At 40.8% G+C, this 242559-nt stretch overlaps 4 protein-coding genes and 1 long non-coding RNA gene across 19 annotated transcripts; 1 reads left to right on the forward strand and 4 right to left on the reverse strand.

Annotated features, from left to right (window-relative positions):
- Nucleotides 1–33415: 33415 nt before the first annotated feature.
- On the reverse strand, nucleotides 33416–35127 carry GADD45G (growth arrest and DNA damage inducible gamma). Its single transcript, XM_054652257.2, has 4 exons — nucleotides 34975–35127; nucleotides 34759–34860; nucleotides 34440–34653; nucleotides 33416–34086 (listed from the first exon to the last, which is right to left on the reverse strand). Exons 1-4 carry the CDS (start codon nucleotides 35025–35027, stop codon nucleotides 33976–33978), a joined length of 480 nt encoding a protein of 159 aa, XP_054508232.1. The 5' UTR covers nucleotides 35028–35127; the 3' UTR covers nucleotides 33416–33975.
- An 8567-nt stretch (nucleotides 35128–43694) lies between these two features.
- On the reverse strand, nucleotides 43695–78004 carry LOC143691961 (uncharacterized). The gene is made up of 7 exons (XR_013179779.1): nucleotides 77602–78004; nucleotides 72821–72927; nucleotides 71289–71435; nucleotides 64520–64606; nucleotides 62900–63980; nucleotides 57448–57603; nucleotides 43695–44563 (listed from the first exon to the last, which is right to left on the reverse strand). It is a non-coding gene; the product is annotated as an uncharacterized LOC143691961 (long non-coding RNA).
- A 190-nt stretch (nucleotides 78005–78194) lies between these two features.
- Nucleotides 78195–184594, forward strand: SEMA4D (semaphorin 4D). Of its 11 annotated transcripts, none has more exons than XR_013179778.1 (19): nucleotides 78344–78478; nucleotides 134098–134160; nucleotides 142114–142500; nucleotides 144729–144874; nucleotides 146044–146106; nucleotides 148465–148563; nucleotides 149726–149819; nucleotides 150745–150858; nucleotides 151782–151933; nucleotides 153671–153846; nucleotides 153974–154130; nucleotides 154890–155112; nucleotides 155535–155650; nucleotides 158705–158877; nucleotides 159112–159155; nucleotides 163083–163289; nucleotides 172198–172219; nucleotides 174433–174642; nucleotides 177397–177494. XR_013179778.1 is itself a non-coding variant. In XM_077171190.1 (19 exons), the coding sequence occupies exons 3-19, from the start codon at nucleotides 142407–142409 to the stop codon at nucleotides 178028–178030; spliced, it is 2196 nt and encodes a 731-aa protein (XP_077027305.1). In that variant the 5' UTR covers nucleotides 78344–78478; nucleotides 134098–134160; nucleotides 142114–142406; the 3' UTR covers nucleotides 178031–184594. The 11 variants fall into 11 exon arrangements, 9 of the variants coding, with proteins under 9 accessions (XP_077027300.1, XP_077027305.1, XP_077027307.1 ...); XM_077171190.1 differs by lacking the exon at nucleotides 172198–172219 and adding an exon at nucleotides 178001–184594; XM_077171192.1 differs by lacking the exon at nucleotides 177397–177494 and adding an exon at nucleotides 165152–165176 and having other exon boundaries at nucleotides 174433–174631.
- Nucleotides 180588–206898, reverse strand: SECISBP2 (SECIS binding protein 2). Of its 5 annotated transcripts, none has more exons than XM_077171194.1 (18): nucleotides 206795–206898; nucleotides 205567–205664; nucleotides 203487–203682; nucleotides 201371–201500; nucleotides 200775–200929; nucleotides 199582–199669; nucleotides 196572–196705; nucleotides 195882–196040; nucleotides 193066–193167; nucleotides 191647–191766; nucleotides 190336–190468; nucleotides 187746–187915; nucleotides 186832–186970; nucleotides 186254–186383; nucleotides 184280–184500; nucleotides 183375–183529; nucleotides 182719–182920; nucleotides 180588–181972 (listed from the first exon to the last, which is right to left on the reverse strand). In XM_077171194.1, the coding sequence occupies exons 1-18, from the start codon at nucleotides 206834–206836 to the stop codon at nucleotides 181863–181865; spliced, it is 2484 nt and encodes an 827-aa protein (XP_077027309.1). In that variant the 5' UTR covers nucleotides 206837–206898; the 3' UTR covers nucleotides 180588–181862. The 5 variants fall into 5 exon arrangements, with proteins under 5 accessions (XP_077027309.1, XP_054507752.1, XP_054507751.1 ...); XM_054651777.2 differs by having other exon boundaries at nucleotides 201371–201497; nucleotides 205519–205664; XM_054651776.2 differs by having other exon boundaries at nucleotides 205519–205664.
- A 755-nt stretch (nucleotides 206899–207653) lies between these two features.
- Nucleotides 207654–210995, reverse strand: CKS2 (CDC28 protein kinase regulatory subunit 2). The gene is made up of 3 exons (XM_054652351.2): nucleotides 209975–210995; nucleotides 209057–209184; nucleotides 207654–208092 (listed from the first exon to the last, which is right to left on the reverse strand). Exons 1-3 carry the CDS (start codon nucleotides 210031–210033, stop codon nucleotides 208040–208042), a joined length of 240 nt encoding a protein of 79 aa, XP_054508326.1. The 5' UTR covers nucleotides 210034–210995; the 3' UTR covers nucleotides 207654–208039.
- Between the last annotated feature and the right edge of the window lie 31564 nt (nucleotides 210996–242559).

Raw genomic sequence — 242559 nt, forward strand, 5'->3', positions numbered from 1 at the left:
TATTTTATAAGCATCTGTTGGGTTATGTTTGGATCTCTCAAAGTTGTTTACAACATTTTTGTGCAGTTCTAAGTTCTTCCCTCTACAGAGGAGAAACTCCCACAGCCTCAGCTAAGCTTGTGGCTGAGCAACCTGGCATGGTCCCAGGTGAGTGCAGGACACACAGACCAGGCACTCTGCCTTTAACAAACTGATGTCCCCTGGTCTTTATGGCCTGTGTTCCCTTCCAATTCATGTATGTAATTGTTGATTACATTCATGTAATTGTTGATTAAAGAGCAGCTGCAATCTCTTCCATGGAAAAATAATTTTAGGGAACTGTGAAGTGTATTTTTAGTTACAGAGGTAGAAACAAGGAGAAGGAGCCAGCATCCTGTTAGCAAGTCACTTTGTGCAGACCCTCATCAGGCCCTCTTTGGACCACTCACACTACACAGAATGCTCTTTGACAGCAGTAAGGTTATTAAAAGGGCACCTGCAATGCAGCATGCAGAAAGAGGCCACAATACTCAAAGCAATGCTGTTTAGGTCTTCTACAATAATCTTTTCCTTCTCTGTACCAAAGAATACTCACCTTAGTTTCTTCTATCTTACCTGAGTTTTTTATTCATTTCACACTATATGGCCTTCAGGTTATCCAGGGTGCAACTCTCTTTTCATAGAAAAAGGATGCATCAGAAGTGATTATGAAAATTGATTTGATTCTTTTCATTTTTACCACTGCTGTGCTATGGTCTTTGTCTTGATTTCTTATGGATCCAATGAAGACTGATTCGCTCCTGCAGCACTGTATTCACTCCTGTGTAGCTGCAGCTGCTGTAGGGATCTTCTAAGTGTGGCACAAGGTGTTTAGTGGCAAAAACAGAGGGCAGGGACTGGCATCTGCTTACACTGGTTCTGCCATTGAAGAGACCACAGCTGAATGAGGCTCACTGACAGGGTAAGTCACCAACAGTGTCCTGAGTCTGAGCTCAGACCCAGCCATGAAGCACATTTCTGAGTCAGATTCATTTGTACAGATAGAGAGGTGGTTAGCTCTAACTTTTCAGTTGCAAACACAACTACTGTATGCCTACAAAAGCAGACAGAGGAAGGACCTAATGCTCAAATATAACCTTCTGAGAGCTGAGTCACCTGTTCTGCATGAATTTGTTGACAGCCATGATACCTTCTCGAAGGAAAGACAAAAAATCTTTTCTACTTATTTATGCAGAAACAGATGATTATACAACCCATCCTCAGATATCACAGTAATTTAAAAAAACAGTAAACAATTGAACAAACAGGCAGATTTAGTTCCAGAAACAGATGCAAAGTGGGAAAGCGAAGCTTTCATATGTGCATCTGCAGAGGCTTTGTCCTGTGCCAAGATCAGTGTTATTTGCCCATCTTAGTTTTCAAATGTACTGCTTATCATTTCCAAAGCTTGTCAGAAAATTGAGAGAAAAATAGGAGGACCTGTAAGAAGTCTTGCTCTGCAGCCATCTGATGCTCTAGACATATGGACTACCATTTTCTGCATTAAGACAAAGTTTGTGCAAGGAAAGATCTAGCTATCAAAAGGTGTTAAACCTGCTACAGAAAGCTGGCTAATTTAATAAGTGGAGAACCAGAAATTATTGCAGTCTTTTCACAGAAGACTTATTAACTGCATATGTGCAGCAATCCATTTGCTTGGTTTCAAGAATGTTTGACACAGGCCCCTGAATGTCTTTCTATCCTTCTGTTATGAAACTGGGATATTTATTGCTGATCATAATAACTCAGGGATTCAAACCATCACTGCCAGGAGCTGTAGGCTGCTTAGACCTACATCCCCCTATCTTATAATTTCATGTCAACATTAATTCTCTGAATAGTGAGAATGTAGGGTCTGAAGAGCAAACACTTTGATTGCCACTGGAAACTCATGGGATATGGGAAATAGTGAAAAATGGCCATCTGTCTCTGACACAGTGTTCCCAGCACAGGGCTCTCTGTCCGTCACTGTGGGTGAGTTCATGCCTCCAACGACAGCAGCTTTGCTCTCTGACCCAGCAGCAGATTCCCAAATGCCAGCAAACACAAGTGGCAAGGCAAAGTCAACACACACACTAGCAGTGTCAATAGAGAGCTTCTTTCTGAGGAGGAGGCACAGGCCATAGTGTTGTGCTACTCTATTGCTGGTGCATTTTAGCCTGTGAGCTCTGACAGAAGTGCTAGCTGCCAGGGGGCTCGTACACACTGTGCAGCACCTCTCTGGAGAGCAAAGGGCAAAAATGCTGAAGACAGAGGAGATGAGCCACATCTCACAACTCTGCAGTCTCTTTAAAAACATGGAGGAAAGTGGAGAACTGCTTGTGGATGTGTTTGTTCAAAGATGCACACAGCCCACCTTAAAAACCCAGACATCTGTTTAGGTCATTCTGTTGTTCTTACAATCTGAGAAGCTTAAATCAAGCATTTACAAGGTTTGATTCACAGAAACTAAGATATACAAGGAATTTCTAACCAAAGTAGCCACAGTCCTATGTGTCTCTTTAAGTGTTTCTAGACAAATCCCTGTTTGCAGCCTTTGTGCACGAGCATGGTTTACACTTTCAGCTCTGGAAGCAGTGACTCCAAACAAAGGCATTGCCTTTCACATATGTTCTTGTTTATGGGACATGGTGTTCACTTTTTTAAAATACAGTCCTAGGTCAGTGGACTGAAGGAGATCGGTCACTGCCAAGGACTTTAAAATGTGTTTTGTCAATAAAGGTTACCTTGACCCAAAGTGTCCTCTAACAAGGCAATAAGTCAACATAACTGTCCGCCCTGCAATGCTTTTTCATGAGGCTACTGAGGGTGAAATTAATTTCCACCCGTGGTAAGTAGACTCTAAAGCCAGAAAAACAATCTTATTATGTAAAACCACATTTGAGAGAGTGTTTGCCATGTTCTTGTGTTTCAGCTAATTACATGAGACCAAAGTAGATACATTTATTCTGGCCCTAGTTTCCAAATGTCAAACTGTGCTCCTATCATTGTTTTGGAGCAAAATTCTTAAATCCCTTCAATCCACTTCCAGTATGATTAGACTACTCATCTTCCAGAACATAATTTCCTGAGAATCACAGTTTGCAGAAATAAAGCCATTTTCCAGAGGATATCTATTTACCTGGACAAAAATGAGAAGTGGCTGCACAAGAACCTCCCAAAGTTCAACTAGTCCAGGTACAAGGTGTTGCACCTGGGTGAGGACAATCTTAAGTATGAACACAGACTGGGAGAACAGCCCATAGATAGCAGCCCTGCAGAGCAGGACTTGGGGTTTATCAAGGATGAAAGCTGGACATGAGCCATGTGAGCTGGACATGACACTGTGAGGTCACAGCCCAGAGAGCCAAACGTGTCCTGGGCTGCATCCAGAGCAGCGTGGGCAGCAGGGGACGGAGGGGATTCTGCCCCTCTGCTCTGCTCTGGTGAGAGCCCAGCTGGAACCCTGCATCCATCTCAACACAAGAACGACTTGGACTTGTTAGGGTGAATCCAAAGGACACCACAAAGATGATCAGAGGGGTGCAACAGCTCTCCTACTAAGACAAGCTGAGGGAAATGGGGCTGTTCAGTCTGAAGAAAGAGAGGGCTTCAAGGAGACCTAACTATGGCCTTCCAGTACCTAAAGGGTGCTTATAAAAACGAAAAGGAGGGACTTTTTATAAGGCCAGATAGTGACAAGGCAAGAGCCAATAGTTTTAAACTAAAGAAGAGCAGGTTTAGAGTAGCTATTAGTTCTTTACTCAGATGGTAGTGAAGAACAAGAGCAGTTGCCCAGAAGAATTGTGGATGCCCCATCCCTGGAAGTGTTTAAGTCCAGGTTGAATGAGGGCTCTGAGGAACCTGGTCTGGTGATGAGTATCCCTGTCCATGGCAGGGAGATTGGAACTAGATGACTTTTAAAGTGCCTTCCAACCCAAACCATTCAGTGTTGGGTCTATAATTCTAGACAATAGTTCTGTAATTCTACTTGTGCTTGGTCTGCAGGACAATCTGTGGATCTCAACAAGAAGTACTGTGCATTTTTCTTCTATTCCACTCTGAGAACAGATTTACCCATAATGCTAGTGCAATTTGCATGTACATTTGCAAAAAAGGATCCCACACACAGTTTTAAAGAAATCACTGCATGCATACTTGTGCCTTTTTACAAAATGCGCACATACCTGCAGGTGATTTTTCAATTATCTATGTCTGTAAATATGTGCATCTGTATGTCCATAAAATCAGCTCATGCACCTGCACTCTGGCAAAGGTCAGGGCAGAGCTAATGAAGATTCCTTGCAGAACCCATCTCATGAAGGTGAAGAATTCATACTGGTAAGGCTCTGAGAAGTGACTGATCACCTGTTGTGACTTTTTAGACAACACTGTCTCAACTGTGTGTCAGGTTACAATTCACATATCTGTTTTTTCTGAGTATATTTGATCAATTCAAGATCTGTATGAGTATACTCAAGTGGATGAGATTTTTGCCTGACAAAATCTCCTTGAAAACAATTTTGCTCTCCTCCCTGGCTGCTGTCCCCAAGCAGGGGTGAGAGCTATGGATGCCTCCTCTCTCCATTTGATAAGCCTTGAGTGGGCACGAGGACTGTGTCCAAACTCATGCAGTACAACAGGAAAGTTAGACAGACCTTCACAGTGGGCAGAGTGGCAGCTTTCACAGTTAATGCTGCAGAATTTCAAAGGGTGTTAGTGTACCTACTGAGAGACTGACCTCCAAATTCACATTTACAAACTGCTTCTAAACACATGGTAATTATGCAGCTTACACAGAAAGTTCAGCACCTACTGCCCACTGCCAGGGTGCTTCACTGAGAAGGCTTCAATGAGGAAAACAAGGAGAGAGTCCTTTGTATTTTGGATTCCAGCTCTTGCAGCGTATTTTGTGCCTGAAAAGTCAGCACTGGAAACAGTTATTGGGATGTGAATGATGATGGTCCTGCTGCCCCAGTACCCTGAGCAGCATACGGTCTGTGGCCAGTACCTTCTGTAATTGCAGAGGGTTATTTTGCAGCATGTTGCTAATCAAGTGCCAGCTTCCTTGTGTGCTCACAGAAAAGGAAACCAAGGTTTTGTTTTCTTCCTCTCATGATCATAAGCAGCCGTTGTTTTCACAGGGCTCTCGAGGAAAGGGACAAACAACGATGTAAATTGTGCAATTTTCACAGTATTACTTCTGTAATTTCCCTCAGCTGCCTCAAACCTCTTATGCTCTAAAGAGAAAGCAACAAGGCAGGACAATTTGTACATAAACAGGACTGTGCAGTGTTAGATGAGCAAAAGCCAAGCTAAATATCATAACTAGATGCTGTCCTAATCATCAGTTACTGTGGGAGGCAGGAAGCTGTTTTCTCTCTGCAAGCATTGCTGCTGTTGGGGGTTTATTTATCAGCACTTTGTATCCAGGAATAAGAAGCTGCTCATTGAAAGAACTGTTACTGTTTTCGAGCTACCAGGATACTGCCTTAACTTATTCCCACCCTCCATCCCCCTTCCCACCCTTTTCCCCCCACCATGCCCCTCCTACCTGCACACCACCCTCATCTCTTGGGCACGGCATTTTGCCTGGATAAAGTTTTGTCATTGACCCAGGGAGAGACTAAGATTTCACCAGAGTACGAGTAGAAGGAAATGGTATAATTCTCTCACGCCAACAAGTAAAGTCAGCTTCAAGTATTTTCCAAATTAGTGGAAACTAATAAATATGAATATGATTTCTCAGAGCTCTTCATAAATGCTGAATATACTCAATATGATTAAATAATAAACAACAATGCTGGTGAGTTTGCATTTGGTCTGCTGTAGCAATAACATGGTGTGCTGCCAGCAACAGCACAGAATGCAATGCTGGGAGAGCAGGAAACTAGTGGGAAAGAAAAAAAAATATTCAAGCCTTGCCCTTTATGCTTTGCTGATGGGGAAAAATAAATGAAGAGCATAACCTTTCACGAAGGGCTGACTCTGGGATCACTCTGAAGGGGCTGGACCATGCATGAATCAGTAGAGCAAGAGGTGAAGGCTCAACTGCTGCACAGAAATAGCCCTTCAGCAAAATGGGCACTGGTTCTTTATCTCCTCATTACTAATCCTGCCACATAGATCTGATATCATAATCCCTTTCCTTCTTTTATGTCTTAATTTCTTCCCGAGCTTTCAATCTCTAGTAAAAATACATTGGCCAGAAGGATGAGAAACTGAATTTGGCCTAAAGAGACAGTGACCAAATCAGCAGCCTCTGATTTCCTAGAAGATGTAGCATCCTTCTCCTCTGTAAAGTTGTTTCTGCTTTAAATCAGTAAAAGCAAGAGTGGAAGCATAACAGTCAGTGCCGAGTATGGGTTTTTAATTTTTAAACTATTTCTCTCAAGAGTCTGATCAGTTTGTGGCTAGCTCTTTGCTCCCAGAGGTCAAGGACAAGTGAAAAATATCACTGCACATCTTGCATGAGTCTATGGCCTGTAGGACAAGGAGGGAAGAGAAGTGGGAAAGGTGGACAGTGCATGGCAGGAGAGGACCAGCACCACTGGGCTGCCAGTGTGGAAAGCACTTCTCAGCTGTACTCCTGCAGCCCGTGACACCCCGGGCAGCCTCACAAGGAACATGAGGATCTTGGGATTCTTTCCAGCACTAGTTTCACACTTCCCTGCAGGCCAGCAGTGCAATGCTTGAATCAGTACTTTTTAAAGCTGTGGCAGGAGGAAGGGCTCTCTCTGGGGTCACACCAAAGCAGTGGTGCTTTTTTTCAGTACAGCTCTCAAGACATTGGGAAATTCATCCTGTGAACTTGCGTAGTCATGCAGTCGTGGCATTTGAATAAACATTGTTCTTTTCTCACTTGGATTAGCTCTCCTCACTGAAACCACATCCACTGGCTGCCTGTCCTGTAAACTAACACAGAGATGTCTTAAAAAAACCTCAGGGGACCTTTAGTGAGTAGCCTGCTAGTTACTTTCTTCTTCTCCATTCCCATGAGAATAGACAACAATATCCTGTGAGGAATTACTACTGAACTCTCATTTTCATTTTTGCCTTCCTTTTCTCACCCTCTTCAGTTCACAGCATCTCTCTGTTTATGCTTCCTACCATGCTACTGTAGCATGCAGCTACCTCCCCCTCTCAAAACAGCCATGACAGCTTTGTCTCCCTTTCCTATTAACAACTGCATTCATGCTGCACTCTAACATCCTAACATCACTGGTGTAGCGTGTGTGGTGGGCCATCTGAACGTACACATGCTATCACCACTTCTCCTACTGGTGGAGCTGTGATTGTTGAGGCTTGCCATGGCAACAGCATGCACAGGAACACTAATGCTTCCTTGCAAGCTGACAGTCCTTGGAAGTGAGTTAGACACCACAGCCACAGTCATCTCCTCATAAAGTCCCAGATTTGCACCCCATAAGCAACATACCAGGGAGAAATCCAGCACTCAGAGATGGTAGACAGGTGGGAACAGTCAATGAGACTTTTCTTTCTAGAAATGCCACCAGATTTGTGCTCTTCCTTGCAAGGAAATATCAATCTAACTTTGCTACCCACCAAGATTTTCACAACCTCTAAGAAGACTTTTGTGTAAGAGGAAAATATTCTTGCATCTCTTCAGATGGGAATGGCTAAGTGAGTCTTTCTTAGCTCAGAGAGCAGGTGAACTGGCTTACTATTCTGTCCCTTAAAAACATGCCTTAAGTGTACAAGATGTAAGTCATAATAATCATCTATTTATCAGCAACAATCAAAAAGGCCTTTAAAAAGATACAAAATACAGCAAAAGTCAGCATATTGCTATTTACCAGACTTATCAAAGAACAAGTTGTACACATAACAAATGCAGTATTGCCTCCGTAAATAGTCAGGTGACAGCCATGGAGACCACAGGAACACTTGCATGAGGGAGAAACAAGCCTTTGTTCCAAGCCTTGAGGAGAAGAACTTTATAGTTCTCAGTTTGGGCATGTACCCATGGAATTCATATGCAGACAAGATGGGTAAGGTATCTGTGTAGCTGGATATGTGGCAAAGACTTTGTTAACAATCTCTCCCCTAGGTTGTTTGTAAAGGCAGATATTTGAGGTAGTAGTTAAAAACCAAGAGTAGGTGACAGAAGGGTCACAGTAGGTGACAGAAAAATACGTTGGTATTTTTCTCTCAGACTAATTAAAGGGCTTATACATACAGGTTAAAAGAAGAGTTGCCCTTGGAAACAGTTCAATATGAGATGGAGGCTAGCTTGAATGAGACAGCAGTGTGTCTTGTTGCCTACCCTGCAAATATTACCACTCAGTCTACACCAGAAAATCATGCCCCAGGCTCCAGTGCCTTGACATTCTCCTTGCTCCAGCAGTTGGGTTTTTTTTCTTGTGCGGTAATGGAATTTAAGAAAAATCACTACCTCCTATGGCAGTTGGAAGGTCCCTTTTCAAAGGCCCTTCACTTTCTCTTCCAAGTGCTTTTATAGGCTTTCACATTGCTCAAAACTTGCATAACATTGTCAAGGTGTCACAGGTGGAGTGGGAGCTTCACACAAAGTTTATTAGAGAAGCCATGCTGCTGAGCCACAAGGACCCCCTTGCATTCCAAACTCCTGCTCAGAGAGGAGCCTGGGTGCAGTTAGACTCAACCTTACCCCTAGACTTTGTCACAGCTTAAGAAACTTTGTCCAGCAGGATTTAAAGATGGCAAATCAGATGTATTTATATAATACGAATTATTAATGATTAGACAAAAGACCTTAAACAGAATTATTTACTACACACAGTATAAAAGCTAAAACTGCTAGAAAGATGGATAGGATAGGATAGGATAGGATAGGATAGGATAGGATAGGATAGGATAGGATAGGATAGGATAGGATAGTGGCCTATATTAATGCAGTTGTATTAAAGTAATTATATTAAAGCTGGCAAAAAGAAACAATTATTAAATAGAGATGTATGTAACTAACCTATATCAACACTTGTGGGCAGGTCTCTTTCTCCTAGCCTTGAGGACTATCTTTGGAGGGCATCCCCTTATCCAAGGGAGGAAATTTCATAAACACACTCCAAGAAGGAATACATTAGAAGAATCTAACTGTACAAAAGTGGACTGGACTTTTATGGTGTAAAGTGATATGACTGCCACTCATATGTCTTTAAATCATCTTAGCAGATTATCTGCCAAATCTTTGTCTCACTATCAGGATGTTAATTCGGAGTCAGTTGGCCAGGCTGCTTTTAGCATAATTCACCCAAAATAACACATGGCAAAGGCACCAAGTCAACAGAGTTCAACGCTCCACCTGCAACACTGTGTAAGATAACCAGAAATCCTGAAGATGCAATCTGAGAAACAGACATTGTTTCCACATAAAACATGGCTTCCCTCACATATATACAGAAAATTTTCAGCTTGTACATTTTCTACAAGATTTTTGGCTAGCCATGATATTTTGGGAACATCAACAGTTGCCCCAAAACACAGTCAAACAATCTTAAGGTCAGCATGGTCATTGAGTACCATGGCCTCTTCAGGACTGAGAGACTCCTGCTGAAACATGCTGTGAATTTCCAGTGATACTAGATACTAAGATAGTTGTGAGATGCTTTCTTTAGAACTCATAACTATTTTAGTAAGCCTTTACCACCCTTCGCTTCAGAATATAAAATTGCAAAAGCAATGATTACAGTGCTAAGAAGAAGGAAAGAAAAATAAAGCTAATAAATTATACCCAGTCTGAATAATCAGACAATTGTCAGACAGGTACAAATGAAACCACTCCATGTTAGACTTGTACAGCAATTGTCACGACAGAACAAAATTAGAGCTACCACATTACTGTATTTACGCAGGTTCACAAAAGAGTGTTCATAGTGGAGCACTACTTCCACCTATTTGGGTGTTCTTCTCAATGAAATAGATTTGCAGAAATGCCCTTTTATAGTAGTGAACTTTATCAAATGGGATGTGTGCTGCTCTGTGAGTGTCTCGGAATAACCAGCCTAACTCCCATATATGTTGTGATAAAGGCTGTATACTCACTGAAAGAGTTGCCTGGTTCTGGTGGCTAAGATGCAAGAGGAAAGAAGGCTCTGAGATTTTGATCAAAGCCATTTATGAAGAAATTAATTAATGTGCATAATCTGGCTGACCTGCAGGGATCCTTTTGTGCTGGAACTAGGTAAAATTTAAAATATCATAGTTAACTGCTAAAATGAAGCTATGGTCCAGTCTTAGGCAACAGATAATTGCCCTAACATATTCATCTACCTCTAAAGTGAGGTAAAAAGAAAATGTTAAACAGCTCGTGACCGGTATTGAACTAAGACCTGAGATGCATTGAAGAAATGTGTTTCACTCCAGCTGGCAGCTGAAGAAGGAGCCCAGAGTGCCTGAGATAAAACACCCTCCCTGTGTATATCAGGTGAGCTGGAGGGTGCCAAGATGTGGTGGCATGTAATGAGCCAAACAAACCTTGCAGCAAGGCCAGAGTGCAAAATATTTAATGATCCACCCCATGTTTTGGCACTAAAACAACCAGAAATCATGAACTGGGATGCTGATAACAGTTTGTGGCAGAAACTGGGCAGCAACTCCCAACAGTGCCCACACCACCCACTCAAGGAAGGGAATAAATTCCCTCTTCTATGCACCTTGTTTTTCAAGACCATGCCAGTAAACTACTTGGCTGAGAAAGACTTTTTGGACATTCTCAGAATCTGTGCATTTTTGAAGTGCATATTAGCAAAACACACATTCAGAGATTGTAAAGATAACCATTTAGCCTGAATACCAAATTGTAAGTTACAGGAGCTCTCTTGATAGTAAGAGGTGACAGCATTATCCCAATCAAAACCAGACAACACTGCTAGCTAACACTGTTCCAAAAGAGATTAGCTCTTTATGAACTGCGGAATGAGACACACCTGTCACCTCAAACAGTTTACAAAGAAAGGCTTTGACCTGTCAAATAAGTGAGTGGACATTTAACCTCTCTCACTTTGAGCAATGAGAGCCACTGGGGTTTGTGATGCTGCCTGAGACAGACTTGTACTGTACTAGGACTGCTGTTTAAAGTCCTTATCTGCCACGTGAAAGCGTGGTGAAACCAGTGGCACTCCTCATGCTCACTAAGCTGAGGAGACACATAAAAATATGCAAGCTTTTGCTGCATTCCGGGGAAAGATAGTGCTCTCGAGGCTGATCACATGTAGCTGCTGACAGACTTTTTGCTGTGCTGATTGAGCTCACTTAGCGGAAATTTGGGTACCTGCAAAATTTGGGTACTTACAAAATTTTTGGGTATCTGCACCTCACATGTTTCTCAGCTTTGCAGACCAACCTGTGCATTTGCAAGTGGCTGCAATAATGTAATCTTTCATTATACTGTCTTCATAAAACCATTCAATAATCACTGGATGAAATGGATAACCAAAAGTACACAGCATGTGGAGACTGCTGATTTTTAACCAGCCCTATGTTGTGACCATGAAACACACTGTTCCTTAGCAAGTAAGGCTTTGAATGTCTAGCAAGCAGAACACACATGGAAGAGCTGCATGCAAGAGAAATTGAGTTTTACAAGACTGACACAGCCTGATGAACAACAGTGAATAATAATCACTGAATAGAGTATTCACTGGGGACATGAGAAATATAAGTCCATGCTCTTTTCTAAATAATTTCTAGACATTTATTTGTGTGTGGTCTCATTAGAAATTCCCCAAGTGGGGATGATACATATATCCTGTGTCAGAAATTGCTTTTTGCATGACCTAGAAGAGACATTTCTTGGATTATAATTTCTGCAAGGAAAGTAAAATAAAATTTCACTTTGGATCAGTCTTGAATTTCTCTGACAGTTTTATAACCAAATTAAAAAATCAAATATTCAGACATAACCTTCTACTACAATACTATTGGTCTCCAGCAAAGAGAAGATGAGTGATAAATATAACTGCTCTAAGAAAGCTTACTGAATGTCTACTTAAATGCCATTATGTTCCCATAAAATATGTGATTCATCTTCTTTTTATGTTCCCACAGAATATGTAAAATTGGGATGCTTGCTGTTCCCACCAGTCTCAAGTCCAGGGTACAAACAGTTAAGCTTCTGCAAAATAAAATCTGAATAGCTTTGTAGGTATCAAATTGATTTATGAACTGTCTCACTCATTGTGCTTCTTCTTCATACTGTAATGAAAATAAGGCCCATTGTATCCACCCTTTTCTTTCCCCCTGCCCCCTGCCTCTGTTGCATTTACTTCTACCAAAACCTGACTTCCAAAGACCACCTTTCCCTCCTCATGGCTGAGCTGACTTTCTGTAAATGGACCATCTGTAGGGACTGATTTGCACACTGCTGGAGTTGTACCCACTCCCTGCTCTGCCCACAGACAAAATGCAGGAAAGGAAGCCTGGACTACTAACACACTCCTAGCTCCATTGGTTAGCCAGGGTTTTGTCCCTGGTATTTGGCTTTGCAGGCCATTTAAACAGATTATGAAGGTTCTCTTCAGCAGGCTTTCAGCATGGTCAGGATGTCTGGAAAAGGAGATGACTTACAGGTATGACTCAATGCCTGCTACGAGTCATCAGGAGCTTTTCCTAGTTCGCTTCTAAGCAAATTATGCTTTAAGACAATTGTCCAGACAATCCTCAGTAATCCACCTCAGTAAGCCACCACCAGTAAGTGACTCTAGATGGGTCCACAGCCTCCAAAACTAGCTGGTGGGCAAGTTTCCATTGATTCAGAAGGTGAAAACCCAGTGACAGGCAGCACGCACTGCCAGGCTCCTCCTCACACCTCACCAGACCTCCTCAAGGCAGGAGTGTTTCTGGAGGTTCTGTCTGTGTCCCCTGGGCCTGCTGGTGATGGTACTGCCTTCTCCACAGGAGCAGCCAGGCAAGCAGCAGTCCTGCTGCCCCTGGAAGGAGCAGGCAGCAGCAGGGCTGGCTGGTGGGAGGGACAGCGTTTTGTGCCCCAGCTCCAGCAGTGTGCCCCAGCCACTGTGCTGGGGTTATGAAGAGCTGGAAAGAGGTCAGGTGTGTCATGCTCTGTGGTTGCAAATAAAGGTACTAATTAATGTTTGGGATACGAACACGAACTTGAATTTAGCAGAAGGCACACTTACAATGGAACAGGATAGTCTGTGCCCTGGCAGACATACTCTAAAGAGAACAATAGTGTGCCTGTGGGTAAAGTCCTTGGTAGATGTCCCCATTGGCCTCATGGTTGAGATACTTTTGTAGCACCATGACACCCTTTGCACCGTGGAGAAGCTGTGTCCTTGCACATGCTGGAAAGGATAGCACTGAGCACTCATGGAGGATGCTGAGAGGCTTTCTGAGTTACCTGGAGATAGTGACAGCGTGAGGGGCTGACAGTAGAAAAGTGAAATACATGAAAGGCTCTGAAGCTTGCCTGGCACTGCCTCCCACACAGCTATGGTGTCCTGACAACCTCATGTTGGTGCAGCCATGGCTCAGGAGCAGAGCAGAGGACACTGGGCGTGCTGTGACACCAGCAGCTGCACAGGGACCTGGAACCTTCTGCAAATAGGGCAGTACTCCAATCACACTGAGCCTTTGCTTGCCTTGTTTTGTGTCCTCACCTTTTGCAGTCTTTTTCCAAAATCTGATAAATAAACATTCCTAAAAACAAGCAAACCTGGGCCTCATTAAAGGAGGGTACAGTCCCAAGCCTGAGAGCCTTGAGGTGGCTGGCAGCAACCAGGGGCCCTGGGCAATCCTTGGTGGCAGGGCCATGGTGTGGGCAGCCAGCTCTCTTTACAGGGACTAGCTGGCCATGGCTTGGCTCCGTGTCACCCACAGCCTTTGGCCCAGCTGGTACACCAGCGTGCCTGGGTCACCAGGCCAGCCCATTCCCAGAATTGCCATCTGCCTGCACAATGCTTCCAAAATCTCTTTGTTCTGCTGTCCCAATAAGCAGTGTTTCACAGCCACAATCCTGACTGCAGTGCTCACAGAGTGACACAGTGCTCTGGATAAATTTCAAAGGGGAGAGAAAAGGATTTGGGACATTAAAAAAAAAACAACTTTCATTTTGCTAAATAGGATGATCTCAGGGAAATCTAGGCAAGTGTATCTCTTCTGGAAATTCAAGGTTACACTCTGGTCTCTGGTGATGCTTTTTGAAATGTAAATTTTTGAAATTTAAACTATGGGAGGTGTTGCTTACAAACAAGGCCAAGGAAATCACAAAGCAAGATAAAACAGATAGGACATATAGTTACCTTCATGAAAGCAAATTTATCAATGAGATAAGTTATGTCCTGACAATTCTAATACAAGCCCAAAGTGGTTGTGAAACAATTACTCCACATCTCTGATTCAAATACTGCACATGTATATGTGCCTTACTGTTGATACATTTAGCCATCACATCTCAGACACTCATTTGAAGGGAAAGTTCCTCAGGAAAAGTAGCCAGAGCTGAAATAACAACATCAAGGAAGAAAAACTGGCAGCTCTCTATAAAGCTTGCTTCAGCTTACCACTTGTTTCAAGATATTGTCCTGATGACTGATCACAGGAATGCTGAGGACACATGATCCAAATGGAGCTGCCACAGACTCTTTGGCCAAAGGATGGAAAAAATAACCAAGCTACCAGTCCGGCTTTGCTCTACTATGTATTTATGCTCAGCTTTGGCGAAGGGAGTCAGCTAAGTAATTGCAGGCCTTGTTTATGCATTGTTTTGTTCATGTGACTGCCTGGATCCAGCCTTTTTACTCCTGAACCACTGTGCTCTCACTGCTGGCTGCTGCCGAGACGGATGCCTTCCTGTGCAAGAGGCTGCTGCTCCTGCTGCTGCATGGAGAGAGGGCCTTTGTGGGCTGCCTTTGGGGCACCTCCCCTTGGGCAATGGAGCAGGCCTGCACTCCCCAGCAGCCTGCATGCTCAGAGAAGCCAGCCTGAATGTGGAAACATGCACCTACTTGTCCCACAGAAAATCCCAGCAGGAAAATGGAGGGAGCCTACTTCAGAGTATCACTTTCCACATCTCACATTTTTTCACCTCTGACCCAAAGATGGGCCAGCAATGACATAACAGCGAGACAGAAAAGCCCGTTCAACATTACACCAGAAGTCTTTCCTTTGCCCCTCCCCTTAACTTCATACCTACAACTTTCAGAGGATCAGCTTTATGTCTGTGCACCACTCTAATGGCAATTAGCAAACTTTTTAAGTGTTTGAGCAGAATTCATATCATAAAATAGGTTTCTACAGGCAACCTGAACAGAGTGAATCTCACTTTTAAGATGAGATTTTATTAAGTTATAAGCCGCCCATCTTCAGTAGCACAACATTACTGATGTTCCTGCATAGGTTCAAGCTGTGTAAGTAGGACACAGCACAGGCCAGAACTGCAAAGAGATCTCCTGTTTTCTTGATCCTCCTGCCAGCAGGGAATTTCTCACATGCTGGTAGCATGCAAGCACTGTCACATTGTACTTCTCTGTGTGTCTGTCATAGGTCTATGAGCAGGGACAGATAAAAAGACCCCAAACAGTGCTGTAGAACTGAAGATCAAAGATGCAGAGTTTCCAGAATTACATGCTACTCCAGAAACCTGAAAGCTTTTTAATAACAAGGAAATGGGGTCATATTTGGAAATGTGGGAAAGATGGATTACAGGAGGATACACTGAACTTCTATCACTTATTGTAAGAGAAAAGGCAAATGAATCCATAGACACACAGTAGCAGTGAGCAAAATTCAATGACCTGCCACATAGGAAAAACATTAAATCCATGATTTTGCTGTGGTTTTTTTCTCCCCTACAGATATCTTCTTCACTGGGCTTGCATTTTACCCTCAGTAAAACATATTGCAAGTGTGCCCTGCTTATGAATTCAACTTATCTTCTGGGTACACCTTAGTAATTCACAAGTATATGATAAATGGTTCACATGACAAAGCCCTGGCCTTTAACTGACTCAGAGATTATTTACATCAACAATTTACTATAGCAAAAACTCACCTTAAACATGTGGGCTTTGTTCTGTGATTGCATGATTTCCAGGTTTTAAAGAGGAGGAACACACCTATAGAGTGATCCAGCACCTGACCAAGGAATCACTGGCTCAGGGAGAACACTGCGAAAAACTTCTGCCTCTGGCTGACATTTGAGAACTACTGAGATTTTTTTGAACTATATCAAAATACTGAGTTTATGAGTTTATTCACAAAAAAAAAAAAAAAAAATCACTTTTTGTGATTTGTCCTGGGCATGCTTTGTGCTGAAAAAGTCAACAATCTGAGCTAATTTGCTACCTATAAATAAGTGCAGATCAGTGCAGCTGTGTCTAGAATTGTAATGAGCCAAATCAAAACTGGCGTAATGGACCAGTATGGCTCAAGAAAGGCAACGTGTGTTTTCCTACAGAAGACAGCACACAGAGCAGCTTTTTGAGCACATTTTGGGAACCCCAGACTATAACATGTAATGTCATTGCATTGTCTGGGACTGACAGCATCCATGGAAATGTGAAATGATTTAAGAGTAAGGCATGCAAGAGGAGAAAGAGGAAGAAGAATGGGATATGGGCTTTGCAAAAGCTCCATGTCTGCATCTGCAGGGGCTCTGCCAAGTGAAGTAGGTCCTGGAGCCAGACAAGCATTGGCAGGAGCCAGCATCAGGGGACAATGTCAAGGAAGGGAGGAGCAAGCACTGAACAAAACAGAGTAGAGTGCATATGGGTTTCATGTGGGGCCAATACAGCTTTATCCAGGCGGGAATGCTTAGGGCACAAAAGACTTTTAATGGTTTTTGCACATGCAGACCCACGCACTGTCTGCAGTAGAAGATAAGCACAGTGTGGGATGTTCTCTGAACATCTGCAGAGCAGTCACTGCTCTTCACCAGAAACACTCTCCAGTCACACAGTGGGTGGGAGCAGCAAAAGCCAAGAGAAGTGTACCCTACATGGCTACACACCTGAAATAAATTTTCAAATGCTTGGCCAGCTCCTTCTCTTAGCAGGCTCTGTTACCTGATCCTCAGTGACACTGAGACCTGATGTGTGTTTCTCTGGCCTTAAATCTGTCTTTGCAAGCCATTTGGGAGCTAAGATGAAAGGGTGAATTAACTTGTGGCAGCTCCAGGAGGCTGGCAAAGGAGGATGCGATCTAACAAGGCTTTCTTCCTCTGTCCATTCTGAGTAGTGACCAAGCTGAATTTCCCTTGAGTATCAAGGTCCAGAAATAAGTATGTTCTGAGAACACTTGCAGAATGAGAAAGCTAATGGGTAATTTATGGGTAAAAAAATGGGGTAAAATTTAGATTTGAAAAGTCTACTGGAAGGCATCCAGTCCACCATCCTTCTCAAAGCAGGGCTAGTAAACTCTGAAGTGAGACCAGACCATTTTTTGTCAAGCTCTGAATATCTCCTGGGATGGGAAGCCTACGCAGTGTAAACACCCACCAGGAAAAAAACTGTTCTTCTTTACAGGTTGCTCCAATTTCCCATTGCTGAAATTTGTTGGCAGTTTGCCTCTTATCCTCCTGTGCAGGGCCCAGCAGGGTTTGGTTCCCATCTTCTCTACAGCTACCCATTAGGGAGTTGACAGCAGCAATTGATCAAGCACTCCAGTCCCCTCACTGCCTGGACTTGCTCCAAGTTATCGGTATCTTTCATGTGCAGGACACAGGACTCCAGCTGCAGCCTCACCAGCGCTGAGAAGAGAGGAAAAAACCACATCCCCCCAAGCAGGCCAGGGTGCAATTTTCTTGCTGGATGGCCCACTCAATGTGCCTGCCAGCAGCACCCTCACCACCTGTTCTGCACAGAAACTACTCTGGACAATCAGCCCCCAGCTCACAGTGTTGCATGGGGGGGTCACACCATCCTCAGGGACAGGTTTTACATTTATTGCCATCAACTGGGGGCTGCCATGAGCTCCAGCTTGTCGGTGAGACCCTGCATGGCAGAGCTGACCCTGAGCTCCTCGCCTCCACGCTGGACCCTCAGACTCAGGCTGTTCTCATCCCTGCATGCCAAGACTGGGACAAATGTGCAAAGCTTTGATGGTGGAAATGAGATCCACCACACTTTACCCATTGGCTCCATATGTCCCTTCAACACATAGTAACTGCAGACCAGCCCCTCCTCCAAAGGAAAAGAACAGGGGAGTTTTTTTGCACAACAAAAATTCTACACAGTAAAAATTCTACAAAATTTTTGTTGTCAGTTTCAGAAATTGACTTCATGCTCCCTGAGGATTTTTGCTAAACACAGAATTAAAACCATCTTTTTCAAAAACTCCTCCTTAGTAAAATGCATATTAGTTGTCCATCACTCTTCTTTCCTTTGAGGCACAGCATCCCTAGAGCATAAGTTGTTTTCTGCTAGTTGATTTCCTTCAGTATTGCACAGTTAGATTTATCATTTATCTTTTTTTGGTTTTTCAGCAATTAGTTTCACTTTAGCAGTGCCCTCATAGTTTCATTATATTTCAACAATGAAACTTTAAAGAAAAATTATAGAAACTGTAGCCCTGTGATATTTCAGAAAAGTGTTCTGGATCTCAATTTGTCTTTCTTTCTAAGGTCAAATAATACATACAAAATTAATTTCTAAACATAACCAGTAGAGATATTTCCCTCTCACAAACTAGTTTAAAAACTTAAGATGACATGCATCTCAATGTCTCAAAAGACAGAACACAAAGAAGTTACTTTCCTCATTTCTCCTTTCTTAAGATGAGATAATGAACTCGGCCCATAGTAAAAATAGCTGTGGACCACTACTCTCTTCTTTAAGTTAAAAGTTTAATTCCTTTTCACAGAGTATAGTTACAGAAGGATATCAAAATCTGCAAGTATGTTTTTGCTCTGAAATGCTGTCTCCAGTTTTGCTGCTTGAAGGCTTCCAAAACAGAGATGAAAAAATTATCATGGGCTCCAGACCTTGACCTGCAGGCATCATCCACTGAGCAGTTGATTTTTTAAGAAAGGTCATTTTGTCTTTGCCTTCAGCTTACCCTAAAGACAATATGGCTGGTGGTTTTGATTCACAGAAGTCTTTTTCTGCAGAAAGATTGCAGTGACCCAGGATTTTGTTTAGGAGTCTCAAAAAGTCAAGTCAGCCTGAACACATTTCTCTTCACAGCATCCATGTTCTTGGGGCAAGCTATATACAAGTGTTAGCCAATACACTTCTCTTCCAAGACACTGGAGAAAGTTACATCAAATAGTTCACAGGGGGAAAAAAAAGTACAGCAATATCCTTAGGAAAGCACAAGGGTGGAATTAAAATTACTTCTGTTTTGCCAAGACTTGCCAGGACATTGTGCCCTTGCTAATCCTCCAAAACCTTTGGTGGAAAAAGCCCTTCCATTGTGGGTAAAATATCCCTCTATAAACAACTAGTAAGCAACACGAAGGTTAGATTCTTGGCAGGGATATAATAATAATAAAAATAACAACAAGAACCAGCTCTGCTAAACTTTTGACCATGCTTCTTTAAACAAAGGAGCACCACCTTACAGCCAAGATGTTTACATGGGCTGCTGGTCTCCACTGATCACCCCTAGCACCCACTGCAATTCTAGACTGGACTACTTCTCAATGAGTGCTCCTGTGCATGTAAAATTATAAAATTACCAAAATAACATTGCCTCCTTTGTATGATTTGAGCAGGAGGGGAAAAAAAACCATCATGTTTATTTGACATAATTTTATCAGCTCTTGGCTCCTCAAGGTGGCATTTCTGAATATTTGGGGTTCCCTGCTTACTTACCAACTCACAGCCTCTGCTCATCTTCAGCTCTTGCATGTCTTATTGCATGCAGCACATGGAGCACATCTGCCCTACACTTTTCTTTTATAAAGGGTAAACAGTCTCTAAATTTATAAATACATGGCTTCCCAAACATCATTATTGTTTTTTTCTTGAAGGGGGCTACATCTGTCAAAGGCCTTGCAGGCTCTTCGAAGAAAACTGTGAATCACAATCAGATGCACAATGGCTACATTTCAGTTTTATGTTTCTCCCCTATTTCATTTTTAATTTTGACTGCATTACTGCCATGCCAGGAAAACATGCCTTTGTCTTTTTCAGCCTGCATGACTGTGAGTGTGGGTGAGTGTGCATAGTTGGAGCGACAGCCCACATGCTTACAAGATAGATAGACTTGTTGGCTAATCATCCTGGCTGGGGACACAGAGAGAGAGAGGGAGAGAACAGCAGCTGAGGTAACTGTGCAGGAATGCAGAGTACACAGCAGTGATGCCATGCTGAGTTTCAGTCCCCCACGTACACTCAAAAAACTAAAACTGTATTACAATCATCATTAAGGTAGAAAAGGCAGACCATAAGTCTTGGAAGAGCAGTATTCCCTTTCCTAAAAAAAGATGTGTTCAGGTTTGGCTGTAGAATCCAAAACTCACTTCCCTACTTCCTCTTTCACACACTGTAGAAAAATGAGTAGGTGCCTTTGAAGGTGGGCTTTCTTGTAGTGCTTTGTTTTTTGAAGGGACCTGCACACAATGCCTCCATAAAGGAATCCAATATTTCAACATGACAACCTAGGTTGTGCCTCTAATTAAAAGTACATACCAAAAGTAAACATAGGAACATTTTCCCAGAGGAACAGAAGCTAAGCAAAGCTGAAGACAGACCACAAGTGAGACGTTTTCATCCTATCCAGCAAAGAGGGACGTATCTTGGCTGCATCATGCCCCCACCTTCCAAAGGGTATCCAGCATAGGTTCTGTGTGTTTCAGATCCTTCAGCAGCATGAGCTGCACTGGCATGATGCTTATAGTCTCGAGGTCACAGTTCTCATTATCATGCAAGTACTAGGGAAAGTCAAGGGTGGGATAAATCCCAAAGGACTCCAAAGCATTCAACCAGCCTCCCAAGGGAGACAGTCACAAAGTGACAAATTTAGTTCTCATCTCACCGCATTGAATTGGACAGAGCTACCACCACAGCAGTTTGGTCCAATGGTTATACTTTCCTATTAAAGATAAGCACAACATACCTCCTTTTCCAGCAGCAGCAGCAGCACCTCTGTGAATTATGTAAGGGTGGAAGTTCACAAAACTGCTTTCAGAGGCTTCTCTTCCTCTCTGACTTTCTATTCTCTAACAATATCCTACTATATAAATACATTCAAATAGGCCTCGTGGTTCTTTAAGCTTCTAAAAAATTTAGTATTTCTCCAGTGTTATTGCATGTTCCTGATGCAATAACACTGTATGCAGAGGAGAGGTTCTCCTAATCCATGCTGGGTTTTCTGGGGGGATGCAAAATTCAGCAGTTTCAAATGTCCAGACCCGTTCTGTTTATGCCTGGTCAAGCAATGAAATGTTCCCATAGAAAGGGCAAGAGTTTTTCTGTTCGGGGGAATTTGTGACAGCAACAGAATGATACTCCCCACAAAAGGGCCAACTTAGAGTTAATTCTTGTGCAGTTTCATTCACGTCTCTCCAAGCCACACAGCAATGACTAATACGACCAGTGCTCCTGTACATGTAAAGTGATGGGGACCAAACCAACATTTCTTCTGTTGTATGATTTGGGTGGGAGGAAAAATCCCTTCAGGTTTACTCAGCTTTCTTTGACAGAATTTTGTCAGCTGTTCCTTAGCTTGTGATTCCTGAATATTCTGGGTTCCCTGCTTGCCACAACACCAAGGATCTATGAAATAGTACTGTCTTAGCCAAACACCTAAAGATGAAAGTGTTCTTGAAAACTACTAGAGATGGCATTTTGCTGCAGGTAAAAATTTTGGTTTCAGACAACATCTGTCTTGTGCTTCTTTGCTCAGGTCCACAGGTTGAGCTCAGAATTCAGGAAACAAGTTGCAGCCTTTGCCTTTAAAGCCTCCTCTGACCTCTGTCCCACACTGCCAGAGAAACGAGTGCCTGTGTGGATACAGCTCTATATGTTGAGATGGATCAGTAGGCAAAGAGGCTGAGAGCCACTTGATCACCTTGCCAAAGTGGCATTTAGGTAGTGTAAGGCCTGCACCCCTGGGTTCTCTTCAGCTTGTATAAGGTAGTTCAACCCTCTAGCTGGTGAAATTAGATGACCCTGGAAAACACCTGGACTAGAACCTGGATCTCAAGAATTGACATTTGTACTTCTTTTAAACTTCTAAGTTGCAAGATATTTACGCCTCTTCTTTGAACACACCCATATCTTCATCTTGGATGCATCCAAGCATCCAGCATCCCACAGAGAGCAGTCCCTGCCCAATCAAACCAAAAACAACCTTTTTCTGAGACACATATAGGACTTCACTTGCCATGTTTCTAAGAGATTTCCGGTTATATTTTTTTTCTTTCATTTCTCCAAATATAGTTTGTCTCTCTTCCTGCAGTGTAAGTGTTACTGCATTAATTAATTAATTACCACTTAACCTTATTACTCAACTTTGGCATTAATAAGGTGGTTATGGCTGCACTTTTTCTTTCATGAGTGGCAACAGCAGGCACTAAATAATTATCAAAATACGACTATCAAAAGCACACATTGAACAGCAATAATTTTTTCCTTAGTAGGCAGTATAGCCCTGACTGAATTTGAAAGTATAACTTAATCAGAATAAAAGGCCTTTCTTCTAGACTAAATTAATAGTGCAGGCTGCAATCCTCTTTTGGAAAAGTCATACTCATTGACACGACTATTTGACTCTTCCAATGATACCTCTGCCCTTAAGCAAACAGAAAATGCATCTTCCACTTTCACTCTAATGGGGAAGAAAGGATCTACAGGAGCAGATTGCAGGAAGCAGAGAAATCTCCTAGTCAGATATGTTTATACACTTCACCTGGGAACTCTATTTTTCTGTATTTCCAGAACATTTTTACTATGATTTTGACAACACACCTACTAGGTATCTATCTCCAGCACCTGAACTTTAAGGATTCAGCCTCTGAATAAGTCATGTTGAAAACATATCTTTTTACTACTGTGCTAGACACAGAAATTCCCAGGGCTCAAAGTTTCTTGGGAGCTCCACATTTGGGAAGGATCCCTGTGGGCTTGCCCTTTCTGATGCCCTTCTCTAGACATCTGCTCTTTGTCAGCAAGAGAAAAAAAAATATTAGACGGCAGGATAGACCTTAATTTTGAACCTCTACGGTTATGTATTTTGCTGAACTTTGTCCAAAAGTCAAGCTATACTGCTGACTGTTCAGAATGAATGTAAATGCTGGAAAAGGTACTTACGAACAATCAGGTGTTTCTACAACATTACCTGTAAGAAAGAAAGCACTGGTAATGTCTAAATGAAACCAGGAAAGTCAGTAGTAACAAAGATATATTCCCTAATCCATCCTGCCAATGTCCAGCATACCCTATGATTTTTTTAATGGATTTTTCTGGTTTACTTTTAAAACTTGTTGTAATGCAGCATAGCAGAGTCCATCAATGGTACTTCACATCTAATTGGCATCTTACAAAAAGAATAAATACAAAGAAGTGTTGAAATAAAAATACACCCCAAACAACTGTAAGCAACTGGAAGGACAGTTTATCTTTCAGGAATAGGTCTCAAAATTAACATTATAATTTTTCTCTTTTGTTTTAATGATTTTTTTAATAATGGTTTAGGCACCAATAACTGCATCAAAGAGGGGCATTAGATAAGAAAAAAACAAATATTCTTAAATATTGCCTGTGCTTTCTAACTGTGTAAAGTCAATCTCTGCTACTTGGAAGCAGAAAGTCAGTAAGAAGTGCAAAAAAGGAAAAGGGCTAGTATTAAGGCACTTCTAGCAGGGATGATTATTACAGGCAATTAGGCTACATAATTGCCCCAGGAGAGGAAATCATCTGCTGCTAAGAAACAAAGAAACCTTAGTTTCTAGAAACAGCCCCTATGAGCCAATATGCTGCTGTGGTGAAAGGCTTTATGTAAGTATGTTTGGAAACCTTAATTGTGGCTTACATGCAGTTTTCATTTCAGTAAACCATATGCCTGTGGAAGATTAGAATGTTACTGCAGAAGCTGAATCAGGTGTCTGCTTTCTTCTGCACTTATCACTAATGGAAATTTTATCTCCAGCTTGTGGAAGGAACTGCTGCTTCTGAAGTTTCCCACTAGTCTTCTGATATTCTTCATAGCTTCAGGGAGTAATGGGGAACTTGTCCATGCTACACTTTTAGCAGAACAAGCAAACAGCTCAGTGTAGATAAATCATCTGGGCAATGGGGAGCTCTGGGAGGCTGGGCAGAGAAGAAGCCCACTCCCTTCCCATGCGGCAGGAGGGTGGGTGGACTGGGTGGTTTGGCCACATCAGGATTCCTGGGTCCAAAACACCCCTGAGGCTGCTACACCTTTGGCTTCTCAGAGAGTGACAGCAGCGACATATTCCCTACCCCAGCCTGCTTTAACTTCAGCCCCTGCCAAAGAGGCACTGCAAGAGGACCCAAATCTTACAGGCAGGCCCCTAGAGGGACTGGAGTAACTTGCTTCTGGACAGGGAAGCTGCACGGATGTGTCTGAAGCCGTGGGCTCTGCAGAAGCAGCAATACAGGATGTGGGCCTAAGGGGGAGAAATGCAGGTTTGAGAGGTGGGGAACCAGTTCTTGCAAAATGTCCTCAGCCAGCCAAGGCTTGCGTAGTAACATCAGCACTTTTGGGAGCAGAGCATGCTCCAGCATCTTCTCCACAGGGTCCTCCTGGATCTGGCCTGCATGGGTTTATTATCATAATTGTGCTGCAATTTGCTTCAATGACACACCACAGTAAGTTATTAGTAATTCAGGTGAAGGTACAGAAAGGCCAGTCAAATATTTACCACGTAAACAAAGCATCATGTTATTCCTCAGATCCATGTGGATGCTCACATGTAACTTGCATGATGCAGTAGGGCTGTTATAACGTCCACAAGCTCTGTGCCTGTTTTCTCCTGGATGCCTGCCTTAAAGTCTGATTGTGCACGCTGCCAGATTCTGTTTCTGAAGCTGAATCATTCAGAAATACTTCTTTCAAAGATGATTTTCTGGAGTATGTAATAAGTTATGAGCACATGCAGCAGGCTTGGCACCAGACAGGACACTGAGCTGTTGTTACCTATCTGGACAGCAGCTTTTACAGATCTTGTAGGACTTGGTTGTTTTCAAGAATTCTGGTCCAGCTGGTTCAAGTATTCATTGTGGAGCCTCATATAAAGTATTTGGTTCTGCAATCATAGGCATAGGACCTCTCTTTTTGCCACCAAACTCAGTGACCATTTCCATACCTGATGCCTCCCACTCAGCCATCTATCTACAGCTGCTCTTCCCTAAAAGGGAATTTTACTACTTCTGCATTCAGGCTAGGTAGAACACCACTAAGCTCTTCTGGCAAACCAGATACAGAGCAACATGTATTTCTTAGTGGTTAGATACAGAGTAATTAGGAACACCAAAACTTTATTATACCACTGAAAAGCTCCATGCTGTGTTACTTTTACCTACTTGGTAAGCTATTCTTGCACAGCTCCTTCCTTTCTTGCGGGAATACATTCAGTGCTACCTTATTGGCTCCTGCATGTCAGATGCCAAACCATGAGCCCTAGACACCAAGTGAACTGACAACTGTTGAAAACACAACACAAGACACGTAGTTATTTTAAAATGCAGTCTAGAAGTACATGTAGAGGAGGTACAAGAGTTGAGAAACCCTTTGCACAGTTTTCTGAGAATTGCTATTGTTTTCCCACTAAGTGACCTGCCCCATGGGAACTGTGCAACACAGGCAGACCTTCATAGCACAGTATCAAATTTGTTGGTTTGTTTCTTCCATTGGAACAGGCAGGCTTGCTGAGAGAGGAAAACCAGGGAACTCCATTGTGCAGCAGTGTTCTAGTGGTAAATTTTCTTCTGAAAAAGTTGGAGCAGAGCACACAGAGACAAAACACCAACTGATTTATATAGTGTCAGATTTGAATCATTCTGCATCTTCTTCCTACGTGTGTATGAACCAATGCTTATGGGTGAGAAGGGATTTGCATACCCCTTACAAGGATATGTATACTATGTTTAGTTAAATGCACTGTTTCTCTTCTGGAAATATGTCCAAATTATTTTACAAGTACAACTACCATAATTCAGTGCTAGTGTTATTTATCTATTTTTTTTAAATTTAGCCACCCAGCTCCTCCAGTGCTTTTCAGGCCTTAGCTCTAAATTGGGAATTATTTTACATATTATACATATTTTGAAGAGAAGAAAATTATTATAAAATTCAAGATGTACCTTAGCATGGGGATAAAAACAAAACACACTTCCCAATTTAACAATATTTTCACATGTGTTACAGGCCATGGAGAATAGCTATGTGCCTGAAAGCTGATTTATATGTTATAAAAGCAAACAAGCATCACTTTTAAAAAGTTACTTAAATCAAGAAACCAGATTCAGAAATGGAAAACATCTCTTTCCAGAGAGCCATGCAATCTACCTTTGCTGTAAATTAGACTTGATAGCCAGATGGTTGGAGAGACCTGGAACAATTTCTGTCATCACATTTAATAGGCAGAAAGCATGCTTCTATTACCTGTGGCCCCATATCACAATCAAAAGCACCTGGTTTTACACTTGTACAATATGGTCTGACTTTGTGAGGCAGTGACCTATGCAAGGCTGAGCTTGGTATCAGTGGGAGTGAGTGATTCCAATTCCAGACAAGACAGGCTGTGTACAGCCTTTCTATCATTCCTCTGCAGCAGGGGTAGCTTCCAGAAAATATGGTAATTTATTACAAACGATGCAGTGCTTGTTATTGCTTTCTTCACCCTCAAATTGTTTGAAGAACTATAAAACATTTGTTTTTATAGCACTACAGAAACAGAGCAGAATGTGAGACAGAGAGCATCTCTGCATTAGCAAAAAATGCAACTGATACTTCAGGAAAAGGAAAGTGCTTTACCATCCTTCCATTTTTAACCACACACAGCTTCACTCCTCACATACCATAAACATGCCTTCAGCAGCACAGAGGCACCTACTGACATTATGCAATTTTTTGTTGCATTAACTCCTTTATCTGGAAAAATAGCTTAGAGTGAGCAGGTTGCTTTAAACATAGGCAAACATAAAGCACAGAAATGTTATACAAGACCAAAGACAAGACCAATTGTGGCACTGGTATAAGATCCCATAGCCTCTCACTTGGTAGTGACAATCTCCTACTATGCAATGAGATGCATCACCTTGCACTTACTATATTTTAAAAATTGTTTGTGACATTGCTGCAACTTAATTCAGGGATTTGGATCTTAATGCAAGGGTTTTTTTTGGGGTATTCATCCTTATGTCATCTGGAAATTATCAGCAACTATTTTGTTCCATTGCACCTGTGCAGAAATTCCAGCTGCATGAGTGGCAGCTGGAGTGGACAGGTTCCCCACGGGGGACAGCCCCAGCTTTGGCCAGCACAGGGTTTGTGTAGTGGCTGCCTGTCCTGTGGGGTGGCACAGCAGCGGGGCGGGAGCACCACGCATGGCTCACAAAGCACCTGCTCCTCAGGCACAAAGGCACCGGGCCAGGCAAAGCTCTCCTGATGCTGCCAGTTGGGCAGTGCTGGCCTATTACAAAAACTACCTTTGGCAACCACTTCTAGAAATAGTCCCATTCATCGTTCTTGCCTCAGAAACAATTAAATTCAGCAAGCTGCTGCCAAAGCAGATTTTTAACCCTGTTAATTCAGAGCATGCAATTGTTTAAAACAAATTGGTATGTGTATTACACTAAAATCACTTCTTTTGTGAAAAATAGGCCAACGTACTTCTCTTCTTTGACTGCCAAGACTCGCCTATTTACTTTTAATCAGCAAATAATTGTGCTGTATGTACCTCAAGTGTGGTCCCGTGAACTGAATGCGCAATGGCAGCTGGAAAGCATTAGGTGGTCCCTTAGAGTATGTCTCCAGGCTTGGTTTCTTCCACAAGAAATCCTGATTGCATGGTCCCACTCTGTTCTGCTGTATGAACCAAAGCAGGCTAGCAGGAGAAGATCCACAGATTCATTCCAGCCACTTGACTGCTCCAAGCTAAAACATTTAATGCAGCTGTGCCCTTACAGTACACATTCCTAAGCAGAGGAGCAAAGTCTCTATCAAGGCAAGTTTATGGGTATACAGCTAAATAAGTTTAGCTGTACACTGGAGACTTTTGGCTCTAGGCTTACAGTTGAGCATATTGATATCAAAATGCACTTAGTACATGTCTTGTTTCTAAAATACAAATTTGAAACTTTGGGCCTTAGCTATGTTTAAACAGAAGTCACTAAGCACCATTGCTTCATGCTGGCTTCAATAGGATCTGAAAGCTATGTTGCTACAGATTAGATACCCCCAAAATGGGAACAGAAAGCAAAACTCAAATTCCTCACTCTGAAAATACTTTAATTCAAGGCCGAGTGGGACAGAAACTCCTTGTGATGTTACAATCCATATTGTAATATTACATGTTCTTTGTTAAATTTTGACACTATTCTGCAATGGATTATAATACATGGAAATTCCTACGAGGGTTATTGTCGGGTCCGGCTGTCTGTCTCTGCCCCGACACGGGTAGAGTGGTTCTTTGGTGGGCGCGATGCAAAGGACGAGTCTGGACTCTTCAGCTTTTCGATCTTCGGATTGTTTATTATTTCTTATCTACAAAATTTTTCTGTCTGCCCAACAGAGGTCTGATCTGCAAGCAGTCACAGGCACTCTCTGACCACCCACGGGGCGGTCATGTCTTTTTATACTAAAACCTACGTATACAATATTTACCTTTATTTCCCAATGCTTTTCACCCATGTTAGCAAGTGCACCTTCACCATAAACCAATCCCCAAGTGCCAACATCATCACAGGAGATGGAGGACAAGAAGAAGAAAGAAGAAGGACGAGACACGCCCTGATCCCTCCATCTTGTCTCCATAACCCCCCTGTACCAAAAACCTTAAAGTCTATATTTCACCCTCTAAATGTGTCTCTTTTACACCTTTTACTCCAAAGTGATTCTCTTGTCCTCAAGCTCTTGTTACTTCTGTGGATGGATCAAAATCAAGCCACCAAACACTCTTGGCAACATTCCAGGATTTTCAAGATGCCCAAGGGTTCTCCTGGCATCTCTGGACATCGGGAACGATGTGCTGAGATCCCACAGGTTATAACAGCTTTTGTCAAAATAATATTCAAAAAAAGGTAGCTTTTTTTCTTGCCAGTGGTAGCTCAGAGGCAATATAAAAACAGAAACTAAACTTCATGTTACTTTCTATAGCTATCTCTCCAATCCCAGGGAGAAAAGCAACCAACCAACCAAACCAAACAAATCCCAAAAAACCAAAACAAAAAAACAGTTGAACAAAATAATTTTGAATTATCAATGTGTGTTGATACTAATATTGCAAAGTCATGATTTCAAAGTAAAGTCAGCTCTACAGAGAGCTGACACACAGAAGGAAATAACTTTATATTATTTTCAGGCATTAAAAGAAAATAAGCATGGCAAAATGATCATATGCCAGTGCAATGGAAGACTGGAGGAGATACTACAACCACTATAACTATGATGTATGGGATCTGATCATACTTTTAAAGATACTGATACATTCAAATCAGTATTTCACATACATTCCAATAGTCAGAAGGTTGTGTATAATGCTATCTTATTGCAGAATAATGCAGAATAATACAAGTGTTCACTCATTCAGTATGAAATAATTTTACAAGAAGTAGTAATGCAGCTTTTTCAATATCCTATTGTTGCATTTTTGGACTTTACTAAGTGAGTAAATCACAGCTGCCATGATGAAATGGATAAGGAATAAGCAGTAATGAAAAGCAGTCTTCATAAAAACCTGTGGAAAGAATAGCTCTGGTGGGGTGTACGTACTGCCTGTACAGCTCCATCCCTCTGCCAGCCCTGGACTCTGCCACTGCTGCTGTGCAGTGAATGAAGTCTTGTGGATGCATAGTCATGAGCCCAGCTGTCCACAATGTGAGCCCCTACAGGGGATACAATGGTCACACGGCCTTCTCCACACATCTCTCTTGCACACACATGTGATGGCATTTGCTTCCACTAGTAAGATACTGCCTGTATACTTGCTTTGTTTTACCATGGGCACACACTGCTCTCTCCTCCTGATGTCAGGGGATCTGAGAGCTGGCATAAATAGATTTGTTGAGAGGAGCCAGGTCTCCCTTATGTGCCAGACAGCAGTGCTATGGCATGTTCCTGACACTTGCAATTTTGCAAAGATCTTCTCCTTACAGAACACACATTAATTCAAAAAGCCTCCACCTATAACTAAAACTTCACCAGTGTGCAGAAATCTAAGCTGCTTCCCTGAGCATCCACAGCTATGAACACTGTTTATATCATCCAGCATATGCACAGACTTCATGCAAACCTTATTTCATTAAGTAGTTTGCCTTCCTTTTCATAATCTTCCCTTTATTATCTTCCTTTTTGCATTTTCTACTCCACAGGAAAAGAGGAAGCATTGTTTACAACAGCTGCATGCCGGTATTCATACATATGTCCTGATAAGATGATAATGCAGTTAATATAGCACAAAGTAAAACTGTCAGGCATCTGAAGAGATAACTATCTATAACCACAATGAGAGAAAGGTAAAGAGATGCACAGAAGTGTAACAGGAAGAAAACACCATTAAGAGAAGGAAACCACATATGAAGGGAAATTCCTGTCAGTCATTACAATTAGAAATAGATACACAGAAAAAATGCAAAGTTATTGCTCAAAAAAATTGAAATTAAACTTTAAGCATCACTTCATTAAAAACTGGGCCTAGAAATGTAGTTAGCACAACATCAAAGCTATGATGACAATATTGAAATACACAGTTTATCACCTAGTAGCACACAAGTGAAGATCCTGATGGAAAGCAAAGCCAGAAGCACCATCAATCTGTAACTCCACTCCATGCCCTGCACCTTGTGCCACGTCTCTCAGCTAATTGTGTCCTGAAGAACCACCTTTATAATTAACATCTAATTACTTCAGTCTCCTCCCCAGAGCCCCCTGGCATGGCCACCATGGCACAGCACAAGCCAGCCTGTGCAGACTACACAACACAGCTGGGAGGGGGGCACCTTGGCAGAGCTCCCAGTGGTTCTGGAAAGCCACAGTGCTTCTCTCCTGCGAACTTCTGTTTTCTGGGAAGGCAAAGTACTCAGGGCATATTGCTCAGACACAAGAGACCAGTGTTGCAACCTCCAGATCTCCCAGGTACTTGACAAAACATCCTGCACATCTGATGAGCCAACCACCTCCCGACCAGCTGTCCCCACTACAGCCCATAATACCCAAGCCTACTCTCTATCTTTAACAAATGTATAGTTGCTCTTTGTGCAGTTATATATCTGAGCATGTAGAGATGTAGATACCAGCTGCTGAATTTTTGCTACATTACGTAGTGTTGATCATTACAGATACTTGCAGCAGCACATAACTTGCACATCAGAGCTGCCTTTGGTTGCAGCACTGTATTAATAACACTTGCAGGCTAACTCAGTTTTGTACAATTTGCATTACAGTAATGCATTACAGTATTTGCATGGAACTATAAGGGATTTCAGGAGAATTGTAGAGGTCACTAAAATAAGAAATCGTGTACCTCTCGTGGGGCACAGATTATAGTTTCACAAGGCTGAAGGAGGAGGTTGCTGTCCCATCTTTTATGAGACTGAAGGAAACATCCTCACAAGAGTATTTTGGTGTTGCCCCACTAATTTCATTGCTGCACAGTACACTCCTTCCATAAAAGCTGGTACCAGGTACCACTATCAATGCCTCCTGTCTCAGTCAACAGACCAGTTACACCTACTCTCTGCTATCGTTTAATGATTTATGTAATTGTATACATGCGTGAGAACTTCCTTTAGTCTTAGGCTCGTTTAAACCACTCAAGACTGTAAAGTACTGCTTACACTTCACATGAAAGTTGAATTCAGGACAGTCCACTTTAATCTGTTCTTGGCTCTGAGCACTGATTAGGCCCCAAGCAAAGAGCGGAAATATGTTTCTTGGCTGTAAAATGAAGAAATCTGCATTTGCTAAGAGAAAAATATAAAAATGTCTAATAAAGCACCCACACTTGATATGTTCTGTGCATCAAGGCAACTGCCTTAAAGGCAGTTTCTGTTATCACAGCTGCCAGAGTTGTTTATTCTCTTGCTTCTCCATGTTACTTCTGTCAAAGTCCTAGACAGACACCAGTTGCTGAGTGCGGGTTAAGCAGAAAAACAGGCTGTGCAGAAACTCCTGTATCTTAAGTGCAAAAATGAATACTTGCAGAGGTCTGAGGCCCCCATAGTGCTTACTTCGGTCTAAGCTCTGGTCACACTGCCAGCCCACAGCCTCTCATGACACAGTAACAAAGGCCAAACTCTGCTAGATACCGCCTGTACAAGGAAGCATATTCCAGGAATGCTGCAGCTGAATTTGAACTTCCCTTATCAGGAACAATGAAACTGAGAGCAAGCAGCTTCCTTGCTCAAGTGGAAATGACCACTTTTCAGCAAGTGCTACTGTCAATCACTGCAAGCCAGCCCAGAGGAAATGCAATTGTGATAACTGAGTGGTTTTAGTGCCTATAAAGGAAGTGAGTAGTTTAGCTTTCTTGCTCTGCGGAGAGGGGATTATTACTGTGCCATTTTAATGTCAGGTCCTGGAGCACACGCATAGTTTGTGCACAAAATGGGGTGATGTTTTCCCTTTTAACATAGGGCCAAATCAACCCACCCGTATTAACTTTTCATGACAGAATCTCTAAAAAAGGCCACACCATCCTTAAATTGTTTTGGACTTAATTTGGTGTTGTCATGCAATTAGGTTTTGCAAAATTGGCTTCTGGACTGACAGCTTCTATTGTTACAGCATATGGCAATCAGAGAGCAGCTTGTGGCAGATGTGATGTTTATTCACCATTTGCTAGTTTTAGATTTAATGATGTCATTCTAATCAAAGCAAATGTTAGATGTGTTTGACATCTAAGGAGTTTTGCAGCCCCCCCATCATGTTTAAGCCACTTCTGTCAAGTGGAAACACGTCAACTCTGAATGCATCTAAGTCATATTTAAGAATCAATGATGCAATTTACTGGAGGTCTGTATTCCAAAAATCCATGTTTCTAACATGCATTGTGTTCCTCCAGCAGACTACAAAGACCTCCTATTACAATAAGTGAGCTCATTAGGCATGCGACTCCTTCGTCTTGCAAGCTGTTGCGATAAGCAGCTGTTGCAAGAGGGTAAAAGGTTGAATTATCAACTTGGACAGCACAGCACTTCATTCAGCCAGCCCAGGAAAGTATTTGAGCAATAACTCCATTACTGGAGTTAGATCTTTGACTACAGCACACAAGCAAAACATCAGCGGTATTTCAGTGACATGCTTCCCCACCCAGCAAGCAAGACACTCCCAGAAATTAATTGTCAAAAATTTATTATGAAAGCTTCAATAGCAGCAAATATTTCAATAAAAGTTATTGCAGTATTAAAACAGATCTGCAGGGACCCAAGAGGCCTGTTGAAGTCTGTCTGCTTTGGAATATCTGCATTTGTCTTAATAACCAATCCCCAATACTCCATAAATATTGATACTTTCTCCTGTGTTTTGCAGACAGCGCCAACAGTTCCTAATTACAGTACTCTAATCAGTCCTTCTGGAAAGTTTTGGCCCACTTCCCTCAACTTTCCCTCTCCCTCCTGAAACAGCTCCACACAGCCAAACTTGCAATACTTCTTTCAGTTCCATGGTATGTCACAGCCTCTCCACGGTTGCAGCCTACTGAGGCTCACTGGTGAGGTGAGCTGTTTTCCTCTTTCTCCTCTGTAAGAGCCCACTGCATGCCAGTCTGAGGGACTTTAATCCAGTCTCTTGACCAGGCTAATCCATGGAATCAGCAGCTTGTTGCACATTTTGGTGAACGCACAGCACGTTGAGAATGCAACAAAGGTTTCAGCTTTCCCAGTGAACTAGGTGACATCACTCAGGCAGGGTGATAGTTGGCACCCAGTCATTGACATTCCTGCTCTCTTCGCAAAACAAGTTCAGCTTCTCCAGAGCTGGGTCCTTCCAGCCTTCTTCATTCGGGTTCTGCAAAAAAGAAAAAAGTTGCACACTATGAGTGCTGCCCGCCAGCTGAGGTCATCATAATATTTACAGAAGCATTAGCTTAGGACTGGAAGCACTTCCAGACAGTTTCTGTCCTGACACAGACAAGACAGGAAGCAGAGATGCTGCCCTTGCGGACGGCGGAGGAAATCCAGTTACGAGAAGTTCTGCCTCCTCCTCCTACTACTACTACTCAGCTGACTCGCTGCGTGCCAAGCGCTCTGTCTGTGCCCAGCAGAGGACTCGACCACCCGCAGCGGAGCAGGGGCCGCGCCCGCCGCTCGGGCAGCACGGGGCAGTGCAGGGGCAGGGCGCGGGCCGCCCGGGACACCCACCGTGATGAGGATGCAGTGCAGATCGTGCGGCTCCCCCGAGTCCTCGCTGGGCCCCACGATGGCCGCCAGCTTGGCCACGTCGTTCACCCGCACGATGTCGATGTCGTTCTCGCAGCAAAAGGCTTGGATCAGAGTGAAATGGATCTGCAAGGCGATGTCCCCCTCGTCCTCCTGGTCCGCGGCCAGCACGCAGAACGCGACGTTGTCGGGATCGCTGTAAGAGGGGAGCAGCCTGATGAATCCCGCGGTCGGCGCCGGCCGCCCCGCAGCCCCGCCGGGCTGACTTACACACTCCCCCCGGCCCCGCCACCATACTTACACATTCATCAGCTTGGCCGACTCGTAGACGCCGGCGGTGAGGCAGCCTCGGCGCTGCGCTGACACCAGCAGCTCGTGGAGGGCCGTGCCGGCGCCCTGCATCCTGCGGGCCGGGAAAAGACACAGGGTCAGCGCGGTGCCGCCACCACAACCACCGCCGCCCCAAAACCGCCCGCTACCCGTTTTCCTCGGATCTCCATTGCCCACCCGCACGTACCAGTCGTGGCTCGCAGGCAAGGGCTGCTGTCGGTGGAGCTCCTCCAGAGTCATAGCAGTTAGTCCGCACGGCCCCGCGGCTCCCTCAGCTCTCGCTCTGCGCACGCCGTGAGCGCACTGAAGCGGCTGCTGCCCGGTGTGCGCTACTTATAGCCCTCGCGGGCGCCTCCTGGCCTCCCATTCGCCAGCGGGGGAGAAAGGGGCGGCTTTATTATGCTAATCGGCGCGCGCCGGAGAGGAAGTTCGGGGCGGGGGGGGGGAGGGCCGAGAAAGAGTGGCTCGTGCCGGGAGGCCACGTGGGGCGGGCGGCGGGCGCGCAGGCACGAGCCAGCAGCCGGCGGTGCCGGGCCCCGTCAGCGGTGCCGGGCCGGAGCCGGCGGTACCGGCGGTGCCGGCGGTGCGCTTGTACGCGCGTCCGCTCCCTGCACACCGCTCGCCGGTAGGCACTGGCAGCTAGTAGGGCGATTTGCGTCCGAGACTTGGAACGGGAAATCTGTACAGTGCGGGAGAAAACAAAATTAAAAAACGAAAATAAACGAAAGGTTTTATTAATATGGTTTCTGCAAATGTGAGCTCCGCGAAGGGATAGCCCTGTAGCCAGGGCTGAGGGCAGCTCTCCAGAGAAGGGCCTGGGGCTGCACTGGGCAGTCACCTGGTGATGCTCGGCAGTGGCCCGGCGGCAGCAAATCCCCCTGCGCCTGTCTGTAGGCACAGGAGCAGGGCCAGCCGCCGAGGCAGGTGACAATCCCCCCTGCCCAGCGCTCACGGGACAGCAGCAATGCCGCCTGTCCGGTTCGGGCACCCCCAGCCGGGAAACAGCCGAGAAACTGCAGCAAGGGCAGGTGGGGCACCGAGGGGTCCGGGGCTGGGCGCTGTCCTGCCCTGCAGGCTCAGGGACCAGGGCCAGCTCAGCCCGGGGAAGGCAAACTGCAGCCCCCAAAACCTGTGGGAGTGATCATTTGGAAGATAACGCCAGGGTCTGCACAGCAGTGCCTAGTGGGGAGGCAGGAGACAATGAGCCGAGTGTAAATCAAGAGGCTCAGAGGGGATGTAAGAAAAATTCTTTCTCCCTGAGAACAGTCAAGCAGTGGAGCAGGCTCCCTGTCCAGGGAGGCTGTGTAGATTTATTTCATCCTTGCCGGATCGCCCTGGTACAGACCTGTTCTGAGGTCACTGGTAATCCTTCTGCAGGCTGTACTGGCCTATGATCCTGGGGAGGGGGAGTGGTGTGAGCAAACAGATTTTTATTTTTTTTTCAGTCGACCTTTATTAAAAATTTGGACAGTGTTCATAATTAATTCAGAGGGAAACGAGTGTGATTGCTGAACTCAGATTTGAACCTGTTTCTCAACAAACCAAGCAAGAAAAAACCACATTTTCCCGCTGCGAATGAGCACAGACTGGATGTTAAAAGGCAAATCACTTTTCACGTCCCTTCAGCGTCTGACACGCTTAGGCTGAAGCTCACGGTTAGCACTTGTCTCCAGCGAGACAGCAGCCCCAAGCGGCTTCACAGAGGTTGTGGAGAGCCACCTTGGGGTAACCTGTGCTACTGCGACCTGTCCGGACCGACTCCAGCGGGCTGCACACGCAGACCTCTCTAATTTGTCACCCTTGCTGTTCACTAGCCTGCAGCCGCATCGTCCCCATCCAAGTGTGTTGAAACCCGGGGATGTCCTTTCCAGTACTTCACTGGGAGTCCTGGATGAAGCACGTCTTATCTGTGACTGTATATGCTATACTCTGCTCAGTTTCAGTCTCTTTGAGCAATACAGTTTCCAAAATGCCTCTCAAACTGAGCCACTTTAATGAGCTGCCGTGTTTCTACTTCCAGTTGTTTCTAGCCCTGGTGACACTAGTGCCCTGGTGACACTACAGGTGACAGCATTCGACCTGGCAGTAATCACTTAGTGAGTTTCCATTTTAGACTAGTGACAGCATAGGCATGGTGTCTGCCAGATACATCCAGCCTCTCTAAGAACATTTCTCTGCTGTCTACAGAGCTGTCAGTATACTGGGGAGAAAACTCTTCGTTGTAAACACCAATTCTCAAGCCTCACAATCTTTTTTACCCTACTAACATGCAAAGACTTGGAAACCAAAACAGTGACCTGTCAGTCTGAATTTGCTTAAGAAGGGCATAAATTCTTAGTTTGCTTTCTCTAAAAAAGATGTGAGAAGTTTCCAGAAAATTATCTCCTGGCCTGTACTCAGGCAAGTGCAATTGTCTCCATTGCTGGAATTAGAATAGTGTACATAGCATGTACCGACTGTTCATTCTCAAAAGATAAAAAACCTTCATACATCTGCCTCTTTCTTTTTCCTGTTTTGTTTTGGGTTGTTTGTTTGTTTGTTTGTTTTTGTTTGTTTGGGGTTTTTTTCTAAGCATATAAATGGGGATGAATGCAGGAGAATAGCTTGAATGGTAAGATGCATTAAGTGGTATATCTCTTAGAAATATTCAAGGGCCTACTTCTGATGAAATAGGTGGAAAATCCAGAACTGACTCACAGCTTTGAAAGATGCTGATATCAGCTATGACTTTGATGACTTTCTCACTACAGTAAAAGTGAAAGTCACTTGAGATGAATCTGAATTAGTAAGCGAAAGTAACTCAGAGTGGAGAACAGTGTAGATGTATATGTAATAGTAAAATATATATAATTGTCTAGATAATAAAGTGATGTAGGAACCTTATTAACACATTAATCCTTCGACATGCAAGCTTCCAGTTTCAGCTTAATGATGCAGCACCCTGGAATTAGGGTTTCTTGACATCACACTTTTCAGTTTGCCCCATTATTCCCGGGTCTCCTAGCACAGATGGTGCTGAAGGCCGTGAAGCATTCATTTACTAGGCGCTTGATCCAGCTTATTTCAAGCTACAGTATCGACACCAGGCCTCTGATGCAGAAGAGATGTGGAAAGGAGAGCTGTGCAAAGCCTGCGCTGACCTCTTGTGGCCGGATCGCTGCTGGCTCCCGCGGCTCCGAGACACGGGTCCCCTCCTGCTCCCGGGCCCGGAACGCTTACAACGGAGACACAGGAAGAGAAAAACAAACAAACAAACAAACAACAAAACAAACAAAACCACAACAAAAACAAACAAACAAAAAAAAAAAAAACCAAAAACCCACAACAAAAACAAAAACAAAACAAAACCCCAAAAACCAAACAAATAACCCCAAACCCAAAACAACAACAATGAAAATAAGTAAACACAAACAACAGCCAGCCAGCCAACCAACAAAGTAGACCTTGATGCATCCTACATAAAGAAATCCCCTAAAATGTGTTACCTGATCCACAGACATGCTTGAGGGTAGGAAGGCTCTACAGGGACCTGGGCAGACTCAGTCAGTGGGCCAAGGACCACTCCATGAGGCTCAATAAGGCAAAGTGCTGCCCTTTAGTCTCAGCAAACCCCTGCTGCACTACAGGCTGGGGGAGAATTGGCTTAAGAGCTGCTGGGCAAAAAGGGACCTGGGGGTGCGTGTTGAGAGCCAGCTCAGTGTGAGCCACTGTGTGCCCAGGTGGCCAAGAAGGCCAGTGGCATCTTGGCCTGAACCAGAGCAGTGTGGCCAGCAGAACAAGGGTATGATCATCCTCCTGTACTTGGTGTGGCTGAGGCTGCACCTCGAGTCCAGTTTTGGCCCCTCTGACACCTCCAGGACATTGAGGTGCTGGAGCTTGTCCAGTGAAAGTCAACAAGGCTCATGGAGGGACCATCAAACATGTCTTATGAGGAATGGCTGAGGTAGGTGGGTTAGTTTGGTCACGAGAAGAGCAGGCTTGGGGGGACTGTGTCATTCTCTGCATCTCCCTGAAAGGAAGATGTAGTGAGGTGGGAGTTGGTCACTTCTACTGTCCCTGCAGTGGTAGGACCAGAGGAAATGGCCTTCAACTGAGACAGGAGAATCAGATTAGATATTAGAAAAAAAAAAGTCACTGTTAGGGTGCGTAGGCATTGGAACAAGTTGCCCAGGGAGGTGGTGGAGTCACCATCCCGGGAGATTCTTAGGAGAAACCTGGATCTGATGCTGGGTAATGTGGTGTAGTGGTTTAGAGTTACAGTAGTAGTGCGGGGTTGGTTGTTGTACTGGATGATGTTAGAGGCCCCTTCCGACCTTGATGATTGTATGGTTCTAAACCAGCCCCCCAGAATAAAAGGTGAGAGACAGAGTAAGGGGGAGATAATATATTCAATCCCAAGAAAGGCAAGGAACCTGGCAGAATTTAACAGATAACAGTGCAAAAGCATTGCACCTGTATAGCTGATAATAAACATAGACTTTTGTCATTTTGCAGAGAAAATAGCAGCGTGTCTCCAGCTGAAGTGCAGCAGTCACAGACATTACCTCTTAGCCTAAGTGAGAGGAGACTCAAACCTTCCACATCAGAGAAGGCTTGCAAGCCATGGTAATAGACACCCCAGCCAAGGGGCTCCTACACTGCACTCACCTGCCTCGTGTTCCCCTGGCTTGTGCTGCACATCCAGACTTTGCATCAGAAAGACTCTCTTTACCAAGACAGACCAGTCCTTTCTGTCAGATGGAGTACTCCCTCCTCAGTGTCTTTCCAAATCCATCTCCCTCTCCCTTTCCATTTCCATCTCCCTTTCCCATTCCAGTCCTCCATCCATTTCTCCTCTCTTCCAGACCTATTATAATCATCCAGCAAGCTGCTTTCTCCAGGTGTGGCATCTCACAAAACAAAAACAAAATCAAAAACTTTTCTACTGAACACAAGGTTTAAGAGGCTCTACAAATGGCCTGGTTAAATTCAAGCTGATTTTGAATTTCTAGCAGATCAACAGGTCACCTACCCAATCCTCATATAATTTCTTTCTACTGAACCTGAAACTGCTGATCCCCACACCATGTAAACCAGGTAGCTTCCTCTGTATCATAAACTTAATTCTGTGAAACTTTTGCCACAGAAGTGACACCAGCCAAGACCAAACATCCACAATCTGTAGGCAACAAGAATGTTTAATTTACTGGGAAAGCAGTGAAGTAAGGCTTTTCATAGATTCTTCTTAAAAAAACAAAACAAAACAACAAAACAAACCCCACCCAAACAAAACAAAACCAAAACCAAGCCAACCAACCAAAAAAAAAAAAAAAAAACAAACAAAACAAAACAAAAAAACAAACAACCATGCATATCACATGCCTTGCTTAATAAAAAAAGCTGTGGTACTAGAAGCAGCAGTCTTCTCTATTAAGTGTTCCACTATATAGTTAAAATTTTTTGAGTATTCTCACAAATATAAGTGCAATGTTATAGAATGGAGAGCACTTAATTATTTGCATAGGCCTGATTATTACAGAATGTTGTGCAGATGAGCAGAGTCCTTATTTCTGTCATCTTTTCAGGCTTTGCACTAAAAAAGGGCAAAAGCACTTCTTGCACTATTTTTGACTATTTTCCCCAGCAGGTTTGCTTTCATTGCAATACTTAAATAGAAATATTTAGCAATTTCATGCCTTTTTTCCTCTGTAGTAATGATCTATGTACTGTTTAGATACAGCATTCATCTAGCCATGTGATGAATAGATCACCATAGAATCATTTAGGTTGGAAGAAGACCTTTAAGATCATCAAGTTGAACCCTTTGCCCAGCATTGTCATGTTCATTACTGAACCATGTCCCTAAATGCCACATCTGCAAATCTTTTGAATACTTCCAGGGATGGTGACCTGACCACTTCCCTGGGCAGCCTATTCCAGTGCTTGACAACCCTTCTGGTGAACAAGTTTCTCCTAATAGCCAATCTAAACATCCTTTAGCACAACTTGAGTCTGTTTCTTCTTGTCCTATCACTTGTTACCTGGAAGAAGAGACAGACCCACACCTGGCTACACCCTCCTTTTAGGCAGTTGTACAGTGATAAGTTCTCCCCTGAGCCTCCTTTTCTCCAGGCTGAGCACCCCCAGCTCCCTCATCTGCTCCTCACAGGACTTGTTCTCAAGACCTTTCACCAGCTCCATTGCCCTTCCTTGGTACACTCCAGCACCTCAATGTCATTCTTGCAGTAGCACTGCATATTTGGGTTTTGTATTTTAAACAAGACCATCTCCACCAGGAGTGACTAATGGAGTTACAGACAGGAGATGTTTTTCTTTTCATGCTTATCTCCACTGTTACACCCCTGAGAGACCCACTCTAGTGTGCATTTAAAAAGGGGAAAAAAAAGCCAAACACTCAGACTATGGTGAGCTGCAAGCATCTGCAGCAGCTTCCTCCTCAGCCCTGTGCTAAAATCTGCATAATTCACATCCTACTGGAGCTGAGAAGGGCAGTCCAAAGCAGTAAATCAGTTTGTGGGGGATAGCTGATTACACATCAGGAACTTTCTGCAACACCCCAGCTCACGAGTCTCAGAAATACTGGGAGGCATGACAATCTTTTTTTTTTCTTTTTTTTTCTTTTTGTTTTTCATTAAGAACTGCTGAAAGCCAGGTTTTCTTGGCAATGCTTTCTTTCCATCAGATCAGAATTTTATCAGGGCAGGATTTTTCAGGATTCTCTCCTGGGATTTTTCTGTGTCTAAGTCCAGCAACTGAAAGCTTATTGTGCATTCACAGCAGCTCTGACTGGCTGCTGTGTGACTGGTAATCCTAGACACATTCACAGCCCATATGCACTACGGCTGCGTAACACCCTGCTCAGTACATCCTATGTTTTCTGGCCAAACTGGACAGATTGTGCATGCATGTTCAATTGAAGCCTGTGTGCCAGGAAGTCTGCAGCGTCAAATTTACTATTCCTGAGAACACACCTTGTCCAGGAATGCCTGGAAATCTTACTTAATAGGGTAGCTTTCGATGGAAGGTTGGAAAATTACATAAGTGACACAAAAAATTATATTTGTTACTAATTCAAGCCAGAAGAAAGGGGGGCAAATAAAAAATCCCAGATTCTATCTCTCCATTCACTCAGCACTGTCTTCCAGATGCTGCCAATTCACAGTCTTCCAGATGATGCCAAAATGAATCTCAAGTAAGGCTCAGTTACAAATAAAAACGGGAGGTTTTTATAATATAGCTGGTTTTAATCCCTACTTACCTTAGTTCCTTAATTTTTTTTTCTGCCATATCTGCTAATGCCTGCATATGGGTCCCTCTCCTCCAGCAGAATAAAACTGCTGAAAAACAGCCTTGTTTTGCTATCTCTCCAGCCCAAACAGATGACATTAAAGAGAAATTTGAATGATGATGTTAGTTTTCCCAGTGAATGGCTCCACACAATGCCGAAGTGAATTTTTTAACAGCTTTACATAACTTAATCAGCAATTTTTTTTGTGGTGTACTGGTATTTTGTAGAGATGCCCAGAAATGTTAAAAGTCAAGTGCTTAAGAAGATCACTGAAGAGCTGTCTGTTTGTTAAACGGAAAAAAGAGCAAAATCTTTCCTAAGCTCAGGTGCTGTCAGAATTATTCATTTCACTGGTAATTCTGCAGCATGAAGAAATGTAATTCACAAAGAAGGCAGGTCACAGAATCATAGAATGGTTTGGTCAGGAAGGGAATTTGAGACCATCTAGTTCCATTGCTCCTGTCATGGGCAGAGACACCTTCCATCAGATCAGTTTGAAAGCTCCCTCCATCCTGGCCTTGAATTGGGCAATCTATTCCAGTGCCCCACAGTAAATAGAGCCACCACCCTCACAATCAATAGTTTCTTCTATATATCTAACCTGATTTTCTTCTCTTTCAGTCTGAACCCATTACTCTCTGTCCTATCCTGACAAAGGATCCCTTCTCCAGTATTCCCTTTCATACACTGGAAGGTTCCTGTGGGCTCTCCATACAACCTTCTCTTCTCCATAATGAACAGCCCCAACTTCCTCATCATGTCTTTGTAGGGGAGGTGCTCCTGTCCTCTGATCAACTTAGTGGCCCTTCCTTGGACTCTTTCCAGTAGGTCCATGTCTTCCCTGTGCTGGGACCCCAGAGCTGGATGCAGGGTTCCAGGTGGGCTCTCACCAGAGCAGAGCAGAGGGGCAGAATCCCCTCCCTCCCCTGCTGCCCACGCTGCTCTGGATGCAGCCCAGGACACGTTTGGCTCTCTGGGCTGGGAGTGCCCATGGCTGGGTCATGTGCAGCCTCTCACCCACCAGCACCCCCAAGTCCTTCTCACAGGGCTGCTCTCAATCCCTTCCTTCTCTGCCCAACTTTTAGGGTGACTTTAGTCTGCAGAAAAGGAGGCTCATGGGAGACATTATCACTCTCTACAACTGCCTGACAGGAGGCAACCATAAGAAGAAACAGCCTCAAGATGCATCAAGGAAAGTTCAGGTTGGACGCCAGGAGAAATTTCTTCACAGAAAATTCTGAGTACGAAGGCACCCTCAAGGATCATCAGTTCCAACTCTTAAGTGAATGGCCCATATTGGGATTGAACCCACAATCTTGGTGTTATTAGTGCCATGCTAATAGCTGAGCTAAACTCAGGGTAGAAACAGTTGTTAAACATTGAAATTGGCTGCCCAGGGAGATGGTGGAATCACTGTGGAGATGTTCAAGAAATTACTAGATGCATTACCCAGTGCTCTAGTTGACAGGGTGGTGATCAGTCAAAGGTTAGATTCGATGGTCTTAGACATCTTTTCCAGCCTGATTTATTCTGTGATTCTGTGGAGCGGTGTGGCCGGTAGAGCATGCCCAGGCTAGGTGACCAGCCCGTCTCCAGCTGATAGGAGCCCAGTAACCTGTTATTCACCCTCTGCCAAAAAGCAGGATCTCCGATTAAGTCAGGACAGACTTCAGGGAACTGGGAAAGTAACCAGCGAACTACTTTTTTAACTTCAGATTTCTGAACACTGAAACCCCCCCCAACAAGGATACCCACAACTTGGTTATAAAGCCCCTTCTGGGCTGCTGAAAACTTTGCACCCATACTTTAGATATTAACAACAGCAGCTGCTACAAAGCCCCCCCATTCCAGCAAAAGTTGAAAGAAAAGGAATAAGGGAGCCACCCACCAGTCGCTGTCCGAAGAAAAATAGAGAACCGGGCAGTGACGAAACACTGAAGAGAGGGGGACAGGGAGAGAGAAAGAGAAAAAACTCACGAAATCCAGCGGTGGCTAACGAAAAAACTGAAACGTCGGGGTCCTGCAGACGAGATGACTCTTCGGGTGAGCAGAGCTACCGTCTCTGATCCCCGGGGAGCGCCACCCCTAAAACAGGGTCTGCTCTACCCTGGGGTAGTTCCGCGGCCAAATGGGATTCCAATGAATCCCGTCCGTGGGGTCCGGCAAACAGTGTCCTTAGGCACTCTACCGACCTTTGTGCTGGTCAGGAGCAGTCCAGAGGTGCCCCACGTTGGGCATCAGAACTGGCGCGGTGTGACCGGTAGAGCACGCCCAGGCTAGGTGACCAGCCCGTCTACAGCCGATGTGGTGCTTCCCCAACTCATGGTCAGGTACCACGCCTAAGGCAATAATCTGCCTTGTAGATGTTGGCCACAGAAACTCCAACCCGCAGGAGAAGGAAGAGGCGTCTCTCAGTCTCTCGGTGCAATCAGGTTTATTGGGCCCCAGAGGGACCAAACACCCCCAGCGAATCCCGAGGCTGAGAGCCCTGAGGAGGGGAAAACCTCGGTTTGTAAGGAAAGTGGGGGGGGTGGTAACAAATCAGGAGAGAGAAGGGAAGGATACATTGAAGATTGACATAATGACAAAACCAATCATACATAACTAAGGGAGGGGCCCCGATCCCTGAGCCAATCACCCGACACCCTGGCCAGAAGTTTCTGGAAAAAGAGGCAGGGGTGCCGAGTGACAGGCAGGCAACCGGGGGTGGAGAACTAAAAGGATACATACCGCAACTATGGAAACTGGGGAGGGGTTTGGGGATTGACATTTAACTGAATCAGGACCCTTCAGCATAACAATGGGGGAGAACAGAACAAACCCAAAACAAACAGCAACAATTCTGTAACTTGCAGATGTGTTTCCCTATGTCAAGAGTGTCTCATATCTCAGCAGAGATGTGCCAAACTGAGCTAAATATTCTGACTCTTTGTTAGTCCTTTGATGTCTTCTGTTGTAGGAGTAACAGAATGGGCAACCAGAGAATGAAAATTCAGATGGCCAGCCTAGACCCTTAAATGCGCAACTCTGAATTTTTCCATATGCTTTTTCTTGCTTTTAAAAAGAAAATCTATGAAACTGGCTTATATCTAAATAGGTAAGAAATGAGATCTGATGAAGGCAGGGTTACCTTCCCTTCACCCTTTTCTTTAAAACAAATGAAAGGTAAGAGCATAAAAAATTTTTACTGGCCTCAGTTACTTGCTGAGACATCTCTTCACTGCTAATTTTCCTTGCTCACAAGCAACATCAAACCAAAACATTTGTATCCAATCTTTGTGACAGTAAAAATCAGAAAAGCTTAAAATTAGAAAATGGACAATTCTTCTCTTTCCTTTTCACCCACAAAGATGAGCAGAGGTATTTTCTTTAGATATAAAGAAGCACATGAATTAAACTACTATGTATCTCAAAGTTCAGACTTCCTCTTCGAGATCTTGTTAATCAAATGCTCCAAATATCATAGTGAGAAGTGAGCCATGAATGACCCCATAAAGTGAAATCCAGTTGCAGTCTTTGATGGATAAGGTTACAAAAAGCAAGTGGTGACACTTGATGAATGTACAGAAATACAACATAACATTCAGATGCAGTTTCACAGTGTATAGGACAAAAGGCCTAGTGGAGAGCTATTGAGTACGAAGGAACTGCAGGACTATTATTCCTTGCTATCATGTTTTACTAGTTAATTGTCCATCTTGAAATTCACTGAGATAGTTTTAACTAATTTAATTAAATGATGTGTGTGCCACCTGGCTAAGCTGTCACTGTTGCTCTGTTGGTTTTTATTTTCTTATGTTGCTATGTTTAATTCCTTGTCATTTCCCCATATAGCCTGATACCTCAGTTACTGAGAATGGGATTTTAGTTCAAACCTAAATCATGGGTTTCCACCTAGACATTAGTTGTTCATCTGGTGTGGGAAAAGTGTGGTAGGCAAGGACACAGATGGCGTATATAAGAAGTGGTATTTCTTCTGGTAGCCTACTCTTGAGGCACGTGTAACCTACTCTAGGCTGGTAGCCTACTCTTGAGGCACGTGTTGTGATCAGTTACTGTCTGGGGCATGGGTATGACACTGTTTTCAGAAAGTGTGAACACCTAGAACTTCTCTGGTTCCAGTCAGTTTGTGTATGATCCTAGACATCAGGTAGACACTCTTACTGACAATTAAAAATTCAGTAGCATAATTCAGTATCTACACCAGCTCTGTCAGCAGTGACTTACACCTAGCCCCTGACACCTGATGTTGTTCGTCATCAACAAGCCTTAAGTGAAAGATGCAGGGCTGCTCCACACAGAACCAGAATGCAGCTTCCCCAGTCCCAACTACCTGCCATAAGCAGGAGAAGCAGAGTGTCTGAGCAGGAGTCTCTCAAGTGCAACACATACTGGGGTTTGGTGAGGAGTGGAGCTCCCTGCTGGTAATGCCTGAAGAGAGAGGATGTCAAGCATGGCCTGTATTTCCAACCAGAGATATGCCCAGGGATATCTTCTGACAGCCCTGACAGGGAATGGAAACTGGGGTGTAGGACAACACTGAGCAAAGATTTTTCTGCCAGCGGAATAAACAGAGGCAGAAGCAACAGAAGGCAGGAGCCCCTGTTCCCTGGTTTGCCCAGGCAGAACAGTGCACTGCATTTGGTGCTCTGTTCAGTTTTACAGATGCAGACTGTGCACTCTGGACTCTCAAGGCTCAGTTATAGCGGGCAAACTGGGCTGAGCTTTAGAAAAGCGGCATTGAAAGTCTGAGATTGCTCTAGACACTCACACTGGCGACCATTCAGTTTGGTGTACAGGCCTAGTAGAAGCTGAGGGACAAATACCAACATACTGGAGGAATAAGATCTTGGCCCTTCAACTTGCACCCACCAAGCCCTACCCTTCAGACTCTTTCTGTAGTTGTGTACCCAAAGCCATGCACAGCATCTTTGACTGGAGAGGCTTCTTCAAAGTCACAGACAAACTTACTGCATAGTGACTCCTCTCCTCACAGCTCTTCATTTGATAATTCATTTTAGGGCACAGTGTTTCATTTCCCAGTATGGGGCTCTGTCTCTGTAATTTGTCTAATATAGAAAAGAGGGGCCATTAGCGAACTCCTGTGACTTGTGCCACCAAACATTCTGAGAAAAAGATAAGGATGCCAGAGTGGGCTTTTGTCACTTATCTTGCAGTGACTTCATCCTCCATATTTAGGAGTGAGAAATCAGTAATCAAATTACCAGCAGTGAGAAATCAGTAATCAAATTACCAGCAGATACACAGTAGTGTATCTTCTTGTTTAGTATTCTTCAGTAATCTGCTGAGTTGATGAGTGTTTAAAAGAAGAAAAAAAGATCTACCTGTTATTGCAAGAAATACCAGAAAACAAAAAATGCATGTTATCTTTTCAGGTGGCATTCTCATACCAGTCACTTAAATCAAAATAGTTTAAATATCTGTTGAAATATATGTTCTAGCATGCAAGGGTTTAAAATTTTGGTACTAATATGGAATACGCTCTCTATTCTGAAAAGGACTTGTGTGAAACGGACCTCTAGTGGTTAAAATAGGTATGTCTTCAAACCCTCAGCACACCACGAGGTGCCTCCCACCTTTCTGGGAGGGATCCTCAATGTGTATTTCTAAATCTAAGAATGGCATCACGTTTTTAGAAATATAGTTTCCCTTAGCTCCAGTCTGTGTGGATACAATAGGAGGAAGATGTGAACCTCACTTACCAGTTATTCAACTTAACTCTGTTTCTATTCAGTGTTTAAGATACATGCATCTGGAGAAGTGGCCCACTCCTAGCTGCTTAAGAAAGTCAGGGGACATTGACAATGACATTTATAAAATGTCAACAATAATAAGACCAAATTTGTTACAGAGATCTTTTCCATTGCACAGCACTGTGTGACAAGCAGTTGTTGTTCAGAACATAGAAGCAACTGTAAAAAAATAAGACAATTACTGAAGAAAAGCCCAGAAATCATAAATATACCTTGGTGTTTGCTAGTAAGGATTAAAGAGAGTGGTGGCCAAGTAACCTCATGTTGTGGTTTGAAATGGGGAATATGCTGTAAGAATTTTGTCATCTCTGTTTTTCAGAAGAGGAAGGCTTGTTTAGTAATCTGGACATCAGCACATCTAACTCTGTTTGAAATTATATGTAACCCTGAACAAAATGGTAAAGCTCTTTGTGCTTGGCCTAGTTCCACATGTGCAAAACAGGATTAGCAGACTGGCTGAAACTCTGCATGTTTTCTGCAATTTTAAATCTCCCAGTTCCAGGATTCATGATAGTGGAGAGAAGCTTTTTGTATTTTGAATTAAGGCTTTTTGACCCTCATAGCTTGAGGAAAAAAAAGCTGAAAGTGAATGAAATATATAGACCAACAGTAAAATTTTTAAATTTTGAAATGAATGAATAAATAAATAAATAAATAAATAATCTTTAAGCCAAACATTTTTTTGTTTGTGTGTGGGCCTTGGTATTTGGTAAAACAGAGCACATAACAGTCATTGCCACTGGCAGTTTTCAGCCTTGTGTATATCATTACCAGCTAGGCAAGACCACTCTGAAAAAACTGTTCTAACCCTAAACTGCCAGGCAACTCATCAGAAAAGGATGACTGTAACCAAAGACGAGCTCTTGGTTTTTCCTTAGTGGGTGCCACAGCCAGGCAGAGTGCCGCTGCGGGCTCTCCCCACCGCTGGCTCCCACTGGTGTCCCGGCAGCGCTCATTTCCACACCTTCATTTCCACCAGCGCTGCTCTCCCCACCCTCCTGGCGGAGGAAGGATAAATATAAATAACAGAAAGAGGCAGCCCTGCTCCCGCAAGGTTTGCACCGGCAGCTCTGCTGAGGAAGGAGCTTGGCAGCCGAGGCTTCCCCGGCTTTGCTCACAAGGTGTCACCCACGGGTTACGCTCCTGCAGATGGGCTGAGCGCAGCTCCTCAAGCGAGTTGCACGGAGCTGTGGAAAGGCTTCCCTTAGCGCCGGGCTTTCCCTTGCAGCCACGGGTGGGCAGGCCATCCATGTCTCACGGTGAAACCAGACTGAACGTGTGCTTACTGGTCACTGCTACACTAAACACACCTAAAAGGTTTCCACTGACATCACTTTTCTGAATTAATTACATCGCTTTCTCTTTTATTAACTTACCGTCTGCATAAAAAAATGGTAAAAATAGGATAGATTTTGCATACCTGAGCCTAAACAATGCTTTGCAGAACCAGTAAGAAATAAGGGAAAAGGTTCCCTATTTCACTATAATGCCCCTGACTTTCAGAGAGCAAAGCTTATGCTGAGGATTCCTCTGGCAGGCACCTACAGGAGGTATTACCATTGAAAGCTGAAAGCAGCCAGGACTTTGTAAGCATGAAAGTGATCATTACCGGGAATTAAAGAACAAACAACTGCTATGGAAGCAAATCAGCCATCCAACAATGTCAGTCTGACTGACACAGTATCTACCGTCACAATTTAGAATCAAATATAGCTAGTATTCCAGCACCTTCCATGTATTGTGATGAGATGTATTAAGATAACTGTTACTTTTCAGGATACTGCTCCTTCAACCATTTCTGTGCCTGGGTTAGATTATATAGGTTATCAATTCACAGAAGTGACTTGAAAGCACTGTTGCCACAAGACTGTTTGCAAATGCATCAGCCTAAGCACGGACTAAATCCTTGCCAAGTCAGGACCTAATGGTTTGCTACACCACACAGATTTGGAGTGTCTTTAACACTGTCCTGACAATTTTCTGACACATCTGTAACAGACAGAAAGAGATTAATAGCATCCCATCTGCAGTCAGACTGTCTCAGATCCCTGCAATTAGATGTTATCATCGCATTTGTGCTTGTAAAATGTCTGACGGATCCTATGATTTCACTAATTTGCAAACCCACAAGTCTGGTTGAAATATACTAGAGTAAAAGCTGAATAAATATTTGCACTTTTACACAACAGTTAGATAATTATGATGATAATATTAATAACTAATAAAGCTGAAGGTTTTACACATTGCTCTTTTCCCAGTGTCTAATCCCAGGAAAGGAACATCTGCAACACTTGAAGGCAGCAAAAACAAGTTTCACACTTGTGCACCTCCCCCCAGCACGACACACAGTCCCTCGGGTCGCCTACTCTTCCTTCCGCCTCTGCTTGCACCAATTCTCCTGGCACCAGCCTCTTCCAGGGGTCATTACGCTCTCACTGGAGCCTCTCCACTCCCCAGAGAAACACTCTAATACCCTTCCCCCTAATTTCCGTGGTAAACCCATCAGCTGCACGTCCCTCCTCCTGCCTGCACAGCTGGCTGACACACTGTAAATGCACCATTTGCGAAGCACAGACCTTGCATCAGTATTCAGGAAATTGAGAATTAAGTTTGTGGCTGGACCAAAAGAAAAAAAAAGAGGGGGCGGGTTGGAAATCACACTTGAAGTGAATAATGTAAAGACTTCTGCTTTCTCATTCAGGGCTCTCAAGCAGCAAAGCAGAAGCAAAATATTTCAGGTTCTCTTTTTGCAAATTTGAGGCCACCCTTTGACAGCATGTTCCTCATGAGAGAGCATGGTCTGGGTCCTGTCATATATTTTAATGTACAGTATACCCCAGAGTCCACACACAGCCCTGCTGGCTGCATGCTGGTCCTATGGAAGATCTCTGGCATATGGCTTATGACCAAAAAATAATACCACTAATATGCACTAATGGCACTAAAATGCTTCCAAATGTCACATCATTGTTTCACAAAGAAACCTGCAGAAAGCTGTGAGAAATCTGCATTGATTCTTCAGATCACGTTTGCTGCCACACCAAAAACTGTATTGCTTTTACACCCCATTTCTAGTGCAAAAGGAATAAACCCTCACAATTACTTGGGTGCTTTTCAAGAATATTTGTGACCTCAAAATGCCCATTGTGTTGCCAAGCTGCAAGAAGGAGTTAATCTGAATTCATGCCTTCAGACACAGTCCCAGTCAATGCTGGCCACAAGAAAGATGTTGGGGGAGAAGACCAGGGTGGCCATGTCCTACTCCACGTCCCTGTGACACCTGGGCCACCAGGGCCTGCTCTGCAAGTACTGCAGAGTCCACTGCTGGCAAAGAAGGAGCAAGAGCCAATTCCTCGTCACCCATCTAACGTGAGGTCTGCTGCTGGATTGCACAAAATGGGCACTGCATGAACACAGACTGACTTTGTCTAGGGACAGAGGCGGGGGGAGCATTAGGTGGGAATGTATGAGATGTTGAGTTTATTTTAGGCAACCTGAGCCTGGAAGTCAAGTCCCTTGTGTTACTTAACAAGGTGCGCTGCTCACAGTCTCTCAGACGTAACAGCCTTCACACAACATTAGAACTCATCTTCTTGTAATGAATTCAGATAATTTTGTTAAACTAGAATTGCAGACAGCCCAAGGACATACACTAAATAATTTGCAAGAGTCTGAGTTAACTATTTTGTAGCTGTTTGGACCAGTTCTAACAAAGAAAGATAGCTCATGAGGAAGACATGTAACCAGACCACCGGGAACCCAAGCTCAGGGCTATCCCTTGAAAGGAGTGCTCATCTTTTTATTCAATAGCAAAAAGCAAATAAAAAGTAAGCCACTAGCAGACTCAGTTGTATTTTGTCCATGGCATAACAGGAAGGGCTGTTCAGCTTTGATTTTTGATTTGCTGTAGGTCTTGAATCTACAGCAGGAATAGTACCATAGGAATAAACAAATTACTGTCTTAACCCAATTTAAAACAGTTTTGGCAGTTTCATGCCATCTATAGAGTAGTATTTAACACATAGTAGCAGCTATCTATTTCTAAAAATGCATGACACACACTTACATATGGAGCAGTGGGAGGCAGAACTCAACTGCACTAGTTTCCTTCTTTATGAGTGAGACCAGACAGACTTGAACATTTAAGTATATTGCCTTCTGTCTCTGAGGAACATATTTGATATCCCCAGCAGAGCATGGCACAGGGAGCCTATGTTCAGTTAGGCATATTCATAGATCTCTCCTGTTCTTTTAGGAACCACAGCACTCCACAGCCTCCCTTGTGGCTTATATTCTTTATTTCAAGATCTGTCTGTTGGTGGCTTTGAAATACACATTTCAGTGACAGATAAACAGCCTAGCTCAACATATTTAGCTAACCTGTTCATATGACTGCTTAGTGTTACACCAAGCAGAAAACTCAGTCCCACACTTGACTTGTGACAATTTCAGGATTTTTTTTCAGAGAAACGCTGTGTTGAAGGGTGCCATGTGTACAGCAGATTCTTTCAGGTTCAGCTGCAAATGGACAACAGTTTCCCAAGTATGGTTGCCTTTGCACTCCACAGTTCCCCAGTTAATTCATTCAGTAGGGGGCTGCCATCATTTTGTACAGTAGCAATTACTATTGGTTTATAATCAACCTGTGATGAAGGCTAGGACCTTTCACTTTGTCAATTGCATCCTGTACCAGCCACTCCATTCCCTCCAGTGATGGATGTAGGTTCAGGAGCATTTACTGCCCCACTCATTCCATTTACTCATTTAAAAGATTGGCTTTTTTCCAAACCTTTTCAATGTCTTCAGTGTTCCATTTTTTATTTTTCATTGTGTCGACACTAATGGTTCAGAAAGCTCTTTGGCCAATTCCTGGAAGTTATCCAATCCTGCAGACATTTAAATGTTTAAGCTTAATATCTGCCATTTAATATCCTCCCTAGTCACTCACTAATGGAGCAGAAGGTAATTATCACCGTATCCTCATACCTTTCATACATCCGTCAAAGACTAAAATGTTTCTTCCACAGAGAAGCCATTTCAAATCCCTTGGCTTTCTTGGTGGCCCTCCCCATCACCGCCAGGTGCCTGAGGCAGCATGAAGGCAGGGCTGGGGCCATGCTGAACTGACACCTTGAAATCCCATAGGAGGGGAGCCCTTAAGCTCCAAACTGATTTATTTCATGGTTTCCTGTACTGTTTCCTGCATCCCCTATCTTGCTTCAGGCCTTCCTTGTTATCCAAGGAGAGATGCATGCATCCCTCTATGCAGCTGCATGGAAAGAAGCCCTGCCTTTGCTGTTACCACAAGGGAGCAAACCAATGCCCTCACAGACTTTCACCCTTGGCTGGGATTTGCCCAATTTCCTTGCCATCTCCCCCAGTAGTCCACTTATAGATTCAGGAAGCATTGCACTAAACTCTGGATTAGGAGGAGCATAAGCACCCAGCCGCAGAGGAGAGCGGTCAATCCCAGCTGGGTCTGTTTGAGCAGCATCATTGCCATGGTCCTCCACCAACAAGAGGAGCAGTCCCAAGGAAGTCATCTAATCTCACCTTGCTGCAGGTACCTCGGATCTGAGAACAGCAAAGTACAACACCAGGACACTGCCAGAAAGGGGAAGGTCAAAATCACATGGCATATAGGGGATATGTTTATGGTCTCTATGAACAGTCTGAAGGCGTATTCAATACTTCCTCCTTCTTTCTTGCATGTCTGAGGTCTCTGCTTCTCCTAAATGACTAATGCCTCAAACCAACATTTTTTTTTTTAAAGTGTACTTGGATTAGACACTGGATTAAACTAGCTATGCCCTCAAATACATCCTGGCTTCTGTCACTAAGATGTGGACACATTTTGAAAAACAGTGTCATAAATAAGGGGATTTCTACTTGAAAGTAATTCCCTAAAGCTACAAATATTCTGATTCTCCAAAACTATGAAGAAATATTATTGTTTTCAGACTATAAGAAACAACTATCTCTAACTTTGGATACTGTTTCTCATCACTGGATCTAAAAGGGCTTCTACAAAGGAAACAAGTATTATTATTATTATTATTATTATTATTATTATCACCATCATCATTATCATTATTATTATTTCTATGTTACAAAGGGATGAACTACCCTACAGAAAGGCCAAGAGACTATTGGTGACTCATTTGGCCACTGATGGAGTTAGATAGTCATTTGACTTCCAGTCAGACCTTTTAGTCAGTAACCTGCCTACAGAAGTAGGTTATTTACAGAAATTTGTGCCTGTGAAATAGGTCACAACCACACGAATGGGTAACCAACAGACAGTGGAAATTACTACTTTATTTTTACATGCAGTCTTTTTCTATCCTTCTCTCTCTGCAGAGGTCTGTGAGATCTGTGTTTCTGAACTCAGACAGTCCAACAGAGAGGATTCGAGCAGCCATTAAAGAACCCCACAGAGATCTATGGATTTTCCAATAGTGCCTGACTATCCATTTAATTCAGCTTCCTTGTGAAAGAGAGATAAGCTTTTACTGTTAGTTACACTAACTTCAGGCCTGCTGACACACATTTTCAATGCTGTAGCAGGCTGGCTCTGTTAAGAGAACGAAGATTTCTAACACGCAGTAGGAGGCGCTGATGGTGGTAAAATGCATTCATCTCCACAGAGCAGTTTGAAGATTGCACATTGTCCTTAGAGCACAGGAGCTGATTAGGAAAGGGTGCTTGTTGATGGCACTCCTGATGGTGGGATGTCCATCAGCATCGCGATGCCTCTTATCACAAAGCAGATGGAGTACTCCAGCTCTGCTTGCTGCATATCTCTGCAGTCCCTAAGAATGGTAGCAGTGAACGAAACTAAACCTCCAGGTGTGAAACTGTTAGTGAGTTGAGCAGAAATCAGAAATCAGCCTCCTCATTCCAAAACCACGAGTTAAGGAAACCTTTCAATTCTATATAGAGGCCAGGCTTTGCTAGAAAACACCTGAAATTAGGTAATGGGAAATAAAAGTTTCCTCTAAATGGCAAAGACATTTAAGCAGGACACAGAACTACAAACACTTTAGGCAATGAATATGTTGTTTGGAGGGCAAATTCTCCATTTGATGTAAAGTGACAATTATGTTCTTGGTATCAGTTCATGCTTCAGTGATGTAACTGTAAGAAAACTTAGTCAACTATTAAGAATTACACATCAGAATTTATGAACACATGTTTTGGTTGAAAACATCTGAATGGGCTATATTCTTTTCCCTGTGGCATGGATGCACAGCCCTGCACCCCAGCAGAGCTGAACTGTCCATAATACACCTAATCTATGTGTTTTGTGGTTACCTAATCTTATGAAAACTAGAAAACTAGCACCTACAGAAACATAAGAGTTTTCCCAAGTGCATTTCAATTCAGAGTTGTTTACCCAATGACTGCAACTGTACAAATAATTAATTTTTTTATTTAATAATTTACATAGCAAATTAAATCATTCTGTGAAAACTGTAAGTTTGCAAAGATAAGGCTGTGGGCTAGATGCAGCAAAGACATGCAGAACTGAAGTGCTTCAATGATTTTTAAATACTCGACCCTTGAAAAAAGATCAATAGTTTTATGTTATGTCCTGCAGCTGCTGAAATAGAGTCCTTGGTGCCTCAGACTGGCAATGCAAAACACCCCCTTCATACAGGCACAGAAGCAAGCACTGAGCACTGAATATGCGTGAAATGTCACTCCAGAGGCTACATCTGGGTCAGGGCTGCCAGAATCCACCATCCTCAATTCTATTCTGAAAAAACAGTTCAACTTAGTGCCTCTCAGTGCAATATTGAGACTAGTTACAGTACAGAAAGAAATTCAAGACCTGAGCTTAGTAATAAAATCTGGGAGACTTGAGCTGCAGACCTCACTCCAGAGGATGTTTCTGTGTATGATACAGGAGACGTTAATCACAAGACCAGGATACGGAGCTGCCTAGTTCTCTTACAGGTAGGCCTGTTCTATGTCCCCCCTTCTCATTCTTGTTCTGGATTAGATATTAATGTCAAAGGACTTTTAGTAAATAAAATCACTTTTTTATCCCAGTCAAGTCAATTCCTTGCAAGAACCAAAACTTTGGGCACAGTGTGGGGGAAAACCACTCCCTATAGAGAAACTAGACCTGTGGCTGACCTGGACATGCCTATGGGAGGAGCTGCAACCTGCTCTTGGCTCTGAGGATGAAGACTGTTCTTCAGGTGCATGCACCTGCTGCTGTGCAGACAAAAGGGATGCCTCAGAGAGCCAGGTAGCCCTGTTGGCTGACATGTCCCATAAAACAGCCAGGATGGCAGCTGAGCACAGAACTGTAATTGGAGGAGCTGATTTCACACAAGCAGAGCATTCAGGAATTACGAATAGTACAGAATGAGCTATATATGTTTGCTTTAGAACATGTAAAAGACATAATCTGGAGGCAAGAAGGAGAGGAGAAATCAGATTTCACTAACAGACCCTGCATTTTACAAAGTAGCAAACAGCCCAGTCACGGGACTCACCGTATTTAAGGGGTAAAATCAGAAAGACCTGTTTAGCGAGACTTTTTACAGCACTCTCAATTATGCTGTGCTCCTGGCAGCCAGAAAGATGTGTTTTAACACGTACTTTGGCCTCTCTCACATGGCATATTGCTGCACATTTGTCTTGACAAGCTCTTTTGCTTTACTGTGTTTGTAGCCAAACCGATGTGTGGTGCAAGCAGGTTCAATCCCAGATCAGCTATTGCAGCAAGGGATTTGGCATTCAACACTTGTAATTGTTCTTTTCTCAGGCCTGCTCTTGCACAGCCTTGAGCACTGACTTCTCAGATTTTAATGCAAGCTGAAAATTCTCAGCCTTTTTTAGGATTGAACTTAAAATAGGCAATCTTGAAAAACTTAAGGCAATCTTGAAACCACCAACACAAGTTGATGAGCAGATTTCCTCCTCCTGATTTTAGGCTTGGGTATGAACCTTTTGCTGGTCAGATTATTGACTATGTTGGTGAGATTTTCCACAGTATTGGGTATACAAATCAGTTATACTTTTGGAAGACATAATTTAAGTTGTCACAGCTGCCATAAATTTTTGTATTCTAGACATAAATGGAATAAGTATATAGTATTTTTCTTCTTATAGGTAATGTTATAGAAAAGGTTTAATTATAGGAAAGAGGTCCTATAATAATGCAATTCTGAGTGTGATCCACTTCTAGCTGTGTTTGCATTCATTCTCTAGTCTAAAATGTTTGAAACCTGTGGACATACTTACAGAATACAATGTACCTATAAGATAGTAGTCACATCAAGCTGTCTTTCCCAATGCATTTGCTTATTTCATTTTGGCTGCATGGAAATGGTGGTATAATAATGTACCTGTGACAGAAGCCAATAGGCTTTGGCACATTTTGAGGATAACATCTCTCTTGAGAGGACATCAGCTAACGCCAAGCCAGGGAAAAAACAAGTTTACTGATAAGTGCTTTGGTAGAAAGACAATTTAATGGGGAGTAAAAGAAATATTAATCACATAATATTTTGTACTATGTAACATGATTTTCATGCACTGGTTTGGTGGTAACAATGTAACTGAACAAATAGCTGGCGAATACCTTTCTCTTTTCTTGTCTGACATTCTGCAGTTCCTGGGAGTAAACAGTACATTGAGCAAGCTGCAGCTGATGCCAACAGGACACTACTATAGATATCAAGAGTAACAGAGGGTGGGAAGAAGTGGCTGGGGTTCTTTTTTTATCCATATGAGGAATCTGCATAAATAAAGTGAGATTTGTTGCAGGTTAATTTACAGACAAATATGAAAAAACGGTTCAGAATAAACCCATTCTCCCCACCACTCCCCCAAAAAAATCAACCCAAAACACCAACCAATCCACCCCTAACTTCAAAACAGACAGGAAGGAGGAGCACTTTGCATTAGTCTCGTGGAACTAGTAGCTTGGAAGGCTGCCATACAAGAAGCAGTGGGGAATTTTTTGGGAGTGTGTAACTGGCACAACACTCTGTGCTACCTGCCTCTCTGGACTTTCTTCTGCTAGGGGGCACATTAGACCAGAGGAGGAGATTAGAGGAGGTATTTCCAGATTCCCAGCTGCATTTCATTATAGACAACAGGCTTCTGTGAGAATTGGGAATTTCAAAGCACTGAAAGGAAGTGCCAGAGCGTGATTATTTCACAGCCTTCCCTGGGTTACTGCTAAACCAGAGAGCCCTTTACCAACTGGAACCCACCGTGCTGGGAAGAGCTCCAGGTGGTAAGGACTGGCTTCCCTGTAGTTAGGGGTCAGACCTGCACTGCCCCGGTTCAGTCAGAGCTCACCCCCATGCAGTGGCTCACTTGCCTCATTACTCACACACTTAAATGTCAAGAACACAAGTGAGCCAGAATGGGCAGGGCATTGCTCTCTGCTGCAGATGAAAGGCCTTAAAAAAGATGTAGTTGAGTGCATCCAGACACTGGAGGCTCCAGTGAGGGGACAGGAAACGCTGGTGAAAGCACCAAGACCTGGAAGGCAGTAGAGGATGGAAGACTGTCTGCGTGCAGGTGCCTGCATCCCAGGCTGGAGGCAGGCTGCCCTCCCAGGCTCCCACTGCCAGGCTGGCTGGGAGGTGCTGACTCAGAGCACCAGGCCCCAGCCTGCTACAGCTGCAGTGCTGCCCTGCAGCCTCACCACCCTGTGCCCTGCAAAAGCAGGAACGCCACACCAGCCTGCCGGCCACGGAAAGCCCCACTGCCATGGACTGCGAGTCAGCACAGCACTGGGGAAGGACCTGCTGCCCCACCACCCTCTTTTTGCCCATCTGCAGCAGGAACCAGATCCAGACTGTGGAAACAACTAAAGCAGATGCAGATGTGCCACTGCATCAGCTTTAGCACAGCAAACCCCACTCCTGCAAGATCACCAGGTCAGAAGGAGCTGGGAAAACCACAGTGCAAAAGATGTCTGAAGGTTGTAAGCCCTGCACCATTGGCACACTCTCCCCAGAGGGAGAAGAGCAGGTTTTCTGTGATGGTTAACCAAGCTGCAGATACCATGTATGTCTTTCAAAGTCATCATGATATTCCATTACTTAAATCTGGATATTAACATGCGGGACAACCATTACATGTGAACAAAATCACACCCTTTCCCTGGCAGCTAAATACCCAAATATGTACTGTGCTCACATATAAATATGTATGTCAACATATGCCTAATGAAATGTCAAAAACTGGTTGGAATGCATGAGATCTTCCAGGGTTTTTTCCTCCTTTATAAGCTTTTAATGAACAAAAATTCAGCACTGAAATCAAGCAAAAGCTCACTTTTTTATTCATCAGTTACAAAATGAGGACACAGAAGGGTACAGAGAGCAGGTAGACTCCTAGCTCTGAATTCCACTGTTGTTAACACAGCTAACCATAGGAGGGATAGCCCAAAGTAAACTTGCTTCTGCAACAGTCTCCTCCAGAATGGATCATAGGCAGGTGTATATTCCTTTTAGGAAGCAAACCACTTGTGACAGAGTGTGTGTGTGGGTAAAGATGATAGATACTCTATCACTTTAATTAGCCTCTTTAAGAAAGGCAGATTGCATCAGGCCTAGCTAAAACTGAGAACATATTTTATACTGACAGACACCCCTTTGGCTGGGCCAGCCATCTTTGAAATCACAAGAAGGACTGGGGTCTGACTGGGGCTCCTGGTCCAGACTCTTTGATACTGATGGCTCTGTCACATGGTAAGCCCATGCATGATTTGGGTCTCCAAAAGTTTTCAACACCTTCTTGTAGCTGCTGGCATGAAGGCGCAGTGGGTGGTCTGCCCCTCACCTACTCCTTTCCCTTCAATGGCTCTTCCTGGGTATCTCAGGAGTGAAGATGCAGCTTGGCACTGTCTCTCCGAGAACCAGAAAGAATCAAAGAACCAAAATTCACCTTTGGGGGGGCAGCATCTACCACCCTCCTGGATGCCTTCTGGGAAGTGATCTGGCTGGCAGATCAGCACCACTGGTGCTTTGCAAATTCTTTTTATGCTCCCGATCTTCACAATTCCTTCTACCTTCATAGACTGTCCTCTGTCATGAGCAATCTTTTCAGCTAGTGTTTCTGTCTTCCACAGATACTTCCCAGGGGACCTTGGAGTCTTGACAGCTGGGGCTGAGCTGAAGACCTGCCCTGAAAGGAGGACAGCAGCAGGGAGAAGGGGAGAAAGAGAGCATGGATGTGGTGTGCAAAATGTGGTAGCGGGAATAAAGGGTCAGAGGCAATAGACCTTTGAGGGAGTGGGCAGCTCCAAAAAGCTGCTCTCCTGAGTGGGCAGCTACCAAAAAAGTCCTCATGTCCTTCCCATCAATGCCCTGAGCCTGCTCTGGGTCCTCTGACCCACTCCTCTGGGTTCCCTGTGCGTGCTCCTCACCTCTGTCAAGTGATTTTTTGGAGACCGTGGCCCCTTTTACAGTGATTATGCAGTGCTGCAGCTAAGATTGCTGAACTTTTCACCCTTTTAGTCACTCATTTTTACAAATCATGGCACCATCACACTTCTGCATATGGCACAACCAGGGTCCTGACCAAGGGGCTTACTTGCAGCACCAGGGAAAATAAAAGGAGAAATCAATATTCTAGAGGTTAAAACAGTCCTCAAAGGCCAGACACTCAGCAGCTATAAATCAGTGCAGCAGGATTCAGTACAGAAAAGCTTATGTCTGTTTAGTATCTGGCCTGAAAAGAATTCAAATAATAAAACTGCAGCAACAAGATGGACAAGAATGATTAGATCATTGCCTCCATCCCTCAGGGCTGAGACATCAGGCTACACTGAGTGCTTTGTGCTGTGGTCAGTAAAGCTGTAGCTGGTTCAGGCTCTGCTAAGGCTTTCCACTTCTGTATTCCTAGTGCTTCTTCTTTTACAAATGTATTTTGAGTGAATAATTTATGCTTGGGATATTTAAAGAACAGAAACCTAAATCCTCTATTTACTGAATTGAAGCAGTGCTGGCCTAGAAGGAAACAGCTGCAATGCCTCACTTCCCACTGTCTCTTCTCTGCTGACCTGCTCAGGACCTTCAACCCAGCCCAGGAAAAGCATCCTCTCCAGAGGAAGCAGTTATTAGAAGAGCAGCCAAAATAACTCAAAAATGACCATGGTAAATGGTTTACTTAACATCTTAAGGGTCCAGGTGTGCTACAATAAATTTTGGTTCCTTGCATCTTCTATGACAAAGATGAAAGAGATGCCATATTCTCAAAAAAAAAGGATCAGAACTGTTCCTGGTAATTTCACATTACCAATTCCTGCAGCTCCAGCCTTCTCTCTCTTTTGAGCACAGAATCCAAATTATGCTGTCTTATGCCATCTGGTGAATCCACAGGGGATGAGTAAACAATACCAAACTGATTTCCCTGTACCAAGGGAACTTGGCTTGCATTCACATTCCCTTGGAGATAAATCGTTATTATTCTGATTGCTAAGGCAGATTCCACTAAGAGCAGAAGGAAAGGAAGGGAAGTGATAAAGAGACCTCCTTTTGCAGTAAGAATGCAGTGGAGATCATGGAGACAAGCTGCAATAATGAAAGCAGCGACCAGAGTGATAGGGGCTGCTCTTTTGATGTTCTGGGGAATTGCAAGCCTTGATTTAAGCAAATAGGTCTGCATCTGCTCTGCAGATAAGCAAGGGAAGAAAAGCGTGGGTGAAAAATCTACTGATTTTTAATAAGGGTAGGCAGTCTGAAGTACATTTTGTTCTCAGTTAAATTGTCAAATAGTAAAAAAGGAAAGAAATAAACCAGAGAAACTTGAAAACTGGTTCAGTAGATCTAAAAATGTATAACATAGGGGAGGGGGATTTCATTCAACACATATTAAAATTATTTCCTTTTGTAATTAGATCTCATTAGATTGATGGTTTTAATCTATCAAAACTGTGCAACAACTTTATGGTAAGAAAGTGATAAGAGAAAATTTTGGCCTGCAAAGACCTAGAAGTGCATGAAAACAGGCATGTCCATAGGTACCCCATCATGTAATTGGGCAGCTGTAGGGTTTTCAGAAAGAAACAGAGCACAGATTTTGGACCAGAGGCCTACTAGAGGCAATAGAGTCTAAAGGGTGACCAGAAATGATTCTTGGTATCTTACATGCTTTCAGGTGAGGTCACATCTGATTTTTTCTCAGGCAGTGGTTTAAGCCATTAGTGCACTGCTCAGGGGCGAGGCTCCTTTCCAGTGCCTGTTGCAGACTTCCCAGCACCACTTGACTCATGGGCTTATCCCTGTCCTTATCAATTGCATCTCCCTGACAAGTGCATCCAAGTCTGAGGGCAGCCCAGCATGCTCCACACCTGAGCAGCTGCATCTCCCCAGCAAGGCCAGCACATCCCATGGTGCTCAGGAACACGAGTGACGAACCCCATGTAGGATACATCCCAACAGTTGCACATCACTGTCCTTGCTCCCAGCGTGTGCAAGAGCACTTCTTCAGGATGGCTGCCCAAAGCAGCAGATGACAGATTGCTGCTTAGCACAGTGGTCTGCTATCAGAAGGAGAAGAGTTGTCAGGAATGTCCTACTTAGGGGATGAAAAATGCACCATCTAAAGACTTAGGAGCTGTCTGAGTCATTGTGGAAGACGTAGAAGGGAAAAAAAATAGTGTCCCTTAAACTTACTGCCATATCACGGAGGAGGAAAAAAGAAAAAAAAAGGCAAGTCATAATGCCCTTAAGAGACAATGCAAGCATCTACAGGATGAATCTGGGGAGAAAGGACAACTCAAATCCACAAAAGCAAACTTCAGTCAGTTGTAGGGGTAGCAATTAAACTGTTGGGAAAGGGATGTTTCCTCAGTGTGCAAAGAGAAAACAGTTTTTCATCTAACCCAGTGGCTAATCATAATAACATGCAGGAGGAAAAACACATTTGCAAGTAGAAATTAACAATATCCTATAGAGAACAGCAGGTCTAACATCCAGCAAGGACCAAAAAAAAGTGGAGGTACTAAATCACCCAGGCAGCAGACACCAGGGAAAGAAGAAGGACCCCCCAATCTTCCCTCTGGCATTCACTTTCGTCTCAGGTGGTGGCAGAGGGGAACCAGCGAGGACAGGCAGAGTGTCTGAGCTCCCACCTTGGAGAGGGATGGGGAAAAGAGGCTGGGATCAGGCTCCCATGGGGATCTGCTGTAGGCAGGGATTTGGCAGCCTGTCCAGACAGGTCCTGCAAAGGGAGGGGAGAGTTTTTCTCTTTCGCTCTGGTTTTTGTTTGTTTTTAAACACCAACAGTATTTCCCAGTGTTTATACTCATGTTTGCACTCATTAGCAGCAGTTAATACACTATCTTTGCCGTGATATTTGTGGATTCATAAGGCATTGGTACAGCAGAAACTTCCTCAGCCGCAGGGTGTTTGGTTTGTGCAATTCGTTTTAGGAAATCTCTCTGGATTTTCCCAGGTTTTGTACAGAGTTAGTTCTATTGATGGTTGTGTCAGCAGTTCAAACCCTTCTTTGCTTTTGATATGTTCTCATGGCTGTGCTCCATAACACTCAAAAGGCCAGCTGGGAAACAAAAGGAACCTCTGAGATCAAAAGGCTTCCAGCTTGTATGTGACCTACACCTGTGACAGGCTTACCTTGAGAAAAAAATCTGCTTCTGAATTCTTTTAAGGAGAATGAAGTGTTAAGGATGTAAGATGTATATGTATATATAGATGTAGACGTACGTATATAATTTTTTTCTCACACGTTGACAGTCTCATTCTTATTACAACTCTTCGCAATAGGAGAGCTTGTGTGTTAGCCAGGTGTGATGAACTTTGGGCTCTGGGCTTCACCAGGACCCGTTAACACCGTTAACACCATAACCCGTTAAGCATAACTATCTCCGGTAATTCTTGTGGATTCACATCTGATTATCTGTCAGGTCATATTTTCTTTTTTTAATTTTAGTCAAAACACAACTGATACTGAGCCGATACTTCTTGTAATACCGTCCTTCACCACCCCTCCTCCCCAACATGGCGTTTATATACTCAGGGAGGGTTTTCAGTTAATTCTTCCGAAACGAGCAGGAGCGAGGCCCACACTTCTGCCAGCGTTTCCTCGGTGCGGTCTATCTGGCTGCACAACAGCGGCAGGCTGCGAGCTACTCTGCAAAAATAAATTAGAGGCAAGCATGGCTTAAACAGAGAAGCGACCTGTCCCCCCCGCTGTCCCCCGGCCGGCCGCCCTCCCAGCCCGGCGGCGGGGGCTCCCGACGGGCCGGACACCGAGCACCGAGCGGCGGGGGCAGACGGGAGCCAGCCCCGGCCCGCCCGGGGCCTGCGGGCATGGACGGGCACAGCAGTCCCTGCTCTGCTACGGGCCCTGCCAGTTCAGGCTGTAGCTGGGAATTGCTAATCTCAAAGGAAAGAATTCGGTGCAGAATGTGCATAACCATTAACCTAAAGTGCCAGGGCAAACTGCCTGTTCTCATGCAGGTAACAAGCTCTGGGGACACGCCAATGCCCTCCCGAAGGGAGAACAATGTCGCTGTTATCAGCCTCTCCTATTCTTTTTCATAGCTGAAGGTTAAGCCCTGATGCTTACACAAACGCTAGCCACAGCGGAAGATTCTTTTTCCATCGGATCCCTGGTAGCACTGTTGTCTAGTGCAAAAGCTTCATTAAAATTCAGACTTCCACTCCTACCTGATTATTCCAGCAGCGATCCGCAGGAGGTCTGACAAGGCCCGGGCAGGTGGCAATCCCTGTCACATGCGATAGTTTCCGCGCTGCCTTTTTGGAAAGTGGCCAAGAAGCACCAGAAGCACCGAAATTCAGAAAACAACAAATATAACAAAAGATTTCGGGGTTGGGGGGGGGGGGGGGAGGGCGGTATGTGGAGCAGAAGTGCCAACATTCAGACGACCCAAAAGTGGTTCCGAGCAGCCTTCCGGGCAATCCACAAACTGGAGGTGCCACGGACCTCATTTATCCCTGCAGCTTGACCTCTTACACAAATTACATTCTTGAAAAGGGAAAAAAAAAAAATCTCCCTATCTTTCTCCAGAGACTACGTACACCTCTGCAGGGCAGCCAGCCAACAACTGCACAACGTACTGCATATCTGCCTAGGAGATCTTTCTTTCTCATTTTGGCTCCCAAGGAAACATGATTCACAAATGAAAGGGCACTTTACCAGGCTTACAGAACATCTCGGAGGAAATTCAAAGTTTTTATGTCTAACCGTTGTCTCAAAGAGAGAACTCCCAAAACCAAAATGTTATATTCTTAAAATGATAGAAAAAACTACTTTTTGCCACATCCTTCCTTCAGGAACATGGCAAAGCCAAGAGCAGTATGTTCTGCATGCTGCAGTGCCTCCTTGTTTCATAGTCTAACCTTCATGAAAAAACTGTTTTCTCCTTCTGTAACTGACTCTGGACTCACTAAGCATGCAATTAATTAAAATTATATTTATTAATGAATAACCATCTTCATTCATAATAAACACAGTTATGGACCTCCTCTGAAAGGGTTAAAGTGCTTTTTGGCTGCTTACCACTTACTATCAATTTGTGTAGTTAACCCAGCAGGGACTGAGGAGTCAGGCTGGGAATAGCAGCATGTTTCCAGTCTACATCAAGGATGGAAGCCTGACATTGTATAAAGTAAAAAAAGATGGAGTATTGCAGAATACTTATTTTAAGTAAGGACTTTATCCCATTTGAGCAAAAAGGATCAAGAATGTTTATGAATAAACCATTGAGTGCAAATACTTTAGACTCCACCATAACAGGCTAGAAATAAACAAGAGATTTCTGTAATATTAATTCTGGTTTAAGCAGTAACTGTATGCATGCTGAGGAAAATTAAATTACACCAAAATACTTTGTGTGGGAACAAGTAATTCTTACCATTTTATGGTGCTGCACAAATGGTAAATAATATCATAATGCAACTGCTTTCTACAAAACCTGATCACACATAATTTCTCCCAATTTATCATGCTGGTTCATACCAATAAGTTCCCAAAGGAGCAGCTTTGTTAGCAGCAGATATTGATTTCTGAGCTCAGACTGCATCTTCCTACTATTACATTTCACTTGAGAAATTAAAATGTTTCTGAAGACTGGCAATGGGGCGACACATCACCTTCCTGGCAAGGGAACCTCACACAAGGCACTTACTGCTCCCAGCGCCAATTCCATTTACAAGGCTGTAGTGCATGGGAAACTTTTCTGCATTACTAATGAATAACAACTTCTGAAAGATGGGAAATTAATTTGATAAGAAGCCACCCAAAGCCTTGCAGAGCAGGATAAAGGCATCCAGGAGGAATGCATAAACAGGATGGCTGAGTCGGCAGGGTAAAGCAGGCGGGCTGTCAGAGCAACACTTTGACTTTCCTAGGAGACACTCCTCAAGGAACAGCTTCCCTGAGCCCTGAATGCCACATCAGCATGGCACTGATTTCACAACCAGCTTCACCTTCTCGCCTTCTCTGGATGGCCCTACTCACATCACTACAGCAGTAGTAGGTCTGGCAAGAGCCAGGAAGGTACTGAGAGCTTCTGACCTCCCTAATTAACTCCTTAGTCATCACAACACTTGATCTTTCTAGCATGGCCTGTCTTCCTTGTACTAATCCCTGAAATCAAGAGAAGTGCTGACAAAAGTATAATTACTTGGGCTGCTGTTTTATGTTATGGAGCATTTGGTGGCAGGACTACTTGAACAGGACTACTTGTTCCTGTTCCCCTTGCCTGCCCACTGCTTGCTTCTGATGGGGAGACCACTACAGCAGCTTTGTTGCATGCTGCTTGAGGAAATGCCCCAGCTTAAAAAAAAAAATGAAACCTGCAAACAAACAGGCACCATACCTGAGACAGATCTATTTGTGTGCAGAGGAAACACTAGGAATGAAAGCTGATTTCAGCAGGGAGACCCAGAAGTAGGGCTGCCTCAGGCTTGGATCATCTCCAAACACTTGGTAGCCTTAAACATATGAATGTTCAGGGAGATTTCTGCTCCAGGAGGAACTCATTGTTTTTTGTATGCCAGGAGACAGCCATGGCCAGCAATAAAATTGCTAGCAAATGTGGTAATATTTCCATTAGGGAAGATGTGTTTGCATCTGGGTTCAGCTAGGATAGCTTTATGCCTAGAGAGTTATCAATCAGTGCTCCTTCCTTTTGATTCTGCACTCTCAAGTCTGATTGGTATTTTTGTCTCTGAGGTTAGAGACAAATTTATTGTTTTTTCTTCCTAATACTGTTACAGCTTTGTCATTTTGGCTTTGTGAGATACTTTATTTAATCAAAAAGGAAGAGATTTTATTTCTACAAAGACTAACAGGAGGCAAGAGCTGGTATTACCAAGCTTTGAGAACAGTTGCTATCAGGAAAATTATTCTCCAAATGGAGGCTGAGGGCACTGACCACAGTGAACTGAACTGCGACATGTAATTTCATTACTTTGGCTGGGCTAAGCTGCCTAAGCTTATTGCTGCCTTCAGCAAGGGAGCACGTTGGCTTGCAGCCACAGTGGAGGGATGTAAAAGGCTTGAGGGTTGCTACAATTTTCTCAAGTACCTAAAAAGTGTCCAGTTGGTCATTAGCTGATCACCTCTTGGTTTAAACAGATCACACACTACTGTGTTCTGAAAACACACTGGTTAGGCAGTATTGCTGTTACAGACTTGCTCTTGAAGAATTACCACGCACACAGGAAATCTGTTTGATTCCCACGTGTTTGGTTTTCAGACTTACAGGCTCCATGGTGGGGTAGGGGGAAAACCAACAACCAAACCATCATTAATTCCCTTGAGATTTGTGCTGCATTATTTTACTCTATGCAATCCTTTGTTCTTCATGAGGCTGTATATACCAGAACAGCATTTCTTCTCCTTCCCAGCTCTTTGAAAGTAAGAGAGTAGGATGAATAACAATCTTGCATGGTGGGTATGTATATCTGTCTGTAAACATTTATATGTGACTTTCATGTCTGTGAATTGTGCTGGGCAGATAATCACGAAAACTTGACAGTCTCTCCTTCAAAGCAGAACTGTGAGAAGCAATTACATACACTTTGAATACCAGCTGGACAAGCTTCCCACACCATAAAACACCATATTTAATTTTGAACCTGGAGGAGTTGCATCCTGCCATCTTTACTCTGCCTTCAAATAAGATTACTGCACTGTGTTCCAGGAAAAAAACCATGATGTTTATCATTTGCACTAGCTGCAGAAAACCCTGGCTAAATTCACTGACCTCTGTGATACACAGGGTAGGACTGAATGATCAATCATCTTTAATCCTTAAAACCTACCAACAGAAAGAGGGAAGTGCACAGCTCCCTCCAATATGTGCTGTTCTGTTATCTGTGGCAGAATCCCTGGTATATAAGGATCTGAGCGTTGTAAACTGCCTCATAAAATCCTGCATTTATCACTGGTGTCGGTATTGGGTGTAACTAAACGAGCATGGAGAGTGGTTTAGCAACATGTATAAACATGACCAAGCAATGCAAATCACAGTTCCTGCAACTCTTTTGAGCTGTTCTTAGAACAGGGAGGAGCAATACACAATAAAGGGTGAAAATCATCTGTTTTCCCCTTTTTGAGCTTTTCCTTCTTGTTAATTAATTCATACTGTGAATTAGTTCTGGTTGGTGGATACATTTTGGTGTTTTGTGAGTCTGAGAGCATGTCCTTACCTCCATTCACATTATGAAACAAGCACAACAAACATGCCTATTGATTGGGTATCTGCATTTGGTCATTTGAGAAATGTGTCACCATAAAGGTCACTTGGATGCCTGAGGACAGGAAGAAGGAAGGTGTAAGTGTAGAGGCCCATACATTGCACAAGGGCTGTCAAGTGACAGGAGCTGTGGACAGGCTCATTTGCACCCCCATAAAACCTACTACTCCACTCGCTACTGACAGCAATGTGTTCACTTTTTTTTTAACTCAAGGCATATACCTGCGCTCAGTCAGTTTCAAATTATCATTCATCAGCACTCCAAAACCACCCTGAAGTCTTCACATGCTCGTTGCTGTAAGTCAGTCAGCCAGAACACAGGAAAAAAATCTTGTGTGATTTAATTTCCTTGGTCTGAAACATCACAAGGAGTGTTAACTATGTGGACAAAAATCCTATTCTGATTTATCAGAACTTAAAGACATGTTTTAAAATCACCATTAGCATTTTTCCCTAAGTATATGTACAGCTAGCCACTGGAAGAACAGTTCCTGCTTGAGTGCCAGCTACACCTGTTTATGATAAAGCGACTGGCCAAGAATTACCAGTAAAACCCAGAATATGATAGAGGTGGAATTGGCAAAATTAAGGAAAAACTGTGAACATTCTAAATAATGGCATTTTCTTGTGTCATTTCCTTCTATGGGAAAGCTCTGTGAAGAGGGTTGTGTTTGCAGGGATTTTCACAAATCCTGCTGAGAAGGGAGGTGTTACCTGGGAGGAACATGTTGTCCTCCACGTCTGTACTTTTTGCTGAAGATGAAGCAATTTGCCCTGAAACTTTGTTCCTCCATATCAGGTCAGGATTTTGTCAACTTGCTCTGGTGCCAAGCTGAGCTGACAGCACACTGCTGACACTTGGGAAAGGGGGAGAGGGGATGTGGTGCTATAAAACCCTGGGAAAAGGGGAGAGGGGTAATGACACCGAGGGGCAGCAGAGTCTCCCTTGCGCCCACAAAATGCAGCACGGCTGAGGCAAGTTGTCTTGCACCACCCTCTGATCAAAGTCAGTTGATGATCAGGGAGCTGGGAACGGTTGAGACCATCCCACAGAAATTTTTGTCCAGAGTAATGTTTGAAGACCACGAAGAGGATGGTCTTTCACTTCTGAAAAGATGAGCAAATGCCATTAAAAGGCCTAGAAAGGGACCTTCTGTTAATTCTATTTGCTTTCTCCACTTAATTGAGTAGTAATTGGCAAGATTCAACAAAGACACAAGACAATAATGCCTCACAACTAGGACATGGTATTAATAGGCTTAAGATCCCTCAGAACAGCATTTGCTTATCCCATTTTTAAATGTGTTAAATAAGTACATTGCATGAAACTTTAACAATACATGGTGCAAGTGCACGTTGTGCCACCAGTCCACTGCACTGAGATTGGAGATAATTTGACTTCTCAACTTGGCCTACTGTACCACTGGCATTGTTTTCCCCAGCTCCTACCACTGGTAATTTCCTGCACAAACAGGCAATCCCAGCCTGCATTTTGAATCTGTATTTAGATTTTGGAAGATCTATCACTTAGCGTTGATGAAAGTATCTGTTATTTTTGCAAAAATAGCAGGCAGCTTAACATGTCTGGGTTTCAGTTTGGCTTCTTTCTTTGCTTCACACAGAGACTCATGAGCAACTCTTTTGATGCCATTGGCTTTTTCATCATTACATACTATCTATTAATTTCATACTACCAGACTTCCTTGGCTGTTATGTATAAAATGATTTCCAAGTGACTAACTTGCAGACAAACAAATGAGGTTGGGCTCTGGACCAGGTAAGGGAGCACCAGCCAGGGAGTCTGGCACTGTGTTTGTCTTTGCCTTAAAATGATGGAACTTCATGCGGAAAGAAGGCAGGAGCATCTGTATGAAGTGTGACAGTGAGCAGAAGGTGCTGATATGATTCTGATCCCTGAAATCTATTCAGTCTTTGATTGAGCTATTTGTGCAGCTGCAAGGTCAAAGAAAAAGTGGGCACAGAAAGAAGCAAATACCGTTTCCTTATCCTTTGTTGTAGGGTCATTTTTTGTTGTAGGGTATTTTTTTTCCAATAAAGCAGTGTACGCAAAAGATTTAGACTGAATACACAATGCAAGCAGACTTCCAGTGATTCTCAAAAACATTGCTTAAAAATGTCTGCCCCTAGGCATATCACTCAACGAATCCCAGAAGCTGGAAACTTCAGACCTACCCTAGCAGTAAAGACATTAATAACCAGAAGCAACAGGCCTTGAAAACAACTTCAAAACCCTAGGATATCTGGGAGTGAACTTTCTTTATTGCTCCTAATTACAGAATATTTCTTATCTTTCTTCTTATCTCAGTGGAAAAACATATTTTAAATGTGAGAAACATATAAATAACAGGCCCAGCTAAGTCATTACATTTTCCTGATATTTTTCTCCTGATCTTGTTTTCTCTACCTTTTTTTTTCTTTATCTTGGATACCTCTTACTAAAAATGCTTGCTTTCTACTTGACTCTCCTTTCTCTATTTTCATTCCTAAACCCTAAGCAAAGAACAATAGCTATCAGCTAAGGTCCTTCATAATTCCTTTGTTGAAATTTTTCTTAGGCTTCTTTTTACCTCTCTTAACCTAAAATAGAAATGTTAAGCCTTAATCAAAGAAAAACAAAGGGTAAACTTTATGTCCTCCCAGTTCTTCTAGTTTACTCCTAAGGTTAGTAGCTCTAGCTATATCAGCCATACCTGGTTGAATGTAGCAAGAGTCAGGGTTCCTCAGCAATGAGGTGTAAGGAAGAGGTTCCACTTTTGTCCAGGACATAAGCCCAAATGTGCAGTACAGCCCCTCCTGTGCGTGCTCCCTCCTGCTTCCCCTTTATGGCAGTGACCACGCTGTGGCAGAGGGAAGAGAGACAGTTGTTTGGGTAACAAATCACTTTAGTGTCACATAAAAGAATGCAGAACCAAAATCTGAGCTAATAGGTTTTACTTTACAGTTTTGCCAGGCCCAGCACAAGTAAATTACCAGGGCCCTTCTGGAGCACCAGAGTGCACGGGTGACCGTAGCCCGCATCTCTGACGTCTCTGAGATGTAAACCTGAGGGAACAACAGACCTCTACTGTCATTATTTCCTATCATGCTCCATTACCCTGAAGACTACCAAGAATTTTGGACACCTCCTTTCTCACTTTAGAATTTCCCTTGATATTAAAGCATTGCAAATTTATACCAGAAAATCAGTAGAGAAATTGTTCCCAGAGAAATGGTTAATCAAATTGTTTCACCATTGTTTTAATCAAAATGTTTCATTATACATATTTTTTAGTGTTAATTAACAAACATTAATTTTCAAAATGAGAAGACCTTCAGGATAAAAACTTCTGGCTAATGGGTAAAAATTTTGATCAACTTGATAAATTTAGTTACAAAATCAGTGATTAATTACAGGAACTGAATCTCTTTCGTTGTAAGTAGTTTTTGTTAGGCAATGGAGAATTTTCAGGATTATATAAAAATAATCCCAACTTGCTCTTCTATGAAACTTTTGCTTCCTCTTCTTCCCAAACGATTTTTTTAAAACTTTCCTGTATGGTCTGGCAGTTCAGCAGAAACATGAATAAAGAACTTTCAAGGACGGGAATGTTTTAGACAGAAAAAAGACATCTTTTCCTAATAGCCAAACCTTTTGATGCACTTTGAAGGCAGTAATCATCAGTCTTTGTATTTTTCTTTCCCTTTCAGGGAGGACAGCAAGGTGGAGATGCTTAAAATGACCTTTCAAAATTATCTTTTTGAGTCTCTTGTCAAAGACTAGCCTTGGTCCCTTCCAACCTATCTTTTATTTTTCTTTTTGTTACTCCCTGGAACAGAGCTCTGTGTTCCCAAAAGGGTTTTGATAGAAGCAAATTGCTCATATCAGCTTAGAAAAAAACATCCTCTCCTGTACTGTATGTCCTTTTATTTAATTTATAATAGTGAGGCAATTGGATCCTTTGCTTTGTTCTCTATATAAAGTAACAGAAACCTAATAGGAGCAACCGGTGGAAAGGAAAACCTTACTCTAGGGCAGGAAAAAAATGTCCCTGTGACAGACATCACAGCAGGAAATCATGACCTGGTTTAGCTTCAGCCAAAGAGGTGGTTATTAGGTCAACTTAGTTCAAGAAGCAAGTTACATCAGGTTTTTGCATTCTTTGGGAGTGAGAGGGAGAAGGGATGCCAGCACAAAAAAAAAAAAAAAAAGTCACACAAGGAAAGGAAAGCAGTCTGCTTTCACCTTTTATTCACAGTATATTTCCACTGCTGACTTCTCATTTTACAGATTCTTGGTTGTCTGAGGGTTGACAGGAATCAATTGGCTTGTCGTTACTTAATATAGATGCCCTGTACAAGAAAAAAAGCAACTATGAGATATATGCTTTGACATTAATATTGTTTTTCTATCAATGTTCAAAACTGGGAGTCTATAGGTTTTAGCTGGGTAACACAGTAGAAGTTACAGTCAAAGATAGTTACAGACATTGGTACAAGTCAAAAAATCCCTCTAGTCTTGTGATCCTGTCCAAGTAAACTGTGTGTATGGAAAGCAACTGAATTAAAATGCTATTCTGATTGATAAAAAGGCAGACTCTTCACTCACTACTGTGGTGATGCATTCCCCCCTTCTCAGACCACACAATGATTTGAGACATGCATACACAAAAGACACAGGCCTGTGGTTACTGTCTTTTACAATCAAGTTTGTCACTAGAAAAATCTCTTATAATTCCACTTCTTAATTTGTTTTTGTAAAGCATCATATTGAGTTATTAGTCTATAAAAAGAAGTAAGAAAAGTAAGAAAAGATCATAAAATATTGTAATAATGCAGGCAATAAAAACATAGGGTTCATACAGGAAGAATGCAAGCTTAGTATAAAGTTTACAAATGTCTCAATCCAGTACTCTCAAACCCTACATTTGCTTTTCCTGTATTAACAACAGAACACCTTTGTTACCTCTCTGGTTTCATATTTATTCATGACTAGCATATGTTACCCCACACCAATAATTTGATATTGGTATTATACATATTAAAAACATGTAATCAGAAATAATTCCTGAGATTGGTAATGACTCCATTAAACAACTTTCATTAATTTGACCTTTTTGGAAATGTAATTGCATTTTCAAAAAACATAAAAAAATAGATTGAGTTTTAGTTTCTTCATTATTTTTAATGTACTGCATTATTGATGTTGCCTCATTGACCTTGTCCCCTGAGGTAAGCACCGCTGACACCTTTTTTATTATTTTTCTCATTAATAAACATGTGCCTTCTTCACTAGCCCATGTATTTCTTCCACCATGTAGAGTGGATAAAGCATCTTTTATCATTCATTTATTATTCATTGACTGTTGATTCTAAGTCTTTCCATGCCATCTTCCTATGGAAAAAGCAGTGGAGTGGTTGGTTTTTTAATTTTGTAACCATGCACATAACTTAGCTGTTTGTGTAAGAATTACAGGCTCTGTATTTGGACACTGATAAGTGAAAACAGAAAATATTTGTTGCTGCTTTGCCTAGGAACAAAGTATGTTATTAATGTAATTTGCTGGTAATATTTCATTTTAAAATACAAATGCTCACCCAGCACCCCAATCATGGGAATTCTTACCACTTTTGCCAACCTTCCCTAAATTCACCGTGTCCCTTATCCCTTTAGCAAACTTTCTAACAGGCTGTGCTGTGAGATTTAATAGACTAGACTACAGATAACTTTATGGTTAGACATCAACCTACAGTGTAGCTCCCCTAAATCTGTTATTCCAGATTAGGAAACAAAAAGGAAAATATTCTCTGTGACCTTTACAGTGTTCTTAGCCACACAGATGTACCAAAGGCAGAGACAAAGATCCTCCTCTGCCACGTCATCCAGACATGCACTTCCCCTACTCCATCTAAATGCAGATGTCTGAGTAACATTTACTTAGCTCCCTCTTCTTCTGTCTTAGGCATACAAACATGGTAAATACAGGGGCACTTTTAAAGTCTCTGAGTGTATAATTGCCATGTTTATCCATAATGATATAGGAAGTGTTCAGTCCAAAGAAACCCAAAAAACCCCAAGGTTAGGAGATAAAACCCCTTGACTATTATAATTTAGTTTCACTGACTCTGTAATTGCAAAAGTGAAGTCAATGCGTTTTCTCTGCCTGATGGGGAGGATATAAAAGTAAAAGGTCAAGGCTTTATCCATGTGTGGTTCTGTCACTGACTTAGTGTATAATCTTGCACAAATCACTTTGAGCTGTTGTGTATCAGGTTCCTAACTAGGATGGTTAATGGCATCTTCTTGTTCTGCAAATAATTTTAGGTCTATATCAATTCTAGTAGCTCAATAATGTTAATCAACATTAATTTATTGGACAATGCTTTTAAATACTTTTTGTGTGCTTATTTTTCTGTACTAACATTTCCAAAACTGTTTTTATTGTCATGACTGTAAAATGTATTTTAAATCCTTATTTTTACTGTTTTATTTTCCCACAAATGGTAGTGAAAAGGGATTTTCTTTCAGCAATGTGTGCTGTTTTCCTCTAATGCTGGCTTACATCAGTGACAAGTGATCTGAAAAGTCATGCCATCACAGCAATATAAAGGTATAGCTTGAAACTTTGACTTCATTCAGAATTGTTCACAGTTGCATTCATTCAATGCTACTATTTATTCTTTTATTCCCTCATCCATTCATTCTCTCATGCACCCTGCTATTCCCTGCATTATGTATCAGTTTGCATACCTCTGGGCATGTTCAATGCCCTTTTCACAGACTTACTAATATCCTACCACCTGTTCACTCACTCACTCACTCTTGGACAGATCTGCCCTCGGTCTCAGACCTGGCTGCTGAGACGCTTTTGCCCTCCTTTCAGTCCCTACTCTGCTCCTGTATCTTCTACCCTGTAGCTTATTTGTTTGCGAGTTTAATTAAGGACTGCAGATTTAAGAGCACCATCAGTTGTTACAGCTTTCTTTAACCCCTTTTTCTTTCTTAATTGCTTATTTATTTTTCCTGGCACAGATTTGATACAGCTTGCCTAGACTTAAAATACCCATGTGTATATTCAACCTCAACACATTGTCTGAAGTAAGAGTGTTAGGACTGAGGCAGTCTTTATATACTATTACTTTGCAGAAAGGTTTATGTGTCCTTTTGAAGATTAGACTTTATTATGCTTATAGTAGAGGTTTTTAAAAGCACGTTTCCTCCATGTCCTTGGAATACCCATTATGAAATTGATGTGGACATGTATTAATAATTGTTCATTATATGATCTCATTGCCACAGCATGCAGTATTTGGAAGATTATTATCTCTTTTAGGAAAACAAAATCAGTTGTAATTACCATGAGGACCAGAATCTTTAGCTCTACACCACTAGCTCACATACAACCCAGATTAACATTACAGGCCTCTGGAAAACCTCTCAAATTTGTGTCAGAGGTCATTTGGTTTTTAGTCCTGTGAAAAAAATTACTTATAATTGTAACCAGAAGGAATTTCCAGTGGTGCAATTCATGGTACCAGCTGTAAGTTCCCAACACTGTTATTACTAGTGCTTTCTTTTTCTTGAAAGAAGGTTCTAAATGTGATTGAGAATCTGCCATTTGACAAGGTACAAGTATCAATTCCTTGTTTCACCTCCAGTCTTCAAGTCTGTAAGACTCTCCAGGTTTTGCTGAGAATGGAAATTGAAAGCTACTTTATAAAAATTAACAATATAATTCTTAAAAGGTAATGACATATAACCTGGATAGTCAGAAATAATGGAAATTTTGTCTTGGTGCTAGCCTTTGCTCCAGTTCTCTTGTGCCACTCCCAGTTTTTGGAAATTTGTGCAGACTGCAGGCTTCAAGGGGAAACCTGACAAAATCCCTGTGATTTTCCTACTCAGAGCTAAGAACTGCCCAAGCCTAGATTTTGTAAAATGAGAGATTAAAAAAGCATCTTTGTTTCTTCCCTTGGAATATCATTTCATAGTTGTATCCCTCAGGACATGCTTGAAGTCTTGCCTACACTATAGGGTTTTGCTAGCATATTAATACCAGCAGTCAGTCCCAGTGGAGATTCAGGTTCACCTTCTCATGGTATAAACTACAGCAATTTCCCAAATACAAAATGACAAGGATTTTTTTTTATCATGCTACTCTATTTTCAGCAAGGATTTTTTGGCATGGGTTCATTTGACCCTTTCATTTATGCCCCTGTAAGACTCATCAGAAGTGGTTCTCCCCCTTTCTTGCAGACCGTGGCTTCTCAGCCTCTCCTGCTCCCTGTTGCTGCTGTCCCCCAGAGCTGGGTATGACTACTTTCTTCTCCATGCTTCATATCCAATGCTTTGATGGCATTATGGCCCTATTTGATGTCAATGGTGTGATGAACACTGGTTATCCAATGTTAAGCTGGACTAAGTTACATCACCATTCTGAAAATGTAGTGAAGGAAAACTCATTTCCCACTGTTTACCACACAACAGACTGTTTTCTGGCTATGCTAGTACCCTCCTTCAGATGCTACCATTTTGTAGACTGAAATATCAAGGCTGCTTTGCATGTAACTTCTTTAATCTGAAGTTATTATCATGTCTGCATGCTTTAAGAGGCTCAATTTCCTCAACGATTTCTTCTTGACATTATTTCTTACCTACAGCTAATGTGAATTATTAGAGATTGACTAGCATGTTATTGTAAAAATATAATATTGTGTAATGCTGGAATTTAAAGGTCAGCCAGTAAAGCAAGTGCTAATATCTGACAAACTAAATATTTTGTTCAGTCTTGCTTCAATGACTACTGCTAACCAAGCTATGGCAATCTCATGACACTGGTATCACCAGTTCCACAGCAATAAAAAAACCCAAACCAAACCCCAATCTAAAACCAAACACCCATGTGTTGGTCCATGTCATTCATCTGAACAGTCACACCAGGCGTGCACGAACATGATGGTAATCAATAACTCATCAGTGACTCAGCAGAAGCATCGCAGGTGAGAGAGAGCTGTGCATTTACTGACCTATTTTCTATCCTCCTTTTATACAACGCCAAGCAGTCACCTAAGGGAACCTATGCTTTTAAGGTGCAATAATTGCAGTAAAATTTGCTTTCGATACGAGTTACTTCATTCCCATGGTACCGAGAGGCTGGATCCCAGGGGCGCTTTTCCCTGTGGTCTGCGGCGAGCGGATCCATCCTGCCCGCGACGAAAAGGCGGAGGAGGAGCAGTGGAATGCGACAAGTGGCACTAGGTGCGAGGAGCTGTGGCGGCTCTCGCTCGGCCCGGCTAACTGCGGGACACCGCACCTGCTTTCGGCAGAGGCGCCTCGGTGCCTTGCCAAGCCGCGCAGCCCCAGGTGGCGCGGGAGGAGCCCTGACCGGGCTAATGTCACCCGGCGCCGTTGCCGCTCCGGCCGCACCGCGGGGCCGCTGCCGTTAACGGGGCCGCGCCGGGCGCGGGGGGAAGGCACGAGCGGCACCCAGGAGAGGGTGGCTCAGGCCCCTACCCGACCCCCGGGAGCGAGGGCCGGGCCCGCCCCCAGCACCGCTCGGCCGCCATACTGCGGGGCAACCCAAACTTGTTACACACGGGCACCAACTCCTCCTCCTCCTCCTGCCCCTCCCGCCGCCGCCGCCCTGCCCCCGCCGGCGACGGGAGGAGGGGGCTGCGCCTGCCCAACCCCAGCCGCGGGGAAGGCGCCGAGGCAGGCAGGCGTCGTGCGAGGGGAGTGCCGCAGCCCCCCGCAGGTAGGAGCGCCCGGCGGGGCGGGCTGTGCGCCGGCCGGGAGGAGGAGACGGCGGCGGGGGACGGGCGGAGGGAGCAGGAGGCGGCGGCGAGGGAGCGGTCGGCACCGGGGTAGCGACCGTCCGTGCCCGCCGCGCCTTCTCCCGCCGAGGTGGGTGCGGGGCTGGGGGACCCCGGCGTGGGGGGGTGGGGTGGCGCGGCTGCTCCTAAGGAACGCAGCCCGTCCTGCCGCCTGACAGGGCCCGGGCCGCCGCTGGGTTCGGGCGGGGGGCGAGGGCGCTGGCAGCCCCCGCCTGCGACGCGGCCGGACCGAGAAGGAGAGGAGGAGCCTCTAGCTGCAGCAAATGAGCGAGGGCTGCCAGGTTTATAAATCTGCTTTTCCTCCCACCGCCCCCGAGCCCCGCTGACTCCGGCGGCAGCGACCGCCGGCTGCGGCCCCGCCAGGTGCGTGCCCGGGGTGGCGGTCGGGCCCCCGCCGCCCGCGCTTGCCGCACCTGCCGCGGAGACGGGGTCCGGGGGCGCGCCCGAGGGTGGTGAGGACGGATGCGAGGCGTTTTCGTCTGGCTGAGAAGCGGTTGCCAGGAGTGTGTCCGGGCGCTTCGGGGAGGCCGCTGTCTGCTGGGAGCCGCCGTCCCTCATAGAGCGAAGAGCAATACGCGGCACTGGGTGCTTGCCGTGGGGTAACCGGCTGCATGTGTTCTGAAGAGCTGTTATGTGCTGCTTTATTTTTTAGCTGTCAGGAGAGTTTAAATCAGATATCCACAGAGGTGCTGAGTTTGCAAGGTAATGGTGAAGAGAGAGTTTTCTGTCTCCATTTGCCCCTCAGCTAATTCTGAGGGGATGTCCTCACTGTTTCCCGGAGGTGTGGGTTGTTGCATGGTATTTTCCGTGTATACAAAACTACGCATCATGGGCGTTTAAGGGAGAGGGACTGAGTGGATGAATGCAGCCGTGGTAACTTCATTGTTGCAGCTCCTTTCTATTACGTGACTGCCTTTAGAAGGGAGGGGAACAGGAGCTTGATCCTGCCCTGGTGTAGGAGGGAGCCTGATGGATCTGTAGGTTGAAGGGATTTTTCAAGTCTGCTTTTTGGTTTAACGCTGAAACGTTTACCTATCTTCATGGCGTTATTGTCATGTACCTCTTACGGGGAGTTACTTCGGCTGAAAAATGTGAAACATCACCTTTAAGTTTATAGCACTCAGGTATTTCTAGTAGCTCTGGAAATCAGTGTAGTAATAAAGCCTCTTTTTTAAAGAAAATTGAAATTCTCACAGTAATTAGCACACGTCTGTTGAGTGCTTTGTGCCCATCAGGCTCAGAAATAGCTACTGATCTCATACTCCCTTTTGGATACCTGTATGGAGGTTTTGTTAGAGAACTGTTTAATGACTTCTTTTATTAGAAAGAGTGCGAGCTCAGGCAGTTACGCAAGTGCGCCTAAAGGAAGCTGTGCTGGCTGCATGGATGGCGAATGTGGAGGCCGAGCCGGAGTGGGAGTATCGTTTACAAACTGAGTTAGAAAGGGGCATTGTAAGAGAGAACCGACTGGCTCGTGTTGGGTGAAACACTGTACGTACCATGTTCCCTGCTGTGCAGGGAAGAGCGTTTGTACAGTGTGCTGCCTGGGACAGCAGGCTATGGATGGATGGCCACTCAATTCTTTCTGGTAGCAGAGATGAATTAATAGGTGACTTTTTCCACTGGAAGCAAACGGGTGGCATGGCAATGTGTTACTACATTTATATTTTTAGAGGAGGGGGAAAAAAAAAGGGAGGCTTTGTAAATGGGGAGCTGGATTGACAGATGAAGTCTGTCTTTACTATCATCTCTTGGCTTGTAGAGGAAGTATTTCACCATCTCTCCCCCCTCCTCTGAAGCAATTACTTTATATAGCTTTTTCGATGGTCCAGGATTGCTACAGCGTCTGCTGACAAAAGCTGCTTGCATTCATACCTACCAAAATAGGTGTTTTTAGATTTCTCTCGTGGTTTGTTTTTTTTGTTTGGTTGGTTTTTTTTTGTTTGGGTTTTTTTTTGTTTTTTTTTTTTTTAAGAAACAAAAGCCATTGTAGCTAGTGGGGAGGGTGATAGCTACTTCCGCAACAAATTAGGTGTTTGATGTGAACGGTTCTATTTCAAAACTCAAAGCCCATCAGGCTCAGAAATAGCTACTGATCTCATACTCCCTTTTGGATACCTGTATGGAGGTTTTGTTAGAGAACTGTTTAATGACTTCTTTTATTAGAAAGAGTGCGAGCTCAGGCAGTTACGCAAGTGCGCCTAAAGGAAGCTGTGCTGGCTGCATGGATGGCGAATGTGGAGGCCGAGCCGGAGTGGGAGTATCGTTTACAAACTGAGTTAGAAAGGGGCATTGTAAGAGAGAACCGACTGGCTCGTGTTGGGTGAAACACTGTACGTACCATGTTCCCTGCTGTGCAGGGAAGAGCGTTTGTACAGTGTGCTGCCTGGGACAGCAGGCTATGGATGGATGGCCACTCAATTCTTTCTGGTAGCAGAGATGAATTAATAGGTGACTTTTTCCACTGGAAGCAAACGGGTGGCATGGCAATGTGTTACTACATTTATATTTTTAGAGGAGGGGGAAAAAAAAAGGGAGGCTTTGTAAATGGGGAGCTGGATTGACAGATGAAGTCTGTCTTTACTATCATCTCTTGGCTTGTAGAGGAAGTATTTCACCATCTCTCCCCCCTCCTCTGAAGCAATTACTTTATATAGCTTTTTCGATGGTCCAGGATTGCTACAGCGTCTGCTGACAAAAGCTGCTTGCATTCATACCTACCAAAATAGGTGTTTTTAGATTTCTCTCGTGGTTTGTTTTTTTTGTTTGGTTGGTTTTTTTTTGTTTGGGTTTTTTTTTGTTTTTTTTTTTTTTAAGAAACAAAAGCCATTGTAGCTAGTGGGGAGGGTGATAGCTACTTCCGCAACAAATTAGGTGTTTGATGTGAACGGTTCTATTTCAAAACTCTAACACTGATTCATAGGTTTTTCTGGACACTATTAAGTACAGGTGTGCCCACAGACTTAATTTAATATGATGTGTTGCCATCTCTTTGCTGGTATTATGATTCACTCTCCTTACCTCCTTCCCCCATCCCAGTCCCTGCATAAACAGCTATTACATTGAACACTTGATAGCCTTTTCTTCCAAAACGCGTGGATTCATACCATTAAGAGGTCCTGCAAAAAGAAGAGATGTTCTAGATGCCTTGGCACATCCCATACTGGCCTGCCTCCTGAGCAGCTGAGCCTCAGAGTTCCCCGCTTCACGCAGCCTTTTGCTGGGGAGGAGCTGGAGAACTCGAGAGGATCTGTCATCTGCTGAAGGCTGCTTGGGTGGAGTTGAAAGCTGCACTGTGCTTGCTCTGCAGCGCACTCTTGTCCTCTCTCCCACCTGTCTTAGGGGGTGTGTGCCAAATGAATATTTTCATTTTAAAATACATTTTCTTAGCTGTTTTCTTGCAGGGAAGCAAGTGGGAGGTCTCTTTCAGTCATGTAGAAATCAATTCTTGTTCTGGACTGCGAGCATGAGCTGTAATACTTGCATATGTCACCTAGTTTGCAAAAGGTGTTGGATAAGTAGCTGGTGGTTGTGCCATAATCTGATTGTTAAGGATGGCTTTTCTAAGTGGGACTCTAAATCAACAGAAATAAAATCTTGGAGCATTTCTATCATAGTTATTTATCTTGGAACTCCACTGATTGATTGTTTTGTTTTAGTTTTGGTTTTCTCCAGGAAAAAGAGAATCTCAAGCTAGTTGTTGCAACAGGAATTTTGTAGATAACAAGAATATAAAGTATTTCCCCTGAATGTTCAGAGCTGAAGTTACTTAACCCGGGTTTTGCTGTGCAGAGATAATGAAATAATTGCCAAAGTTGACTAACATGTCTTGTAAGCCTCCAGTGCTTCCAAGTGTTGGATCTTATTGCATTCATATTCTGTGATTTAAATGAGTTGAAAAGTAGCTTCTGAAGGTATGACCATGAAAGCATTATTCATGAGTGGGTGGTGATCGATGATGAGCTAAAAATCAACTACTTGTAGACATGACTGAGACAATTTTTCACAGTGTTTTAAATTCTGGGTAGCATGTAAGAATAAGGTTGGAGATTTAAAGATGACAACAAAAACAAGTAAAGCAGATTGGAAACATTCATTGTGGTAATATTAAACAGTTTGGTGGGGGAGTGTTCTCTGTTGTGCCCTATACTCAGTTGCTGTATGCCATGTTAATTAACTGAAGAAAGGTATGCTCATTTGGAACCTTGCATAATATACAAGGAGCTGGAAGTGCTTTTGGCTTTTTGTTTGGTTGCTTTTTCTCTGAAGTTTTCTGCCTCCTTTTTTCTAACTAGTCATTTCTCTGATGATAAAGCAATGTTTTATAAGGCCTTCTTCATCTGGCTTTGCATGGTAGTCCTGTGCCTGAGTGTTTAGGTAGATAGGTAAAAGAAGTGTATTGAAAAGAATGAATAAAGTCCCACTTAACTTTACTTATGTCTTGAGCTTGGGAAGTTGAAGTGCCTGAAGAGCTGGTTTTCCGTGGAGCATACAGCTGGTTGAGTACCAGAAGGAGCTTGGGAATGCCAAAAGGCCCTGCCAAGGCTTCCATTTGCAGTTAACTTGCCTGTGTATTGATACAGCTATGTAGGCTAGATGTGGAAGCTGTTTTAATTGTTTTCTTTCTGATATGAAGGTTTTGTCCTTGTTTCTTGGATGGACTGATGAAAGGAACCAAGAATTACTTTTTCTGTTCCCATAGCTCTTCAGCTACAAAGAGAAAAAGTAGAACCTCCTATTTCAGACTAATGTGTGCTGTCATCCTGGATTGGGAAGTTACAGATCTTGCTGTCCAGAACTGGATTAATGAGGTCTTACATTTAATTGTATTCTGGCCAAACAGCTTTTATGTTCTTTTATCTGCCTGTAAAGTTCCAGGAACACAAAGGCCTGTTTAGCTTCTGGATGTGCTACTGTAGCCTGCTTTCATTCACCATGAGGGAGGATACTGCCTGCAGTAAGAAATATGTTGAGCTCCTCTTCTAGCCAAGGGTGTCCAAGAGCTGCTCTGTTTCCTCCTGCTCCCTGTAACACCAAAGTTGTGGTGCAGTGAGCTTCTGGGTATGTCTGTCTTTCTGAAAACAAAATTAATAAATGTACCAGAACTTACTTTTACTAGGTGTAGTGCTTTCTCTTTTTTGATTATGGGATGGAGGAGGGAAGGAAGACTTGCATTGAATGAAGGGTCATGAGTGTTTTTTTTCAGTACTGTAACTCTGAGACTTTTCACACATCAGTCTTTTAAAACACTAAATAGCAGCCTTTACTTCAAGAGTTCTGTACTGAGGGAGCCAGTTCTTGTGGCCTGGGCAAGGGGACAAAACAGATGCCAAAATAATAAAGAACTGTAAACAGATGAAAATAATAATAAAAATCTGTAGATGTAAGCAGATAAGGAACTTAGGAACCTTTATAAAGACTACACATAGTTAATTGAAGATCATGTATGATGTTTAGAACCAAGTTTGTTGGTACAAGAAATAGTGGATGGACACATTTTTTATTTTTCTCTGCTCTTCCACCTATTTGTTTTTACTCTGTTCATGTACAGCAGTGAACTCATAATCCACTAGGCATTTTCTGCATTGATCCTCTTAAAAAATTAGTATTAGCCTATATATGAAGCAGGCTAAAGAGGATTGAACACTGCTGCAAAATTAGTACCTGTTGGCCTCATTGGAAGGACAGGCAGGTTCCCTGTTTCTTGTATGGAGCCTGGTTGTGTGTTCCTCTGCAGGGTTGTGCAGGCTGAGCAGATATGTAAGTGATAAAGCACTGGTATGGAAGTGACTTGGAAATATATGGAGTTAGCAGACTGGGAAATTGTGATGTTGTTCGTGCATCTGATTACTTAGCTGGGAGACAGAAACGAATATGCAAAGCAGGGGAGGGTTTATGGAGATGGCTAGTTCTACTGGGAAAGCAGAGAGGAGAGGAGAAACTTTTACAGACTTGTACACTCTTTGCTGGTGTACAACAGAGAGACCAAAGGTTGTCTGGAACCTAAAGCAGGTCTGACAGAACTGCAGCAAGGCGAGACAATGGGGAGACTGGAGTTCCCTGTGCCTGAGTAAAACCTCCAGGTCCATACAGATTTGCATACATTGCAAGTGGCAGAGCCAAGGAGTAGGGGGAAGAATGCATGAAACGTGATTATAGTTCTTGCTTTGTTGAGGAGTGGTTTTCACAGCCAGCCTTTAACGGTATTTCTGAGGTTTTTTTCCTTCTCTCAATATAAAGCAGGCATTCTTCTTGCCCCAAATCATTGATTTATAAGTATATGCTCAGTTGTGCTTTTTTTTTTTAATAAACAAATGATACTGTATGAACTTTGCCATTGAATATACAAAGAGATGAATAGAAATGTGGAGGCTTTTTGTTTTTATAGAATGTCTTTGTTCTCATTTCCACTGAAAGAGATAATGAGTTACAATTGTGTGTTACTGGAAAAACAGTGCAGGATGTGGGGGAGAGACCTAGAGATGTGGAAGCTCTTGGATTTATATGTGAATTCTCTCTCTGTGTAGATTTTAGATGTTCTGGGGAGAATGGAGAAATATAGACTTTTTAAAAAACAAAGTGCACATTGAATTGACGTCTTAAATCAGGTCATTGAGGTTGTGCTTGACATTGGTTAGGTTTGTTGTAATTAAACTCATAATTCTGGAACACTTCAGAAGGAGCTGTTGTTTGTTTTGCTGAGCATGATACGGACTGGTCAAAGTTTGTATGAGGACACGTTTAAATCCATAATTTATCTCCATAAAATGCATTCATTACTTTACCTTTTTGGTTTGCAGATCATTTCTTTTGACAGTAGGAAGGACTAAACTGGCAATACCGTGTGGTGTTTGGGACTGTCATATGGGCATGGATAATACTGGTTTGTTTGCTAGAATTACAGTAACTTGTAAGAATGTACGTCAATACAGTATTTTACATATACTCTTCTCTGTGCTTTCACCTCATCTAGTAATGCTTGAATTTATTCAGAAGATATTTATTAAGTCACATTTAAGAAATAAAATCCCATTTGTTAATGCAAGCAGAACATTTGACTGTTCAGTAAAATCAGATGAGACTCCTTTTGTTTGAGGATGTAAGGAGGACAGTTTGTGGAAGGGGGGATCATTGGACCAGCTGATACAATGACAGGCTTTGGGACAATCAATATTCTCTCAACCTAATCTTATAAAATATTTATTGCCCTTCTTTCTGAGCCCCATCTTGGATGTTCTCAGTAGACTGTAATTCATGCCAGACATTGCACTATGGGCCACGAGGTATTGCTGTATCTAAATCTGTACTTAGTTTGAGTATTGTAAGAACTCTCTGCAAAGCATTTAAGAAGAGTGGTCTGCGCACAGAAGTTAATAATCAGACCCTCATCTTGCTAGCAGGTTTGTGTGGGTGGAACGTAGCTGAGGCTGGACATATGCCTGCTGAGGTTGCCCTCTAGTACAGGGACCTGCACAAATATACTCTCTTGACCTCTCAAAATAACAACGACAAAAATCCAAACCAAACAAAACCCCCCCATGACAACAACAACAAAACGATCCAAACCAGCCAAAAACACGCACACAACCCCCCAAAAACAAAAATCCCAGTAGCAAGCTTTAGTTTTCTGCAGACTTTAGGAGTCTGCTGGACCAATGCTATGCTTAAAGCTTTTTTTTTCCTCCCATATAGCTGTTGTTTCTTTTCACTAAAAGTGCCCTAAAATGGCCAGAGGCAAGAAATTCAGGCATTCCTTTTTCCACTCAGCAATTGCATATAATTACGAAGGATTTGCTGTGGGTGCATATGTATGCGCACACAGATCCCCATCTGTGTATGGCTGTAGATGTACCCCACCCAAAGTGTCCATTTGTCAGAAAATTATTGATTGATCAGACCTGTAGGTGTAAAGAAAATAAGTGCCTTTGATGGAATTAGTGTCTCCACCAAGAAAGCAAAGCTACAAAAAACCTTGCAAAGCCATTAAAAAGTGTCTGTATTTTGCACAGTGGTAGTAATTAATGTTTTCTTTCCTGTTAAAATCCAGTCTTATTTAGATGAGAGAGTGACTGCCTTTTTCTTCATTAAATTATTGGGATTGTTGAAAATATAAATGTTTAGATGTTTGGCCCTATGGAAATAAATGTACTGCTTAGTTAAATCTTACTTAGGTTTTACTCAGCATCAGTGATATTGATAAACTGCCTTGAAAGGTCATCCTGATTATCTTCTAGGTAAGTGAGACATAGAATGTAGTTTCATTTCTTTTGTACTGAAATCAGTTGTGAAGGATTGTGGAAGGATTGTGTGATGAATGTGTGAGACCTTTCCATAGGCTTAAGAGCTTTTATTTCTACAATTTCCTCTCTCTGAAGAATTAAAAAATAAAAGAACCAACCCATAGGTATACATTCATAGTATATTAGCTGTTTAATGTACTTGACTAGCAATTTTTAATGATGGTCAATACTAATGAAATAGTTTCTTTCTTAAGATACATAGATAAATTTATTCTAAAGGTATGTTAAATTTTACCTTTTATTTGTCTAAGGGATTTATTACTCCAATGTCAGAGGGTATGTGGCAAAATCTACTTCATACAAACATGTGACTGTACAAATGTGTATATTGGCTCATGTGTGTATTAAGATGTTCATAAGAACACATTTTTAGACGGCTGAATTTGCCTCTTTGGAATTAATTTAATATTTTAAAAAGGCATCTGTTTTGCAGTTGCCTTGAAATGGGCCTCCTATGTGCATAAATTGATTGTGCATCAAATGGTACATGCTGATATCCAGGAATTCCACTGAGATTTTTTAAGAACTTCTTTTTCCCTCTTTAGCACTGGCAACCATCAGAGGTAAAAGTAACCATTATTCAGACGCTGTCTTGTGTTCTCTAATTTAATTGTTGGCTTTTATGAGAGTTCGGTTCCTGTTGCTGCATGTCTGCCTCTGTTTTTCTTCATAGCTCTGCTTTCCATCTTCTGGAATAGGATGGAGATTTATTATATGTCAATTGCTTTGGAAAAAGAAATTTCTCAGCAGGTTATGAAATGATGCTCTTGATCAGGTGGAGCATCTGATGGCCTGTGCAACATCTGGTTTCTGATTAGTGTTTGCTGAGAAGGCAGTATACTTTGAAGATGAATTTGCTGTAGTGTGAGGGAGGGATGATGCTGAAGTAGGTTTGGGAGCGTGTCCGGGGTAATGGGCGAGTGCAGCAGAAAGTCACTTGAGCAGGAGTAGTTACTGTTGGTCTGTGGAAGGTGAGTGGAGTCAGCTGTGCTAATTTCTATGCAGTAAATGGCCTCTGAGAGTCAAAGGTGCTAATGTGGCCCTGTCATTACAAGGCGCCTGACAGTGAAGAGAGCTTTGAGGTTCCCACAGAGAGATGTTGGCCTGCATATTTCCATGGCAACAGCCATCCTGTACACGTTTATAACCTTTGATTAAAGATACAGAAGGGAGGGGGAGATGTTTTTAAAGTTATAAATGTATAGCTTTAACTTGATCTTTCATTTTAACAATATCCCTTATTTACAGTCCTTGGAGTGTGGAGATATTTATAAGGAACAGAGCTGTCCTTTTCTCATTTGACAGACTTTGAGATGGCATTTGGGGGCATAAGTGATGTTCTGGAGATGGATATCTGACTTGGATTGTAGCTGCACCAACATCACTCCACCAGCTTAGTTGCTGTTTATTTACATTAGTGTATTTTGTACCAAAATTCTACTCAAAGTTTATTATGCAAGGGTTTGTTACTCTGATAAAAGTGTGAGAATTTGTGCAAGAATTTTAAATAAGTTAGAGACAAAACTTCTAAATTGTTTTAGATGATGTGATTTTTTTTTATCTTTTACATAAGCAGGAAAGGTGAGTTTAGCTCACATCCTCATCACATGGCTTAGAAAGTCACAAGACTTCTAGTTAAAAAATCTTTTCAAAATTTATTAACTAAAAAACCACTACTAATAAAGCTATTTATACTTTAAGTTAATCTTTAAATATTTTATCGTAAAGACTCATGCTACAGAGTAAGTTTTCTTAACTAATCATAACACACAAACCTACAATACTATACCCTAAAACTTGAAACTTTCCTCTACTTAGTATAATGTGTTTCTACTTTAAACTATAAATCCACATTCTCAATTCCAACACCTAAATTTAGAAGACTTTTCCAAAGTCTCAGATCAAATCCTATGTTTAGTTCTAAGCTTTGTCTTACAAGCACAAAGTTCTGAGACTTTTCTACATTTCAGATTCCAACATTTGAGGAAACAAACTGCTAATTCTCTGTTGAATAAGACTTATTTGCAAAGCAGAGGAACATGAGATAGCCTAAACTGTAGTTTCTTGAGCAGTATAGTGGCTGATGTGCAAAAACCTTAGGCTGGAGGGGAGAGCAAACTGTTCCTGCAGAAACTTCTCTTGGCTTGCAAGCTATGTGGAAGGCATATTTGTGCTCGCTGCATCTTCAAATCTCTGCCTCCTTTCCCCATCTCTGTGTTCTTGACAGTATTTTTCTTCATGCAGTGGTGGCCAGGTATCAGGATTGCAAAAGGAGTGTCCTCTGTCCAGGTTAGCTATTTTTACTTGTAATTCTCAGGTGCACCATGTTGCACTTCCTGGGAATTTTTGTTACCAAGAAATAGTAGAACTTTGCCACCCATCACTTTTCTTGGATCATCCTTGTGAAGAAAAGTGAATTACTTTTGCGTTTCACATTTATGCTAGAAGTTGAGCTATAATACCAGAACTAATGCAGTGGGACCTTTGCAGAAGGATGAAATAAAACTGTTTCTTCTGTGCTTTTACTTTGGACAGCTGGGCTATCTTTTTACTTTGGACTAATCAGTAGTGACTCTAGGTGAGGCCGTTGGTATCTTGGCGAGGGAAAATGACAGATATTTTGTTGATATTTTGTGTGCATAAAGAATCACTCCAGCATTTCGCCATCATTTCTTTCAGAAGGAAGAGGTGTACAGATGCTACTAAAGCTTAGTGGTTGGTGATAGATAGTTTAAATGGACAGAGTTGCCTAGGGTTGCCAAAACAGGAAATTTTAGTGCTACAGATGTATTGTTCCATCTGAATTGCTAAGGCTGAGCAGACTGTGGTTACTATGAGCCTCAAGTACTGCTTCTGCCTTGACCATGAAGCAAAGCACCCTTCATGCTGCTCTTATACAGATCCCTAATGTTCCTTGAGAGAGTTTTTGGTACTGAATGACCTGGTTGGTTACTGTGGAAAGTTCATAGTGACTATGCAAACAGGACTGGAAAGTTCATGATGCTGGGAAATATCCCAGAAGGATAGAAGGATAGTCTCCATTATAGAAGAGATAGGGAAAAGAATACTTGGAGGAGAAATTATGAAGTATTGCAAACTCCTTTTTTTCATTTAGGCTGCAAAGGATATTGATACTGTTACTAATCTGTGTAATTTTTTATTAATTCCCATGTGTTTGGAATGGTTTACAGTGCCTTCCGATATGAATAAGTATTTCTGCTCACTTTGAAATAAGAGATAAAGGTTGTCTGCTAGGGATCTAAGTAAAAGCAGAAAACAGATCTTGGTGACATCAGGACCACATATCAAATGGACATGGCAGCATAGTTACAGCACTTCCATCCATTTTCTTCAATTAGAAAGGTCAGTGTAGATGTTTGGTTTTTTTTAAAGCAGGCAGAGGATGAGGCATTGTTTTGACAATTTTTGGTTTTAACCAGAGTTAAACAGATGTATTTTAAAGCCAAAATAGCTTTGGGATCAAGTTGCCTTAGTGCCTGAATGCAGGACGTTTTGCAAGTGAATATGTTAGCATCCAGGAAGACCATGATCATGTCTTCTGAGAGAAGAGTGCTGTCAGTGAAACACCAGTCACAACCCCCCTCTCTGGGGTTTTGTTCTGGTGATTACCACCGGAGAAGAAAGTTGTGCTGTTTTTGTCAGCTTCTGCAATGTGGCAGAAGGACATTCCCATAGCAATTTTACAGTGCCAGGAATGGATTGGAATAATGCTTGAGAGTAGAAAGCATTATTTGTTAGCTAGCTTCTCTCTCAATTACAGCTAAGATTCTAATCACTGTTTTAGGGTCCTGAAAACTTGTTTGCAAACTTTGTGAGGATTTATGTCCTGTGTCACTAATAGAGAATAAAACCAAGAAAGATCCAGATAAATAACATTAATTGAAACTGCCTAAAAGGGAGATAAAGATGTGTAGAGGTGGGAATTAAGTGGTCTAAAGGATTCTGAAAGCGTGTGTTGGAGTTTGTAGATAGGTACATAAAATGCAGAACAGACTCTGATGATCTGAACATGTGTTTCTGGTTGGAGAGGTGCTGTGGCAGCTCTGAGCTTGAGTGTTCAGACCATGATGTTGGGGCAGTCTTTGAACATTTTGCCCTGATCCTGAGATGTCTGCCTGGATAAAGCTCAGCTGGAATAGATATGCATCTAGAAGATAATACTGTAGCCTTTGTTCAGGATTTGCAGAGAAAATGAAAAGTGTTTGGCTTCTGAAAAATGTTTCAATGATCTCACTAGGAAGAGCAGTGTGGATTTTTAATGTTGTACTTATATTACAGCCAGTAACACTATAGAAATGTTGGGTTAGATGTCCTTGCGGGATTGCTGCCGTGACTTCAAAACTTCTTCAGATATGATCAAATGACTTCAGCAGGCTCTTTTGAGAACTTTCCTGAGGTGTTGAAAATCCTTTGTGGTTGCATGAGTTCAAGATGTTAAAGCCTTTAGATGTAAGACTTTATAGAGTCAAAAATTGTAAATGTAGCTGAGATTCTGTATTTGGTTACTTAGGCAACGTGCTATTATTTTTTTTCTTTATACATTGCCACCCCTGAGCATGCCCTCTGTTCAGATAGACGAACCCTTTGGTTAGGGTTAAAATTAATCAAATACTGACAGCAAAGCCACAAGCATTTTTTATAGGCCATACTATCTGAAGGTGGCATATATTAAGATTCTTGTGGGAATCAAGAAAAAATTAAATTTTATTTGCTGAGATACTGAAAATAATGATGCATATCAATTTTAGCATTCAAAGAGGGAAAGTACAGTTTTGAGCCACTGTTTATTTTGGCAAGTCATTGTTTTTCAAATGCATTGATGGAACTATTTGTACTGTCGTGAGCCAGAACAATGTCAGGTGGGTACTGCATGTACTGGAACAAGCAACTTTAGTGTTTCCTGAATCATCCTGAGTAGAGGAATGTGAAGGACAAAACTGTAATAAAAATGGATGATTATTGCTTTTCACTGAAAGAGAAAAGTTGTACCTAAAATTCAGCTTACTTTAAATTCTTATGTTTCATTTCCTTTACTCCGATAGAGTTCATAAAAACATAGTTGATACCTTGTTTTTGAAGACAAATGTATTCCATGTGACTTAGAAGTCAGGCTTCATTAAAATTAAGATCACTTTAGTCTAAATTTTAATATCAAGCTGCTTAGTAATTGTTTTAATCTGAATTTTATATTAAAACTGCAAAGATAGAGTAGGTGTAGTGTGTTTTTAGTGACTGATAAGTGTATGTTGTTATATAAATCAGGTTACATATGTAGGTGTTTCTAGTACCTAGGACAAAGAAGTATTATATATAAAGCTTGTTTTTCAGTTGCCTTAAATTCCTAATACTATCATGTACATTCAAATTACACACATAGCTGTTTGTTCTCTTTGCACATTGGCACAGATTTTCCAGACTCATCATGCCAAACCAGTAGCGGCATTTGTGCCGAAGGGTTAAGTGTTTGGAATAAGAGGGAAGGCGTGCAGTATCCAGGACAGCACCGGCAGTGTGATGATGGTGTTTTCTGGGGCTCTGTTGTGATTTGTATCACAAATCTGTACACACACATTTTGAACAATTGCTGCACATCAGTCTGTGCAGCAATTGTTCAAAACCTTGTATTTGTATTAGTACTTTGAGTGCCTGTGTTTGTGGCAGAAGGGAGTGGGAAGGTGAAAGCTGTTAACTTTTCATGCACAGCAAGATGCAGAATTCATCAGAGGCTCTGTCGTCGCCCAGCTATTAGCCAGCAAGTTACCCATAGGAGTAAAGTACTTATGCTTGTTTTGGGGTTGAACTTTGTGGCAGGTGGAAATCAGGAGTTCACTAAAACAGCTGAGTGTTTGCTGTGGTAATTGTGGCATGTGTCTGGACTTCGCCTGTAACTCTCTGCTCAGCTCTTTGGCAGGAGGACAGTGTGATCTGGTTTTAAAGCCTGAGGTCTCTGAGAGGCATGTGGAACAGCCTAGCTCTGAAACTGCTGAAGGGGGAGAAACTGTGATAGCAAGGAGGATCAGTAATGAAGCTTAATGCTTTTTGTGGCCATCTGCAGAGTTGAAAACGTTTTAGTGAGGGTCACTGTTCTTTCTGTAATGGGGTGTCATGTAGACATGCATCATAGAGGCATACATTGATTAATCAAGAAAGTGTTTCTAGAGAGAACAGGAAACACTTTAAAACCTGAGCTTTTCATTAGCACTTCCCATTTCCTGTCCAGCCTCTCTGTTTGGTGAAATACAGGAGTTTTACTTCTGGAATTGAATGGCTTAGTTCACAGCATTAAGTGGCAGCAGTGATGACTGCTGCTGTGGGAGCCTCACTGGGGCTCCAGCCTGCTTATTGGCCATGACAATCTGGCAAAACTTTCTTGAACTCAAGGTTTCTTTATCTGATTACATTGCTGCCATGTTTCTTCAAGTTTCTCAGGATCCCTTGATCATTTTCAGGATATAAAGCACTTCTTACTTTTGGATCTCCCAAAGTACAGTTTGGGAGATTCTTTCTCCATTTTCAGAACTGTGATTTAGTTTTAATTCCTAATTGTATTTGTTTTTCAGAGTTTGTGTGAAAAGGTTGAAAGTATTCCTGTATTACGGTGAAGTGACATAAAGCAAGGGTAGTTTAATCTTTTGTAGTTGATGAAAATGTGAGCTTTAAATAACATTCAGGAAGCAGAGAAGAAATATAAGAAGAAATATATGAGAGGTTGAGGAAGTAATTATAAAGGCTTTGGCAGCTCTCTTCCAATAGTCACACTGTGCTTGATAAAGCCAAATTAATAGTTCCCTTTATGTGGAAAAGAGGGACTTGGAGTTTGTGAAAAGATGTTTGTTGCTTTCACAGTTAATGCGTTCCATTTTCAGCAAAAATCTTAAGACTTTAGGCTCATGTGTCACTGGTGGCTTTATGGTGCTACCAGTGCTGTCATATTCTGGTGGCATTTGAGGGCCCCAAACAGGCAGATGTGTTAAGAGTTTGGGGTACCTAAATGCCAGTGGGAAACATGGTCACTGCCACATGAAGTAGTTCGAAAGAAGAAAGTGAGCCTTGTGGAAGGAGGAGAAGCAGAATTTTAAATTTTATAATTTGAGTGGTCCTGCTCCTTTGAGTCACTCAACTTTGCCTTTGGCTGTTATATCTCAGAATGCTTTCCAGGTAAGTCTTTCTGTGGAAGTGAATCCCAAATGCTTGGAGGCGGGAAAGGTAGCAGTAGCTGTTAGTTTATGGAATATACAGCAGAACTGAAAAGGTATGGGGCAGGGGAGCCACGTGTCTGAGCTGTGTGGCACAGACATCAACAGTGGATAGTTAGGAAGGGCGTGGAGTTGGGAAGGATGGAGAGCTATATAAAAAGAAAGATGTGTGGGATTTACATTTTCTTACAGAAAAGGTGATTTATGTCTAGATTTTCAAGATGACTTGCTCTGAAAAAATGCATCCATGCAATTTCTAGATGTTGAGGTTTCATTGTGGAGTGAAACTATAGTGTGTATTACTGATCTGATGAAAGCTGAAATATATATTATTCTGGTTCACACATTACCTTCTTGGTATACCCACTGCAAGTATATCAGCAAAGCCCATGATCACGTTTTTCTTCTCCTTCCCTCCAATTTGCTGAGAAATAGGTAAGTAGTTTTATTTTCTAAGGTATTTGTGCAGAGAAGTAAATTCATTGCATTTTGTAAATGTAGTGGAATTTTACTGGTATCCTTCCTGTGCCCAGAGCATTAGAACTCGGAAACCTACTGATGCTGATTACCATGTTCACACTATGATAAAAATTTGAAGATAATGCAGTTGATTATTGCTTGTGTTTTTGCATCTAGGTATACCAAATATGCTGGGAATTCATTTCTACAGATGGATTTTCCCTGAGGTTTGTATTCAGGCTGCACTGATTGATCCTTGGCATAGCTGTATCAATAAGCTAAGTCCTAATAGACAGCTGGTAATAGAATTGGGTTTTTAGAGGGCAGCCTTATTGGCATATGGCTCTCATTATGGGACAGTACCACATCTAAAGTCATTTTAGTTCTTGATGTTGCAGTAGTGCTGTGTAGAGATGGTGCAATTGCTCCAGGGAGAAGATGGAAATGCCTCACATCACTCAGCTGTCCTCCTGCTGATTAAGGAGTGACACTGTCCGAGATGCCTTTAGGAGGCAGGCAATTATTTTCAGACACAGAGATGTTAACCAAGAACTGAAGCCTTATGGGAACAAAGGATAAGCAGGGCTGGAGAGAGGGGAGGCTATTCCCAAAACATTTATTTTGCTGCTTTTTAGTATTAGTGTCTCTTGAGAAAGGTTTTCCATTTACATGGTGAAGCATTTAGCACTTGTGAGCTGATTATGTGAAGAGCTAAGTGTTCCCTGTTTCATATTCTTTATCTTTACACTTGCTCAAATGTAAAACAACCTAGTGCTAATTTGCGTCCTGTTAGTGAGACCAGCACTGATGCTCTTTTTTCTTTCTACTCATTTCAGATAGTATTACGGGGGTTGTTTTGTTTTTGTTTCAATACTGAGCTAAAATCTAGTTTTTAAGCAGCAAAGGGATTTATATCCAGCAGGCTGCTGCCATGTGGTCATTATTTTTGTGGCAGACTCATTACTTGATGACAAAATCAGGGCATTGCCAACTGCTCAAGGCAACCATTTGCTACTGTCCTTGTATTAGAGCTCTCAGAACACCCATGCAGCTTGAGTTACAGGTAAGAAATTAATTTTTTAAATATTTTGTTAGGCAGAGTAAATTAAAAGCTCATTTAGAGGTTCTTCTAGTAAATGAGGTGTCACAATAGGGAATAATTTAGTGGCAGTGGAAAAGAATTCAACTTGTAAAATGGTGTAATCTAGGCTCCAAATGGGAGAGGTTTACGTGGTGTAGTCACTGTTGACTGGTCAATTTCATTGTATCATAACTAACAATGAAGCTGTTTGAATTGCTTAGCAGATTGAAGTTTCCTAACCTGACTCTGAGTCATGTTGCCTATGTAGAGATTAATTGTAAGTGTTCTTATGTGTACATCTACATCAGGATGTCTTTCTGTGACTAGTTTTCATCATTTCTGTAATAGCCTTGGTTCATTTGGAGACATACAGTCTTGTAGTCCCCAAGAACAGCAATGCCTGAGTAAGGGCCTCAGTGTTGTCTAGTAGGACCTACTGGGAAGCAGTTTTCTTTGTTGTTGTTGTTGTCGGTACATTGTTTATACATACTGTATGTTTTCTGTTGCCATACAGCTTAAATGTGAAGAAATAATGAAAAACACTGATGCCTGTTTTGAGTAAATTGTAGCTGAACAATTGGCTGCTTTGTTTGCACTACAAGTGTGCAAAACTGTAACTTGAATCTTGAGATTTATTTTGAAGATGTCAGGCTTTGGTGTGATTTTTAGAAATGTATACAGAATAATCTGTGTTTAGAAAAGTGGATGGCAGTTGCATATCACTATTTTTTGCCCAAAGACATGAAGTTAGATGAATAAATGGGGGTTGGGATGACAGGCACAGACCTCAGTTGTGCTTGTGCTCTAGAATGTACTATTGCATTTTCTGGTTATTGCTTCTGAATCGTGCCAGTGCTTTTGCTTTTATTGAAACTTGTGGTATGTATTTCATAACTAGCATTTGCTTTTTCTGGTTTTGTGATTTTAAAAATTTAACTGTACCTTGATTATCAGCATCACTGAAGCTCACTTGAATAAGTGAATAGAATGCACTCTGCACAAATGCAAAATCAGTAGGATGTTGTTTGGAAATATGTGCAAAACAAAAGGGCAAACCAAGAATAAAATCTGCCTTTTAGAAGACATCAGAATAATCTTTTATGCTTGTAAAAGATCTCTTTTCTTTAATAGCAGGAGTCGATTGTACTGAAAGGATGCTGTTACATTTTAATGACATTAATGCTTTGTCTACTAAAAAAAAGAAATGTGGAGGTGAATCCGTGCGCACTTTGAGAACCTAAGAATTTAAGAAGAACCTTACCTGATACTCACTTATCATGTATATTTTTCCTCAGTATTTTTTCAATCTGTTAATTTTTCTTTAATATGTTTTAATATGACCTTTAGTCAAGGTATCACTGAACCTTTGAATTCCCAATGAGTTTTTAAAAAATTTGGTCGGAAAAAGAAGACCAAAACTGGAACAATGACAGAAAAGCGGATTCAGAGAAATGAATGTTTGTCATTGAGTTGTGTATTGGCAGTTGCATGTGCAGTGCTGTCTGAAGTTCGGTATCTTAAAATTTCTTTTTCTGTCCTACTATGACAAAAAGGTGTATATATTTATGTTTATTTCCAGGGAGATCTCCAGGTAGCAGACTAGAGATGATGATGTAGTGTGTAGAATGGGGAGGGATTTTGCAGCAAATGAGATGATGGCAAACAGAAAAAATTGGATACCTCTCTTGAGGAAGTCCATCTTTGTTGGGAGGGGAAACTCTCCTGAAGAATGTAGCTGAGTGGATGGTGTGCATAGATCAGTGTGCAGGGAGCACTGAGTGGCTGCAGGCAGGGGAGTAGACTTTGGTCTGGTGGTGGTAGGTACTTCAGGAAGAGTTTGCCGCAGCAGGCTTTTTTTTTGTTTTGGTTTGGTTTTGGAGGCTGCTGGGAGATGAGGATTGTTTCTGTGGGTGCAGGTGGCTTTTCTTTGCAGTCAGTTGGAGTGATTTGAGAGGGTGGTCCCATCTATCAGTGGGAGATGTGTGTGATAAGACCTGCTTTTCTTGTGAATGGCTGAAACCTGGCACATGGCGTAACTTTCATTGGGGAGCAGTAAGCTGATACTTCTGGTCTGCAGTAGCTATCATTGGTGTTTTGCTCTCTCCATTTTCTGTCTGGGTATGTAGCTGTGTCTGCTTTTTCCTATTCCTTTCTCTTATTAATTTTTATTTTAAGCTAGTGCCACATGACTGCTGTCTTGCATAATTCTCTACAGCTTTGTTTATTGATGCACTTGAGTACAGACTATTATTTTGTCTTTGCTTTTGTTCCTGTTGCTTATGTGGTAATTAGTTTTCCCCTGAGCTCTGCAGGTGCTGGCAGACAGGGGCAGAGGTGCCGGTGCTCTGGGGCACCTCGGGAGGTCCTCTGTTGACCTAGCAGTGGTGCCTGCTGCTGTGGGAACCTCACTGAGGCTCCAGCCTGCCTGTTGGCCATGGCCTCCACTCCAGGCCATGGGCTGCCCTCTCCAGGAATAAGAGCATGGGAACAGGCTGTTAGGGAACCTTCTCAGAGGAAGCCTCTGGGCAGCCCAAGGTGTGAGGGCATAAGCCACAGCCAGTGGTAGCACGTGGAACTGAGAGTGTTTCTCACATGAAAGTTGTGTCCCTCTCCACTGCTTCTTTCACTTTACACAAATCACATTTTACTGTTGTTTCTTTTCCTTTTTAGCCCACAAAACCATAAATTTGCCAGATAATTTTCATCATGCAGTTTTTATTTATATGCTGAGCATTACTACTTTTTAGGCAAGGAATTGTGCTGTAGACTTCAGCTGAAGAAGTGTAGTTGCAGATTAGAAGTGGACAGTGTTCTGGTTTTCTTTCTCATTGTTCTGTCAAGAATGAAATGGTTAAAACAATGAGAGGTTTCCGGTTACCATGTTTGTATCAGCTGACTACGTGTTATTCTTATTAATGAACTGTAGCTGAGTAGTTGGCATCTGCTGTGAAGGAGAGAGAAATGATCAACCATCAGTTTTGTGACTTTGCTTTGTAGACCAGCTATTTAACATAGTGCAATAAAACTTAGCAATTTTGGCAATTCAGAATGATGCTGGCAGTCTCACATTGTTTTCTGTGTGAACAAAGTAGCTGTGGCTGTTCTGGTTGTTGCTATTAGCCTTCATCAGTGTAAAATAAGGTCCACAAAAACTGCTGTGAAACTAATGATCTCTTTTGAAAAAAATCACAGATGTTTGAGATTAGTGCAGGCGCTTCAGCAGCGTGACCAAGGACCAGACTGGGGGTAGTAGAACAGCATGCCAGAGCAGAAGCCAGTGGTGCATGCTGGCTTTTGCAGTTAAAATGGTTTGCAGAAATAGTGCTGACAAAGTCACCCCATTGCATGAGCTACCAGAGAGGCAAACAGTCATGGTGTTTGGGAAGAACTGCAGTGACTGATTTGCCATGCTTTATTTGGCCTCTGGAAAAGTCACTGTATGAATGGTAACTGAATGAAGAAGTTAGTTTTAAAAAGTAGTTTGTTCTAAAAAGTTTTAAGTGACTTCAGGTGATAGCATCATGATCTTGAAATTAGTTTAGGTAGGCGATATAAATTTGCTGTTAGAATTTTATAACTGGGAGGATTTTAAAAAGCTCAGTAAAGTAAGGCACTTACATTTGCTTGAAAGACCTAAGTAAAATGAATGCATAGCCCAGTTTTCATGACTGTTTTTTCCTTTTATAGTAAATGGTGCTTTAAACTTTAAAGGCCTCAGTCAATCAAAGAAGACTGTACTTTACAACATTTTTCTAATAAATATAAGTAATTATATCACTATATTAATATGTATCGTAGTACCTAACATATAATTTATACTAATATGTTATTATAAGTAATTATAGTAATTCCATTATTAATCATGTAAATACAAATTTTCTTGTCTGGAAATCTAGTGCACGTCAGGATCCTGAAGGGCCCTATTTGCTTGAAGTTCAGTGTTATTCTGAGGACGGATGAGGAAACTTTGGGAAGAAAAAAACAAGTTATACGTGTTTCTTTGATTAGAGAAGCTACTAGTCACAAGCTTAGGAGTGTTTACTGATCTTGTTGTAGTGTCTGCCTTCTGGATTTGGATTTGCGAGTGAAAGAAACAGATGAAGTATTTCAGGAAGTAGTCAAGAATGGAGAAGGGAGGCTGCTTGAGCTCAGTGTCAACTGGCTATGTTTTGTCCATCTTTCTGATTGATTGGGATTCATTACTTCCTGAGGGGACCACCCATGCCTTCAGAGGCTCCAGACATTCAGGGCCTCTGGGATAGGGACTGTGTTTAACTCTGTGTCAAGAGTAGCACTTCAACACCAGGCACTAGATCAGTGATCCTCCTCTGTTTAAGAATTTGTAGTCTTGTGAAGGGAAAGACTGGTGTAGGAGGAAAGATCCTCAGTTGGCAGCAAGCTGGCACTTGCTGTTGACTTCACTTTGGCAGATGATATGCAGGGTAAGGTGTTCTGCTAAACCCTTTGGTAACCCATAATGCCTTCTTGAGGGTAGAAACAGTGTAAGCACAAATGCTCTGGTCAAATAATAATTTGGACAAGATGTGTGATACTGAGGGATGAGAAAGTTCCTCCAAACCGTGTTGTTACCATAGGCAGAACATGACATAATGCTGCTTTTCTTTTGCTTCAGACTCTCCCAGAGAGCTTCAGATCCAATGCCAGGTTTTCAGAGAGAGTTTTCTGATGGCTAGCATGTATGTGGAATGTGCAGTGTCTGGAGGCTGAAACTTTCCCATTTATGCAATTTTATAGTCTATCAACTTACAGTTCTACAATGAAATTTTTCTTCACGTGGGATTTCCCATGAAAGCTCTTAATTATCCTGTGCAGTTTGGGGAGTTCCATTTGCATTGCTACATTTCATTTTATCTTGTGTTATAATTGCTGTTTATGAGCTGCACTATGCTGGAGTTTATCTAGAAATACTGAAGTAAATGGTGTAGTACTGTGTAAGTTTAATATGTGAAATAAATGTGTACTGAGACATTTCTTTTGCATGGCATGAAATCTCTCAGTTAAATATGTAAAAATATGCAGCGAGAACATTTGCAATTATGCCATGTAAGGTTGAAGGAGTTAATATGGAGAACTTGTATTGCAGTGATTCATGGCAAATAGGAACAGACTTAGAGAAGTGTGGCTTTGTTACAGAAAATTTTTAAAAATCTAGGTGGGATTTTTTCAAAGCTATGTATACAGCCAGAGAGAAACGAGGAAGGTTTTTTCACAATAATTTTCATATAGGTCACTGAGTAGAGCTTTGCTCTGTAATCACTAGGCATTGTTTCCAAAGCACATATGTACTGATGGTAGGGTTTCGCTTCCAACTTGACAATGGGTTGGGCAGATTCATAATGGAAAAAAATCTGTGCTGTAATGGTGAATTACTGTTTTTTGGTGTGGTGTGGGTTTTTTTGGATTGTTTTGTTTTGGGTGAAAGAATAGAGAAATGTATTTAAAACAGCTTGATTGCTGCCTTGGTCTTTGTTGTCTCTCTCAGAGGTACACATATGAAGTCTTTCTGAGCTCTGCATGGGATGGTGAGGCAGCTGCATGTGCAGCAGCAGACTGCTGAGTCGGTTTTGCCCTGAGAAGGGGCTGTGCTACAGAGCTGTGCATGCTACTGCTGCAGCTGTGCTCTATCCTTCATTGCTTCTGCAGCTTTGTGGCATGGCTGTGTTATAGAACTATGTAAAAAAATGTAAAAGATAGTAAAATTCTTGATAGAGCCGCAAAATTGGTTTGCTTGTAGCACCCCAGAATTACAGCGGCTGGTGTCCTGTCTACTCTTTGAATGCCCACTCTCTTGCTTGAGATGGGGGGGGGAGTGGGGGGAAGAGGTAGGGTGGTGAGCTTCAGCTAAAAGTGAAAACATAACCTGATGAAAACAGTGAGCAACTGCTTCCCTGAAGAAAAACAAATTAGAGGTGTTACCTTAGTCCCTGAGTAACAAAAACCTCTGGAATGGCTGAGTGAAATTTTGTAATGAGACTTCCCCACTACTCTCATCTTCCCTGTGTAGAAAATTGATTTCTCCTTATTTTGATTCTAATGATTGCAAATCCTCCATGTCATCTTATTTCCAGGCATTAATTACTCTCCTCTGTGAGAGCCTGCACATTTTGTTGTTGATCATCAGTTTCTGGCTGCTGGATCTTTTCATACCTTATTAAATGAATGATCATGCTGTTCAATATCACCTTCTCCTATCAACATGATAAAATCTTAAATTGCTTATATACTGCTTAGACTGTAGTAGGTGTTTCATAGTCAAATTGGTTACTGTTGGAAGCGTTGCTGTTTGTGGATAGAAAGTAGTACTTGTAGTGTTAAAATTTCAGAATATAGTTCTGCAGAAGTGGAACCCCTCAAATACTGTAAAATGAGATAATAGAAAAGAAGTTACTTTGAAATAATAATGAGATAATAGAAAAGAAGATGGCTGCTTGAGGGCCCACTGAACATAATCAGTACTGAATCTTGTTGAGTTTTTTCCCCATGGATTTACTAAATGTTGTAAATATAGTACTGGATAGTTCACCATCTAAAAGCACAATCCTGGAACAATCAACCTGATCATTTGGTTTTAAGTAAGTAAATAATTTAGCTGCTTTTACTTTTCCATATGAGGGTTGAAGAGGAGGATGAGTGATTATGTTATTGAATGTACTAGTTAAATATCCGAGGCTGTTTACACTGTAACTAATAATGCTGAGTAATTCTGGGAATGAATCTGTTTTCACTTTGAGTAGACAGCTTATAGTATAATTGCATGCTATATTAAACTGCTAACAGTTTTTGAATACAGGTGGAGTAGGAATGTTTGGACCAGCAAATGCAGTAAAACTTGAATTGAGTTTCTTGTTCAGTTACTTGTATGTTAGTGTATGTTTGTCTATTAACTTGAGTGGCATGGCCTGCTGCCTGTCCGCTCTGTAAAAATGAAAGCAGTATCCACCTTCAGCAAATTTAGGCTATGTCTGCTTTAAATCCTTTTTTAAATCCACTTTTATGAGCAAGTGGAAGGGGGGGTGTTTTAAAGAAAAAACAGCCCTGAGGGGAACAGCAGAGGCGTGGGGAATGCTGCAGTAGACAGTGTACATGGTGGTTGGAGTCCCTTGTAGGTGTGAGATGGGGAAAAAGCTGCTTTGTACATTGCCTATAGATATGCTTTGCCAGTAAAATAGACCCAGCAGGCGGAGTCACAATCCTGGAGAAATAACCTTTTATTTAGCTTTCCTGTAATATTTTAGTATAGGGAACAGTTGCTCAGTTCCCAGTTGCCTTTTTTTTTCTTTTTTTTTTTTTAATCTTGATGCATCTTTCTGAAGCTGGACCCAAACTTGGTAAGTTCTTGAAAAACTTTGAAACTTTGTCGAGAAGTATGTACAAAATCATTTTAGGAGGAGAAAATGGTTGCTACCAGTTACATGAAACTGTTCATGCAGATGATGCTGACTTGCAATGAAAACGTGTGCTCCTGAATTTATACCCTTAACTTCACGATGCTGATGTGCTTCGGTGGTGATTCTCATGAGGTGTACGTATTCAGTCTCAAGCGTGTCCCTTTACAGTAGCCTTTTGTGACGTGGTCTGGTTTTCAGCACAATTTACTTCGACATTTACTTGAGTAGGTTTTTCTGTTGAAAAGGGTATTTCAGATATCGTACGGTAAGGTTTACAAAAGAGTTGCATCTAATTGCTCAGACTGAAGTGCTCAACCCTCCTGGCTTGCACACACTCTGCCCATGAAACATGTTAATCCCCTCCTGCCCTCCCCCCATTGAAGAAGCCTGATACATTTCCTTTTGCATTAGTTGGGCCTTCTGGGAAATACATGCAGAAATAAAAGACTTTTCTATAGCCCTTTCTCCCTTAGGAATGCATAGAAACTAGCTCCTTGGATGTGGTCCACAAACTTGAAACTTGATTGGGGGGTGGGGGAGGGAAGGAAATCTATAATCCCATGCACATGTTCCTGAGAGAGTCCTAATTAAAAATGGAGGTAAAGGTATAGAAGCTCAGAAGATCTCACGGTACTTTGCAAATAAAGAATGTTTGGTTGGGTTTTTTTTTAAACCTGTGTGTTTTGCGGAGGTTTGCCTCCAAAGCAGGTATTTAAAATTCTTAGGTTTGTGACCTTTGTTTGTCCTTCATCTTCATTAGCAGTGTCTAACCAGACAGTCTGCATTGAAGAGGCTTGTTTTGTTTGCAAAGATTACTCAGGTATGGTGGTAGTTTCTCAACTAGTGGTGGTACTTTCTCAACTAGTGGTGGTACTCAGACATTTTACCTTAACTATAGCAAGAACTGGACCCCTCGCCTTGGGATAGTTATTTGTGCATATCGGTTACACATGCATGGAAACCCACAAGAAAAGTGACTGCAGGTTTTTACATGGTATCCCTGTGTTGGTAATTGATTCCTGTAGTGTACTACAGGCAGAAAGGCCTTGCTGAGAACGGTAGAGTGTTTGGTTGTATAGGAATGCCTGCACCTTGGGATGGGCTGGCTGTCATGTTGCAAAGGTCCCTGAGTTTTGAGCTGCCTGTGGCCTGTGTATGGCAGTGGCTCTTGAGGTACACCAGTGCTGCACCTTTACAGGAAAAACCTTGTGAGGAGCTCACCTGGGGTTGGTTGGCTGTGGAGGTACGGTGGTGCTGCCAGGGCGTGGAGTATAGACTGATGTGGTTGGGCATGTGGCAGTGTCCATGCTGCCCTCCTCCTGCCTGAAAGAGGAGTCTGTGATTTGAGATACGGTGAAGCACGAATGCAACCCCTTATGGGCAGGACAGTGTGGTTGTTCCCAACATAGGCTTGCCTGTGGGTTCATCTTTGCTATGGGCAAAACCAAAGTTGCCTCTTTCTCCTCCATGATTATATTTATTGTTTTAATGTAGCCTGAAAATTGCACAGTAAAACTCTTTATTATGAATACATATGCAAATATCTAACGTCGCCACTTGCTCATTAAGATCAACTTAAATATAGCAGCATTAATAGTGCTTTATGTGTTTCCCATGGTCATGGCATCCATGGAGACTTGTGCCTCTCAGTGTTGGTGCACCACTGCCATTGCATATGCCAGAAAAGCCAGCTGGAGCTACTTCTGCCGGTTCCCACTCTCTCCCCTTGCTCCCATGCAGGTTCCTCAGAAGTGGTAGTGCTGCTGCTTAGAGGCCTGATGCTGCAGCACATGCCTGCTGCTTGATGATGGTGTGTCCCCACCAGTGACAAAGCAGCACTGCTGCGGGCCAGGAGCTGCCTCAGCTGGTTTTGCCAGTAAGAGGAGTATTGGTGAAACCGTGGTATGATCTCTGCTTTGGTGAGGTGGAGCATGAAAAGGGGCATCAGCAAATTAAGGGTGAATCTGACTTGACTGAAGTGACAGTTTCTTTCAGCTGACAAAAATATTTCATAAGTGTTGGCTTTCTTTCACTTATTATTTAGTGTGGAGTTGTATGTCATGTTCGTTGGCAGTCCCCAAAGGAGGGAATTATTTTAATTCCACGTCTCTTCCAGAAGCAAGAGATTATGATCTCTGTGATGATGGCTTGTCAGGCTGTCTCTCCCCCCAAGTTGGTGACCTGTTGCACAATGTCCTCTTCTTTTGATGCTGATATCTTTGCCTCATGTCTCAGTGCTCTCTGCGCCTTGATTTCTGCTATGGGTCAGTTTAATAAGACCATTTGGCATTCTGATGTTACCAGCTGACAGTTTCTTAGAGCAGGCTGTATTTTTTTTTTCTCTTTGATTTTAATTCAGGTTAGTAGTTGATCTTGTTTGTGCAGGCACAGATTTTCACCATGTGGTTCACTCCCAATAGGTGACATCTTGTTCTGTGGGTTTAGTTTAAGCCCAGACCTTCAATGTAGAGGGAGGGCTCTCTTTAAAGTATGGAAGGCTGGTGTAATCTGTCCTTCCAGGCTTTTGGGAACACTTTCCAGCACTGACCAGCTCACTGTGATTAATTACTTGGCTGCTAATGAATGGGGGGATGTTTTCTGCATTTTTGTTATTGTCAGTGGTTGGTGCTTTTTCACAGCTTGCATTCTGCTTAAGTAGTTTCCATAAGATATAATACACTGCTTCCAAATTATATTTTTAATTATGTTGAGCAAGTTGCTGATTTTAATATAGAGTCTTCATTTAGTAATGACTTCTCAGGCTGTAGATGATGTTTTCCTACAAAACTGGTTCACTTGAACTCACTCATATGTGACAGTTGCCATGAAGTTTGCTGGTCCAGTTGTCTTAACAGCAGACTGCTTAATAGGTGAGAAGGCTGAAACCAGAAGTTTTTGTTTAATTTGGAAACTGACTTTCTGTAGTTTGATTCACTTTGCAGCGAATCACACAGTACATAAACATAGCCTGTGGTTAATCTTTTATGGTAGTATTTGCTTTTGAATGGTGGAAAAATTCTAAGAAAAGTGTGTTGGAAAACACAGCTGTTCAATGACAGCTCTTAATTTGTTCCTTGATTTGATGTTTAAATTTCTAAGTATGCAGAAATATTTCTGTATCAAAACTTACATCATTGGGACAGTATGGTGTGCAGCTTCTTCTTAATCATCTTCCTGAAAGAATGGTTGCTATAGACATGATGAATCTTCAGTCTGTTTGCTGAGGAGTGCCTGGAGAAAAAAATCTACTTAGTCATGCTGTCTGTGTTTATCTAGAACTTTAAACTTCTAATTTTCCTTATTGTTTCAACTGCATTTCTTTCAAATAACACATTTGACTATGGAATAGGGTTTAGGCATGGAAAAGGTATTTCCTCCTTTTACAAGGCTGGTATGGTGCTCATGGGTTGGAAAACTGCATGTCAGCAGAGTTTCTTCAAAGCAAGAAATAGGTGGAAGTTTGGTGGAGTTTAGTGTTGGGGATTTTTTTTAATGTCTAGTTAAAATACAGATCATTTGACAGTCAGGTTCTTGGTGAAAAACTTGGGTAAGAGTTTCAGGGTATAATAACATGTGAACTGATGAAAGTTGTCTTTGCCTTAGGAAAAGAAGGTTAGCCCATAATGTGAAACAAACGGATCAGCTGATGTTTTTCAGCACGGATAAGATGCCTTTTAAAGGTCTGATAAATCAGTTGTGTGGTTTAACATTGAACAAAGCCTTTTTTAAAAATAATAAACCTGTCTGATATTGTGTCTTACATTCTTAATGGTAGATGATAGCTGTAGACTTCCTTCTTTTTTCCGCGAGGTATTTCAGTGTCTGTTGTATGGGGGCCCTCTGGCTGTTGCAGCAATGTTGGCCAGCAGCTGCTAGCTTGGTGTGACCAGAGTCTTCTGGGGCATCCGAAGGCTGATTGGGAATGTGAGATGTGGTGGGGATCCAGGAAGGCTCTGATCCAAACTCTTCACCAAACAAAAACACCACTGGGCATCTGTTAAGGGGGGATACTTACTGCTGGGGTGGCAGGCTCTTAAAGTTTATGGCATCTGAAGATTGTTAGGAGTGCAGAGTTAATTTTTTTTCTAAATTAGGTGTGGAGTTTACCTTTCTTGTGTTTGACAGCAACTCCTACTTTTAATATCTCATTGTTAACTTTTTTGTTACTCCTTTGTTGTAAGTATGTGGAGTCTGGCCTAGCAAGATAAGCCCTGGTGTCAGCAGGGCTGTCCTCTGAGGCCTGTATGCCCTTCTTGAAGGCATGGAGCAAGGGTAGGGGACAAGGAGGAGCACTGCCATGCCTTTCCTTGCTTTCAGGTAGTGTGACAGGAGAGCCATCCCTGTCAAGCGCCAGACTTTGCGAAGGGCTGCTGGAGCTGAATGGGGCCAGGAGGAACTCGTTCTGAAGGATGGGTGGGGAAGCACTTTGTTTTGCTTTGCCCTCAGTTAGTGGTTGAGAAAGTTGCAATGACACAGCTCCTTTCAGCAGCACTACAAAAATAGCCTCAGTCTCTAGTAATTTATGCCTCTCACCATCACTCATATATCTCACCATACAATCGCTGTATTCCATGGTGATCACTGCCTCTGTCAGCTTCTTGCCCAGCTGTATCCCCGTCTGCTGGGCTGCTCCCTCCCTGCCCCCTGTGCCTGCCAGAGAGAGCAGGCTCTGAGACTCTGGAAGGTGCATCCTCCATCTCTTACCTTCCCTGTGGTTTTTGGGGAACAGTGCTGTACGCCATGGTTTGGTTTACATTGTAGACAGTTGAAACGGTGGTTTGTGAGCATACGGCTCCACACTGGCTTCTAGTCCAGCACCAGAGGGAGAGCAAACCAAAGCCCTCTAGCACAGGGCTTGCTTTGCTGGCCCTGGGAGGAGGAACTGGGCCTGCCACACCGGCTCCATGTCCCATTTTAATGTTGGTAAAGAACTGTGAATCACCTCTTTGTATCTGTAGAAATTGGATTCAGCAAAAATGGCAGGTTTAACAGGTAAGATGCCTTTCTAGGGTATTGTGTTTGATGATGACAACAGGGCCTATTGTGAGGGTTGGCCTATGTCTCTTCTGAGTAGTGATGCTGTTAGTAAGGTTTTCTAATGTGTAATCTGGGACTATTCTTTGTCCAAACTCATCTGTTTTGTCTGAATGCTAACTGATACCATCTGGCTCATCAGGTTTCTACAATTTCCAGGGCTCACTAAAACACAGTATTGGATTGTTTGGGTTTTTTTTCTTCTTCTCCTGTTTTGGTGTTGCTGAACTCTTCTCTGTAATCTTCTCAATTCTGTAGGTATCAATTTTTAAAGTATTTTTGCCTGCTGAAGAGCTTTCTAGAGCAGATGAGATGGCCACTACCTTAAATCCCCATGGTCACTGCTGTTCTGGTGCCCTAGAGTACTGAACTAAGATGATGTCAGTTGCTTCCCATCTAAGTCAAATTCTGGGGAAAAAAAAAAAAAGGGCCCCTACACCAGAAAGTCAGCTGGTGGAAAACATGGGATCCTTTATCTGGCCTTGCTTTTCCCCATTGTTTTCCTCTGTGTGGTTGAGAAGGGCACTCACGTCTGGGAGGACAGGAGCCAGATGCAGTGTTGGCCAGACTGGCTGCAGGACATGGGGAAGCAAAGCTGTGTTGTGGGAAACGTGCAGCACTGAGCATTATAGTGTGAGGGAACTCTTGTCTTTTCTGGTGTTGTAGCTGGGTGGTCCTCCCCTTGCTGCTTCTTTATACCCACCCTGAAATTGCTTTTCTCTCATCCATGTAAAGTTTAAGCTCAGTTGAGAGGAAGATATTGGGATTCTCATTGCCTGAAGAAGGTAAATTCAGATTAAGCTGAGTGATTTCTGCTAAAAGGTGAAAGCAAGTGGTTTGTTGGCTTGTAGTGAATGAAGGGGGAAGAAGGAAGTAAGTCAAAAAGTTTGTTTTTATAGTCCCATATGTTTCCTTTCCTCTTGCAAAGTTTTATGTAGGTCTTAGTTGATGGGTATAAGAGGAGGGAGGGGATTTTGTGTCTTCTAGCAATTTAAGAATTGGACTCAGATTGAAGAGAAGTACATGTATTCATGGCATGGCCAAAGTTGTATCACAAGACAAATCTGTTGTGCTTTAGTAACTTATGTCTGCTCCTTACTTGGTTAGAAGGATTTCTACCTGACATACCTCCTCTACCCCCATGAAGTGATGTAGCTGCAGTGGAAAAGGAGTGCAGAAGTGCGCTACGGCTTAACTTCATGTTTATTAACCTTAGGAACTGTGCTGAGCTGACTGAAGTTGTGCAACTTAATGAAACACCTTGGTGTACTGAAAAGTAACTGTTCTAAGAAGAAAGAAAACAACAAAAAACCTCCAAAACAAGCCCCGAGATATGGCTTTACCTAAGCCCTTTATGTGTAAAGAGTATCTGTGTTTCATAGATTCTGGAGAGTAAATGCTTGCTGTAGGCTTCTCTTTTCGCTAAGTCTTGAGCTACCTAAATTGACATCTGAGGACTTCAGTGCTGACAACCCCCAGAGGCTGCTGGTCTCAGTCATGACTTTTGGCTCTCAACCTGGTTGCTTTGAAAACAGGGGGTTTTGGACAGACATTGTCTGAATGTCTCAAAAAAGAGTTTTAAAAGACACTCGGAAGGATTAATTTGTAAGTTTGGAGATTTGTTGTAATGTCTTAGTGATTGTCAGCAGATTCCATATATGTTTTTAATATGTGTTGCTTGTAATGCATATCAGTTTAGTGGTACTCACTAAAGCTTGGTTTAGTCTTCTTCTATTATCTATTTTGCCTGTGAGGGAGTACAGGATATTATCTGAGTTGTGCAGGGTTGATAAGTACTAGAAAATGTTTGCAGTGAGATAAATTCAAGAAGCACTGCCTGTGTGACTTGTCAAAGAAAATGTAATGAACATAAATGGATAAATACAAATGATGAGGAAGAAAAATTTAGCTGACTTCTAAGACCACAGTGTTTGGAAACTGAAAGCAGGTATTTCAGAGCAGTAATAAAGCACACTTCCATAAAAGAAAAGTAGCAATGGATTTTACCACTGCTGTATGTTGGGAACTGCAGGAGGCTGTGTATTGAGAACTGCTTTTCTAGGAGAAAGATTTTAATTTTTCAGATTTTAACTTCAGCTGACTTGTGGACAGGTTTAGCACCCTGTGTTACATGGAAGGACAAACCAATTTTCAGTGGCAGCTTTGGCTCTGCTAGCTGTGTGGTTTTTTTCCTATCCATATATTCCCTTCTGTGAATGCTTGTCATGTATTATTTATTATGAGTTTGTTTCATTTCTTACAGGCTTCACCTGGTCTAATTCACAGCACTGTGTTACTGACTTTTGTGCCTCGACTTCATGCATTGTTTCATCTGTATCCTAGTGCAGAAGCGGAGATATTTAAAAACATGAGAAGTGTTGGTAACTGGGAGAATTACAGCTTATATCTAGTATCTAGTTTCTTTTGGTTGATTTTGAAGATGGCATTAAGGCATATCTTCTTAAACTTAAAGTCATAAAAAGTAGTGGATTTTGAGATTTTTTTAAGGTGTTCATCTGTCATTTTCATGAGGTTATCACGTACAGGCACTTGACATCAGCCAACTCAGATCCATTTTGCTAATTGAAAAACATTATCTCTCTATGTGAATTTCTAAATCATGTGGGTTCGTTACATAACCTGACACTAACAGGCTGTGATAGAATAAATCACTACCATTAGAGGCCCTTTACTTGTCTCAGCCTGCTATTTCATTTTATTGTGGAATTTCTTTGTTTAGCTGTTTCTGAAGCTTTGTATGTTCTTTCATAATTTTTCTCTTCTCATGAAAATTGAGATGAAAGTATTTATTCTGCTGTTTTCAGTTGTTCCTCACATTGTGCCACCTGTGATTGCTGCTTGTAGTTAGTGCGGTTGATCAAACATCACAATTTAGAAACAACATTGATACAATTGATTTTTATTTTTAAATGTGTTATACATATTAATGGAACACCACCAGAAGCTCAAAATCCTTCTTACCTTCCTTTATGAAAGGAATTTTCTCCTTACCATTTCCTTACAGTGTTTTGCAATTTCTTATGTCATGAAGAATAACTGTCATATCACAAATGTTTTGGAAGAAATGAATATCTGATTTTTTAAAGATGTTTGGCTCATACTCAAGTGTCAAAATGTTGTATTTTTTTCATAGGTTTGAAAAGTTTCAAAAGAGCGCTAAATGTGGTGACCAAGGAGAATGGAAGGAGGGGATAAACTGTCCTTCCTGGGGAGGGGTTTGTGCTATCTTTTCTAGCTAATGGCAGTAGTTAAGTAGTATGATGTACTTAAAATATGCTGGCTGTTATGAAAAGATGCTGTTTAGTGAAAAACTGTAAGAGGAAACTTTGGGGATACTTCTTTGTTTTATTGTTACTAAGAGTTTTTGTCTCTTCTTTCAGTTCATAACTTTTTTTCACTGTTGTGTTTGTTGAGAGATGAGAAGTGGAGCTACCTGCAGTAGTTCAAGTCCTTGTTGACTGTACAACAGTCACCTTTTGTTCTCCAGTTGAATATGTAAGAGACTGACTAACAATGGTTTCGTTATGTGATGGCTCCTGAATGCTGTTGCCTGATGGGCAAGGAAGCGTCAGCTTTAATTAATGGACAGTCTGTTAGTACAGTTTGTTTGTTTAAACTATGCTAGGAGGCCTATTGCTCAGTGATACACTAACCTACAGGAATATTTAGTTGTCTGCCTTGGAAACCTTTCAGACTGGTGTATGAGTTGCAGCATCTAAAACACATTGATTGGCAGAAAAGTTAGACTTGTGCCAGTAGCTGTGAATTATGATTTATCTGTTTTGAAGCTCTGCTTCTGAGAGTGACAGGCTTAGTATCCAGTTCTTCTGACAGGGAAGCAAGTGGATGCCATCATGCTTAGGCAGGGCTTTAATCACAGACCTGGTTCTGGTTTTTCAAGATGGCAGTACTCACCTAAACCATTTTAGTAACTGCAGTGCTGTCTTTGGAAGCCCCTTACATTTACAGTAAGGTAGACAAGCGTTCTAAAACAAAGTTTCACATACCTGTTACTCAAGGGTGCATAGCATGAAAAGCAAAGGTTAATGAAGTGCCTGTGTGTGAAAGTCTTAGTTGTATGTTAACTTTTTCTTTGGCAGCTCTAAACTATCCTGATTGCTGCTTTTGTACAAAGCGTTTTCTGTCTGCTGCAGCTGTTGTGACTATACTGTGTGTCATGATCAGTCTGTCACTGTTCATTGATCTGGAGGGGGGTAGCCATTAATTACTCACTCCACTACCTGGTTCTCTAGCAATGCTTTTAGAATCTTCTGATGAGAGTGCTACTCTAATTTTGATAGGGTGAGAGGGCAGAATTTGGTTAAATATCAGTGTATTTCAAATTAGTTTACTTCATATGGTTTCTACACAGAACTGTGTCTTTCAGATTGATTTTTTGTTCTTGCAGCCTCTGTTGTCTGAAGTTGCATCAGGCTGAGGCCTGTGAGAGTTGGTGTTAAAACTGTAAATGCAGTTGGCTTGTATTTGCCATACCCCCTGCCTTGATTTTCTAAATGGTCTTTATGGTATATTTTAGTCTTCAACATATAGCAAGTACATTTTAAACATGCTAACAGTGCTTGTTCATACTTTTTTGTCCTGTCCAAGTAGTGAAATCAGCTTGTGGTACAAATTATACTTTGCTGAACTTGTCATCAGGCATTTATCTGCTCTATCTCACAGTGCTCAAAATGGCTTTTGGTGTTCTGCGGTCAGTGAAATTGGAAGACAAAAGTAAATAAGCAGGCTTCAGCATAGGCAATCTGTCCCTTTCTGTTCTTCCTCAGTGTTCATTTTTGGGTCCTGCTGCTGACCATTTGTGATGCATCGTTATATTCTCATAATGCAAAATCATTACGTCCCTGCCACAGTCTGCTAGTTTTCATCAGCATGGGAACAGAAGAGGACTGTAGGACCACTGCAATTCAGTGAGTTATTTATTTATTTATTAATGTTCTGGGAGCAGCTCACATTTTGGCTGGCAATGAGAATGGAGTAATGTGGGCTTGGCTTCCCCTAGACACTGCTGCAGAGAGAGGCTTTGGAGGCAGCTGAAGCCCACATTATCTGTCTGCTTAAGGGACTGAAATGAGGTCTAGGATGGGAAGAGAGCAAAGGTAGTGGGATCTGCACTGTGTCCTGCTATTCTGAACTCGAGATCTTCCACCCTTTAGCGCACCTGCATGACAAGCTTTGACCCATTGTTGGTACTATTGTAGATCAGAATCCTGTCTCTGGCTGTGTGTTTCAGTGATGCTCAGGTTGGTGTTTTTGAAGTGCTCTCCTGTGTGTGTGTGTGACAGAAGCATCTTGTGCGCTTGCACTTACGTTTATTCAGTCCTCTGGTATCAGCGCAGAGTTTTCAGAGCCTCAGAGGTCCAGCCTCTCTGTATGCTTCTCACCTTCACTGTAGCTCAAACACAAGTTAACACAGACTTCAAATAAAATAGGTTGGTATTCTGCGGTGTTTTCTCACTTGGTTAGCAAGAGTGTTAATCCTGTGTGTGCTGTGAGCTGAAGAGGCATGCATCACAGTTCGTCAAGTGGAGCTGCCAGAAGGAAAATTACATGAAAGAGATTAAGAAGTTACACTCATGCAATTAGAAATTGAAGAGACAGGTGGATCAGTGGAAACCCGAACTTGTGAGGAACACATTCAAGATGCTTAGTTCCATGGCAGCAACTGGTCTGGTAGCTTCCAGTGTGTTTTCTCTGGTTGGCAGAATTTCAGGAAAAACCGTAACACTTTCCAAAGCTGTAGTTCTGCACTGCAGAAGAGAGCAAGCATATTCTTCCTGGAAAACTGCAGTTAAATGAGCTTTTACTTGTTTCCTTGCTTTAGTACTAAAATTTGTCTGACTCTATATTGAGCTGTATTTAGAAACTGATCTGGCTGAAAAGTGGTGTCACACCTCCATTTCTCTACATAAAAGCAAATAGCCTAGTTTTTCTGCTGGGTAAGTTTTTTGAAACTTCAAATCAAGTGTTTTCATTTGTCTGTAAGAACAAGGGGAAGAAAACTATGCATGTGTAGCTTTCTACATCTCACTCTACTGCATATGTTACTTATATACTGCTGTTAAAGTGTAATTTCAAGCAGTCTCTGTCTGGTGGTTGTATAAAGCCTGAATCTTTCTGCTTGTGTTCCTGATCCTGTTGTTCTTGTCCCTTGGGTGATGACATTCTGTTCCTGGTTGGTGGAGGTGGAGAGAAGACTGTGTTTGTTGCTGGCAAATCTCTACATCTCCATTAAAACACTGCTAATATTTATTCAAATTACCTTCCATCTTGTGCCTGATACTCTTCAAACATTTGGGGGCTTTTCCGATGGAGCAAAAAGCACTTGGTAGTTTACATTCTCTTTAATCCTTGGTAGGTAACACTGATCAGACCCCAGACAACAAGGGGGGGGGGAAGGCATATTGATGTGCAGATGTGACTCTATCAATAACCTGGAAGATATATTTTTGCTTAACTTTTGTACGTCCTAGAAGTATATTTTTTATATCCCAGAAGTATATTCTCCAGAACATGGCAGGTCTGAGAAGTGCTGAAACAAGCAGCAGTGTGGATCCCTGCCTTAGTTCTTTCAGCTAGCATCCCTGGTTGAGAAAGTGGTGTTTGAGAGAGTGCCTTTTCTCTTTTTGCCATGTTTGTAGAGAATGCCAGTCTTCTCTCCATATGGCCTAGGTTGGTTCGGTATGCAGTGGGGGATGATGCTGGGAATTTTAATTGAATGTGAGAAAGAGCTGGATGATGGTGCTGTTTGAGCAGTGATTTCCAGAGGAGCCACTGACAGCCAAGTGCAGACTCCCATACCACCTTTGATGGAAGGTCTTTTGCTTGCCCTTTGCACAGTGATGAGGTGTGTTGTTGGGTGCCTGTCTTCTGGCCTGAGACCAGGGGTGTGTAGGGATGGAAGGCACAGCATTCTGGGGGTCTGTTCACAGTAAGGCCCATCTTGCCATTCCTCTGTAGATGGGCCTTCAGTATGGCACAGAGGGTAATGCTGATGGAATTCATTTAGTAAAGATTTTGCTGTCATGGCACAAATTCTCAGGCCAGAGCAGAGGAGAAGTATACTTGTATGTTTTAAATCAGTGAGTGTAGCAAACACCCTACTTACATAATTTTCCTTTGAATTATGAACTGGTTTTGCTTTTTAGAATAGTGTTTGTGTTTTCAACAGTTGTGGCACCGTCTTAGTGCTTTCTGATGTGATTTTCATGAATCTTACACTTCAGTCACTTAACACATGTAGAATGAGGAAATGACACCATTTGCAACAGGTGAACTGGCTTCTATGAGAAGTTTAATTTTGACCTTATGGAGGCCCTTTGGTAGCTTTAGCTGAGTTTGGAAGCCATCTCTTGTCAGCCACATGTTATTTTAGATGAGTTGCCTATGGCTGTGACACTAGACATGTGATTGCTTTTGAAGAATTTTTGGAAAAAAATACTGCTTAATCATTACAGTGTATTGCAGTTCTACTTCTTTTTCTCTATGTATAAAACCCCAAAATGACAGCCTTGGTTTCCTTGCTCTATGCTGTTTGAAAAGGCCAAGTTTGGAAGGTGCAATTCTGGTTTTATTACAGAGAAATCTGGGAGAAAACAATGTAAATTGATATTTTTTTGTTTTCCTTTCTTCATGCTATAACAGGCTTGGCTCACTGAAGATGCAGCTCTTTGACAATATGTTCTGAACTGTGAGCATGGAATTTTGACACTCAGTGCTGTGAGAACAGAACAAATGTTCACACACAGGTTTTGGTGTGGAATTTTGCTGGTTTTATTTTTTTTTAAGTTTTTTTTTTTTTTAACAGCAGCTTTGGTCTGATTTTTGCCTGTCCTGTGCTATTGTCATAACTTTCCTAGGCACCAGATGATTACTGAAATTTTGGATATGCAATGTGTCTTAGTACATTAAGTGCGAGTCCCACAGAGAAACCATGCTTTTTGGAAATGGTCATAAAAATATTTGAAAGATATCTCCCCTTCTTGTTGCCAGTCTTCTAGAAAGTCTCACTGTGGAAGCAATGAAACCCAAAACATGTATATTCAGGCTACTACTCTTAGTGTCTGATGGCTCTGTTTCCCTGCAAACAAAGTAAGGTGTTATTATTGTGCCATTTACAGGGTTTTGGTTGGTTTTTGGTTGGGGTTTTTTTTTTTTTTTTGTTTGTTTGTTTTTTGGTTTCTGGCTCATGGTGTTACGTTGGTAATTTAGCATAACCATTAACTGCGTTTGAAAGTGATCTAGAAAAGCCAGGCAAAATTGAAGCTCCCAGTCTGCTTGGTACCATGATGAGTGTATTTTCTGTTTCCTAATGGATTTGCAGCAATGTTGATTTCAGAGTTCTGTTGGATGCACAATGAAACAGGTTTTGAACTTGTGGGTAAAGGGAGTATTTTTCAATTGGAAAACCATGCTTACTCTTATTTGTATTGCCAGATGCAGTAGAAGTTAATCTTTTGCTGCAGTATATCTCCTTGAAAGATCATGTTTTAAGCTGCTGCCAGAGAGATGCTAACAGATGGCAAATTGGAGGAATGCGCCTCTAAGTTTGTAGTGTTAAAAGTTAGTATATGTTCTCTATCTTTACTATGTGTAAAAGCAGTAGCTTCACATAGGAGATTGACCTCAGGTTCATTCTTGCCTGTTTGTGCTAATTCCAGAACTCTTGTCCTGTACATCCCACGTAGATGGAAACATCCTGACAGCTGAAAGCAGCTGTCACAGGTGTGTGGCAATTAAACATGGCACTTTGCTGCAGCGCCTACAGCAGTTGTTTGAAATCTGCATTTCCTGATAGCTATTTTACAGGTGTATTGGATAGAGTTTAAAGGAACATAAGTTCTTAATTTCTTGGCTGTGCTTATATGAGGCTGTAACACTGAGGTATTTTTAAATTGTCAATCAGTTAGCTTTCTCATTGGACATTGTTTACATTACCAAATAATCCATTCAAATATTTAAAAACAAGCATTCCAAGATTTAATTTGCATTCCAATTTACTAGTCTATTGCCTTTCTTCAAAATACAAGTATTGCCAAAATGTTGTCAGTGATGTGCTATCTGCGTATGATATATGCAGATACTGAAGTATTTTAATGTAAATATTAACAAAATATTTTCAGGAATTTTTGTATGCTTTTTGCAAAGGTTGTAGCCCTGGGATGCTAGCCAGACTTTGAACTGTAAAAGAGAGCATAAAGAATGCAGAATGTTTTTAGAATAGACTGAACTGTAAGCAGATGGCTTCATTAAATTCTTTTTAGGCAAGGAAAGCAGTTGCTGCTTTTGGAACAAAATTGGCTAGAGCAACTGCTTGTACATTGCCACCCTAAGTGTGTGGCAGGTAGAATATTTGTACAATTCCGTGTAAAACAACTGGTCCATGTGCCTTCAAAATATAGATGCAGGAGAGTGGTGCCTCTGTTCTGTGAAATGATAGGTATGAATTAGAACAAAAGACTGAACGTTTCATCAGTAAACTTTCTGTGCATGTTTCTCTGCGAGTTGATTTTTTGCTCCTTGACCCCAGAATTCTGTTCTTTGCCATAAAATCCTTTGTTTTACTCTTTTTTTGCTTCCTTTCTGGAGAGCACAGTGGAAAAAACTACATTTATAACTAAATGTAACAGAATTGAGTTATAAATGGCTTTTGAAGGAGAGTGATACCTGAAAGGTAATTTTCTTCTTTTAGAATATAAAAAACTTCTGGCAGAAGTGTACCAAGAGCATGGTTGCCCAGAGTTTCAGCATTCTTGTGTTGATCAAAGTTTTGTGTGTGCAGAGAGAGCAAATTTTTGCTTTGCTTGCACCTAAGCTGCAGTTAGGTACTTGATGCTCAGTTTTCTCCCAATCCTTCTAGCCCCAGTGTTAAAAAAGAGCTTGTAAAGTTTGGGTGAATGCAAATACTCTCAAGTCACAATATCTGAGTACCCTCCTACAAGCAGAATGTCTGTAGAGCTTCAAAATAGCTTTAAGGAGGAGAATTTGAAGGGCTGATCGGTCCTTTCAGAATTGAGTGTTTCCTTTAATTTGTTGTCGTTAAAATTAAATTTGAAGGCAATAAACCTGATATCTGGGAAGACAGTGTCCTGCTATAATGCTAACTCTATTGGTATTGATTGCAGCATATCCATTCTTTTGCCTGTAATATCCCTCTTTATTACAAATTGGATGTTAGCTTATTTTAAGTAATGGAGGAGGACTGGTGGGTCTGGTAGATCTGAACTTGCGTGTTAAGGCTTGTCTATTGGTGTACAGTATATTCTGGAGAATATAAAACAAGGGCTCTAAACAAGCTTCTTTGTTGGTTTCAGCTCTGTTAAAATGCCTCTAGCAGATAATCTAGGACAGTAGTGTTGGGATTAATTTGTTGTTTATGACTGAGTCAGAGGAATGCCTTTATTTATCAAGGTATTTGTGTACTGATTCGTTTCACCATACTGAACCAAAATAACTCAGCTTAGTAGTTGTGTGGAAGTATGTTGTGAATGTTTACACATATTTGAAAAATAGATCAAGACCATAGTTTTTAGCCAGGTTGCTTTTTAAAGGGTAAATTTGTAATGTACACATGCATTGTGGAAACTGGCTGAGCCAGACATCATATTGCTGGAGGAAATTTTGTGCTTAATTAGAATCAATACATTCCACCATGAGAGTAGAAAATGACCTTGAATTCGGGAGGATGAATTACTGGCATGCTACTGGCCTTGTTTGAAGTTTTTCTTGTGTTATTTGCACCCTGGATTCTCCTGTTAAGCTTTGTATGTCTATGATACTTTCTTTTAAAATGCTGTCTTTTATCTGTGTGTTTTCCAGAACTGTATGTGATACTAAGAGAGCTGAACAGTGCCACTATTGTAATAGAAGTATCTGAGCACATCCCCTGTAAATGCAATTCTGACCCTAGCTATCTTGTGCCTGCCACTGTCTGTAAGACAAAGCTTTTGGACTTATCCTGGTACATGTTTATGAAAACAGTCATGGCTGTAAGTGGAGCAGTTCACCTCACCCCAGGTTGTATCAGGTATTTGCCAAGATTGGCAGCATTTTTCTTACTTCTTCTTTCCTCTCTCCCTCTTTGTTGCTGACAAGATGCAGCACTGCTTCATAAAGTTCTGGAGACCCTAATGGGCAGGTGTTTTAGATTCTAGATTGCACCTATTTTCACCTTTCATTTGAATAAGAACTGAACGTTTTATAACCATAGTTCTGGTACATCACTGAGTGTTAGCAATATATGCTATGAAAAGTAGTCCTATTAAACGCCAGTCCCTGCACGTCCTCTGGACAGAAACTCAGTCCTATATTCATGTCTGTCATTCTTTATTGATGTTTTGCAAACAAAGACTGCTAAGCCATTCGGACATCTGGGCTGAATCACATTTAACCAGCTTATGTGAGCAAAGGTTTCTACCCATTCACGTGGTGAAATGTTAGCTGCAGTGCCTGGGATGTTCTGCACAGAGATGAATGGCTTAATGTGGTTGTGATTTAACTAAATTCACTCAGCTTGTTCTAGCTATGGCCTTTTCCTCATAAAGGCAGAAATGTTTGCCACTTTGTAGTCTAGGTCTAATCTTTTGACCCATGGAAATTCTCTGCTTTTGCTCTTGCTTTGTTTAGCTTCTGTCAACCACAGACCCTTTATAAGCAGAAGCAAAAGAAAATGTCTGCAGATATTTTGTGGAAAAGATGCCTCTTGTGTCTGGTCAGCCTTGGTTTGAACCAAATAATACACAACATCTGAAAACATTTTTTTCTAGTTTGGTAGTGTTTTTCTCTGCTGGTAGAGAAGATTTTCAGCTTCCTTGAAACTGGAGATGTAATAATGATCCATATTTTAAGAAGATAAAATATCTGCTAAGACTGGAATGCAAATAGTTCTTAGTTGGAGTCTGCTTTGTTTCCAGATTTTTCCTAATATCCAGCAGAGGAAAATGAACCTGGTGTTTCCATATTCACTCCTGCAACTTTTACCTGGTTGTCAGTGCTGTAGCTCACAGGTAGCTTCACACTACTCTGAACTGCTGCAGAAAGTGGTCCAGGAGGAGGGTGGGAGGAAGGGCAGTACTGCAAGGATACAGCCTTAAGTCATGGCTTCAGGTTGTGCTTAATTGAGTAACTGCAGTTGCCTTTTCAACGTCATTTTGCTCCCTTCTCTAACCTTTTGTGCTGCTGGTGCTGCTTCTCTTGAGTGAGATCTTTATGATGATGGGACTGTAGAGTGTCCTGGTTTAAAACTTATTCTTTGTCTTATTCCCCTGAGATAGCTTTCTTCTGAACAGCTGTCTGATTTTTGAATTTTATTTTTATTTTTACTTTTTATCTCCACTGTACTATGTGGCATGTCACTTGCCCAAACAAGCTGTGCCTGTTCTGTTCTTGTGTTGTTCTCTTTAGTGCTTAATGCAAATCCTCCTAATCGGTGGTTGTTTCTCTTTCAGGTACAAAAAACTGAGTCATTGTTACACTAGCTTCCATCCTCTTGATGGGCGGCATCCACTATGTAGATTTAAGTGTGAATGCTGTGTAAGCTCTGGCCTGCCTGTAATATTATTTGCAGAGTGGACTAGTAAGTTGACTTTCAGGTCTGTAGACTTGCCTTATCCTTCTGCTGCTGATCAGCCTTCTGCAGTCTTATGGATATCATTGTCACAGACAGGCTTCTGAAGGTGACATGTCATCCTTTCTAATCCAATAGAGTTTAATCTTTAGGACTACAAGCAATTGACATTACTGAAATGGGATTTGATAATATTTTATATCCTCTAACCGTTTTTATTTGCTCTTTTCTGTTTAAATTTGGCAAGCTAGCAGCAGAAACAGCTCCATGTTCCTCCATAGCTTTGCTGCTGTGAAGACCTCTTCCTTTGAGAAACAGTTCTTGTTTTTGTTAAGTCTTTCAGTGTGCTGCAGTAACACACTGAAGTGTTTGCTTTATCTGCTTTAACAGATCACTTGTAATCTTATTTGTCTCAATTTCAAAATGAGAAGGCAAGGATTGGAGGACTACAGACTTCTATTGGATGAACATTTCACCTGAAAAATACCATTCAGCTCTAGGTTAAGTCTCAGTGAGGCAATCCAAATGATGGCACATTTATTCCTTGAAATCATGCATCTCTGCTGCTGACATCCCAAGAACAGGCTATGTGCTTTGCTGTCTGAGAGAGTGCTTCTTGATGCTTGTTGGTCTGAAAATTTATCAGTCATCCTGGAGTCAAAACTATGAAATAGGACCCTGCATAGCAATTTGAGAGAGAAGTCCCCCTAACCCGTGCCTCTTCTGGCAGCATGGAAGAGAGTAGAGGGTCTGGCATGGGGTCTTTGCTAGCCCTCACACCTCTCGCTTAGCACCAGCTCATGAAGAGGGGTTTATTTAGGGCACAGGGTATGGCTGCTAGAAGACCACGTAGAGTGCTCCTGAGAGAGTAGGCACTTTTTCATATCTGTCTGCACTCATATGCATGAGATTGTCTCAGCTGATGGGTGTTTTCTAAGATTGTGTATAAATACTGAAAGTGTGGTTGTACTACCCCTGAAGCCAGCGTGGACCGTTCTGTGCAGTTGGAAGAGTCCTGTGGTGGCAAAGCAGTGGCTGCTAGAATGAGGTAGCTCTGGTAGGTGTCAAGGTAACTGTGAAGGAGTGTGGTGAGTGGCTGGGAGCTCTTCGCAGAGGAGGATGGAAAGTGATGGGAGGTGCTCACAAGCAAGCTATGCTACCAGCTCCTCAGACTGTTAAAGGGACAGATAAATAATGTTTATTAAACATTATTTGTTTTTTATCTGTTTTTCCCCTGAAGCCTTATGAACTGGCTTAGTAGGAGAGAACTATTTGGCAAGTGACATAAGCATTAAGATGTGTAAGCTGAAAGTAGTGCAATCTTTCACTGAATTGCTGAAGTTGTAACTTTCATAAGCCACATGAAAATCCTCACTAGGTAGGCTTCTCACCTTCTTTCTTTGGGAGTTGCTGAAGTCTTCAAGTCTCACTGATTAGTAAAATTTTGCTTTTTTAAGCTGTTGTTCAAGTGCCCTACCAAGAAGAGGCTTTGATTGAGTCCACTGTGACATTTCAGTAGGCTTCGTGAGCAAGGCTTTCACCAGCAGCCTCTGTGTGCCACAAGAGCTGGTGGAGTGCTCTGCTCAGTAGCTGTTTTCCCAGGCACGGTCACCTTCTGTTTTTGCAGTTACCTTGTCCTTCAGAGGTGAAGGAATTGATCCCAGGCTCTTGCACTCTTTCTCTCAGACATGGAACTGGCAACTGCACTATCATGTATCAGAGAAGCTTGAGCATAGTGCATGTCTCTGAGAGCTGGAAAATGTACCAGAGCACTCGAGGGAAGATAGATCCTATAGACAAGTTCTGAGCCTTAGATGAAAAAAAGACTTATCGCCCATGGACTGGTCTGAGCAATTGCTAGTCAGCAGCTCATCTTGGTCAGGACCTGACCAGATTGTTTTCAGGACATGTATTCTCAAGAAGTGTCCTGTGAAGGAAGGACTCCTGTAGGAAATCTTGCAAAAAATCCTATAGTAGGTAGAATGAAGCAACCGGTTTTCATAGTCTGAGAAGCAGTGGGAGATGCATCTTTGGTTCCCTGTGTATCATGAGTAATTTGGAGGACTTAGGTAAATGTCAGCAAGATGAAACTTTTATATCACTGCTGAAACATATATGAAGTAGACCTAATTCTTTAGCTTGTCATAAGTTTGTCATTGTCTTTGTGAAGGTTCATTTTGAGCAGTACTTTCAAATGTTAACACCTGCTGAGGAGTAATGCCATTTACATCACCTAAGGCAACACAGCATGACAGTGTTTTGCTTGCATTCTTGAGGGAGGGGTCAACTGTTGTGAAATTGCATCACCATTTTCTTTCACTAAAGTATTGGATATGCCACCAGCCTTTAAGAGCATGTTAGATTTCAAAAACTTTTAACTTATTCAGATACTTCTGAAGTGCCGTGGCTCAAAAGAGCTAATGATAAAGTGCTTAATGCCCATTGTGTTAGAAAGATAGAGAAGCTGTTTGAGCATAGATGCTATGGTACCTATATTTTTTCTGCAGAGTGACTACTAGTTTTAGACTTTCTCAGGGAGCAATCAGGGAGGTTTTGTAATCAATAAGGAGCAGCTTGTGTTGTGCTTAAGGTGTGCAGTTGGCTGACCTTGCTGGTGAGCAACTTAGACCGTTGCATGCAAACTGTAGTGCAGTTTCTCATGTGTCACTGAACAACAAATCTGTTGTTAAAGACAGTGTTTTGCCAAGCAGAAATATGTCTGCAGCCTGTAAGAATCAGGAAGCTTCAATGAAGCTTGCTAGCAAACAGTCCAGCAGGAGACAGGATTCTTAGCAACAAAAATAATGAGATCTGTCATTCTGTCTTAAATTGTAGAGGAGCGGTAGCAAAGCAGCTAATATGAGGATGTTAATCTGGAGTACTGATTTCAGTTTGTAGTGTGTATAGTCATGGTTACCTTGGATGACTTCTAATAGATCTGCAAAAGCTACTTAAGAAAAGCAAGCTGATTGTTAGTAGATTTAAATTCTCAGTGCAAGTCTACACATCCTATAGGAAACTTGAAGATTAGTGGTTTTCAATTTCTAAAAAAAAATTATAAAATTTCTGGATTCAAAGAAGTCTAGATAAAAATTTGCCAGAAAGAAAACTGTGTATCAGAAGCTGCTCCACAAATAAATAACATTGCTGGGTTCACATTTTAATAATGGAACATTGTTTTGGGGTTTTTTTTATTATAAACTCTTTCAATAGTTTAATATTCCAATTACAGAAAATTGGGGAAAGTGTCAAGGGAGAGTGAGAAGGAAAATAATGCTTTAGTAAGAGTCATTAATTTGTTTACTGTATTAAGTCTGCCTTTATCAAACAAAAAATTAAAACCAAAACAAATGACCAGATTTTTAGAAAATAAGCTCAATTGCAATTGAAATTTAAATTTAGAAAATTGATACATCCACAAAGAACTTTAACCTTTAAAGTTCAATTGATTTGAATTAATATAGAAGGATGATATTTGTTTTCCTTTGTAGAAAGGGCCTGTTTATTTTATAGGCTATATGGGGGCTTTCGTTAGCTTTTTGCTTTATTGAGCACACTTTAGAAGAGAAGGGTGTTTTGTGGCATAGAATGACGTTTGGAATATAGACAGTGAAGGTGTCCTCTCGAGTCCTGTCTCCACTTGTTCTGGGTTGTGCACCAAGGAAAGGGAATATAGAAGTCTTAAGGATGTTCTTCTTTGCATGTTTTCGGGTAACATATCACCAGTGTCTGACGGCCACAGAAACTTATAAAGGGATACAGGGAAGCAGCTAATGGCTTGAACGCCTCTGCAGAATCTGGTTCACAAGTGACATTAATTGCCACTGAATTCTCTGACATATCTCTCTTGTTTGGGATTAACTTTTGCATTGGCTTAGCTTAACCTAATTTTTCAACTCTGACATTTGAAATGTGAAAGCTGTAAGTGTTTTGGGGTGGGAATCTCTGGTTTGAGATAAGACATGAATGGTGGTTGCTGTGGCATTTGGAGGTCAGCATTGCCAAGGAAGGCTTTGTTTCTTTGTTGAGCCCTAAACCTTGTAGGAAGCACATAAATCTCATCTTGCCTCTAATGCCTTTGTGTAATTTTCCAGTTCTGCTTTTCTGTAATACTAAAAACCCTCAAATTTAGCTTTCAACGGCTAGAAACTTGTAGTAATTATCTGTTTTATCAACAAAGGTTGAGGCAGAACCTCTGTGGTGTGCATATCTCCTATCTTTCCTCTTAAAACATCTATAATGATAGTGCAAACAAGGTTTTCGAAGTTAATCATCGAGTGTTATAATGACTCTCTGCAGCATTTCATTTGGCATAAGAAAAAGCTCATTTTAGGCTTTGCAGGAGTTAAAATCCCAGTAATGCTCATGAGAATGTTCTGCAAGCAAAGCTTCTATTAATCCTGTTCCTGACATGCTCACACATAATTTGATGTGAAACCTGAAGCGCTTGCACTGAAAGATCTGCACCTGCGTTTTTGGATGTACGGAAAGGAGTAATATGGGCACAAACTGATACCCCGTTACTAGGTAAAGGTCAGAATGACCTTTGCATTATTAATATCAGCACAAGGGTTGTATTGAGGCAGGAACAGTTACGATCAATGCTGTATAACCTCATAGATGCAACAGCAAATGATTCATCACTGCATTTGTGTCAGAAGGTTTTGGATTTTTTTTTTCCAAACTCCTGAGTCAGTCATTGCTGAGTTGTTACTGACTGGGTTCTGCTTATGTTTAACAAGTTCTGTTCTGTGCAAACATTTTTGTATTTGCTGGTGTCTATAATTTTCTTTGTATATGTTACAGAAGAGTGCAGGATCCCTGGCTTACATAGTTTAAAAAACAGCAAAGGTTATTAGTGTGCTATGGTAAAATAATCTAAGGATGATTTGTAAAATCCATGTCTGTGCTGTCAGTGGAAAGCGCTAGCAGTGTATTTCAGAAGTATGGTTCTGTTACTTTTCAGCATAAAAATTGAGGGGGTTGATGTAGAGTTTTTAACACAGTAAAAAAGGATAGCTCATTTCTGACCTAGCCAAATCTTAAACACAGCAAAATCCCAAACCCTTTAAAATGCTTGCCACTGAAGCTGTTTGCGTTAGCTATATCTGTTAGAGTGAGATGATGATTTCTTAAATTTCGAGGCTGTTTTATTGTATTTCTTGCTTGGTAAGAAAACATGAGTTGCATTTTGCTGTTGGAGATGATCTCAGCTATTTAAAATGACCCTTGGAGTGTGTGGTGAATTCTGAATTTTGACCCTAGAGCTCATGTGTCATATTTTGAGTGAGGTTGGCTGGGACATGTGGTTGTTCCATGGGATGTGATCTTTGCCAGTCCTTAGGGACAGTGGAATTTCTTGAATATGCTAGCAAATGTAATGGTAACACGCTTGTGGCAAGGGTTTAAAGTGATGAGAAGGAAATGTATCTGCTTCATTGGCAGCTTTATTCACTGGCAGAATAAATTAAGGTGTTTTCATAATGATGTTGCAGCTGAAGAGCAGTGTTTACTCTTGGGGAAGTGTTACCCTTGGGTGGACTTCTGTTCTTTTCAACATCTTTTTCAGCAGGCAGTCCTGCAGGAAGCTCTGTACCTGGTGGGTGCTATACAACATTAGAGGGGAGAGCTGCATTATGTCGGTCACAGGCCTAGTCATACACAGCCCTCAGACCTTCAGGGTTTTCTTTCATGGACCAAGATCTCTCATCTCTTCCTCACTTTTTCTTATTTTGGCCCTGAGATGAGGTAAGGAGGACTTGGAGTGAGAACTTGGCACTCCCATTTTTTTCCTCTTGCCCAAGGAAGGCACAGACTTATGTCTCCCATAGTGTTGCACTTGTATTTCAGTCTCCCATAGTGTTGCACTTGTATTTCAGTCTGCCACAAGCTAGCATGGCTGCTGAAAGGGACGCTATGCTTGGATTTAAACTCCTGTGATCCAGCCCCTCCCCAAAGCAGATTTTTAGCTTGTGGAAGTTGATCAGTTGACCTCCCTGATCAGTTGCACACTGGTGTAGATCTGGATGGGGAGCTATGGATGGAGAGCAGAGACGCAGAAGCAGCCAGAGGCAGGATGGCTTAAGTAGGTAGGCTTGGATGCCTTGCAGCTGTAAGGAGGAAGAGAAGTTATCTTGCTTTTTTTTCCCAGCCCAAGGGACTCAGGGGATTTGTTTTAAGCCATTCACCCTGGCTAAATTTATGATGAGTGTCTCAGACATTCATGTAATTTATCAACTGGTGTCTAGGACCTAAATGTGCTGTTTTAAAAGAGTGAATTATCTCATCCTGCAAGTGGAATACCGCAAGAGAAAGAGGAAAAAAATTGTTACCTGGTGGTAGACCAGGTGTGAGGGCTGAGAATGTCAGACTCTACTTGTGTCAGTGCAATGAAACTTGAAAAACTGCATTGCTTCTTTATGCTGTTGCTGTGGTATCTGAAAATAGAGCTTCACATTTGTTGTCTGAAAGTCAGGTACCAAAGAATTGGTATGGAAAGCAAAAATAAGATGTTTCTGTTTATTTTCATTATTGCAAGGGTAAGCAGACCTGAGGGAAATTACCAGTTTTATAGTATATTGTTGTTGTTAATTCTTTATTTTTGTATCAGGTTTTCAGTGGAAATAATTTTAGAAGCCAAAACTGCGTTTGCTTTGAGAAGATGGCCTATATGACTTTATCGCATGAGTGGGTGACATGAAAAAAGGAATTGAGGTTCTGTGTAAGCCTTGCAGAAACCCAAGTGGTGAAACTTGCTGCTGAAAAAGCAGCTTCCCAAACAAACAGCATATGCATGGGGGCACTGGCTTTAGCTTGGAGTGTTGGAAAGAGAATTGACAGCATTTTATGGTGACTCTTCAGCTAACTGCCATAGAAATACAATTAATTGAGGAAAAAAAAAAGAGGGCTTTACTGCACCACCTTCAACATGTGTAATGCCAGATGGAGGAAAAATTGCATGGATTTTACTGTTCAGGCAGCGTGATTCATGTCAAATACAAAGCTGGATTTGTGTGGTTGGCAGTAGAAGCAGCTCTGTGGAGGGACAGGTAAAGCACTTGGGAGTGGTGATGCTTCCATGCCCTCACTGCATCCAAAACCAAGAACTCAGAATTATTATCACAGAGCTGTTTGGCATTTTGTTGGTATAGTTCTTCTTCTCAAATGTAACTGGGAATGTGGTACAGGTGGATTAAAGAATGTATGAACTTCTTGTGGTCCATTCTGGTTGTTTTGCTGTATTGAATGGGCATGTTTTTGAATGGGCATGTCATGCTGTGAAGTGTTGTTCTAACCAATTCTAGTGATTCTCACGATTTGTACAATTGAGCATGAGAGGAAGATAGTTTCAAAGTGGCATGTGTGATAAAGCAGGTGTGGTGCATTATAGTGAGATAAAGATACTCAGAACTAGAAATAATGTTACCTGTTCATAAGTCAGAGGTGTCCTTGCATAATTTGGAATACTTGAGGAAATCCCCTTTTATAGCTTTTTAAGTTTTTTTTGGACACAAACAGTTTTGTTTTTGCTTTACAAAAAATGGGCGCATTCCACCTGTGAATTTTAATTGGGATTCTTTTTAATAGTAGATACTGCTGCAAGGTTCAATTTCTGATTTTTATATAGCCAAAGACAGTTAAGTTCTGTTTTCATTACTTCTCCACTGTTTTGAATAACTTGCTTCAAATTCCCTACTTCAGCAACCTTGTGCAACTCCCTCAGGGAGGCTGTGCTAGGTCTTACAAAACCAGGAAGCTGACTCTGGCTCCTTGAACTGAAGTTGCCTGTTTCTTCCAGCACAGAAGCTCTTTCTCAGGACAGACAGCAGGTAACCTCTTCCAAGGCTTCTCTTTAGGGTGCAGAATCTTTTGCTGTGCAGTTGAAGAAGTACTGGTTTGTAATTTTATGTGTTGAGGTGAAAATTGCTCCTCTTTTTCCTTCTGTTGCACATGCAAGAATGCCAAATAACTTTAGGGAGTTAAAAAGAAAAGAAAAAGGAAGGTAGTGTTTTGAATGTACTTTTAAGGGTAGTTTAAGGCTGGTTTTGCATACTGTCCCTGAGCAGTGCAGGGTGTTGACAGTGTGTAGGAATATGTACAGCCAAACAACTTGATTGTTCTCAGTGGGCAAACTAGCCCAGAGATGTTTTGGTAGTGAAAACTGCGGCTGTGTGGAAAAAGGTAGTTGTTGTATTTGCCTCTTCTGAAAGTCAAGAAACTTCAGAATCTGGAACCTGTCAGTATCTGGCATATTTTGTTAAAAACTGGCTTGAAAGCCTGAAAAACTAGAATCTGATACTGAACTGGGTTTTTCTGCACTATCAAGATGGTAAAATGGTAATTTCTAAAGAATGTGAAAGATTCTTCATGTCTTTTCCTTGTGGGTTTTTTTTTTTTTTGGGGGGGGGAATGTTTTTTGGGTGGTTTGTTGGTTTTTTTTGGGGGGGGAGGGGGCCAGGTATTTCTCAAGGCAAGAGAGAAAAATACCAAGACAGCATTGAAAAATACTAAATATGAAACACTGTCAAATGTAGGTGTTTCTTAATCTATGTTCAGATAACTCTTAAACATATTCAAACTATCACCTGTCAACATAATGCAGTTTATGTAAACAACCCAGAAAAGTGAAACCAGGAAATACTGTAGTATTACATAGTTTAAAAGGAACAAAAGTTCTCTGAAAGTGACAAAATTTAATTGCTTATGTGATCTAAGCTCTTAAGAAAGCAAGTCGTATAATACAGCATGTTGATCTTAGTTTTAGCTTTCCTGGGTTGGCATGTTGTCAGAATGAATATAGAAATACGTAACTTCTCTTATTAATATTAGAAGATGTTTCCCCATAATTGGCAACCGATAGTCTTTTAGGTAAGACACGTGTTTTTGTGGCTCTTTGGGGGTTTTTTACCTCTTGATTTTCCTTTAGGGACCTTAGAAAACATCTCATAAAAGAGCAGTAATGAAAAATGTGGGCAGAACTTAGACTTTTGTTTAGTTTTTTTAACCAGCAAATAATTTCCAGGATTGCTCCTTTTCTGATAGAAGGAGAAAGAGATGTGGATTACATGGGATTTTATGACAAGAGGAGTAGTAATTGTCTCCTTTATATTGATCTTTTCAAAGCAGAAAAATTGTTGATTGTGGAGGTGGTCACAGTGATCTCTGCTCTCCAAAGACTGTTTTCGTATTGACCAGAATATTGTAGTGTTCCTTCTGAATTTTTTTCTTTCCTAAGCAAAGGCTGTGTGAATACATAAAGATTTTACATATCCCTGAAGTGGTGCCTTAAAAAGAATAATCTCAAGCAAAAGTGCTGGTACTCATTCCTCTCTTTATGCATTTGTCTCTCCTTGTTTTTTCTCTCCTGCGCTGTGGCTGTTGGACTCACACAGTTGTGTTGGTGTTCTCTGCCTTTAATGGAATTTGGTTCAGAACCACTACCATGTTTTTTATTAAACCACTACCATGTTTTTTTAATTAAAATCCTCTTATGTTGATATTTGTATGGTATTGTAACTGGAAGAAAGCTGAAATTGTGAAACTCTCTCATATCCTTTTCTGAAGAAGGGTTGGGATGCATAGATACTATCATGAAAGCTCCTATTCAGTTTTATGGAAGTTAAGTTGCTTAACAACAGATTCTCTCAATATCCTTCAAAATGGAGAAACTCTCATCATGGCAGTAGCTGGCCTAGCCTTGATGTTCTTATTTTGTCATTGGGACACAGAAGGCATTTGTAGCTCTCTGCCACCAGTTTAGTCTCTATATTTTTCTTGGCATTTTTGAAGATGTTTGTGAGATCTGAGGAGTGCCGAGGTGACAGGAATTAAAACTGAGGATCCCAGCAGAGTTTGGGTGAGATGGAGATGTCTTTTTGAGATCTAACAGGGCTTTTTTCACTCATTGTTTCAGAACAAAGTTTAGCATGGGCCTCTGCTTCAGGTTAAAGCTCATGTACTTATTTTTCCTATAATGTTTAGTAAAAGTAGACCAGTGTTGATAGGCAAGGAAATGGGTCTGTGAAGTTAAGATATTTTTTATGAAAAGTAGACTTTGCAGGCAGGAAAGGGGAAAAAAAGTTTGAGCTTTGCTCTCTAAATTGTAGCACATTTGTTACTTGGTTTTTCACCCCCAGTGTCTTGCACAGGTGGTGCAGGTATAATCACCACCCCCATCCAGAATGGGGTGCGGGCCGTGTCAGCAGCAGTTATTTTAGTGTTTCAGATCAATTATTTAAATATAGTGATAGTAATATGCACTGTTCTTGAAGTTTGTTTTCTAGGCTACCTTTTCATGTAATTCAAAACTGTAAAACCACACACAGCATTAACAGGAAAGTTCTTAGTCACAGACACAGTCTGTGAGCAGCTGTCTGCAGTCTTACTCATAGCTGTATATTGGCTTTATTGTGGCTTCCACATAAGCTTTTAAAATAGTTTTTCTGAGAAAGCCAGTATGCATAGGTTGTGGCTGACTTGAAATAGAGGTAGCAAATATAGCTCTAGATTATCAGGGTATTTATCTGGAAATGATATTTCAGTAAGGTCAGTATATAGTGCTGTAGTACAAGAAATGTTACCAAACTTAAAATTTGCCCCTATGGCCTCCCAAAGAGACTTCCAAGTAAAGAAAATTTGTTCATAAGCTAGTTTTCTTGAGTTTTCTTTTTTCTTCTCTTCATTTAGAATCACAAGGACCTGGTTACAGCAGGCATGTGCTTGAATAGAAAATGAAAGAAATGCTCCTGATCTGGATTGTAATTGATGTACAGGGGGAAAAGTAGTACATTGAAGTTGTTCTTCGGATTTTTAATTTTTTTTTTTTAATGCAAGTAGGATGTGACAGCCAGAAGTGCCTTGTAATACATTAATGTGGTTTGGAATTTGACAGATTAGGAGCCCTTCAAATAAATAAAGTGTATGCAAACACACATATATGAAGTACTGTGGATCTTTTATGAAAAATTTCGTTAAGGTGACTATCCCTTTATTCTACATAATGTATTCCAGGCTGTCTTTCATTTGTAATCCAGTAGGTGTTTTCTTTAATCTTTGAAGACTTAAGTCACAGTTGTCAAAATAATGAGCTATTCGTGGTGTAATTTTTCTCCCCAAGCTTAAGTAATCATTGCCAGAAGAAACAGTTTAGAGGGGTTTTTTCCCCATAAGTTTAGACTTAAGTACTCTTAAAACCTGACAGGGTGTAAGTTTTAAGGATCTTCTGCAGTACGTGCTGTAAAGGATCACCTGTGAGGTTTGGGTCAAACAAGAGCACCTGAAGGATGTCTGCCAACCTGCAGTGCTCACATAGATGTTTAATTTCATGCTCAAGTTCTAGTTGGATTAAAGGGCTTAATTATGTCATAGCTTCTAGCAAGCTGGGAGTAGTTTCTTGTGTGTAGCATGGCTACAGGTGGTGTCTTGACAGGCAGGCAGTGGCACTGTGACCAAAGGAGAATGAGAGAATGAGCCCCTACTTTCAAACCACCCTTCACCTTAGCCCAGCCACCCCCACACCCAGCCCCATGCCTGTGGGCTTCTCTGCCGGAAACACTGGTGGTTACTGGCCCCTTCCCAAGGACCACACTGAGGAGGAGGGATAGACTGCGTTTGGAGCAGAGTTCCTGAGCTGAGGTGCCACAGCTTGGAAGTCCTAGCAGCTCATCTGCCTCTTTCCATCTCCGTGGAGATCCGGAGGCTGTTTGAGAGGTGGCCTGACCTCCAGCCACCTGCCACCTGTCTTTCAGTACCCAGTGACCTCACATATAGTTCAGAAACCTGGAGCTATTTGCCGAGACTTGAAAACCTCCATGTCAGGCTGTTTAAAGTAAGCCAGGAAAGTATACAGGTCAGCTGATTTACTTCTAGGCTTTTCAGAGGAGTTTCACACTTACTGTAGCTATTCATTTAGATGCAACTGCTTTGTTACAGTGAAAGTGCTTGTACAAGCTATAGGCTGCTGGAAGCTCTTTCTCAAGAGAGGCAAAAGAGAATTTTTTTTTTCCCTTAAGGTACCTGAAGCTAAAATAGATTATTATAGTTTGCTCTGGGAGCATAAGCTGTAGGGAGGCGTACTTGGATCTGAAAACTCCAGTAGCAATAGTGACTGTGTTGATTGATAGCCTCTTGTGGCAAGCAGGAATTTTTTGTAAATTTTACCTATTCACTTCAATACTGAGTAGGTAAAGCCACAGAGGTGATCTGGTGTAAGTCGATTAGTGGAGAGCTTCATAACTGATCAGATGATTTACAGCTTGCCTGCTCTAGTTTGTTTTCAACAGAATGAAAGGTGGATGGGGTTTTTTTTTTACATCAAAAGTAAGTCAGTTACATTCTGCTACTGTTTGTGAAAAGTAGCCCACTGGTAATAACATGGATGGGTGTACTGGATTTTCCTGGTTTATCTTGTTCAAAAATGATTGTGGGGAGAATTAGACTACCTTGCCCTCTTTATATAACCCAAAAGACACTGAAAATACTGTTTTGTAAGCAAAAGTGTGCTTGATATAGCTGTTTGATGCCTCTACTATACTGGTAGCCACAAAACATGCACTGTTGAAGATCTCTAGAAAAGACCTTGTATAGGCTCACCCTTACAGACAGACCTGCAGTATTGAGCTGCTTCTTGTAATTGTCTCTAGCCTGTTTATTTTGAGGCTTCCGTTTTCTGAGTCATTATAATCTTGTGGGACAAGAATGAAGCCTTCAGAAGTGCAGTGGAGATTTTATGTCAGGTGTACCATCTTAGCACTTGCATCTTTGGGAACCCCTTTACTATTGACTATAGTGAAATCTGCTCCAGCCCGTCCGGTGACCTGCATTTAAAAAACACTATGCCTTCACATGGCTCAGCCTTCTAAAAGTGCTTTGATGAACATTAGGAAATACATATGCTAAATACAGTCTGATGTAACAGTATTATGAGTCTGCATATTGGAAGCATGTAATGTAGAAGTGTCTTGGGATAAATGCTTTGTTGTGTTAAGTTGTGATTGCTTCAGAGTGGCCCACTCTTGATCTGTGATTACAGCAAAATAAATATGAGCATGCTGGATTTCATTGTCAATATCCAGAGCCACTTTCCTAAGCTGGTGCATAATGCAGTTCTTTAATAATGGAGGAAAGTGTTGGAACTGCTTTATATGAATTTAGTAAAGGTAGTTGTTTGTGGGGCTGGCTGGTGTCTTACCTCTCTCTAGTATATCCCGTACCAGCATGTGAGGGGTCCCAGACTCTTACCAATATCAGTAATTGCTACTGCAGTGCAAGTACTGAATAATTTTGTGCTGGGTAGATATCAGCCAGCTTGGGATAGGACAAACAAATTGAGTTTTAAAAGGGCTGATATGTCTGCTTTTTGTCAGGTCTGCTTAATATTTTTTTCGTGTTGAGTGCAACGTCAGGATCTTGGCTCACTGGATGCAAATGTACCAGTTCTGGTTTTTGTCAGGAATGCTTTACCCTGGAAATCTGGAAAATAAAAGCCAAACTTTCAAGGGAGGATTTATTATGATTCCCGTGTGAGAACTTGCCCTTGAGGATTATGTGGTACTGATGTCAAAGCCTGTTTCTTACCTCTTTTCAGAAAGGACGTTTTTCTGACTGCTTCCCAGCTCTGGAGTGTGCAGGAGGCTCCGAAGGGTGGCAGGTATGTACATTGAAACCAGAGGTACATCCCCACAGCAAGGGGGGCTGTGTTGGATTCATGCTGACTCTGTTACAGGTGTCCTTGTTAGCAAAGCAAATAAATGTGCTTTAAGAATAATGGGGACTTAGTGCATACTGAGAAATATAAATCAGGACTGGATTATAAGTTTGATTTATTACAATCCTTCGCTTCAAGACCAAAATACTTAGGAAACTTAGGAAACTCTGTTTTTACCTGTTACCACTAAAAAGTCATTTTCGTGGTTGCACCTTCCTATGTTGTGTTTTGTATGTATTAAGGGGTACTGGGCTTGTTTTTGGAGATGTTTGACTCTGAAGTGTTGCTGGACACCTAGCATAGTTTTTTTTAAGGCACACATACCTGTTAATTTAGACATGCAGGTACTTTCACATGTGCCATTAGTTGCCAAGGGGCATCTTCAAATAACTTCAAATTACTCATTCAGTCCTATGAGCCCAAGAAAAAATGAGAAAGAAACTCAGTGATATTTTTGATTGTGACAATATGTTTAAGTAGTGGGAGAAGATGAACTTCAGGAACTTTATATCTTGCTTGGTTTTAACTGCAACACTGTCACTGTCACAACCCAGGTTTAATATTTGGGAGTACCCAATCAGGCAGAAAAGGGTCTTAGAACATGCCCAGGGCAGCTCTTGAATTCTGTGTTTGGGATAACTCAGCATCCAAGTTAGCTCTTTCTTGTTGCTCTTTGAAGTTGGATCCTATTCCTAGAGATCTATCCACAATAACCTTAAAAATAAGAATTTTAATCTGTCTTGTCATTTTTTTTCCTGTAATACTTTATCTTCCTGTAATCTTTGCCCACAGAAAAAGAACGTAGTAGTGAAAGAACAGGAATGTGAGTTTAGAAAAAGTAATGGATCTCTAGCAGTGTCCCTCTGAAGATAAATTCTCTTTTTTAAGCACAAGCATTAGTTTCCTGAGGACTGCTTGATGACATATTTACCATGCAGAAAGAAAATACTGATTTGTGGCCTAGAACTGGGAATTTCTTTCCTCAGCATTTATATTTTACCACTAGTGCACATCCTCCAGCAGGCTTTGTGGTAGAGATAAAGACCACACCAAATTGTCTTAGGAATATTCATCTAATTTGTGATCATCTAGCAACTACAAAGTATTTTGGTTTCAGTTCAAAAGTCAAATAATCCCATGCTCTACATGTATATTAATCATAAAGGGCTACTGGTCTGCTAGTTTGAGGCTGTACCTTACCTCAGGAGAAGATGAATCCATATGTATTTTATAATAAAAAGATTGTAAATAATGATGTTTTGCATGAGACTGTATAAAAATGGCACTGTGCTTGAGGCTTGTAAAAGGGTGAGAACTAAAGCACCCTTTCTTCGAAAACTAAGGTCTGAAATTCATAAACAATGTAAATAAAACTCAGCTGTCAAAAGTAATTTGTGCACTTCTCACTTGTTGGAACCCAGGAAACTCCTCTGGCTGCCCTGGAGGACTCGAGCCCCTGCCCAGGGGGCTGAGAGACCTTGGCACAAAGCCCAAGACCCCTGTGGCTTTGATTTAGCCCTTGGAAAAAACAATTACCAACCTTTTATGAAGAATTATGAGCCACAAAAGTTTAAGTAGAATGTTAGTGAATTTATCACAGGGTGGAAAAATAGATTTTTTGGGGTTTTTAGCATGGGAGTTCAGGGGGCAAGATGGAGGAATCTGGGTGTGTCCAGTGTTTCTTCTTCTTTTTGGCCTCCATCTTCTGCTGTGATGTTGGCACTTTTAGATTGGTTTAGAGTAGAAGCTCACTGTCTGACATAGATGATAGGTAGTGCAAAGTAATTGTAAGTATTGTACATGTAGTTTTTAGTATAAAAAGATAACACCACCTCTGAGGGGGCAGACACAGTGCCTCTGACTGTCTGGCTGAGAGGACCTCAGCAGGACAGGAGAAAAAAATTTTATAGATAAGATACAATAAACAACCTTGAGACCAAGAAATGAAGAGTTCTGACTCCTTCTTTTACTGCCAGGCTGGGAAAAGAGACTTTCTAACATATCTCGGGGTCACTCTGAGCAGCTAGAGTCCCAAGACTCACTGTGTAATTAAAATTACCTAAAATACAAATATTGCTAACTTTTCCTTTCAGTTTTGGAAACAAAATGGAGAAAGAAAAAAACAGGTTTAAGCAAAATCTCATTGTTGGATTTCTCTGGTTTGTTTTTCAAGTATGGAGCCTTAGAATCTGTTCTAAAATAGGCATCAATAAATGTTAAAGCAGGCTTGTATTCTGTTAAAGCTTCAAAAGAAAGTTATTTAGGGAGAACTTGGAATTTATGCTGTCTGACAGCTGAATACTTTAACTCACCCTTTTCTGCTAGCGGAAGCAATTCACTCATAAATTTCCCTGTCTCCACATATTGAGCCTCATATCCCTCATCATAGTAACTTACAAGTTACTCCTTGCAAGTTTTGCAAATGTTTTCGGGTTTTTTGTTGTTTGTTTTCTTCTTTTTTTTTTTAATTATCTAAAAGTAGTGGGGTAGGCTGCCTGGCAAACCTGCCATGGCATGGTTGTTTCACTCTTGTAAGTGGGAAGGAAGGGTGTCTTGCAATTAGTTGTTCTTTACTCTGAGGTCCTCATTCTGCTGTCCCTGGACAATGTGTGATGTGACAGTGATTTTATAGAGAGGTAGGTAAGTACGTACTTTAAAGGGCCTTCCTTTAAGGAAGGTGGTCTTCTGTGAGTGTCAGCCTCACTGGGAGTGCTGACATCACCCGTGGTCATGGAGCTATGCATTGCTCGTGTTGGGGAAGAAAAGTGGGTGATAACATGGGAGAGTAAGTACAGAGTGGATGAAGGATTGCAGGGAGAGAGAACCCTGTGGAGGAGAATAAAGTGCAATACAAAAAGGGAGGAAAATCATAGAGGCACTTAGTATGGCTGGGGAATCATGAAGAGAGTGATGGAATTAGGCCAGAACGGCTAGTACGCCTTTGGTGGATCCTCTGTGATGGTAATGATCATTTCTTGGGAATCACAAGAGTCCCAGCTATGATGCTGTTTCTAGTGTGTTAATAAATTCTCCTGGTTTTAACCTTCATATACAAAATAAAACTAGATCCACTTAGCGGTTTATGTAATACTGAGCCAAACTGAGAAGTTGCACAATGCAACTAAGTGTTTATCAGAAGAAAAAATATTTCAAAACGAGTGTTGCAAAATTGGCCATTTTCTAGCTTTGAAATTCCAGAATCTGGCTAACTTGTGTGGTATTTGCTAATATATGATACACACTTGGATCCAGCTGTACCATGCTGATTGGGGAAGGAGACACCTCTGGGTTGCATTACTTATTGAAAAAAAACTGGGTACTGGCAAGGGTTGGGGAATTGACATCTCTGAAAGATGAAATTTTATGTTCACAAGTACTGCTTTGTGTGTACTTTGCCTCTGTGTCCTGGAGGATGAGAAGGATGACAGTCTCCTTCCCATGACTGGTTTTCCAGCTTCTCACACTGCATGACTAGCATTTTGCATTTTTCCAGAAGGTGGACTAAAGCGCTGCTTCTTTGATGCCCAGTGACACAGGTGATGTGAGAGACAGATGGTTTCTGATCTTCGTAACAGTCAGTATATGCCACTGCAACTCCCTGGTTTCAAAACTTGTGCTAGTATTCCTTACTAGCAGTTAAGCAGCCTGAAATTTTTCTAACAGCTTTGAATTTCTATACTTCAAGAGAGCAGAAGGTTATTTCTACCTATTTTTCTTTCCATGCATTACAATTTTACATGTCAAGGGGAATGTTCACAGCTTTGAGCTTCCAGCTGTGATCTGCCAAACTGACAGGAGCTGCGTTGATTGCTTCTGCAGTTGCCCTGTTTTTAGTCACCATAAGTACAAGCATCACAGAAAACTCATTTTGCTCCATTTCATCATTACACATTACAATGCTGATGCAAAATTAACATCAGAGTCCCTAAATTACGGATTTACTGATAATTTACCTCAGAAAATTTTTAACAGTTCTACAGAAAAGTAGACCTGTGGTCATTTTAATCAGAATTTAATTATGTAGCCAAATATTTCAGGTTTCTTTCTCCTTTACTTCTTCAGTGTACTTGTTTCCAAGCCAATTGTGGCTTATTTTTTTGGGACTAATGCTCAAAGTATTAGGAGACCTAACTTTTCAGAAATTCAAAGCACTCAGATCTAATCAAAGCTAGTGAACACTGATGGAACCGAGTTAATCTGGAAATGAGGCCATTGTCTAGGCCTTTTAATTTTTTTTTTTTTTTTTTTTTTTTTTTTTTTTTTTTTTTTTTTTTTTACTTTTCTTTCTTGTATGACTTGTGTTATGTAAAAAGAGGTTCCTATTAGATGATGAATGGCCTCTCAGTGGATGTCAGTGAAGGACTTACTCCAGATGATTTTCAGCACAGGGAAGGGAGGGGCAGAGGAGAGTAACTAAATTGAAGGCTAAATTAAAGGACAAGGTTCTGAGTGCATTTTCATCTCTATTTAAGTTACAGAAGTAAGAACAAAGTAGGTCTTGCACAATTGGGCGGGTAGTGCTCACCATAGTAATTTTGTAACATGCAAAATTTTGCCCTAGATCAAGTAATGTCTGACAAGTCAAATTTATTAATGTGAAAAAGGACCTTTCTTGCAATCCTGTACAATTGAAATGAAATCACAGATTTCCATTTTCTATATCCGAAGCAATTCTCAGTCCACACAGCAAAGCAGGCATTAAAGGATCCAGCCAGACCCTTTGTTTCCTTCAAAAGATAATGTAATTTGTTTCAAGCTTCACGTTGTCATTTTGCATTTACTGAGGTAGGCAAGCTGGACTAGAAATGTTATGTGACTATAGAAAACTCAGGATTTTCCTTTACTAGGGCTTATATTTGCTAATTCTATTTGAAAGTCCAAAAAATTTACAGGACTTCAGGAGTCTTCTCTGGAGTTGTCTCTGCTGTATTGTATTGTACATAACTGATAGCATTAAGGTGTCCTGGCTGTATCTTTAAAATAAATAAAAAATAAATTTAAAAATTACAAAATAAAATCAAGAGTTAACAGGGAATTGATTTTTACATGCAGTCTTTTCAGTAACAAAAGGTAGCATTAAGCAAAGGATTAGCTGTGTTCAAACTGCTGTTTTCCTCCTTACGTTTCTCTTAAAATAAAATAGCTAAACTGCCTGAAACTCAATAATTGAACTATTGTTCCCTTTTTAAACACTCACCTGTAAAGCTGTTTGCTTCCCTCAGAATATGTCATGCCTTATAACTCAGATGAGTGGGCACTTTCTAATGTATTGGAGAGCAAAACCTGGAATTGCTTATATATGATGATAAACAGGAAGGATGAAAGACACACAAAAAAGCCTAGTAAGCTTACCTGAAAACATTATTAAAACCCAAAACAATTAATACGACCTGCTACAAACAGTTGGATTTAATCCAAAGTGCTTACCAAGAGCAAAAAAAAACAGAAAAAAAATGAAGTTACAGGTTCAGCCTGAGCAAGTTACAGTCTTGTGTGGATTTTTTTCTTAGTAGAGAAGATATTTATAGAAATAAATGAGATTTCTAAATCTTCTAATCTTGCCTGTGATCATTTATTAAAGCAGGTGTAAACGCTTAGAATGCAGTTGCCCATCTTCTCCTTGGCCAGTTTACTTAAGATCCACTGGCTGCGCTTATTAGAGATTCCTTGCCTTTTCCTGCTTAAACCCAGGTCCTCCCAGAGGAATCTTGCTTGTGCTTAGGGATGTTCTTGCTCAGCTTTCCCCTAGTCTTTTACCTCTGTGTTTTTCAGGTACTGGTCCCTTCCTTTTCAATGTTACTAAGGATTTTGTAACCTTCTGTCCTGGGCTGATGCTGGCTGGATGCCAGTCTCCCACTCTGCTGCTCACTCACTCTCCTGAGCAGCTGGACAGGGGAGAGAAAATTTAAGGGTTCATGGGTAGAGATAGGACTGGTAGAGATTTCTCATCTAGTGTCATCATGGGTGAAGTGGGCTCTAATTAGAGATAAGAATTGAAAACATTACTAACATAATTAGGGCAGGAGTAGAATGAGAAGTAAATGAGAAGTAAAAAAAGCCCTTAAAAACAACTTCCACGACACCCCTCTCTCCTTCCCAAACTCTACCTCCTTACCCCAGTGGTACAAGAGGACAGGGAATGGGGATTATGGTAAATTCATCAGCCATGGTTTATCCTGCTGCTCAGGGGGAGGAGTCATTCCCCAGCTGCACTGTGGGGTCCCTCCCACGGGAGACAGTTCTCCATGAACTTCTCTGATGTGAGTCCCTCTCAAGAGCAGCAGCTCTCTGTGACCCACTGCCATGTGAGTCCCTCCCATGGACACACAGTCCTCCCAAAACTGCTGCAGCGTGGGGCACTCTTCCAGGGGGTGCAGTTCTTCAAGGAGAGGCTGCTGCAGCAGGGGAGCAGAGCCCCTCTCTCCACGGTTCTCTCACGGGGTCACAGCTTCCTGTAGCCTCCACCTGCTCCAGCCTGGGGCTCCTCCATGGGCTGTGGGTGGATCCCAGCATCCCTGTAGACCTCCATGGGCTGCAGGGGCACAGCTGCTTCACCATGGGCTGCACTACAGGTGGCAGGGGAATCCCAGCTCTGGTGCCTGGAGCACTTCCTAGCCCTTCTTCACTGACCTTGGTGTCTGCAGGGCTGTTCCTCTCACATGTTCTCACTCTGCTCTTTTCTGCTCACCACTAAAACTGTTCTACCAACTGTGTTTTGATTTCTTCTTAAGTATGTCATCACGGAGGCATTACCACCATTTGTAATTGGGCCAGCCTTGGCCAACAGCCCTTCTTTCTTTGGAGCTGCCACAGGTTGGGTCTACTGGATGTGGTGGAAGCTTTTAGCAGATTCTTCCATGAGCCACTCATGAAGCCCACCTGCTACCAAAACCAGGCCATGCAAAATCAATACACCTTCACTTGCCCTCCTGCTGGATAACCTCTAGGTACTACAGTTGTCTTATATTGTAGTGTCTTTTACTAGAGTCACCTCGGTGTCTCAGGGAGTGGTGGCACGGTGAAAATCTAGCATCTTGTGCTGTGCTGCAAAGGACAGCATGTTTTTTTCATCATCACCCCAAGTGTACAGGCCTCAAAACCTGTTCAAGTAATTTATGATCAAGTAATTTATGAATGCACTCACTGCATCTGGAGTCTTCACCTAGGAATGGTTCTAGGAAGACAGAAGGAGTGGAGACTTCTGGAAGATGATGTAGAAAGCAGTGAACAGTTTTATTTATTAGGACAGGCCTTTCATGGTCTGAGAGTAATAGTTGACTTGAAGACGCAGTGACTTTCATGGTACTTTCATGGTTTTCACTGTTGAAGTGTTTTCTCTCTTAATTTTTGTATGGAGTGCATTGGCTCTTCATTTCTGTAGCTGTGTTTTTACCCCTTGCACACCACACACCTTGAGTGAGTTAATGGCATTATAGGAAACTTCACTAAAAAAAAAGACTTCTGCAAGATCCCAAGTATGGGAGGTACAGCAGATTGTGTAACTATTCTTAGTATTAATGCTTTACTTCTCGTGTTCTTTGCTCTGGAGTACTAGTGGTTTTTGTTATCTTTCTTTATTGTTTGTTAGAGAGGTGGGATTTTCTTTGACACACTGTTGAAAGAATAGACTAGAATCAAGTTTTGTGCATTAAGCATAATTGACAATTCAAAGTATTTACACTTGAAGTTCTAGTTTGAAATGATTGCTTTCAATTATTGCCATTTGCCATGTAATGTGTGTCTTGTTTTTAAGAAAATGATCTTCGCCAATTAACATATTTTGTGTCCAAATTAAGATATGCAGACAGCTGTAGAAATAGTGCAACATCAGTGCTATTTTTGGCAGTATTTAGTTTGCTTTCTCTTCTATTTCTTGCTTCCCTCCTCTCTCCACAGCATCATTTATTTCTCTGGTGAAACAGAAGAATGCACTTAATCACACTTCTCAGCAGCTCTGCAGCCTGTGGAGCATGTGGGCAGTCTCTGTATGCAGCATCCTGGAAAATGTGCGTTCTCTTGAAGTGATCTGCTGAAAAGCACGTACTTGTACAGTTGTTCCAGCCTCCCTTGTTGTGTTGCTCTCAAGAGCTGAAATGCCTGGTCTCTAATACTCCCTGGGGTCTCCATTTCATCTGCCAAAGAAACGCTACCTGCTGCAGTTATCCAGTGAACCCCGAAGAGCACTGAAGATGGCTCTGTGTGCTTTTTATGCTGTTTGGGGTTTGTTGCTAGAAGTGGCAATAGCATTTGGCCCAGTGCCAAGGATCACTTGGGAACACAAAGGTAAGAGCAGAAATTTAAATATTGTAACATGGGACATTGCCACATCCTCAGGGTTTCTGTGGGATTTGAAGCTCCCTGAGGTGTTAGGTTCTTTCAGCTAACTTGCTGAATTGGTCAGGTGTTGCTACTTTGCTAACCTTATGAAATTCGTCGGATCAGAATATTCAAAAGTCATTCAGGCACTGGGGTTAACTGATTTTGGTTCCTTCAAGCAGCTTTGAAAACAGCTTTTGAAACAGAGGAGGAATTCCAAATTTGGCTTTCTCAGCTGAAGGATATTGCAACTGAAACTTGTTTCAAGAGAAAACCCCAGTAGGTGTATTTCATTTTAAACAAATTATTTTTACCTGGAGTCGGAATACATTAGCAAAATGCACCTCTGTGGCTAATAATCTGTTTTGACACCAAGCTGTCTTGAGCATTAAATAAATCAACAGACAAAGGAAAAATCAACATTTGGCCCTCTTTCAACAGCATTTTATGGTGTCTCAATATGAAAGTCTTTCACAGAACAATGCTTTTCTTGCATTTGAAATTGCAGCATGTATTTGTAATCTCCCAATACAATAATAAGAAGTCTGCAAATATAAGTGCAAAGAGGAGTAATAGAAATCAGGGGATCCCTAGCTTTTGGTTTAATAATTTAGCCTGAGTCGGAAAAGAACTTCAGAGCAAAGCCTGTAAGTAGTTATTTATGAATATATGAATATATTTTCCCCTTTTTCTGCTCCTAATCCCCCATTACCTATGTGGCATAGATACTTTAAGAGATTTTGTCTCTTGGTCCTTCTTTAACGTAAGCAAGCAGCAATTGATTACTTTACCAAGTGTACAAAAACTGAACAAACTCAAACAAATACATTGGCTGTATAATGAAGCAATCTTAAATAAGGATGTTAAATTCTGAGCAGACATTCTGTAGGAAAAGATAGATGGAGATTAAGAATGTAGTAGGAATAAGGAGATTATGGGATGACTGTTTTTCTTGATGGTTAGTATAGCAATTTGTGAGTTGCTGACACAGCCTTTCAGAAAGGGTAGCCTACACAAGGCTTGCAGTTTCTGCTTAGACTCCTTGATGCTTCTATCTTGTATTTAAAATTTGGCAAGTTGCTATTTAATGGTATAGTAAGGTACTGCCGACTCACATCCAAATTAGTCAAAATAAAGGAGTTTATTTTAATTCCTGCTATTTCTTTCTCTGTCTGCTGAAGATTGTTGCATTTAAATGTTGGATATCTGCTTTGAATAGGAGAGGGAACTTAGTTCAGCAGAGTTGCATTAACCACCAGTTCATCCATTTTGGGAAAATTTTCCTGCCAAGTAAAAGATTTCAAAATCACATGCTTGAGAATCTAGTTTAAAATTAATGTTTCTGGAGTATTACAATTGGAAGTAATAGTACATTGTTTTCATCTGTATCATTAAATCAATAATTAATGCTTAATTAATCTTGTGTCTTCATGTACAAAGCTTTCAGTCATTCTTACATTACAGTTGTACATTCAGAAAAAATACCCTTTTGTATTACTCAGTTTGTGTCATCTTTCTTCAAGCCATTCTGGTCCATTCTACACACTTCCTCATTCCACTGCCTTTTCTCTCATATCTCCCTCTTTTTCTTGTCTTATTTCTATTCATCTTGATTTTTCCCTCATGCTGTTATTTTGTGTGTATGTTGTGTATTTAATCTCTGTTTTCACTTCACAGTCAGCTGCAAATGGTTTGTTATTTGCTTCTGTGTCTTCCTTCTGTTAATCAGTATGCTGAAGAGTTGTCTTAAGGTGCAGGATATTTTGTTGGATTTGTTCAGGATGGTTGCAAAGGGATGTGGTGACTGGCCTGATTTTCCACAGTAGATTGGTATATGGAAAGGAGAAGGTGAGGAACAATCTGATAGTGGATGTGGAAAATACAAGTTTAGAAAAAGCAAGTAGGAAAAAAAATGAAGAAGTGAGTTACAGGGATCACCACAAAAGGAAATATTTGAGCATTTGAAATTGAATGAGAAAGTCGGGATGAGTGATTTTATGTTGGTGGAAGCTGCTGTTTCTGCTGAATCAAGCTTCTTGAGGGGTCCCTTGTCTTTTACATGGGTTGTCTGAATTAACCTTTGTTGTTTTCAAGTTTTCCAACAGCTGTTTAGACAACTTAGAAAAAATTACTCATGAGGTTGACCCTAGGTGATTGTTTGTTCATGAGGTGCTATTTTTTTTCCATTTCAACAGAGGTCCAGCTAATACATTTTAATGACTCAAAAGTGTCAAACTATTCAACCTTGCTGTTAAGTGAAGACAAAAACGTTCTATATGTAGGAGCCAGGGAAGTGATCTTTGCCTTAAACGCGGTGAATATTGCTGAGAAGCAGCACGAGGTATGCCTTTTAATACATTATCCTCCAGGTAAAAATGGTGCTCCAAATTTGACTTAATTTCCTGATACCTGTACCATTGCATTTTAGACAAATAGGTGCCTAAAAGAGAAATTGCTCTATATGTTCTACTCCAGTATTATTTCTGGAAGATTTTACAGACTAAAAAAGAGTAAGAAAGGAGAAGCTGGATATCAACAAGTAATTGGAGATCTCCTTGGGTATTTTCTGCTTGGGAGAAGGATGGATGAGAAGAACTGTGGGTATCACCCACAGTGGTAGTTCTTACATGTTTTCTTAATATCAGGAGTGGGCCATTTTCTATTAATCTGAGTCAAAAAGTAATCTGAAACTGGCAAATCTTGGGCTTACTCAGAGCAGGCTGCAGAATGTGCTGCAAAAGAAGGCCCTGTCCTTTCAATCTCATCTTCTGTTTGGTGTTTAGGTGTGTCTGCACAGCAAGTGGTGGTGCAGACAGGTCTGATCAGCTCACTCAGAGAAGTATTTTGAATATGTTTGTGCTGGTTTCTCAAAGTAAATTAGGCCAGGCAGAAGTCTGCTACTGTTATATTGCTTCCAGGTCCTTCCCAGGCTCCTGCTTTTCATCCCGTCAGCAACACAGGCTGACATGTAGAGGTACAGCATGGACTATCACCTGGGGTGCTTTAGAAGTTGCTTATATGATTTTTAATCCGAAGAACATGTTCATGGGTGGTGGGCACTTTCACCAGCATATACAACATAATTGTAAAGTTGTACTCAGTATAATGCAAATTAGTCCAGTAAATTTTCTTTGATTCCTTTCCCCCAAGTGTTTTTTATTCCAGTGTTAATGAAATAGAGAAGTACTTCAAATTGAAAAAATACTTAAGTCAGTTACAGCTGCATTTCCCTAATGCATATGCTAATGAAAAGTTCATTAGCCATTTGTGGGGAATCATCATTATGAACCTGGAAGATGGTAGTTTAGTTCTGATTAAGGCACATGGATTTCAAAATGTCACCTCCCTGGGAAAAAATGGTTTTGAACCATTTCTGAATGCTACTTGCAAAATGTCTTGCATTTCCTGTAGATGGGGTTGCCTTTTCTTGTGTGTGTTACTGCAAGACTTTCAGACCTTGCATTGACTTAAAGTACAATGTGCTTTTTTGTTGCATGTTTTTTGACTTAGTTACACTGGAAGGTCACAGAAGATAAAAGGACTAAATGTGCAGTTAAGGGCAAATCAGAACAGGTATGTACTTTTATTGAAATTTGAGAAAGATCTTGCACGTTTCCCTTCAAGAGGAATGACATTGAAAGAAGAAAGTCTGCAACTGTTTGAAATTAAAATTTCAAAACCATCACCTAAATTTTTTAAATTAACTTGAGTGTTAGAAATTTCAGCATGCTTAGTCTTTTTTTTAGTTCATTACTTTTCTTGTTGAATATTATTTGAATGTTTGAAAATCTGAACACACCCTAATGTATGCTTAATGTTAATGTTTTTTCATTAAGATGATAAAATAGTATTACTGTCACTGAAGTAATTGGTAGCAACTGTTGTGTTTTGTTATTGCAATAATTCCTTCACAGCATTTGATTTTACTGAGTGAATGATTAATTTTGTGTGCTTTGCTTTAGGGCACATAGGGGTTTTTATTAGGCCAGTTTATTTCTTTGCTAGCTTTGTGTATGCGTATTTTGTGTTGCTTGGCAGGTGTTCCACTTGTGGTGTGACTCAGACAGCTCAGAGGGCACCCTAGCAGCCAGACCTCCTGTCAGCTTGGCAGGATCCCCTGGTGCTTCTGGGAACCACTGATTCCTTATGAATGCCAGGGCACAGGCTGGCCTGCTCGTCTTGCCTCTCTTGCCTGTTTGCTTGGGGTAGTTGACTGTATGTGAACGTACCATTCTGTCTGTGTAACACCACTTCATTTAATGATGCAGTAAAGCAAGGATTTGCTGGGAAAGACTGATGCTCAGGCCTTTAACACAGGTTTTAAAGTAGAAGTCTGCAAGTCCTCTGAATACAAAAAGCAGATCTATTCTGCACTTGGAGGGATGTGATCCTTGAACGTGCAGCCTGTTTAGTTCGCGCTCTTAAAAACCCCCAAACGCTGTGTCCAGGGCTGATAGTTATCCTGTGTTCGTGTGGTTCATCAGGATGGGAGTGGGCTGTCTCCCTTTGACTTGCTGCTTCTTTTCCTTGACTGACCACTGATGACCCTCAGTACATTATTTGAACATGAGGTATGACAGATATTTAAGGTGTGTTTCCTCCTTGTCTACCTGTGCAGAATAGGATCAGAGAATACTTGTATTTTATGGATCAGTTGTGGTTGGTATTAATAATACTAATACTCAACCATGATGAAAATGGGATATAAGTTTGTCTTGTGCATGAGCATATGTTTAGCAGACAAGTGTGTGAATCTCCAGAAGTCCTCTCAAAAATTATTGCTGGGGTATAATAGACCCCATAAATATGTACTTTGATAGAGCTCTGAATATATTTTATTTTCTCCTGCTCCCAGTTTAGTAGCTCATACTTTAGCAGCTAGCCATGCTTTTTCCTCACTTCTAACCTTCTACTAGTCCCATTTATGGTGTAGCTATGGTGTTTTGCACAGTGTAGTAGTTCAAAAGGGTCAAGGTATTAAGCCACTACTGCTATTTCTTAAACTTAAATGGGCAGTTCTCTCCCCCTCCCATCAGCACTGTACTGTACAATGCCAGCAGAAAGCATTCATACGGCTGTTCAAGGACCTTATCTGGAAGAAAGCATTCATACAGCTGTTCAAGGGCCTTATCTGGCAGAAAGTTGGTTTTACACTCTTCCCCCTGCTTTTTTCTCCTATACAGTCACAGAAATACCTAATTTGTCTCATAAGAAGGAATAGTAAGGTCAGTGCTTAAACTTGCTTAAGAAGTTCATGGAACAGCAGTTAGTGGAGGGATATGGCAGTATACCAGCAAGAATTAAGGGGTGTTATTGACACTGATTTTTTTTTATCTCTCTTTAAGTGGTTGTTTAGAGGTTTTTTACTTCATTATTATTATGAATTTTTATTGTATCCTTTATTAAGGATTTTGGTCAAACTCCTTGTTCTGTTTCAGAGCTAAAGATATTATGGAGCATCCTTGGACAGTTTCAAGGACTGGAAAAAAAGAAAAAGATATCGCTATACGTGACAAAGCTTTGTGGCTAATTTAAGGTTGCTTAACAAACAACCTTGGCTGTCATTGTTTCATCTAGATGTACAAGGGGTGACAAAGTCTAAAACTCACTGCATCTTTAACTAGTTGTTTCCATGGACTTTGGAGCTTTTCCTTCCATAAAACAGCTTGGGATGGACCGTACTGAGCATGCTGTCTTGCTAGGACACTGAGGCAGCTGCATACTCCTGGCTGTAGGAAACCAGCTGCTTGCAGGATTGATTAGAGCTCCTGAAGATTCTAGGGAGATGGTGTCCCAGTGTCACCCATGTGTCACCTGGGCTTGCCAGTGTGATGTGGCATAAGCAGCAGCAATGGACAATGTTGTTTGTGTATGTTGGAATGTGGCAGCTATGGTTTATCAGACTAGTCCTTTCCTCATCCTCTATTACAGACAGAATGTCGTAATTATGTGCGTGTCTTGCAACAGCTGAATGATACTTTCCTCTACGTGTGTGGAACTAATGCATTTCAGCCAACGTGTGATTACCTGGTAAGAAATGTCCATATGTTTTGACCAGCAACAGCTGTAACTTAAAAGCAGCTCAGGTCAACAATGAGTTTTTCTCCTTTCCCAAAACAGTTGCATCTTCACTGTTGGCTATCAGGTTAGGAGCACTTGTTGCACTGTCCCATCGCAGGGGCAGAGTATACTGCTCCTTTTTCAGAGCACTTAATGAATTCTTGATTTATCTTGTCTAACTGCAGATCTACTTTTTCTTAGCTTTTATACTTCTTCATGTATTGCGTGTTAACATGAAACTAGTTACTAGAACTGAAATTACAGTGGTTGCAACTACCACTCATTACTGAATCTCCCTGAAGTGTCTCAGATTCCTGTCTCTGCTTGTCTCTGCTCCTGGCTGTGCCAAAGATGTGTAGTGCTGAATCCTTCAGAGTGAAGTCTTGGTGCAAAATTAAAACTCCCTTTTCTTGCCACTGACTCTTGTATCATTTCCTTACTGCAGCTCTTAGCAATTCAAAAATTGAGAAATCTTGTAATTCTTTGTGCCTTTAGCTTCCAGTGCTTTCATTACATAGTACATTTCCTTACATTGTACATTCATTACATACATACATTTCATTTCATACTGATTACTTCCCAAGTACTGTGGCTACCTTTCAGCTTTCTGATCCCCATTCTTTGGTTTGTAAGGGATTTATAAAGTAGCAGCAAAAGTATTCTGTTGCTTTTTAAAGCCTAATTGGATTATGCCCTATCTTAGAAATTTCCCATCATCTCCAAAATTGCTTAATCCACCTCAGAAATCCTTTTTGATTTTCTGAGTCTCCATTTTTTTTCAGGCTAATTGAATAATTGCTGGTTTTTTCTATGTATCAATTAACTTTGCCTTTCCTGCTGTCTAGCTTTTTTGGGTGCTCGTTCTTGAAGTCTGTCTGGATTTAATTTTCCATCTTTTGCTCTTTTCTGCTTCTACCCTCACAAATGATAGGATCACATTTTTTCTCTGTCTTTGGGGCTCAATAAGTTTTTATGAAAACACATATGTCTTCTATAATTTTACACAGAATGCCTTTGATGCTGGAAGTTGATGACATAGCCCATTATTTAGTGTTTAGTTTTTAGCTAACTTTGCACAAGTTGAGTGGCTGAAAGAAAAAAGTTCTAATAGCTGTTTTGTGGTTTTCAACAGAATTTAATTTCATTTGAACTTGGAGGTAAAAGTGAAGATGGTAAGGGCAGATGTCCATTTGATCCTGCTCAAAGCTACACATCTGTTATGGTTGGTAAGTTCAGACTTCACATTCCTCATTCTTATGTTTAAAAATGTTCTATCTTTTCCACTGTCACCCTCCAGTCTGTCATTATCAAAATTGTGGCTTGCATCCATATTTTTTGTATTGTGTATCTGTATAGATGTTAAAATACTTACGTAGTCAACCTAAGCATGTTTCTTAAAAGGAGAACTTCAAACTAGGTTGTTTTGGAAGCAATTTCTAAAATACCAAATTTCAAACTGTATTGCTAGATGTTAAACATATTTAATCCAGATAATCTAAATGTACTTAGACTGCCCTTTTAGTATCAATTACTGAAATTTCAGTAAACAAAAAGGCAGTATTGTTATGCTGCAGAATAGGGAAGTGAGATGTTAATGCAAGTGTACTTACTGCATGGAAACACACCACCAAATCTTAATCTGGGGAAGCCAGAATTTGTTGCTTTTATGTGTATGTACCAAGACCATAAAAGAGAAGCTCAGCATCATATGAAACAGGAAATGAGAATAAAAAAATATGCTCCCTGCATTTGTGCCTAAATCTGTACAAATCGAGTTTGAATAGTGGTAGCATAGAAAGAGAGGAAAACAATTCCAGAATTCTGGTGCATTTAAGTAAATTAGCATGTTTTAAGATAAATTGTAGGTTTTCATGTTAAATGTTAAAATGCCACAAAAACAATGTTGAAATGTTGACTTTTGTCAGTTCTTATGTTAGAGCAATAATAATAATAAATCCAAGTGTGGAAGTGTTAGCTTGAGAATGATCAACAGAAATGTAAACATAAAAGACATGTCTAGGGCAAGTCAGAGGAAATCCGTGTTCACCTTTTCTTGTGGGAAGTTAAAACTTAGATAGACTCAGAAAACATTTGTGTACCCTTTTTGGTATCCAGTCCATAAGTTCTAATATATTTGGTTTTGTGTTGAAGATGAAGAGCTTTATTCCGGGACTTCGTACAATTTCTTGGGAAGTGAACCTATTATTTCACGTCACTCTCATCAGAGCCCTCTGAGAACAGAGTATGCAATACCTTGGCTTAATGGTAAGTGAGCATAAGAAGTGGTCCAAACAAGTTACTTTTTCAATATCACATGTACAGAGTTTGAGTGTCCTACCTGGGTAAGGAGCAATTGTCTCAAAGAGACAGATTTGGTTATACTGGCATACACTGAGTATGTGCCCTCATGCATGCCACCAAGAGCTTCTGTTTTGAAATTTTAGGATTTTTATCAGCACTGATGATGAAAACAGCTTCAGAATATGCATGTTTCCACTTGACATTAATGGTTTATTTCTTAACTGCTTGGTTTTCCTTGCAATAATGCAGCTTAATTATGATATGGTAAGGAATTGAATGTTTTTGGTCTTGAATTGGTTCTTAAATTGAGCTGATCATGGTTCTTGACACTTCAAGTTCCTGAATTTGAAAAGTCACTGAATTTTGTGAATTCTCAGAGGTTTGAGGCTTTGTGCCAAAATCATTATTTTGGCACAAAATAATGACCATTGTCCAAAAAGTACAGGATTCTGAGTTTTGTAATACATGTTGTAATGGCACTGTCATTTTAGTGCTTCAGCTAATAGCTGAAATAGAGGAGAGACAGGCCAGGGAGGGTTACCTCTCCAAGCCCATTAGAATCTGAAACCACATTTGACTGTGGACTGAAGAATGCTGAAGTAATGAGCTGTCAGATCATAGAGATCTCTCAGTATCTTAGAGCTTTCACATAGGTTTCATGGTGTTCTGGTTTTTTTTTCTATTTCTGGTTGTTTTTTTGTGATTTGGGTTTTTTTAGAAATCCTGTTCATATGATGTACAGGAAACTGTAAGTAGGTCAGTGAGTGGAGAGGAGGTAAATGCAGTGTGGAGTTTGGGTGAAAGACAACTTCTGAGGGTCTTTGAGGGAATCAAGTTAGTTTAGTAGTCACATATATAATAGAATATTCTTCTGTTTGTATTTGTAGAGCCCAACTTTGTTTTTGCTGATGTGATAAGAGCAGATCCAAACAGCACAGATGGAGAAGATGACAAGATATACTTCTTTTTCACTGAGGTGTCTGTGGAGTATGAATTTGTTGGAAAATTGATGATTCCAAGAATAGCTAGAGTATGCAAGGTGGGAGATAGTTCTGTTTACTTTTACTATATCTCATTGAATCTTGCACATGCATGTTAAAAAGCATTCATTATTCTGGACTTACTGCCAGGTAAATGGAGGTGTTTGAGTTTAGTAAACCTTAAAAAATAAGCTGTTCCAGTCAGTTCGTTGGAACTGAGAAGGCCTAACGGTTGCTTTGTAAATAAATACTTGATTTGGTTTTGCACAGTTGTGAAATTTCAGTACATCTGGGGGTTCTGGTCTTCTCTAGGGGAAAACAAAGCAACCATGACAAAACCCAGCAACAGAAAAAGTGTTGCTTCAGTTTTCATTGTTAATTTTTTTTAAACTAGTACATCTCTCTCTGAAGAAGTGACTTTGGTTGGAGCTGAGCAGATAGGGTGTGTGTCAAGTGACTTTGAAGTAGCTGGTATCCAAACACAACTGTAGCCATGTCCACAGCAAAATAGTTCTTGACTGTGGTGTAGCAGATGGGACTTCTGTGAAGCTGCTACAGCTGCCAGAGCCTGAAGGGAGATGGTCACCAGCAGCCTGATTCTGTCACACTTGCTGTGCTTAAACCTCAATGTGTTAAGCTGATTCAAGTGCATCCTCAGGAGTGCTGGTTAAAAGTCTTGCTCATGGAGGTTTTTTCAGTAGAAAATGTTTATTTAACAAAAACTTTTTCAGTGGAATGTATCAATTTCCTTTTTTTCCAGCAGGAAATTTATTTGGCTGTTTCATTTTCATGAGGTTTAAAGTTTTATTTTGACTTTACTGTTCTGTATTTAAACAGGGAAGTCAAAACATCAATAACAAGTTAATGCCCTTGAGATTTACATTAAACAAGGAGCTTGGAGGCAGGTTTAGATGGGGCTTGCTATTATGGCATTCTGCCCACTGACAGCTTGTGCACACTTTAAAAGAGGAGTATTGTGGAATATGAGAGCTTCATTTATTATATTGTTATATATTTCAGATTGTTGTTTAAAATAGAAATCAGTGACAGATCGCAAATCTATAAGCATTTATACTTAATTGTAAGCATGTATACTTAATAAATTTTGCAGATTGCCTTTAATACATTGCTTACACAATTAGATAATGAATGGAAATATTAATACTGTTTCAATATGCCCTTTTATAAGGGAAATATCAATTCTACAGCTCAATTATCAAATATTTTGAAATACATTTCTAGTCAATATATCTCAACTTAAGCCTTGGTACCTGCAAATCCTTAATAAAGGTGGTAACTTCTAGCAGGATTAAACCATTGCTGGATTTCTTCTAATGAAATGATCAGTGTCAGGCAAGTCTTAAAGCATATTGCAGCATTAGAATTTAAATGAGTTTTGATGTCACCAAACAATAGCAGTATTATGTATTTCTCTTAAAGGACAGTATAATACTTCCATGCTTGTTTTACTTTTTTCCTAATGATGCATTGTCCATCTCAATTTTTCTGAGTGACGCTGAAGTATAGTTCTTCATTAACTCTCATATTCTCTCATATTTCATCTTCCCTGTATGTGTGATAGAAATAATTTTTCATTATTTTTATTGAACCAATTTTCCTGTGGCTTTCATACTGTTTTGTATGTGAATATGTTAACATTTATTGATATTGCTGTAGATGAAGTATTGTAAAACACCAGGGATTAGTAATTGCATGCTATATAGCAGTGGTTCTTAAGTGCAAAAATGCTGCTAGCTCTCCTCACAAACACCTTTTTATTTTTTTAATACCATAAGAGGGACCAAGGAGGATTAAGGACCTTGCAAAAAAAATGGACTTCGTTTCTCAAGGCCAGACTGATTTGTACCATCCCTGATAAGAATTTAATTTTCAATGTTATCAATGATGTTTTTATTCTCAAATCTCCGACTTTGAAGGAACCAGTGATATATGGAGTCTTCACCCCACAACTGTAAGTGTGGTATAGCCTTTTTCTGGATAAGTACCTTTCATCTCAATTGGTTACTACAAGAAAATGATAATTACTCCTATGTTTTGTTGGGCTTTGTTTTTTGCCTAATTTCTTCCTGAATTAATAGGAATAATGTGGGGTTGTCAGCAGTGTGTGCATACAATCTGTCTACTGTAGAAGAGGTTTTCTCAAAAGGAAAATACATGCAGAGTGCTACAGTGGAACAGTCCCATACAAAGTGGGTGCGATACAATGGGGAAATTCCGAATCCTCGACCTGGTGCGGTAAGTTTCTGTAGTCTTGGATCTCATGACTTTTTCAATGCTCAGGAGGAAACAGACTAGGGCATACTAGTAACCCACTAATGTTTGCCCTCACCTGGTTACTTCTTGTAAAAACTTAATAGGAAAATACTCAAGTGATATGTTCTGAATTTTTTATCTGGGAATCAAAGTCTTGGGGTTTTGGGGTTTTTTAATTTGAAATTAAGTTGTTTGCTAGTTTTATATTTCATTATTTTGTTAATAATTTTCTCATTGTGAAATAGAACTCAGTTTACACTAGCAACATCACATACACTTTTTGTTCAGATGAAAGGAAGTATAGCAACTATTGCATTGTCTCAGTAAAATCAGCCTGTTTATCTAGTGCACTGCTCTGCACACTCAAATTTTCCTAGTGCTGCGTCAGACTTTTTTTACTTCTTTGTGTTCCTTACAGGCATAGAGTTGCTAGTGCTGAAAGAGGTGATGGTTAAAGTACTGAAGGTGCATGAGAGCACAGAAAGAATATTGTCCTAAAATATATTTTAGATCCAAACAAAAATTTAGTCCAAAGCTCAGGGATTAGCACATCAAAGTGCTATGAGGTCTGAGGACCTTCCTTGGTACAATGAGTATAGTGGACAGGTGTGGTTACCGGCCAAAATAATGTGGAGAAGAAAATGTGTGCAACTGCAGTTAATTGTTTTTGTTTTGTACAAGTAAATGATACAATTTGGTTCTCTTTTTTCTTTTTCACCCTCTCCCTGTCCCCTCTTCTAGTGTATAAACAATGAAGCCAGAGCATCAAACTACATGAGTTCTCTGAATTTACCAGACAAAACATTGCAGTTTGTTAAAGATCATCCTCTAATGGATGACTCAGTGACCCCAATGGGAGACAGACCTCGCCTAGTAAAGCGAGATGTGAAGTATACACAGATTGTAGTTGACAGAGTCAGAGCACTCAATGGCACCATCTATGATGTTATGTTCATCGGTACAGGTGAGTTCTGCAGAACACCTGGTTTTGGTGATGCACTGATTCTTAAGTTTTCTTAGAAAAACTCTTGAGATTTCCGTATTTACAGGGCTTTTACAGCAGCTGGTGTAAGAAAAAAAGTAAGGTGTCACAGTAACAGGACAGTCTTGGATGCTTTGAAAAAGTATTGCAGGAAAAGATCTGCAAAGCTTCAGTGAATTCAGCAAAACTACACAATATAATCACCAACTGGTCATTCTGTGCCCCAAAATGTTATTTCCTGCTCAGAAGTCCTGATGGCAAGTTTAATGATTGCCTTTGACACAGAGTTGTTCTGCTGAACAACAAGCAGATTATTGAGACAACTTAGAGCAGTTGTGAAGGACTTTTTCTTGCTTTTTTTTATTTCAAAGATCTTACTTAAACACATTGCTCTTTTGTTTCAGATCGAGGAGCCCTGCACAAAGCTATCAGCTATGAAAATGGAATGCATATTATTGAAGAAATACAGCTTTTTCCAAATTTTGAACCAGTCCAAACTCTCTTGCTTTCGTCCAAAACAGTGAGTGGTATAAGCATCATAGCACTGTCCTGCACTGTTTATCTCCTTTTGTTCTGTCACAAAACTTCTTTTGCACCACTTTGTGACCTTGTGACAAGAGACCATGCTGTGCATAGAGCCAGCCAAAGGCTGCATTTGTAACTCATCATGCTGCAGCAATCACATATTGCCTGCTGCATTTCAATATGTTTGGTAGGTGGTAAGCTTCTGGTGGTATTTAGACATGGGGAATGGCTGGAGGAGCACAGGTATGCAAGTCTTCACTTGTTTCCATGTGCAGAAGCAGGAAACTGTGAAGTGTTTTAAGAAACTAATTTCAGTTTTGCAGGGATGTAAAAAACCCGACCCCTTGTGGCCACCTCAGATTTGTGTAGAAAAAATCCCAGGGATTGAGGTTAGCAGAGGAGTGGTGTGTGGTTCTGAAGAAATAGACCTAAGAGAGAGCAGTCTTCAAGCATAGGGACTCATAATTGTGTAGTTAATTGACTTCTGCTGTCCCAAATCTTGTGGGCTCCTGCATGCTGATTGTGGCATGAGAGCAGTGACGTTGCTGCAGCTGTGGGTGAGGACCTCGCGTGAGGTCCTGTCTGCCCACTGGCGTGCCAGCTGCAGCTCCAGCTGCATGGCACAAGAGCTGCTGCACACTCCAAACCTTGCAGCTGTCCTGCACTGTTTATCAGTTGTTTGGTTTAATCCTAGAGTGCTTTTGGGATAGTAGGAGAATGGTCACTGTGTGTAGTTTGTTAATGAGTTAGGTTTCTGCCCCTACTTGCTCAGACCCTCACATCCATGAATATATCTGTCTGTGCCTAAAGTCACTTGAATCATAAGCATCAGTGAGGTTTTCTGGGTTTCATAAAGATTGAATGCCTCTTTTGAAGTATCTAGTAGTAATACGAGTATTCACTAGCTACCTAGTGATCCATACATAAGTGCTCTGCAGCTTAGGGACTTAGGAATAGTTTGAAACAGCTTTTATTTTTGTGTGATATTTCATAAAATTTTGAATGTCAACATGATCAGCTCAGTGGAACAGAGCTTTATGTCATAATTTTTACAAGCTCGTTCTGCATAGTTATTTATCCTTTCATGCTTATAATAGAAAGAAAGGACAGAGTATGCTTTTGCTATACAAACGGAAAGCAGGATTAAAAATTCCTGTGCTTAGTTTTCTGTAAGTATATTTGTATTATTTTTGTATGATATATCACACTGACAACTCACCTATACATCTTTGCAGATATGTATTATTTGTGTGTGTATATATATATATATATATATATATATATATATATATATACGTACATACCACACACACAAAATACTTGCTTTATCTGCAAAAATGGTTCAAGCTACTTGCTTTGTCAGGAAGTTTTGGAATTTGCCCTGTCACAGAAGATAGTGATTGATAGCTCTTCCAATATATATGCTAATATCTGTTCTTTTAATTGTGGAATCATTCCTGCACTGGCTTAATTATGATTTGCCTATTTCAGGGAAGTGCTGAGAAAGAGATGGGCATTAAGCCTAATACAAATCCACATCATGTACCAATTTCAGCACACACTTGGAAGGCTGCTGTAGGAATAATGGCATTGAAATTTATTCACTCTGGGTCCAGGTGCCACATACTCATTGACATACTCAGCTGCCCAGTACATTCCCATAAAACCAGAGGTCCTTTTCAGTGATGGGGAGTGGGAGTTTGGGTCAGCTGCCAGAGTCATGGTAACTGTATAGTCACAGTACCACCCAAGCAGGGATTCCTGCTGCTTCCCAGCCTGAAAACACAAGTTTCTGCCTCCACAGTCAGTGGCTACTGAAGTCCATTGCAGAGCTGGTATCATGTTACATGTCATGGCATCCCACAGTAGTGGACTAATCACAGAAGGGTAATAATTACCCTGATGGTGGGCTTTAGACCTCTCTGGAGTCAGAGTCCTTTCTGAGAGCATTTTTCAGTAGTCTCTAGGTTCTTCCCATAGTGTGTGGAGGGTGGGCAGTCAGATGAGCCTACAGTAGATTCTCTTAACTCTTGCTTAACTGAAAGGTGTGTTTGGATTTTTTTAAAAATGGTTTGCTCAGCTTGCTGCATGTTCCCTGGAATCTTGGATGTATGAGCTGGGAAACATGCCAAGACACTATAACCCATGTGCAGTGTTGTACTGTTGCAGTGTAATCCAGCAGAACACTAGAGAGTGAGCAGTACCTGGTGCACTGTAGAAATCTTTGAGCAGAATGGGAAGCTTTTCCTAGGAAGTTGTAAGTCTCCAACACTGTAGACTTCCTACTCTGAGCACTGCAGCACATCCCTTTCTTGAGCTTTGCCTGACAGTATGTAAAGTCACAGTGTACCTTTAGCTATCATTTTCCCTGAGTTCTAGAGCAGATGAGTGAGATACAGCAGCTGTGCCTGCCTTTTATAATAAAGATGAGCGTGGTCTCTTCCTGCTGTGCTCAGAGTCAGACTGCTTTGGGATGGATCCCTGGGAGCAGTGGTTCCAATAGCCATTGCGATTATTTCCCCCTTCTTCTCGGTGTCTTGCCAGTGCTGTTTCCTTTGAGTACCACCAGTGTTCTTTCTTAAGAAGTGTTTGACTCTTGCAAGGATGATGCTGATGTGGCTGCAGAGACAGGCTGGCTAAAGTGCTGAAGGCAGTAGGGCTGCTTTGGGTTATCAGATCAGCCCTACTGCCTGCTCTGTCTTGCATGTGCCAGCTTGGCAGCCTTGCCTTGCCTCCAAAAGGATTATTACATTAATATTTCTGGGAAAATGGATAAAGTCATAGTTAGACATGGTTACTTTCCACATACCTGTTCCAGTTTTTTTGTTGTCTTTTTGCACTTTTCAGCATTGCTGCAATATTTCCAAGACAACTTTGTAGAAACAAAAACTAATCAAATGCTTACTCTACTGAGGCACCACTTTTTACAAAAAAGGCTGTATGTATGCTGCTCTTTAATAACACTTAAATTGGTCCATGAATTACGTTGTTTGGGTTTGAACAAATGATTGACTGTGATGGTTTTTTTGTTGTGCTTTGTTTTCTTTAGGGCAGAAGATACCTCTTTGCTGGTTCAAATTCTGGTGTGGTGCAGTCTCCATTGGCATTTTGTGACAAGTACACCACTTGTGTTGACTGTGTTTTAGCAAGGGATCCTTATTGTGCTTGGAAACCTCTTGAAGCTTCCTGCATTGATATTTTTAAAGAAGGTGAAATGGAAAGGTAGGAGTATCCTTTGATGACCTTACAGTTACAATCAATATGTAATCAGTCTTGGAATTTTCTAATTTCCAATTTCTAATTGGAATTTTAGAAATTGAATGTTTTCAAATACAGACTTTTTCCTATCCTTTTATGTCTGCTATTGCTGTTTTGATGACCCTTATTAGTACAAGGGGATGGGTAGACTTTAGGAAACAAGATTTGAAGTTGTAATGGCTGGACTTCCTTTTACAGGAACTGGATTCAAAACATAGGTGGAGATGCATCTTCTTGTTCTGGTGAGTCAGTCTTCAAAGAGCTCCTTCATATGTCTAGGTGGAGTGGTGAGAGAGTTTTGTTTTTGTGATTACCTGGACATTCATTTACATTGTAATAGGTATGGGATTCTGCTTTGAATATTTGAGCATCTGTACGACCTGCATGTTGTCTTAAAAACTGTCTATATTTGTATGCATTTCAGTGTGCAGTGCACAAGCCCCTGAAATGAATGGGGGCACCTCAACAGTGACTTGTGAATGAAAGCAATACCAGAAGTACTTCTAATGCAGAGGCCTCTGTTTCTTTGATGCAGCATTTGACATTCTACTGTGAGCTTTGACAAGTGCTTGGTTATTGCTGCTAGATCAGATTAAATTGTTCTGAAAAAAAAGCTGGTTTTATGGTGAAAGGGGAGGGGGAACTTAGAACATGATATAGAGCAGCTGAAGTACCTTTCATAGTGCTTTAAAGCAAGTAGCCACAGGTCCTTTCTTTGTCCTGTGTGCTGCTGCCACCAGATGAAGGAGATCATAAAGTGGAGTAGAGTTACAGGAGATTTTAGCTGCAAGTAAAAAAAGCTCTTAAGAGTCTGATGTACTCACTTTTTATTTATAATCCAAGCGAAGTGTGGACCACCATGAGAGCTTTGCTTGTTGTTTTTTTTATTAACTTATGGGATGCCATAAGTTGCAGGTGTGCCATAAATGCAAATATCCTTTTTTTCAGAAGAGAGTTCCTAGTTCAGTTTCCTCTTGGATCCTTTGTAGTTGCTACTTTACTTAAAATGCACTGATTAGATATAAAGTGAGACCAAGTACAGTATGTTTCCCAAATAGTGACTTCTCAGGTGCACACTCAGTTGTGGATCAGTGAGGTCTCACCTTTGTCTAGAAGTGAGGCCGTCTTAGAGTTGAGGTGTCCTGTCTCTTAGTTTGTCTTGATGTTCCACGTGCAGCTTGGTATTCTACTGAGATTCTTGCATGCTGTCCACCTGGTCTTGTGAGGTGAATGCCATAATCTTCATGCTTCCAGTAGGACTGTAACACAGTCTGGTGAAGCTGTACAGATTAGAGCAAACTGGAATCATTGCTGATACTCTGCACATTTATTTTGATGTTCCAGATAAAGTAAGAGAGAATCCCCTACAGCATACATTCAAGCATGGGAGCACAGCAGAACTCAAGTGTTCTCAAAAGTCCAATCTGGCACAGGTAGTTTGGAAGTTCAAAGATGATGTCCTGAGAGTGGAGAGTCCCAAGTACCGTCTGCTGGAGAAGGCACTACTCATCTTCAATTTATCAGAAGGAGACAGTGGTGTTTACCAATGTTTGTCAGAAGAAAAAGTGAAAAATAAAAAATTTTCCCAAGTGCTGGCTAAGCATGTTTTGGAACTGAAAAAAATGCAGCATACCACAGTGGGCCCCACTGCAACAGCTGCACCAACAGAAGGTAATAGTGATGTGCCAAAAGTGTCAGCTGTGTCAACTGAGGGGTCCACTGCTCACATCTCAACCACTCACATGGTACCAGTAACCACAGTAAGGATATTAACAAAGCCCATTGGCCCTGTGCTAACAAGTGTAGCCTCCAACACAGAGCTCTTCAATTCAATTCCTGATGCAGTCCCGGAAAAGACAATGTTCCTCAAGTCAAATGATAACTTCCTGTTGATGTTTCTCTTCCTCTTCTTTTTCATTCTCTTTTTGTGCCTGCTCTCCTACAACTGTTACAAAGGCTACTTGCCAGGGCAGTGCTTGAAATTTCGCTCTGTGATGCTGCTTGGTAAGAAGAAAACAAAGTCAGATTTTTCTGATTGCGAACAAAGTGTGAAAGAGACGCTGGTGGAGCAGGGCAGCGTCAGCCACCAGAGCGGGGAACAGCCCAAGCCTGCGCACGACACCGGCTACGAGACGGAGCCCGACTGTGGGAACAGCCAGCTGCAGGCTGGGGACTCCCAGGCCTCCCGTGAGGGGGCCAAGGACAAGCCCTTCGACGTCAAGTGCGAGCTCAAGTACGCCGACTCGGACGTGGAGGGGGACTGAGGGAGCCGGGGTGCCTCTCGGCGGCGGAAGTGAGCTGTGCTCCTGCGGCTGGCTATTTGAGCACGGAGAGCCTGGGTGTGACAGCTAAGCCATAGCAGGGGTCACATGCTTAAGCTGTACAGCAAGCAAATTTTCGTTCAGATCTCAGCAGATTAGAGAAGTGGTGTACTTGTCTGGAGACCATAGCATCTTGTGTTGTACTGTCTTTTTTTCTGTTTTTTTCAAATGGCCAGTTTCAGATCACCACTTGTTTATTCCCAGTTTTCCCCCCCACTGAGCACTTTGCTCTAGTGAAGCTACTTGCTTGTTCTTTGGCCATATACTTCAATAGAGTAAAAGTAACTTTATAATTCAGTTGGCTTTAAAAAGTACTTCAGTCTTCACATATTTTTAGTTGCCATTAAAAAAAGATCTAGTTTCATTTAATTCCAAATTGGAAATTGAGTTTAGTTTATCAGATTGGTAAATTACAGACTTTTGTCCAGATTGGGACATTTTTTTTCTTTGCTTCTAGTGATTGTTTTTAGTTTTATGCTTTGTGTTTTGGCACACTAGGTATCTTTAGTTGGTTAAAGTTAATTTTTTTAACTGCTCTACAAGTATCTTAGATTTTAAGGTATAATGGGGATAGCATTGCCTTGATTTGTGTAAGACTCAGGGATAATCTTGTTTAAAGGCTCTTTTCTTTGCTGCTTTCTAGAAATGTAGGTACAACAATATCAGTACAAAACATGGAGTAAGTGGGGAATGGGGAAGGAGGAAACAAATGCTTTTCTTTTTTTTTTTTCCCTTTTTTTTTTCCTTTTTTTTTTCCTCCCCCCCACCAGCCAGCCAGCTGGACATAGTCACATTTTATTTTCTATACAAAACTGGATTTTTTTTTTCTTTAGTTTATAGAACAGTACAGGCAAGCAACTGTTAGTTAGCAGTGACAAGGAAAGAGGTTTCTTGCATTGTGGAAGCAAAACAGGAATCAAGAAGAATTAACTCCAACAATTCAGCCAGTGACTCGCTGGAATGGACTGTTAGGACACAGCCTGATGAGAAAACGTTGCTGATTTTTTTTCTTCTTTTCAGATTCAGAAATAACTCAGCTTCTTTTTGTGACAAATACTTGCAGCGTCACCCTTTCTGGATGATACCTTCACTCTCCTATGCAACTGGAGACTGAAACTGGAGCTGCTTAAACAATCAGTCCTTTGAACTGTTTATGTGAATCATTCCTGCTAACGTGAAAGTGTGCATTTGTTCTCAGCCTGGTTCACAGCAGCACTGTTTGTCTGTAAAAGCATTTTATGTGTGCAGTACAGTCCTGAAGAATTGTTCCTTTCACTGCTTCGTTCTGTAAATATTGCTAGAAGTAGAATACATTTTAACAGTAAATAGCAGTATGCCTGGGCTGCTTTTCTGTGTTGAACCTTCATGCAAACATAATTTAGACCATCTTAGTGTAAACAGTTTATATTTTATAAGATTCAGTTTGGTTTTATTTTTCTATTTTTAATTATGTACATATAACAGAATAAATATTAAAAGAAATTGTATTACATCTTGGCTTTTCTGAAATGTGACACAGTGACACAGTACTTTGCCTTTGGCAAGCACTAATGTTCCTTGTGATTTCCTTGGGGGGAATGTAAAAACTTCGTAATTAATTTGAAGCAGCCTCTCAGCTTCAACTGAATGGGTTGTAACCCAGGGTGGGGAGGTGGGAAGGACGGGAGAAAAACAGCGTGGGAGAAGGAGGAAAGTGCTCTTCTCCAGAGGCCTAGGGACACTTCGTCTTACTACCTTTCTAAAACTCATTTGTTTTTTTGCATTATTTCTTCATTGTGTGATGTATTTCTTGCAACTTCTTTCCTTAGTACCCTTTTACTTTCTTTTCTGTCCTCTTCTGTCACACAGCCTCATCTCCTATACCTTTCCCTCCTACTGGTACCTCCTTTTTGTCCTGTGTGGGAAGTGATTCACCTCCTTCACCCACCAGTACCCAGCCTGATGTTTGGTCTAGCAAAGACCCCGTAAAGGTCATGTTGTTGCCACCTTTCCTAAGTGACCAGGCACAGCATGTTAGTGTCCGGGGACCCTTCCACCTCTTCTGCCAAGCCACAGGTAAGTTGGAGGACCCCTGTATAAGCCAGCACTTTCTGCATTAAAGGTTTAGCTATGTCACCATGTACTGTATGAATCTTACTTTTGTGATGTTTGAGGGTGGGGGGAAAACAAGAACAAAGAGAGGCAGTATTGGGATGCCAACATGCATCAGGATGCTGTTGTGCTCCTAGCAAGAATAAGTGACTGCGAGTACCGTGCTGTATCACGGAGGCTCTGATTTCAGCTATCACTTTAGTGTGTTGATCAGCAGTTGATCTTATTTGGCTCACTTGCATGCTGAAGGAATTCAGTGAATCAGGATTGCATATGGATGTTTAGCAGCCAGATATTTTCATTGTCAGTGTGTATGCAGTTTAAGAAATACACTTTTATTGAATTTGAACTTAGCATATTTTGTGGACTACGTCAGTCATTCCTTTTTCCATCTTATTTCAAGTGGTGAAGTACATACAGTAATAACTTCCATTTTATAACAGATACATTATCTGAGGTGTACAGGAGGACAAAGCTATTTTTTTCACTGCAATTCAGCTTTTTTTCCCAGTTTTTGTTTGGATTGTTACAAATTACAATTTGTAATTGCTGGTTTAAACTAAGTATGATTTAATGGATCAAAACAGGTCTTCATATGTAACTATAATCTTTAAAAGAAGAAAGTATATAGATTGAATATAAAAAGTAGTGTTGTTCCATATTGGCATCTCTGTTTGTGTTATGTGGAAGCAGATCAAAATGCTTAAGTCTTTATTAGCATAGATCTTAACAAAGGCACTATTTGTATTTCCATGGCTACAAGGAGCAACAGTGGGATGAAGGCTCTTTCATAGACTAGAGTCATTCAGATTGGAAAGCACTTTTCAGCAGTAATTTGTTCACTTTTGCGATAGGCAATTCAGAAACATGGTAGTCCACTATGAAAAAAAAAGTTATAATAGCACAGAAGATTTAAACAGTTTGATAATTGTGCTACAGACCTAGATTCATTTTAGAATTACTTTCTTTCATCCAGCAGTGCCCATCTTAACGTGATGCTGATGCTGCTCTTAAAAGTTGTCAGTAATTGTATTTGCCCTAGTAATCAATTTGGGAAGGAAGGTACAGTGTCCTAAAGTCAGTGTGGGCTCCGTTCCTCAGGAGGTGTAAGGGTGAATACTGGAAGAAACTTGTTTAACAACCACCTGAAATCCAAGAGATACAGTAATGGCACAGGGTGGGGCCAAGGTGACCCAGCTATGGAAGCGCTTCTGATGCCTGTCAAAGCAGGGAAGGACTGGACTTTGTATTATGGATAGAGTTTTTGCTCCCTTTGGGAAGCAAGGCAGTTGGCTGACACATTCACACTCTTCTCTTACCCAGAATTAACGATTTCAGTCTCTTGATTTATAAAACAAACAAACCAGCAAATGCAGACCAGCACACGGAGCTGGTGCAAATATTTGCATCTTTCTGGGTCCTGCACATGAGGATATATGAATTCATCTTGGGTGGGGTGGCTAAACAATTGCTTTTGCAAGGGAGGTCTCTCTTAGGATTTGTTCAAATTTGTTCAATGTCAGTTGATACTTCTTTATATTAACATAGCTTTAGTGGAACATGATTTCTCTCAGCTATGAATATAAGGTAAAATGTGTTTGCAAGGAGCAAAAGGGTTAAATAAGACTGGCAGAGAGTTAAACATTGTGCCTGGTTGTCTGCAAGAAAGGATGTGGCATCAGTAATTGTATGATGCAAATACATAGATTGCCACATCATCCAGTAAAACCTCAAAGCTTATTTTTAATTAAGTTTCTAACTTAATTGTTATTTTATCAGAATTGCTGAATCTCTTCCCTTTTTTAATTGTAAATATCTGTTTCAAGCTGTCTGGAAACTCAACAGGAGTTGGTGAGTTATTTTGCTCATCTCTTACTCATCCCACATGTTTTAACCTGAAAGCTTGCCTGAGGATAAGACTTTACAACCCTGTAACTGTCTCATTTCCATAAGGTAAAGTTAAGTGGATACAGCACGAACAGCACTAGTGGCAAACTGCTATATTTTTTCTGAAAAATAAGTTTTTTCAAGCATGGAATACTGCTGCTCTTCTGGAAAAGGGAGGAATAAACTCCCTTGGTAAATTTGCTCCCACTTTGTTTCTGCTCCCCCAGAGATTCTCACATTTCTCCAGAGACCTGTCTGCCATATGTGCATGGGCAAACATTAGGTTTCCTGTGTACTTTCTCTAATATAAATTTTCTCTCCCATTACAGAATTTTAAAAACTTTTAGAGGCAGTTCAGGCAAGTTTCAGATAAATTGAACAAAATACTGCACCATCTGGTTCAGGGGAGAGAGACAGTGAGTCGGTGATGTACGCACCTGCTGTATAATTTCTCTGGTGTGTTCTGCTGGAATTAGGTATAGTAGGAACAGGTTTCTTCCAGAGTTTTGGTTTTGCTCGAAGATGTTTTACTGGCACCTCCTTCCCCAGCTTTAGAGTAGTATCTCCATGTCCATAATTTCACAGACAAAACTAAAATATGGTGAGTGTACTGTGCAATAGTTTAAATGCTTTTATAATCAAACACCGAAGAACCCTGTGCTTTACCTGCAGATCAAGCCTCTCTGTGTCCATGGTTTCAAGATGACTCCCTCCCTTGATTCAGCTGTAGCTGGAGATTTTACATATTGGATTGTTTTCATTCTTGGCAAAAAAAAACCCCAGTAGTGTCGACATAAAAGTTCTGAGAACTTGGAAATACATTTTCAAGGAGTTACTATTTCATGGAGATACTGAGATGGGTATCTGATAACATGTACAATGCCTGTTCCCTGTGGTTATGCTATTTTGGGAGTACAAGAAAGTTTCCCACATCTGTGGAAGAAAAGATCCATAACTTGCAAGAATCATAATTGCAAGTAAGTCACTAGAGATTCCTCTTTGATGGAGCCTGAAGTTGCACTGAAAGACATGCAGAAGGATGGGGAAATTTTTTTTTCCTCAGGAGGAGGAGGTCACCTGTCAGAGACTGACTTACCCATGGAAATGAGTAATTTATTCTTGGGAGAGGTTTTTTTGCATCATTTGCATGATTGCATCAGCCATGGTGCCCTGGGGTGGTCTGGTCTGGTGTAGAGCTCAGTGAGGAGAGGCATGGAGGTGTGCAGCAGCCAGAGCAGAATGAGCCTGCCTAGGAGTGTTCTTTGTGCTGCACAAAGTGTCTGTCCGGAGTGGCAAATGACAGCATTTAAATTACAGCATATCACTATCTTACAATTGACTTTACTTGGGTTGTTACTTCTCTGTTCTTACAAGAACACCAATATCAAATAGCAATTTTTCATACACTTGTATTTTATAACCAGTTGAAGTTGGTAAGTGGCTCTTAATTACAGCTTTGGAGAGATGCAATGTTAGTTTTTGAAATGTGAGAATGGTTTAATTGATAGCCTTGACAGGAAAAGCTCTGAATCTTCCAGGACAAATCAATCCACTGCACAAATATTTCAACACTTTAGAAAATTTTCAAATTTTTATGCAGTACATTTTGAGATTTGAGCAGTGATGCTTTCCTGAAGCAATACCATGACTTTAATCTGTATGCTTAATAAATGGCTGGTTTATCTTCCTGTGGGTAAGTTGGCACCTTGTTAAACAATTTCATATCCCACTTTATTAATTGTCATCTCAACAGACCTTTTATCACGTGCTATTTGACTTAATTTCGCTGTATTTGGCTAGTTATTTCATAGCCGTTAATTTGTAATTTTGTGGTTTTGTACCTCTTTTTTTCAATTATTTCTGCACTGATTATACATTGCTTAACAACACTGTGGCACTATCAAACCTTTCCTGTGTGCAGATCTCTGGCATGCCACATGTTAATTTTTATTTAGGATGCATTTGGAAAACCAATTGAAAAATTAAGATTGTTCCTTTAATATATGAGAGAAAAGGACTTGGAAGTTTTATAAAATTGGGTAAATATTGCAGATCCATTTAGCATAAAACTCACAGACATTAAACATACCTTTGGTACTTTAGATTGTTATTAGGAGTGTAATTTTCTTACTACAATGCCGGCATTTATTTTTTCAGACATGGGGCCTGCTGAGACCCTCCTAGCCAAGTCTGCATGCAAAACCAACAGCATTAAACACCTTTATAAGTGCTGCAGTTACCTGAGCTCTGATGTGAACTTTATAGTGATTTCTGTAATAAAATTGAAAATTAATTTTTACTAGTGATGTGGATGATTCATTCCTAAATTCTGGTACCAGCATCAGATTTTGAAACATTTTTGTAAAAATTTCCTTTGCTGTGCAGTTTAATGTAGAAAGACTGTGGTCACAGTATGAAATATCTGGAAAGGTGTGAATACCTTTTTGGTTTGGTTATTTTTTTTTTCTTTTTGATTGTTGCTTTTGGGATTATTTTTTGTTGTTGTTTGGTTGGTTGTTTTGTTTTGTTTTAACTTTATATTAGTTTTCCAGTAAAGACTAGAATAAGTTCACTGTGAAAATAATTTAAGCATAAGGCAAATTAAAAAGTATCAGGCATCAAATTAAAAAAGGGGAGAGCAAGAAAAAAAAAGAAAAACCACAAAAAAAAAAAAAAAGAACCAAAAGCGTCTTGTTATTTTTTTCCTCAGAAGATTTCATTCATTTATTGTTTTCCTGCATTTCACAGTGTGCAGCTGATTGCACTTGTACAGGTTTTTCCTGCAGAATGGGTAACAAGGTGCAGTTGGGAAACATCTTGTGTGGCTTTTCATAGTTTATAAATGATCAAAACATGAAGAAAGACCCTAAAGTACCTTGGGAGATTCAGTCCCCTTGGGACTAGCAGCTGCAGCCCTTAGTGGTTCCTGCTGTTGCAATGTGTGTGGAGCACTTGGGGCTGCACGCCTGCTGCAGCGTGTCCTGTGCACACCAGCTGGTGTTTTGTACGCTCACCACTCACTCTTGCAGGCTGCATCTTGTGTCAGCGCAGGGCTTAGGGGAAACAAAGCCCTTGCATGGTTTTCAGAGCTTTCCACTGGTAAAAAACCCAGTTTTTCCCCAGTTTTTACCCTCACACAGTTTGAATAAGCCACCCTTTTGAGAGAGCAGCTTGTCAAGAATTCTGTTGAGGCCAAGGCAAAGAGCTGGCGCCCCCCGTGCAGGAGTACCTCTGTGAAGCAGCACCTTTGCTGTTCAGTTGTGTAGTTCAGCTTTCCAGCTTGCTTGGGGATTGGGTGCTGCATGGGCTGTCAGCAGAGATGAACTGCCTGGGTCACAAAATGGCAGTATTCTCCATTTGAATTTAATGTACACAATTCTGGGAGACCGCGAGGGAGTAGAATCTGCACCAGTTTTGTAGTGTGACTAGGTATGTATAAGAGGAGAAGCTTGCTTCACACTGGGGGCTTTGAGACCCAAATGCCTTTTGGGATGTCTTCTGTCAGGAGGGAGAGGGATTCACTTAGGTGTGTATTTTCTTCTCTGTACCATTTGTTTGCAGAAGTTTACCTGACCTCCCAGTTTAGCCTTTCTTTTTTTGCAGTTCAGCATAAATATTTCAGCTTTTTCTCCCTGCTAATGTGAAACTCTTGATTCAGTAATGTCTGAGCTTGAAGCAGTACCCTGGTAATAACTGCTACGCCCTGGCCGTGATTGAGCAGCTGTATTTCCCAGCCCTGCCTAGTGAGATGTGATGGGTTTGAATTTGGACCATAACCACAATTTTATGCTGTTTTCCTCAGAATATCTTGTTACCCCCTGCCAGCCAGGATTGCAGCCTGGCTACCACATACACTTGTTTTTCTTCCTCATGAGATCTTACAGCCTGTAGACTTGTAATTAATAATCCATTGGTGTGATAAACTGAGTACTAATTTAGACCAAAGCTGTCATCTTTTTTAAACTATTTCAGCAGAAACTGCTACCAGAACTGTCTCAGCATATTGTGTGCATTGTCCCCAGAGTGGAGATGAAAATCTCATTTCCATCTCTTCAGTTATCTTCCTGCTAGATTTACCTGTCAGACAAAGTAAAAGCAGTAGTTTGTGTTCTCTGGAAAACAGAAGTGATTTTTGGAGAGCATGTTACTCCCTAAAATATGTTCTCCAATTTTCTTCACCTTATTTTAAAACTTAACGTAGTGGCCTTGTTAACTGATAGGATGGCAAAAAATAATTAGGCAAACACAAAGTGCCAGGGGAAGTTTAGGCTGGACATTAGGAAAAAGTTCTTCACAGAAAGGGTTATTGGGCATTGGAATAGGCTGCCCAGGGAGGTGGTAGATACATCATCATCCTTGGAAGTGTTTAAGGAAAGACTGGATGTGGCACTTAGTGCTGTGCTCTAGTTGATAAGGGGGTGTTAGGTTATAGGTTGGACTTCAGGATTTCTAAGGGCTCTCCCAGCCTAGTTAATTCTGTGATACTGTGAAAGCAGAACCTTTTTTTGTTTGTTTGTTTTTTGTGACAGTCCCTGGTTCTAGCTTACTAGTGCTTAATCAGATTTTTTTTTTTACAATTATCCAGGTTCCAATTGCAAAACCTTTATATGGACGCTCTTAGTGAGCATCCAGATAAATGCATGAACAGTTACAAATTGCATTTTTTCTCTAATGGGGCAGTCAGCTGTGTTCCCAGCCTGCTTTTAAATTCCACTCTGAGAAGATGGATGCCGTGTCCTGCTTGCACCTATTCTAGGGTCACTAGTGACTGGTTGCTACTTCCAGTTCTGACGTGGTTCATGTTCCATAGGAAGCACTTCCTGCTTTTCATCTGCCATAATAAGGCTGCATCAGCTTGTGGTGTTGATGTTACACAAAGGGATGGGTAATGAAGCACCAGGTGTCTGAAGAACCTCATGCATTCTTCAGTATGAAATAGTTGGTACTGGAAGTAATATTTTTTGGCATTTCAGAGAGGTCTGTTTTCTTGGCTTCTTATTGACTTTTTTTCCATTGCTGTCAAGCTTGTCTTCTAGAATGAATTGCCCTAATTTAACAATCAAACACCAACCAATGAAATTACAAAAAAAATTGTAATGAATGAATTACAATTCATTAATGTAATTGAAAGTACAATTGAAAGTACAAAAATGAATGAAAGTACAAAAAAAATGCACCCCTTTTTATAGGGGGTACAGGCTATGTAACTTGCACTCTATTTTCAGAAAACTGCTAAGATGCTTGTATCAATTTAAAGATTTTTTTCTGCCCACTTTTCCAATCAGCTTCTCTCTGATGGCTTCATTTCATACTGATTTATTATTTCGGTGTCTTATCAGCAGCAATGATTCAGACTCCTACAACTCAAGAAACTGTGACCAGCCCTAAGTCTTTCATTCACATACTGAGTAGTGCTGGTGGTAATGTTTCATATTAATGATTCACTAACCTCTTCCTGGGCTAACTTTGATGTCTATTTAAAAGAAAACCTTCCTGCATCCAGATTTTAGTGCCCTTCTAAAACTTAATCCCTGCTCCAGATGAGAGCTTCCTGTATGATCTTGGTTTTCAGAAATCTGGGATATTTGCTTCAGTAGAATTCAGCAAAGCCGCAAGCTTGATAACAAGCATTAAATCCAGATGCCATTCTTAATCTGATGCACGTGGTGAGCATTGAAAGAGGTTTTGATGTGTATTGGGTTATACAAAGGAGGTTTTTTGTAAACCTGAATTTCCCATCCCTGTGGATAGCCTCTGGTAGCAGTTCTTTGTCTAGATTATAGGAATTTGTGTAAAAGACTTTTTGTTACCCTGGTAGAATTTCTCTCTGGGATACCTGTCAGTTATCTTCACTGGATTTCAATTTGCTGTCAACTTGCAGAAATTATTAGCTGGAGTGTAGATTTTCTGATGGCTCCTGCTTATGTACTAACTCTCCTGTCTTGGAAGTGTTTTCATGAATATAGGGAAGTCTTGTTCAAATGCTACCCTTCTAGCTTCAAATGCTACCCTTCAGAAATGAGGGAGACCTTGTGCTGAGCCACCAGCAGCTTCACTGGGCTGCTTTTGAAATGTCTCCACACTCTCTGCACATGGCAGCACTTGGCACAAGGAGCCAGCTTTGCCAGTGCTCACTCTTGCTCCCCCTGCCTTATGTCACTGAGCTCTGCTTAATCCATAATCTGCTTCTTTTAAATTAGTGTTTCCAAGCTGTCTTGAAAACCATATGTCTATTAGGATGTGATGTGTATATGGCAAGTGCTTAATTTGGTCCAGCTTAGCAGGGCGCATCCCCGTGCTGCTCTGAATCTGTAGCTGTATACTTTAGTTCTTTCAGTCTGATTTTATTTACTTAATTCTTTTAACCTTAGGTCACATTTACACCAATGACCCAGTGAATGCAATCAGACTGTGGGTAGAAGATTACAAGCAGTTGCAGTGGTTTGAGTTTCTGTGCTAACAATGGTGGTTGAATTTTTTGTCTCATGGAAAATATTGAGAAAAAGTCATCTGGGTATTAAATATGTGGTTTTTGTAACCCAGAGAACCCATTGTGCTGGCAGAAACTACAAGGGCCATTACTACTCTGGCCATTACTACCTGGGCATTATCATTTCATTCAAACTACTGAAAACAGAGAAAATTAAATCTGAGTGGTAAAGAAGCAAACACTTCCACAGACACTGGAAATTTTGAAGGCCTTATGCAAGGAAAAGGGTAGTTCAGATAATGCCGCAAAGTTTCTTGTATTTTTGTTTGATAACTGTTAATTCCCCTTCTAAAATCATCAAGGTGGTGAAGTTGATTTTATTTAATCATATGTAACTAGTGTAGTTTATTGAAGCAATGTTTTTGAAGTTAACTGTTTGAAATGTATTTCATGGCTGCTTAGACATAGTTACTTATGTACCTATCCTGGTGTGCTGTTTAATTCTCTGCTTGAATATTATGTTTTAATAAAATGACTTTCTTAAAATCTTTCAAGCATTCCTAACATGGATGGCAAAGTAAGTAGATCAGGTCAGAAACTTGTATTTTAAAGGTTGCACTAGACATGTAAAAACATTTGTATTATAATGACAGTAAAAAAAAAGCAGAGTATATGTTTTTATTGTTTTCCTTTAGCTTCAAAAATTATTTCCCTAACCATTACATCGGAGTCTGAATTTCTCACCATAGAGTTGTAGAAAATTTGCATTTAACAAATGTGATTCAAAATTTTTGCAGATGAAACTGTGTCAGAGTGTATTTTTTTGTATTGATCCATCCTGAAAATGAAATCAAAGTAGAGAAGGTAATTGCCTGAAAGTTGGAAAAAAGCTGCACTGAAACAGGATCAGGAAAACCCTGAGTACTGCTTGCATCTAAATTTTGCTGTCAACCAGTGTAAGTGGGGATGAGTGTGTATCTCTGGGGATTTCCAGTGCTTCTGACTGCACAGAAAAACAATGGAAGGGTAAAATTGCCTAGCTGCAGTTCATAAGGGGCTAATCTGAACCAACACAGCTTGCAAAATTCCATGTATAAGGAAATTGCTGCATTTTAATCTCTTGGTGAAATGTGGATGTAAGCTGAAATTTTGGCAATTTTCCAGCACAATTGGGATCTTCAGCACTAGAAAATAGAGCAGGTTCTCTGGTGTGAATAGTACATTTGAAGTAAGTTTAGGGAAGTGTCCTGCACTAAACATGCTGCTTCCTTGCATGGCTCTAAAATTGCACTTAGAGATTTTGATTTTTTTGCTGTGCTTGCACTTACCATTCCTCCCATTTGTCCAAATTCCCACTTCAGATTTAGGTTACTGAATAATTTGTCCCTGGTTCCAGACTTCCCATGAACTTAGTGGTATGTAACCTATGTGCTGTTAACTGTAGAATGAGTGCAAACATCCATAAAACACATTTGGAAAAAAAAAAAAGGGTATGTGCTAGACCAGCTGTTTTCAGTCCAGTGTGTGCTTGCCCTTTCTGCTTTGTTAGAGCTGCTGACAGCCCTTCAGACTGTGCCACTTCCCTCAGAGAAACTCTACAATGCTTTAACTAGATCATGTCCTCTTATCATTCACACTTACCCTTATTGCTAATTTATGTGTCCATATTTGTGGGAGATTTGGAAGAAAAACTTAAGAGTTAAGAATTTGCCATGATCTCCTTTTTACACGATGTAAAAATGTCTTCTGTCTACAAATACGTAATATGTACACAAATGTAAAAACTATTTGGGTTTTTTTTTTTCTGCATGATTATCAAAAACTTAATGACAGAATTGTATTTTTCTAGGGAAAAAATGCCACATCAACTTGCAATATGAAGTGCTCACAGTAAAAGCCATAGTAGGCTCTGTCAAGATATTTGCAGCCATAGTTAATTTTCTTTTTACCCCAAATTTCTCTTTACATCTTCTCTTGCTAAGGCTAGTCTGGATCCTAGGCCCAGAGGGAGAAATAGTCATGTTTTAAACATAAGAATTACCAAGTTCTTAGCTTGGCCCAGATGTCTGTATTTTAAATGGAAAGGTTCTGATGCTGCCAAGTGCACTTCAGCCAACCTTGCTAGCTAGTTTTCTGGGAACAGCTGTTCTGTCCTCCAGGCTACTGTCAATCTCTGATTTATTCAAATGTTGCCCTTGCAGGTTAAGACAAATAATAGTAACAAAGCTAAAAAATTAGATTGCTCTTTGTTGTTGATCCAAGGTTCTTTCAAGTTCTGTCTTGCTTAAGTGCCTGCTGTGACTACTGGTTCTGTGCTTTGTCCAATTCTTCCTCTTTCATGACTAGTTCCAGTATCTGTGACGCACTGAGTTCTTGAACTTTTCCCCTCCTGGCCTTTTTTTCAGATCCTGCGAGGCATGTCTCAGGTGGTTTCAGCTTTGAAGCAGGACCTAGGCTGGGCAGCAGTAGGCAGTGTGTCCTGGTAGGAGTCGGCACAGGCAGATGGTGCTGGTGTTCATCACTGGCTCTTATTGTGTGTGCTAAGTTCCCCGTTGTGAGATCCACACAGAATTCCTTAATACAAACCCACAACTTTTGGCTTGAACCTAAATTTCCCGTCCTAGCTCCTTTCAATCCCAGGTTTTTGGTACCCAGAATTTCAGCTGAAGAAACCTAAGAAACATTTCAATCAACCATTTATGTTTTTAAGCCTAATCTTGATGTGATGGGGTTTGTTTTCTTTTCAAAGACTCATCTATTTTCTTACAGAATAACCTGACATTTTCACAGGTCCGGATCACTCCTACTTTGTCTGGAGGAAGAATGGACAAAAGATGAAGGCATGCATCACGGAGCAATCTCACATGCTGCTTGATGGCAGAGTGCATGTTCTCAGCTGGGTGAAAGATTCAGTATCAGAAAACACAGAATACAGATGTTCGTTCATCTCAAAAGTTGGGAACACAACGTCAGAAGTGCTGATCACAGTGGAAGATAAAGGTAGGCTTGTTTCAAGAGCATGCCATGTTTGGCCCGACCCTGATATGAGTACTGCTCTGTGATATTAACCCAGAAAATGTGCATACCTGAAGATGGTAACTTTTGCCTTCTCTATTAGTATGCACTTCATTTATGGAAAGGATTTAGCAGCATAAAAACTCCTTCCTCTACACCCCCCCCCCTCAAAGGACTAATGTAAAATAGCAGTTATGATCTAGAAATTGAACCAAAACCTGATAAACTGATTCAAAAAACCTGAAAATCAAATTAGTATTGGAGAGCTACCAATAAGTACTCTGATAGAATTATACAGGCTAATGTAGAAAAATTCTTTAATTTATAAGGACTTAAGGAAGTCATATGGTAAAGATAAGCCCCCACTATGCTGGATTTTAAAAATTGCATAATCTGTAAACCACTTATGGTTTGGATTGGGGAAGGTCATTCTCTCTGCTCCATTTGGACACTAACTAGGCAGGAGGGCAGTTAGGTAACTTCAGCAGCTGCAGGGTTTTGTGGCATCAAGACTGCCTGCTGCAATTAGTGCTTGAGACCTTACACAGGTGTAGAGAAGGTCTGAATAGTCTTTAAAAAGACAGCAGGAGCAATGAATATGATACAGCAGGGATTTTCTTGGCAAGATGAAGGAAAAATTAAGAAGCTGGTTAATACCAAATGTGAGTCTGTCGAGAAAGGCTCAATGCTTCTTTTTTCAATGACAGAGAAAAGCCATGCAATCACTCTGGTTACTTTGAAGTCTGTCTCAGAAGCAGAATTAAGAGCATCTCAACCAAACCCCTGTAAATGTGTAACAGAGGGGCTCTCACTGTGCTCTAAAAACATACGACTGTTGCTACTGTCCCAAAAGATAAATAGAAAATATGTCACCATCAGTCTTACATTCTGCAAAAAAAGCTGGTAAATAGACCAAAATGCAGCCACATAGCCCTTTTAAAATTACCAGTGTAAGGAAGTATACGGAACTCTTGAGTGAAATGATGTGATGTCTACAGGCGGTCGAAGGATCAGACCCAGCCAGAGTGGGTTTAGGAGGGGCAGGTCGTGCCTGACTGACCAACCTGGTCTCCTTTTATGACCGGGTGACCTGCCTGGTGGATGCAGGAAAGGCTGTGGATGTTGTACCTGGACTTCAGCAAGGCCTTTGACACTGTCTCCCAGAGCACACTCCTGGGAAAGCTGGCAGCCCACGGCTTGGACAGGAGCACTCCTTGCTGGGTTAGGAAATGGCTGGATGGCCAGGCCCAGAGAGTTCTGGTGAATGGTGCTGCATCCAGCTGGGGCCAGTCACCAGGGGTGTCCCTCAGGGGTCTGTGCTGGGGCCAGTTCTGTTCAATATTTTTACTGATGACATGGATGAGGGTGTGAGTCTTTCATTAACAAACTTAGGATTATACCAAGTTAGGGGGGAGTGTTGATCAATACAATAGGAGGGCTCTGCAGAGGGGCATGGCCAGGCTGGATTGATGGGCCAAATCCAGCAATATGAGGCTCAACAAGACCAAGTTTTGGGCCTTGGACCAAGTTCAAGTGTTCTGGCCACATTTTGGACACAATAACCCTTTGTGTGCTACAGGCTAGGATCAGAGCCTGTCTGAGCAGTGCCCAGACAGAAAGGGACCTGGGAGAGCTGGTGATGGCAGGTGAACATGAGCCAGCTGTGCCCAGGTGGCCAAGAAGGCCAATGGCTCCTGGCCTGTATCAGCAGCAGTGTGGCCAGCAGGAGCAGGGCAGTGATGGTACCTGGTACTCAGCACTGGTGAGGCCTCACCTTGGGTTCGGTGTCTGGTTCTGGGCCCCTGAGTTTAGGAAGATGATGGAGAGTGAGGTTGAGATGCTTGGAATATGTCCAGAGAAGGGCAACAAGGTTGGTGAAGGGTCTGGAGCACAAGTCCTGTGGCTGAGGGTGCTGGGGCTGTTTAGCCTGGAAGAAAAGGAGGCTCAGAGGAGACCTCATCACTCAGAACCACCTGGAAGGAAGGTGTAGCCACGTGAGAGGTCAGTCTCTTCTCCCAGGTCAAGAGGATACAGGCTTAAGCTGTGCCAGAGGAGGTTTAGGTTGGACATTAGGAGGAATTTCTTCACAGAAAGACAATATAATTAAATTATATTGTCTTCACAGAAAGACAATATAATTAAACATAGGAGTAGGCTGCCCAGGAAAGTGGTGGAGTCACTGTCCCTGGAGGTGTTTAAGGGAAGACTGGATGTGGCGCTGGGTGCCATGGTCTGGTTGACAAGGATTTGATCACTGACAAGGATTTTACAAGGTTGGATCATTGGTTAGATTTGATTATCTCAGAGGTCTTTTCCTGATTGATTCTGAGGTCCTGTGAATACTGAAAAATGGGAAATACTAACTGGACATGTCCATCATGTTAACTGGTCCTCTCCAACATGTCACTCTTCTGCCCAGGCTTATGATCTGCCTGGAGCATTCCTGTGCTTGTTAGATGGGTTTGAACTCCTAATTTGTACATCCTACCTTCTAGATCTCGAATGACAGATAATGGCCCTAAACCCCTTTACTCTGGAGGCTATTAAGTTTGCTGCACAGTGTAAGAGACATAACATTTAAACAAAACTTACTGCCAAATAACATGAAAGGATGTAGAGCAAAATGAAGGATGGGGGTTCCTTCTAGCCCCATTCCTGCAGGACAGGCAGTCCTGGATCTGATCAGGTACTGACTTCTGCCATTATATGGTTATGCAATCATCCCATTTCCATTCTCAGATAGTACTGGTCAGGATGCATGGACCAAAGAATTTGATACCTGGAGAAGTGCCATCAGTGAACATGACAAGATGATGCAAAACTGGAGGAAAACATGGGTAAGACCTTTATAGACTGCCTCTTGCACTTCTTCAACTGCATGTACTTAATAACAAAATGATCAGTGTTCCAGTACACCACATCATTCCTGACCCACTCAGCAGTAAAGTCTATGTATGACATTTATTGCAGTTGTGTCAGCTTATTCCTTCAGTCCACTAGCCAAGTGCTCATCAGTCAGTAGTTCTGTTCCTGCCTAACACAGTAAGTCTGTGTGTAGTGAATGGAGTAGATATATTTCATCACATCTGTAGACTAACTGGATTGCAGAGACTACTGGACTTTATAATGGTACTGTCCATAAAAGCTACCTTTTTTATTTTTTATTTTTAAAAGAAGTCCATACCCATCTCTTAATATTTTTTTTCCAACAGCTAGAAGATCACTTTTGAAAACCTTAGATATTATGTGCTTGCTGCCTGTGGAACAGTTAGTATAGGCAACCTTAAGCCCCATTTTCATTTTTAGAGTGGTATTAACACATCATTCTAAAATTTTTCTTCAGGAGACCTGCAACAAGAGAAACAGCCTCTAATGGACAAAGGAACTAACAGGCTAGAAGGAGAAACATACGCAAGTTAAGAGTACCTGTTACTCTTATTATTATAGCATTTGGAGATGTCTTTTCAAGTGTTAGTGCTGACATTAAAACCGATACTCAGGAGAATCACCTCAAGCATGAAGTGGAAGGGGATATTCTTACTGCACCAAAGCTGTTACATGGTACAAGAGAGGCCACCCATCCCATCCCTGGTTTTCTTATGTCAGCTATTTTAACTTAATAAAGAACAAAAGTAGTCTCAGCAAGATTTGTGCTGTTCAAAGAATGTGATACGATGTTTTCTGTTTTGAGTTCATTAAGCCAACCAGATAATTTTGGGCTTGAGGATCTTGGCATAAGATTTAGAAATTAGGACATGGATCACATTTATTTAAAGGCATTTCAACTTGTACACTTATTTTTCTTTTACTATGTTTACCCTTATGGTGCCAGTGCTTTGAAGAGCATTCCTTTTTAGTGTCAGCAAGCTCATTTGTTCAAAGGTATTTCCTTTGGTAATTGTGCTGGGTTTAGGTAATTTTCTTCACAGTGGTTGGTGTGAGACTTGATGTTCTGGATTTGTGCTGAACACAGGGTTGATAACGGAGAGATGTTTTTGTTATTGCTGAGCAGGGCTCACAAAGAGCCAAGGCCTTTTCTGCTTTTTGCACTGCCACAATGGCAAAGAAGTTGGGGGTGCATGGGAGGTTGGGAGGAGACACAGCCAGGACAGGTGACCCAAACTGACCAAGGGGATATTCCAGACCATGTGGCATCATGCTCAGTACATAAAGGCAGGGGGGCACGTTTGGAGTGATGTCATTTGTATTCCCAAGTAACTATTATGTGTGATGGGCCCTGCTCTCAAGGAAATGGATGAACACCTGCATGCCCATGGGAAGCACTGAATGAATTGTTTTGCTTTGCCTGTGTGCATGGTTTTTGCTTTTTCTATTCAACTGTCATCATGTCAACCCATGGTTTTCTGGATTTTACCCTTCTGATTTTCTCCCACTGTGAGAGGCTGGGTGGTGCTGGCTGGGCTTAAACCATAGTAATAAAGTTTCTATACCAAATAAAGAAGTTCTGACTAATGCTTAAAATACAGATAGATTACAAAGTATGCAAGAAGATTCTTTAGTTTTTGCAAATTCTTCAATATTTGAGATAATGTAGCTTAAAAATTCTATGCTGAATGAATTCAAAGACCATTCCTTATGATGATCAAGTGTGATGATCAGACTGAAAATGTGAGGACCTACACACTATGCACAGTAAAAGTGTATTACTGTATTACACACAGTAAAAGTGTTCTACTGCATTACTGCTCAGAGTTTTGTCCTTCTGCACCTAAGAAACAAAAGTCGGATGTATATATTAAATTTTCTCTAGCTGCTCAATCAACAATCTGGAAGCAAGTAAGATGCTCCCTAATAATGAGTCAGCTCAGGTGGAGAGCTGCTTCGAGTGGTATCAGAAAGCTTCATACTCATCCCTAAGTTCTCTCCTAACTGGTAAGATTTAAATCAGAGTGTTTCTGACATTAAAGAAAGCAGTCTCTTCATGCTAAGACTTGAATGATCCTTTTTTTTTTCAGCATCAGACCACCTTGTCACACACGCAGGGTGAAAACTCATTTTTTCCCTACTTTTCTTAACCATTTTCCCTGTTTTTCACGTAGGCATTTCATTAATGATGATGCAGACTTCCAATACCACCAGAGTTAATTTTTTCTCATTTGTTCTCATAATTTTTTTGCTCTCAGGACAACTATAAATAGACTTTTCTTGAATTGTTTCTCCTCCATTTGTTGAACCGATTTGGAGCACACTTGACATAGTTCTCTGCTCCAAAGTTTAGTTCTCTGGAGTGAGTGGGATTACAAAGTAAGACAGGGGTCAGGATTATGGATGATGTAGCTAAGCTTTGCTTTGTTTCTGCAGGAAATTACTGCAAGTAGTAAAAACTTGCCAAATTTTTTGTTTAGTTCAATTTTATGGGGAGGATAAAAAAGAAAAAAAAAAGAAAAATCTGTGTACCAGCATTAGTAACCATGGCTGTGACACCTTACAGTAAATTTTTTAATACCCTCTAAGAACTAGAAATAGGTCCCTAAGATTGTGAACATGTAATGTTTCTGAAGTTTTATGCTCTTCTAGAGTAAGACAAAATAGAAAACATGGTCAAAACCCAAATTTCTTTACCCAGACTTCTTTACCAACTGATCCTCGTTCCACGCAATGAATGGGTTTATCAGTTCCAGAATTTTAAATGTGTATCCAAGTGGCACAGGTACAAATGAATAAATCACAACTTACCTTTGCATCAAGGGTATATGCTGGCCAAAAGCATGTTTTGTCACTGGGGCCTTTAACCCCCAATTTCCATTTAAGATTTGGAGGAACTAATACAAAAAAGATCATCATCATCATAACTAGTGCATTTCACATAAGGCCAGCTCCCCTTGTCCACATTTCTTCCCAAAAGTTTCAGGTAGAACATTTCAGGTATCACTAAATCTCATAAGACAAGCTTACTGAAGTCACACACATTCTTTATAGAATCAATATATTGTAACAGATTTTATACAATTTATAGTCTACAAAACTCTTTGCATTTCAAAATTATTTGAAGTTTTTTATATCACTTCTATCATCACAAGGCAGCTACTTTCCAAAGTATTGCACTACAAATGTTCAGTATGGTGAAGCGCTTGCAGAAACACCTCAGAGATGCTGAGCAGCATATGGCATCTGTATCACCTTTCAGAAAAGCTGACACAAGTTATATGTGCATCCCTTCAATTACTTTCTTTAGGCCCGTCCTCAAAAACCAGTGTGTATATAGGCCATTCCCACTAAGGTGCTCCACCACTACTATAAGCACATTTTGTTTTTAAAATTTTATTTCCTCTAGGATACAAACTTCATTTCTTATACGATATAAATTTTTTCTATTTAGATACAAACTGGGATTGCTCAAAAACTCATAGATGTATATACCAACACAACCCCAAACTGAAGGAATGAGGAGTCTTAGCAAGGAGAAAGTACAGATAAGCAGGCTAGCACATTTGCTGCCCTGCAATATCCTTTAACTTCAAAGCAGGATGTATGATAAAGTACTCTTACTAGCAAGAGAAACATCAAATTTATAAAAAGTCTAAAGAGAGCACATTCACTTAAGGAATTTCAGATCCTTCTAGTCTGTGCTATCTCCTTCACACCTGATGTATGATCCCCAAAGAACAACACAGAAGAGCCAACTAGGAACTCTGTCATCATGGCCTTCCTTAATTAGTTTACATCAAGCTACCTGCTCAAATTAATTTGCTGACTAGAATAAAGTGACATTGATAGCAGCCTGCCTTTCTGAGCAGACTTATTTAGAAGAAAAACTAAGAACAAACCCACAATCAAACAACAGCTGAAGTTTTTTATGCAGAAGTTAAAAATTAAGGGCAACTCCCTTGGCTCAAGGAATCTCTTCCAGAAGAAAATTATTTTTCTATCAGATTCTTTTGGTATATTCTACCCCAAGAAATCAATGCTAGTCCATATAATCATTAAAGTATGCTAAGCCAGTTCAAGTGGTTCGGGGTTACAACAATTTGGTGTTGTCATTTGCCATATTAATCAGAGAAACACACACAACATAAAAACATTAACCAGTGCCTCATGTGCTCCAGTGTACATTTTGCTTTAAGGGATTCAGAACAGTTTGCTTAGCTAACTTCAGGTATTTCTTTAGATTATGTTATTTTTGCTACCTTCTTCCTAGGGATCTAACAGAAAAAAAATAAAGCCCAATAGAGCTGGATCTGGATTTACTGATGGTCTTCCAAATTCAGTATCGCCATGTCAGCAGTAGCACTCTTTTCCAATTCTAGTGCGTATGGGTTATATTCTTCTTCAAGTTTTCTCTTCCAGACTTTAACTAGGGAATATTGGGAAAAAAAGAAGAAAAAACAACAACCAAAATGTTACCATATAATACGTGAGGAAAAACTTAAAATGAAAAGTCAACCCTGATTTTTTACTTCCCCTTCAAAATAAGTGCTGAGATCAGCTGACACACAGGCATGCTGGCATTTACCTTATGCAACATCAGATGACACACAAAAGAATAACTTAAGAGTGATGGGGTCCACTGATCTCCTTGTGTCCAACACTCTACTCAAGTAATGCTAGCCCTGAAGGTGGTTCCAACTTTAAAAAAAACAGTAAATTTTTAAAACTTTCTATCTGTAATACATTGCAGTGTGTGTTGACTTAAGAGCAGAGCTGGAGGAAAATGTTTCTACAAAGAAGTGCTTGTGGACAGGAAGATTCATCGCAAATAGGCTTCAATACAAAAGTTAGCCTACCATAGTCATAGAGTATGGACATCCACAATTAATCTTAAAAGCATTTTTTAAACAAATAGAAATGTAAGTAGGAGCTCTGCTAAGCCTCCTTGAACAAAGCAATGTGTGCTGCCTGCCATTTGTGGATTTCAGGGAGGAACTTTCTTTAATACTTTCTCAGTAAAAACTTCAGATTTACAAAAAACCCCAAGAATTTACCCCTACCTTCCCTCCTTACTAATGACTACAGTAGATGTCATTTGCTTCAGTGAAAAATCACAGAACTGATGAACATTATGAATGAAAATGGAACTAAATGCAAGTCAGTAATACTTACTGTAATTTGGTACATCCTCATCTGAGTCCTTGGAAGATGTTTTACTAGTTTCTAATGAGCCACTTTTTTCAGATTCAGGAGTTAAGATGCTGGGTTGGGTTTCTCTTAGTCCTGCTTTAGCTTCTTCCTCTAAAGCTGCTATCATATCTTTGTAGGCCTTCCTAGCCTCTGTTGTCAGCTGTACCATTCTGTGAAAATGGTCCTATGGCAATATAAAATACAAGAGTTTATATAATGCAATAGGTTTTAACATCTCCTTGAAAATCTAATGAGTATTCTTCTTTCAGAATGTGTAGGTTCATGAATAAAAGTTGAGCAGCTTAGTATGTATGAAGACATGAAAGACACAGCATTTATCAGGATTTATAAAAACAACAGTTCTCTTGAAAAAAATCATCAAGGGAGACAAAGAAGAAGAGGATGTCAGGAAAAGACAGCAAGAGTAATTTTTTTATTTTTTAACAGTGCTGACTGCCTGTACTTCTAAAATCAGTTTTTTCATATAAGCTATGTATATGACCTGTGATGAAGAGTCTAAGTCTGCAAAAGCAGAACAAACAAAAAACCCTTAAAAATCACAGTATTTTCATCTCCTCTTCCCAAGTAAAACGTGAAACTTTTTGAACGAACACATGAAGTGACTTATGTCATCTTACCTGAGCCCCATCATAACTGAAAATTCCCACCACACTCACAGGCACTGCTTTGTTCACACAGCGGCCCAGGGCCTTGCGATTCAGGGCAAAAACAAACGGGATATTCTGCTCACAGGCACAGTCAATAATGTTGTGTAGGGTCTCGTCCAGCCCACCTGCAGCAGACAACACAATCAGGCTGACTAGAGCTAAAGAACCATAATGTTAACACATGGCAAAAAACATCCCAAGAGTATGGGTGCATTCTGAAACTACACCTTATAGGAAAAAACAGAGATCACAACAGTAAAGCTGAATATCCATTTTTAAAGGATATTTTTTTTCTTATTTTTTTCTTATATATATTTTTTTCTTAGTTCTTAGTTAGCATTTATTTTAGACTGCTTCTATTCCACATTTTACTATATATGTAGTACAGTCTAATCTAGTATCAAAAAAGACCCTGCTGCTAAAGAATTTTTTAAATGACATAAATTACAAAAATTACAATAACTTAATGCCAATAATTATAACTGTTAGGAAACTATCACTAGTGATTTACTGTCAGTCCATGTTCTAAAAGAGATTGATACAGTGGACTCCTTGTGATGGCAGAGCTGGCATCAGCAGCCTTTGGACTGTCTCAGCTGGGCAGTGCAATTTTTTGTGTAGCAGCACAGCAAATCAGTAACTAAAGACCCTAATCTCAGGTAACTTCTCCCACCCCAGATAGTCTTGACTCAGCTCACAGTTCAGCTGCACAGCAGTAAACAATCTGAGCAAGGAGGGCAACTTTATATGGCTGGCTTTCAAAGGATATTCAAATAAATTCCTCCAATAATAACAATATTGCTGTCAATATAGTGAACCTTCTTTTTTGTACTTCTTTTATTAAACAGATTTTTTTTGGTTAAAAACTTACTTACCCTTTGACTGAATCTTTTCACAGTTAGGAGAGATGATTACACACTTCAGTTTTTTCAGCTTCAGATGTTTCAGGACTTCTCTAAGACCCATGACAAGCCTGCGTTTTATTTTGGCCTTCACTGGGTCTTTCTGATACAAGCGATCTTGGAAACGAACCAGTTCTTTTAAGAGATCTGTCACACAACTGTCAACTTCTTTACTAAGTACCTGGCTGCAGTAACTGGAAGAAAGAAGCAATAAAACGGTTACATTCACTAAAATGACAAATATGTAACACTTAAATCTGTAATACATTAAATATACATTTAAAATTCTATTCTATGTCTCTGTATTTTTTTCTGCTTCTGCTCCAAACACACTCAATATATACATAAAACCAAAAATTTACTTCTTTTTAGTGTCTGAAAACTTGAGAGGAAGAAGTTTTGTTCCTTGTGTTACTTGGCCTCCTAATCAAACTATATTAAAAATACATATATACATGTACAATAAACCTATCCATCTGTATCTATATATAGATATATATTATTTCAAGAAATAGCTATGCACATATATTTTTCTAGTGAAGCATTTTTCTGAGGGCATTTATTTTGACATATATAAATGAAAATACAGCAACCAAAGTACAAAATTCTGACTTATTTCTGTAAGTTCAAGGTTATGTGTACCAAACATAGAAAACTGGATCACATTCCTGCTCCCTACATTCATGTCTGTCATCCTTTTTCACTTATCTGACTATGGCTTTGTCGTGTCCATAAGGAAAGGATACAAAACAATGTAATTTACTCTTCCCCACTCTGGAGAAGATGAGGATTAAAAATTATTTCACCCCACCCCACTTTTACACAAAGAATTTTCCAGTGAAGAAGGGTATCAAAAAGAAAAACTAAAGATGTATCAGCTGCATTGTCAACAGCAAGATTTGCCAGTGGCAAATTCGCATAAGATAAAGAGATGAGATCACAACATCTATCCTGAATCTTAGAGATACAATTATTTCTGAATTTAATTTAGGTTTCAAGAATTTTTACTTACTATTTCCTATTTGTTTCCCTAAGTCTTGAGGACAGATCTACTGAAACACTAAAAAACCTGATCTAAAGAAAATAATCTAAGCTTTGCTGAATGCTCTACATCCTGTAAACTGAGTTGTCCTTCACATACTCAACCCAAACTGTGCTCTCAGTAAAACACTGTTACATAGGCACAAATTAAGAAATTAAGCATTTTTTATTTCAATTAGAAGTTAAATAAGGAATTAACACAGCAGGAATGTCTGTATCACTATTAACCATTACTATGACATGAAATGCAAAAAAACTGCCAGTGGTGGATTTGCTTTATGGGAGGGGAACTAAAAATTAAGACACTGCTTTCCTCAAGAAATTGTTTCAAGCTCTCATGACTGGATCTCTGACATCTTCACATATTGTAATCACTATTTCTTTTTTATAAAGAAATGTGTATACACATCATCTTAAATATTTAGCTGAAACTGCACACAATACCTCATTAATATTACCTTTATATCTTTGCACAGCCTCAACATAAAATGTCATCTAGTTTCTTTACATTTTTGCCATCTGGTATGGCAGTAGAATACCAAACTACAACTAAAAATACTATTTAAGAAATAAAGTAGCACACCTTATTTGAGCTGTTACCCCATTATTTAATATAAAGTTTAATATTTTAACAGCAGCTTGTTTTCTTTCCTTAGCTTCTAGTGAACTTGGGGTTTTTTTCCTTCAAGGAATAAACATTTTCAAGTGAGAATCACAAAACACACTAAGTTTATAATTTCTTTGTATGTCAGCTTACAGAAAGACCGAAAGAAAAAAAAATTTAGAGCCTTCAGTCTAAACTCCAGTTAGTTTTGCAGATAATGCAACTGGATTACCTTGTTTGAAAAATGCCATATTGGTGGTACTGTGCAAAATGAGCCATTAATAAACACAATCAATACTTACTCTCTAAAATTCCTGCTGTGGATTTTTGGAAGAGTGGCAGTTAGCTGCTTTGTAGTCACAGAACCTTCTTTAGACTCCTTGATCCCCGTGTGCTCCGGAAACCCTTCAGCAACTTGAATTTCCGGAAGAGCTATCATGTAAATCAAGACATTTTCATTGAAAAGACAGCCCAAAAAGCCTTGCGAAGAAATTAATCTGTCAAGCATGTATGGAAGAGTCACTACTTTAGTACTAGAACAGTCTGTGGTAGTAGGGAAACAGGTGTAACTTTTTTTTTTTTAATCTCGTAGGGTTTTTTCTCATTTTCTCATTTCTCATTAATTGCCAGAGGTAGGCAGGAACTTTCCCTACAAGATACCATAAAACCACCAGGCAGAGAAGTGTGGAACAGTAATCAGATCCCTATTACTGACTTCCAGCTTTAGCCCACTTTACAGTCAAGATAAACCTGAGGTGAATCTCAGAAAACTCTGAGGCTGCAGCCTTCATTTGGCAGTTTGTAGTACTTGTTTTCTGAAGTACTAAATGTGCTCAAATTTCCAGCTACATACTGTATTACAGGTTCCCTCAAAAGATACCTGCTTGACTATCCTGTAGAAGTGTTGCATTTTCAGTAACATTTCCTTCTGTCTGACAAATGTTATCTTCATCTTTTGGTGCTGCTTTCTGTTCTAACAGGTGCTGCAGTTTTCTTTGTTCTCTTTCTTTCAGAATAATCTAAAAATATGTATAAAAACCAAACTAATTTGATGTCATGCAGATAACAAAGCATTATTTTTACCACATATTTACACAAAACCCATTTATAAACCATTATAACCCATTTATAGTTTCAGCACTAGCATCTGAAGTTTACAACCCTTACTTTCTATTTGCACATAAAAAGAAGGAAAGACAATTCTTGAATTTACATAGGAAAGGACTTTTACCTTGATTACCAGTATGTGGGTGGAGAAAATATTTACTAGGGATAAACTACAAGAACAGAACTAAAGTTAAAAAAGTCCTCTGTAAAGAAGATGTGACAGGAACCAAAATGAATGGGCAAAGAGGGAAGACACAACAGACATCACCAGCTGGGCCCAACACCCGTTGCTGCAGAATCAGCTGGAATTCTGGCTTGGAAGAGCATAGAAACATTAAATACAACCTCTGTTTGATCCATTTTCCTCAGTCCTGCAAATAAGGTAATCTTTACCAAACCAAGTAATATTTCTTTGCATGTCTCCCTTTACCAATGATGTGTGGACACTTCTGTAGTGGCACTTTATCAATTGATTCAATGGAGAAAGTGTATTTCTTGGGAATTTGTATACCCCATTTAGCAAGATTACCCTCTTCTACCCAACCCTCTTTGAAACCAAGGAAAACTTAAACTGAATTCAGACAAGTGGACACTGAGATGCAGATCTCCATATGAGAGGGCTTAACAGACTCCCAGAGTAATATATTATCTATAGTTTTACTATTTTAGGTAAAAAAAAAAAAGGACCTTTTTAAGGGGTGTTGGTCTCTTTGCTTTAGGTACTTCTCTCTGTTTCCCTTTCTTTACCAAAGGAGCACTGGAATCCAAGGGATTATGAGGCATCTTTCCTTGGTTTAAACGGTGACTTCTCGTGGCAGTGGCAGGGTCTTTAGAGAGCAATGGTACGGCACCACCAACTGAGATTTAAGAAGAAATTTGCATCAGACAACTGAAATGAATACCTGAACTAGAATCCAATTTCAAGTTTAAGACTGGTATTCACATATTAAAATTGTGTTGTGTTACTATTAAGAATATTTACAGGCACTCCTGTATCATTGAACAATGTTATTTTTAAAAGATACTCCTTACAAAAAACTGCTGTGTCCCCTACTTCTGTTATACTTCTGGAATCACAACCTCTGTCTCAAAAGCAGAATTTGATCAAACACTGCAGTCCAAGCTACCTTCAACACCACGCCATGCCAGCCTGGTAAACCTTCAGGAATTTCTGTGTTTCATGGTGGTGGCACTTCTTCTGCCACATATTCTGTACTGAGTTAAGATAAATACTGAGCTGCAGTATTACAGATTTTAGATTTACTTGCTGTAAATAAACATAAGCATTTATGCCTACCTTCTGTTACACCTTAAGGAAACTAGATGAAATTCACTTGCAAATGGGTCATGAGTAATGCAAAGCTACAGCTAAGTCTCTTTTGCTTAACCTGCAAAGCTTGCTGAAGATGTCCACTTCACTTGCATTTTTTCAGAGGGTTTAGAGCACAGGAGCTTTAAATGACTGGACGAATTACTAAACCCGGATCTTCCACACCATGACCTCATACCAAATAAACTACTCTTCCTCCCTATCAGTAGGAACTGCTGTATCCTGTAGGGGACCTTGTCAAACTTCAGTTATCTGCAATATAAAGCAGTTCACATTAGCAAGTCAATGGAGAGGATGACTAAGTAAGTATCAGTGGAACCAGCTTGACACTTCCCTCCTGACTCAGGCAAAGGCAACCTCTCTCCTTTAAGTACACGAAAATATTCTGGCAGCTGTCTTAAGCCATCTTCATTTACTGCTTCCACAGTATTTATATGCAGATCCTCCCACACCACATGCAGTACTCTTACCGTAAACAGTTTACATCATAAAACTGCTACACTGATGTTTCTTTTTCATCTCTGTGTATCAAAGGCAAACTGAGAACACTGCCAAAAATGTGCATCATAGGTGGCTACAAAAATTGAAGCTGGATTTGCAGTTATAAGTAAGTATACACCCTGCAGATACATATTTCCGTAATGTGTACATCACTATTTCAAGTTCACCGTTTTCGTGTTCCTAAATTTGATGACTTTACGAGTATTGTCTATAATGTGAAGTAGTAACTGGAATAAAAACAACTGTTTGTGGTCACACTCCTCTCCGTTCTTAAAACATTAAAACAATATAAAGTTAAAGTAACATCTGCCTTATGCTTCCAGGATACAAACATGACACAACAATTTCTCTTCTGCAGCAGATTCAGGCACAGGAAACTTAGTATTAGAAAACAGGTATTTTGACCCATACCTTTGTGGCCCACCATCTACTCATCAATCCATGCACTGTATAGTTTTACAGAAACAAAACTGTTATGAGCACCTCTGCAGCACTAAGTCTGATTGACCCAAATGAAAAAAAAAGGAGATCAACTGAAAACAATACTTTAAAAAAGCACCTTATAACTTCCCTCAGCTTAGTGAAGGAAAATCTCACCAATGCTTACCATCTTGAGCTTCAGATTTAAAATCTCAGCTATCACATTAAGTATTGTGAGATGAAATCTCTTGTGATTAGATCTCTTTATGAAACAATTACTAAAAAAAAATCTTTGCTGAAATAAGAGAAATTTTACTGTCACTGAATGCTACCAAATATTGCGGTTCCTTCTGCAAAATATACTACACCAGCATAATTAATATTAAATTTTGACCTGTAACAATAAAAAGGCAATGAGCTGCCTTTTTCTGCTTCCTAGTTATACATCATAAAGGACTGAAAGATCTTTTCCATTAAGAAAACCTAGCATTTTGTTAGCATCAATTATTTCACAATTAAGAGGTATATCAGAACTCATTCTTTGGCTTGGGCTGCCTGACTCTCATATAACCTCCATGCTTGCAAAGGAGCTTTTTCAATCAAGCCTCAGCTGCATGATTTCTAGCATGAGAGGAGATTTAAGAAAGCCTTTGTTACTATGTAGCCCCTTCCTGCCTGTTCAGATCAGAACAATAAAACACATACATAAGGGAGAGCAAAAACCTCCACAAACATTGGTACTTCTGTCAAAGCAACATTTCAATCACACCTCTTATTTATACAAGGCACTCTTTCACAAATCAGTGTCCTTAAGATATTTCTTTCCATAAGTCTTCCATCAAACAATTCAGACTGCCATGCTTTTTAAATTTCTTTTTAAAGAAACTTGATTTTCTCTTGTATCTGGTGAACTGTGGTCTTGCCTGTATAGAGATCATCACAGATCAGAAATCAGGCTACATTTAAGGTCTGAATACTTAAAAACAGTTTAAGGTGAAACAAAGGAAATTTCATAGTAACCAATACCTGAAAATACCACAGGTTTAGGAGACTGTTTTGCCTTCTCTGTTTGCTGCTTCTGCTCCAAGACTGCAAGCATGCCACCCAAATCCAACTGCACTGGAATTTGACTCTTCTTACCACTGCTCCTGGATGTTTCCTGAAAAAGTTCAGCACCAGTTAGACAGCCTTCCACTTCAGACTGTAAAGAACCTCGTTTTTTATAGTATAATACACTCTTTTAACATCCTTATCTACAATACTTCTGGTCTTTAATGCCACTCAGTGACCTTCAAATAAACATCAACTTTAATGTCAAAAAATATTAAAACATCAGAAACAGTTCAGGTAACTTTCAGAAATGCTACTGCAACAAAGCATAAAAGAATAACGTCTTCAATTAAGGAAGGCCTTTATGTCAGGGTCCCACTTTGGTCAGACTGTCATCTATCTTTGAAAGAGATAAAAGGCATATCAAAGTTTTCTTAAAAGTATAGAAAAACTACTGTGATTCTTTCAGAGTATGTGACTGCAACACACAAATCATTATCTCCAATATCTCACTAAAAAGAAAGGTCATCATCTTTGCACCAGCTCCTCATAAGCACTCTTCTTTCTCTCTGCTTTGAACAGACGGCAAAAGCCATGCTCCATATTTAATACAGCAGAAAATAAAAAGAATAAAAATGAATAGTGTGGTGAAGACTATGAACAAACTACCAGAGCAAAACATGCAAAGGAAATGACTGCCAGATTTGGGACTTTTAGAAGTCTTATCTGGGGGAATCAATTCATTGTAATTTCTGTTACAACACAGTTACAGAACATGACCTCCTCAGTCTTTAATTGGGACCTCACCTTGCATCAGAGCTGTGCCAGAACTACTCACCAACACAAAACTACTTCCTGACCTCACTTGTTTCTCTATATTTCTCCTCCTTTCCCCAAGATAAGGGGATCTCCTTGGCTTCCTGTTCTGTCAGAACCACTTTTAGGAGGTTCCCAGTTCCTTACGACAATCAGTTTGGACTGGATTTATGCCATGATCAAGTAAAACATGAAAGAAAAATTGTGAAAGAAAAATTCCTGATATCTGAAACCCACAGATAATAATGAAAAGTTTGCATTTTTCCTTAAACACTGTATCAAACCCTGGAGGCTGGCAATTACTACCAGTGATTACTTCTAGTTAGAGATTAGAAGAGTGACCATGTCACTTATCTCAAAGTATGAATGCAGAATCCCAGATGAGCATGGGTCATGAGTCTTATATTTAAATAGGCTCATTTCCTTTGTCTCCTTTGAGTTGTGAAATCTCTTCAACACGAATTCACTTACCTGAGTTTTCTTTCTTTCTAGTACAGAAGATAAAGCTTGTTTCCCTGACAGTCCGTCCACTTTGGGAGTTTCATCCAGAGAGGGAGACTGACTATCACAAGGCTCTTCGGAGAGATGGATCTTAGGAATTTAAAGACAAAAGGTGACAGGGATGAAGAAAAGATATATAAAAACAAGACACGTGGAAAAGGGTGAAGATGATATTAAATTCAAACCAAGTGCACCTTCAGCATGTCTGTGAATGACACCAAGCCGAGTTGGCTTTAGGGAATTCTTTCAAGGAAGGGATGCCATCCAGAATGATGCATGGCATTCTTGACAGGCTTGAGGAATGTGCCTGTGTGAAACTCATGAAGTTCAGCAAGGCCAAGTGCAAAGTGCTGTACTGGGTCAGGGCAACCCCCAGTACTGGCACAGTACATGAACAGATGGAGAGCAGCCCAGGGAGAAGGACTTGGGGGTGCTGGTGAGAGGCTGGACATGACCCAGCCACGGGAACTCCCAGCCCAGAGAGCCAAACGTCTCCTGGGCTGTGTATAAAGAAGTGTGGCCCATGAACTGAGAGGAGTAATTCTCTCCCTATTTTTGCCCCCACCTGGAGTACTGTGTCCAGTTTTGGGAGCCCCAGCACAAGAAAGACATGGACATGTTACAGCAGGGCCAGAGGAGGGCCACAGAAATGATCAGAGGGCTAGAACACCTCTCTTATGATAAAAGCTGGAGGTGAGGTTATTCAGCCTGGAAAAGAGAAGGCTCTGGGAAGACCATATGTGGCCTTCCAGAAGAATGACCATTTATTGGCTGCCATCACATTCATGGGGTTTTTCAGATTTTGAAGAAAAAACTAGCACGGCAGCCTCAATTTGTTACAGGCATACGAATGGCCTAATGATCACGCCTCTAGAGTTTATGTAAGCTTTGAAGGGTTATATCCCACTTACGTCTACAAAGCCAAGGGCTGCTTTCATCTGAGTTGCATGTACGTACAGCACCTTTTTGTGTAATAAATCTTTTTTAAGCAACTGCTGTGCCTTTTGCTACTCATTCCTCCTTGTCAAAGCTATTTACTGCCTCAAACAAAGCAAACAATGGTTTTGTTTTCTTGTGTTTTGGTGGTTTTTTAAACCACTAAAATTCACAGGGAAATAAGGCCAAGGACCAAAATTTTTAGAAGCAAAACTCATTTCAAAGCAACTGAAACCTAGAATTTTACCATTATTATTTACAGTACTTGCTTTGAAAGAACAATCACATTTTCAATCCTTGTCATTTATGCTTAGGGTTCATCCGTGTACTGAATGCAGTTCCAAATTAATTCTTGAGATTTATTTCACTCATGTAAAAAAAAAACTCAAAAAATCCAAACAACTTGGATTCATAATTGAAATTTGATTCACATAATGTTGCAAGATTACTTACTTCAGGCTGCTTTCTGACTGCACATGGAAAGGATGGTTTCTGAGGTCCTACCCTGTTTCTCCTATCAGAAGCAGCTGCCAGATGAGGAAACTCCTCAACATCCTAAACAAATAAATCAGATTATGATTTCATAAGAACAATCAAGTCTGTATTTCAAAACCTTTTCCTGCACTCCAACAATTTTCTCCCTGCTTATCAAACATTTATCATAATTTGTTTCACTGTACAAAAATTCAGAAGCCAAGGGTAGTGCCACCAACTATGACAAGTACAATGGTTAAATCTTCTATGCAGCAGCTAATTCAGGGCTGAAACAGCTTGTAACAGAAACGCTTCCAAAAGCAGGTTGTTACAGTTGTCAGTTGATAGTAATCATTAGAGGCAAACAGCTCCTAAAGGAGTGGTTTTCAACTCATTTCAAAGCCTTGCAAACAACTTCCCTCTTCTTCCACTACAGTCTCCAGCTGTGCAAATCTGTCTTAAACATGTGAGTAGTGAAGAACAGAACAGGCAGTTCTGAGTTCTGTACTAGAGTACAGAAATAAACATAGAAATTACTCAAATGATTATGGCTTACACACAAGAGGAAGTTTTATTAGCAGAGGATCCATTGTGCAGAACCTGGATTATCAAGTGCAGACAGGCTGAAGTTTGGCCTATACTCGCCACTCTATACCCATTGCCTCCATCACAATGATCCCAATCCATCAGCTAGGTTTTTGCTTCTCCTCCCACTTTCTGAGAGGCCTTTTTAGCTGTGATCACCACTGAACACACCAAGACTTCTTCCAGCCTGAAAGGCTTTATTTAAACACCTCAAGCTAGGAAGCTCTAGCACAAGGAGTAACACACTTCAACCAATGAAATAATTTGCAAGAAGCTTGCAAGTAAGCCAAAAAGCAACTGCAAGGAAGTGAAAAAATATTTCACAAATACACTCTTTTCAGCTTAGAAGATTTAAATAAGTCTGTCCAATTGCTTCTGAAATGCAAACAGATTTCTGACATTTGCAACATCCTGTAGCAAACTGAATCATTAAAATGTAGCACTCAGCGAGAGGCTACACCTCCCTGTATTTGTTCTTACCGTCTGTAAGAACATCAAACACTAGGAGAAAGGTCAAGTAACTTCCTTTTTTATTTTGTTGACACTGCTATATTGCCATCTAGCCATCTCTTGTGCATACTGAGGAGTCCTAATTTTGTTCAGTCTTGCCTCCCACAGAAATTGCTTCATACCTTTGATTATTTTTGGAGACTTTTGTCTATCTTTTTTAGTTCAAATAAGTGTACTTTTTAAGTAATGCGGGGAACAAATGAAAACAAAATCCATGCTATATTTAGATCGGATGTGTCCTGAAATTCTGTATTGTCATAACCCATTTTCTGTTTTACTTTCCTAGTAATTCCCAGCACCTTTACATGTCTGACCAGTACTACTAGCACTGACCTGATTATCAATAGCAGCTTCAATTTTAACTTAAGGAAGATACTGAGGTCAGGACCTACCAATGTGTATGAAATGACAGGATTGGTTTTCTCCAGATGTATCCATTTACGTCTATTAGTCATGTCTAAAAATGACTGACCTATATAAAACCAGAGAGCAATCCAATATATGGCCCTGTTGAGCTGCTGCACATAAACAGAACCTTCTTAAACCTCCTGGGTGCCCAGAAGCTCCATGTGTGTCATCTCTTCATTGTTTATTATTTCAAGAACATCAAACAAGCATCTCACCCATTTTTCAAACCGATGAGGACACAAGCACTCCCAGCAAACCAGGAGGGTCAGAAAGCTTTCCCCCACTGCCACAACAGACACTGCATCCACATCTCAGATTTTAGTACAATGTGTATGTCTTGTTCCATGGCTCTATGCAATTTTTTTCAAATTTTGACTTCAACAGCCCCACTACCATTCTGCTATTTTCCATGACTTCTGTCATTGTCTTTCAGTTTAGAATGCCCATTCATAGCATATAGCATTTATGGTAGCATATGGCAAAACTGGGATATTCTCCTGAAGAAAAGAACTAGCCGATCTTTGGTTTTACCCATAATCCTCTAACAATACTCATTTCTTGTGCCATTCCTGGAAAAGGAAGCATATAATGAAACCACATAAACACAGTTCTGCTTCATGTTCCGCATTGAAAGGTACAGAACAGAAGCCAGCCAGGAAAGCTTCTTTATGCTGTCATTTCAGAGACTGAGTATTATGTACACCAGATCAAACATGTAAATTGACACATGCACATGCTGTACAATCTTAGGCCTACAATGAAGCACTGTTCAACCACATACCAGCAACACACTCCTCTAATGTAGGAGAGGCTCATGCCTTTGCAATACTGATACACAAAAGTATCAAAACACCAACATCCTTATTACAGTTACACGAATTTGGAAGGAAACTGAAATTAAAAATCAGAAATGCAAACACTGTCAACTGTGTTACACAGAAATTGCTTCCAGCTGTGAGACAACTAGAACTGTAATACTGTACCACAATCATTAAAACCGTGGAACACTGTAGCACCCAGTATACTATGCTCCCCATAGCCCAAGCAACAGTTGCTACAGAATATTTCTAATTTAGGAAATTGTGCTCACCAAACATGTGGTAATTTAAAAACTACAACAGTTTCCTACCAGTAACCTCAGACAAACATCTCAATTGAAAAAAAAAAAACTGTACTAACATCCTCTACAAATAGGATTTGAACTTAAATTTGTACAAAGCTGTGTTAAAACTTTGTCTTCTAGTACATTCATAACACTTAAAAGAACAGCAACCAAACCTTATTCAGTTTACCTCAATCTTTGGTGGTTCCTGTACTGTGTTAGATTCACTCTGGGGTCTTTCTACATCACTGGGTGACTTTAGTTTTTTCTTCTTTTTCTTCTTTTTTTTCTTCTTTTCTGATCCTTCTTCAGGCTCGGTTTCACTTGCAATATTTTTTGTTTCTGACTGCTGCAAAAGACCATGAGGCACAGCCTTTAAAATCTTTTTCAGTATCACCTACCAAAATATATGCAATTACTAGCCTTACACTACTAAAGGATATCTTAATCAATCCAGGCTGGGACATTAAGCGGACAAGGAAAATTCAGTATCTCTCAGAAATTCACAGCTACAGCAAGAATTCTTCAGTTGCAGCATACTGCATTGTTAGCAGAATGTATTGGGACTACTGGGATTTAATCAGGAAATATTAAGCCAAATAAGGCAAGAGTTCTATGTTTCATGCCTTATTCTGAGGATCAGGAATTTGAAAAAAAAGAACCTGCCTCAAAGCTGAAAGTTCTTATTCCTAGGCTAGCACTATCTTTTTGATATCCTGTGATTCTTTTCCATGACAGGAAAAATTCTAATAAGAACAAGCTGACTTCACATCATCTCCTTTTAAAAGTGGATACTGCAGAGAGGCCAGGGAAAAATTTGCAATAAAGAGACACAAACACACTGACAAGCATTAGTTGAGAGCAGAGAATTCTCAAGTACCTTTGGTTCACTCTCCTGCTTCCCTTTGCCTCTGGAAAGACCTTCAGATGCTGGTGATGAAACAATTTTCTTTGGGGGCTGCAAAAGGACCGAGGCCCAAGACACGTGTGGCTGAGCAGAGCCATCTGCAGGTGCTTCAGGAAATGACATTGGGAAAATGTAAACACAAAGATGTCCCAAAAATAGTCCTCAAATACTCAAAAGAAAAAGAATCAGTAATTAATTAGTCCAGGATTAGCAAAAAAGCAGAGCCATATTCTTTCTGAGAAAAGGACTTGAATAAAACACAGATTTTATTTCTCCGGCAAGCTTTCCTGAATTTTAACTACTCCATATACTGCCCAACACTATATACACAAACAAAATTAAGTGGTATTTGTAAGTCTGTACTGTATCATACTAACTCCACACTCCCATGCTCATCTTCAAAATACTGAAAATTCGGCTATGTTTATATACAAAACTCCTTTAATATTCCTCCTAGCCATCATGTAGCTTTCAAGCACAGGACCACATTGGTACTTTTCACTTTTTGAAAACTTCCTGGTGTTACAGGCATACAAAGCAGCTGAAATACTTACTAGTGTGCCTCAGTGTACAAGAATGTCACTCCCTACCACTAAGATGTATCAGTGTTTTGAAAGGCATTTTGAAAAATATAATTAATTTTGTAAATATTCCTAACATGAAGCAAAGATAGAACACAATCTAGATTTTTCTTAAGAATGAGAAAAACTTGCCTTGACAATAAAATAGCATAATGGGTTTAAATGGCTAAATTTTGGTAGCAGGGTGAGTTTGCAGTAGCTGCTGTGATGAGATGGACATGGCCAGCCCCAAACAGCTCCAACACAGACCCATGGCCAGCCTCAGCTGGGCCTATCAGCCGTGCTGATGGTGCCCATGTTATAAAGAGTCAAAAACATGTGCAGGAGTTGGAAGGCTGAATGGTAAGAAAAACTGTGAATGCAGCAGCCCAGCAAACAGCAAGGTCAGTGCAGAAGGAGGGGCAGGAGGTGCTCAGGCACTGAAACAGATTCCCCCACAGCCCCTGGTGTAGACCATGGTGAGGCAGCTGTGCCCCTGCAACCCTACTAAGAAAAAAGTGGCAGAGTGGCCCCTGTTTCTCTGCGTCACTCAGAGCAGGGAGGAGATATTAGGAAGAAAAGAGGGTTGGAGGAAAGTGGCTTTATTTTTGTTTTTGCTTCTCACCATCTGACCCTATTTTAATTGTCAATAAATTGTCAATCTTCATCAAGTTGAGTCTGTTTTGCCTGGCAAGCAAATCTGCCTGTCCTTATATTGGTTCACAAATGTTTTTATCTTTTCTTCTTCTCCTGTGCTGCTGAGGAGGGAGAGCCAGAGAACAATTGTGTGGAAGTCTGACTGCCTACCACGGTCAACCCACCCACTGCTATTTTTTTCTCAGGGATAGGAATTGACTATAGTATTTAACCAAAAACTCCCACTATCAGATGACTTTATCTTTAGAAGGCTCTTCAAGGCATTTCAGCAGATTAATCTGTCCTTTCTGAATCCTTACTGAAGTTACGGGCTGATAAGGACCAAACTGTTCAGACTGGTGCACATCTGTGTATGCACAGAAATCCAGTGAGAGGCACTCAGACAATTCAATCTTAATGTATGTGATGCCTTCAAGACAATCCTGATGAGCAGAACTCTTTTCACATGAAACTAGCCATGTGATAGCTTGTATCATTTATTCTTGGAAAAAACCTGCATATGACTAAACAGACTTCCAATAACCGAACATGTTCCTTTTCTCACCTGACACAACATGAGGCAACTACAGAAATATCTTCCCTTGAGCACCAATGACACAATAAAATGGGACTCAATATTGGAGCCAGTGTTCTTCACTTTCCCCTGTGCTCAGTGTTGGGGCCAGTCCTGTGTAATGTATCAATGACCAGGATCAAGTCAACAAGCTCACAGATGACACCAAACCAAGCAGGAGTGTTATCTGTTAGGGAAGTAGGAAAGCTCTGCAGAGGGATCTGGACAGACGGTATTGATGGACAGAGGCCAACTGCATGAGGTTCATCAAGCTGAAATGATAGGTTCTGTCCTTCAAATTGTCACAACAATCTCATCCGGTTCTACAACTTAGGGAAGAGCAGCAGGAAAGCTGCCCAGAGGAAAAGAACCTGGGGATGCTGGTTGTCAGCAACTGAACATGAGCCAGAGTGCACCCAGGAGCCAAGAAGGCCAATGGCATCCTGGCCTGTATCAGCAATAGTGTGGCCAGCAGGAGCAGGGCATTGGTACTGGGCACTGGTGAGGCCACACCTCGAATGTGTCCAGTTCTGGGCTCCAGACATGGAGGAGCTGAAGCAAGTCCAGAGAAAGGCAAGAGAACTGGTGAAGGGTCTGGAGCACAAGTCCTGTGAGGAGCAGCTGAGGGAGCTGTGGGTGTTTAGCTGGGAGAAAAGGCTCAGGGGAGACCTTGTCACCCTCCACAACCACCTGAAAGGAGCATTTAGCCAGGTGGGGGCTGGCCTCTTCTCCGAGGTAACAAGAGACAGGATAAGAAGAAATGGCCTGAAGTTGTACCAAGGTGGTTTCAGATTGGACATTTGGAAAAATTTCTTTACCAAAAGCATTATCAGGCACTGGATGGGCAGCCCAGTGTAGTAGTTGATTCACTGTTCCAGGAGATATTTAAAACATGTGGAGACTTGGCACTTAAGGACATGGTTTAGTGGTGGACTTGGCAGTGTTAGTTATGATTTCTTCCAAACTAAATAATTCTTCAATTCTAAAATCTCAGCTGATGAAAAATGAGCAAGAATGAATGATAAGTGGTCATCTCATTTGAAAGAATGCGATATAGTGTTATTTCTGGGTTTTCTTCTTTTATTATGAGCTTGCTCCTAATTTTTTTTATAGTTTACACAGCAACAGCTCCTCAGCACACTTTAGTATTCCAAACTGCTGAGATACAAGCAGTTAAAAATGCAGACAAATAATTTTTGTTTGAAGAACTTACCCCTACCATCAAGTGAAGAGGGAATTAAATTGGCTCCTGCTTCATCTGAAGCTTTTGGTGAAACTTTGCTTTTTGCAGAAGTATCTTCCTGCAAAATAGACAGTAAGGTAACATAAAAGGATTAAAATCACTGACCTAAACATAGCAAAACACAATAAACCACCATAAACTAAGAATTCTCAACCCACCTACAGATAAGGGCATAAGGACCTTTCTGGCCTTTTTGCCGCTTGTCCTTGTGGAACCATCATTTCAGCCCTATGGTATTACAAAATTTGAGCAGGTGTCTCTTCACAGGTAGAGAACCAAGATTATGCCTTCTTATATTTTACAAAAGCATCAAAACAATGATCTAACAATAAACAAAAAGATATTTTGATATTTCATGTGTGCTAAAAACAAATTCTATCATCAAACTAAAACAAATAATGAAAAATGACACTCAAGGGTTAGCAGAAAGGTCTTTTTTCATTGCAGACAGTTTTCTACTCAGAAGCATCAAAAATGTTCTGTTTGGATTCTTCAGAACTATTAATCATTAATCACTACTGAAAACTTTGATTCTATATATGTGATACACTGCTGAATACTTCAGTATTTTATTTACTAACAGACAGGGAGCCAAAGAAATAAAGAATAAGATTCAACAATATTTCTTCTCCTTCTGGAATTCAGTTTCTTATTTTTAACCTTTAGCAGAAAGCAATTAAGTTCAACAGCCCAGACTTTTTTTTTTAAATGTGTGGAAACTATTGGATAACTGACTGCTTACTTATTATTTCCAGGTGAAACAGAAAACAGTAAGCTGCTAAGTACAGGAACATATGTGGTCCCTACAGGAAATCTAGACCATACCAGTACATATTACATTTATTTCTGGTGGTACCTGGCTTTCCTCTATCTACAGACAAGGAAAGAACATTAAGAAAGAGTAAGAGCAAGCACTGACACCACCACCTAGAAGAAGTGCCTGAAAACCTCTAGCTCTGAACTCCCTTGCTTGCAAGGTATTTAAATAGGTCTTAAACTGCCACACTGAATGCAAAACACTTGAATTTATAATGCTTGTACTTTTGACAAGTTTTATTTTTACAAGTTCTGTAACATGGGTTAGCATGGGCTATCCTTGGTGCCCAGTAGAAGAGACATGTGAAGTTGACTAAGGACATAGTGTTACTTTCCACCAAACTTACTGGTGTATTTTTATGGTGTACATTCAGTATCTCACTGCTTTCCAAACTCTGCGACTTGTGGAAATCCAGAATGCTAGCTTCAAATGTGGGTACAGGACGAGACTCTGCTTTTGGAGTTTCAGTTGACTTCTTGTTTGTAGCTTTACTGAACCTGTCTAAATAAAGCATGTAAAGCCTGAGTAATTAAGCTTGTTTGTGATCATTTCTAAGTATGTTTTATACACTAGTTAACATAACTACAGCAATCGTCACCAGGACCAATATGAGCTGTGCATAGCAACCAGGACTGTTGCTATGCAGAGCTCATATTAAATAAAAAACCTAGCAATTATAATCATCATGCAAACAGAGCGCTGACTGAATAAGCAAGTATAAATTCAGATGCTCTTTTAGAATTTTTTTGTATCAGTTTACATGAATTTGTTCAATCAGGAAAGGACAGGTCACCACACCTTCTTAAGAGAGTCACACAGAAAAGGGTATCTTTTTCCTTAAATATTCTAGATTTAGAAACATAGCCGCATACTGCAGCGTATTGCACAGACACCCATTCCATATCTATTCCATGTACTTATAACCAAACAACATGTTTGTACCTGGCTTCACGGAATCTCTGCTGCATGTAGAACTCTGGAATGAAGTCCTGTTCACAATTCTGACAGAAGCTTCGCCTCCATTATGCCTTTTCTTGTCCAGTTTTTTCTCACCTTCTTTTAATCTCCTCTGCTGCAAGTATTTGTGACACATTTAGTAAATTTTACTGAAACTTTGTAAAGATAGCAAGTTTGCTGTGAGTTACAGTCAACCACCTCTGCATCTGGAGTTTGACCATCAAGTTAATAGAAAACAAACAGTTAGTATATCATTACCCCAAGTAACCAATAAAAATAGGAATAGCCATTTAGACATATGGCATTTAATTTCATCTACCTTGTTCCCTGTGCCATTTTTAGCATACATTATAGCCCAAGTAAGATGGATATATACATATGCTTCTAGACAATTGCATTTTTGTGATCTCATTAATCAGAGCATTTTCAATGGTTTAAAATTGTTTGGATTAAATCATCCAGTCTGATTCTCTAAAACAAAGTTTCTTCTAGAACAGGGCTAAAATCTTGACAGCATGCCATATTTTGACTAAACTACATATCATGGGCAAACTGTTCAAGACTGATGTCAGAACATCCAAAAAACTTGGAGTAAAGTAGTTAGAGAAGACACACCTACGTGATCCCTGTAAAGGACACAGACTCACCCATTCTACACAGTCACCAAAATCTTACAATTCTTCTACAAAATACAGTTTGGCAGAGCTGGGCTTAGAAATCGGCAAGCAAGGAACAAGCACCAGGTTTGCATCTATGCAAACTGTACTATACCAGCCTAGACAAATGGCTTAACTCTGATCACAGGATGCTGGACTAAATTCAGAGGACATTTGGCAGCAAAAGTGTTTACTTGGGTGGGAGGACAAGGTATTTCTTGATCTCCAAAGGCAAATTATTAAAGCGTTAGGACACATGATCAAATTAATGCAAGGCTGAAATTATAAATCACTTCTCTGAAGTTCACAAAATATATGACAGGGAAAAATGACAAAAAGACTATAATAAACAGTACAAGGCCCCTACAAAGATCACAGAACTCCTCCCAGAAGCTTAACTAAGTTTTTTCATATTACATTACTTGTGCTAATGCTGAGCTCATCCTCTCTCCAGACAGTTTCAGCACATAATCCTCCTCTCAGCAAGAAAATTAATAATTTTAGGGGTCTAGACTTTGTACCTTATGTGTAATAAAGGATGCTTAGGACCTAGTCCTTACTACTCCTCTACATAGGCTTGAACACAGTGAAGTTACTTAGGTCTCTACCTAGGAAGTAAGGTGCAGCAAAAGGATGTGATTGCAGAACAGATCAGATGAAACTGCTGGAAACAAAAGCAGTTGGACAAATCTAAGAAATACAATGTCTAATCCCCAAGAGAAATGAGATCATAATACACTGAGGTTTTTTCCCTTTTATATTTTGAGAGGATTGTCTATTTTTTGTCTGCAAATATTTCACAAGTTTCAGGAAATTTATCCCAAACAGACAGAGACAAAAATGACTCTTTACATTGTTTACAGAACATCAATATATTTTTGACTGAAAAAGACTACATTTCTAATATGATACTCTCTTCCCTCTCCCCAGCAGCACAAGTTCCTTCCTTCTTGTGGATTGTCTTCAACCTGCAGCAAGTCTTGGAAATTATTTCAGATGACCAAAGAGATGTGGTCTTTGACTTGTCAGTCAAACAGATGATTACAGATACCAGGTTTGTCTTAAGTCAAGTTAATGGAAGCTGCCACAGGGCTTAAAAAAAAAGAGCCCTCCTCCCCTCCCTCCAAGCCCAAAGAGTGAAAAACGAAAGCACAGCTCACAAATGAAGGGTGTTCCCCACCTTCTCCCCCCCAACTCTGGACGCTTCTTTCCCCTCATGTTCCAAAAATGCTGCTTGAAAAATTGTATTAATCTGAAGTGTACAATTCCGCAAACTTTTCAGTATTCTGAAGCTGGGCACACTACACTACTATCCTTTTCAAAGGTCATTGATGATCACAAGAAAGAGTGATGACTCACATTAAAAATATGAACCAAACATTTATAAAGATTGATTTAAAGTAAGAATTTAATAATAATTTTTAAGAAAACACGAATTTGCTCACCTTTGAAAGACTCTTACTTTCTTGTCTGACTGGATATGCTTGTTCAGCAGATTCACTGACTACTCCTGAACCATTATAGTAGTGTGTTGAGTTGTTAGACTGATACTGTGAGCCAGCTACTGGATACACATTTGCAACAACATCAGGTGAGTAAGAGCAGCTGGAGTATTCACGGAAGGCAGGATCTCCCAGAACACTATGTGATGGATATTGAGAAAGAAATGAAAGTCATCCTAGGGCAAGTCTTCAGCACCTACCTGTTGCCTAGACAAACATATTCCTTGTCTAAAGAATTTGTTTAACAAGAAAGCTCTATTTCATGTTATTTCAATTAAGCATTTACTTACTGCTACAGACTTCTTTAAAAGCAATTAATTTTGTTTTGGGAAAACATGTAGTTAAGCAATGTAGTATCTTAAAACACACGTTATCCATTTCCAAGTCTCAAAGCTAGTCTGCTTTGCAGTTACAGTTCTCATGACTGTTTAAGGTTACTGATATTCTCCATGCTTATTTTCAGTAGGCTTTTTCTTGTGAAACAAACCAAAAACGCAGTGTAAGAACATGACATGCATCACACACTTGACTGCAAAAAAAAAACCCAAACATTAAAACCTGTACTAAAATGACAATAACAAAGTGGAAGTATAACATTTTATGGAGTATAAAACATGTATGAAATACAATGTAGAACTATAAAACAATAATTAACTGATCTGCATGTAACCATCACAATTTATGAAAACACAGCATGTCTGGGGCATGCCTCTTTCTTTCAATGTATGCTCAAAAATTCCCTTTAAATTTCCTTCTATACTTTGTCCAGAAAATACTAAGTCCAGATTTGATTAGGGAGAATACAAATTTCTCAGTTTCAGAAAGTTGCACTCAGTTTTTAAAGCTGCTCTCCATGAAGCTGCCAGCCTCAGAATTTTGTGTAGATAATGACAGAGAAACCTTCCCATTGGTACAGAAGACTTCAGACAACACACTTCATACTACCTGTTGCAATTCTGACAGAATGTTGTCAAAACAATGCTTATAATCAGTTCACAGACCAAGAAGAAATATACCAAATGAGACTTAAATATAACCATGTCTCAGTCCCAACAAGGCAGAACACTCATTAGAAGGCTACTGTTGTCTGGGTTGTGGGGTTTTTTATAGTAATTGATTCAATGCTAATGCTGTGAGCTTTCTCTAAGGCACAGAACAGGCCATACTCACCTCAGTGTGAAATTTATAGTAGAATGAAAATAGGTTGAAAATACTAAGATTTCCTGTAGGACAAAACAATGGACTACGATGATTGTGTTCACTAATGCTCTGAATTTTTAAAGAAGCACCATTAACTTTGCAGTAATTGTATAATCAATCCAATGCTTATGGCCCTAAGAAGCAATGAGAGAACTATGTAACATCATCAGATTCTTACAGGACTCAATTATTTCCTATTCTGCTATGTAGGGTTTTTTTCTTGTTTGCTCCTTATAAAATACTTTTATAAGTCTACCACAAATACCATTCCTGGACTTTAATAGAAAAATCCCAAAACTTTCAGAAACCTGTAGCATTTCTAGTAAAACTGCCTTTCTGGAGATGCACAGGTTGTGGAGAGGAGATCTAGAAGAGACCCCATATACTGAATATTTTACAGGATGAGAAACCTTCTGGAAGAATCATTTTCCTTGTGTACAACTACATCTACCTCAGCCTGGTTGCAACACAACCATACTTTCATTCAAGGACTGAATTCAGCTCCTTCCAAAACACACAAAAATCAGACCAATCATTACAGAACACCACATTCTCCTTAACACTCTGTAACAATACAGGCCCTTGTGAACAAAAGACCAGGTACCCGGTATACACCCAGAGAACATAAATGTAAAAAACTAAATCATGAAGATAATGCAGAAGCATTTCTACAGTTGGACTAGCAATATATTGGAACCTTGACTTTTTAAGAGTCAACATCCAAAACCAGATGGTTAAAATCCCCCAATAAATAAGATTCAGAAAATATACATACTTATCCAAAGATGGTTCCTGAACAAATGGGTAGCATGTAGTTAAGTACCTAGGAAAGACACATGCTTCTGAGGGTTCTGACCATGCCACAGTTACCGCCGCATGCTTTGGAACAAATGGTTTGACCTCTGCTGACAACTTGATGCCCTGAGAAACAAAACGTTTTTTGGCTACATGCATTTGGAGATTATTGTTATTATGTGAAAAACACTCAGTCTCGTGAGCTTAACTCTCATTGGAAAGTGTTAGTTTGCTCTCTTCTATCAAAACATGCAAAACAACAAAGCTCATCAAACGGAAATGGAAAAATAAAGTGAAAATAAAACTAAGGAATTCAAGAAACATCTGGCTGTTCTGAAAAGTCACTTAATACCCTCATTCATCATGAAACGGTCACAAACAGTCAGTTATGTAAAGGACAGAAGCCTGCTTAGAATAAAATGCAGTAAGTGCAAATATATGAATTCTTACTTCATATTTGAACAGTACAAACTAAAATTCATAAATATGTTAACACTACTGTTAATCAAGCTCCGTAACATGTATATATGTAACAATAATGACTTTGTGCACATCTGTATTTTAAGGCTGAAATGATAATTTTATAGCCTTCTTGTTTCTAGCACAACACAAGACAAGCTTTCCATTTGTTCTGAATTACCATCGACTTAAACTGGGTATGTATATATGGAAGGACAATGAAATGAAACTCGAAGTATTTACTATGCCATGTCATCAAAACACATGGCAGGAAGCAACGGCGACTGTAGCCTCATCACTAAGACTCTGAACGAACCTGACTAGGTCATAGGTCCATGTGCGTAGCACTACCACTACTAGTTAGAATCTGGTCACCCAGCCTTACAGTGTCTGGGATGTACACCTGTCCTTGCAACAGACCCTCAATGAGACAAGGTTTCCACACCTGAGCTCGCTGGAAGCTAATGTCTGGAGCTGCCCATCCCAAACGGTGGGAAGCGACTCGTTGTGCTCCAACCTGAGCGACCCCTGCCCCCCGGTTTTGACCTTCCAGAAGGACCCTTCCCCCAGTCCTGAACCAAAGCCTGATCCAAGGAGCGGTGGGAGTCACCCTGCCCGGAGAAGCATAAGGGCACCCGGAGCGCTCGGCCCAGGCTGGCGAGCGGCCCCCGGGGCGGGGACCGGCACGGAGGTGCGGCCCGAGGCGATCCGCCCCCAGGCGGCTCCTGGAGAGCGACTCCGTGCTGGGAAGAGCCCGGGAAGGGGCAGGGGACTGCAGGTGCCGCCGCCGCCCTTACCTCGCCGCCGCGGCCCGAGCGCGGCCGCCTCTCGGCCGACATGGCGCGGGGGGCGCGGCCCCGCTCCCGCCGCCCGGCCCGGCGCAGGGCGCGCCGCGATGACGCCACGGCCCCGACCCCGCCCCCCCTCCCGAGGCCGCGCGCGCGGCCGCTCCCGGCGCGACGCAGCGGGCCCGGTGCGGGCGGGAGCGGCACCGGGGGCTCGGCCGAGCCGCCCTGCGACAGGCGCGGCCCCTCCTGTGCCATAGGAGAAAGGACGGCACGGAACACAGGCAGGCACACACCGGTGACAACCACCCAGACCTCCGGTGGTCACATTCTAGGGAAAAACACGTCTTCACTTAGTGAAGGTGCTTGCTTCAGACTTGGACAGACCTGCTCTAACCAGCCTGGTCCAGACCAGCACTTGAGACAGACAGCTCTGTTTCTTTTCCTCACCAGACTTTCCAGATTACTCCATCTGTCTCCACGAGAGCTCACATTACAGAGGCAGAGCACACACTTCACCCTGTGCACTGGCCCTCCCTGTCGGCCTTCCAAATTGTGCACAACCATAATGCAACTAGCCTTTGTAATGAACCCGTTACTCTTGAGAGTTACTCAGTATACAAACCACCTCCCACAAAGGCACAGTGACAATGTGGATGCGAGACAGGAAGAGCAGGCTACAACCTCAGAGTAAAAAACAACTGGTATTGGCAAAGGCGAACAAAGGAGCCTAAGAAGCTCTTCAAAATACTGAGTACTACTCAGCCCTAAGTTTATACTTAGTAATACCAGGTTCATCAAATGAGTTTTGTTTTTTGAAGCGGGCAGTCTTAAAAACATTAAATCACAACTCCAGACACTGAGGTTTTATGAAAACATTTCAAAAGTTTATTTCTTAAGCCTACTTACTACTGAACAGTTGAACTACTGGATTTGAACATACTAGACTACAGCAGAAAATTTGAGTGCAAAAGTTACAGAACACTAAAAAAGTGATGAGCTAATTAGAACATGCAGCACAAACAACACAATTTAAGTCAGAGAGGCACTTACATTAACATTAAAAGATCAACTCATCACTCTTTGAACATCATAGCAGCCTGCTTGGAATTGCATTTGACTGAGCTTTGTTGCTGTGAATAATACAGCTCATGCACAGGTTTGGATGTATGTTTTGTAAATTTAAAGTATTCACTGAATACTACCAACATATATACACTCATATACATAGTTCCAGAAGATTCAAAAGGCCATGGCTTATTTCTGCTCATCCTTTGGAAGTGGTCTTCTGAAGAGCAGAATATGTGGTTCTGTGGAAAGAAAATTGAACAAAGTGTGAGTTTGTACAAATCTTGATTAAAGTGATTTCTTCAATCTTGAACAATAGTTGAGGCTTAGTTTCAAATAAATAATTAGAAAGTCTAAGTATAGCCCCACATGTAATATTAACAGACCAAGCATGCAGTACTCTTACAACAGTCAAGTTTTTATTTTTATACCCAATGCTGGCAGTATCATAAGTTTAAGAGCCTTACAGGAGGCAAATGCTTACAGGAGGGAAAATTCAGAGTATTTTATAATGTCTCTTTACATTAGGCTACTTGATAAACACTGTTACTGTAACTTAGACTGACAAACTGCTGATACTGCCTGTTAGGCACATATCAAACACCAACAAAATCCACCTTGGCTAATAGAGCCTGCTCACATTATAGTCAGTCTTCTTAATTTTAAATGCATCCAAAAAAGTCTAAAATATTAAAGGTACCCAAATAAGGGAAACACTGGAAGGCTATGCTAATTTCATCACCTGATTCTTCAGAAACTTGGAACTTCATGCTGCTGCAATTTATCAATCAATCTGTTACTTTTTAGTCAGGCTAGTCAATGGCACAAGCCTGTAATGGCTGATCCCGCAATACCAACATCCTAGTTAGTAAGGGTCTTAGGGCTTCACACCCCATTAACTGAAATACTGATTTTTCAGGAGGCTCTACAACTAGAGTTAAAACTATCCTCTAGAATTTTCAGAGGATTAATACAGGACCTTGTCTACACATCTAGCATCTATTAAGTTGTTGTACAAAAAAGTAGGTGTCATAAAGTCAGCTTTATGACTTAAAGATATGCTGCTCTATTAATTTTGGTTCAGTCACTGCATACTCACGTTATTTAAGAGCTCACAAAAAGCCTGTTTCTATGGGCAGAGGCAGGAACATCTCCAGTCTGATATTTGACTTTTTCGTTTGCCTAATTCTGTTCAGATGTGCTCACCTGGCTCATGGATCATATAGTGAACCCAGCCAAGACTCTGCTGAACACCAAGTCGTCTCCACTCTTCTTCAGACATCAGATGAGATTTTGGCACTTGTTTTGAAAGTTCTCGTGGCAGCATCACATGTCTGTAGAGGTTTAATAATTAAACACATACACAAAGTACTATACACTAGAAAATTGGAAGAGATCTGCACTGAAAGACAGTTACCACGTTATGAATACTCACTTGGCCTATAAAAAAAACAAGAGTACTGAATTTTGGCATTAATTTGATTATGAAACCCGTCCCAGAACCCAGTTTAAAATCACTTACGACTATCAAATGTTACATCTGTAAAGCAACTGCAAACTGGGAGCCAAACTGTCTTCTAGATGAGATTTAGACCCCTTCAGATTCCAATGACTATACACTCAGAGAAACATGCGCTCCTGGCAACAGGCTGATATATCAGCTATTTGAAAAATAAGAACTTTGGACTTCTAAAGTATTTGTAATACCAATTTCAAGTCTAGATGAGTTAAACTTCAATAGCTCCCCGTCAGAAGGGGACGACGCTGCCCCATCCCAGGCTCTGCCATAACCCCTTCCCCGGAGCTGGCGCAGCGGGTATCGCCCCTCAGCCCTCACCCTGTGCCAGGGCTTGTGGGGGCCGCTCACCGAGCGGTCTGCGCCAACCGGTAACAGCATTCGGTCACTCATCCCCTTCTTCCCGCCAGTCCAAAGCCATGCGGAAAGCCCCCACGGAGGGGTTGGGCACAGCCCCTTCCCGCTGGCCTTGCGCCCTCTCCGGCTCTATTCTACCGGCGGAGCCGCCTCATTCCCTGAGAGCAGCCCGCATACCTCAACCGAGGCGCCTGCCCGAGCTCCCCCTAACCGCTCCAGCTGGCCTTCCGCACCCTCCTACAGCTTCTTACCGGTACTCGTACTGCTCGTCAGAGTACTTATCGGAATAGTAGATCTGCTTGTGAGCCATGGCGGGTGGCAGCGCAGGCTGGAGCAGCGGGACGAGCAGCGGGACAAGCAGCGGCCTCAGATTGCTCCCTCACGGACGCCTCGCGCACTAACTGCCCCCTTCCGCGCCCCGCACCGTTTGAATCCAGCGCCTCGGCTCCCATTGGCTCTCGCCGGGGCCGGCCAATCGCGTGCCACGCTGCCGCGCTCCACCCGAGCCCGCCGCCGCGTGACTCGCGCGCTCGCCGCTCCCAACCAATCCCCGGCGGCCGAGGCGGGCGGGGGAGCGTTACGTAATGGGCGGTAGCGGTCGGGCAGAGCGGCGGCGCGGGCCCGAAGCGGGGAGGCGGGGCTGGCGGGGGAAGGGGATCGGGCGCGGCTCATTGGCCAGCGGCGGCCGGGGTGGGCGCGGTTGATTGGCCAGCGGCGGCCGGGGCAGGCGTGGGCCCTTCCAGCCTACGGAGGGGCGGCCGGGGTGGGGCCGCTGCGCCCACGTCGCACATGCGCAGCTGGACCCGGCGCTCTGCGCCATTGCTTTGCAGTGCTCCACTCGGTCCGGCCCGGTTCAACCTTCCTTTGCCTTGCTTTGCCTTGCCTTGCCCTTCCCTTCCCGTCTTGGCCGGGCTCGGCTCGGCTCGGTCCAGTCCCCGGTATACAGGGAGCCTGCTTATTTCAGAGTGGTGAAAGAGTGATGGCTTCGTCCTTTTAACTGAGCGTCGTGTTCACTTTAAAATGGTGCTGTCCCCTGGCTGCCGGGTAGCTGCTGTAAGCCCGTGGTGTCGTGGGGCGCAGCTGTCGGGAATGGCTGCACCGTCGGTCCTGTTTGGTCAGGGTGATCTAGATAAAACGCGGGGTGCAGGTGTGCCCAGAGCAGTGTGGGAACTGCAGACAGCATTTCAGTTACAGCAGTTTCAGCATTAGGGATGTTACAAGCATCCTTAACCAGACAAACAAACCATGGAATACTTCCCTGGGAGTACGTGCATAGCAGGCTGCCAGGGTTTGCTGGGAGGTGCTGTGGCTCCGCACATAAGCCGTGCTATTTCTGCCCTGTGGGATGAGATAAGCACGGTGGGAGAGATAAGCCAAAAAGAGCGATCCCGCGGTCGCTTTCTTAGAATCATGGAACCATGGAGTGGTTGGAAGGGGCCTGAAGGATCACATAGTTCTAGGCACAAACCGTGGATAGATAGGGACACCTTTCTCCATGTCAGGTTGCTCAGATTGAATACCTGGCTGTGAACACCCCCGGGATGGGGCACCCACAGCTGGCCTGGGCAGCCTCTTCAGGGCTTCATGCCCTTGCAGTAAAGAGTTTATTAATGTCTAAATTCCTCTCACTCTCCATGCCCCCTGCCTGTGGTGTGCTCTTCTCTCCTCTCCTTGCTGGGCCTCTGCAGAAAAAAGGAGCTAAGTCTTTAAAGAAGTTTCTGCTTCCTTGGTGCTGCCAGAAACGTGGGTACTGCCTGTGGTTATGTAATGCATCTGTCTGAAAACAGTTCTGATGTAGGAAAAAAACCAAGCAAATCCATGTGATGCATGACTGCTGATACACATGCGTGGGTAATAGGTATGATTTTTTTAGTAGCATTGTTTCTACTGGCACTCCAGCTTGCCTTAAACAAAAAAAGTTTAAGCTAGTCTCGCACCGTGCAACCATTAAAAGAAGTGCTCCTCATAATCTAGCAGTAATATTTTCTCTTAATTTGACTGCATATTAGAGCTTGTTAGGCATAGGCCATTTACAGGAAAAATGAAGTCTGTTTTTGGACTGGTATAGTTGAATGTGTGAAATTCATGTAACAAAGGAATATATATTTCAGTATAATTGTAAAAGTACAAACCACCTGCAAGTTTTCTGAAGTTTTGGTTAGGTTATTCAAAATAGACAGGTTTGGAGTTTTTTAGTGTAATAACAACTGTTATTTTTGTATACTTGAGGCAGAATGTACACAATGATTTCTGTTAGGAATATCACTGTGTAATAATGAGGAAGAAAGATCAAACCACCATGATGGTGGATGAAGGACATTTCCTCTCCATGTCTTCTTTTATAAGCTTTCTGCTTATCTCATGCATAACTGAACATGAGAGAAAATTGGTCTTTATGTAAGGCTGTGTGTAAGCCTTTCTCCTTTGAATTCGTTCAGAAGTGAAAGGAGACATCATGCTCTTGACCAACCTGATAAAGAGCACTTTTTGCAGAACTTCAGCAAGGCTTTTGGCTCCAGGCTCTACCTTGAAAGAGAAGCATTTGATGTATGGACTGGGTGTGCAGACAGTGACCTCAGGTGAATGCCAGGCCCAGAGGATGGTGACACATGACACAAGTCTATTTGGAGACCAGGAAGTCCCAGGGGTCAAAACTGGGCCTGAGCCCAGTTTTTAACATCTTCATTAATGACTGCACAGTGGGGCAGAGTGTACTCCTGACAAGTTTGCAGGTGACACTTAGCTGGGATGGGTAACTGAGAAACCATAGGGTTGTGCTGCCAGGTCAAGGAACTGCAGAAGTAGGCTGAGAGGACCTTCATGAAGTTGAGGGGAACAGGTAGAACAAGGTGAAGAGCGAAGTCCTGCACCTGTGGAGGAACAACCATAGGCACTAGGCACCAGTACATGGTGGGAACTCCCCAGCTGGAGATGTGCTTTTCAGAAAAGGAACCAGGGAGTTCTGATGAACACTGATCTGACTGTGACCCAGCACTGTGTCCTTCCAGTAAGGATAGCTAGCAGTGCCCTGGGCTGCAATAAGGCCAAGTGTTGCCAGCAGGTTGAGGGAGGTCATTCTGCCCCTCCATAGAGCACAAGTGAGGCCTCTGCTGGTTCCCAGCTTTGGGCTCCTGACTGCAAGAGAAAGATGGAGCTGCTGGAGAGAGTTCAGTGAAGGGCTACAAAGATGAAAACCTGTGTGTGAAAACCTGAAGGCAGGAAGCAAAGAAGACCAGAACCAGGTGGTGCCCACTGGCAGGCCCAGAGGCAGTGTGCACAAACTGAAACATGGGATGTTCCTTATGAGCATCAGGAAGCCTTTTTTACTGTGAGGCAGATGGGACACTGGCACAGAGCTGCTGGAGTCTCCAGCTTTGGAGACCTTCCAAAGCCATCTGGACATGATTCTGAACAATGGGCTGTAGGTGACCCTGCTTGAGCAGGGATGTCAGACCCCATGACCTCCACAGGTCCGGCCTCAGCCACACTGTGTGGTACTGCGTGAAACAGGCTCTTTATCACTGTCTTCAGGATACTGTTACTCACAAAGGCTGTATCAGTCACATTGCAAAGAAGAAAATAAACTGTTCTGTACAGTTTGGAGAGAACAAAAATGCTTGAACTTTGTCAAGGCAGCTTTGTCTACACCTAAGGAAACATCACCTACCAGTACATAATTTAAATGTCTTAGAACATTTCCGAAAAAAAATGCTTTCTGCGGTAATGTTTTAGGTCAAACTCATCCTGTCTCTTTCTTTGAGGCCTGCTTTCTATGTTTGTGTCGGTCATGCTTTCCCACTGCAACTTTGGCAAATATAGAGTGTACAACAAAAGTAATTTTTTTCTTCCTGTGCTTTAGAATGACCTTTTAATTTTAATTGTTATATTTTTTCATATTTGAAGAAGTTAGTTTCTGGAATTAAGATTATCAAGTGGTGACTTGAATCCTCACTCCAAAGATTCTGAACCAGGTCGGAAGTGAGTGAGACCATAAATACCCATATTTATTAAAGCAAAAAGCTGCTCAGAAGCTTTATCATATACTTTTGCCTCAGCATGTTGGAGGCATGTATTAAAGCATTTATGAAAGAAGTTTGCCATAGCACAGACTAAAAAGTATCCCACATAGCCTTGGAGTATTGGTTGGTTAGGAGAAATGTGAGCGAGCTGCACAACTGGAATGTAAGCTCCTGCTCAGAGACCTGTCTGATTAGGGTAGCAGCTGTGATTGCATTGCTGTTGAAACACAAGATAAAGTGGCAGAACACAAAGAGAATATTCTTGAGCACCCCTCCCTCCTGTAGCTGTAACACAAGCACGTATAAAATGGAGCACTGTTATTCTGCACTCTGTATGTGAACAGCATGACTGTAGTCAGCATAGAGGCTCTTCAGAGCTAAAGATGGACTATGAACTTTTTTGTGGGGGGTGATTTTGTGTATCTCGAGAGGAACAGATTTAAATCCTCTGTGTAACCTGTTTGCTTGTTACTAAGGCCCTCCACAGAGATAGGTGGGCAGTGTTGCAATGAAGGCCCATGTAAGGCCATCAAGGGCACCTTAACTATTGCATATGGAAAGTTCAGGATGTAAGTTATGGTATATGGAAATATTTTCTGTGCTTTTTGTCAGAAGGGGGAGATGAAAAATTTCCCATCTGTGTTATGCATAGCAGTCTCTGATTAAAAGTCTCTGCAGCTTTTCCTGTTTAGTTCTGTGAGATATTTTAAAAAAGAAAAGTTTTATGTACTTCTACTGTGCTTCAGTTTTCAAACATGTCCTTATAAAACACTAATGTCAGATGCTTGAAAGTATTTTTCTGAATAGAACAGCAAGATCAGAGTGAAGGAACCTTTTGTACTCTCTTCATGAGTCATAATCATATACACAGTTAATAACTTTTGAGTAATTTGAATGTGAATCACATTCATAGCACATATAGATGAACTGTTATCTATGGTTTTATATTTTCAATGTTTCTTATGGAAGCAAGGTGTACACAGTTGTAATTCTCATCAGTTTTGATCCTCAACTAGCTTTTGAACCTATTGGCTCAAACTTAAGACAAATGCTGATAAATTATTGCAGATTTCATGACAACAGGCAGGCAAATAGAGCAGAAGAACTCTGATGGGGCATGATGTTACAATTAAAATTGCACCTTACTAGACAGAGAATCTAATAGAGACGGGACAAAAAGCTTTGTATAAATGCTTCAGGGGTAAATATCTTTTCACATTTGGTACACATGCCTTCTGAGACTGCAGAGCCACAAACCATGACTCCATAGAAAACAAGTCTCACTTAATTCTTATACTCAGTAAGGTAACTTTCTATTTTTGATTTTATTTGATGGCTTTATATAGTTTTTGCCTAGTATTCAGCAACACTAGTTGTCCCCAAAGCACTCTCAGGCTGCTTATATGTGTAGTTTTAACAATATTTGTCTCTGAAGGTTTGATCTTCAGAATTTATCTCAATTTAGATAGTTAAATTTGGATTTACTGCCTTACTTAATTTGAAGGACTTTATCATAAGTGTTTAGTTGTATGCTAATTAACATTCCCTTAGTAGATGCAGAAGATGGATTATTTTTGTTTTGTTTTGGTCTGCACAAAATTGTGGAGAGACTAAAGAATGATGCTATGGTTTGATGATAATATGGTTTGATTTTGGTACTCGGCACTGGTGAGGCCACACCTTGAATTGTGTGTTCAGCTCTGAGCAAGGAGGATATTGAGGTGCTGGAGCATGCTCAGGGAAGGACAGTGGAGCTGATGAAGGGACTGAAGCACAAGTCCTGTGAGGAGCAGCTGAGGGAGTTGGGGGTGTTTAGCCTGGAGGTTCAGGGAAGGCCTTATCCTTCTCTAGCTGACTGTGAATAAAACAATATAAATGTTGAAAATAATCCAGTTGAATTGCTGAGGGTTGTCCTCTGAGAGAGGATAAACTCCCTAGAAAAATAGAGCCAATTTTGATGCATGCTCCATGCAGTTCCTATGCTGGTTCAAGAATTGCATTTTGAAGGTCTTCTTGAATAGATTATTGAATAAATTATTCCCAAGTCATAGAAGTGCCCAGCTTGCAGGATGAGTATAGAAATACAGAATGTCTGTATTTCTAAATTCAGATCATTGCAGAGGTTGGAGGCTAATGTTGATCTGTGTCATTTCATTGAGATTTAATTCTCTCATTCTGCTTTTATGGATCTTATTGTGGAAGTAGTGATAAGAACCTGCTCAGCCCTGGCAGACAGGGATGGGGAGCAGAACAGACCCCGTGCAGTCCAGGAGGAAGCAGTCAATGGCCTGCTGTGCCCCTTGGACACTCACAAGTGTGTGGGACTGGATGGGATTCTCCAAGTACTGAGGGAAGGGAGGAGGAGCTCACCCAGCCACTCACCATCATTTATCTTCTGTCCTGGTTACCCAGGGAGGCCCCAGACACCTTGAGGCTGGTCAGTGTGATGCCCATCTACAGGAAGGGTTGGAAGCAGGATCCAGAGAATACAGGCCAGGGAAGGTTATGAAACAGATTATCTTGAGTGCTATCACACAGCACATAGAGGACAGCTAGGGGATTGGGCCCACCCAGTGTGGGTTTAGGAAAGGTAAATCCTGTTTGACGAACCTCATCTCCTTTTATGACCAGGTGATCTGCCCAGTGGATGAGGGAAAGGCTGTGGATGTTGTCTACCGGGCTTCAGCAAAGCCTTTGATACTGTCTCCCAGAGTATTCTCCGGGAGAACCTGGCAGCCCATGGCTTCGACAAGGGCACTGTTTGCTGAGTTAAAGCAAAGACTGAACCCAGAGAGTGGTGGTGAATGGAGTAACGCCCAGCTGGTGGCCTGTCACTTAGTGGGGTTCTCCAGGTCTCAGTATTTGTGCATCTCCTATTTAACATCTTTATCAATGATCTGGATGGGGAGATTGCACCCTTTTGTAAGTTTTAGATTGCACCCTCGGTAAGTTTTAGATGACACCAAAGTGGGCAGGTCAGTTGATCTTCTGGAGGGTAGGAAGGCTCTGCAGAGAGATCTGGATAGGCTGGATTGATAGGCAGAGGCCAGTTCCATGAGGTTCAATGAGGTGAAGTGATGGATCCTTGTTTCACAGCTCCAGGCAGTGCTACTGGCCGGGATCAGAGTGGAAAGCAGCTCACTGGAAAATAACCTGGGGGTGCTGATTGACAGTGGCTGAACGTGAGCCAGCTGTGCCCAGGCTGTCAAGAAGGCCAATGGCATCCTGGCCTGTATCAGCAATAGTGTGGCCAGCAGGACCAGGGCAGTGATTGTCCCCTGTACTCAGCACTGGTGAGGCTGCACCTTGAATTGTATGTTCATTTCTGGGCCCCTCACTGCAAGAAGGATATTGAGGTGCTGGAGCATGTTCAGGGAAGGACAGTGGAGCTGATAAAGGGACTGAAGTACAAGTGAGGATCAGCTGAGGGAGCAGGGGGTGTTTAACCTGGAGGTTCAGGGAAGGCCTTCTTCTTCTCTGGAACTGCCTGACAGGAGGGTGCAGCTAGCTCAGGGTCAGCCTCTCCTCCCAGGCAACCAGTGACAGGACAAGAGGACATAGGCTCCAAGTGTGCCAAGGGAGGTTCATGTTGGACATCAGTAAGAATTTCTTCATGAAAAGGGCTATTGAACCATTGGAATGCTCTGCGCAGGGGTGAATTGTTAACACCAGAAATCACAGACAAAGACTCTCTAACTAGTTAAAGTTAGAAAGTGGTATGTTTATTATGCCAGCGGGCAGTATGGGTCGGGGGAGGGGTGGGGTTGTTCCCAAACAGCGTGACCACGCCACACAAGGATTTTTGCCTTCTATTTATTTCCCAAAATAATGCATATGCATAACCCCAGCACCTCCCATCCCCGCTTTGTATTAAAATGAGGTTATTAGTCCTTCATGCATGCACAGTTCTTCTCTTGAATTGGGTTGGTGGCCTTGGATTCGGTCCCGGATTCAGTCCCACCCAGTGGTCCTGGGGATGAAGTCAGGAAGGTCTTTGTCAGGTCTCTGTAACCCTCTGGCACAATCAAAGGCCCTTTGCTTTGTGATGGATTAACACAGAGTCCCGGTGCTGGGCATTGTTCTACTGGTTTCAATATGTTCCTATAATGGTCCACTTGCTCCACTTCCTTCTATAAATAAGCTCATAATATAACAATTAGCTTTAGCTTAAGCATCTAATAATCATTAACTTATCATTGGTGTATCTAACTTCAATATGAATTGGTTCTAACCCTCAGCTAAAACGTTAAATTTTAAAAATCATAATTCAGGGAGGTGGTGAAGTCACCAACCCTGGAGCTGTTTGAGAAACAACTGGACATGGCACTTAGTTCTGTGGTTTAGTTGACAACATCAGCTTCTGTCAAAGGTCAGACTCAATGATCTTGAAAGTCTTTTCCAACCTTAATGGTTCTATGATTCAATTCCCCTGTTAAACAAAATCAATAATGCAGAATTTAGCAGATGATTTCCATAGCAACCAATGCTCATAAAACACATTCGGGATGATACTGTATAATAACTGGAGAATCAAGCAGATTCTGTCAAATGAGGATGGGGCACAGTCCTGCTCAGATTTTTCATGGAGGGCAACATGACAGTGTCTTGGAGTGGATCTAGGGTAAAGAATCTGTAGTGGAGAGTTCTTCAGTTACTGAATATTGTTCATACAGTGTTTAAATACTTTAAGTAAGGTTTTATTTAAACTGGAATATGTCAGTGCTAGACCTGAAAAAAGATACTTTCAGCCAAACTTTGCAGCTTTCTCTAGTGGTTACCTTCTGTAATGGCACAATGTAAGAGTTGGAAGAATATTGTGATGACACATTCCTAGCTTAGTCTAGATTCTTAAGGGATTTATTTGCTCATATGGATTCTTGCTTCATGAATGTTCAGGTTGTCTTTGGGCCAAATGTCTTCTCTCCACAGTATCTTGTTGCAAGGGGGTCCATGGCTGAAGAACAGGTTCCTTTATGTATTTTTTTATTCCTTTATATATTTTTTTATTTATGTTAAATCTGCACATGCTAGGTTTTACATTGAAAAAGCCTGTGAATATTTATTCGTTGTCCCAGATGTTCGTAGTTCCAAGAGATAGGGTATATATCCTACAGGATTATAGGCTAAGATTTTGATTTTGCATTGATATTTCCCCACCTCCCTTCCATAAATATTGCTCATTGACTTCTGTGACGTTACTCAAATGTTTAAAATATATCACTTATAAATTTTGTAGATACACAGGAGTAAAAGAAAGTGTTTGTGAGCTGAAAATACATCTGTTTGCAAGTATTATAAAGGTTGCCTTAAGTGTTGTTTAGTTAAAGTGGTAAAAGATGACAAAATACAAATGAAATCGAGTGTAATCTGAGTAAACCATATAAATACAAATATTTTTTCTTATGGTTATTGTTACAATTTAAGGTTTAAAATAGCCACTGGAGGGCTCACTGATCTTATGGTAAATGACAAGTTTTTCTTTCAAAGACAGTACTTGTGAGTTTTGGTTAAGGCAGTATTAATAGGTGTGCTCTTGTTTGAAGAAGAGTGGATGATAGCAGAATTTTTGAAGATAATGCACAGGGAACATCTACATTTTCATCTCAAAGAATAACAATTCTTGTGCTTGTTACCTGTGTCACACTGTGGGAACATTTACAAAGGTTTGTAAGGGAGGAGGATCTAGATGCCTGAAAATGAACATAAAGGACCAGAGTTCCCACTGTCTTACCATAAAAAATGTAACATTTCTTCCTGTCAAACAGCAGGGTTTCCCCATTTTGAGGAGCCACCTACACACATGACAGATTTTCCCTTTGCTTCTCCATTATGTGTGGCACCAAAGCTTCAGTGATGAGTCAGGCCTAGGGCTGTGGTCGTTTTGGACCACTGCAGCAGTGCGGCTGCGAGAGAGTTGTCCTCTTTGGATGTCTGGCTAGCTTGCCAGCACCGCTAGCAGCACAGCAGGGCACTTGTCCCGATAACTAGGCTTCAGGACAGCGCCTAAGGCCAACGCTCAGCGTTATAGCTGTAGACATTGCCTTGTGCAGGATGTAGCCATATCCAAGCTGCAACTAGTGGAATAAAGAGGGCGGACTCAAACTGCGGTAATCCAGGCTTTAACGGATCTCAGGGGAACCAGCAGGAGAAGACCAGGAGGGAGGGACTACAGCAACTTTTAAAGGGTGAAGGATATAAGGGAGGAGCCAGTCCCTGGACCAATAAGGATACAGTGGGGAGTGGGACCCAAAGGACTGACATGGGGAAAACACCAATAGGAGCAATTCGAAGGAGGGGCCCCAGTCCCTGAGCCAATCATTCAGCTCTCCAGCTGGAAGCTTCTAGCAATAAAGGTGGGAGTGGAGAGTGACTGGCAGGACACTGGGGAGGGGAGGGAGAACCAGGGCAGAACCATTACAAAACAGGGGGGAATGGAACATACCAACTTAACACAACACAACAGGCCACTGGTAGAACTGGGATCAAATGCAACACATTTAATTGGTGTCAGTTTCTCCTGACATTTTTAATCAAGCCTTTATTTAATTGGAGTTAAACAGAACTTAGTTTTCAGAAACTTTGGGAACAATTAGTTTTGCTTGCATACAATAATATTTTTGTATTTTTCCCAGCCTGAATCCTTTCTTTGTCTCTTTGGGTTTTAAGTATCCTTCTTGGATATGCACTGTGTTGTCCTATCACTGATAAAAGGAATGGAGCTAAATGATTTATATGTATTATGGACAGCTTCCTTAAGTTCACAGCAATACTCACCACTTTTCTGTGGGATATACATGTGCTGTATGAAATGCACTGTTCCTGAAGTGATTTTGCTAGTAATTTGTGGTTATCTTATTCTTTCTGTTCCTGTGGGAATATATTATACCAGAATTTCACTCAGTGTGTTGCTTTAATTTAAGGAAACTCATCTAATTTGTTGTTCTCCCGTGATCATTTTCAACCTATTTCAAAATATTTGCCTTGCACTGAGTAGCTGTTTGAATTCTTTCCCATGATTTTGGATCCTGCATTTTGAAAATTAATTCTGTATTTATTTTATTTTTCTCTGCTTATATATGTCCAGTTTGAGTGTTCCTCATGACTCCCCTGTTCCTTTATCTTAGATACTAAAAAGTCATCTATTGCAGGGGAAACACAAAATTTTGATTTTGTTCTGGCAGGTAAACCTCTTTTATAATTCACAGTTAAGTAAATATTAAGTATTTTTGGTTTCTTAGTTCTTAACACATCTTCCTTCCACCTTCCATCATCCTTTTAATTATTCATGTAAAGAAAAACATCCATCAGTTAAACCCTTCCATTATACCTTATCATGCAGTAGCTATACAGAAAATAATTTACCAGTTATAACTTAGATGGGAAGAAGATCTTGCCTGGAAATACACTTTGTCCGAATCTGTCTTTCCTTCTTCTCAGACTAAAAACATTTGTCAAATTCACTTCTGCATTTCATTCAGGACATGTGTACATGTGGCCATCTTAAAAATTTGATATGAAATGAGCCTTTTTCAGATAACTTCACCTCTAAGCATGGCATATATTGGAAATATGCTTAGCTTGAAACATTTTCCTGTTTTTACAGACATATCCCTTTATGTAATGAATGGATTGCCTCTGCTCTAAACTATTAGTTTTCCTAAGACTATCCTTGACTGAAGTTTTCCTTGGCTGTATTTGAGAATTAGTCATTACATGCATGCATTTGCAGGCTTACCTTTAAAATAAAAGGAAAAAAATCAGCCAATTCACAGAAGAGAAACAGGCAAACTGATTCATCTTGCTTTACAGGTATTAAAACTTAATGCCTTTTCGTGTTTTTAGTGGAATATTAGTGGTGTTGTCATGGATATCCTGTTTTGCCATCTTGCAGATGTGCTAAAAATGGGATTTTCACTTCCCACCTCTTAACTATTCATATGAACTTGCTTGAAATCAGTGAAAAGTCTTTAGCCATCTCAGCAGATCTTGGACTAAGACGTAAGGGAAAAATAGAATTTCAGCACATGTTTTATTTAATAATATTTTTCAATTATTTTTACATCTCATTTCACTGTTGAAAATTAGATGCATGTTGTGTGCTTTCCCTCATGCTAGGGCACATCAAACTGCAAGCTTCTGCTGACTTAGTCTGGTAGTGCAGCTCCTGCACCTTGCTGTTCCTCCCTGTCGCCACTTTAAGAGAGGCATGCAGACTCAAAATATTAGGCCTTAGGGCTACCGTTTTTTGAAAATAATTTTTTAAAACTTTTGTTTTGGGGCATAATCTTGTAGTCAGAGGTTCAAAGTATGGACTGAGTGCAGATTTGGAAACCATTCCTGTATACAGTGGTGTTTTCTGGTGTTTTTATTGTGGTCTGTGAGTCATGGGAATATGCCTCCCTTAGGGTGGACTTGGCTATGGTGGCTGAGTCAGTGCAGCTGCTGGTGACCCCTTCCCACTGGTGACAGTGCTGGGAAGAGGCCCCCATCCCAGGGAGCACCATGAAGAGAATGGGTCAAGCCTAGCCTGCAGGAGCTGCTTTAAGCTTGGTCTGGCCTGAGCTGCAGTTCCCTCTGTGTCACAGGCATGCTTGTGACTGGCCCAGGACCCTAAACCTGCTGTCTGTGTCACCACACTGGACTCCCAGCACTCCTTCCCATAGGGAGCTGCTGGTCCTTGCTTTTCCCTGGCCTTTTTCAGGTGCTTTTCCCTAACCTTTTTCAGCTGAATCTTAGACCTGTCATGTCTGTAATATCTCCTTTTTTTGTGTTTTACAATAAATTCAAACCCTGCAAGAACTTTCTACCAGCTTACAGAGGGAGCTAGAGGCATTTCAGTTTCCCTTCTCCCCCAGCCTATTTTCCAACTCAACCTCCCTTTTGTGATGCTGGAATCACCTGAATTTCTGGCACAGCAATGCCACTTTTGACCCACTGCTCCCACTCATTCTACCATCTGTACAGCACAGAGCTAGAACCCTCATGACTCTTGCTTCAGGCTCAGGACAGGGGTTATATGATGCACTGATTCTCAAAATGCTGCTGGTAGTTCACATTTCATGAATTCTCTATTAAAAAAAACCAAACCAAACAAAAAAAACCCAAAAAACCCCCAAAAAACAAAAAACCAAAAAAGAACCCCTTTAGTTGCTGTTGGCCATGTTGATTTTAATTTTAGATGGAACATTAAAGGCTGTGGGAAACAATAGCTTGATTCTTTGTGAAGACACAAAAAACCACTGTTAATTTGTCTTTTTACATGCCTTCTGGAATGAGGTACTTAGTAACATAACCACTGCAGTGCAAGCGTTTGACAGGCGGAGGGGTGGGTATGTGTAAACTTGATTCACATTTTCAACTGAATCTGCACTGTGGAGCTGTGTGTACATCTATGCCCGTGGGATGTGCCTGCCAGAATGCATCCTGGGCTCTCCATTCCTGTATGGCACAGACCAAGGACTGGCCAAAATGTGTCATAAATTTTTCTTCTTGGAAATGACAGTGGGTGTGGAAATGGCAGACACATTTTTACTGAACTGTGATTTGCAACAGTTGCTGTACTCATAAAAATCTGATCAGGGCTTCCACTTTTGGGCTCTTCATAAATTATCTTATTTATTTACCTCACATAAGGTAAATAAATTACCTTATAAATTGATATATTAAGATTATTGCTAAGTCTTTGGTATATGTAGCTTTCCAGTAGAGTATAACTTCACTATCAAATCGTGCAGCTGTATGCAGAAAGAACTGGGTTAGGTTTTGTAACTGCTCTTGGTTTTCAACTGCAGTAGGGTAAGGCTATAATTCTGGAACAGTACTCTTTCAAGAAGGCATAAAATGTATACAGCTTTGAGAATGTACTTTGGTTTTGGACTTAAAAATCTGTTTTGGGAAGATGCAAGAAATAAAAATGTGAATAAGGGGGGGTTGTGTTTCAGGACACTGAGTAAATTAATTGTTGCTTAAGATGAAGTCACTTTATTATTTTGGCTCAGTTTTACACAGTGTGCTTACAAAAATTACTCTGCTTTGGGTAGATAGTGTTATGCTTGGAGTTTGGGTTGTGATAGATAGGAAACATTTCATTTAATTTAGGAAGGATTTCAGAGACCTTGTGTTGTGAGGTCTACCATTTTTTACATATGCATAAAACAAATCTGAAATTAGCCCCATGGGGAAAATGCTGTGTTACTGCTATTATATATTACTATTATGTGTGGGGTGGGTTTGCAATTGAAAGAAAATTAAATAATGTGTGAAGTCAGACTCATTATCCTGCCTGAACGCAGGAGATGGAGTTCTTTCTCCGTGGGCTCCATCTCACAGAAGTGTGCAAGCACAGTATGGATTTAGATGTGTGCTTTTTCTTGTGAGATGAAAGGCTGCCTGTGGGATTAGTGCTCTGGCTTGATCATGCTGTTTCTGCTGCTTGATATCAGCTACTAACCTGTGCTGCTGCAAGGGAGCCCCCAGTGAAGATAAGTGTTAGTTTGATTTTTAAGGGTACAACAGGAGTCTAAACAGTGTAGCTGGTCATCCAGGTCCTTGATGACAGAGGTGGGCTTTCATAAAGACAAAAACAGTAGGTGCTTTTGAATTTTCAACCTGTTGTCCCTCAAAATTAATCTGTATATGTATCATTTGTTTTTTGATGACATTGATCATTGATGTCAGTAGTTGGATGCTATGTAGTGAAGCTTAGACTTCAGAATTGCCTGTTCATACTTTGAGAGCGCTTGAATTGTATTTTAAACCACTAAATATGTTGCATCTGTGAAATACCAAATTTCTTTTCAGAATGGACACTTTTCCCACTCTCTGTGTATTATAATTTCTTAATGTAAAATATATATATAATTAACAAGTGTATGAAATCTGAAAATAGTATCTCTGGATACTAGCACAGTATCTCTGGAGTATTTTTCTGACATTATTGTGCATTTTTTTATGTCTTAGTTATGCCTGAGGAGTCTGAAAACTTTCTTCAATATGTCTTAAAGCATAGCAAGCGTTACCATGGTACCTTTTAACGTTTTTTCAATCAGCATATGGAGCCACAAGGGGAGAAAAAAGACTTGAGAGAAGAATTTTGGAATGGCATAATGCTAAAATAAACCTGTTATAAAAAATGCTCCATATGATTGATGATAAATTAAAGGAAACAGTCCTGTAATGTATCATCTGTTAGTTAAACATGTGCTCTCATTTATCTAATCAGTACATAACCAAAGCCAATTACTACAAATTAGCAACAACAAATGACAGCCTTTAATTAACTTGAAGCTATATCCCCTTATTTAAGCCTTCAATCCAATATCTGGAAAAGTGGAAAAAATTAACCTTCAGGGTGTTCAATATTGTATTTTCTCAAATGGTAAAACTAAAATGGAGACACTGGACAGAATGTAGGAATTAGGAATGTGGTAGTTTTAACATTGTCATAGAACTAGTTTGCCAATGCAGCCAGCTCCTTCCTGAAGATGTGGTGGGATGCAAGAGGGAAAAGGTTTTCCTGAATGGTATTAAGTGGTAGCAAGGGTCCTCACAAATCAGTTGAAGACTGAAAGAGTTGTTTAAAAATCCATAGTTCACCGATATTTTCGAAGCACATATTTCTTGTGACTGCCAAAATATAGTACTTTGCCCTCCTTAAGAGTACCTTACAAAATGTGAGTTTTGTGAAGCTTCCAGGAGATAAGTTAGGTGGTAAGGCTTTAAATATGTTTAAATATGTTGCTTTTTTTAAAATACAGTCAATCATGTGATTGAGCTTTTGTAAATACAACATGTTAGTTGAAGACATATGGTTTTATCAGTAGGGAATGTTTTGTATATTCCAGTTTCAACTCGTTACAGGATAAGGATGTGTTTTGCTCCAACTGTTGTTCAAGATGAAGTTTTTAAAGAGAATATAAATTGCAGTACGGATTGTACAATGCAGCAACCAAATGTTGAACCTACTCTACTATGGCTATTCAAAGCACAAGAGAATTTAGACAGTAAGAGGATCAAATTATTTTTGCCCTTGTGTTTGCCTCACTTTTATGGTGACCAAAATATAGAAGGGAAGAGCCTGAAGCTTAACATAAACTCAGCAGTTCTTCAACATGCATTTTGGTGCTGTCAGAGTTCTTCCTGCTGCATGAAGCAGATTCAAAGGAAGAAGCTGGGTATTTTGCAACAATGCAAATGTAAATACGTAAGTGTACCTCAGATTTTAAAATGCAAAAATGTTTGCCTGAACCTTACTTTCCTTGGTGATTTGTTTTACATGAAAGTGCTGTTGCATTGGCTATTAGTGCTGTATATCTTCTGTGAATGAACAGAAAATGTCAGTATTTAGGGTGACATCTTTGGAAGCATTAAATGCATATGCAAGCACTTTAAAATGGCAGAATATAATTAGAGCTGTGAGTTTGACAGTAATTACTACAAAATTACAATATTTTTCACTGTGCAGAAGGCAAAACTAAATGAAATGGTTGTGTTAGCATCTGGTAAGCATGAACACAGTTTCTCTGAGATGGTTGAATGTCATTTTGTGGCACTCTGAGTGAGATCTATGGCTGATTGTTCCTTACCATTCACTTGTTGCATCTCAATCTGCCCTGTTTATAATTGGAGGATGCCTCTTTCTGCAGCTTGAAAATATGAGTGGGGAGGAGGTCAAGTCCTCTTTAGTCATTCAATCAGGAGTGCTCCAGTGCAATCACACATGCAACCATATTCTCAGGACCTATTAGTTGGGAAGGCAACTGTCTAGTACTTTCCCAGTGCAAATAATTACCAGGGAGAGAAAAGGCTTTTTGAATGAAATTTTCCTCCACCTTTTAATATCAGGAAAAACACAGCTTTAATTCTGTGTTCCTGCAGATACTCTGTGTTCTTCTGTTATACACAGTACTGAGTAGAGTATTAAGTCCCAGCTTTGGTGCCTGTATGAAATATTAGCATACTTTTCCTAGTGTTGAAAGAAGATTCATGATTTGAGACAGGTTATATGCATACATTCCTTCCATTCTTAGATGTCAGTGAATTTCTCTCAATGGTATGCTAAACAGTATGTACACATCATAAGGCTGAATAAGAATATGTTTGTTTTTTAGCCTATAAGTCAAAATGTGCATTTATTTCCTCATTGCTTTCTGTACATTCCAGGTATCCTTTCAAGAGGCTTTAGCTGCATGGGATTTTCTTTGAGGGCAAAGTTTCTATGGTGGTTTTTTTTTGTATGGGTTTTTTTTGGTTTTGTGTGTGTGGGTGTTTCCTTTTTTTCTTTCTGTTTTCATGCTGTGTCTTTTACACTGTTATTATTGTGCATGGCATATGTCACTGAAATAAGAAAAATGAAGATGATGAGAATTAGAAGGAAGATAATGGTAGCAGGATTTCAGTTTGGTTTTAAATGAATCTAGACATTTTGCTTTGCTGAATTCAAAACAAGCCTCATAAGGCAGGTGAGAAAAAGTCCTGTAATCTTGCTCTATTTCCATATTATTAATTAATGGGCTTCTCTGAACTTAACTTACTCCTTAAAACATTGTAAATTAGAGAAGCATGCATTTACTTGGTTCTCATCTTTGTCTTAGTTAATTCTACAAAGCATATCCTATCCTAGGGAATAGTGAAAGTACAAGTTTCATAAGAGAACTGAAATAGTCCATTTTATAATTGCATTAAATGTATTTTTATAAATTAATTTATTCATTTATGTATTACTTCATGTCCAAAAGTTTTGCTTTCTTCTCACAATATAAGTAAGAAAATATAGTACCTCTTCTGCAGTATTTGTAATAGTGATTATGGTATCTGACTACAGTTAGTTCTGGTAAATGTGGTGGACCCCTGCACAGGTTAAAAACAAGGTCTGCTGAATAACTGATTGTGGAGGTCCCTCTCAGATTCTCATAGGATGCAATAAAGAAGGAGAAGTTTCATTATTTTTTTCCCCAGATGAAAGCAGTATGTTGCATGTATGACAAACACTTTAATATGCAAGGCAAATACCTGGAGTACCTTATGTATGGGCTTCCTAGAATATCAAAACTGGTAACAAGGAAGGCTCTACCAATAGATTTCTGAGTGGCTATGATGGCAAGTAGGACTGAAACTGTAGGAGTAATTTTTTTAAATCTCAGGATATATGTCCTTTTGGGTTTTTTTTAATTTTTCTGAAACAAATGTTTTAATAAGTATGTATTGAAACTTAGTAATCAGAAGATAATTATATATAAAGACGTTTAAAATTCAAGTCGGTTTGAGTTTGTTGGTTTTTTTTTCCCCCACATTTCCTGTGTTCTATTTTTGCAGTTGCAGCCCATGTTTCTGCCTTGATTTAGTTAACTATATTTGGCTTGGAAAATGTATCGTTACATTATGTACACTGACTATATGGTTTCCTATGTTCATATTTTTAAGTTGTTGAAATGCAAAAGGCAATAAATGCCCTTACTTTTCCTATTACCATTTTCCAATACTTACTGTTTCATCCCGTAAAATTGTTTAACTGTGACTGTCAACACGTTCTTTGGCATAGATTTTGCTTTTTGGAGTAAAATTGATAAATAATGATACCTTCCCAGACTTCCAGCAGAGGTTTTGGCTGTGAGAATAGAAAATTATTGAACACTGATCAAAGTATTTGGGAGCTACAGGTAATTTTAAAGTAATCTAAGCCATTAGGTGGACAAGTTGCTCATTCACCTGTAGTTATAAAAATAACCCAACACTGTTGTGCTACTATTTTAGAGTAGTTTTTACTTATTTGCTACCTAAGGAAACAAGAGGAGAAAGGAGGAAGAATTATCTGTTTAGAAAGATAATAAACAGAGAAAGAATGATGATCAAAAGGCCAGCAAGTTGCTGTTCACAGAAGTAGCTATTGAGGAGATTGAGTAAGGGGAGAAAGTATACAGCTTATTTAATGATTAGATGGGATTTGTTTGTTCTGAACAATATTCAAACATTTGATCTGCTAAGCAGATAGCTTCAGTCTGAATACTGAACAGGCATTCACTAGATGTAATTCAGCTGCAGTAAAATCTTACCAGCCCTTCATCACTATCTTTCCATAGCCTGTAGAGAGAGTTTAGGATGACTTGGTTTCTAACTTTAGCCCCTCCACTAAGTGTCTAAAATTAGGTGGGTTGAAAATGAATTTTGGGAACATGCCACTCAGTGGAAAAATTAGCTTTGAACCTGGAAACTCCCACCTGCAATCTGCATATTAACGTGTCAGAAACATGTGCTATATATGGGCGGGATAAAAACAGTTGTACTGTTTATGGACACGTTGCATTTCTGCTGAGATTCCATAATAATACTTGAGATAGCTTTCTGTGGCTGTTTTAAACACATTGAATTCTCATTGGCATGTCTGAACTTTACAAGCAAACATTCATAGATTTCATTCATCACCTTTATTTGTTGCCCAGAAAAAGCTTATGGTCTATCTCTAGATATCTAGGAGCTGAATTTTCACAAATACTACAAATGACAATAGTGAATTATAAAAGCCATATGATCTTAGCCAGTTTTTAAAAATTGAAATCTTTATCTTTCTTTTTTTTTTTAATCTATGCCATGAACATTGAGAGAATATTCTCTTTTTCATAAAATATGCAGTAAAAAATCTGTCTCACAGCAGTATCAGCAATGCCCTTTTCCCAAGTAACTAACCTTTCCTGAGCTAAGCCCTGAAATGAACCTATCATGGATATGACCAGCATTTTATGACCTGGCCATGATAAATGGAGAATTAGTCCTGTGTTACTCTTCTATTCAGTTAATCATTTTTCAATTTTGAAACGGCAGAGGGAGATTATATTACATTCTTTATTGACATTAGGAAAGCTATTTTCTCCTGAGTAATGTCACACAGTCCTTAACATCATACAAATGTGACGTTACCTAGGAGCTCAGTAATCTTGAGCTGGATCTTGAGCTCCAGCATTAATAGTGTTTAATTATATAATATGATTTATTGCAATGTTGATTAATTTCCTTCAAAATGTAAGGCAAATGTTTTACAACAATGGTAACCATTAGTACTACATCACTGGGACACAGGACAATTTTATGCTCTTTTGATTAATTACATCTCATGTTGTCCTGTCCTGTCCTGTAGCAATATATTTTTCTTCCAGAGTTTCAGTGAAGAGGGTGACCAGTGAAGAGCACAAAGAACAGTCTTTGCCATTTTCAATTTCCTACTTCATGTGCTCTGCAGTGCTGTCCTTAGCTTTAATAAAGGTGGAGGAGAGGAGGAGTGACCTGCTATCCAAACTTCCATGCTGTTTCCTGAGTGTGTCTGATAGCAGTGCTTTTGAAAACACTGTTCTCAACTCTGAGAGCTTATCCAACCTCTCTAAGTCTGGCAGTAGGATGAAACACTTTGTGTTTTTCAATAAATTGCTTTATGTGTTTTCTTGAGGACCTTGCTATTTTCAAATTTACTGATTATTTCTAAATTAAATTTGTCCTATTACAACCATAAAATATATGTACAAATTTCTGTTTTCATTTTCTTCTTCTTCTTGACTGCCTAGATACAATTTTCTCTTTTTGTACTGGGAGGACCTTAATTCTTTTTCTCACATGCATCCATTTTTCTCTGCATATTTTTTTCTGTAGAATTTTATATATAAAATATATGTATTTTTAAAAATTACATTATTTATATATTTAAATTACAGGCGTTTTAGTTTTTAAATCCCTTTTGGTTATTTTTCAGTTTCTTTTTTGGTTTGTGATAAGAAACTAATTAATTTCCCTCATTCCTGTATGGTTGAAATCTGTGGAGAATTCTGTTTTTGTGTAAAAATAAAATGAGTTTTTATTCTGATAACATTTCAAACACCCAAATTTGTCATTAGGGAATTCTGCAGCTTTCAAGCCTTTCTAAAAGACCATTATTTTTCATTGTAAATGAGAGTTAAAATCTTTTGTGCCTATGCTTGGATATAAGATTTGAAGCTGTTACATCTGCTACTAAGAATGATGTAATTGATCTGGTATTTAAAAATGCCAGAGTGAGTAGGTAGTTGTGGGAGATGATATGAACACTTTTAGCAGGTGCCTTGCTTTCCAGTAACCATGGACCTTAATGAATGTTTATAGATACTTGAATTTTTAGCATTTATGGGTTGTTTTTTTTCACTAGAATCTTGTTTGAGTTTCACCTTTGTATGTGGTATACGAATATTCAAGGAAATAAACAATTACATGTGAAAGTAGTTAGTTAACAGGCATATGAGGCATCAAGCCAAAGATAGAATTTGTAGTGAGTTAACATGGTACAGGAATAGCAATGCGAAGGTGGAGGAATCTATTTTGGAACAGGGAGTTGTTCTTGTGCTTTAAAAACCTTCAGGAACTTATAACAGGCTTTTTTGAGCTTCACAGCTAAAATTTCTTTGTAGATTTTACACCTTTCAGTACTCACTTTATTGAGATACTTTGTGTCAAAAGTTTTGTACCACAGATACTACAAGGCATTGCATTTGTTTTGCTTCACCAATTAATGAATTCTTTTGTTTGTTAGCTACTATGAGTTTGGATTTTTTATCTGGTAGTTGTCATCAACATGTGGGAGATACATGCTGAAAGGAAAGTGAAAAGGTCTTTCTACCTTAAGGCTAATATTTGCTACTTTTACTGCACCCAAAGAAAAATATTCTATGAGAAAAAGTATTTTTGTGTTACTCTAGCATTAGTCATAAGAGCTAAAGCATTAACCAAAGGCTGCATGCTACACCTACAGTGTAGCATTTTGCTCTTCTCTGCTGGTACTGTTGGAGTCCTTTCCTCATTGCCTTGAATTCAGCACTGGATGCTGCAGTCTTCTATTGTGGTGCAGGTCACGTAGCAGTGAATGAACAAGGTTGCATGAATAATGTGCTTTTTATTCAGCGATTGGATAAAAATTAATGCCCTCAACACCTACGTATATCCAATCTCCACTGCTTCCTGTGTGCTTATTCTTCCAGAAGCTTTAATTATTTATCCTTGGAGAGAATTTGACAGTTACAAGTAGTCACGACTCAGCAGATTAACCATACAAACACCAGAACCAATCTCCATGTCAAGTACACTCGAATGTCTCCTGGAATCAAATGTTGATTTTGAAGTGATGTGACTCCAAATTAAGAGGGAAAAAATTGGCATCCCTAACTGCTGCATATTTTTTAATCTACCATTGTCTTTAATTAAATTAAAGTTGGTTTAATATTCTTGCTAATTTCAAGAGGTATTCTGAAGTGTGTGATATGCTCTAAATACTGACACAGGCATTCTGCAATGGAAGTATATTTTCAGGAGAGAACTGGGGGAAGCAACATTAATTAATAAACCAAAATATGTGCATGGTTTCCCTTCATGCAGTATTGCACAGTGATGAGGAAAAAATGAATTACATAAGATACTTTAAGCATTTGCTACTTAATCTTTACCAAATATGTTCAAATTAAAGCAAAACTACAGGCATAATAGGAGTCAGTATAGCTATGTACACTAAAAGGAGAAACAGCCTTGGAAATAAACTGTAACTTCTTTATACTAGCTAGAGACAGAGAAACGGAGAAAAGCATATGTGTGCATGTGTGTATATATATATATATATAATTAAATCTATAAACATACTTGTGTCCTTGCTTTGAGTGCAAGATCACCAAAGAAACAGTAAGATTATTTTTCCTGTGACTTTTTTAATGCTAAAAATTGATGTGGCTGCATTTTAGAAGGCAATTCCAGAAAGGCCAATATTAGACCACCTTGCTGCAGCTTGTTGAATAATGCTACTGTATTATCTGACTGGACTGCATGAATCACAGCAGGTGGGAGCAAATCTGTCTGCATCATCAGACTGCATAATGTAGGAGTATGCCGAGCACTGGTAGCTACTAATGATTGATTTAAGCCTTAAGAATTACCCAGAAAAACGATACCTAATACTGACCTTATCTCCCCATGCTAGGAACAGACTCAAATGTGTAATGTGCAGTGGTTTTCTTTTCTACAAACAGTAAGCAACTGGGTGACTGATTACAGCAGCAATTCGCCCAGAGTTGTGACAGCCTCTCTGAAGTTTTAATAAACACCAGCTATTTTCCTTGAAAGTAACTGACTAGTTTAATGAAGAATTCACTCACAGAAGACATGTTCCTTGTGTTAAACAAAAGAATAGAGGAGATACTAACAGCAGCTCCTTTTTACTTTTTGTTCTAGGAATTGTTAACTGTTAAGCTTACTGCAAGCCAGTTGGTAAACTGCAACTTGCAGAGTACCATATTTAGTTCTATTGAAATGAATGTGCAGCTGAACATCTGGACCAGTGGTTGAGGTTTGCCTAACTAGTGAGAAATCATGTGATGTGTATTCTGTCTAGGAACAATAATCATGATCATGGTGAGATGAATGTCTGAAGGATTAAGTGAATTCATTCTAATTGCTTTTGTATGTGGAACTTGGCAAACTCAGATTTAAAATTTTTGAGTGTTAGCTTGAGAGTTGCTAGATGAGATAACGATAATAAAGGCAAGTGTGCTGAGGTATGGTGATGTGCCAAGGTACTCTTAAGTGCCTCTTTTAAGAATTTGTACTAGGTTTATCCTAGACTGCATGAAGATATGGGTGACAGGCAGCTTCACATACTTTGTGAGGTAGATTAAGGGCATTATGAACAATCTTAGGATTTCAGAGAAAGGAAAATGTGTAAAACTTTTATTAGAAAATCATTAATGAGTTTATGATTCTTAATCACAAATGTAAACACTGCTCTGTGGCATGTACAAAATCTTTTTCCTCCAGTTAAATGACAGCATAACAACTCCTGCTAACCATGTGGGTTATACTGCCAGTGTCTTGACATTTATCTGTGAAGTTTTGTGATACTGGTAATACCTCAGATAATATGTAAAGCATGTTTATTAAAAACATTAGACTTTAAGAAATACAGGCTAATACTATGATGCTTCCCTCTCTGGAGACATCAGTATAATTTTACCTTTTCCTCTTCCTGCTTATCCCATGAGTGCATTATTACTAAACATCTTCCTAACCTCCCCTTCTTTGTAGTTTTTGGCTGAATTTGGTCATGGTTTCATTGGCTGTCAATCTAACAATGATATGTAGATAGAGGATACTGAGCAGCTGCAGAGGTAACCAAGGAATGGAAAAGAGGCTAAAGGGTCATGAATCTCTTAGTCATGGTGTACAGGTAAAGGAGGCTTTTATGGTAGATGTTTTTTATGGTAGGAACTAATTTTAATATTCTTTGGCCAACGTTCTATTCAAAATGAACAAATTAATGATAGTTTAGAAAATCAATATCTTTCCCAAAAAACCACTTAACAGCTGTTAAAAAGTATTTTCATTTGGGCAAGTTCAGTTACATCTCTAGTGATGCCAGATGAATATTCTGCTGGTTTAACCCAGTGCTTATGTATCGATAGGATTATGGGCATCTGTGGTACTGAGAAGTTTCAGATTTTTTTAACCTTGAAGTAAAAATTTAATGATAAAAGGGAAAACCTGAAACAGCCTCTTTATTTTTGATTATCTATGCTACAGGAATTTACCTGAGGGGTTTTTCAGTCATCCTTTTGATCTATTTGCAGTTTTCTGACTTTTTTTAGGCATAATTACAGAGAGACCAGACATATGAACCTCCCCACACTGCTGATATTTCATGTGCATCACCTTTCCTGGCAGTATATATCCCTTCTTTTCCTTAAGTGATGGAGAGATAATTTCTGCTGCAAAGGACCACCCCAAAGGTAAGCCAAGATGGTTTATCAACTGATGAAATTTTATAGACTGCTTTCTTTCATGAGCACAAAAAGCTGAAGCAGCAATAGAAATTGGCTTGCTGGTCATTACTCTGTGCTTCTGAACAGATGACACAGGCAGGACATTTCTGCCCTTTTAAACTGTGGTCTTACTTTTTGATGAGATACCACGCTCATTTCTTGCTGCTGAAACATGGTGTTGTGGTTTAGCCCCAGCCAGCTACCAAGCACTACACAGCTGCTTGTTTGCTCTCCCAGAAGTGGGATCAGGGAGAACTGGTAAGGCAAAAGGTAGGAAACTTGTGGATTGGGATAAAGACTCTTAAATAGGGAAGGCAAAAACTGTGCACACAAGCAAAGCAAAACAAGCAATTAATTCAGTGCTTCCCGTGGGCAGGCAGGTGTTCAGCCATTTCCAGAAGAGCAGGGCCCCATTAAATTTAATGGTTACTTGGGAAGACAGACACCATCACTCCAAGCATCCCCCCCTTTTCCCTTCTGTTCCACTTTATATCCTGAGCATGATGCCACATGGTCTGGAATATCCCTTTGGTCGCCTGTCCTGGCTGTGTCTCCTCCCAGCCCCACATGCCTCCCCAGTCTCCTCAACAGCATGGCCATAGGAAAAGCAGAAAAGGCCTTGGCTCTGTGTGAGCCCTGCTCAGCAGTAACAAAAACATCTCTCCATCTATCAACCCTGTGTTCAGCACAACTCCAAAACACAGCCCCATACAAGGCATTGTGGTGAAAATTAACTCTACCCCAGCCAAAACCAGCATGTGTGACCTTGCAGAAACTTTTAAGTTTTTCATTCTCCTTATTCCATTTGTGAGTGTGATTTGCTAGGAGGTTGTGTAGCTACCTGTAGATGCTAATGCTCTAGAGAGAATTAATGTGCTCTGTAGAAAGGAAGAGTTCCTTCCAGCTTTGTTTGCATCTTGGACAGCAGAGGGCAGGTGTTAGTTTTGTGTGACTGAAAGCTCATGTGGAATGGTTGTGTGTGCACATTTCCATCTGCATACTAGAAAGGGTTAGGAAGATGTAATATAGAGCAATTAAATAGAGATTATGCTTTTTTGGTGTATATAGGAAGTGGTTTTTATAGCAGAATATTCTTTTTCTTTCTCTTAAAAAAACCCAACTATTGTTTTGGTCAAAAAAAGGTAAACACAAAATTAAAATGGTATTGGCAAGGTAAGAAAGAGTATCAGTCCAGGAACATTACCATTTTTGCATCACTATATTGAAACCTCCCAATATCCTCCTGTTTGGTCATTTGACTCTCATCATGGTGGTCTATATATGTATTCCATTACAGAATACATATGTATTCTGGTACAAAATTTTATATAGCAGACTTACTTTTGCCTTAATTGTTGAGTTTTCAATTTAATTGCAGTTAAAGATTTTTTTGCTTCATGAAGTCCTCATGCTTGTAGCTAACCAACAGATTTCTTCTGGTTTAGATATTCCAATCAAGCATATATTGGTAATGTGCTGTTCAAAAGCAGGCTTAGTATTTGCACATTGTTGGGTGCAAAGCTGTGTTTTTACTGGTAAAGTTTCTTGCACTTGGTTAGAAGAGCAGCTTTAGTAGGACAAAGCATTGCAATGACACTGTCTTGGTAGTCCTAGACAGATAAAGTGATGCTAGTTTTCAAAATAAAGTCTTAGTTTAAGGATAATTGCAGTTCCTTGTGGTCAGTAATAACTGTTAGAATAGACATGTAACGTGTTGCTTCAGTGGCACATGATAATTTCATAACAGTATGGATCCTTACTCTTCCATATCCTAGTCAAAGTGAATAATAACAGCAGACAATCAACATCTATGCAATGCTAACGTTGACTGTACTGAAAGAGTGCAGTCAGTCTCACATGTGCTGCTGCTTAAGCTTGAACTAACTGGAGACAACAGCACTACTGTTGCCACTGGGTAATAAGGCTGTTTTCAATGCATTAGGTAGGATTTTTCCTTCTGCTTTACTTGCTGGTATAGCATACCTCAGGCTGCCTGGTGGCTTCAGCATCCCTTTTTCCTCTCTCTGTTCCGGAGCTGTGAGCTGTGTTTGTTCTGCCAGTGGCATTTCTCCTCTACCTCTTCATCTTGGCACCAGGGCTTCATTGAAACCCAATTCAAAGTGAGCACTGGGCAGTTCTGAGATTGGGCTGTTGATGTAAGATTTCTCCACAGACCCTCATAGCTGACTATTTTTCCCCATTCTAATATCTCCTCTGACCTGGATACCCATCAATTACCTTTCGCTTGGCCAGTGGCTTTGGTTTCTGCTTATCAGTGCAAGCACTTACCATATTTTTGCTTCTGCCTTTCTGCTGTATGTCTTTGCTACATGTATTTGCTGTTACTGGAATCTGGTCTTAGTGCATATGCCCTAAGTCCTTTGGAGAACTGCTGACCCTCGGAATACCAACAGTTTTCATGCCACCTCAGCCTTAATTGTACTGAAGCTTGTCAGGGGCTTGCCCTGCTTGAGCAAACAAAACACATTTTCTGAGGGTACCTAGAGGAAGTTACTTTTGCTGCAACAAAAATATACTTTTACTACAAGAAAGAAATATACAGGCTGCTGTGTATGACAGTAGGGTGCTAAAAACACGTTTATCTCCATTTCTCCACCATTCTAAACATTTTTTAATCTTGGAGACCCTTTTAGAGTTCAGGGTGCTTGCCTCCCTACTGCTCTGCTTCAGTTCATGGAGCTTAAAACAGAATTTCTCAGGCTTCACATCTGCAGCCATTTCACTTAGTGCCTTTCCTTACATTGCTAGCAATGTAACTTGTAAACTTCAATCCATTTAAGTGAACATGTAAAGAGATGTAAATCCCTCCATCCAGCCCTGCCTCATTATCACGTCTTTCACAGATTTGCTATCCTGCTTTCCATATGTATTGTTGTATCTAAGGTAGGCCAACTCAAATGCAAGGAAGAAAAGCAACCCAACTAAGATAAGAATGAATCCTTAATACATGCAGGCATGTGGGCATACCTGCACATATACACTTGTCTGCAGATGCCTCTTTCATTTGACTGTGCCCAGAAAGAAGTGAACCATTACTTCAGGTCAGATAACAGGTAGCATGGGCATAAACAGGTATGGTGGTTCATATTATCTATGATATGCAGAAGTAGTCCTTATTTTTAATTCACTGGGAATGAGTGCTGTGAGTGCTGCTGTGAATAACCCTCCACTGGTGCTGTTATCCACTACTGCAGAATTGCCAGAATTTTTTAGTACTGAAGCTGATCAATAGCAGCTCTGCGTGTAGCTCCATGTTTGCCAAGAGCATCTGTATCGTTTGGTGACACAAGTTAATGGGTTCTGTTTCAGGGTGAAGTGGATGCGAGTGGGTATTAGACACTTGTCCTGCCCTGTGCAATTCATTTCCTCCCCCTCTTCACTGTTCATCGCTGAAGTGATTTGGAGTCTAGAACTGATCTAGCTGAAAGTAACCCCCAAAACTGTCCGACAGTTTTTTCTGTGTTATTCTTCAGCCAGGTGCCACACACAGCGTGCACTTTGTGGCAATGTGGCAAAGGTGATGCAGTCTGAGCAGCCCTGCTGTCCCTAGATCTCCACACATGCTGCCAGAATTTTGGTCTGATGTGTGACCTAAGACAAAGATGGTAATTTATACTCTCTGTTGGTATTTGGTTCTTACAGTTTTGATGATAATTTAAAAAAATTCCCCTTTTAATTAGGGGAGGGGAAACTAATGTGTTTGGGAAAGTCTGCATTTTTTAATAGACTGCTGTCTGCTCAGACGAGGTATAGTTAGCTCTTCCTAATGCCAAGAGTTACAACAAAGTGCACTATGCCTTTTTTCACATTTCCTTTTCATTGCTGCTCTTCTTGCCAGTATTTAGCTATCCTAACAAATGAGTAGATACTAGAGCATCTTTTTCTTATGGTGATAAGGAACATATTTATATATATACTGTATAAGTAATAAATTTTTTTTCATGTTTTTTAAAAGCAAAATATAAATAAAGCCATAATTTGCATTTTCATAAAAGTAAATATACTTTATGAGTGCCAAACAACCTAAGAAATCTTGTACAAAAAGTCAGACACAATTAAAATTCCCTGACTTCCATTTGGATTTGGAAATGGAGAATGAAGTTTGACTCCTCTTGGAATCAATAGGAAATTTGTGAAGTCAGATTTCATATACAGGGGGTTTTAAAAATCAACTTTGCAAACCACTCCTAGGAAAATAAGATATGAACAAAATAAAAATAAAATACTCAAAAAATATATCAAAACTTAAAAAACAGACACCCTGTTACAATGTAGAAAACTATTGAATTATTAAATACATTTCATGAATATATTGATGGTTCATTCATGAATGAACCAAAAGGGTGCTAGGTTAACAAATAAGTAACTGACTGGCTTTCAATATGAAGAAGAAAGCAAAAAAAGTTGTTGCATAATTTGTCAGTGAGCTAGATTGTTATTTGCTTTCTCCTCCAAATCACCAGTTTTTCTGATTGTTTAAGATAAAAACACTTGGAGATACATGGACATTGATGCCTATATGCCCAGAGGAAGCATCATTTCCATCAGTATGAATGGATCATGGAACCATGTTATGGGCCTCTCATTACATTATTCACAATGCAGTACATTTTGTACACCATGCCACAGTTTGTGGACAAAAAAGAAAACGTGACTGGGATGTATTTCTTAGGACAGAGACCCTCTCTAGGGTGAGGCTCCAGCTAGAGTGAGACACCTGGTGCAGAGGATGGGAGTTTGGGACAGAGAGAAAGAGGAAAAAACCATAGAAACAGGATCATTTAGGTTGGAACAGACCTGTTAAATACAAAGGTCTGCAGAAGGTGCAAGCAGCCAAACAGACATGGCAGAGCTTTAGATTGTCTGTTTTTTAGGATATACAGTTCTGTTACACTGCTGCTAATTATCTAGTTTCAGTGTCTGCCTGAAAGAAAGAAATAATTAAAATTGGGGTGTTTGGAAGGGTTGATGTAGTGTTTGTAGATTTTAATACATATCACTGTCTGATCTGTTCTCACAAAAGCTCAGTGTCCTGTTCAGATTTAGGTATTATCTCAGCTCTGTCTTTTCTGTGAACTTTTGTAGTGTGTTGACTTTTAAGAGTCGGCTCAGGCACTACAAATGGAGCAGAAGGAATTGCAAGTTTCATTTTCTTCCAAATATTTAATGTCATGTTTCAATGGGTGAACATGTCTTACAATAAAATTGTTTCAGTATTTCCAACTAACAGCCTCCTGAACATTGTTTAGGGTCTGCTTCTGGTTAAAAATATAAGCATCTCCTCAAAAATTTGTAGGCACATTTGAGACCTTGATTTTATACTTCACTGATGTAATTTTAGTTGGATGTTGCTCATTAATAATTAATAATCACTGATCTTGAATAGTAATATTTTCAACAGTATGATTTTCCAGAGAAATAATTTGCAAAACCAGATAATGCTCCCATTTCCTGGTGCAGCCCACCCTTAGCAATAATGTTGCCACGGAAACAGCAAAACTCTGATCCAGTGAAAGAACAGGGACTGAGGGTGAAAGGGAGATGGGGGCAATTTATAGTTTTTTTGGTTTTGGGGTTTTTTAAAATAAATTAACTAGAATTTGTTAGAATAGTTTTGGTTTCAGATTGGTTTTTTTTGGGAAAGGGGGTGTTCCTTGATTTTGGGTTGGTTGGTTGGTTGGTTGGTTTTTCTGTAATGGTTTTTCTGTAATGGCACCCTTTACCTACATGCCTTCAGGTTTTTTTGCATAGGACAGTAAGCTGAGGTTGAACTCATTATGGAAAAAAACCTAAGCAATGTGAGCCCAGTCTATGCTTTGATTCCTGAAAAAGGTTTTGAAGTAGAAGTATATAGTCCTGCCACTGAACAGAAGTACAGTGCCTTTCAATACTTCTTGCCCCCCTTGAAATCACAGTGTAACAGGATGTAACTGAGCTCTGTGTGCAGGTAGATCAGAGAAACAGAGAAATACAGAATATGATATGTTAAGTATGTACAAACAGTACATATAGAATTATTTAACAATTTAGTTTTTAAAATTAAAATTCTTAATTCTTAAGAAGGTTAGACATAATGCCTTTCAGCTTATCCTGATGTTATCTTGCTTTTCTTTTAACTACATCATCTAAGCTTGCCTCACATAAAGAAAGCTGAATTAGGCTGATTAATAAATACATGGGTAAGAGATTTCTGATATAAGTCTATCTTGTGTTGTGCAAAGAATGCTGATATTTTCTTAATTATCAAAAAAAGAAATGTCCCCAAAGGATATTAGGAATCATTGTATTATAGGAATGCTGTATTTTTATTTGAGGAATTGACCATTTGTTGATATTGAAGATTCGCCAAGAACATTTACTAAAGCAGATTATTAAGACTTGTGTCCATCATATTACAATGTAAGGAATAGCATCCTGTTTGCTGATGGCTTAATGTTACATCACACCAACAGAAATTGTTTAGGACTTGTCATAAGGAGGAATGTTAACTATCATGCTCTATGGCTATATTTTGTGAAGTATTAAAACTCTTAGCAACATCATAAACATATATTTATGCTTGACTGACAGCCAGTGTTTCTTATAACTTAGCTAACCTAAATTCCATTTGGAGGGTGTTTTTGGTCCAAAGTTAAGTTGTTTAGCCGGCAAGCAGTTTTACTGCTACCAGGTGACAACTCTGAAAACGCAAATATTTCAGCAGAATTTCAACAGTTTCTAGCACTTATTTGTTGTAGAGTACATACTTAACCACAGTGTGTTACTGGAATGAGGTTTTTTTGCCGACTCTGATCATATGTTTAATTTTCTCTGAATATGATCACTGAAAGTCAAATCTTTGCATTCTGTAAAGTTTTTTACTATAGGTTGGGGAACATAGTGGTGGTACTTCCCGTGTTTCCTCTTTATGGTGGTTGCATTATCCTACCTGGTCTGGCTTGTGTATTGGCAATATCTCCTAAATTTGCGGCAATTTAAAGCCATTTAATCCTCAGCAAAATGTACTTTCTCTAATCATCACCCCAGCGTAATTTCTTTTCTTACCCTTTGTGGTTAATAAAAATTAGTATCTTCTGAAATACAGGCTGCAGAGGTAGCTTGGATATAGAAGTAAAAAGGTGGCAGCTAAGAATAAGCCCCTAAGAGCCACTTGGTGGAAGAAAAAGACATGAAACAAGAACTGAATTAAAGCTGAAAAAAACAACAGGAAAAAAGATCAAAAAAGAAAGAAGGGTCTAAGAGCCAAAATTACCAGTAGTTTGTAAGAAATGCTGTATTTTTTCAGAGGCAGTGTACACCCCCTCACTGTGTATGTATTTCTAGGGTTACATATTATTTTTCATTTACTGACATTGAATTTCCACCTGCCATTTTATTACTGTGTCGACAAAGGAGTAATTGTTCCATGGCCATTTATTAATCGTGTTGTAGTGTCTGGCTCACAAGCCTGCAAAAAACAAAAAGAAAATAAAAAGGCTCATTTTCAACCCGGTTGAAATTCAACGTGCTGACTTAGCCCAGGTTGCTAAATAGAAGTAAGAAAAAAATAGTGCTCTGAATGTCTTGCTGTCTTGCAAGATAATAGCAGCAACAAGCTTGTTTAAGGCAGGCATGGTAAAGTCAGTGTGCAAACTCCAGACACAGTGCTGGAAATGCAGAAGACATTATAAATGCTCTGGCAATAGCTAGAATGAGCTAGATCCTAATTTATATTGCAGTTTATGCCTATTACACAGTCTCCTAATTTCACTCATTATTTCCTGGAGTTGGATTTGAACCTGCTGCCTGCAGGGCAAAATTATGTACTGTTTCTAGTCCCTGGAACTATAAAAGGCAAGGTTTTGAAATGTTCAGTTCTCCTGCCCTAGGACTGGATTTGTAAGGGAGACAGTTTCCTGATCAGACACTGAAATAGGCACTGGATTTCAAGCACTGGGTAACTCAGTGGCTTCTACTCCTCTGCAGTGTCTAATGTCAGATTTACAG

The sequence above is a fragment of the Agelaius phoeniceus genome, chromosome Z (assembly GCF_051311805.1).
Source record: "Agelaius phoeniceus isolate bAgePho1 chromosome Z, bAgePho1.hap1, whole genome shotgun sequence".
Lineage (NCBI taxonomy): Eukaryota > Metazoa > Chordata > Aves > Passeriformes > Icteridae > Agelaius > Agelaius phoeniceus.

What these genes read in the sequence shown, in the direction of transcription:
- CKS2 (XM_054652351.2), bottom strand. Translation starts at nt 210,033, where the DNA reads ATGGCTCACAAGCAGATCTACTATTCCGATAAGTACTCTGACGAGCAG. An exon ending in GACGAGCAGTACGAGTACCG is followed by an intron (nt 209,185 to 209,974) that starts GTAAGAAGCTGT and finishes AAACCTCTACAG; the next exon opens with ACATGTGATGCTGCCACGAG. An exon ending in CTATATGATCCATGAGCCAG is followed by an intron (nt 208,093 to 209,056) that starts GTGAGCACATCT and finishes TTCTTTCCACAG; the next exon opens with AACCACATATTCTGCTCTTC.
- SEMA4D (XM_077171185.1), top strand. Translation starts at nt 142,407, where the DNA reads ATGGCTCTGTGTGCTTTTTATGCTGTTTGGGGTTTGTTGCTAGAAGTG. An exon ending in AGCCAACGTGTGATTACCTG is followed by an intron (nt 148,564 to 149,725) that starts GTAAGAAATGTC and finishes GGTTTTCAACAG; the next exon opens with AATTTAATTTCATTTGAACT. An exon ending in GACGTCAAGTGCGAGCTCAA is followed by an intron (nt 161,147 to 162,254) that starts GTACGCCGACTC and finishes TCTTCTTTTCAG; the next exon opens with ATTCAGAAATAACTCAGCTT.
- SECISBP2 (XM_054651776.2), bottom strand. Translation starts at nt 206,836, where the DNA reads ATGTCGGCCGAGAGGCGGCCGCGCTCGGGCCGCGGCGGCGAG. An exon ending in CAGAGATTCCGTGAAGCCAG is followed by an intron (nt 200,930 to 201,370) that starts GTACAAACATGT and finishes TGCTTTATTTAG; the next exon opens with ACAGGTTCAGTAAAGCTACA. An exon ending in TACACCATAAAAATACACCA is followed by an intron (nt 199,670 to 200,774) that starts GTAAGTTTGGTG and finishes TCTATTTTGCAG; the next exon opens with GAAGATACTTCTGCAAAAAG.
- GADD45G (XM_054652257.2), bottom strand. Translation starts at nt 35,027, where the DNA reads ATGACTCTGGAGGAGCTCCACCGACAGCAGCCCTTGCCTGCGAGCCAC. An exon ending in TCGGCCAAGCTGATGAATGT is followed by an intron (nt 34,654 to 34,758) that starts GTAAGTATGGTG and finishes CCCCTCTTACAG; the next exon opens with CGATCCCGACAACGTCGCGT. An exon ending in TGCACTGCATCCTCATCACG is followed by an intron (nt 34,087 to 34,439) that starts GTGGGTGTCCCG and finishes TCTTTTTTGCAG; the next exon opens with AACCCGAATGAAGAAGGCTG.